General features: G+C 34.6%; 2 protein-coding genes, 2 long non-coding RNA genes and 2 other non-coding genes across 10 annotated transcripts; 4 read left to right on the forward strand and 2 right to left on the reverse strand.

The window, feature by feature from the left end:
- Positions 1 to 14,299: 14,299 nt before the first annotated feature.
- Positions 14,300 to 39,796, reverse strand: LOC109446301 (uncharacterized). Of its 5 annotated transcripts, none has more exons than XR_002137192.2 (6): positions 39,654 to 39,796; positions 39,240 to 39,399; positions 36,731 to 36,880; positions 34,187 to 34,301; positions 16,645 to 16,735; positions 14,300 to 15,167 (listed from the first exon to the last, which is right to left on the reverse strand). It is a non-coding gene; the product is annotated as an uncharacterized LOC109446301 (long non-coding RNA). The 5 variants fall into 5 exon arrangements; XR_002137193.2 differs by adding an exon at positions 18,494 to 18,608 and having other exon boundaries at positions 39,240 to 39,796; XR_012496648.1 differs by adding an exon at positions 35,396 to 35,480 and having other exon boundaries at positions 39,240 to 39,796.
- IRAK1BP1 (interleukin 1 receptor associated kinase 1 binding protein 1) lies at positions 18,741 to 31,743 on the forward strand. The gene is made up of 4 exons (XM_019729583.2): positions 18,741 to 19,352; positions 25,114 to 25,179; positions 30,805 to 30,935; positions 31,042 to 31,743. Exons 1-4 carry the CDS (start codon positions 19,038 to 19,040, stop codon positions 31,310 to 31,312), a joined length of 783 nt encoding a protein of 260 aa, XP_019585142.1. The 5' UTR covers positions 18,741 to 19,037; the 3' UTR covers positions 31,313 to 31,743.
- Positions 39,797 to 39,920: 124 nt separating the features above from the next.
- LOC109446300 (uncharacterized) lies at positions 39,921 to 55,926 on the forward strand. The gene is made up of 4 exons (XR_012496651.1): positions 39,921 to 40,060; positions 41,006 to 41,120; positions 41,864 to 41,958; positions 55,798 to 55,926. It is a non-coding gene; the product is annotated as an uncharacterized LOC109446300 (transcript).
- Positions 42,944 to 161,900, reverse strand: PHIP (PHIP subunit of CUL4-Ring ligase complex). The gene is made up of 40 exons (XM_074333220.1): positions 161,481 to 161,900; positions 161,307 to 161,365; positions 161,152 to 161,181; positions 160,900 to 160,959; positions 146,147 to 146,297; positions 145,952 to 146,050; positions 134,479 to 134,639; positions 119,818 to 120,039; positions 119,430 to 119,530; positions 118,097 to 118,167; positions 116,398 to 116,498; positions 116,260 to 116,300; positions 115,408 to 115,506; positions 114,017 to 114,170; positions 113,452 to 113,586; positions 102,252 to 102,380; positions 100,804 to 101,029; positions 97,043 to 97,180; positions 96,168 to 96,351; positions 92,006 to 92,123; positions 86,578 to 86,718; positions 83,997 to 84,073; positions 81,648 to 81,876; positions 76,947 to 77,066; positions 75,148 to 75,255; positions 74,453 to 74,577; positions 74,238 to 74,320; positions 71,591 to 71,702; positions 71,340 to 71,401; positions 68,997 to 69,152; positions 67,455 to 67,575; positions 64,690 to 64,815; positions 61,850 to 61,919; positions 61,170 to 61,220; positions 60,758 to 60,907; positions 53,202 to 53,354; positions 52,280 to 52,443; positions 51,563 to 51,822; positions 50,865 to 51,056; positions 42,944 to 48,404 (listed from the first exon to the last, which is right to left on the reverse strand). The coding sequence occupies exons 1-40, from the start codon at positions 161,518 to 161,520 to the stop codon at positions 47,770 to 47,772; spliced, it is 5,454 nt and encodes a 1,817-aa protein (XP_074189321.1). The 5' UTR covers positions 161,521 to 161,900; the 3' UTR covers positions 42,944 to 47,769.
- LOC141571992 (small nucleolar RNA U13) lies at positions 68,650 to 68,753 on the forward strand. Its single transcript, XR_012497025.1, has one exon. It is a non-coding gene; the product is annotated as a small nucleolar RNA U13 (small nucleolar RNA).
- A 12-nt stretch (positions 161,901 to 161,912) lies between the features above and the next one.
- LOC141571675 (uncharacterized) lies at positions 161,913 to 164,356 on the forward strand. Its single transcript, XR_012496650.1, has 2 exons — positions 161,913 to 162,327; positions 163,333 to 164,356. It is a non-coding gene; the product is annotated as an uncharacterized LOC141571675 (long non-coding RNA).
- The last annotated feature ends 92,197 nt before the right edge of the window (positions 164,357 to 256,553 follow it).

The following is a 256,553-nucleotide window of genomic DNA, read 5'->3' on the forward strand; positions in this document are numbered from 1 at the left end:
TAGGGAGGGTGGTCCAATACAGTTATTTGTTTACTGGCTAAAAACTCCCTCATAGACAGTGCCATGTGAGCTGGTGCATTGTTGTGACGCAAGAGCATTGAATTGTTGGTGAAAAGTTCAGGTCGTTTTCATCTAATTTTTTCATGCAGTCTTTTCAGCACTTCCAAATAGTAAATTTGGTTTTAACTGTTTGTAGAGTTGGTACAAATTCATAATGAATAATACCTCTGATATCAAAAACAGTTAGCAACACTGTTTTGACTCTTGATTTGGACTAACGGATTTTTTTTGGTCATGGAGAATTGGGTAACTTCCATTGTGCACTTTGATGCTTTGTTTCAGGGTCATACTGGTACATCCATGTTTCATCAGCAGTAATAATATGGTCCAAAACACAGTCTTGCCTCTCCAAAAGGTCTTGGCAAACGTCAACTCTTCATTGCTTTTGTTCATTGGTGAGTTCCTTTGGAACCATTTTTGCACACACCTTTCTCTTGTCAAGATTTTCAGTTAAAATTTTCCTCACTGTTTCTCTATCGATGTTTACTTGGTCTGCTATGCTTCTCACAGGCAGGTGACAATTTTGACGCACAATTCGATGAATTTTTGGAATGTTTTCATCAGTTCTGCTTGATATTGGCTGCCCTGACCTCTCTTCATCAGTGACGCGTTCTCTCCCCTCAGAAAAACGTTTAATCCATTTGTACACTGCCATTTTCTTCATGGCATTATCCCCATAAACTTGGACTAATATGTCACTGATTTCACTTCCACTCTTGCCAAGTATAACAATGTAATGTTTGTTTGTTTCTCTAATTCAAGCTCAGACATTCTTGCAATGGCACACAAAAACATGCAACAACGATTGCCACTCAGCAAGACACCACTGCACATCGACACGAACACAGCTGTGAGACACTGACATACAAAGGTTATGAAACACACACACACACACACACACACAGTGCCAAAAAAATGTATAAACATTTTAAGAAAGGAAAAAACTATTAAAATTGCAATACTCAATACATACCGATAATGAAAGATGAATACAAGTCACGTTTGACTTCTGCAATTACAAGAAGTGCTCAAGGTGGTTACCATCAGTGTAATTTTAATACAGTTTTTTCCTTTCTTAAAATGTGTACACATTTTTTTGGCATGCTCTGTATGTGTGTGTGTATACACACACACACACACATACCCTGTTTCCCCAAAAATAAGACCTAGCTGGAGCATAGCTCTAATGCATCTTTTGGAGCAAAAATTAATATAAGACCTGGTATTATATTATATTATACCCAGTCTTATATTAAAATAAGACTGGGTCTTATTTTAATATAATAAAGATGCATTAGAGTTGATGGTCCGGCTAGGTCTTATTTTCAGGGAAACATGATATATATGTATATAGATAGATAGATAGATAGATAGATAGATAGATAGATAGATAGATAGATAGATATAGATATATATAAATATAAAATCATCACATTGTATACTTGTAAACAACTCATATTGTTCAACTTAAATAATTTTTGTCAATCAATAAAGTTAGAAAATATATTGAAAAAAATTTCAATCACTAAAACAGAAAATCTCTTTCATATTGTTAAATCTAATTTTTCCTATCTTTGTACTTCACCCAAATACACTTCTACTTAACCTTAACAAAACAAAAAGCAGTCAGTGTATAAATGAATGCCATGCTATTAATACATACTCTGGTTTGAGAGCAAATTCCATATAAGTTCTTATCAATATCTTTTATACAGTTGTGTTTTCCAGTCAAATATATCCATGCATTATATGATATTGACTTATGCAAAGATTCTTCAGTGGCAAATTACCTATAAAGAGAGGACACAATTTAAAATACTTTTTAGCAAGGCAATTACAGGAATATTTTTAGGTATCTGGACCAGCAACATGTCCTGGGAACTTGTTGGAAATGCACATTTCCAGACCCCAGCCAGAGTCAATAAATCAGAAATTAAGGGGACAAGGACCAATGATTATGTTTTAACAAGTCCTCCAAGTGATCTGATGCACTCTGAAGTTTTGAAAATCAGAGGTCTAAATCCTAGTCAATATGGTTGCATGCTATAGATACTCCTAGCTGAAGCTTCATAATAGCTGAGTATTTGCACCAGCAGATAATAGAGAACCCAAAAATCTTGATCCCTGCCATGTGATTACAGGGGGAAGTTCCCCACTACACCACCAATTACCAAAGGCCCATAAAGTTTAGAGGGGAAGGAGTCTTAGCGCCTCAAGTTACAGTCAGACAGCTAGCTGAAGGCCCTAGATTTTACTCCCTATGAGGAATCCCTAACCAGGACGAATAAGGGGCTATCCGAGTAAGGAACTGCTTTGCCCCATGCCTCCACCATGAAACCGAACAATGTTCACCAGTGTGAGTGGTAGCCAGGGGCTTTCAGGAGAGGCTTGACTTAAAGGATCCTTCTGATATTTCAACTCCCTTTTAAGAGAAAAATCAAAATTACTTAGGGAAGTACTGCTTTAAAATGTTACTTTAGTGCTCGCTTAATATATATACTTGGGAAAAAAAAAAGGTCACTTTAAGGTCTCTCAAGTCCCTAAATGATCTGAAGTTTCTAGTCAGCATAATGGAGTAGAAACTACCATGTTTTCCATACACGAACCAGTTAATACCAATGTTTGAGGACAACAAAATTATAAAAATATGCATTATCCTAAATTTTAATACAGTATATATGCACTTCCATACTCAGTGCAAAACTTATGAACCTTTTAAATAAAGGAGGAATTTAGAAAACAATTGATTCCAGCAGCACAAGCTTTATGCACTTAAACCTAATCAGTATTTTCTGCTTCATTAAAATGTGAATTTAGGGGGTTGTGATTAAATTAGTTTTAAATGCCATGGAGAGAATTAATATTTAGGTGCCATAAAAATTTAGTAATGATAATATGTCATATGATTCTAGAACAGTCAAGAGTCTGTAGAAACACTATGTAATGAAACCATTCTTTTTCAAATTGACCATAACACAACAGGCCAAAAATGTACAATTTAGGTATCTGCAAAAGGCATGAGTGCATATTTCATATTCTGTGAATAAATGTACTGACTCTAAATTTAAACTGTGAAGAGTTGTGGCAAACAACGATGAAAGTTAAAGAACGATTCCATTGCTATGCCTTCTCTCTAGAAATCAAAGTTTCTCATTTCTCTTCCTACTGTCAGGAGACTTTTTAGTCTGTTAGTTCCTGGTGTCAAGGGGTCATTAATAACTCTAGCTTCTAAGAGACCCACAGCAAATGCAGGGGAGGAGTAACCCAAACCAGTGATTGAAGTTTTACAAAGATGAATCAGTATTTTCATTCTACTTAAGAAAATATTTATTTTGATAAGGAAAATGAAAACAAACTATCTTTCTGTGCAACTATATTACTTTATTTTCTACATATCTATTCTTCTTAAGTTAAAGCCAATGAAGTGAGATATAAAAAGATGAATTAGGGCCGGCCAGGTGGCTCAAGCGGTTGGAGCCCCATGCTCCTAACTCCGAAGGCTGCGGGTTCGATTCCCACATGGGCCAGTGGGCTCTCAACCACAAGGTTGCTGGTTCAATTCCTCAAGTCCCACAGGGATAGTGGGCTGCGCCCCCTGCAACTAGCAACGGCAACTGGACCTGGAGCTGAGCTGCGCCCTCCACAACTAACACAACTAAGACTGAAAGGACAACAACTTGACTTGGAAAAAAATCCTGGAAATACACACTGTTCCCCAATAAAGTCCTGTTCCCCTTCCCCAATAAAATCTTAAAAAAAAAAAAAAAAAAAAAAAAAAAAGACAGCTTTGATTTTTTTAAAAAAAAGGATGAATTAAAGAACTGACTTTTTCATTGGTTATAACAATTTATGTGAAATTTTCTTGTAAGGGTTAAAATTTTTTTTTAAGTATTATGACACAGACTAAAAGGCAAAGCAATTTTATCCAACAGACAAAATAGTTATAATGCTGAAGACATAAGTTTGCTTTAAAAAAAAAACTTTTTTTTTAACTTTCTAACCTAAAACTTTATTTTCCTAGCCCTTTCAGAGAGAGAGAGAGAGAGAGAGAGAGAGAGAGAGACCTAACTAATTTTTAAAGCAGACAATTCTATGATATAAAGCAAGGCTGTAGTAACTATATTCAAGCAATCTTTTTTTAAAGGTCAGAATCACCTAATATCACCTTGGCCTTAAAAATATCATTACTATAACAACCATAGAATGTTTGTTTTCAATAAATGTAATTTTTTTGGTAAATCTTCGAAGGATAAAACATTGCAAAATGTATTCTAAGTCACCTAATGAGTCAACTACTAAATAGGTTGACAGCTACAAGCAAGTGAAAAGCCAGGTAACATCCCTCCAAAATGATGGCTTCGCTTGCGAATAGTTAATCTAAAACCCACCTCTCTTCTACCAGAAATAAAATAGTTTAACCAGTCCTTTATTCCTAGTTTTTGACTGTAAAGCCATACATACCAGTTGCATTAACTGCAGGCTTAGTCTTCAGTCCTCTGTAGTGTGGTGTGTAAGGGGTAGAGTGGAGAAATGAAGTGGAGAAATGGGATTGCTGGATTAAGTAGTTCCATTTTTAATTTTTTGAGGAACTTTAGTAATGGCTGTACCAATGTACATTTTCACCAGTGGTGCACTCTAATTTTCATATGTAGTTATATTTATAAGAGAAATAAGTACTGGGGATGTAATATACAATATGATGACTATAGTTGTTTTTTTTTTAAATGCATTATTTTAAACATGACCTCTCTCTTTCCTTTATCATTTAACAATCAGTGTGTATTTTGCTTTATTAAATTTTCCTTATGTCATCTCATTCATATATGCTACTTTCCTCCTGAATTCCCCCAACTTGCCTCATATATCTAATCTCCTTTTTATGATGGAAAACAAGGTAATTTACTTTTTTCTTAAAACCCTATCTTTTCTAACCATCAAGATATCTCTGGTTTCTCTAGCACATGTATTAAATTCTCTTTTGGTGCTTTTAATATCAAAGACATATTTTCTTTTTCATGAAATGACATCTTGAATAATCCATTTTCTTTCAACCTTGCAACATATTTCCCTCTTGGGAGTGACTGCCTGTCATCTTTAAAGCAACCATACTATTCAAACGTTGTTTACTATGGTATATCCAAGTCTTTGAACTAAACTTTGTTTTTCAGTAAAAGGCAAAAGATTTATGTGATCTGAAGAAAAAACAGAGTATTGAAATATTGAAAAACTATTTTAAAAAATAAAATGAATCCTGTTTTTCATTTTACATACTGGAAAGTGACTGATTTCTATGCTTTCACTGAAACAAGGATAGGTGTGCATTTCAATATGCATTATTGGATTTCTAAAGTCTATGTTTTATACAAAACAATTAAATTTCTTTTGAACACTGAAACCACTAGTGATCAGGTTTTTTTGAAGAAAAATAAACTTCTGATTGCTATCTTAGATTTGGGGGGTCATTGTATTTTAGGCTCTTAAAAGGCTTCCCTTAGCATATGGACTCAAAATATTAGTTTTCCTATGAGTTACAAATATTTTATTATAAATTTATAAATGTTGAATACATAATTATATTAGTCATGCCCATTAAATGACTCTCAGTAAGAACTTTCTATATACAAAGTACCAATGAAGGTTCCAGAATTGTATTTCCAGATAAGTGACACTTCATTTGTAAAATGTTCATCTTCTGAACCTGATGATGTGAATATTTGCCCTCCCATGTCCCTGAACAAGAAGAGTAATGCTATCCGCCATCTACAAAGAAAATGTAGCAAACAACTTTGAAGATTTTTTTTTTCAGAAGTGGTGGTCTTTTTTGATTTGTATATTCCTGAGTTGTTCAGCATGGTAGCCATTATAAAAATGTGGCTATTGAGCACTTACAATTAGTCTACTCTAAATAAAAATGTGCTGTTAATGTAAAATACACATTGAGTTCAAAGAAACAGCATATAAAAAGTAAATAATACTGAATATATGTTGAAATTATAATATTTTGGATATACTAGCTTAAATCATAAATTAGTTTTATTATTTTTTCAAGTACAGTTGACATTCAATGTTATATTAGTTTCAGGTGTACAATATAGTGATTAGACATTTATATAACTTATGAGGTGATCACCCTGATAAATCGAGTACCCATCTGACACAATGCAGTTATTACAATATTATTGACTATATTCCTTATGTTATACTTTATATCCCCATGACTATTTTGTAACTACCAATTTAGACTTCTTAATCCCTTCCCCTTTTTCACCCATCCCCCAATCTCATCCCATCTGGCAACTCTCAAAATGTTCTCTGTATCTACAAGTATGAGTTTGTTTCTATTTTGTTAGTTTATTTTGTTCTTTAGATTCCACATATAAGTGAAATCATAGGGAATTTGTCTTTCTCTGTTTGATTTACTCCACTTAGCATAATACCCTCTTAGGTTTATCCATGTTGTTGCAGATGGCAAGATTTCATTCTTTTTTTATGGCTGAGTATTGTTCCATTGTATATATGCACCACCTCTTCTTTATCCATTCATCCATTGATGCACACCCAGGTTGCCTCCACATCTTGGCTATTGTAAATAATGCTACACTAAACATATGGACGCACACAGCCCCTAGAAGTAGCATTTTGTGTTTCCTCAGATAAATACCCAGAAGTAGGGTTACTGGGTCTTTCTTTGTCTTGTTATTGGGGAACGGTGTGTACTTCCAGGACTTTTTTTTTTCCAAGTCAAGTTGTGTCCTTTCAATCTTAGTTGTGGACGGTTCCATTCAGCTTCAAGTTGTTGTCCTTTCAGTCTTAGTTGTGGAGTGCACAGCTCAGCTCCAAGTCCAGTTGCCGTTGCTAGTTGCAGGGGGCGCAGCCCACCATCCCTTGCGGGAGTCGAACCGGCAACCTTGTGGTTGAGAGCCCGTGCTCCAACCGAGCCATCCGGGAGGCAGCTCAACTCCAGGTGCCGTATTCAATCTTAGTTGCAGGGGCAGAGCCCACCATCCCTTGTGGGACTCGAGGAATTGAACTGGCAGTCTTGTGGTTGAGAGCCCACTGGCCCATGTGGGAATCTAACCAGCAGCCTCCGGAGTTAGGAGCATGGAGCTCTAACCGCCTGAACCACTGGGCTGGCCCCTATAGCCTTTGTTTTAAAGCCTATTTTGTCTGGTATACGTATTGCTACCCCAGTTTTTTTTTTTTTTTTAAGTGTCCATGTTCATGAAATAACTTTTTCCATCCCTTTCATTTCAGTCTGTGTGTGTCTTGATTTGAAGTGAGTCTCTTGTAGGTAGCATATGTAAGGGTCTTGTTTTCTTACCCATTCAGCAATCCTATCTTTTGATAGCAGCATTTAATCCATTTACATTTAAAGTAATTGTTAATAGGTATGTAGGTATTGCCATTTTATTATTTATATTTTTTATCTTTTTCTTTCTTCTTCTTAAAGAAGTCCCTTTAACATTTATTGTAATGGTTTGGTGTTGATGAACTCCTTTAGCTTTTTCTTGTCTGAGAAGCTCTTTATCTGTCCTTTGATTCTAATTTTAGTATATGTGCTGCAGAGGTGAGCACTGTCCTTTGATTCTAAATGATAGTGTTGCTGGGCAGAGTTATTTTGGTTGCAGGTCTTTGCTTTTCATCACTTTGAATATTTTGTGCCAATCCCTCTGGCCTGCAAAAGTTTCTGTTGAGAAATCATATGACAGTCTTATGGGGGCTCCCTTGCTGCTTTTCTCTTGCTGCTGTTAAGATTCTTTCTTTGTCTTTAACTTTTGGCGATTTAATTATGATGTTTCTTGGTGTGGGCCTCTTTGGGTTCATCTAGTTTGGGATTCTCTGTGCTTCCTGGGCTTGTATGTCTATTTCCTTCACTAAGTTAGGGAGGTTTTCATCATTATTTCTTCAAATAGGTTTTCAATTCCTTGCTGTCTTTCTTCTCCTTCTGGTACCGTTATGATACAAATTTTGGTACACTTGATGTTGCCCAGAAGCTTTTTAAACTATCTTTTTTTTTTTTTCTGTTCTGATTGGGTCTATTCTGCTACCCTATCTTCTAAAGCTCCAATTTGATCCTGTTTCATCTAATCTACTATTCATTCCCTCTAATGTATTCTTCATTTCAGTTATTGTAGTCTTTATTTCTGACTGATTCTTTTTTATGTTTCCTATCCCTTTGTTGAAGTTCTCCCTGAGATCACTGAGGATCCTTACAACCAGTGTTTTGAATTCTGCATCTGATAGATTGGTTGTCTCCATTTTGATTAGTTCTTTTTCTGGATCATTGTTCTGTTCTTTCATGTGGAACATATTTCTAGGTCTCCCAATTTTGGCTGCCTCCCTGTGTTTGTTTCTATGTATTAAGTGGAGCTGCTATGCCTCATGGTCTTATTAGAGTAGCCTCATGTATTAGGTGTCCTGTGGAGCCCAGTGGTATAGGCTCCCTGGTCACCTAAGGTGGGTGCTGCAGGTGTGTCCTTTGTGTGGGTTGTGTGACTTCCTGTTGTAGTTAAGTCTTGGCTGCTGTTTGCACATCAATAGGAGGGATTGGTGGAGGAGCTGTTGTGCAGGGGCTGACTCTATAGAGTGGGATTTGCTTTAGCAGGACTCTGGTGCTTGCCCAGTCCGCCTTTTAGGTGTGCCACCCATGGAAGCAGGCTTAAATAATAAATTATTAAAATCAGTATCACCTGGGGGGTTTTAAACCTTTTTTAATGTGACTACTAGAAAATTTTAAATTATGTACGTGTCTCCCATCATATTTCTATTGAACAGCACTGGTCTAGCCTCTCTTCTGGATCCTAAATGTAAACAATTGTATGTATAAAACATATGACTTAAGTTTGGAGTATCACATGTTACCATGATGCAGGACAAAATTAATAGGCCAACAAAAGGACTAAATATGTGATGTCAAAATCTGTAACTGTATAGTAACTACACATATTGTAGTAATCGCTTTGCAATAGTCATACCATATTTTATTGTACTTTGCTTTATTGTGCTTCACAGGTGTTGCATTTCTTACAAATTAAAGGCAAGACGCTCCACCAGCAAAAAGATTATTGACTCTCTTTATTGTGATACTTGATTTACTGTGATGGTCTGGAACAGAATCCACATACATTTCAGGTATGTCTGTATATAAAAATATCAAACTGTTATGTTGTACACCTGAAATTAATATAATGTTATATGTCAATTATTCCTCAATAAAAAATCTATAACTAAATGAATTAACTACCCAAACCTCCAAGAATCTGAGAGGTAACAATGGGTCTAACTATAAGAGCAAGAACTCAGTCCTGCCAACTCAGATCCTGTTGGTCTGGTCACCTTGAGGGAATCCCTGGTGACTGACAATGGCTGAATGCTTAGATACTTATACATGTACAGGATGATGGTGATGGTAACTGTCATTTACTGAACACTTAATTTATGTCAGACACTTTACAAAGATTCCTCATGTAATCTTTATAATAATCCTAGAGGTGTATTATTCAGGGTAAGATAACTGCTGAAAGAAATACCTGCCAAGTTTCAGCGGCTTACCAAAATAAATATTACTTCTTGCTTACATCTGATGGAGGTGTGTCCCCTGTCAGAGGAGTGGCAGCAGCTCTGCTCCAAGCTTCTTTTATCTTACAGCTCTTATGTCTCACAGAAGTCCTCTCCAGTCAACCAGAAAATGGAGAAAATGAGAGATGAGTATACATGGGAGATTTTTATGGGCTAAGCCCAGAGGTGGTGCATTTTATTTCCACTAACATTCTATTGCCAGAACTCAGCCATGGACACACCGATCTATGAGGGAGGCTGAAAATATTTAACTTTTAGCCCCAAAGTAAATGAAGAACATACACATTGTAAGCATTAGCAGTCTCTGCAACAGGTAACGCATTATCTCTATTTTACAGATGAGAAAACTGAGTCTCAGAAATATTAAAATTAATTCCCCAAAGTCAAATCTAGAAAAAGACATTCAACCACAGGTCTGTGGATCCCCAAAGCCCATACTCTTTCTAGGTAACAACGCATAACTGACAGGAGTTGTCACCATCTTAGTATGTTTACCTCAATGGGAGGTTAAAGCAAATGGTCAGAAGATGTCAGGGGAATTAATTATTTATCCTCCTCTGCCGCTGGAAAAGGGAAAGGTTGGAAAAATCAGTTTAGACAATCAAAATTTCATTTTGCATCATTAAAGAATATGTCTCTATGACTTGAGATAAATCAACAAACAAAAAACATAGAACCAATGACATGGATTATTTCATTGCCAAAATGCCATAGTCAAATACATAAATCTCCAGGATATTCCATAAATTATTATAGTTTGACAGGATTCATATGAGAAGACCAAAGAATATTTGTGTTTTGAAGGCTAGAATAATCTATTTATTGAGAATCCAAAAACCCCTAGAACACCTTAATAATATGTATTTTGCAGTGCTATTGAATAACAAGTCTTGCTTGTATTGATGAACCTAAGCCACTCTAGATTCTGAAGTTCCTTCTGAATTATCCAAGAGAGGTTTTATTATATTTAGTTTAATTTTATCATTAAGAATTATAAAATAACTCATTTAAGGTTTATAATTCATGTAGGCTACTTATGTTAAATCAGTCACATTGTTCAAATATTCAGAATCATTTCATTCCCTGATATTTCTGAACAGAAACTGATTGCATTAAGAGGAAAGACAGCACATGAAATGATTAAGATGAAAGTGGAGCATTTTCTTCAAGTGTAAATAAAATTGTTAGGTGTATGTGGGAATCATTAAGCTAAGTTGGCTATAAATTAGAAATCAAGGCACATCAAAAGATTAGTTAGGGGGAAATGCTGGAACATCTCATAAGAAACTTTGAAATTCATGGACTCAAAACTTGAATTTGATATGAAAGACTACCTTAGGCTTTAAAATTGCTGAGACAAAGGATCACATTTCTTTAGGTGGCCACTGAATTATGCAATTGATTCGGGTGGGAAAGAAGCAAACAGACAGAAAAGCTGTCTAGAAGGACAATAACTATGGTAGTGAAAAAAGGGCAGACCCAATGATGCTAGTCATTTGCTGTGTTTTTTTTTCCCCATTTTTGTATCCACTGAATCTCAGGAATACTTGCATAGCTTGGTAGTCAGTATTTTTGACTCTACTGAACTTTATGAACACATTTCTGAGACAATACAGTTTGTTTTGTTTTGCTTTGGTTTTAGTTCTATTACCATTCTCAGAATGTTATTTATCTAACCTTAAGCCTCCTTTGGTTAATATTTCACTCTTCTCATAATATATGATATTTTCTAAGCTTAATGAGACTTAAGCATGTTTCTACAAGTCTGTGAGGGAAAAAAAATACACATCTTAACTCCATCATTATGGGGAAGTGATTTGAGTTATATTTTTTCTTCTAATAGGTACTGTACTTAACTGAATAAGGGGCATTTTCAGATAAACAGTTTTTCTCCATGCTCTGTTAGGTACCATGTAAGAATTTTGATCCATCAGAGTTGCACTACTACCTTACTCAGAGAAAATCCTCAAAGCCAAGGCTCTCTCAGCTCCAAAAGTGAGGCAAGACTGTACAAGACCATTGCGAGTCAAGTGTTTACTTGTTTCTACTACCAAGTGTCAAGCACTGTGCCGCACACCTTCAAATATCCCCATAACCATCCTGTGAATCTAGTCATCTGATTTGTCAACCGGAACTTCACCCTCTCTTTGAGAAAGGCTCCTGTGAGAAATTTCATTGCCCTTAATCCTGTGCACTTGCATTCTCGTGGTCAACTGTTGCTTCTACTTCTGCTGAACTCTCGAACAAATCTCACCTTTTGCAGATGTTTGCTTCTCTGCCTTGATTTTCACCAAACCACACAGACAATACAATGCTGGGAACTGTTCTGTTGCCAAAAGGCCAACAATTAAATATTGTAAATCAGGTATTTGTGGTCTTTAAAGTTCTTGGCTACTATACCACCAGGGAATTTTTCTATCTTTCTCCATAGTATCCAGCCTCTTATCTATGTTGTATGGCCTTTTCGCTAATTCCATCCTCCCTCATCTTTCCTCCTGACATTCCTCCTCCCATAACTATGTTCGCTTCTTTCTGCATAACTGTTTAGTTCTCTCTTTGTACTGCAGTCTCCTCTAGACGTCACTCTCAAGGTCTTACTGTCAAGATTCACTGAAGTTTATCAAGGCATTTTTCAAAATGAAGACAGCTCTATAAGTGTGGCTAATAACAATTTTTAAAATAAGGCAACTAAGCCTCAAAGGAGATAATTTTCACAGCTCACATATCTTGACAATGTCATTTTACTCTAATTGCCTCTGTCTTTTTAAAACACAATGCTGTTTTTTTATTAATTTTAACAAATCATATTTTTAGAGAAGTTTTAGGCAAACAGCAAAATTGAACAGAAAAGTACAGAGTTCCCATGTACCACTTTATCCCTCCCAAACAAAACCTCTCCCATTATTGAAACCAAGCACCACAGTAGTACATTTATTACAATTGATGAACAAACCTACACTGACACACCATAAGCACTCAAAGTCCATAGTTTACATTAGGATTCACTCTTGGTTTTGTATATTCTATGGGTTTTGACAAGTATATAATGACATGCACCCATCATTGTAGTATCATAGAGAATAGTTCAACTGACTTAAAATTCCTCTGTGCTCTGCCTATTAATCCCCCCAACCCCGAGCAACCACTGATTTCTTTACGGTCTCCATAGCTTTGCCTTTCCCAAAGTGTCATATAGTTGGAATCAGACAGTATATAACCCTTTCAGACTGGCTTCTTTCACTTAATAATATGCATGTCTTTTCATGGCTTAATATCTCATTTCTTTTTAGTGCTAAATAGTCCTTTTTTCTGGATATACCACAGCTTATTTATTCACTCACCTACTGAAGGACAACTTGATTGCTTCTAAGTTTTGGCAATTATGGATAAAGCTGGTATAAACATCCATGTGCAGGTTTTTGTGTAGACATACATTTTCAGCTCCTTTGGGCAAATACAAGGAGTGTAATTGCTGGATCATATGGTAAGAGTATGTTTAGTTTTGGAAGAAACTGTCAAACTGTCTTCCAAAGTGGCTGTACTGTTTTGCATGCTATCAGCAATGTATAAGAGTTCCTTTTGCTCCATATTCTCATCAGCATTTGGTGTTGTCAGAGTTTTGGATTTGGGCCATTGTAATAGGTGTATAGTGGTCTCTCATAGTTTAATTTGCAATTCCCTCAGGACCTATGATGTTGAACGTGTTTTCATACGATTACTTGCTATTTGTATAGCTTCTTTGGTGAAGTGTTTGTTCAGACAATGCTGTTTTTTTAAATAAGACATTTATAGCATCCATCCTTTTGTACTGTCATTGACACTGCTTTTAAAATTAAAAAGAAGCTACTCCAGTTCTCTCATTTTACAAATAAAATTGACTCAGTTGAGGTAAAAACTGAATCCATGAAAGTAGTAGCTACAAATTCAGAAAAGAAGAAGCAGGCCGAGGACTGAGTCAGTGAGAGGAAAGGGGAAGTCAGTGAAACATGCAGTAAAGAAGTGACCAGAGAGAAGGTGTGACCAGAGAGAATCGAGTGTTATAAGAGTCAAGAAAGGCAAGAGGTAATCAGATGTTTTGTTTGTTCATTTGCTTTGAGAAAGAGGTTTGCCAACAGCAATAGGCCTGTATATAGTACAAATAATCATTAATCACTGGGAGGCAGCATGGTACAGTGAAAGAGCATTAGACTGACTGCCCAGTGACCTGGGGCACATAACTTTAAAAACATTCTGGTTTGTTTTAATTTATTCATCTGTAAAATGAGACTGTCTCTTCTAGCTTCCAAATTCTGTGTTTTCTTTCCCATAATATTTCTCTTTTACTTCATCAAACTTTCAGATATCATCTTTTTTCTCTGATAATTTTAATAATTTATTTAGCATCTACCTCACTGTGCCCTGTTAGACCTCTAATGAGTGGTCATTTAACCAAGATGTTACAATAATTCTTTTAAAATAGTGAATAAAGTATTTGTGAGAAGAGAAACAAATTATGTAAGTAGCCCTCTCTTATTTGTGAGAATTTCACCAACATGTCACGGTATGAATTTGACCATTTCTTCTGCATAAACTCAATAAATTGAATAAGATTGCCTTCCTAAGTCATGTATGTATTTGCAATGTCCTACTAACTAGGTTAGTACTTGAATTTGAAATTAAATAATTTTTTAAATTTAATTTTATTACTTTATTAGTTTCAGGTATACAGAGCAATGTAATAGTTAGACATTAAAATCCCTCATAAAGTGATAACCCACTCCCCCTATCTACTACCCCTCTGACATCTTATATAGCTGTTACAATATCATTGACTATCTTCACTATGTTGTACTCCACATCCCGTGACTATATGTATTAGGTTGCTGCAAAACTAATTGTAATTTTTGCAATTATTTTGAATTGCAAAAATTGCAATTACTTTTGCACCAACCCGATACATATATATTTAGTTATAGTTGACATTCAGTATTATTCTCCTTCAGCTTCAGGTATATAGCACATTGGTCAGGCATCTACACAGTCTATGACGTGATCCCCCTGATAAGTCCAGTGCCCATCTGGCACCTTACATGATTTTTACAACATTGTTGATTATATTCCCCATACTGTATTAACCACCAATTTGTATTTAATACCTTAACCTTTTTCACCCTGCCCCCAGCTTCATTCCCATCTATCACCCTGATACATTTGGCACCATACCTAGTTATTACATATCATTGACTATATTCTTTATGCTATACCCTACATCCCCATGACTACTATCTAAAAACCAATTTGCATTTCTTTATCCCTTCCCCTTTCACCCATCCTTAATCCCCTCCCATCTTAAAGAAGTCCTTCTAAGATTCCTTCTAATACTGGGTTAGTGGTGATGAACTCCTTCAGCTTTTTCTTGTCTGGGAAGCTCCTTATCCGTCCTTCAATTCTAAATGGTAGCTTTCCTGGGTAGAGTAATCTTGGTTGTAGGTCGTTGCTTTTCATCACTTGGAATATTTCCTGCCAATCCCTTCTGGCCTGCAAAGTTTCTGTTGAGAAATCAGATGACAGTCTTATGGGGGCTCCCTTGTAGGTAACTAACTACTTTTCTCTTGCTGCTTTTAAGATTCTCTCTTTGTCTTTAACCTTTGGCATTTTAATTATGATGTGTCTTAGTGTGAGCCTCTTTGGGTTCATCTTGTTTGGGACTCTGTGCTTCCTGAGTTTGTATGTCTACTTCCTTCACCAAGTTCGGAAGTTTTCTGTCATTATTTCTTCAAATATATTTTCAGTTCCTTGCTGTGTCTCTTCTCCTTCTGGTAACCCTACAATGTAAATGTTGCTACATTTGATATTGTCCCAGAGGTCCCTTGAACTCTCCTCAATTTTTTTGGATTCTTTTTTCTTTTTGCTATTCTGGTTGGGTGTTTTCTGGTACCTCATCTTCTACATTGCTGGTTGGATCCTCTGCTTCATCTAATCTACTGTTAATTCCTTGTAATATATTCTTCATTTTCATTATTGTATCCTTTATTTCTAACTGGTTCTTTTTCATGTTTTCCATCTACATTTTTATGCTTCCTATCTTCCTGCTGAAGCTCTCCCTGAGATCATTGAGCGTCCTTAAAACCAGTGTTTGGAACTCTGTGTCTGGTAGATTGCTTATCTCCATTTCATTTAGTTCTTTTTCTGGAACTTTGTTCTATTCTTTTATTTGGGACATGTTCTTTGTCTACCCATTTTGGCTGCCTCCTTGTGTTTGTTTCTATGTATTAGGTAGGGCTACTATGTCTTCTGGTCTTAGTTGTGTGGCCTTATGTAGTAGGTGTGCTGTGGGGTTCAGTGGGACAGTCTTTCTGGTCACCTGAGCCACGCACTCCAGGTGTGTCCCTTGTGTGGGTTGTGTGTGCCCTCCTCTTACAGTCAAGCCTTGATTAATAATTGCACATCAATGGGAGGGACTGACCCTTGGGCTCACTGGTTGTGAGGACTGGCTTTGACTACAGTGGAAGAGTTGTGCAGAGGCTGATCCTACAGAGCAGAATCTGCCTCAGCTGGATTCTGGTGTCTGCCTAATCCATCATTTGGGTGTGTGAAATTAAATAATTTTTGAAGGTTAAAAAAGCTATTGTCAAAGCTATCTCTACTCCACTGTTTTCAAAGGGAATTAATATCAAGAAGCAGCAGTCTTTGTGGACATGAGAGTTTAACAGCCTAAATTTATAAACAAGCTGTCAAAAATTTTTACTCTCATGGATACAAATTGTGTAAATCAGTTAAGATATAATTACAACGAATAATTATGACTATTACTATAGTAGTTTCATTTACAAAATATTACTTCTACCCTAATTAACAGAGACATCCAGTGTTTTGCCTAATTAAAATGTAAGTCATTACATTATGCTTCCAAAACATGTGAAAACCAATAATAATAAACCAGATAATGTCAAAGAAAACCAGTGATGTGAAATGGATTAGGGAGAAAATGAGTAAAGTGAAAAAAGATTTAAACCTAAAGCTTACCTGGAAAATCGAAGTGTCCAAGAGGTCAGTAAAGTATGTACTCAGAATCAGGTGGTTTCCAATCCAGCAGCAAAATACAGGACAGCCCTGCCTAATACAAAGATGATACAGTGAGGAGGCAGTCTCACATTTATTTTCCCTCTGAGAGTAGAGATGGACTGGAGAATACTTTCTGGACTAGTTTATAAGTTTCAAGGTGAAGACATAATCATTGGACTCCAGAATTCTGTGTAAGGTGGCCAGGGGAAACAAGTAAATACACTTGACTGGAAGAAGTCACCATGGACACAACACGCCTTATGCCCACTATCCTGTTCTACCTGTACCATTTAAGGTACCAGAAGATAAACATCTGCAACCTGTAACAAAGCAAAAAACAAACCTGGAAATACAAGAAGGAGAGCTATTTCAAGTGTTTGGGGTATTTGTGAGATAAGGCAGTTTCTTATCTCCATTTCTGGAAAGCCTGAATCCAATTACTTTTTCAAACAACAACAACAACCTGACTTCAAACAATATTAACAACTACCTCTTTCTTTTTTCTAGTCACACACTCATTTCTTAACTCTCTGTCATCCAGTTTCCAGTGAAACAATACTTTGAGTCACTAATAATCTTCTAAATATTTTATGGTTCCACAACATTGTGTTATCTTAATCTCCCCCCAACCTCCTTGAGCCTTCTTTTCTACCACTGATTTCTTCATTTACTAATATATTTTCCATAGGTAAATCACTACAAAGTGTTACAACAAAGTTTAATGCAATTCAGTATTTCTAGCTTCTTTTTTAACACGTCCAGGACCTTAAGATTCTTTAGCCAACTGTAATGAATGTCTTTCCTCCTCCTTTGTTAAAATTGTTGAGAGCTCTTTTAGTTTCAGTTTTTGTTTAACCATTCCCACAGAAATACGAAATCATTTCAAATTAATTAAGTTAAATTTCTAGACATATGTTATCAACTTCTGCAATTACTGTTGTTTCTTCTATACCATGTCTTCCTATTGGACTTACTAATATTACAGAGGCATATTCTATAATATTTCAGTGAGAGTCTATAGGTAGCAAACGCCCTTAAGTCTTTGTATGTCTGAAAATATCTCCATTTTCCTCTCATTCTTAAGAGACAGTTTAATACCTCCTTCCAGGTTAATTCATTTTTCTCCCTCAGCATTCAGAATGTATTGTTCCATTCTCTCTCTCTCTCTCTCTCTCTCTCTCTCTCTCGTTCAAAATTGTCTAGTATAAGCTGGGTCCTATTATAGAACAGCAGCCCAAAAGAAATCCATATCAAAACATGAAAATAGTACATCTGGGACACCTAGCAAGATTAGAGGGCATAAGCAAACTGCATGAGCAGGTAATCCAGACTTCCATGCCACCCACCAGGATTGCATCAGAACACCATTCTCAGCTCACACCAATGGTTATACAGGGGTCTTGTATGAACAGCTAAAGGACAAGGAAAAAGCCTGAGCTTTTATGGATAGATTCATGGGTGGGTTGGCTCGATAAGCAGGTACCAGTCGGAAATGGAAAGCAGCCGCATGACAGCATCACTCAAGGTACCCTTCAATGACCATGAAGAGCAGAATTTTTTCAAAGGTGAAGCTTTGAGCTATGCACCTAATGATCCACTTTGTGTGAGGCTCTATAAATTCCTTAAGGCTGAAAGCTATGCAAGACAGCTTTGAATTCTCCTTCTATTTTCCACTATTTTCAGTCAATATTCTTAATTTTAAGATAACATAAAATTCAGTCAAGCTACTAATGCAAAAAAGGGGGAGAAGCTTTTATGATAAGCATATAGAAATATTTTACAGAATTCCAGGGCAGGAATGGAAACACACCAAAGAAAATTCCAGAAACAGAGGTTGGAATTGCATCTGGACTCTTCCTCTAGCTCATCTTTTTTCCTCTGAATGTATGATTTCCTCTCTTCTCTCTCCTTTTCCCTCCTCCTCGCTAAAGCCAGAGAAAACAATGCTGAAGAAAATCAGACTATCTTTGGAAAAATTTAAAAGCAATCCCACTCTGCCCCACCTGGCCTCAGGAAACTCTTCTTAGGAGGACTCCAGGCGCCGGAGCAACGAGGAGGGTGGACATGGAAAGGCGGAGCTCACTGTACGGGATGCCGCAGAGAAAGCTTACTAAGATTTTTTAAGGCTGTGAGGTAAAGCCGTTAACAACTATAACGACCCTCTCACCCAGCACCTTGCAAAGTTGCTGTGGCAAAACTCCCCTCAAAGTGCAGACTGTTCTCCTCCACAAGCTCCGGGACTTCCAAACCCTTCCCGGCATCCTTTGCGCCGGGCACAAAAAAGCCCTGGGGCGCGCGGGCCCCTTCAGCCACCGTGGGCTCCGAGTTGCTGTGGAAACCCAACTGCCATCACCATGTCGTTGCAACAGGCCCCTCAGTCTCGCGTGTTCGTGGAACTGGTTCCATGGGCTGGCCGGGGCCAGGAGAACAGTCTCGTCTCGGGCGGCGATACGCTGCCCGGCTTCCGCCGTCCCCTCCCCGCAGCACAGGCCCAAAATGCAACCCGGGAGGTGCACGTAAGTGGCACCGCGGAGGTGTCTGTGAGCCCCGACAGGGCGCAGGTAACGGTGCGCATCAACAGCACCAAGGAGGCGGCGGCCGAGGTCAAGAAGAGCGTTTGCCGCCGCCTGGACTACATCACGCAGAGCCTTCAGCTGCAGGGTCTGCAGGTGAGAGCCCTGCCGGGGAGGAGCCTCCAGCCGCACCGCCGAGGTTCCGTGCCGACGGCCCCTGGCGCAGGGTGGAGGCGTGGGACACCTTTGTCTCATCGGTATTCCCGGCACCATTACCTGCCAGAGTTAATCTTTACGATGAAAGTAATTAATTGGTCGCAGTGACTTGTAAAATAAGAAAATACAAATTGAGTTGGGTTTTATAGGGTAATATTTGCTGCAATAATTTTATTTTTAACCTTGAAATGATAAACTTAAATTTTAAACATTACATGTAAATGCTTCTCTAAGAAGTGTGCTAGACACTAATCGTGTTGTTTTTCTGCACCATGGAATTGGCGAGTGAAAAGCATGGCCTGCTTCCTCTCAACCATGTAAAGCTTTGCATGGAGTGGTTCCTCAGTATTTTTTGCAGAGTTATGGTGGGTGGGGTGGAGGGGGGAATCATATCCATTTTCTTTTTATAAAGACTCTTAAATTTTTTCTCTATTTTTTAAATTAAAAAGAAATTAAGCCAGTATATTGTAGATGCCACATATATTAAATACCGCTACTTACCAGAAATGTACGTGAAACAAATCACTAAATAAATCTTACCTTAAGTCTACTTCTAAGGAAAGAAGAAAAAAATGAACAAGCCTTATTTAATCTGTACAACATCCCTATCAGGCAGATTTTAATATCCCCATTTTCCAAATTTAAAGACGTTAATAATGATCTGAACTTCAGCCAGGGTGGTATTTGAACTCCTGCATTCCTGTAACCAAAATCTAGGTTGCTGCCAATTATGCCAGGCTTCAGATAATTAGAGTGAAATAAAATTAGAAACCACAGAATGGGTCATCTATCTCAATTCCTTCATTTTACAGAGTAGGACTCTAAAGGTCAGAGTTGTGATTTATCCAGGATAACACTGAGTTTTAAAAATGCTTCCAGTTTGTTAGAAATGACACAGCCCCAAAAGCAAGTCTTTATTATTTTAAGAAAATATATTTGTACTGCATTTACAAATAGAGTCATTTAAAAAGGCATTTAGAAAAGATGTCTCTAAATGATTTTACTGTTTAGAAGAATTCAAATGATAATTAGAATAATATTAATAAAGTGAGTTTACTATGTTTAATTTGCAGAAAAATATTTCCTCAAAAAAAAAATACTACTAGTCTTGTTTGAATATTAACAGTTCTTAAGTTATTTACATAAAATGTATTCTACGTTCACATGGCTGTAATGTCTGATATGTAAAACAAAATAAATTACTATGTCCAGGTTACAGTTAAGATTACATTAAAATTCAGTGTTCCAGGCAATACATACAGAGGTCAGTGATCTCCCAGTTATCGCTGCTAATGCAGGAAAGCAATCGTGTAGATAATCTGTTCAGCAGATAATGCCAAAATATCATTTATATTACTTTGCAGGAAGAATTATAATGGGTCTTCACAAAATATTCATTTTAAACTTTGGAATCTTGATTTATAAACATCACTCTCCTGCTTAATAGGCTCATGTTCCAAACTCTTTTGCTTTAAAGATGGAACCAAACACTATTCATTTCGTCTTTCTCACCTGACTTACTCCCATTTTTTCCCTTTAAAAACCAGCCCAAGTTCACCTCCGTGGCATTCCTTTCCTAATCTAACACTAGTCCCTGTCATGCCACACGCCACTCCCCACTTGTAATAAAACTTATCACTCTGTATTATAGTTGTTGCTTTACTTGTCTCTCTTCCATATCCTAAACCTCTCCAGAGCAGAGACCTTTTTATCTCATTTGCCTTGCATTCATGGCTTATGCTTCATACATGTCACATAGTATATACTCAGAAAATGGTTTGTGAATTAAAAGAAAAATAATAAATGAAGCACTAAATGAATAAACTGTTAGTTCAACTATATTATAGGTCAGATATAGTTTTATAATCATATAGTTTCACATGTGAAGGCATAACTGTCATTTTCAGTGTTGCTTTCATGGAAAAGGTTTTAAAGTTCTAAGCAGCATTTACTCATCCAACCATCAAACATTTGTTAAGCATTCCCTATCACTGTTCATTTTTAAATTGCACTTAACATGATATGTAATTATTCTGTTTTCTGGTTTGTATGTTCCTCCCATAGGCTCTAAGCTCCAATATTTGCTTACTCATAATTGTATTTTTTTTGATAAATGTGTAATGGATGCCTCAAGCATGTTGCTAGGCACCAGAAATAGAGAATGAGTAAAATTTAGGCACTGTACTGAAGGAGTCTTATGTTAGGAATAGACTAATATATAGTAAGTGTTGGATGAAAGTATGTACATGATACAATATAGTAGGGTAAGAAAAAAAGTAATGTTCATTTTACTTGAGGAATTCCAGAAAGAGTTCATAATGGAAGTGACACTTGTGTCAAATCTTAAACAGGGGCTGAAGGGAAAGCATTCCAGTTTGACACTAGAATGCAGCAACTATGTATTCAGAGCACTATACGCAGTTCACTATGGCTAGGACACAGGAGGACTTGCAAAAAAATGGAGGGGAATCAGAGAGATACGCCTGAAGAAGAAAGCTGTAGGCAGAACATGGAGGAAGCCTTGTGTGCCATACTGAGGAGTTTGGGTATGATTGAAAATAACTGCTTACTATTGCTTGACCTTTTATAAATGATACTCACTTCTACCACAAGAGACTGGTAGTTTGGTTGCTGTTTTGCAGATAAGAATGCTCAGGACCGGAGTGATTATTGGCAGGTAGCTTGCCCATGGTCACACAGCTAGGAAGTAGTATAGTCTCCAGTCAAGAAATTTGACTTCGGGGTGGCCGGTTAGCTCATTTGTTTGGAGTGTGGTGTTGATAACACCAAGGATGCCGGTTCAATCCCTGCATGGGCCACTGTGAGCTGCACCCTCCTTAAAATAATAATAATAAAATACAACACCTTAAAAAAAAATTGACCTCAAAGTCCATATTCTTAACCATGATAGTATGTTGCTGCTTTATTTTCTTGGCAGCGATTGAGTTTTTAGGTAGAGGATATAGAAAGTGCTATTGATAGCCCACACTTGTATCCCTTTCCACTTCACATTTGTGTGCATGCAGTTCCCTCTGCCAACACTTGTGAACTTTCTGCCAGCTTTCCCTGGCTGCAAGAATTCACACTGCTTACAATTGGGCCAGTCAGTAGTGCCAGAGAATTACTAGGTTGGTGCAAAAGTAATTGCCGTTTAAAAGGTTAAAAATAATTGCAAAAACCGCAATTACTTTTGCACCAACCTAATAATGGTCCCTTCCCCAGTTCTGGCAGCTTTCAACTAACAGCTGAGGGCAGTAATGGAAAGAGGCCCCAGATTCCTCAGGCTGGGATAACCTTGAGGCATGTGTTCTACCCCGGTTCCCAGAGCCTATCTTCAAGAGTAAGTTCCTGTTGCCCACAGTGGTGACTACTTGACAATACACCCTTTACTGCCTTGCTTTCCTTCTCTGTTTCATTTCTCACTCCTCTATGGAGGTTCTTGGGATTGTCTTAAAAAGTAACTGCTTATACTCAAATCCTTGTCACAAGAGTCTGTTTCTGGGTGCACCCAAATTAAGATAGGGAGGAGCAGGAGCAGTCTGAACATATATATGAGTTGACTTTAGTTTTTCATTGCTAATAGTGGTGATAAAATGAATATCCTTGTTGCTAGGTATTTATACATGTTCTTAATAATGTTCTTTGGGCATTGATTTCTGGCTTATTCATATTTTAAGGCTTATGAAAAATCATACTCTAGGAAGATAAGTTTATGTCTTCACTAGAAATATATTCTTGACACAATGCACATTTTCTTCTTTAACTTTGCAAATTCAGTAGTCAAAAAACTGTTACTGTTTTTTCTTTGTACCTTTTTTTTTTTAACATTTGAGGTTAAACATTTTTCATGTAAACTGCCAGTTCATAATACTTTCCCTTTTTTCTACTCTATTAATTTATGGGAACTATAAAAATTAAGATTATCAACGCCATTTCTCTCATAAATTGCAAATTTTTCCCAATATCATATTTGCCATATAACTTTGTTTACAGTATTGAACATTCAAAATATTAAAGATTTACTTAGTCAAGTTCATTAATCTCTTCTATATGTTTTTTGCCTTTGTTGTAATTCTTATTGGGTCCTTCCCAATCCTAAAGCTATATAACCATTCTCCTGGAATCTTTAGGGACTCTTTATAATACATTATATCTTTGCAGTGATTGGAATTTATTTTGATATAAGGAAAAAGGTTTTGTTATCTCCTAAATGGGTAAGTCGCTGTACTGAAATAATTTCCTGAAGTCTGTCTTTCCCTTACTGTGTGTGCAAAAACCTAACTCAAACTGCCTTTAAAAATAAAAATGAAAAAAGGCACATCTGAAAGAACAGAAGATATATTTACATATCATAAAAGAATATTAAATGACAGAAAAGTTTCATATTAATCAAGCAAATAAAGCTGATTACAAGCAATATATACAGTACTGTTTTATATTTATCTGTGTTCTGAATTTTCTGCAATGAGCAGTTATTACCTTTATCATAAAAATGCATTCATATTTTCATGGGGGTGACAAACATCAGAGCTATAAACTTCAGTTAAAATTTTCACGTTATAGCTTTTTAGAATTTTTCTGGATAATATAAACTGCTTGAAATTACTTTATATGTTAAAATTCATATGCAGCTAAATCCCCTACAAAATAAATTATAATCAAATCATTACTGGGCATAATAATCTTTATATTTATTTGCATATATTTTGAAGGATGCAAAACTTTTGTAAAATAGAAGTTCTGCCTGTCCCCATGAGAGTGGGTGAAGAATTCATTTCACTAAATTTTAAAACCCTTTTGAAAAATGAATAAGGTAGTTAACATTTTTATCAGACTTGTGTACCCTATATTTACCCAGAAATTCAGAAAGTACTCATATTTTCTAAAAACGAACTGGTCTGGGTCTAGTTTTAAGGAAACTTTTATATCATAATAGCATAGCATCTGTATTTGCTGAGTGCCTTCTCTGTGTCAAGCACCTTATATAAAACTTGTTATTAAATCCTCAAAACAATTCTATGCAGTGTACATGCATAGAATTTTATAAATGCAAAAACTAAGGCTCAAAAAAGCAAGAATAACTTGCCTAACATTGCATACTATATTAGTATTCAGTAAATTTGTATTATTTATAAATTAAACATTTTAAAAACTCCAACACTCCTGTAACATTCAGAATGTTTTATGTACAAACAATTGCACACACAATTCTATGCAGTGTACATGCATAGAATTTTATAAATGCAAAAACTAAGGCTCAAAAAAGCAAGAATAACTTGCCTAACATTGCATACTATATTAGTATTCAGTAAATTTGTATTATTTATAAATTAAACATTTTAAAAACTCCAACACTCCTATAACATTCAGAATGTTTTATGTACAAACAATTGCACACACATATATATATGTATATATATATACATATCTATCACGCTAAGTTCATACTTTTTGTACAAACTAATGTAAAAATTACTACAAATGGAGTGACATTTATGTTGAAATTTTGAGCAACTATTTGTAGGCTTCTGAATTTATTTCATATTACTTTTAGGAAACTTCTAAAACATCAGGCAAACCAGTTCTTTCTGCATATTTTGTCATTCTGCTTTTAATAAGTTCAGATTTCTACTTTATGTTTTAGAGTAAAATCCATTTAGTAGCCAAACATTAGTAATTATACCCCTGTACTTTGTTTCAGGCAGAAAATGTAACTGTGACAAAGGATTTTAGAAGAGTGGAAAATGCTTATCACATGGAAGCAGAGGTATGTACTTATCTTAACAAATAATTGGAAACAGCATGACTTTGTGGGGACAATTTGCATTTACTTTTATTCTTGAACTGAAATGTACAAGAAAAATGCTTCTCATGGTATTGATAAAATACATTTTTCTCAAAATCATTTTTGGTGTTACATATCTGTGTGAGCTTTAAAATAAAGTTAATGAGATTTATTTAAGAGAAATTGATTTGAAATGGAATAAAAATAGCAAAGGGGAAATAGCAGTTAATTGCCACCTGAATAAATTTTTAATTGTTATCATTACATAGTGAGCAGGAAACACTACAGGAGAGAAATTTCTTCTTAGATATAAAAGCAAATTGAAAAAGTCATAACATAAAGGATTGAAACATTGTTCATTCTTTTGTTTCACAATGCAATGTTATAGTAAATTCAGATTTATTTAGAAATAAAAACTACTCAACTTTTGCACAAATTAAAAACAAAATAGTTTTTGTACAATTAATGATAACATTTAGTTCCTACAATTGCCTATACTTTTCACTTATCTTTAAAGATGTTATAATCAGGATTTTATGAAATCAGTGTTTTGGTTATGGTTGGGTTACAGGACTGCTATCTGTTTCTGATTCTGAACATCTTGGGGTATGTGCTTGGTTCATGCTGCCACCTTGCCACAGGAAACAAACAAAAATGGAGTTAGAGTAGAATCTTTATCTAGTCAGAGAATCTTTGTCTTTATAGGTAGAAAATACCTCAAGAAATCACCTAGTCATATCTTAAAGCAGATACCATTATTTCTCTAATTTTAAGGGTGTAACCTTCGGCTCAGATCGCTTACTTTCAGACCCTCAAAGATCATATTACAAAGAATTAGAATGGGTATTAGAATCCATAATCCACTGTTGCCCCAATAATTACGCTAGCAGTTTATTAATTTCTCCACTTAAAATTTAACTACCTCAAGGAATTTAAAAATTACTCATGATAATTTTAGGGATTCATTTGGCAAAAGTTATTTTGTACTTGTGGGAACCAAAAACTACCTTTCAAAACAGGGTGAAGAGCAGTTTGGTAAAACTGCATATTTAGGTCAAAAGCTGGGAGTTGTTCTAGCACTGCTCCAGTAGTTACTGCCTGTTAGGACTTCCGGTTGTAGTGAACATAGATAGGCTCATGTTAACCTAGCTAATGGGGTTTACTGTGAGGGTACACCAGGAGATAAGAAGGAAAAGGAACAGTCCCAGCAGACACACAGCCTGGCTTCATAGAAAACTGGAATGTTTTTCAGACTGCGTTGTCGGGACTGAGCCTCCAGGTACAGAAAGTGACTTAGAGCTGCTTGTTTTGTTTTAAGACACGACTAAATGAGGACTTGGCTAAATTCTGCTCCTCTTCCTTCTGCTGTACTTACCTTTTTAATGTCTTGTATTCAAATTTCTTAAGAGAGAATCTGGTTATATTTTGTATAGGGCTCCCTGGTAATCAGAAGTCTTATGTCACGCAGTCCAATACATGATTATCCTTGGTCAGCATCAGTAGTCAGCAGAGACCAGGATGGTGGGGTCACGAGGTACAAAGTATGCTAACCTGTGTAAGAAGGTACAAAGTACACTAACCTGTGTAAGAAGAAGTATGCTAACCTGTGTAAACCTGGCTTTATTATGGCTGTGGATGTAGTGAACACAGAAACCTAATGTCTTACATATACCAATATTCTCAATGAGAGTTAAATATAGAGAATAAGATTACATGGTACACCATTACTTTTCATTTAATATCTGAAATTTTCATCCTGAAAGGCACTTTAGAAATTTTTTCTTTAACCTTCCACCTACCATGCTGCCTCTCCCTATTTTAAAGATTAGAATACTGAAAGTTAGAAATTATTTCAGCAACTTCTTTAAGGGTAGGTGAGTGGTGGTATGCTTGGGGACAATGTCAAGAGATGATAAGACAAACCGCAGACTTGGAGAAAATATTTGCAAAACACATTTATTTTAAAAAACTGTTATCCAAAATATATAAAGAACTCTTAAAACTCAACAATAAGAAAATAACCCAATATATTCGTAAAAATGAGCCAAAGACCTGAACACACATCTCACTAAAGAAGATATATAGATGACAAGTAAACGTATAAAAAGATGTTCCACATCATATCTTATTAGGCAACTACAATTTAAAACAATGAAATGCCACTACACATTAGAATGACCAAAATCTGGAACAATGACGTCATCAAATGTTGCAAGGATATGTAACATCAGGAACTCTCATTCATTCCTAGTAGGAATGCAAAATGGTACAACCACTTTGGAAGACAAAGGTTCTGATATAAAACTAAACTTACTCCCACCATATAATACAGCAGTTGTGCTCACTGGTACTTACCCAAAGGAGGTGAAAGTTTATGTTCACACAGAAACCTGCACATGGACATTTATAGCAGCTGTATTCATAACTACCAAATTTTGTGAGCAACCAAGATGTCCTTTAGTAGGTGAATGAATAAATAAACTGGTAAATCCAGAAAATGGAGTATTATTCAGCACTAAATAGAAATGAGCAATGAAGTCATGAAAACAGGGAAGAACCTAAAATGCCTTTTAGTAAGTTAAAGACATAATCTGAAAAGGCTACATACTGCATGATTCTAACTACATGACATTCTGGGAAAGGCAAAACTAGAGACAGTAAAAGAATCAGTGGTTACCAGGGGTTAGGGATATGACTAGAGGGAGCACAAGGAATTTAATATAAAACACCAAGAGTGAACCCTAATTTAAACTAAGGACTTTGAGTCATTAAGATGTGTCATTGTAGGTTCATATATTGTAACAAATGTACCACTCTGGTGGGGAATAGCGATTATGGTAAGAGGGCGGCTATGCGTGTGTGGAAGCAGGGGCTGCATGGAACATCTGTACCTTCCTCTCCATTTTGCTGTGTGCCTAACACTGCTCTAAAAGAATTAAGTTAAATAAACAGAAAAACAGATCTGTGGCTTCCAGGGACTGGGATCAGGGGAGCACAAGGGAATTGGGGGAGATTGATGGGACTCATAATGGCTGCTACATAACTTCATGCATCTGTCAGAATTCATAGGACATATACTAAAAATGGTATATTTTACTGTAAGTTATACTTTAATAAACCTAACTTTAAAAATAAATGGGATGGATAGGCATACCACGCTAACATGAATCAAAAGAAAGCTGGGGTGGCTATGATAGTATCAAAGTAGATTTCAAAGTAAAGAAGATTACCACAGATAAACAAGTTGATTTTATAATGTTAAAGGGGCCAATCAAGAGAATATAACAATCCTAAACACATATATACCGTCTAATATCAAAGCTTCAAAATACTTAAGGCAAAAATGATAGAACTGAAAAGAAATAAGTCTACCATTTTAGTTGGAGCTTTCAATACTTTCTCCATAATTATGAAATCAGACAGCAAATCAATACAAATATAAAAGATTTGAATAACACTATCAACCAATTTGATCTGCTCATTCCAACTACAGCAATCTACACATTCCTTTCAAGCACACATGGGACATTTGCCAAGATAGACTATATTCTGGGTCATAAAACAAGTCTTGATAAATTTAAAAGTATCTGAACCATATAAAGTTAAGATTTTTGACCACAGTATAAATAAATTAGAAACCAACAGAAACATCCCAGAAAAATCGCCCAAATATTTGTAATTTAAATAACATCCCTCTCACTAACCCATGGGTCAAAGAAGAAATTAAAAGATAAATTAGAAAGTGCATAAATGCAAGGGAGATATAATGCCAATTCTGTACAAACTTTTCCAGAAAATAAAAAGGAGGGAATACTCCCCAACTCATTACCTGGGGGCAGGAAAAAAAAAATTACAAGCAAAGAGAACTATAGACCAATATCTATTGTAAATATGTGCAAAAATTATATACAAAATTTTAGCAAATGAAATCCAGTGATATAGTATAAAAAAAGTAATACATAATGACCAATTATGGTTCATTCCAGGAATTAAATATTGGTGTAACATCAAAAATTGGATTATCTGATTTACCATATTAGTAAAGTAAAAAAGAAATACCATGTGATCATCTCAATAGATGCAGAAAAAACATTTACTAAAAATCCAACATCCATTCCTAATAAAAATTCTTGGCAAACTAGGAATAGTAGGGAACTTCCTCAAACTTATAAAGGGAACCTATGAAAATTCTACAGCTAACATCATATTTAATGGTAAACACTGATGGTTAGGCTTTGTGGCTAAAATCAGGAACAAAATAAATGTATCTATTCTCATGACTTCTATTGAACATTGTACTTGAAGTTTTCTAGCTAGTGGAGTCAGGCACGATAGTGAAATAAAAGGCATCCAGCCTGGGAAGTAAGATGTAAAATTGTCTTTATTCATGCACAACATGACCACCTATGTAGAAAATCTTATGGAACCTACAAAAAAAAGCTGTAAGAACTAATAAGCAGCAAAAATATAAAATACCTAGGGATAAATCTGATTTTTAAAATGTGAATGACCTGTACACTGGAAACTATAAATCATTGCTAAGAAAAATTAAACAAGACCTAAATAAACGGAGAAACATGTTTGTTATTTGGAAGACTCAATTATCATTAAGATATCAGTTCTTCCTTAATCTATATATAGATCCACTGCAATCCCAATCAAAATCCCAGTGAGCTTTTTTTAAAAACAGAAATTGACAAACTGATTATAAAATACATTACTTACTTAGTATTCAAACCAGATAGAACATTAGTCTTCACTGGGTAACATTTACGATTTAAGGCAACTGCTCTGCATTGTACAAGATGACTTGTGAGGTTACCTCACCCCTCTCTTTCTCTTTGCTACTCCAGTCTACTCTCTAGTACCTTTACTTTTTTATTTTACACATTGAGCTTGTGTAGTTTCCTTAGAAGAAAGGTTTAGTCTTCTCCCATAAAAAGTTTTAAGATTACAATTTTAAAGTATTGCTGAATATAAGGACTGCTCCAAATATTTAAAGACAGAGGACATAATGAAATAGATGAAGTTCCACATATACAGAGGTGCCAAAAAAATATATGCACATTTTAAGAAAGAAAAAATTGTATTAAAATTGTAATACACAATATATACTGATAACAAAAGATGAATACAAGTCATGTGTATACATTTTTTTGGCACCCCCGGTATATCTGAAAATAACTACTGGAAGAAGAAACATATGTCACTGACAGCACTGAAGTATGATGTAATTACTGCTAATAAGAAAGCTAATGGATAGGTTTGACTAAGGAGTCATGAAAAATTTATCAGGGTTAGAATTTAGCCACATAATAAAGTTGAAGGGGAAACCCTCCAATTCTCTTTCATAAAATACCTGACTGGTTTAAAATGTATTTTAAAATATTCAAGTTAATATCAAATAAATTATAAAATTCATAAGCAAAAGTAAATTTAATAACAAAACAATTTAGCTTTAAGTATCAAGTAGGCATTTCATATCTGTTACATACTATAAAATGAACTCACTGTAATAAGGCTTTACTTTTTTTACTCGCATTTAGGGAAAATTTTGAAATAATTCATCAGGCATGAAAACAATTTCAAGTGTCATTTCATTTACAGGTCTGCATTACATTTACTGAATTTGGAAAAATGCAAAATATTTGTAACTTTCTTGTTGAAAAGCTAGATAGCTCTGTTATCATCAGCCAACCCCAATTCTATCATACTCCAGGTTCTATTGAGAATCTTCGGTAAGTTAAGCACATCTTTAACTAAATATCAATTAATTAAACAAAACTACGTAGTGCTACAGTTCATTGAATGTCATATTAATAATCTCTGCATTTAATTTCTAAGACGTCAAGCCTGTCTTGTTGCTGTTGAGAATGCACGGCGCAAAGCTCAAGAAGTCTGTAACCTTGTTGGCCAAACTCTAGGAAAACCGTTATTAATCAAAGAAGAAGAAACGAAAGAATGGGAAGGCCAAACAGATGATCACCAGGCATCCAGACTCTTAAGTTCATTAACTGTACAACAAAAAATAAAAAGTGCAACAATACATGCTTCTTCAAAAGTATTTGTAAATTTTGAAGTAAAGGGGAAAGAGAAAAAAAAGAAACATCTCTGAAATCCCAACCAAAATATACTGTGTTTGTATCTTTTTGTCATTTTTATATTTTTATAATGTTTGCTTTTGTCCTGAATATATATATATATATTGTATCGTGTATAAAGTGTTTCTCCCAAAAATCTGTCAATCCTTGAATATAGTCCCACGGAAAACTTCTCTTTACTTTCTATTTTTTAAAACTTACTATAGGAAATACTCTTTGGAAATAAATATGATATGTGCACACTTGTATAATGAATTCATATAGATGCATGTATAAGTAATTTTTACATTTCTGCTATAGGAAGAAATAATGACACAGTTATTAGCATGATTGTTAACAGTAATACAAAGAATGAAAAGCGATACATAACTTTTAATTAAAGGGTAATGAGATATACTAGGGCAATATTTTGATGCCAAAAATAAAAGACAATATATGGACCAGACCCTCTTCATCAGAGCTTCTCTGATTATACCAGCACACTCCAACACAAATATAATGGAAGCCACATAGGAAATTTAAAATTTCCTACTAGACATATTTTAGAAAAGTAAAAGGAAAAAAAAGAAACAGTTGAAACTATTTAATATTTAACCTAGTGTATCCAAAATATCATTTCAGCATGTAATCAATATTTTAAAAATTAATGAATACTTTACATTCTTTTTTATACTAAGTCTTCAAAATCCAGTGTATATGTTATATTACAGCACATCTCAATTCAGATGCTAGATTTTCATTAGAAATACTTTATATTTAAGTGTCCTAAAATTTAGTTGAAAAAAATAGATTTACACACCCAGGTTGCAAACATGCTTAAAAGATCTAGTAACTGTATCAAGTATGTTTTTAAATTAAAATTTAAATAAAAATTAATGTTCAGTTCCTTGGTTGCATTAGCCACATTTCAAGTACTAGAAAGCCATAAGTAGCTAATGGCTACCATGTTGGACAGTGCGGGGTAATACACTGAGATAATACTTATCCTTAAGGCTATTTTAGATGTAACAGTAAGTACATGTCATTGCCATTGCATTACACATTATCTACAGGTGATCATAAGCCAAGTCTCTTAAGCAGCATAGGCCTTCCATTCTCCACCAAATAACCGTGTTTCCCCGAAAATAAGACCTAGCTGGACAATCAGCTCCAATGCGTCTTTTGGAGCAAAAATTAATATAAGACCGACCCGGTATTATATTAGACCCAGTACTATATTATACTATACTTATAGTAATATTACATATATTATATATAATTTATTATATTGCATTATATTACATTATATTAAAGACCCAGTCTTATAGTAAAATAAGACCGGGTCTTATATTAATTTTTGCTTCAAAAGTTGCATTAGAGCTGATTATCCGGCTCGGTCTTATTTTTGGGGAAACGGTAGGTCCTAGGATTTTTCCTTTGATATATCTTGATACTCATATACCAATATTTCTTTCCTATAACATACTCCAGTATTGTAGTTTCCATCCCCACCTACTTTCTTAAGTTGGCAATGGAACAATTTTATCCATCTTTTCTGAGGTGTCCTTGGCGGGAGGGAGTGTGGAAGCCAAGAACAGTTTTAGAATCTGACACCACTATGTTTAAACCCAGACCTGACGACTGGAATGTAAGCTTCTTTAGGGAGATGTGTCCTTCATGTTCACAGCTTCATTCTCAGACCCAGCATAGTACCAGAGCCAACACAGAGCAGGCTCTCAGACATCTGCTGAGTAAATTTACCGGTGTATAAACTTGGCAAGGCGCTTTAATCTCTTTAAGTTTCTCTTTGCTCACCAATGAAATGAAGCTAATAATACTTACTTTGCAATGCTACTAAAAGATTAAAGTTGATAAATACTAAGACCATGAAAATAATGCCTAGCACATAGCGCTCAGTAAATGGCAGCCATTATATGAACTGCATTCTTTGATTATTGTCAACCGAATTAAAAGTTGGCTTTTCCAAATCCAACATAATATGAATTTTTAGTAATATTAAAAATAATTTACAGAAAACTAGCTTAAGATATGTTGAATATTTTGAAAAAAAGTTAAATTATATCTTAGCTTTTATTTATCCATTTGGGTAGAAAAGTGTTACTGGGGCCGTACATCAAGAAAAAAAATTTTCATAATCAATAAAAATGTATTCAGGTGGGTAGATTTTTCTTAGCCTTGGCTTCATTACATTTTTGGTTCCATCATATTTGGTAAAGAAGGTTTTCAAGTTAGCATGAAATACCTAAAATTTTACTTTGTTAGCAAACACTTCTTAAAATTTACAGGAACTTTTAAAGATGTTGCATAAAAAAAAAATCCTCTAAAATAGACAGTCCTACAATTCTATAAAACAGCTAAAAAAAGAAATTATTTAAAGATTAGACTGATTTATGTATGATATCCTGTGTACTTAAGAGTAGGGGTGTATCAAATTTCGTTGATAGTTGATGGCAATTTAATTTCTGTCACATGGCATACACTGGAGTCTCACAATACATTACTTAGGGGACCTGTGCCACAAAGCATGCTAGATGAAACCTATCCTGAACTTAATCCTGACAAAATTCCTTTCTTCTGAACCTCCTTTTAAAAAACCTTTCCAGACAGCAGCAAGTTATAATTGCTGTTTTCTAAAAGAAAGAAATTTCTAATTAGGATATTTGAAACAGACCCACTACATTCTAAGCTCCTTTTTAGAAGCAAATACTGTTAAAATAAGGCTTCTGGATATTGATAAAATTTAGGATTCTGTTCAGTTAGATGCAAAATTATATTTTTTTGTAGTAGTAATTTACCTTTTTTATCAGTATTCTGATTTGACAGATAATTTGAGTTCATTGTAAATAAATACGACCTGGAAAAATAATTTGTAACTTAAGATGCTATACCTCATATCCCATAATTATTATGTCCTCCTCAGGAACATATGGGTAGGTTGAAGATATCCCAATTCTGTCAGACTTGGTGATGAGAATATGATAGTGAGGAATTCTTTTCACTGGCCTAAAAAAATAAAAACGTGAATTATGAGATCAAAAGTGGGAGTTAATATATCCTATCTATATTATAAAATTATATGGGAGACAAATGTTTTATCATTCATCCCAGAAAAAAAAAAAACAACACTATATATTACAGTTGACCTTTGAACAACATGGGTCTGAATCTGATGGGTCCACTTAAACACAAATTTTGTTTCAGTAAATACCTATACTGTTTTCAGTCAGTGGTTGGGAGTCTGCAGATGCGGAGAGCCAACTGTATGCATTCATTTATGCCATTTTTATATAGGGGACTTGAGCATCCTCAGGGGTCCTGAAACTAATCCCAAGCAGATACTGAGAGACAACTAGGTTTGGCAGGTGTCTAAAGCTATATGCATATTTTCACTGTGTGGTGGTGGCAGTCAGCACCCCTAGCCCCCACACAGTTCAAGGGTCAACTGCAGTATAATTAAAATAACATGAACATTTACTGTTTTTAATGCATATTGTATTTGCAGCCAAATAGCTTCTACTCATAAATCTAATGTGGCCTAAATTACTTGAACAAGTTCAGTTATGTTAAAAGACTAGAATTCACAGTGGCTAATCCAAGTCAAATGCTGCTCTCAGGATGAGGTAGTCATTTTCAAGAGGGATCATTTATACTATTGTATTAAAAGAATAATACTCTTCTATAGCTTGTTTATCAGGAGGATATTTCTGTTCCAGCCACTCTGCAGGAGTGTGGCTTCGACATCCCAACTAACAGTTACTCCCTGATAGCCATGGGGGGTGTGATGATCACCAATCCTACCTCAAAATGAACAAATGCAGGCTTTGGACTTCAAATGTAAGTTGGTTCTATTGTAACAGTGAAAAAACCAAAAAGACTAAGCAAAAAACATTATTTGCTACACAGGGCTTAAGATTTATCAGGGTTTCATATGCTCAGTACAATTAGTAAGAGATAGTGAATCAGAAACTAAAATTAGTTTCCACACTAAAAGATGAAAAGCCCAGGTGTCAGGAAAGAGTGCTAATCTAAATGATCATGAAAAAAGTTAGTGATCCCTGAATTTAAAAAACAAATCCTCTAAGTACTATGTTACTTACCATCTATTGGCAGTGGGGTTTGTGTGTGTCTTTTTTTTTTTTTTTAATATAGTGATTCTATCACTTATCCTCTGTTTCTTCCTGTCTACAAAGTTTTGGGTCAAGAGTCAAAAACAGGTAAATAGTGCCAACATTTCATACATACATCAGTTTTACACTGATCACATTACACCTCCTAATTATTTTCTGTCTCTCCCAACAAGTCTATGAACTCCTCAAATGTCTTAAACATTTCTTTTCTCAGTACCTGGCTCATAAAAAGCTAAGAAAGAGAAAAATCTAACTGTCAGATGCTTAAATTGAATTTGTTTCTATTAGCATTAATTTTACTTTCAAATCTATTTTAGAAAATCAAATTTGTATTTGATAGCAATAATGAATTTGTAGCTCATACAAAAACTTTATTGAATCAGGCATATTTATTGTAATTCCATTTAAAAAGAATTAGTATAATTATTCAAATAAGTCAACTCTAGCCCAAGTAAGTAAATAGAATCAAAAGAAACTTATTCTTAGTTTATGCTAATTCAATCGTGAAAAGTCTAAGATTATTACATTCATTGTTGGAGTAGGGGTGAAGTGTAATTAACTCAGATCAATGTCAACCAAATAAAATACAAAATTATTTTTAATACAGCAAATGTTTTACTAACTCAATATCTGCAAAGTAAGCAAAGATTTCTTCTTCATCTTCATTGTACCTATTCCTAAAATGATAAAGCTAAAAAGTAAATATAGTTCAGAAATTACACTTTGTCATCTAAAGTTACTAAGTGACTTTATTTCCACAATTGTTTTGAGCCCCAATTTGCCCATCATTGCTAAAGCCTAGTTTTTAAAGAGATTTTAAGAAGAGTTCCTGTTTGTTATTAAAGCTAATGGCATTTTTAAGTATTCTTATCACTTAAATATTGTTGAAAAGTACTATACTAATTTCAATAAGTAGATGTAGAGTTACACTTTATGGAGCCACTCTCCCCTGCCCCCCAAGAAAAAGACAAGGAGGGAAGATAAGTATAGAGCTTCCACTACAAAAGGAGAATGCATACTGATCGAGGATTAGTTTTTTGTTATTGGATTTTTTTTTTGTGGATGATTATATCATTGTGTTAGGGGATTCCTATTCCTGGACTTAACTTTTCAACATAAATAGTAAAATTTGTACATGTTATTTTATACCTTTTGCCAAAAGCCACTAAGTTAATTAATCATTATTTTCTGCCCCCACAATCCCAAAATATAATCTTAAATGATGTAAAGATCTCCTCTGAAGGATAGTAGCTAATTTTTTAATATCGAAAGAAAACAAAAAATAGAGTTACAATACAATACAACCTTTTTCTCCTTGAAGATTCTGAGCAGAATCATTGCGGTGCCTGAGATGAAACACTGTGCTGGTAGAGCTGCTGGTAAAATACAGAGCTGCAAAACCATCAGTACACTATTTCAAGGAATCTCCAGAGTGACATTTTCCAAGATGCTTTTCTATGTAGTATATCAGGCAAAAAGAAGAAAAATATGTTTTTTTACCATTAATGTATAAATTCCTTTAGCAACATTCACATATGAAACAAAAGATGTTTTTTTCCCAATGCTACTGCCGAATTTAGTAAAATACTCATTTTTATTTTTTGGTATTGGATTGAAAACTTATTAGAAGCATTACCAGGTAATTAGGTTTCTTCCTATCTACAACTACTCTTCTTAAAATAAATGATAGCATAACTTATTTCCCCTGATTCAAGCACCAGTTCTTCCACAAAACTTGGGTTGATTTAAAAAGTGTCTTACATTTGTGAGTCCAGATAAAAGCTCACTTGAAATATGTAGTTAAAAAATACCTTAGTTAAAGAGAAATCTTAGACTTCAAGAAAAGCTTCACTAGGAATAGAGGATCCTTTCTTAAGGGGGATTGAAACCCCTGAGACCCATTTAATCCATAGTTTCTGTGTTAAAACAATAAAAGGTTAGAAGTTGGCACTGAGATTGTTTGTGTGTTATGTGTTGAACACACACAGGGGGAATAAAAAATTGAAATAGCCTAATTACATTAAATAGACTTTTTTTGCTGAGTTGGGCTATTCTCAGTCTGGTAACTGAGATAGCACTTGTTGGTCAGTATAATGTAGGTGTTTATATTATTGCTGCAGTGTGTACATCCATCAAAAGAACTTGTGGTTTTAGACAGGTAGTGGAAAATCAATGTGCAATAATTTCTTAAGCCACCATCAACTGACTCTTCACCAACAGTAGTCTGACTGGTTTCTTTTCTGCCTTTCAACTTCTTTCTCAGCATCAAGATTGTTTCTTAATTTACATGCAGTCCTAGAGCTGAAGGACCACAGAGGTCAACTCTGGGCCCACCTTCTACCTAATCCCAAACCTCTTCGACAGTATCTTTGATGAGTGGTCAGCCAGCTTTCAGCATTAGAGCACTGATAGAAAACTATAAAGAGTAACAGCATGAAAGGCCAGTGTTGGGACTAAAGAGAGAATATAAAATGAGAAGAGGGAAAAGTGTATATTGAGGAAGAGGAAAACTGATTAATACGAAAGGAAAGCAGGCACATAACAGAATGGCCTGGCGCTTAGCCCATCCTTCTCTTTCCCTGAAATGTAAAGATTTTAACCTAGCTTCTCTCAGCAAATCCACTGCATATACAAGTGTAAGAGTGCATTTATGTTTTATAAAGTACATCAAGGATCCCCCTGAATGAAAGTATAACTTAAGAGACCTGTATTTATATGCTCTTTTTTACTTTCTGATTCCAACCCAAAACGCTGGACTTTAAAGTCATGAAAAATACAGAAGAATTCCACAACCTTAAATCTGAACATCACGGGTGGACAGTCCATCATTTCACTGTCTAGAAGAAAGGCCCTAAAAAAACAGTAATTTACTCCAGTAACAATAAAAAGTGGTACAAAGGCTGAGATGATGTCCAGGTGGGATCTGTATGGCTTACTTAAGATATGTTAATCAATTACAGTGTGTGGAGCTTACTTGGATCATGATTCAAACAAACTAAAGAAAAATATTCAGAGCAGAAGATATTTGGACATTTAGATACTGACTAGATGTTTGATGCTATTTCTGTTTGCTATTTTTCATAATATGGTTGTTAAAAATGGCATCTTTGCATTACAACATGCTGTTTCTGAAAGGAACACAGGAAAGAATGAAAAGACTTGGATGAGTCACAAAAAATGGACATGCAGAGTCTGAAAGACAGGCTGCAGATGCCCAAGCCTTGATATTTATGACTGATACTAAGGATGAGCTGTAGGAGTGTCAGAAGAGAGGGCGTTTGCTAGACTATAATGGAGAGAAACTGGAGTTGCTACTTAGGATGACAGTGCAAGGTCCATGAGAGGGGATGAGGGCATGCTTGGGTGGGTGGGGGCGGGGTGGGGGTTGATCAGGTCACAAGAAGAATGAGAAGAGGATACCGGTTTCTCCCTGCATAAAAAAGAGATTGTCGAGAAATATTGAAAGTCTACCATGTGCGTACCCCAGTCCTGGGAATTACGGGAAATTCAAGAGAAATACAAATCCCAGAACTTAGTTCAGGAATCAGCATCAGAACAACATCTCCTGAGTAAATTAGTCATGGAAAGCAGTTAGCTTAGCGATAACACTTTTCAGAAAAATCCATTTCTGGTACAGTCAACAGCTACTGTTTCAAGAATTATAAATACACAGATGTAAACCTAGGTTGTGTAATAGCTATGAAATAACCTGAAGAAGCTGAAGAATGGGTTGAATCAAGGAGAGGAAACATGACATCAACCAAAAAGAGAGTTAAGGTGTAGATGACAAAACGCAAACCGAATCAAAACTCACCTTGAGGGAGCAAGATAAATAAACACTTGTCCTCTCCACAGCCCCCAAAGGAGCAATACATTATACACGTCTCCTCCTTCCTCGCACCAAAATGCCTAAAATGACGCAAGGCGAGGGAGAAGGCGCCGCGCTCGCCCTGGCTCCAGCTCAGTCCTGCTACCTGTCAAGAGGTGCGGGTGCTGAGGGCGCTCGCCAGGCCTGCGCTCCGTCCCGGGGTCGCCTGTCCCCTGCTGAAGCGGGGTCCGGGCCGACGCGCCGGGACAGAGCGCCAGGACACAGCAAACCGTGCGCGGCGGGCAGAGCCTCGACAGGTGGAGGGTGGGAGACCCCGGATGGGCCCGACCGCAGCGCAGGCCGCCACCGCGCGCCCCCTCCCTCCGCCCGTGCAGGCCAGTCCCCGCGCCCGCTCCTCACCGCGGGGAGGGGCGCAGGCGGCGGCGGCCGGGACAGCAACGGCGAGAACCACGCTCCGTCGGGGAGAGCGGGCCCGTCGCCCCCACTTCCGCCGCGTCGCCGTCCCCCGGCGTTCAGCGCAGGCGTCTCCGCCGGGCGCGCTGCGTACAGGAGCCGCCGCGCACGCTCTGCCGGGGCGTTTGCACCGCGAGGCGCCTCCGAAGCGGGTCCAACGGCACCTTCTCCGCCTGGCAGCCCTCACTCGGCCCTAGACGGAACCTACCGTAGTCCACCCCGAGCTTCGTTTCGGGCGGTTACCCCATCCCTAGGCCTTGGCACGTCCCTCCTTTGCCCGCTGTTAGTGCCAAGGGTCAGGGATGGCCTTCGTGTCCTCCGCCGTCACTTACCTCCTTATGCCGTCAAGGGCTGTAAGTTTTACTGTTTTCCCCTTTCCTCTCAGGCCCCTACTCTTCCCAATTCAACTGTCTAAGACCAGCCCCCGCCCCCCCCCCGCCCCCCGGGCCAATCACCCTACTCCAATCTCAAAATCTAATCACCACAAATCCACAGCAGGACGCAATGACCTAACTTACACTCAACTCGGATCGAATTCTTCCCAACTTAAAACCTTTTGGTGGCCCCTGATAATAGCCAGCATCTCGGAGGCAAACCCCCTCCGCGAGGTTTCAAGCCCCCCCGCCTCTTCACCCCCCGCGAAGATCTGGCCCACATGCTCGCCTCAGTTTCAATCCCTCCTTGCGTGCTCAGGAGAATGGAAGATTCCCTTCTCTGGAAAGTTCCTCACTGCCATTGCCTCCCTGGCTTGTCTCACTCATTTATTCACCTCTGAGTTAAAAACTCGGTTCGGACCTCATATCCCTCAGGATGGCCATCCCAACAGAATTAGATGACCCTCTTGGGGTCTTCAGAGCACCTGCATGTTTCCGTTGTAGCTAGCAAAAATCTACTGCAGCTATATGGTGACCTATTTTTCCTATACTCCACTCCCATCAATTTACCACTTGCGTACTCTGTACCAGCTACACGGTTAAGCAGGTGTTATGAATTATTTAATACTTATAAATTAGCCTGTGAAATAGCTTCTACAATCCCCAATCATAAATATGCGGTACAGGCTAAGAGAGCTTAAGAAATTTGTCTAATCTCTCATGGCCAGGATGCAGGGAACTCAGGCATTCATGTGCACTGCTCCAGTCTCTGAACTCTTCGGACAAAGGGTCACGTGTTTCATCTCTGGACCTAGCCCAGTGACTGGGACATAGTATATGTGGAATAAATGAGGTTTTATTTGATCCTCTACACCACTCAAGAAGGCAAGCCATTCAGGAATCATAACTTATTTTATTTTAAAGATGTGCAGAGATCCAGTGAATTAAGCTACTTGATAGTTCAATTTGGCAAAATTTCCATAGCTTTGATGCACTTATTCACAAGAGGTGAAGGGAAGAACTTGTGAAACCTTTACTGGTAAGTACCGTCAATACCAAACTAGACTTTGGTTTTCTGTTACAATAATAAATTGTTCTTAAAGAGCTTGAAAGAAGACTGAATTGCTCTTACTTCTTTATAATCTGCTCAGATTTTCTGTACCTTATCAGAGTAATTGGTTTCTCTTTATAATGTCCCTGATTATTAAAACAAAGACCAAAGGTTCCCACTTGTGAAAGTTCTAAATTTTCTTAAAATTGATCTGCCTTCTGTTTAAATATTTTATTTCATTTTTATTAAATGGAAACCAACTATTATTCTCAGGCACCCATGATTCTATCTTAATCAAATGATTAAATCTCCTCTGAAAACTCTTGATTTTGCTTTCCCAAGATTGAATCCTAAAATAAAAATTTCAGGATGTGTTTTACATTGAAACTATCTTTGACATTTCCCAGAGGGCCCCTGTAAAATCACAAACTTTAGTACTCTTTATTTGTAGTAAACAAATATTTCAACTCGTCACAATTGATAGTGTTGCAACAGCAGTCAAAACTCCTTTTTCTAACTGTTCAGAAAATCTCCCACTTATTACAGTCAGGTCATGGCCAGAAGACACAGCTTGCCTGGAGGCTATACATTAATGCATATTTTCTTTAGGTACTAAATAGGAAAGCCAAGACTGAGCCATGAGTACACAGTACAGTAAGAAACAACCACAGGCTATTTGAATTGAATTGGACCCTGCAGTTTATCTAATCAATTTTTTTTTTATTTTACAGATGAGAAAAGTGAAACTCAGAGATGACTCAATTCCAAGCCCAGTTCATTCCATTGCACTGTGCTGCCAACATGTCTTAGCTAATTAGGCAGAAAGGTACTTCACTTAATCCTTTCCACTGTTCTTTTCCTAACAAAACTAAAAAGAGTAATCAACATACATTAAATGTAGTGAGTGCAAAAAGATTACAAATGGAAAGTATTATATTGCAAGGAACAGAAGTTTTGTTTTGGTTTTTAATGCCCTTAAATAATGGGGCAACTTAGGCTACAAAATGAAAGTTGATAACTATTACAAAAGAGAAACCAGTAAAAAGTGGCTGCTGAAAATGAATTTTTCTTGGCTGGTTCTTCTAAGTATGTAACTACGAATTAGTGTCAGCATACTTTAGAAAGAAAAGGTACCTAAGAATATTTATCTGCGTTTCTCAACTTAGAAATTTATTTTATAGCCATGTAAACAAAATTCTTTAGAAATTATCATTAATAGCACAAAATCACAAATCACCCCTCACATGCTTAATCTGGTTGTCATCTATTGTAATAGCCTATGTATTCTTTATACTAAAATTGGGATTCTCAGAAAGTCAATAAAAATGTATGCCAACCTGACAAAGTCCTAGTAAAACAGCAATAGCTTTATAATTCTCATTTTGAATAACTGCTTAACAAGTAAAACTTTTTAATCATTCCTCCATTTTTTCCCTAAATTTCATTTCACTTTTGAGAAAATACACCAATTGTTCCTTGTAAATGCATCTTAACAGAAATATCTGAATACTGAAGTATTTATCACCCAGTAATTTACACATAGTAACAAGTCAATAATTGTTTTGTGTACACATTAAAAGGCAAATGATTACTTTTAACCTTTAGTTATTTTGGAATTAAATTACATTAGGGTACCCACAATCCTTTGATTGGCTAGTAATCTTAACATTTTGCTAAATAGAGCACTGGAAACTCCAATGTACCAGCATTTACATAATGGCTTCTTTGGTATAGTGTTTGTTGAATTTATGTCATGTGTTGACCAAACCAACACAAAAAAGCAAGTAATAAAGAAATGAGGCTCTACTAAATAGCTTAGAAAAACAAGTTTTCTATTTATTTAAAAATAAGTTTGTAGTTACTACATTGCAGGGACAGGAATTCTTACACATACATTCTAGTTTGTATAAAAGGATTCAAAGAATTATGCATCAAAACTAACATAGAAAGTGTCACATAACAGTAAAGAAAGGTCCAATCAATATGTACAAAAAGAAAGGGCACTGCTATTCTGATGTAAGACTGCCATTTATAACATGATATTCCAGGTTTCTGGAAGGAAAAAAACAAAAACCTCAATAAAGCTAAATAATTAATTTGTCTTTAAACTCTGTTACTTATTACATACAACAGATTTGCTTGTGTTTAACATTGTTTTCTGTACAAAATAAGCATAGTTTTAATTTGAAAATGTGTCAGTTTCAACGTTAACCCTCTAGGTCAGTTACTTTTTAAAAATTGAACTACATTCTACATGTCTAAATGTCGTGTGACAGGATTTAACAGTTTTCTAAAAAATCTTTAATAAGACCCCATCTTGCAGTTTTAATATGGTCCAAAAATGTAACTTTGTATTTTATCTCAATTTATAGTTTATCATTGTGATTAATCAACACGCACAAAAGTAATGAGCGTATGTGTGCATCTGCATCATACGTGTACTATGTATCATCTCAAACCTAGTCTTTTAGCTCCTTAAATGAAGAAAACTCACAGCCACCCACTATATGTATTTGGTTTCTGCCGTATAAGATTAATTTCCTGATGATTTTATCTGCATTAAAAAAGTATTTCAACACAGAGCTATCAAAACTAAAAATATACATTTATAGGCCATGTTTTCTAATTGTTTTACCGTAGTGTGTACAAGGTTTATCTCTGGAGCGTCAAAAGTGGTAATTACAGGCTTCTGACTCAATCAGACCTCTCCTTGGGTGCTTCGTACAAAATGACTTTTCATTTGGAGTGAAAACAGTTTCTTAGTAAATGTAATAAATCACTTGGAAATTTGGAGAACTAAGGGGGAAGTGCAAGGAGGGAAGAGAGGAAAAGGTGTATTTTTCCAATTTTAATAGAAAAAAAAATCTTGCCTAAATATAATTGTACCACTTCTCAACCTATTAGGTCAAGACTACTTTCTAAGCATGGAGTAATTCAGAGAATATAAAAGTACTTCCGCTGTTATGACTTTTAAAATCATGTATTTCTGCATATAAGGAGAACACTTATAGCCTTTAAATACTCAAGTATCTTGGTCCTTCCAGCCTATTCAAAAATAAATTTCAGGTGAACAAAAACATTCAGAATAACAATGTTTTCATTAGATAGAAAACTGGAAATCAAAACTTCTGCTTCCAGTTGACATTTGGGAGAAATATATAGGTATGTCGATATGCATAAAATGGAATGCTAGAATTAAAGTAAACACTATTAACTGGAGGAACTAATTACAAACCATATTTTAAAACATGTAAATGTTGCTAATATCATATAAGCAAAAGATGTTACTTATTTGTTTAAATGTTTGATTAGTCTACCGCACTACAGATAAGGGGCAATTCTAGATGTTAACACACATGCTACATAAGGACTGTTTTGCTCATCAGTGTATCTTATGTAATTAATTTCCAAGTGATACCAAATTTAACCAAATTCATGTCTTGGAATGTGATGAATGTGACTCGATCAAGCTCACAAATATTTTATAGTCCTTCTAATTAAATTTAAGGAGGATGATAGTTTTTTATAATAAGTTTTCAAAATGGTTTTTAATAAAAAAATAAGTCTTCAAATTGGAAACAAGACCAACAAATCTTTAGTACATAAATATATGCAAACTAGTCCAACGCCCTAACAGCAGAATGCAAAAGATAAAATTTTAAGAAAGTATGTACCTATTGCCCAGAGCTGTGAGACTGTAATTAGACTGAATGTTTAAACTGCTCATTTGCAACATTCTATAATTTTTAGATTTGACTGGGATTTGAGAATGTGGGGGTGAAGGGAGAGACTATTAGGGTTAGATACTTAAAAATAAATTGATTTACAATTTCCATGCATATAACAGGTTATATTTCTGAAATTTTCAGTAAACTTGAGATTTTTTTTTTTTTATTGCTCACCTAAGACAACTGCCAATATTTCCTTTTGGCCTATAAACAATACATACATAGTGTCACTGTCTCAAAGAAGGTATTTTTCCAAGTGGTCCAACAGAACAAAAATGATGGTGATGACTTAAATTTTTCAATTCAACTTCTGCAATGCAAAGAAGCTAAATTATAAAAATATAAAATCTAAATATATCTGGTATTACTAATACATTTAAGTGTTTCAATTACAAATAATCTGATCCAAGTCATTTTTGCTTTACTAAGAAACCAGTGTCTAATAATGTCCAAATAAGGTCATACATATACAATGTCTTTATAACAGGAGTAATACATTTACTTGTTGCAGGTAAAATGGTAAATACTCATTTCTTTGCTCACGAGTTAGAACTAATCCATACACTGTACTAGAGGTATATTCCACTCTAAGACTGTGTACGCTTTCTTTTTCTGTACACACTTTAAAATTATACACATTTTTTTTTTACAAAACTGGATTTATAGACTATTATTTGTTTCTAACACAATGCAGATTAACATCAGGAAATTACATGTTTCAAATAGATTGCCTTCAAAAGCAACAAATTACTTTAATGACAAATTTAAACATATACACTATTTTCAATAATGGTGTAACTGACTCATTTTACTATACAACCAAGCCGTCCATTTCTGCATTATGAAGACTTTAACTACTGAATTTTAATTATATAGTTAAATATATTTGTTAGAAAAAAATAAATATACAAAAAACCTGAAAATTTTGAAATTATTTTTCAACTGCAAAATCACAGCAATCCAGTTAAGATCTGGAAAATGGTTTACTTAATTTCACAGAAGGATTTCTGTACAAATTTAGTTACAAACGGTCTAAAAAGCCCAAATGTATCACTTTCCATTCTTCTTCAAGACAATTAAATGACAGCTAATATTTATCCCTATCAGAAATAAGAAATAATTATGTAAGGTATTTTGCCAAGGTTCAATTAAAGACTTTATATTTCTATATCAGGGTCATGCTGATACATATTTTCCCATCCTCACTTTTTAAAAATGTAGTATCTGAAAATTTTGGTTACCTTTTTGTACCATACCAGTCCTCAGAAAATACTCCATTCTTTCAACTTTTAAAAAAATGGACAATAATTTTTAAACAATAGAAATGGTATTTATGTTGGTTTTTAAAGTATAAAATAACTGTACCATAAACAAATAAATAACTGCTTTCCTTTTCCATAGCAGTACATATAGCAATACATTCTCCTAAGTCATATAATTATCATTTACAATAGACAACTTAATTTTACTAATGATGCAAAAAATAATAGAATACAAGGCACAATCATTAAATGGAAGTTTTCTTTAGGGTGTATATTGACATACCAGCGTGATAAGGATACCGTAAAAAGTGCAGAAAAAACACAATGTGCAATGAGACCACTGTATAAAACATGATTGCATAAAAAGTGATTTGGCCTATTTTAACCTTTAATAATTGAAAATAACCAATCTTCCCCTTAAAATTAAACTATAAAGTATGACATTTTAAAATTATTTTTATTCTATCACTATCTAAAAAATCCTGAAAAAAGAATTTATACCTGGGTAATAGTATATAAGTATGTGTTTGTATATATATTTAATTATACCCATTTATCAATATATACATACACACACAGACACATTTCTTTGTAAGTCATTTAGCCTATTAGATATGTCTAAAGTTTAGAAACAACATTAATCCAGATCAAGTAAACATCAAATCCCTTACCTTTTTCCTGTATTTTCCTTGAATCCTTTAACCACTTAAACACTTTCTCCAAAACATCTCTGTCAAAGGACCCACCAGTGCATTACTTTCTACTATTAGTACCAAAAAAAGATACATCTCAGCATAACTCTTTACTAACTTGCTCTTTAGAATAATATATAGCCTTTCCAATATTGAAAAGTGTATGCTGTCCTGACAGTCAAAAACAGGCTTTCCACTGCACTGATTCTCAGTCTTTGGCACAATAAACAGAGATTGAGTGATTGATATAAGAATCAAGGTCTGAAAAATTAGACAGTCAAATGTTTTCCAATGTGGATATGTTTCCTTTTCATCAGTACATTTTCTCTTACGTTTGGCAGAAATGGAATACAGCAAAAGCCTTCTCTAGATTCTTTGTAGATGAACATTGTACAAGTAAAATTAAACTCTTTAGGGTATCAAATTGTGGGAATTTTATATTTATCTTAAGAGGAAACACATTTCTTAATTTACTGCTACTCTGGTAACATCTCTCCTCCTAGGGGCACGACTTCTGTATCAATAGAAATGTACCTGGCTTGGTCAAAAATAATTCATTTTAACATGAAACGCTCTATCACTAGGAATACTATGCTCGTTAAAAATGTAGCAGAACTGTCTTTTCCAGAAATAGACTGGGAATTCATTATAGATCCTCAATTTCTTTCTTTCTTTTTTTTTTTTTTTGCGACCAGTGAATGAAATGAATGTTGAAATGTATAACCTATCTAAGGGAATAAATAGCAAACATTTAAAATATATATGTATATATTTATATATATATTCATTTAAAGAAGTGAAGTGTCTTGTAAGTTTGTGGTTGTTTTTTTTTTTTGCAAATCAAATTGTAACATTCTCTAATCCACCACAGCAGCAAGGAAGCAGAAACCTTAGTTCTACTTATTCCTTAACTGTACCTGCTTTATGATTTTGAAGTAAAATATTTTGGTACAAGTTACCAACCAATTAAATTAGCTTTTGCTTTTTCAGTCAACTTTCGGACTCGTCCTCTGCTAGAAGTTCCAAAAGTCAAAGAGGTGTCTTCAAACAGCAGCTGCCTTTGCTCCTCTTCGGAGTCATCCTCATTATAGAAAGCTGTCCTTCGACCTTGGTTTCTAGTTCTCATGTGGGGTTCAGAGCCTTTCAGTTCCTCAAACTCTTCTTCCTCATCCATAGGATCATCTGTCTTTTTTCGGTTACTTCTCCTTAGCATTTTAACACTAGTAGGAACTATGAGATCTGAGTCTAGTTTTTGTGTCTTCATCTTCCTTTTGGGTTTTCTGCCTCCACGACTCTTTTTCTGTAACAAATCCTCCTTTACAGTATTAGTTTCAGAAAGAAAATTGCATGTTGAAGAAGGAACTACTTCATCTCTGATAGGATGTACATTATTTTGCTCTGAATTTTCTAGCTTTGCATACTGTAGCTTTTTGGGCTTTCTACCCCTCTTCTTGTGTATAACTTCACCACTACTGGTAGTAACTTCTACCTTAGGTTTCCTTCCAGGTCCCCTCTTCACAAGTTTAGATGGCTGCCCTCCATGGCCATTTACTTGAATGCTTCCTGGTACAAGAGCATTGTTCTTACAATCTGTTAAAAGCGAACAATGGCACACTTAATATATGGAATGCCTTTTTATTTGACTTTCTAACTAACCAATAAGACCAATGCTATACTTACATGAAATGGAATAATTCTAATTATTTTTTTACTAAAATAAGAAAAAGAACCAACAAAATGCTAATAGTTTAATGATATTGTTTACAGACACACCTCATTTTATTGCATTTTGCTTTATTGCACTTCCCAAGATTTTTTCTTTTTTAAACAAATTGAAAGTTTTTGGCAACCCTGTATCATGCAAGTCTATTGGTGCCATTTCCCCAACAGACTTGGATAGATGGTTAGAATTTTTTAGCAATAAAGTATCTTTAAATTAAGGTATATACATTATTTTTTAAAGAGACAATGCTACTGCACACTTTAATAGACTACAGTATAGTGTAAACATAACTTTTATATGTACCGGGAAACCAAAAAATTCATGTGACTTGCTTTATTGCCATATTTGCTTTATTGTGGTAGATGGGACCTAACCTGGAATAGTTCCAAGTTATGCCTATACATGTGCCACCGTTATCATGATTAAAATCCCACTGTAACAAACTCCATGATAAAGGCCACTATGCTTTATTGAAAAATAAAACAATATTGGGAGATAAAATTCTAAATATGTACAATCTGGAGATCATGATGAACTGCCTTTCTGTGATTTAAAAAAAAATATATATATATATATATATTACTCTTTCAAATGAAAACAAAAAATAACACACATGCATTCCCACTAACATTTTTCTTCCAAAATTTCTAAAGTTTTTTGTTTGGTTATGGTGCATGTGATCTGCAATGTAATTATCTTAAAGGAAATTCATAAAGAGATGAAAACTGATTTTAAAGAGAATGCTTCTTCATAATGATTATTTTTTGTCATGGGTTGGAATTGTACTGCATAAATATCAAGAAAAAAACCATCAAGAGACTCACAAAAGGCCAGAACCAGTAACAGAGGGAGAAGGCAAAGTCCTCACTTTCCTGACCCCCATAGTACGAATGACTCACTTTAGATTGGTGGTCTTCCATAATGATGAAGGGAGTGGTGACAGGGGAGAAATGTGTAAGTGCACGTGTGCAATAGAGAGAAATGATCAGAAAGATCACTTTGGCTGCAATGTGGAAGATGGATTGGGTAAGGAACAGTTAAGGACTAAGGCAGAGAGACCAGTTAGGAAATTAGGACAACAGTCCTGATGAGAAATTACGTTGGCCTAAATTAAGGACATGGAAGCGAGAACGGAGGAGGGAATGGATTAATGGATTTTAGAGATGTTAAGGAGGCAGGAACAACAGAAGCTAATAATTATCAAGTAGATTTGGATGCTGAAGAGAAGGCTAGGATGACTCCCTGATTTTAAGCTTATGTCAGTGGATGGATCCCAATTTCACTAATCAAAATGAAGACGTTTAAATAAACAATTAAATTCTGAGCGGTTTCTGGGGAGAATATTGAAGAGGAAATGGCTTAAAAACACTTTGGAAATCATTATACAAAATGCTTATTCTTGAGGTGTCTGTTGCCAAAAAAGCCACAATTATTTTAACATGTCATACATAGGATGTGTTTATATTATTTATCTTCATCTTTCAAACATAAAGCTTTAACAAAGAAAATCTGCAGATGAAAAGAACTTATAAGAATAACTGTAAAAAAGTTGTGTATTATAATAGAGAGTCTGGCTATAGACAACCCTGATGAATTAATAAAGGTTGCTGTGTTGAATTTTGTAATGTAATAACTTAATTTTCCCAAAAAAAGTGAAGACTGGTACCTGGGTTAACTAAATCCAATTTAATTTAAACTTCTTGGATATACTTTTTTAGGTTTTGTAATAATGAAGTTAAAAACTAATTTACATCCTAAAAGCCTTTGATTCCGTAATTTGTTTTCATTTTCATATAGCAAGTTTTTCTTGGCTTTTAAAATTAATGATAATATAGTTTAAGTTTGGCACAAAACTGCAAATCAAAGATGTCTCACTAAATTTATCAACTAATATTAGAAGGTGACTTTTAAATGAGCAACCTAAAAAAGTTGATTTACGTACTAACTCCAACAAAATCATCATTTTTAACACGTTGCGTATGGCAGGGTTTAAATCCCTCATACCCCTCTGTTCCGGCAGGTTTTTAAAAGAAACTACTTTAAAATGCACTCTTCTCTTTAAAGCGTAAATGCTTCTATGTCATTTATTATTTTTCTATAAATAATAGATTCTACAAATAAATTATTCTATAAATTATTCTATAAATAATTATTCTACAAATAATTCAATAAAATATACAAAGTAAAAAGAGTCAACAGTAAAAACGAGAATTCTCGTTATCCGTCCTTAACGCATGGCTCAGAAAAAAACGAAGATTCTCGTGATCTATACGCAACGTGTTAAGAAAAGATCTAGTCTATCTTGGAAGATACAAATCACACCTTACCTTGCTCAATGACAGCTGATGACTTTGAAAGATTCTTTGAGAGGACAGATGATTTCATTTTACGTTTGAATGGCTTTTCCTTTTCCAAGTTTTCTTTTGCAGAATTATTCCTAGTGCCATGACTGTAATTTGATTGACCAGGACTTGAAAGAGTATTCAAGGTTTTCGAATGTTTCACAGAATTCTCTAGAACTAAAACACACATATAAAACATTACAAACTAAGCGTTATTTAACCTGAAAACAAGTAAGAAGGTTGGGACTACCTGTAACTTGAATTGCTTGAATTAGCTGAGAGAACAAAACCTGGGGGATACTTAAAGCTTTCTAATAGGAAAAAGGCATAAACAACTAAACTCTTAATAATTTCAGACCTTTTAGAAGTTGTCCAGTCACTTCAAGATTATGAAGGCAAGTCCTGGCAAATTGCTAGCAACTCTGGATACTTGAATTTAAATTCAGGCAGTTTGGGTCAGAGTTGCCATTTTTAAGCATTATTCTACACTGACACTCCTTAACCTCAACTTTGTTTTCTTATTAAAAACAATTAAAAGGGGGGGGGGGGCAGAAAAACAAAGAAAAAATCAACAGTGTCTGCTGGAATTTACTAAAATCCAGTATATGTCATTTGGCAATGTAAAAGCTTAAATTAAAAGTCATTATATATATACTTCAATTTAGAAACTAACTGATTCTTACTTGTTTTCCCTGGCATCGCAGATGTATTAGCTTTCAAAATAAAAGTCTTTGCTGCTGAAGAAGTAGATGGTTGCTCAGTGGTAACTGGATCTACAACCACTCGGTTGCTTCTGGTTCGAACTACAGAACTAGATTCTGTTTTACCATTTATCTGAGCAGCATTGTGCCTCGGTGGTATTGATCTTGTGGGTGTAGAGAATGGAGAGGTAGAAACATCTGACTTTAGCTGGGGTTTTACCATCCTTTTTTTCCTTTCAGGGCTGTAAATAAAATAATATCATTAGTCATTCTTATAGTTCTATGTGGATGAATAAAACACAGTTTTATAAATACTACTGGATTCAATATTTGTACTATATGAAATATGTTAAAATATGAGATTTGTAGTGGATTTCATATGGTTGTGAGCCTTTGAAAAGTGAATATTTAGTGAAGGATCGCCGTAAATGCTAGTTATATATGACAGAAAGCATGATGCCATCACTATCCTAAAAATGCTGTTTTACTGTATAGATTTAGCAGTTTGAATTTAAGCACTTACACTAGTATAGCTTTAGTTAAAAGATTAAAAATCCTCCACATCATAGGAACTTGCATGTCAAATATATCATTCTGCAATATAGGGAATAGTAAAGGAAGTATTAAAAAACACCAAGTTCTGTCACTTAGATGACAAAGTTATAGATCAGTTGATGCCATTTAAAATAAATCAAATACCTTGATGCAGCACTACTGGAAACAGAGCTGCTTCTGTTTCTTTTCTTCCTCCTTTTGGTTATTGTATTTCTTTTATGAAAACGAAGAGCAGATTTATAATCTGATAAAACTGAACTGATGTGTTCTTCGAAGAAAGCAGACAGGCGCAAACTCATGCTGTAAATCTATGGTAAGAATCAAAAAAGAACTGTTCAAACATTCCTCAAAGGAAAATGCCTGTTCAGCAAATATTGACACATAATTTAAATATTTTTCTAGCAAAAAGTTTTCAGAATTTAAACATTGCTTTTTCCAATCTCTTTTGATGAAAAGTAAAACTGAAGCATTTTTACAATTATTTTTGTATCTAGATTAGGAATCTTCCAAGCTTTGAGAAAAGCCCTACTATGAATTCAGATGGCTCATATAGACAAAATTCCTGTGCACTCTTGTCATATTAAAAGTATTCCTGAGGGTTTGAACCTGCTTTCCATTGCTACCTAGAACTAGCTAGTTATTCTTTCTCATTTCATTTGCATATATCACCCCTTTGTGTTGTACTGTTTGGCCAAAGACAGGTAAATTAAAGTTTACTCATTTTTTATAAATCATTCACAAAGATGCTCCTTTTCATTAATGTAGAAAATAGCCTGAAAAGTAAGCCCACATAGCCCTAATACATACGAAGGTGATACATATGTGGTGTATCTGTTCAACCATACTACTTCAAGAAAAGTAACCATCCCTAAACATTAGTGACATCAGTGTTATTTCATAGAATTAAAAAGCAGAAAGAAGTCAATTCTTTTTTTCTACTAGGATACCATTAAGAACAGAAGGTCAGCTTTGCTCTAAATTTTAAATAAAAGCAACATAGTTACTTAACATAATTTTTCTACAAACTTCGTTTAATTTAAACATAAAAGAAAATTTAATTATATACCCTTGATCTTTTGCTTGGTGTATACGCTTTAGAATTACTAAAAATAAGTCTGACATCTTTACATAACTCCATTGGTGACTCATAATTCCCAGCCTCTAAAGTTTCTCTAACGGTAGCAAAATCCATTGGAGTGTCAATGATGTCTCTGTAATCCTAAGAGAGGAAAAACAGGTGGTATTAATTATTATCATTACTACCACAAAGCATTACTTCTCAGCACAAGGATTCACATACAATTTCTGTGATGAGTTTAAGTCCTAGAACTATTAATAATCATTCCTTGTTTCCCTCATCAAGGCTTCCTTTTTTCTATATATATATATTTTTTGCATGCCCCCTCCCTTTTATTGCACTCAACACAGGATTTTTCTCATTCAACAATCTATTAAGTTGCACTTTTTTTCCTTGGGAAAGAGGTAAATGGTGGTGTTAGAAAAGGGAGATTTAAAAAGTATTAAAAAAACTCAGCTCTACAATTACACATGTAAATTTGATGTAAAATACCCAAAACTTTATGCTACCTACCGTGTTTCCCCCAAAATAAGACCCAGCAGGACCATCAGCTCTAATGCATCTTTTGGAACAAAAATTAATATAAGAAGACCCAGTATTATATTACATTATATTATAGCCGGTTTCATATTATATAAGACCCGGTCTTATATTAATTATATTAATTAAAAGACTCATTAGAGCTGATGATCTGGCCAGGTCTTATTTTCAGGGAGATATGGTATAAACTCTAAAGGCTGCTGACTCCCTGAAACATAACCATAATATTAACTAGCTGTCACACAAAGTCTATGCACTTCATTCCTCACAGAGGTGGAATTACCCAGAATTGCCACCTAGGCAACTGTATAAAATAAGGCAATAGATTATAAGCAATAAGACAACTGAAAGAAAAAAGCAACAGAATAGTATAAATTATGTGAATATAGAATCTCTAAATAAGAATAGAGTACTACATCTTTTCCATGGCCTTGGAGTATGTAACTATATTTTTTGAAATATAACTTGACTTTGCACCAAGTTTAAATTATGATCAAATATGTTTGACCATAAAGCAAACAGGATTATTACCCTTTATAAACAGTTTTATTTCTTCCTTAATCTGTATGCCTTTTATTTTCTTTCTTGCCTTGCTGCACTGGTTAGAATTTGCAGTGCTATACTGGATAGCAGTGCCTCATTCCCAATCTTAGGGGGACAGCATTCAGTTTGTCATAATAAATCACGATGTTAGCTGTAGGTTAATAAATTTTTTCTTTATCAAGTTAATGGAACTTCCCGTCTATTCCTACTTTTCTTGTGTTTTTTTATTTTAATCATTAATGATGGTCTGTTTTCTTAGATTATTTGTCTACCTGGCATCCATTCATCACAGAGCCAATTATATTAACTGTATTTTCTTATTTTCTATATTCTTGATGCTCTGGCATTTGGGGGCTTTACAGATCTGAGGAGATACTGCCCCTCCCAGGGCTAGCCAATTTTTAGACATAGCAAAAGGCTGCACTGGGAACACCTTTTTCTTATGCAAACCAACCACCTCCTTATCTAACTCTCACACCAAGCCAGTATTTCTTTTGCCCTGAACTATCCCAGGGCCAGGTACCAGACAACTAGAGACCACCCCTCTGCCCAAAGCCCATTGGAATTATTTCAAGTAGCCAATTGTGAACTGTTTACGCTGCCCTGCCTTGCCTCTCTCATGGAAACCCCAATAAATCATCTGGCCTAAATTTTTCCCTTGCTGTCTTCTGCCACGTGATCAAAACTTGGTGTATGTTCTTAGAACAAAATGGGCAATTATGCATTTCGTCAAATGCTTTTTCTGCATTGATATGACCATATGATTTTTTTCCTTTAATATGATGAATAACATTGACTGAATTTTGAATACTGAACCAGCTTTACACCCCTGGAGAAAAAAACCCACTTGGACATTGTATAAAATCATTATTATATATTTCTGAATTCTATTTGCTGAATTAAGAATTTTTACATTTTCTTTTTTTGTACTGTTTTGTCTGGTCTTGGTATCAGGAGCAAACTGCCTTCATAGATTGAGGGGAGGAAGTGTTCTCTACTTTAGGGAAGAGATTATGTAGAATCTGTTAAATCTTTAAACATTCGGTAGAATTCTCCAATGAAGTTATCTGGACCTAAGAGATCTCTTTTTTGAAAGCTTTAAAATGCAAACCAAATATCCTTACTAGTTATAGGGCTATTCAAATAATCTACTTCATATTGGGTAACCTGTGGTAGTTTGTACTTTGACAACTGGTCCATTTCATCTAGGATGTCCAATATATATGTGTACAGCTGTGTGTAGTATTCCTTTAATATACTTTTGTTATCTGCAGGGTCTGTAGTAATATCCCCCCCATTGCATTCCTGATATTGGCAATTTGTATCTTTTCTCTTTTTAGTTTTGTAAGTCTTAATAAAGGTTTGTCAATTTTAGTGATCTTTTCAAAGAATCAGCTTTTGGTTTTATGGATTGTCTCTACTGTTTTTGTTTTCAGTTTCATTGATTTTTGCTCTTTATTATTTCTTCTCACTTTTGGTTAATTTTATTTTATTTTTCTAGGTTTTTGAAAGAGCCTGGGTTACAGACTTGAGACCTTGCCTCTTCTGATAGACTACTTATTGCTAAAAAATTTCCCTGCACTGCTTTAGCTGCATCCCACAAATTTTAATATGTTGTATTCATTTTCATTAAGTTTCATGTATTTTTTATGTCCGGTAAATCTTCTTTGAATCATGGATTATTTAGAAGTGTATTGTTTAGTTACCAAGTGTTTGGATATTTTTCTGTTATTTTTGTTATTGATTTCTAGTTTGATTGCACTGTGGTTGGAAAACACACTGTATGGTTTCAATTATGTCTGTCATTTTATTGTTTTCTGTTCTGTTGCTTTTTCCTGTTTTCCAATCTCCTTGTGGGTCACTTGAACAGATTTTAAAATTTCATTTGGTTTATCTATGTTTATGGCTGTAAACATTAACTCTGCATAGTTGTTTAAGTGGCCATTGAGGTATTTTATAATATATACATAATTATCAAAATATAACGGTGTCAACATTTTACCGGTTCAAGTTAAGTACAGAAACCTCCCCTGCCTTTATCATCATGTTCACTGATTATTTCCTCTGCTATCTTTAGTGAATTTTGTTTGTTATTATATTTTGGTTCTATTTCCATTTGGTTCTTCTAATTCTTCTTGCGATTTTCTTGGTATGACAAGTGATTTTTGATTGAAACCTGGAAATTGTGGGTCTAAGAATGGATCTCTTTTAAATCTTATGTTTTAGTAGACCTACTCCAACCCCACTCTTTGAGCTAAGAGGGGGCACTGCTTTATTACTGCCAGGTAGGAGTAGAGTCTAGGTTTTACCTGGCCTCCACTGACACCCAAGGATAGAGGAGTACCTCCTTAAACTGCTGGGAAGGTATAGGAGTTCTAGCTCCTTACTAGGCTTCTACTGATGCCAGCTAGGGTGGGACGGGGTAGTGCCTCTGTTCTGCATGGCCTTCACTGACACTATTGGCGGTGGCCTTGTTATCACTGACCAATGGTGAAAAGTCCTGACTACCCACTAGGCCTCTGCTAATACCACCCAGTGAGGTAGGGTAGGGGTACCTCATCACTGCCCGATGTGGGTAGACAATCTAGGCTGGTATTTGGGAAGTGTGGAGGTGGCTCTCACTGGCCTTTCCTGATAGGGAAGGGGTAAGGCCACAATTTTTACTATGTTATTTAGCTGGAGTAGAGCAGTTACTGTCTCATGTTTGTTGTGTTGCTACGCTGCACCTTTCCTGGTCTGTTGGCTGGAGAGAGTGGGCTTTTCTGGTCAGTGCACATTGGCATTTCTAGGTTGTTAAGTTTCTTCAGTATCCAGAGTTGGAATATATAAGGCAAAAACGTATGCAGGAAATTCACTACTGTTATTCCTCAGTTCCTGAGGACCTACCCCGTCTGTCTTCTTTCTACATTCCAGAATCATCTTGACTTTTTTACACATAACATCCACAGTTTTTCAGTTCTACTTAGTGGGAAGAACAGGGGAAAGCATATCTTCTCCTTCTTCTCAGAAGTCCAATTAAACTGCCTTTGACCAAAATATTTAAAAATGTCTCACCTATAAGTGACTTTAGAACCACTTTATAAAGTCACACAATAAAATTTAGTAATTTTAATTTCGGTAAAAACAGTGTACAACAGTCTACCTTATGCACCAAACCTGGTCTAAATAACTTAGCCATTTACAGAAATTAAATTCATCATTAGTGGAAGATTGTGATTCCAAAAGAGATATTCCGAAAACAGAACCTCTCTGCTTCTTAAGACAACTGGAGAGAGGGTGGGAGAGTAGTTACAAAACTCCTTTATGCAATGGTAACAGCATCTGAACAGTGTCAAAACTCTCTATCCTCTTAAGGGTATCAAACTACTTTGACAAAATCTATAATTACTTGGCTATTAAATATTATGACATATTAGATTTACAAACTATAAATTTTGAGAAAGTGATATAAAAATGTTTCAATGTGGGCCAGCCCGGTAGCTCAGGGGGTTGGAGCTCCGTGCTCCTAACTCCAAAGGCTGCCAGTTCGATTCCCACATGGGCCAGTGGGCTCTCAACCACAAGATTGCCAGTTTGATTCTTCGAGTCCTGCAAGGGATGGTGGGCTGCGCCCCCTTCAACTAAGATTGAACATGGCACCTTGAGCTGAGCAGCTCAGCTCCCGGATGGCTCAGTTGGTTGGAGCGCGTCCTCTCAACCACAAGGTTGCCGGTTTGACTCCTGCAAGGGATGGTGGGCTGCGTCCCCCGCAACTAGCAATGGCAACTGGACCTGGAGCTGAGCTGCGCCCTCCTAAGGGCTGCGCCACAACTAAGACTGAAAGGACAACAACTTGAAGTTGAACGGCACCCTCCACAACTAAGATTGAAAGGCCAACAACTTGACTTGGAAAAAAAAGTCCTGGAAGTACACACTGTTCCCCAATAAAGTCCTGGTCCCCTTCCCCAATAAAATCTTTAAAAATAAATAAATAAATAAACCACTGTCTTGACCCCTGCTATATTAAAAAAATAAAAATTTTTTTTAAATGTGCAAAACTTTGGATAAATGTCAAATTTATGTAGAACACTTCATTTTTCTTGGTTCATATCTTGGGATTCTATCACTCAGTAGAGTATATGGTAGCCACTCAATACACCTCTGTAGAATAAATAAGTGGAGAATATTTAGCATATTAATTTCCATCAAAAAGTTTAATTTTTAAAATCTTGCTTTGAATATTTGATTAAACTCAAAATGTAAACTAATGTTTTCATACAAAAGCTGAAGTATGAAGAGCATGATCTGTCTTAAATATTCTAGTAGGAAGGCTGATAGTTAATTCTGAAGTATAAAAAGCAAATTATCCATTTTCCTCTTCTGCTCTGTGACAGTAATAAAAAACAGTAAGTAGCCATAAGTCTTCACACCTCCATCAATGAGTACCACAACAGAGTAGGTATTAAATTAAAATATTTTCTTGCTTCTGGTATCTTCTGTTTGCTAAAACCTTTAGCTGGAAGGAGAGGTTCTAAATAATGTTCTCATTATTTCCAATACTTAAGACAGACTGCATTCTTACATATTACCTATTCTCTAAGAATATTACATATAGCTCTAGTGCACTAGATACAGAAGATACGGGCTCTTGTTCTCATTTTGTCAATAAATAGTTACATATTTTGGAGAGCTGCTTAATCTAAGCATCAGTATGAGTAGGTTGGATCACAGTTTCGAGTCTCTTCCATATTTCCTGTATGGTCGCTTTAACATTTTTCTTTTGTCTTTAGGTCTTTTTTCCTATGCTTCTTATCCCTTCATTTATCTCTTAAACCAAAATGACAAATCAAAGTTTAATTGGCAGCATTTTTTCTTTGTTTGGTGGTACATAAAATAAGTTACCTTACAATGAGTAGTGTTTTAGATTCGATTGGAAGTATAGTATTTCAGAATAATCTATCATCTCAAGTTTTGGGGGAGAGGGTACTAATATTTCCATTTGCTGTTTCTGTTGTATAATATATATAGTTTACAACTTCTTTTTATCATTAGTTTTCATCTTTAGTAGAGATTGGGTCTCCCCCTCCCCCGATGAATGTCTATACCACAAGGGAATGTAAATTTGGACTCTTAAGTCTATGCACATTGCAAGCTTAGGGAGATTTATCTCTGACACTGAACACCAGAGAGAGAGACATTCTTCCTTGTGGAAGGAGTGATTCGATTCTTTTCACTGAGGGCAGTCTTTCAACAACAGTCCCAGTGGAGTCTCGGTTCCAATTTCCTTCCTCACCATGGCTCATATGGCTTCACCTGTCTCTGCACAGTGTTAATAACTTGTGCATCTAGAATCTAGACATTGAAGCTTATTTGTACCTCTTCTTTTCTGGGGAAAAGTCCAGAATACAAACACCTGCAAGTGCTTGGTAAATTATAACTTATTTTCTAAAATACAAAGTTGGGCTGGCAAGAAACAAAGGGAAATCCACAGTTTCCAGAAACAAAGAGAACTGAAAACCAGAGCACTGAAGCATTAGTTCTTCTAAAGATTTTGGAGCATAGGTTTATCATATTGCTGGAATTAAAGATTTATCTTCTACATTTAAGATTCCATGTTTCTTGATTTTAAATGACAAGAAAAGGTATGTATGATATTTATCTATTAATGAAATTTCTCTAGTCTCATCATCTCAAGTTATATATAACACATACATAAACAGATAATGAAGTCAAGTGATAGCACATCAAGTCATGATCTCTTGTAAAATATTTCCTTTTTATTTTAATTTGAAACCATGAATGTTATCTGAACTGTGTAACCTTTAATAACTGAATAAAGAAATCAAAAACTCAATTTAAATTGCTAAGACTACATGCAAAAGTAAATACTTGGATCATGTTTACTCAACCTTTTTACCATGAAATCCATAAAGATCATAAATTGACCATATATATATATATATATATATATATATATATATATATATATATATTACACACACACATATATAATGCCACCTTACATTTGTATATAGTGCTTCAGTTTAAAACTGTTTTAATGTATGCTCATTCCATCTCGATAACCCTATAAGGAAGGTTAAGGAGGTATTATTGAGGTATTATTATTATTGTTTCCTAAACAACTGCCATAATAAATTGACAGAATTCGTGTGGGGAAAAAAATAGTAAAAAAGAAATTTTCAGATGAGAAAGCTAAATGACTTGCTCAAAACTGCATAACTGCTAAAAGGCATAGCTGGGATCATAACTCAATTCTTTGGAGTCTTACTTCAGGGTTATTTCTGTTTTACTACACTATTTAACTTAGATGCTCTATATAACCAAATGGATAATGAGAACATATATGCAATAATGGAAAAACATACTGTAACCATAAAAAATAACAATTTAAGTAGCAAACTGTCATGAACAAGATATATAGCAAACTGACAGGTAAAGAAAATATTTTCAAAAATATTTACTGGATATTCAAGGAGATCTACCGGCTGGCGGAAAGGCTCAGAATCTTCGCATTGAAATATGAGATTTAACAATTCTTGACATTGTTTCTTCCATGCCTGAATATCATAAGACTGAGCTCTGTTACGTAATCTTCTTCTAGGCTGATGGTCCTAAAATAAAAATGTTCAAATGTATTAATAAAAATAACACTTTATACAAATAAATTTTAATGCATGCTTAATTAAGTAATATATAATAATGCAAATAATAGAAAGTATCATTCACCTAGTTCTGAAAAACATGTATTTTGTGATGGAAATCGATTTGGAAATAATATTTAATAGGTCTTTAAAAATACTAATAGTGAAAAAACACTCGCAATACATTTTAACTCATATAAAGTACTTCTGCTAAAACAAAAAACTATATTACCTTCCTTTTTCGAGTAGAAGTTCCTGGTACATCGGCATCTTTCTCTTCTTCCTTTGAAGCAAGAATTTATCAGATTCATTAAACATTCTAGATTTCATTATTACAGTTGATCTTTGAAAAATACAGTTTTAAACTACACAGGTCCACGTATACATGGATTTTTTTCAGTAAATTCATATAGAACTGTACATGTATTTTCTCTTATGATCTTCGTAACATTTTCTTTTCTCTCTTATAAGAAAATATATAACACATACAACATACAAAATATCTGTTAATAAACTTTATATTATTGGCAAAGCTTCTGGTGATCAGTAGGCTGTTAGTAGTTAAGTTTTCAGGGAGTCAAGTTATACAGAGATTTCGATTGCTCGGGGAGTCAGCTCCCCTAACCCCCATGCTGTTTAAAGGTCAACCATACTCTTTAGCACTTTATATCCTTTACACTTTAGAAAACCTAGAATGTACTTGCTGGAACACTATAATGAATCATTAAAAAATCTCCCCCCCCACCATTTAAAAAAATTTCTTTTTAAAAACAAGAAAATCAGGAACCATTTTTATGTTAACTGTAGCATTTAGACAAAATTGTCATAACATTTATCTGAAAACTACTATAGATGTTTCTTTTTATATACAGAACAAGACCAATGTAATAATCATGATGAAATATTAAATACCTCGGAATCAGACAAAACTTTCTTCTTCATTGAATTGTAGAGTGGAATTATGTTATAGCAAGTCTGATCCCTAAATAACAAGGAAATGTTAGTATACAAGATTAGAGTCAAGGTTTTTTTTTCCCTTTAAACCTGTTACTAAAATAAGATTTTCAGAAAGAACTTAAACCCAATTCTCACCTCTAAGTTTTGCTCAGGTCACTGCTGTGCCTGGGATGCCTTCTTTCATTCCTCAGTTTACAAGGGAAAGCTAATGTACCTCCTGTCTTCTAATTCCTTCTTCCTTTCATTCTTAAAAGTAGTCATTCCCTAAAGTTTAGTCTTTAGTCATCTTCTCTTGACACTACTCCTTTTTCCCTAATAACCATATACTATATTTGCAGTTTATCTGTGTAAATGAATTCTAAATTCCTATAATTTGGTGTCTTTTGAGATTCCTACCATTTAAAATTCCCCCATGTCTAAACCTAATTGTCACTCCCCAGACACTCTTCCTCCTTTTTCTATTTTTTTTTAACAGCATTACCATTTTCACAGTAACACATGGTTTTTCATTATTCCTTCCCTTGTCTCCTTAATAAACCCAATCATCGACCAAGTTCTATGAGTATACCCTCAAAATCTCTTGACATTTGCCTTTTTTACTTCCATAAATTAATCCCTCATCACCTCTACTTGGTCAGCTGTAGCAGTCAGCCTGCTATATATTCGTTATGTCTCTTCCCTATCAATCATTATTAGATACTTCAGTCAAATTAGTATTTTAAGGCAGATTATACATCACATTATTTTCATGTTAAAATATTTTCAATAGCCCCATTGCTTCCAGTACTCATATTTTAAGTCTAGTTTGTCAGATTGGTATTCAAGGCCCTCCATGATCTGGACCAAACTTGAGTTTACAGCACTGTATCCCCATTATTGCTGCTAATGGACTCTCTACTTCACCCAATTTAAATTACTAAATTTCCTTAACAACTCTTTAATTTCTGATCTCATGCCACTCTTATCCGCAGAATGGCTTTCCTTTCATCTAACTTCTCCTGGATCTATCAATATCTACCTTGACCATAACATCCTAACATACTTTCCCCCTGTATCTAAAACCCCACCTTCATAGCTAGAAGTGATTCTGTCTCTCATCTAAACTTTCATACAGTCTCCTGTTACTTTTTCCTTACAGTTATTTACAGATTTATCTATCTATGAAATTTTATTAAGAGGACAAGTAAAGATTTCTATCTCCAAATATCTATTACTTCACTTTGTATGTATCTATTGCTTGAAATTTAGCCAAATAATTCAATTAAAAAGTACGATAATCAAAATTTCAAGACATAACCAACATTTTGAAAATTACTTTCAGCTAAAAATGGTTTTAACAAATTACATACATATAAAAAATGCCAGGGATTTATTTTTAGATATATGCAATACAAATGCTTTAAATATTGTATTAATATTTTTTATATAAGGCATTTCACAGTAACTATTTGAAAGAAATACAATTTCATAGACTATTCCAAATATAAAAATTATTTTATCTAAATTAATGGTATCATTTGAGTCTATTGATTCATATCTCTTTGGAAAAATAAATGTACATACATATATAACACTTATGAAACTACAGATTAAAAACTTGATAGTTAAAATATTATATGCTATTGTAACCAAGTTATATAGTCCTCCAAGGATAGCTAATTCTTGATTCTCAATTTTACTGAAAAGAAGCAAGAACGCTGCAATAGCAGCCCCTAAACGACTTGGAAGGTAATAGATTTCTTTAGAGAATAAGATAGAGGAAGGGCATAAAGTTTATTTTATTAATTTTCTTTAGTGTTGTCTTATATTGAAATTACCTACATTCCTTAGCAAAAAACAAACAAACAAAAAACACCCAACAACAAATACCAGGAATAGGGAACCTATCATAATGCTGAATAAAGAGAACAAAGCTGGAGATTTTTTTTTAAAACCTCAGTAATCCCTTCATTTAAACATAAAAGCAGGTAACAGCTGAATATTTAAGTTATAAAATACACTGTCTCCTCCTAACCAGAAATAATTATCCAATATAAATAATGTTACTATAAACTCACAGCATCATCTTATACAAAACCTATGATTCATTTCTTTGGCTTCAATTTCAAAGGCTCAGTTCATTCTATGGTTACATAAAATCTGTGAGACAAAATAAAAGTGTGGTTGCCTTAAAAAAACTGTAGTTACCACTCTTGGTAGGGGATCAATGAATGAGGACGTAAACTTGACTTTAAAGAAGAATCATCTTGAAAGTTAAATTTAGTTTTCTGCTGGATTACTTAAATACTGTTCATAAACCTGACAGGGGTAATATAATGTTAAGATGAAAGGTTCTCAAACCAGATGGCAGAAACTCATTTAGTGTGAAAATTAAACAAGTTATCCTTGAAAAGACTCAGTTTCCTTAACTGTAAACTCCAGGTAATTATCTCTTCCACATGTAAGATTATTATTTGGCTTGGAAGAACTATTTTAGGTAAAACATTACATGTTCAATAAATGTTTAATAATAACTATTATTATTACTATATTATCCAACAGTTGGATTTAGAGAAGGACCCACGTTTTTTATGCTAACTGCAGCACACAACTTTTATGATTTCATAATTAATATTAGCCAATAAACTAAATATTACTTCTTTAGATACAGACATTACATGCTTCCTATTTTAAGTGGAGCTATGTATATGGGCACAGTATGTGATATTATGTATATAAAAATATTTTACATTTTGACACTTTACAATACTGCCATTATTACAATAATTATAATTAAGTGTGGAAAAATAACTCACTTTATAAAATGTAGAAGAAGATCAGTCACAAATTTAGCAGATTTCACAATAGGGCTTCCAGGCTCATTAAATGTTCGTGTGTTGTGCTCTATATACCGAACTTCCCACATTAGGGAAGAAACCCGCCTTTAAACAAAACACAGAAGTCTTAACCTCATTATATTTCGAAACAAATGTATGCAATTTAAAACCAAGAAATTGTGACTTTTCAAATTGCACTCTTAAATCAAATACAAAACTCACACCTTAAAAAATTATTTTCAAAAAATTATAATTTCGTTAGGGGAAAAAAGAGTAGCAACATTCACTATGTAGTTGCATAGAAAACGTCTGGCTTAGACACACTAAACCATTAACATTCCTTCTTTTAGGGAGAGAGACTGCAACAGTAGCAGAAGAGAAATGGAGGAGTTTTCAGTTTTTGCTTTACATGTTCCTGTCATGTATGGTATCATTTTTTTTAAGTATATCTGACTTTTATATAAAAAAGGAAATAATTTTCACCTAATCACATTACTGGTAAACAAATGACATGTAAAAATGAAAAGCTAACTGATAGCCTGCTTATGAGATCCAAAAATATGAAAACACAGTAACCACATTAGTTTAACAGGAAACCTAAGTAAATGAAAGTTATATTTTAAAACACTGAATTGACAATACTAAAATAAATGTTGGTGTTTTATTACTTTATTTCTGAAAATAAAGAAAAATCCAAAGACAATTTCTAGAATATCATTCAATAACATGCGGCCCTACTTAAAATAAAGAAGAAAACACTCAGAAAAATCTTACTGATGTGTGAACAAAAATACAATTATATGGAATTTTAAAAATATATAATTGTGGATACAGAAACGCTTCAGCGCATTCTAAATAACTTTCACAAGGCTCATTCTAATAATAAAACCACAGGCATCTTCAGGATACCCTATAGAAAACTCTAAAATAAAGCATTAGATCGATACCAGCAGAGCAAACTGATAGTAGTAGGTAGTTTAATAACTGAATTAGAAGTATTGAAGAGGAAAACCACAGACTGCAGTAAGTCTGAAGCCAATGAGTAAAGGAGAAGCAAAAAGCTTGAAACAGTAAAATCGCACCTGAAGGCATCATTGTATTAAATAAGAAAACTCAGGTCTGTAACTATATTATCAGGTTGAAAAACAGACAGTTTCTAATTTATGTAAGGATTGTGTCCCAAAATATTTTTTTCCTAAATTGGTTACTAAACTAGGCTAATGCCAAAAATCCTATTTAAGCTATAATGTACTTGAAATGTAAACCTTAGCAATGATCACATCGAGGAGTATTTCTATGAAAAAGTAATTTACAATACTGGGAGATGCCGTAAGTTTATCTTTCTAGCTGAAATCCAAAATCCAGTGCATAAAAACAATTCTTTCTCTCCCTGTTATCCTCCTACGTCTTGTTCCATCGCTGAAGCACTAGGTGTAACTCCTAAGGTTTACCAATTTAGGGGCCTAGGGGAAAAGAAGGGTAAGAATTTCTACTCCATTTTCTCTTTTCTGACATGTAGAGTTGAAACAGATTTGAAGAAGTGTGCTTCAAGTAAGATGGCTGGGAGGCACATTATCATAGGGGATTTCCTCCTCTATGCTTTTGACAAATATCAATGATGCAAAAGCAAAAACACCTAACAAGATCAGAAAATTCTTCAGATCCTTCAGGCTAGCATCTTAGTTTTCTTTATTCCAGGGTTTCTCAATCAGGGGTCATTCTGCTCCACAGGAGACATTTGGTCCAGGGGCTGCTATTGGCACCAAAAGGATAGAGGACAGCCCCAAATGTCAGTAATACTTTTTTTGAGAAACCCTGCTTTGATCAGTAAGGAATAACAAATGGTGTTTTCAGTGTCAGGTACATGAAGTACCAAATTAGAATTATATTTTAAGTAATAAAAGGAACCGAAAGCACTGATTTTAAGCAGAAAAACACGAATACAAAATAGGAATAAAAACTTTGCTAAGTTAAATAAATAAAAATGTAAAGAACTGGTAATATAAAGCTAGTCACAAAGTTTTAATGCAGTATTATTTGAATTAAAATTTTGTTGGCCTGTTAAGAAAAAATGAAAACTGCAAGTATGATTAATTATGTGAAAACTAGAGATTTAAACTCACTTTTTGACAAGATATTTTAGGTAATAAACCTACAAAGCCTGTCCGAGATTAGAACTCAATATTTATTGAAAATTGTTAACTAGAAGAAGATGCAAATTAATTGAAATTATGTCTTAAAAAAAAAAAGCTCTAGTTGTATTTCAAGTTAACCTATACCTATGAAAAATACCTTGAATTTTCTTAATTTCATGTTTTGTATTTATAAGCGGAACAGAAGCAAAATAAGAAAAAACATTTTTTATATTGTTCTATGAAAAATCCATTAACAAACAAATATTTCAATGTGACATCTAGGAGAAAATGAAATACTGTGGCTTGCTTTATAAAATACAGTATAAACACTACGAGCATCAACTCATATTAGCAGTTAGGAAAAACTGTATCTAGGAATCATATTCCAAATGTGGTCTATAGACTAGCAGCATCCCTGGGAACTTGTTAAAAATGCTGAATCTCAGGTCCTACCCTAAACCTATGGAATCAAATTCTGCATTTTAACAAAATTCCTAGGTAATTTTTATGCACATTAAAGTCTGAGAAACACTGCTATCGAAAAACAATAAACGAGCAAAAGGATCATTTAGATTTCATTTCGTAGTAGGTATAGCAAATGGTTCTAACCTGTAAAACCTGTTTTCCAGTCTTTGTTTAATTGTACTTAAATCTGTTGGATATGCCACTACAGTGCAATACATGGGATAGGCTTGCAGATCCACGGGGGCTACAAATGCTGAAGCGATATCTAAAATAAAAAAAAACAAATAAGGTTACAAATTTAGTTCTGTATTGCTTAAAATAGTTAATAGACAATTCTGCTTGAATTAAGACTTAAGTTCTGATGCACATAACCATTAATCTGCCACTGTCTTTTTATGGAAAATACAGTTTAGCTAACCTAGTAAGAGTCTCATTTTTTATTATGTCTACATTTACACTGAAAATTTCTAGGGTTATTTGTTATTCCTTAGAAGAGATGACAAATAATATATAAATGTGACCTATTAAGAGCTTCTATACACTTCTGTAATACATACACTTCTATACTCAAAACCTGGCCATTTCTGAATCTATGTTTTTGATATTAATCCTATAGTAACACTATAATACATTGCATTCAAATGTTGTAATCTTTGACTTTCTCAAAACTTATCACCTTATCTCATCTATACAATATAATTCTGTGAAATATCAGGCAAGCAGAAGTAGGAAACAGATCCAGAGTCTCTGATTCAATGTCACTAACACAATGGCACACAGAAAACTGGTAAAAATGTAGAACCTAGTTAAGATCACTCCCCATTTTTTTACTCATTCACATACAGTATGACTTTATATCCTAAAATATTACTAAAATCATTTAAGATAGTATTTATGAGACAATTTTTATGAAGTGCTGCCATTTTATAAGACTTCAGATGAAAATATCACCAGTGTGTCTCCAGTGTCCTTTGCTCTTCTTCATGTTAACTTCTTGCTGATTCATTATTGACAGAGTAGGTTGCTACAGAGCACCATACTAGTTTAGAGTTACTTCGGATAATTTGTGATCATTCTTTTTCTTTCAATGAAGCAAAGAAATTCATAGACCCGTCTCCCCTCCCCTTACAAATATTCTCTTGTGTATATGTACATTTTAAGGGGAAAACTGGTACAGGCATCCATATGATCATAATTCAGCTTTCAGCTCCTCTCTCCCAAGTCACATGTCAACTTGATTAGGTCAAGGTTTTCAAATTGGGTTTTGGAGGATCCAGATTGTTTCAGAAGTACCCCTGGCATTTCTGGGGCCCTTACTCTAAAATTCAGCTAGACAGTGATCCTTTTGTAGTTCATAAGTGTGATGACTGGGTGTTCACGCTCTTGTGTGAGATGTGCCTCCCTCAAACCTTGTTATGACTTCGGCACATTACCCGTCTGACATACATACATGCATACATACATACATAATAAAAATAAAATTCAGCTAGAGTAATTCCATTTGTAACTGTTTTAGATATCTGAGTCCCATATAAGATCTCATTGAAAAAATTTCATTTAAAACTGTTTGAAAACCACTAACTTAACGATATTATGAAAAAATATTTTGTTTGAATTATAGTATTTTTCCTTTCCTTTGCTTTCTGCCAACTTTTTCTATATTGATGTGTTACTATTATTATTTACCTAGTGTCATCAACTGGTTTATTCCAGCAACAATTCTTTCACATTCTTCATCCCTGGGATTGGAACCCCATTCTCCATCAAGAGGTTTATAGATCAATGATCTGCATTCAACATCAGTTAAAGGAACACTGGTACCTAATTCTTCAGGAAATACAGCTGAAAGAAAAAAGAAATGCAGATTTATTGAAAATATGTGGTAATTTCCTAATAAATAGGTTATCTTTAGAAAGTAGAGTTGATACTGTCATAAAACAGGTATAATTTTGTAAAGATTTGCTAAGTATATTCTTTATTTTCATTAAAGAAAAGTATGCTTCAAGGGTCAATAAAACTTAAATTATTTTTTAAAACATTTATAATTCTCTAGATGAGCACATAATTACATCTCCAAATTCATACCTCACAACTTGTTTTATTATCATTTACAGGTGAAAAAGAAAATATTTCCATAAAATGATGCAAATTTAAAAGTTTTTCTGAATCATTTCACAGTATAATCTCTATATTTACCCTGATAAAACATATACAAGATAAAACTAAACTAAAGTGGTATTTTTCAAGAATACTTCAATCAAAGCCTTAATTTTTTTTTAATGTAGGAACAAAGAGAATTACGAATACTGACAGATAATTTTTATGCTTGCTGCTCTTAAATGAAGGTATATTTTCTGTATGCTTGAATCTTTAACAGACTCTAACTGAATCTTTAAGAGAATCATTAGGGAGTGGTGATGACATAAAATCTACAAATCTGCCAAGTAATTTTTTCTTTGAACTAGACTTCATAAGAGAAACATGCTATTATCCATGTACAAAAATTCTACCTACTCACAAAATGTTATTAAATTCTATAGAGATATAGACATAGATAGATATAGATATACACAGAGATCAAAAACAACAAAAATCACCCCCTCCACACAGATATATTTAAGTAGGAAACAAATAGCATATAAATGCCACCAATTCATTTCAAGAAATACCCCAGGCATTACAACACCAATTAGCTTCATTTCTCTCTTATCCACAATAGTGCAATGTGACTTCTAACTCAAACTTTCACAAAGGAAAAGAAATAACACCAGAATATAAGCCATATAACACGGCTACAATTTGGTTAAGACATTTCAAAGTTTCAAATGGCTCTAAAATTCAGCAGTGAGATGAAAATACATTTCTGATAGTAAATTTTTTAAGTGGCCAATTTCTAGTAATAACTAGTTTTGGACAATATCAGCATATCCATTTCCTCACCACTAAGGTTTACCATACTGCGTTTACTTTTTCCAAATTAATTTTTCTCTGACTTTTTAGAATACAATAATTAGTGAACAACTCCATTTATAAATGATTTTTTCTACTATATTACTATATTACAAGTCAGATTTTTAAAAAAGTATTTACTGTTATCTGAGAGCAAAATATATTATTTTTTAAAAAACACTGAACCATACAGAATAATGTAAAAGAAAATTTGTAAAGTCCTCACATTCCCACCCTTTATAAATAATACTTATTAATAATCTAGTATATCCTTTCAAACCTATTCATGCATATATAATGATGTGCATTTATATGTGTTTTTAAACTGAAACAAAGATAGGCAGTGAGTTACAAAAAAAATACAATCTCTAGGATTTACCCATACTGTCCTTTTCTCAGTCCCAGGAAGATGTCATCACTGCCTAAGGCTAACTCCCAAATCCTAAGGCAATGTGTCAGGCGACACGCAAGATGACAGTTATTACATTATTATTAATTATAATGGCCTACTCATGGCGCCCTTACATGCATCGGGCTCTATAATAAATACTTTGCACATGTGCTGTCATTTAATCCTCCCATAAACCCTGTAAGTTATTAGTTTACAAAAATTCAAAGCTGAATCCTAACAACCTCGTTTTGAGACTTTAAGGAACTAGCAAAGATTACATAAATAGAAGATGGCAGAGCTAGGATATGAATCTATGTCTCAATCAAAAGCCTAAACTCTCAATATTATGTCGTACACTAAGTATTCTGCTGGAGTTACAAAAATATCTTTGTTCTCAAGTGCTTACCTTCTAGGAGTGAATAATAATTAACAAAACATTTTCATATTTTGCTGTAATTAATTTGAATCTTCCCTGTTAAACTGTAAATTCCACTGCACAAGGATTATGTCTATCTTGTTCACTGCTATGCCTCTATATCCAGATCAATAGATGTGCAATCAATATTTGATAAATGAATATTTTCTATTTGATCTTCATAACAACCCTATGCAATAGCAAGTTATCAAACCAGATTTCTTTGTGAAATTAATTCCATAATACAGACATCAAAAGCCTAACATACACTTACCATTATTAGGTATAAGCTCCATATCCCAAGGACTCATCTTTTCTGTATCACCATTGTCCCAGCTAAAAGGAAGAAAGATTATTATATTAAAAAAATCTAAATATATTATATTGCAATTTTTATAAAATCACATTATAAAAATAATTGCTTCAGTTGTTTAAAAGAAGTATCTTTATCATTTTATTGATCTAGATGGGGAAAACATTCAAAGCAAGTCAGGCTGAGCTAAAATACAACAAATACTTCCTTACCAAACATTATAGCACTGAAACAAACTATCAGGGTACTCAGGTTGAAGAGGTTCCTGGCTTTCAATTGTTCCAAACCACCAGGCATCATCTATGACTGATCTGAAACGGTCACCTGGACAAGAATAAAAGCCATCTCATTACTCTGAAATGTACTGCTGCTGCTGTTGCTCCCTTTTCTCCAAGCATACCTTTAAGCTTAAACTGTCTCTATGTTTTCAGAAGTGACATACATAAAACATGGCCTACATACTTCAAAATAAGTAAATAAACCAACAATACTGAGAAAAAAGTTATTTAATAAGCACACCTAAAGTGTGCCTTACCAGTTTCCAGTACCATTTCTTACATTTTATTAGGGTAAGGAGAAATTCACTCTTACCTTAACATTTTTACCAATCTAGCATTCTAAATTCATCAGTAGGACTATTCCCAAACTTTCATTCAAATAAATGTATGGTTTAATTTCTGCTCAACAAATATTTATACTCTATCATTAATTGCTTACTTTCTGTAGGCAAATTCCTCTAACCAACAATCAAGACTCTACCCTAAAATCAACAAAAATCGAACAAAAAGCCAAACTGTCTTCCTTTATCTCAATCATCCTTAAGTTATAACTCATATATATATATTATAACTTATAAATATATTCACTTTTCCTTTTCTATAAAAACAAAAAAGACACAAAAACAACTAATCCTCACGTCCCTTTCCTTCCTTACCCAACTGCATTTAGCTATTGTCATATCACTGAAAGTGCTTTCCCCAAAGACCCTAATAAGTTATCTTCTCAGCTTCCCTCTGTGTCATATGAAAACCGTAAACCACTCTTCGTTTTTCCCTTTCCTTGGCTTTCGTAGTACTTAGTGACTTTTCTCCTGGTGAGTGCAGATTAGGGTCTGAAAGACTTGAGTGCAAATAACTTATCCATGTGGTTTCATTTTCAAACCCATAAAGAGAAAAGTATTTGTTTATGTTCTCATTTTTTAGCAGAAAGTATTTAAAAGTTTATGAAGATGTATGAAATAAAGTGGATTTTAAAATTTTAAAATATGATAGAAATTTCATAATAAAATGAATGCTGGAGCCAGGAATAAGTTAACAGAACACAAGTGCATGTTGTTGAGGATGACTTTGAGTGGGTATGCATTGGGGCCCACGTTTATATTCAAGCATCCTAACAGCCAATGTTAAGAGAGAAATATGATTTATTACTAGGTTTAAGAGTCCTTAATTGCTCCTCAGATGCACATTAGTGACACTGAGCTTACTGAGAAGCTACTATATGATTTAATAAATAGCATTCCTGACAGCACCACCTTACAGTAAACATAATGAGTTTCATAGAGCTATTAATTATCCTACATAGACTGATATTATGCTAAAGAGAAAAAAGTGAATAATGTATGCCTAATCAAAATGAATGATACAGCAGAATAACAATGAAGCAAGGAATAGAGCCCATTATTCAGAGTAAGCCTTAAACATTTCAGAGGACAGGCTAAAGTAATTACTATTAATGTAATTTTAAATGATTATGTAGATGTATATACAGTATAGTCCCGTCCCCATCATCTGAGGTTTCGTTTTCCATGGTTTCAACTACCACAGTCAACAGCATTCTGAAAATATTAAATGGAAAATCCCAGAAATAAACAATTCTTAAGATTTAAACTGCACACCAAGCTTGTTAGATGCAATACTGAGACGTCTGTTGACTGACATTTTGGAATTTTTCTGCTCTTTCCTGTTCTGAAAAAACTTCCTGTCTTCTGGGGCAGTGGGGGCATTCACGTTTTTGTCTTTCTTGGTTTACTCCTTTATTTGATGGAACACGTCTTTCAAAGCTTCCAGAGAAATGATACAAAAGTTTTTTCTGATAACTCCCATGACCCAATTTTGGTAACTTGCTTTTTCCTAATTTTTCTTTTTAGAGAACACATGTAAATTTCTAAGTTTACTGAGACCAAACAAGAAAAGACAAATCATCGTACAAATGCATTCCAATGGCACTGGAGGAGGGATGGACTAACGTATCAATGAATGTACTTTTAAAACCAAATATGCTATATATGTACCGCACCTCACTCTAAGATGACAAGGAGTAGCCCTATTTGAAAATTTTAGAATACAACATATCTACCTATACATAAATTAGTGCATCTTAAATGCCTGAAAACATTTAAAGATTTTAAAATTTCTTCGAGTCCTGATCATAATATTAATTTTTAAGGTTTATAATAGAGTTAAATAATAAAAGAAAAAGTCAGTTTAGCTTTAGTCCCAGTCCAAATTACTAAATATTTTGAACTGGAAGATTTCTGTTGCTTCAATTTTGAATCATTAATGTTTTTGGATAAAAATTTAAGTCAACACATAGAATAGCTAAAGAAGTAGCTAGCTATAACCAATCTTAGGCAGTTAACAAACATAAGAGTAAAATGTTTAGAATTTCAGAATTGACTAGATTAAGACTATTTTCATTCTTAAAGAAAGAAAAATTCAAAAATACCTGACATAATGTTGTGCTTTGCTATTAATATTCCCACAAATGGCAAGAGAATTTGATTATCTTTTCTAAATTATGAAAAACAGAAAATCACTTATTAGATTAAAAACAAACACTATGACTTCTAAAATTACCCACCTATATTCCACCGCCTGTATTTTGCGTCGTCAAATTGTTGTCTCAAGACTAGGAAATCTATAACATCAGGCATATCATGGTATCTAATTACAAACAGAAACAAACAGATTAGGTCTCATACCTAAAAACATCTCTAAGAGACGTGCAAACTTATTTGAATCCTGAAAAACAATCTACAATACTAAAGAACCACTGCCTCTTTCAATAGTCCTTACTTCATGGTAAATGATCCGCCAGTCAGTTTACCAGTATCAGGATCTAGAAAAGCAAGTTTAAGGCAGCAAAGGGTAGGCAATCCCACTTCATACTTTATGCCAACTATTTTCATCAGTTCTTGTTCCTGAGGAAGATAAAGAAAATAAGACACCATCTTCACAAAATAAATAAAATAAAGTGCTAAACATAATCAAGAACGCATTTTTTTCATTTCAATCTTGATCTACGTGATTATTGTGTGCATATGTAAAAATTCACTGAGGTATATATATATATATTATTAAGATCATTAAGATCTGTGCAAGTTGTATTTCAATTTTAGTAAAGAAAACGCTATTGGAATAAGAGTTTTCCAACACTTAGAGGTCTATCTCTAAGTAATTTTGAACTATTGCTGATATATCTAGAAATACTTATCAAATTTACAAATACAAAATTTACCTTAGATGTCAGTATTGTCTAATTTTCCCTATAATTATATTTTGTATCCAATTTATAAACTATCAGAGTATATAAATTCAGTCAATCTTGTGTTTCTTTGAATGTTAAAACACCCTACTCCACAGGTTTGCTTCAATTAAGAAAGGCATCTTCATGATACAATTAGCTATAGTGAAAATACTAACACTCAATACAATTTTCTCCATAATCTATAATTACAACTTTTTGGGCTATTAAATAATAAACACCATACCCGTAGTTCCATTTTATGCCATGGCTGTTTTTTGGGATTGATACTATAAATTTTATTTTTCCGGGCCATTTCAACATATGCTTCGTGTCCTTGTCGGAAATAATAAACCTAAAAAGTAAGTAAAGTCACAATTTTCAAACCCAAATGTGTTTCCTTTAACCCAATATGCAAGGTATTAGCTAAAACTGCAGAGATAATTTTATGTCCTATGAACTAAAAGAAATTCTAGTACTTTGGGGTTTCCCCCCCCCCTTTTCCTCAAGTTTTTCTAATGTCAGTTAATCAAAACCAAAGTGTTCTAAATAACATTACTTTGATAATATACTAAGAGGTTAAGATGACCATTAAAATTACATTAAAATGTACATTAAAATTACATTTTTTTGGTTTTTTGGTTTCATTTTTTTATTTTTGGTTTCAAAGTTAATCTATATTGCATAATAAAGTTGTAACTAGGTGTGTCACGATTAGTTTATTGTTCACTTGCATAGCAAGTGGTTTGTAAATAAGCAGAAAACTTTAAAATGAAATGTATTCTCACATATATTTTATCTTTATAAAAACAGCAAGGAATCTATTCATTTTCCTTTTACGAATGTCAAATTTAAATGATTCCTGACTACCATCCTGTAGAACTGGTACTTGGACACAGTTTGACACTACATATTCTTTCTACTACTAACAAATAGTAGAGCTTGTTAAAAAATGCCATTAAATTTTTTTAAAATGTTAAGTTCTTAGCAGTATTTTGAGACATCCATTTATTTTACAAACTTTCATCTATTCATTAATATCATTATAGCTTCAGTTGTCTGACACTTCATATGAAGGATGGTGCTGAATAATGAGGACTTACTTGCCTGTTTAAGCATCAACAATTAAAAGGACAACTTAAATATTTTGAAAGAAAATTAATTACACACTTTGACCATCTTGAAATAATACATTAAATAAAATATAATCAAGCATCCTGACGCTGTAGGACTGTTAGCATCTATCACCGTACTAAGTTACAACAATGTGGTAATGTTCCGTGTTCTTCAAGACTTCTCAGGCAAGTATGGTATCTACAGGAATTATTCCAGACTGTTCTTTAGAGTTACTCTTGCATTATAAAGTTTGTTTTCCATTTTTACTGTCAACTGCCACCTACCACTTTCTACACCTAATTAGTGTGCTTTGCTAAAGAAGCCTGTTTTAATTCCTAATTTGTTATTGTTCATCTACTGGACACCAGATAACCCTGCCTCTTAACATAAAATAAGAAGACATGAGCCTCTGACGGGGAAATTTTGATCTAAGATCTTACATTTTCATTTTATAGTCCAAAGTACATAGTCCAAACAACGGCCAATCACATTTTCATAAACATGAAATAATATTTCTTATTCTAAGATAATAGATTTTTTTTAAATCTAAGAAATAAATTATGAACATTTTAAGTATTTAAATGAAACACTTATAAAATAAAAACAAAATGTTGAATTTCATTTTTCTTTAACATACTGTATAAGTCTTAAGCTAAGAAAAATTAATATCTTTTAATTTAAAAAGGAAAACTGGCAATAAAACCCTCTTATAAAAAATACTAGTTTTTAAAATACCAATGAAATATCCATTATTTTACAACATTTAGATTTGCAATATTTATAGCAGCCTCAAAAAAGATGATCATTAGCGTTTCTTCCTAATTACACTTTTCCCATACATAGCTACAAATATTTAGAATGAGACTCTTTACGAAACTTTTGTAATCTACAGTTCTGTTTCAAGGGATGTATTAAAAAGTTTAAATGTACCTCATCTCCCATCTGTGGTACAAAGGGACATCTTCGGGGAAGAGTATCTGTAATCCATGTTGAAGGTAACCATTCTTCTAATGTCAATCCATTTTCTGTTAGTTCTCCTACAGCCAATCTCTAAGAGTTTAGAACATTTAAAGTAACATTATCATAAAAGCATTCATCTATCAACATGCCCATAAAATAAAATATAAAATAAAAGTAGTTAAATAAACATAGTTAAAAGGGGAAGGAGATCATTGTAAAAAACGTGTATTCTTTAAGTATCAAAAACCTATTATGCAAAAAGGGAAGCAGTGGCAATACAGTTATTTAATCTCTCCAAATTACTGTATAAAAAAAGAACTAGATAAACCAAAACCCTACGACAGCATTCACAATAAAACTAAGTGACAAGATATTCCCATACCTAACAAAGCATAAGCTCTGTGTAGCCTGTAGCTTCTCTTTCTGTCAAAATTCTATCAGTTTTATAAACATTCCACATAACAAACCAAGATATAGTTCAGTGGGTTTTGTTTCATTTGTTTTTTAAATCCTAGACATAATGTGTTAGTAAGGAATATATAAGATTCTTATATGGGCTGAGTAGTGCAAGATACAGAAGGCTGTTTCCATAGCTGGGCATTATACTTCTACATAGCCCAAGAACGTTCCTTTTCCCTTTTCAAAGTAGCCATTTCACACTCTTGACTCAGTTAGCTTCTAATAAATTTTTTTTCTCCAGATTTTTTGCAAACAAAATGTTCTCAAGCCAGGTCACTTACTTTTTAATTTTCATGGATAACTATAAAACTAGGCCTCTAAGAAAAAGTTTTTTCACGTTGCTGGTCACCCACAAGTAGCCATGATGGTCTGGATGTTGGTTTACCTCAGACTTAGGAAAAATGGACTTTCTAAGAGCCTTTGAAACCTAATATTATTTATTAGGTTGGTGCAAAAGTAATTGCAATTTATACAGTTAAAAACAATTGCAAAAACCGCAATTACTTTTGTACCAACCTAATATAAGCAGAGAAACTTCACCCAAATGATTAAAAATGTTTTGGTTTAGTATTTACACATGAGACTTCAAAATTTTATTCTCCTGTGTTTAAAAAAAAAAAAAGGCAGTTATGGTTGAGTTAATGCCAGTTCCTTAAAAGAAGCAATGTCATAATAGAATATCACAGAACACTACTTTCAGCAGGTACTGCTGTAGTTGCTACTCAATATTAATTTTGCTCTTCATTAACCACACCTTGCTGTTTCGCAAACACATCAGAAGCACTCTCTTTTTGGAGAGTAAGGGAGGGGAAAAGGACTTTGGCATTTACTATATGTGACACGGATCTACAGGAGAATTTTAGTCAGAGGAGTGAAAGGCTCTGACTTACATTTTAAAAGGACCACTCTGGATTCATGACAGCAGGGATTTGCGAATTATGGCCCAAAGTCCAAGCCTAGCCTGCCATCTGATTTTATAAATCAAATTTTATTGGAATACAGCCATACCCATTAATTTATTTTGTCTATGGCTGCTTTCGGGCTACGATGGCAGAGTAGCTGGTCTACAGAGAAAGACTGTCAACCCCTGCTTTAGAGAATAGACACTGGGGGAAAAGGGGAAGAAGCAGGAAGATAGATGGAAGACTACTGCAGTAATACAAGTGCGAGTTCATGGTGGCTCACACTAGTGTGAAAGAAAAAGTGGTGAAAACAATCAAGACATTTAGGAGAGCTAGGTTAATTCCCTGATAGGTGGATGTATAATAAGAGAAAAAGAGGAATTAAGGGTAATACCAGGGTTTTGGTGTAAATAACTAAAAGAGTTGTTATTGCTGAGATGAGAAAGACAAGAGTGGAGCAGATTAGAGAATAAAGCTTAGAAAATAAGTTTTATATGTGTAAGATCTGAGATGTTAAGTCAAATGATATCTGAACAGTTACTGAGTAGCCACTGTTGTTATGTACTGAGTACCTCACAGAGTTAGATGCACAGATTTTTATCAGTTTTACATATTGAGGTTTTAAGTTACAATGTATTTTGAAAAAGGTGTCCTTTAACAAAAACTAAGTAGGAAAAGTCTAAAAGTTAATTCCAGGCTCAAATGGACTATTAACTGTACTAGGCAAGTATTTCTCCCCATAAGAAAAATTCTATGTTGATTGGGATAGCTAACAATTCTTACATGAAGCAGGTAAGTTGGATATTAAATAGGAAGAACCATCTTTGTAATTGTAAGACTATGGCACAGCCAAGAATCATTATAACGATCAATCATATTTCCCAATAATTCTTCGGGAACCTAGAATTTTTGGTTAAAGTAGATTTCTGTCACTTAGTACTTAAAACCACTTAGGGGATAAAATGCATTGAATATTCCTCAAAATTTCTAGCCCCATGATTTGAGATTTTTTTTTTTGAGATACAGGTAATTAGTTTCTATCCAGAGAAGTTTTTCTAGACCTTAAATCTTATTTCTTCTGGAAGCCTTATCTGGAATTCTAAGGTAAGCAGTCCCCATTTAATTTCTGGTTTATATTATCTTTAAAATTAATCTGGCAACTAAACATATTAGATCATGTGATATTTCTTCTATTTTTATCTTGGGGGATTCAAACAATTTAGACACACATTGTTTATAGAATAAGCAGTATGTCTTACACTTCTTTTTACCCACTGTATTGCTTTATAAGCAGTAAGCACTCAATAAAATTTATTGACCTGGTTTCCAGAGCTCTTAATAGCATAAGGGATATATGTGAGATACCATCTGAGATGTCTTACTGTACCTTTGAGAATTCTATTTTCTAATAACCATTTTCTATACCTGCCTTACTGTGTTTTGCTTAATTAATTCAAACCCAATTAGTCATATGGAAAATATTTTCATCTTTTCATACATGCAATAAGTATTAATTACTTAACAATCTCTCCATTACTTTCCAGGTCCACAACTCTATGCCTAAGAAGGGAAATATTAATGTGTTTATTTGAGATAGGAAGACTAAGGAATAAGAACAATTTTATCCATCATTGGATCCACTGGTAGGCTAACACCAAACCATGTGAACAAAATCTAAATTAAAGGGAATAGTCTATAATATCCTAACTTATGATATTTAAAATTTGTCCCACATACATTTAGTGGCAGATATTATCACAATACTACAAGTAAAACAGTGAAATTGAAACTACCAAACAGTAGCAGTGGATCCAAACGTGGTATTGAATAAAGCCCAAGATATTAAGTTTATGAATGATTAGCAAATCAAGGGGGACGACATGAAGTAAACTTCACTTTTTGGACAAAAGAATTATGTTCTCATAGTGATATAACACTGCAAACCTCAAAAGCTCATCATAATTGTCTGGTGATGAAAAAGAAGTGTTTACCTTAAGTCAGGTACATGACTAAATCAGTTTTCTTTAACCAATCTACCACAGAAAACAATGGGTCCGCCTACACTTATCATCACTGACAAGGCAGAAGAGAAAAACTGTGGGCAAATGTGTGGTATTCTCTTGGTAAATCTTCCCCAGACAAAAGCAAAGAAGTTGACAAGAACAGTGTGCTGCAGAATCCAAATTAAAGTAATTCATAATTATAAAGCTGAAACTAACAAAAGCTCAACTAATTTAAATAAAATAAACACAATGACAAATGTATTCGTAAAATTTAAAAAGCTCTCTGGGGATAAAGACCCTGTAAGACTCCCTAGTATTTACATTTAGTTCCACAAATGACAACTTACATTTAATTCTAAAACTGCCAGAGGTTTTAAAATAAAAATCTTTCTTTTTGTTTAACCAAATATGCTTCTCATTTATCATTTTCTGAGGAATAGAAAACATGTCCCTTTTCATTTACTTTACAGCAAAAATTAAACAGCTCTTATTTCTAAAGAGTTCCAACTCCCTAAGATCTGATAGATCTTATTTTCATGACATTTATCTTTTACTTTCTCTGATCTGTCTCAAATTATCCAGACTAAAGATATAATAATCAAACCAACACTACTACTGACCTAAGGACCGTCTAATTATGGCTCACATGCTGTGTAATATTAATAAAGGCTTATTACAAGAGTAGTATACTACTTTAGATTCTTATTTGTCTTGTGGTCAACTATGACAACTTAGGCCTTTCTTATTCCAGCTGATGTTCCTGGATGTTTTCCATTTATTTTCAGGAATCACAATGAGAATGGTTAAAAGGCAAAGGCAATTAAAACTAATAAACAATACGTTTTGTAGCATTATTTTTTGACATACATAAATGAATAAATCCCATCAGACTGTCAAGAAAAATCTGCTCATAAGACTGAATGCTCAATATTCAGAACAAAATTCTACTAGTAAATACTTTCACATGTTAAACAAATAAATTATGTTTTGGTATACAATAAGTCCTCACTCAATAAGCTCTTCAACTGTATAACAAAGTTGAAACGACATATCACAAAACTAACTTACCATAGGCTAATAAATACAAACAAGAGTTAAATTCCTACAGCATCTCACCAATGTTACATCAAGAGGATGTTGAATGAAACATTCGAGGACCTGCACTATTCTATTTCACTACTGTGTACTTCTGAGTTTTTCCTACTACTATTTGCTGGTACTCCTCAACAATATATATGTTCATCAACTGAACTTTTAATGTGTGCTTTATTTTCATAGAAAACAGCTTATATTGTAAAGAAATCAACCTTTTGTTTTCTTTCTTTGGGCTTCTTTTTCTTTGGTGAGATTGGTCCATCTTTTTCTTCATTTACTTTTTTCCTTTCCTTTTTAATCTGTTTTTGCTTCTGTTTTTCAGATTCTTCTTCATCTGAACTGCTTTCTGCTTTCTTGGTTTTATGCTTAGGAATCTTCTTTGGTGGCTGCAGATTAATTCCTGCATCTGCTGTCCAGTCAGAATAATCACTAGAGTAGTCACTAGAAGGGAAGAAGGGATTTAAAAATATATATATACACAAGATATACTTTAAGATTTTGTGATAAAGAGGAATGACGGAATAGTACATACTAACTGCACTAAAAATATTTCCCTAACTTTCGACTCAATCATCTTTCAAACAGTTTCTTAAAATTCTGTAGGTTTAACCTACTTACCTCAAAAAAAAAAAATAAGATAAATAAGGTCATAACTTTAATTGAAATAATGAATGTAACTGCCTTCTATGAGTTTAACAAAAAATTGACTTCTGAATGTTGCATATGTTCAAAATATTGTGGGGCATACAAAAATAAGGAGCAGTCACCTTCCTCGGTTCTAGCAACAGTAGAAAGATAGACCTGGACAGCACAGGAGGTATCAACATAAAAAAGGAGGCATAAGGATTCTGTTTTTGAAGAGAGGTGAGAGCTCCTGACGGGTTAACTCCCATGGTAGAGCACCGGTGCCCTCATTGTAGCTGGATGTTGAATTAGCAGGGTTAGAAGTATTCCTGCTTAGTGGAGAGGCTGTGATTGTAAACTTCATTTAGCATCTACATACACTTTAGGTATATCTAATGCTTCAAAGCATGCCAGGATTCGGAAAAATACAGTCCTTATTACTTTATGTATCACTGCCAATCCTGTTTGCCATTTTTTCAGTTACCTTCAACAGACCTACGTCTTACTTAACTGATGTTGGAAAATAAAAAATCCAGTTATCTTTTGTTTTAATTTTAGTACATAAGAATATTACTTGATTTTATACAGTTTTACAAATATAAATGCTTTAAATCTAAAATATACTGTATTAAAATCAATAATCACTTTGCCTAGATTTAGTGACATATGACCTCACTCCCCTCCAAACATTCCTGATAAGTCCTAAAAGGAAAGATTTTACTGGAGTTTTATTCCACTCCTACCACCTCTTCCCCTGGCCTAAATGTCCTTTATAGGCATTAACCTACGTCTCCCCACAAGAATAACAATCACAGATAAGAACCAAATAATTAAGGGTTTTTCTAGTATGATTTCATGACTTCATTTTTAAAATTTAAAATGATTTTAAAGAATTTAAATAAAAAATTTTTTCAGACACTATTCTAGATACATGAAAATGTATCTGCACAGCAAACATCTATCCAAGAATAGGTGGTCCTCAATAAGAGCATTTATTTACACTTACTTCAGCCATGGTCACTGTAAATGGCACGTGCCAAATACAGTTGCTACTCTCTGGAGCACTCAGCTCTTACAGAAAATCTGCTGCCAGCATAGATCTAACTACCAACCCAAGAGCCCATGTTCTTTACAACAACTGCCTCCAACTGCTGAAACCACAAGAAAGTTATTTCTTTTGCTGCCCTGTTTCAAATGCAGAACACTACCAGACAAAACCATGGGCATTTTTATATCATTACTAGGAACAACTGTTGTGGAAATAGGAAAGCCCTTCATTCTAACACTTATATATAAGGAATTCTTACAGCCTCCACCTCTTGGTTTCTCTGACAATTTTGAGAGCTACTGCTGCCAGGGAATTAAGTATAAGGGGCTAAACATAATTACCATTTCCAAAGGCTGCACACCTTGCTACTAAGACCTTACAAGGTCAGCCAAGAATATCAGCCCTGTTAAATGAATTGCCAGTATAAGGAGTTGAGGGACTCCACTTACATGATCAGATGGGGTGAGGATAACAGGAAAAAGAAAAGATTATTCTCATTGTTGAAAAAAAATTATTATTAGCATTCAACAAATTCCACTGTACAAGACAGTTAATTCTACAAGATTTCATTACATAATTTAATGCTCAAATATTTCTCAGAAACAGTAATGAAACTAACTTGTGGTTCAGCATTCAAAAGATAAAATATCAACTAGGAAAATAAAGTTAAAAGCATCATTTTTGCAGATGTAGTTGCAATAACCAAATTTTTTTTCTACTAGAGAAAACATGTCAGAAAGACAATCTCCTAAGTTTGAGACAACTACAAAAAAAATACTCTGAAGGAGCAAATTTAAACTCAACGAGACTGAAGTATATTACTGGTAAAAATGAATTTTCAGCTTTCTAGACAGTTTACATTTGGAGATACACAAATTCACTAAATTACCTAGAACTGCCATCACTGTGCCATGCTCTCTCTTCTTCTTCAGAGGTGCCACCACTGACAGCAACAACTTCACCTTCCTAAGAGATATTGATATTTTATTGTGCTATTTTACAAAATAACATTCCATGACTATAGAAAATATCAGTAGTATCTAATAGTACCCATCATATTACTATAATATAAATTAAAATCTGAGTTAAATGACTTACAAAACATAGTTTTATACAAAAAATTGTTAAATACATTTATAATTATTAAATACATCCAAATTACTAAATTTATCTAAAGGTATAATACTTATAAATATTGGATTTAATGCAATTTCTTGGATGAATAATATATTTTGTTTGTTTTTTTAAAAGCCTCATAACTTCTAGATTGGATGATATCAAATTCCATAGTTAACAACGCAAATCAATTTTTACTTCTTAGGCCTTTTCAAAAATGTAAGCTTTCTCTTTCTACAGATGCTTCAAAAAGCTTAAAATTGGAACACTATGTTTTATTATTATTAAAACAAACTTTATCACACCAAAAAAGGATATTTCAACTTTAGTATTATTTTACCTAAATGATAGAGGATTAAAAACTACCCAAACACTCTATTTCTCTTTAGTAAATATCCACTGGTCAATGTAGGATATTCCTGTGAAACCATTTTCTTTATAAAAGTTGGGTTTTTTGGTCACAAAATCTTACAGAACTTTTCCCTTTCTCAAATAAACTTTATGCTCCAATAAAAATAGCAGCTCCTATTAAATAAGCTTTACTAAATGTCAGAAACTACTCTAAGCACTTTGTGTGTATCATCGTATTTGATCTGTACAAAACACTGCTAGTGATAGGAAGTAGTTATTTAAATAAAAGAAACTAAAGCTCGAAAAGGTTATGAAATGTACCCAAGGCAGCAAAATTAATAAACAACTAAGCCTAATTTGAACTCAAGTCATTTTACTCCAATGCTTAGACCACTCTCCACAAGAATGGTTCAGTGTTATTATTATACTCGCTGGGCACATTCAGATCATTTTTGAAAAAATAGCATATTTGGGAAAAACCATTTTTTTCTTTTTGATGTCTTAATAATGAAAAATATTTATTACTTAATTATTCCATAGTTTTTAAAACTTAGCAAATATGAAAAGATCATAATCCAACAGTAAATTTTATTTAGCAAATTTTATCTCTATTTAATGTAACTGAAAAAAGTCTAAACAAATGATCTGATTACTCCTACCTTTAGTGTATTACTTTTGAAAGAGGGAGGAAAAAAAACATACTTCTACATTCTAAATACAAAATAGTCATAATGTCGAAGTACACAATATTTAAACAAACAAACAAACAAACAAAAACCCCACTAGGATTTTTTCCATTAATCAATATATTGTGCCCAAGGTCCCATTCTGGTCTCAATGTACTCTAGAAATTTATTCAGTGCTCTAAAAGGATGTGAAAGCACAAACTAATCAGTTTGAAGACAAATGAAGGATTTAGTACATTTTTCTTATGTAACAGATGTACTTGGAAATACATTAAGTTTCTAATAAGCTGAATATTTAATTTAATACTTTATAGAAACTTATTAAAATACTATAAATCTTTCAAAAATAAAGAAACAGTTTATAAGGCAAATAATTAGCCCACATATATTTTGCTTTATATGTATATCTAAATTGTCATGTGTCAAGTTTATGTAATTAGTATATTTGTTTACCAGGTTCAACATATCATTTTGATCTGGCCATACTTGGAGCTAAAGTCACTGGAGGCTAACTTTTAAAGTATAGTTAGAATACTCTTGGTTTGAGTTAATACTGCCCTGTCCATAGAGAATATACTCAGAGAATTCCCATGTATGTCTAACATTGTAAAATACAGTATGGTTCAAAAGTGTGTAGTTAGTATCTAAGACCAAAGAGTCTTTAATCTGACTGTGGGAGAGGAGGGTGAAATAAAGTGGGGGAAGGGAAGGGATATGGTTTTAAGTATTGAATAATATTTGTGATTCGAATTGAATGCCTTAGCTGAAAAAATATTTAACGAAGTAGAACAATGGTATTTATGAAAATAACTGTATAGAAGGAATATTTTTTAAATTACATTGAGAAAGCTAGCTAAAGTGGTACAGAGATTAAAAACTACCCAAACATGCTAAATGCCTATTGATTAGTTATTGTAGCTACAGACTAGCGTTTCACATGGTACCAATTAAAAGCTTGGCTTTAGAGTAAAAGGAACCTAGGTTTAATCCCTGGTCTACCATTTAATAGTTAGGTAAATGTGTAATCTAAACATCTTAGAACCTCAGATCCCTCATATGTATAAAATGGGAATAATTCATACGCATTTGTCTTGTGCATTTGAGATTATGAATATTTCAGTGTGCCATGCCTAGAACATACATAGTAGGTCTTCAGCAAATGGAAGCTATTTATCACTAACATCATAAGAACCTCGAAATACCAGTCTGAGCTATATCTATAAATTTATCAATAAATGTGATGAATGAAAGTCAAATAAAAAAAAAAAACAAGTAAAAAAATGGAAACAGAAATTTATACATAGGCTGCGATCTTACATCTGAAGAGCTACTGCCATTTTCTATCTCTTCCAAAGGTCTAGGAGTCTCTTCCAATGCAGATCTCGTACGATAACTATGTTGATTTGCCTGCTGCTTTTTGGATTCTCCAAGATCCAGGAAATGCTCATGAGTATGATTCTGAAAAACAGTAAATTAAATTCATTTTCAGTATGCTTAAAGAGCATATTTTTTACTTTAAAATTTACGTATTTATAAATTATAAAAAAATCAATTTATATTTTAACATATAAGTGAACTAGATTTATAGTACCAGCGCAAATATTTTAACATTATATCAAGTTAAATCACAGGTTTGCGACATGCTGAAATTCACTTGCTGAATGATAAATTATAAAAACTTCTTCTGATTAAGTGATACAGATTTCAGGATTCATAATAATACACTAAGCCTAACATTGAACTCTCTATACCCACACCAAACCTACATAACAGATGTAAGTAAAAAGACCACAGGCTGTGAGGCATATTAAAAGACAGAGGCAAACTGGAAGCCAAAATGGTGATCACAAAACTACCCTGCCACTATGAGACTAGGATATCAGATAGCTGGTTATCTCTCTTCTACTGCAGATGAAAGTAGGAAAAGTCTTCTGCAGATGAGAACACAAAAATCATCAAAAAAACTGATAAAGTCCAACATGGTGACAGAGATGAACAAACTCAGCAAACATAATTTACAACTAATAAAAAACTTAAGAATATAAAAAATAAAGAAAAAAATAAAGATTACTTTCAAAAAAAAGAATGAAACTGACATCAGACTTTACATGTCACACAATAAATCATACAATAAGTAAATATACAATTAAAAAAGCAGTATCTTTAAAGTGTTGATGGAAAATAACTGAACCTATAATTATATCCTCACTATTTTTTCTCTTCTCATTAAACTTTGCTTTTATGGACCTTAAAATACTGTGACAGATTTTTAGTCAAGTTGTTTCCATTAAAAAGTACTGATTTAAAAACTAATTAACTTAAAACAGCCACACACACAAAAACAAATGGTCCACAAAACATTCTCCTTCCCTTCAAGGTTTCATGATGCATTATCATTAACCAGTCTTTTTTACTATTAAACTCAAATGGCCAATTGAGCCAAACAGTTCTAAGATCACTCTTCCAACTGTTTAAGACAGACTGACAGGTATTGGGGATAATATTCATTTAGTTTTCTGAGCTTTCTGGGCAGACTCAGTGACCTTGCCAGCTCCAGCTGCCTTCTTGTCCGCTGCTTTGATTACACTCACACCAACTCCCCATCTCATGTCAGGAACAGCAAAACCACCCAGAGAAGGATAGTCAGAGAAGTTCTCAACACACATGGGCTCTCCAAGAACCATATCAACAATGGCAGCATGACCAGATTTTAAGAATTTGGGGCCATCTTCTACCTTTATCCCAGAATGACAACCTATCTTCTTCAGCTCAGGAAACTTGCAAGCACCATCACCTGTACAGTGATGGCAGTTCAGTACAGCTGCATAGCCAGCACTGATTCTGCCTGGATGGCCTCAGGATAATCATTTGAGCCATTAGCTACCTGCTTCCACTGGTGGGTTACTTTTTTGCTGTCACCAGTCACGTTACCACCACAAGCACTTTGACAGACACATTCTTGACACTAAAACCCACAATGTCCCCAGGAACAGCTTCACTCAAAGCTTCATGGTGCATTTCAACACTTTATTTCCGTTGTAAAAGTGACTGATGCCAGGTCTGAGAACACCAGTTCTTGGCCCACATGGGGCAGTACCAATACCACCAGTTCTGTAGACATCCTGGAGAAGCAAGCACAAGGGCTTACCAGTTGGACGAGTTGGTGGCAGGAGGCAATCCAGAGCTTCAACCACTACCATGACTTTCCATCCCTTAAACCAACCACGTTAGTATTAGCCTTTGGCTCCAGTATATTGTCACCATTCCAACCAGAAATTGGCATAAATGCTACTGTGTCAGGGTTGTAGCCAATTTTCTTAAGGTAGGTGATTCCTTAACAATTTTCTCGTATCTCTTCTGGCTGTACAATGGCTCAGTGGAATCCATTTTAACACTTCAGTCGAGTTCATGTTCACTATAAGGGGATTCTCTTTATCTCTCCAGAAACTTTCAAAATGTTCTTTGTTTTAGATGTTTTCAAATATTACAATAATGTGCATAGTTGAGGTTTTAAACTTTTTTAGTTTATATATTTTCCTTATTTATCCTGCTTGACACACTAGCCAGAGGGTTAACGCTAAGAAATTCTGGATCATTAATTTTTTAAAATTCTTTCCTCCCTCTGTATATTTTCTCTTCTTTGAAGACTCTTATTAAATGCTTATGCTACTACTTCTAATCTCATGTATATTCTCTCTATATACATATTATGTAAATATATATAAATGTATATGTATATTTTTTTACATTTCCCTCATTCTCTCCATCATTTTATCCCCCACTGATGAATTCTGGGAGAGTTCGTCAACTTGATTTTCCAGTTTACTAGATCATTTTCTGTGTTTCATATTCTTTTATTCAACCCATCCATTGAATTCTCAATTTCAGTAACAATGATTCATCCAAATATCTCTAATAGAATCCTCTCCAAAATTGCTTGTTTTATCAAGTTTCCAATATCCCCTTCTATCCCTCTGAGAATAACATGCTATTCTGAACATCTATTTCATGCATTCCGTTAGTTAGTTTCCCTATGTAAGTCATATACGTCTGTTTGTATTGCGGCTTTCTCTCCCCTCATCATGCTCTGGTTTTATAAGTTTGTTGGATTGTAATAGTGCACTAGGGAAGGAGAGGAAAAAAACCAAAACCGTAAGTCTTACTTTGTACTCCTAAAAAAGGTTCTGTATGTCTGTGACGAGGTATGCATCCCAAGACCTACAAAATCTCAATTCAATCGTTCCATATTTCTCCATCCACCTACACTCTTCAGTTCCTTCCCCACAACCAGCCTTGTCACTAAATCTCTTCCCTGCACTTCAAGCCCTACTCTTGGCTACAGCCAAGTGAATTGAAAGACATTTTCACATGCTACAAGGACACAAGATTTACTCCACACAGATTCTCTCTAAAAGGAATACTGAAGGGTTGAGTAATTTTATAAAAATTACTCAAACATGTAAAAGTATAAAAAAGGAAATTGTTTAACTATAATCTCATAAATTTTGAGTAATACATTGTTAAGAATATAATGTACCCTGCTTCTTTCATTTAACATAAATATATTTATCTACTCAAATCCATTTCATTAAAAATTGCTATTTGTTCCATTTTGTAAACCTTTATCCACAATTTTTTAAGGAAAAACTTCAAGTCAAGGAACACAAACATTTTAAATGTCTTAATAAATAATGTAGTGCAAGGAAAAACTGTCAACCAATATCTGTTCTCCCTTTTTGCAGAAAAAAAATTTTTTCTGTCAAAATTTCATGTGACTGAATTCTGGCCAATAAGGTCTCTGACAAAATGCTGCAGAGCAACTTCAAAGAACCTTCCTCAGGAGAGCATGTGTGCCCTCTGCATGTGTGCCCTCTGCAGGGCCTTCCTCCATTCGGTAGCCTTAAATGAGGATGCTGATATAGTAAGGCCGGAGGTCAAATTCACACACAAAACAATCATAAAAATTAAACAACTTCAGTTCTCAACACTGAGGACATTGTATCAGGCCTGGACCACCTACTGAGGCTTTTATATCAGAAAGAAACATATTTCCACCTTGTTTAAGCCACTGTAATTTTGGGGACCAAATCTATTGCCAAAAATCAATTTTATAACTACTTTCTGAACAGTTTTTTGTATTAATTTATACTTCCCACCTGCACAGCAAGTACTCCTATTAGAAAAAAAAATTGCAACTCTAAAAGACGACATCTCATAATTCATACATTTCTAATTATCAATTTTAGTAGCCTAGTAGCTGTGATTTCAAACCTCCATTCTCATAACATTTGAAAACAAAAACAAGGTCATATTATAAACATCACTGTTTTACTTGCTTTTATTCACTTAACAACATATCATGAATATTTCTCCAAGGTAATGGATTGAGCCCTAACTCACTTCTTTAAAAATGTTGGGGACAGACTACCTTCCTTTTCACTAATAGACACTAAAATTATTCCAGTTGTTGCCACCAGACATTATAAATATCTGTGTGTGCACATGGATACACACGTTCACATTAGTATTTTTTTAAAAAAGTCTCTGAAATACCACTATTCGATTAAAAGATAAGCACATCCTTTTAATTTTAATAGACAATACCATATTCCATCCATAAAAGTGGTAGCAATACAACTCACAATCATTACATGAATTTATGTCCCCATATCCTTGAATTCTCAGCAAAGGATACAAAAAAAGGGTATGCTTTTCAGCCACCGTGAAAAACAAAACAAAAAAACCCCCAAAAAACCAAATAATTATTTCAGATTATACTAACAGGAATTCTGTGTGGGGTCTTACTGATCCCAGGGTATTACATCCTTAGTAAAGAGTATAAAACAGCAATGGGCTACTTGAGTCCTTTAAAGGGAAGAGTCACAAAACACAAAAGAGAATTCTAGAAAAGTAGACTAATTTAGAAGAAACGCAAATAAAAAGAGGAAGGAGAATAGAGCACAAAGCTGGATCAAGAAACCAGCTTTGTTCCATAGTTCTCCTCAATTTCAGATTCTAAGACTCTGAAGCTTTCAAACTAATATATTAGGTTGGTGCAAAAGTAACTGCGGTTTTTGCAATTATTTTTAACCTGTTAAACCACAATTACTTTTGCACCAACCTTACAGTTAAAAAAAAAAAGTAAGAACAGATAACTGTGACTCCTTGACACTCAAGGAGGTAAATATGTATCTCTCCCAGATTATGGCATGATCAATTGAAAACCACCAGATCCAAAAGTTCTTCCAGAGTAGGATGGATGACAGAGAAACCAACAGAGCAAACTAGTAGAGACATTTCACCTTTTAATGTAGAAAATTAGGCCTATTACTTATAGCAGCATAGCTGACTTGATAATCTATAATAACAAATAGGTGCAAAACAGCAAAAAAAAAAAAAAATACACACACACACACACACACAACAAAAAAACAAAACAAAAAAACTGTTTCAGAGTATGCAACCAATGGCGGAACTAAAAAAAATCTTGCTTAGGCTTGTGATGTAGTTTATTAGATTTAATGAGCATATGAAAATTGGCATTTGGAGAAAAGGTATGCTGGAAGGCAGGAAATGTAAAATTTTAAATGGTAAACAGAATAGATAATACAAAGATAATCAAGAATTAATAATTTTACTTCAGTAATTAAATATCCTATTTACAATATTAACATTTTTAATTACAAAATGGTCTGCAAATGGGCACTATACTTAAGAAGCAAATATGAAAGTAATTACTACTTACCTTTGAGACAGGGGGTATTTTATTCTCTTTTGGAGCAGTGAAGTGTTTTCTTTTCTCTTCTGACCTGTAAGTCTTTATTTCTTCTTCTCCTTTTGCAGTTCTCCACTCTTCTTGCCTACTGAAAAAGAATTAAAAGCCACATGTGCTAATCTAGAATTTTTACAACTGATTTCTAACCCACAGGGATGTTTGGTGTCAAGAGAGGGAATGCCACCCCTGATGTTTTCTTTTCAGATGGAGGCATATGATAAAGAGCTTAAATTCTGAGCTTAAATTCATAAATTATGCACTCTGGATATTTGGCGTTAAATGTCTGGACCACTAGAAAGACGACTTTAACTAGTTGAACTCATGCTAACGTTTCTTGCTATGGTCTTTGGCAAATCAAGTATTAGGTTCTGGGAACATGGTTATTCCTGATGTAACTGCTCCAAGGGTTAGAAATCAATTTATTTTTGAAAAATTATGTCAGTGTAGGGCGTATGCTGTAATCATCTCATGTGCCATGTAAAATAGCTTGAATCTTTAACAAAAAAAAAAAAATGAGGCAAAACAGAACATTCAGGTTAAACTAATATAACTCCTAAAGCCCTGAGATAACTACATTCTCTCCAATGAAAGGCACGTCAGGCTTCAGCTACCCTGTTTCCCCGCAAATAAGACCTAGCCAGATTATCAGCTCTAATGTGTCTTTTGGAGCAAAAATTAATATAAGACCCGATCTTATATTGTATTATATTACATTAATTGTATTATATTTATATTAATTCTATTCTATTCTATTCTATTCTATTCTATAAGACTCGGTCTTATTTTACTATGTAGTAAAATATATATTTTTATATTAATTTTTGCTCCAAAAGACGTATTAGAACTGATGATCCGGCTAGGTCTTAGTTTGGGGGGAACACGGCACTAAAAAACCTTCAACTCTATCCAGAAATCTCATGCTGAAACTGAGCAACAGACAAAGTTAAGGAAAATTAGTTGTGAATTGCAATTTCATGAAACCTGAAATGACAAGGACAAGAGAATTTTATTTTTTACTTTAATTCCTTACAATTTTCAAATTTTTGAATTTGAAACTATACTTTCATCTTTGAACTATACTTTTTCCCTTAAGTTTTCACAGTTGAGAGTTAATATTCAAATGTGGGATAGATCTAAGGTTATTTCATTACTACAGTATATGATGTTATTTTATTTAATTGCAAAATCTCTGTTTGCTGGTCATAATTCTGAATGAAAAGTGAATTTAACTCTTATGAAAAGAATGGCCTTGATTTAATTTTTGTTTGTTCTTATCAATTAGGTTCAGAATTCAGAATTCCCCAGATTTACTTCTACTCGTGTGTGTGTGTGTGTGTGTGTAGTTAGTCTAATCCAAGTTTATCACATATGTAGGTTTAGGCATCTACCACCCCAGTCAAGATACAGGACATTTCCATCACCACAAAAATCCCTTGTGGTGCCCTTTTAATTATCATACCCATCTTTCTCTCCTCCTCCTCAGCTTTTCCTCCCCTCAACGTCTAGCTATCATTAATATATTCTCCATCTATACTTTTTTAATTTCAAGAATAGTCTGTTAAGTGGAATAATACAGTATGTAACCTCTAATAATTGATTTCTCACTCAGCATAATTCCCTCAAGATTGCTCAAATGGCTGTATCAACAGGTTGTTCCTTTTTATTATAGCAGAGTAGTATTCCATGGTGTGGATATACCAGTTTATGCACCCACTGAAGAACATCTGGCTTGTTCCTAGGTTTTGGCTATTACAAATAAAGCTGCTATACATTATTAGTATACATGTTTTTGTGTGAACGTAAGTTTTCATTCCTTTGGAACAAATCCCCAAGAGTGCAATCACTTGTAATAGCATGTTTATGTTTATAAGGAAGTACAAAACTATTTTCCAAAGTGGCTGAGCCATTTTTATACTCCCACCAACAACACGAGTTTCTCCACACTCTCCCCAGAATTTTGTGCTGTCACTATATTTTAACTGTTCTCATAGGTATACAGAGATTATTTCATTGGGGTTTTTGCAGTTCCCTAATAGCTAATGATGTTGAGTATCTTTTCATGTGCTTATTTGCCACCTGTATATCCTCTTTGATGAAATGTCTGTTTGTGTCTTTTGTCCATTTTCTGAGTGGATTGTTTTGTTTACTGCTGAGTTACAAAGTTCTCGCTATGTATTATAGATATTAGTCCTTTGTTGGCTATGTGACTGGATTTAATCTTAATTAGCATACTAGTCTGACCCATTTAAGAGGCTTCTCTTAAGGGGCAAATTTTAAGCTACCTACAACAAGGGGCATAACCCTGGAAAATTCTCCAAAAAAAAAAAAGAGTACTGAGTGTTTGGAGCAAAGCTCCAGGAAGGTCAAATACCCTTTGAAATAATGGCCATTAGCCTTGCTTGACCATAAGCTCAATGATTAAGCCCAATAACAAAAAAGATTAAAAGATAAAGGATATTTGGAGAGAAACAAATATTGCCCATTCCTCACGTTTCCTTCCATGTGCAAGGGACCTCCACCACCAATTAGCAATCCACTCCTAGCCTCTTTTCACCTCCTACTCATTTTCTCCAGGGGAGGAAAAGTGAACTAATTCTAGAAGGAAAATCCAGCTTAACAATGTATATATTCTGCTCTGCATTTTAAATATGTAAACCAGTTGCTTCTCCATAGGGAGAAACGTCGTAACCCAGCATTACCTGTGTTTGGGGTTCAGTATTAGGAAGCACTTTCATGCAGGTAAAAGCCACATTCATCATAGCTCTATCAATAATAAAAATATTCTGATTTCCTGTCTTATTCTTTTGTGTTTTCAACTACTTCAGAACTACTGTTAAAAAGATGGATATTGTTTATTGTACTCCCTTCAAACCTTAACATTAGAATTAAAAAGTGGACAGGAATTCAACTAAAAACATACTGTGAGTTAATTTTTATTAAGGAAATCTGGCTATAACTGTCATCAGGTCAAGTCATTGTTCAAATTTATACTGTAGGTTTATATTTAATCCTACATCCTAACACAAATCTGAAGTACTGTCCAAGCAAAAGCATAATCAATATAAACATTCAGATTAAAAAATATTTGTTTTAATTATAGATGCTCCTCAATCTTGATAAACCCATTGGAAGATAAAAGAGCATTTAACATATCTAACCTACCAAACATCATAGCTTAACTTAGCCTACATTACACTTGTTCTGAACACAATATCCAAAAAAATGCTCGCAACACAGTACCCTGTAGATTACTGGTTTTTCACCCTGTGATTGCATACCTGATGTCTGTGGCTTGCTGCTGCTGCATAGCCAGTATTATGGACAAGTATCGTACCACCTATCGCTAGCCCAAGATCAAAATTCAAAATTTGAAGTATGGTTCTACTGAATGCAAATCACTTTCACACCATTGTAAAGTCAAAAAATCGTAAGTCAGGGACTGTCTGTATATGACTACTATTATCTTTGGAGTTTAAAAACTAGAAAATCCTAAAATCAAATTCACATTTTGATCTTCGTTTTTTTTTTTATTATAGTATGGTATTATAGTATGCAGTATTAGTTGGGTTCATATCAACCACATTCATAAATATTCATTACTAAAGAATCAAAAGGAACTGGATATAGAGTTCCCTCGTAGCATGAACCTCGAGAATAAGATATCAATACTTTTTAACTTATACATGTATACTTTTAAATATAAAAGGGAATCATTTTAATATGTAAAATATTAATATAATGTATCACCAATAAGTTTCACTATGCCTCTGAATGATATGGTGCGAAATATGAGTAAAATCCATAAAAACTTATAATAAGCTTATGGAATGTGTTAAGCTACAGTTAAATAAGAAATTAAGTATGCTACTCAATAAATCTCTTATTTGATCAATCCAAATTCATGATTTTCCCCCCTTCACCTAACACATCCCCCCCATATTGTTTACATGAATCATTCTAGAAAAGAATATATACTGAAATTTAATTTTTCTCCAGAGTCATCAATAGTTTAAAATACTAGCTCTTCAGGCAAATTTAAAATAAATTACAGAGCTGAAAAAGTACTTTGAAGACTATAATTAAAAATGAACACAAACAACTGTGGCACATAAAAATTCACAACTCCCTTTACCTGGCTACACCGGCTGAAAGCTCAGGCACTACCACCCTTCGACTCCAAGCTACAAGATCCCGCTCTGTGGCTATTTCACTTCTTGGTGCGTTGCTGTGCATTTGCCGTACTCCTTCAATTTGTCCACTACGCCTTAGTCCTACATTTGGTGGTGAATGAACCTCTGAGGTAGAGCTTACCGAACCTAAGTGAAAAATTAATATAGTAAGTTCTATTTAGAGACACTTCTCCATTATCTTATAACAGAAAAAAAAATCTATACTATTTTCCACATGAAACTTTATATTGTGGCAAATAATGAATTACCAAATCTGGAACTAAACAACAGGCAAAAGTTTAATGAAAACAAAATATGGTTATTATTCAGTTGACTGGACATGTTAATGAATCATAACTATTGACTGTTAAGCCACAAAGATGTAAAATAATTACTTTAAAAAAATACCATGTAATTTGGGGAAACTATGTCAGAAGCAAAAACAAACAAACCCAAGGACATTTATCATTCATAAATGTGTTTTTTCTCTTAAAGTTTAATGATATACAATAAGGGTGATGAGATGTTAAAGAATGTAGCTTAGACTATATTTCTTAAATTACTGTATAATTTTATTTTTAAACTTTTTCTAAATTTTACATTTACTATAGGAAATTTGGGAAAATATACATGTTAAAAACTCATTATCTGCAGTATGAAACCTCATATTATGAACATTTTCTTAGCTCATTAAATATTCTTCAAAAACACGATCATTTCGGCAGCCTAATATTTAATTTTACGGATGTACCATAATTTGTTTAATATCTTCTCTACTGTTGGATGTTTAAAATGTTTCAATTTTTTTAATGTTTCACTTAGAAGAATTACATCTTACCTCTACTTAAACGGCTGGTATTACTGATACCTGCTTCACCAGAACGTCTCAGGTCTTGTTCCTGTTGCAGTCTTTGAATCATGCTGTCCAGTGGGCTGATCTCCTGATTTGCTTGCTGACTTAAAACTTGGTTCAGTCCTATGTAATACCACACAAAATGCTAAGGATACTTTAGTCAACTATTCAAACCATTTTACTCATTAACCTCATTTTGAATCCAGAATTAAACATAAATTTTGCTTGAGTAAAAGACCTAAAATGATCAACTGTGAAATGATAGAAGTAAACAGAAACATGCCCTCAATCTTAATTTATTAAAAATAACAATGATATGACACCTAACTTTGACTAAGTGTTTGTCATGATTCAGGCACTCATATAATCCTTACAATAACTCGGGTATGTATTATTAATTTCAATTTACAGATGAGAAAACCAAAATAACTACTTAAAAGTCATATATCTAATAGGTTATAAAGTAGTATTCATCTTAGATCAGTTTCTTTTAAAAAGGCAAATCTGATTACCTGTTCTTTCTCAAAAAATGTTTAGTGCTTCATTTATTCAATAAATTCTTGAATGTCTACTATGTGTTAGGAACTATGCTAAGGAACTCAGGATCTCGTGGTGAATAAGAGACATCCAGGTGCCTGAACAACCTAACAATCTAATTGAGAAACTGAATAATAAATCTATACGTAAAAGCAGATTGTGAAAAATGTTCAAATAAAGATGATGGTGAGAAAGAGAAAATAGGGAAGGGAGATAGGAACTAGCTACACTATAGTGAGTCAGAAAAGTCTAAGAAGCCCTCTTTGAGAAGGCAGCATTTGAGCTAAATGCTTGAAGAAAATGAAGAATTTGCAATCCATCTGAAGAGCTAGAATAAGGACACTCCAAATAGAAGGCTAAGAGTCAGTACAAAGACTGAGGTAGGGAGGAACTTGGTGTCTTTTAACCCACCCTCCTTTTCCAGCATCAGCTCTCACCTGTACCAGTCATATGGGACTGCTTGACTCTTTTACTCTCCTAATAGGATAAACACCTTTATGCTTTGGAGCTTTTTACCACAATACTTCAAGTATACACGTGATAAACACTAACTTATCCTTCAAGAATCAACTAAAATAGCATCTCCGCAATATTTCCTCTGTGAAATCTTCTCAATGTCTGAAAAAATTAACTGTTATCCTCTTTCATTTCCTCAAACAATACGTACACGTCTTAGCATTCAGCCTAATATAGAAAGGAAGCCCACTAGTTAGTTCCTCAAAAGCAAGATTATCTTATTTATCTTAATATTCTATTTCTAAATCTAGCATAGCGTGAGGCATATAAATATGTTCAATCCTACTGAATGAATAAAAAAATGTTTAAGCATTATAAGATATATGAAAGCATTGCCATGAGTAGAAAAGGGAGCAATTATATGAGGTGTGGAAGGTACATAAGAGAAGATTTGATGAGATCATACTTTCAGTGTGGGCTAGAAAGAGAAGATAATCTGCAATGAAGTAGTAGTAAGGAAGGTATAAGGAAAGGGGAAATTACATGTATTAAGCACATAATGTTATTTCATTTTGCAAGAGAAAACTAAAATTCAATGGGATAAAATAACATCCAAAATAACAAAGCTAGAATGTCGTAAAAGTAGACAGAGGTAAAAGTTAAAATTCCTATGAATGCTTCTTTCCTGGTATGCTGCTAGCAAAATATCTCATGTTTGAAGATTGATGAATACTTTGATAGAGCTCAGATTTACAACTGAGGAAACACTTTTCAAGTGTATTGTTCAGTATAAATATAACAAAACTGCATTCAAATAAATTTATTGTAATAGCCATCATCTATTTTAACCTAACTCTAAGGGATTTCCCAAAATAAATTTTATTATAGATCTAGGTTTGCAAATAGAAATATAGTTAGAAACGAAGTTTTTCAAAAAGTATTTCTTTTGTTCTATTTTTGTACTAGGTAAGTCTAAATGAGAGAAATGATGTTTACCCTGAATTCTGTGACCTAGTACACTTAAAAATTCTGTGACTCACTTTGAAGCCATAATTATTGCTATGGGTACTCTTATGGTCCTGTATTAATAACCAGTGTCTATTTCATTTTCAAGATTAAGTCCACTTTTTACTCTAAGGACAGCTTAGTATGGAAGGAGAAACAATGGACTGCGAGTCAGCTGGGTTTGAGTCCCTGTGATTCCATATACTTTAACTTGAAGACATATTGTTGCTAAATTTTCATTTTCTAAACTTTTAGGATTGGGATATCATAGATACAGAACTACATGAGATATTACTTATGAAAGCCCTTTATAAACCGTTAAATGGAGGAAAAAAGTGATAATCACAATAATTAAGTACCACTAATATTTTAATAAATGAGTCCTTTCCTTATTTCCCTTGTCTAAAATCCCAGCCTAGCTATCTAATTTTGAGACCTGGGCAAAACCTGATTCGTGCCCCACCAAGAGGCTGAAGACATTCATCCTAATTTCAGTCCTATGACCAAGACTTCTTTAATAATTGAGACTTCTCTAATCTGAATTCCTGCCTAGACTTCTTGAATACTACCTGTTCTTAGATTCTTTGAGTTCATGCTGTGTCCATGTATTGAGACATTTTAGTTTCACATACTCCAGATATTCAGGTCTGCTGGACTGTACTACTCTCTACAAGTAGCAGCAGGGACTATTCCTTTAATGCTTCTCCTCACTCTGCATCCTGAGTGGGCATGTCTAGTTCCAAGAGCAGCCCTTCCTAGCCAATATGTCCATCTTCATGGCAATTTCGTGCCCAATCCTTTAAGAAAAATAAGAAGTGGGTTCTCTGTAATGCAATGAAATTGGTTTTTCTGTACTGCTTACAGAATCTAAATTCATTATTTAAAAGTTACTCATTATATATTATATCCCATATATGTTCTTTAAATCTACTTGTCCATTATGCTAGAGTCCAGAACTTAAACTATTTTCATAAACATTCTTCTAGTCTAAAATATAACAGAAAGATTAATAATTGCAAAACTAGTTTAACCTACTTTTTATAGTGCATTATTTTCACTTAATAAATTAGTGCCACATTTCTTGTCAAAAGTGGGGAAGAAGGAATCTGTAGACCTTGTCTCCATTTCCACTCCCATTCAATTCCATAACTAATTTGACAGTCACCCTTAATTACCTCACTAAAATAGCTCAACACTTTTCATCCCTATCTTACTTATAAACGTTTAAAAGGTGATCACTTCTTAAAACAAACTTCAGTGTGAATGGGTTATCTAGTCTTAGTCTCTCTCACATAACACTATTATTCCCCTTAACATTTATCACAGTTTTTAAACATTTATCTGTTTATAACTATTTTTATTAATCTATGCTATGAGAGCAAAGATCATCGCTGTTTAATTCATTACTGAATACCACAGCTTAGCAGGCGTCAGGGATGGAGGATATTTCTCAATATATGTTGCTGAATGAATAAATAAATAGACTTATCTCATAACAAATACAGGGACTTATCTAATTAGTCCCCAGAGGTTATAAATGGATATAGACCAAATTATTGCTTTAAATTTTCAATGTTCCTTAAACATCTTACAATACGTAAGCATTAAAGAAATTTAGAGATTTAAAATAATCATTTTACTTCTAATTTGTTCAAAACAATTAAAAACAAAGTGTTACCCAATTAGCAATTTTATAAGACTTCAGTAAGAAAAGAATAATTTGGCTGTCTATGAAAATGAGCATTTACCTGAGGAAGTTACTCCCATTTGAGGGATGAGTTGCTCTTCCCTGCAGTTTTCACGTCCAGGAACTAATCTCTGATATCTTGATGGATGAGGGTTACCATCAACATCAACCAAAAAAGGGGGAGGCATGAGATGAGGTGCTTGCTGAGTCTGTTCATCTAATACAAAATTGTTGGCATCACGAATAAGGGGTCGATAATCACTATGAAAGAACATCTGATCTGCTATCTGTAAACAGAAAGGCCATAAAAGATTGGAAAAATAAAAATTTATCATTATAAATTTCTAATGGAAGGCAAATATTTTAACATAAGTCATGCTATTAAGCAACAATATAAAAGAATATTCTTCTCTTGAATTAATTGTAAATAAATCTTTATATTTTCCACACTAAATTTTATGATCAGAAAAGTAGCTGCTTTTTCTCTGGAACAAGAAAGAAATGGTATACATAAAAACTAACATTAAAAATAAGTTATATAATTTCAAATTACATGGTAAAATCAAATGTAGGCATAAATCATTCAGCAGTACTATTACTTTCACAGAGCTAACATGTTTTATCTTACTTTTTAAATTATTAAATATGGTATTATTTGTTTTAGAATTTTGCAAAGGAAACTCATTCAATGAATTTATTCTTTAGAATTCTATTTATTCTAAAGAGCTTTGAATTAAGCTCTTTAATGAAATCATTTATACAATTTAAGAAAATCCTTAAGCCTACAGTGTGGTTTACACATTAATATAAAAAATTGACATGATTTTCCAAGAGTTAATAAGCATTTTCTAAATTTTTGAAATATAACAATATGAACTCATGCCTGACACATCTGTAACTTCAAAATTTTATTGATTAATTTGGAATTCCTTAAACTAAACTATGAACTATTCAATTTTTATAACCTTTTATACCACTCTACTGCAAATAAGCAATTTAAGTCTTTCAGTCACTATTCTTAGGGTCTTTAACATATAAAACATTAGCTATCATCAATACGCTATACATTTTTGAGAACCACATGAAAGCCATAGATATGTACCCCAGATAAATGCATATTATCCATATAAATAAAATATTTTACATAATTTTAGAGTCCCTTTATGGATAACATCCCCACAGCTTATACACGCTCCAACCTAAGAACTGCAATTTAGATCACTCTAGCAGGTTAATTAAGTAAAAAGTTCCTTATTCCTTCTGAAATATAAAGATTATATTTATTTATTATTATCTAATGTCTATTTCAGAAAAAAGATTTAACAACTGTCTTCACCCTCCTCTCTAAAACATAAGTCTCCAGACTATTTAAAATATGATTCTTCTATATACTGGAATATTCTTCAAATATGCTGAAAGCGTAAATGATTTTCACCCATCTCCCCTCAAATACAACCCTCTAAACATCCATGAATTAAAACGTAAGAAGATATAGTCATCATACTCTACCTTGTCATATTTGCTACTGGAACCAAAGCCAAAAATTAAAAGATGTCCATGAGAGTCTGTGCATGCAAAATGCTGACCATCAGGAGAGCATTTGCAGTCAAATACTGCACCGTGCCCTTGGCCTTCAATCTGAAATGTATTTAACCAGTAATCAGAAAATTGGCATTAAAATATAAATAACTGGTCACTATTGTTACTAGAATTTTATGATGATATATAAGTATACATCCTAACGAGGTGAAGTATAACAAACACATATAGTAACAAAATCTGTGAATATTCATGAAAAGTGCCAGATTAATAGCCCTGAAAAACAAATTTCTCTATTTATCCACAGACAACACACAATTCAGGAAATAAAACAACACCAATATCCCCCACCCATAGAATTCTGCTTCATGTCTTCAACCCAGACTTAAAATGCAATTGCACCTTACATTCCATCTTATCTACATTTAATCAAGCCCTTTCAGCAAAGGCTGACAATGTGCAGTAACTGTAGCATTTTTTCTTTTGTTACTCTTAGAAGTGGTAGCCAGAGATCACACTGCTCACAAGACACTAAGTTTTTCCTTTTGGTAGTAGGTTCCCTTGATGGTCTGACTCATCTTTTAAATGGTGAATTTCAAAGGTTAAAGAAAAGGTTTTTTTTACCTGATAATTGTTTTCTGTTTTCCAGTTCCATTAATCCAGAACGAATGGGTTTCTCCCTGCAACCTGTCAATCAAACAGAGGTGGCCAATCACCACTCTGAATTTTTTTGCTCTCAGTGCTTCTTCAGACTATGTTCCAGTTGAAAACTTCTTTAGCAGTATTCTGAAAAAGGTAAAAATTCTACCCTATCTAAAGCACATCTAGGGACTGAATTTCAGAAAAAAATTAAAATAGGGAGTTGACTCCCTAACAAATAACAACTAAGGATGATTTTCAACAAATGTGATTGGATTTCTGGATTAGCAGAATCGGAACACACACATTATCAGGTAAGAAATACCTCCTCTCTGTTCCGGTATCCACTGATCTAGAACAAACTGAATTTTATTAGTATCCCTATATCCTGAAATGCTTGAAAAAGAGAAAAGTAGTAATTTTCTTTCTTTAGTGTTAAAAATACGGCATAGGGATAAATGTACAATTCACCAAATACAGACATGAAATTAAAATTTAGAATAGTTTATTTCTCAAGGTAAGTTTTGGTCAAAAGAGAAAACATCACTCTAAAAAGAAAGGCTCTCCCTAATAAGTTTACATACCACAAATGGGATTGCCTCAAAAAGAAAACTATTTTTTCCTGTAGCTTGTTGAAATGAAGGAAGGAGTCTACTGGTGTTTAATAATGCTGTTTTGGATAGTGATAATACTGGAAAAGAATAACTTTCCTTAAAATTTCATCATATGAAAGAAAACTCGTGTACTTATCTAATGTCTAATACACTTAAAGATTTATCATAAAAAAACAGAAAATGAATCCTAAGTGAAACAGGATCATTTCTTGGTTGTGAAGAAAGTTGGAGGATAAGACAGTGGAGGAAAGGGAACTGATTCCAAGTCTACATTAAAACTATTCAAAAACGAGAAAGAGAACTATTTCTCCAGATTAACATAAGGGCATTGATTGGTAGCTGTACAGTTTTAGTACTTGCCAAAAATGAAAGACAACAAGTAGAAATGTCAGATTTCAGGTCTGGATTTTTCTGTTTTCTAGGCAAATAAAAATTAACATGAACTGTTACAAATAAGTAACCACGTCAAAGTTTACCTCTAAATAAAATTTTGCATCAAAAATTCAATATAAAGAATTGAAATTGTCTTGGCCCTGTGTTGTTAATGTCTTAATTATCTCAACTCAGTAACTCTCACAAAAGACAAAACAAAAAAGATATCTTATAAATATACTCGAACACAATAAGTGCTTCCAGAACTATAATATTGTAAGTCTAAGTTTATAATTCTAAGGATACAGTAGAACTGAGGAAGAGATTGGAAAGAAGTCTGACTCAGCAATGCCAAAGGATGTTCATAAGCATGGTATCCTTCATGTGATGTTTAGGCAATCTTGCTGTACATTTTTTTCTTTTTTTTTTAGGGGGGTGGAGTGTGAGGATTAATCAACCCCTATACCCATGCTCTCTACCAATGTTGCCACATTTACAGTTAGTAGATCTCTAAAAGAATACTTGGGAGACATGGAACTTATAAAGCTCTAAAAAAAGCAAAGAAAAAATAATAATCCTATAGAAGATCACTATGTTTCCTATATAACACAGCCATTGTGAATATAGCAGGATAGTACCAATTTTCTTGGTGTAAGGCATCTGCATTAACTCCAAAGTGACTTTTAGATGGAGAAAATGAAAGTGTTTTTCAGTAACATCAGAAAATAGGAAAAATACATTAAAATGTATTTGGATTAACCTTATTCATTTAAGAAAGCATTAAAAGAATCTGCTTTACTCATGAACCAATTACAAAAGGTGCCTATAACCTTATTAATTAAAATGCCAAATTCATCTTTAATAATGGCTCCTCAGATAACCAACAACCATAACTACAAAATGCACACAAGACATTTTTTTTGATACAAAGTAGGAAAATATTTTACTTTCCCTATATAACTGAGTATACCCTAGCTGTTTTTATGACTTATGCTGTTATCTAAGCCAACCAAAAAAAGTTAAATATTTCTCTCTGAAAAGAATTTCATTTTCTTAAACCACAAAGTATTTATAAGAATTCTCAAAGAAAAAATTTAAAAATGAAGGCACTCTTTGAATATGCATGTGTAACTACAAAGCAATGAGGCTTATGTTCAAAAACCAAAAGAAAAAAATCCTATCTATCCATATTAAAGTCATATGCGCCTATCATAAAATTAAATGTACTGCTTAATAAGAAAATAAGTCAACATAAAATTTAATATTATACAGAACTTATGCTAGTAGTAAATTGCAGCTGTAGTAAAATTGCAGCTGTAGTAAATTTAAAAAAATTAATGAGAAATTTTCAAAATAAGAGAATTTTAGATGAACTATTTCGCTAATAAAATCCAGTATGCTTGCTAAACATTATTTGAGACATATGTTAAACCCCACATAATAAAACTCATGTACATTAAATCACAAGAAGGAAGGCTGATAAAATCCAGGAGATAGTACTTGCTAATTAGTCCAAAAATTTCAAGAACACAAGTTAAAAGAAAATAGAAAAATACTTTTAGTGATTATAATAAAGGAGTTATTTTGGTTTTTTTTAAGCAAAAAATGAAAGGACCAGACAAGTTAAAATCATGACTCCTTTGTAGGAAAATTCTCATACTGACTAAAGAATTCTGGAAATATTTCCAAGAAATGAGTAGTACAATCTTTTTAGTTTAGATGTTATACTGAATTTGAAAATAACAGAATCAATACAGAAACATGTGAGTTAAGACCTGATGATAGAATTGTCATATTTAATGAAAAATATCAGTACCTTTTTCAAGGCAGAATACTATCCACAACTTTTTAATATAGTATTTGTGAAGTAGAAAGATGGATAATTAACGGAGACACAGAAATGAGGCCTAAGGCCCTAAAGATCTCTCCTCTAATAATGGATAAATCACCTAATCTCTCTGTGAAATGACAGAGATAATCTACATGATGACTGGAGTCCTAAAATCCTGCCTTCTGATATTCAGGAAGGCTTTTTAGAAATGGACAAATCTGGAAATGAAGTACACTAAAAGTACTAAAATGCAGACTAAAATTATAAGATCTAAATTATATCAATCATGAGAAACATACGTACAGCTGTATATGACAAATATGTAGGAAGTATCTAGGAAGAGGAACGCAACACAAAACAGGAAGGTTAAAAATAAGGGTCATCTCAAGCAGAATCATCCTCTTATGGAATCATTATAATACAAATCTATGACCAGCGCCAATTTTTTTATCTCGTTCCTTTTTTCAAAATATACCATTAATTAGAAGGGAGCATATTACCTAGAAAATCCTCCACAATTTAAAATTATGAATCATCTTAAATATCCTACTAATTTTATGTGATAGACTCAGAAAGTTCTTCCTTATATATGAAGAACCTTTAAAGTTTATCAACCTGGGGAAAAATAAACTTAATTAAGAATGTACACTACATACTAAGGACAGAAACTGTCAAATGTATGATTAAAACATACTTTGGCTACCTTCTAACCATTACAATAGTTATAGTGCAAACAAAGAATAGGAATGGAAGCTATCTACACTCCAATAGTCCAGGCGCCATGAAATTACTTTAAAAGATCATTACTGAATGAATGTTTAATATTGAAAATTCTTTATGGTAACATTACATATAAATTCAAGACAGCTATTTAAAATAAGTGGTGCCAAGATAAATTTATATAAAAAGGAAACTGCTGTAACTGGCTTAATAAAACCAATAGATACATAAAAGTCATTTTGAAGAATCAGCTCTAATTTTCATCAAAAGAAAAATACACTACCAAAATAAGTAATTCATCTTCAAATTTAACAGCATTTTGTTTACCATATTCTGATTTCTCTGAGGGCAGCAACACTACTAACCAAATCCATCTTGAAATCTATTCTCCTTCTTTGACCTCCCTGACATAGTATCTTACACTCTCTCCAGAGACTGATTTCTTCTCCATCTTGCTAAATAGAACTACTGCTAAGTTGTTTCAAGCCCTCTCCACTGCCTTCTCTATCTCCATCAGGAAGTAAACACCATTCTACATTCAACATTTCTTTCTCTTTACTCCTAGACCCTCTAAGTATTCTATCTCCAAGTGCTGACTGGCTATTTCTAACAAGATAGTTCAACACTATGTCACAATAAACATATAAAAATGAACTAAAAAAATCAGTTTTCCTTCACCTTTCATATTTCCATTAATATCACTGTTATCAAAATCACCAAGACTCAATACTCTCAACACATTTATTAAATCTCTGTCATTCTCCAGCCCTAATCCTATCAATTACAAAACCAAGTCCTACAAACATTTTTTTTTCCTTATACAAATTTCCTACTACTTAACCTCTGTAATTTTTCATCAAGGATTCACTAATGAAAATAGTTCTCCCCCCCACCTATCCAATTTCATACCTGAAATACTACTACTGGCATTCAAACTATTTTTCTCTTTAAGTTTTGGAAATATACAGTAATTTATCAAAATCCCTAAACTGTTACTATTCTTTATGTTCATAAGATATTTTGAGGCCATCAGCAATCCACCTCAACTTGACGCTTTTCATTTTACCATCCATTTTTCAAAATCTATTCCCAATTTTATAAAAATTGTTCTATGAACATGTCTTAACATTTCTTGCTTGGTTATTTATAATACTCTTCTTACTTATAAAATTAATTCTTTCTTACTGATTCAATTCTTATTTATCCTTTCGATGCATAGTTTCAATTCTTCCACAATAAAACCTTTGACCAATCACCTGAAATGATCCCTACGTCTTTAGATACAGCAATTACTTCTTCTCATATTCATGCTACCATTTGAAACTACTTATCATTACTTCTTTTTTTCATTTTTTTCAGGTATTTCCCCCTAATTTAACTGCAAGCTGGCTGAAAACAAGTGCTGTGACTTTCTCTTCCTTGTGGTCTCCATATTTTGTGCTCATGAACAAAATAAACACTCAACTATTTGCTAATCAAAATGTCTTCACCTGTGTGTTTACATTATGCATTTTACATACTTTCCCTTGTAACTATCAAATCTCAAATACCTTTATGATAGCGACTCATAGAGCATGTCAAAGAATTACTACATAAAAGTAAATACACTGTGATAAGCTAGAGAGACAAACTCACATTCATGGCAACAAATTTTAAGGTATGTCTTTGATACCAAGATATAGATGAGAAAGAGACAGAATCTAAAAGAACCCCAGAAACCTGAAAGAAATTAGTGATAACTTAAGTTTATAATCAGAAGATTGAAGGTAATTCCTTACCCAGAGAGGCTGAAACAAAGACTGGAAGCATCAAAGAATCCTTTAACATACAGAGTGCTGATATGACATCTTGTTAGATGATGACAGGTAATGAGATAGAAGGAAGGAAGGAAGAAAGGAAGAAGGAAGGAAGGAAAGAAAGGAGAGGAAGGAAGAGAGGGAGGGAGGGAAGGAGGAAGGAAAAAAAAGAGAGAGAGAATGAGAGAGACAGAGATACGATATCCCGAAATCTTGATTCACAAGAGAACATGATATGAAATATACCTATTTTGAGCTTTTCTTTCTCCCTTTCCTAGATACATGCAGTTATAATAATTGCCAAAAACTGAAATAGCAGTAACACTGAGAACATGTTAATGTCAGAAGTATACGTGTGCAAAAATTCTGAGTGGTGGATTGGCAGCCTCTGCTCATTTGGAACGTTGCAAGGAGAAATTTATTGTTCTGGATTAGTGGACACTGGAACATTTTTTTAAAATCTCAAGTAAAAGAAAGGTTAACAATTATAAAAATAAGAAAAAATTGAATTAAATAAATAAAATTGTTATTTGGAATTTACCCATGAAACAACAAAAAAATAAAGCAAAAATCAAATTCAGTAAAATTGTTTTCTAGCAAGAGACATATTATAGTCTTCAGTTAAAATCAGAACCAGACAAGAGGCAACCAGAAGAGAGCTTTGAATAACATAATAGAAATATAAAGACATGGAGAGATTCATAGACACAGCTAGAACACTAGGTATAGAAAGAGAGCAGTAAAGATAAAGCAAAAGCGCCAGACACATGAGGAAAGCTACTAATGTGGAATCTACAAATACCATTCCAAACACTTTATCTACTATCTGATAATCAAATGGCCTAGTACTAAGAATTTGAAAGTCTCTCTTCATCTTTTCAATTAAATTTAATATTCACTTAGCTAGCCTTTAGTTGAAACTTGGCTATACTGTGATAATTTAAGAGAAAAAAACGTTAAAAAATAACTGTGAATTTAGGAACATCTATACTTTATATAAACTCCTAAAGTTGCCCACCTCTTTCAGGTAACGGAACTATTACAAAAGCCCTCAACTTCAGAGAGTTTATACACATTTTCAAGTTATTTCTGGGAACAATTTATCTGCCTCTCAGCATTTAAGTTAGAATTTAGAGCATTTAAACTAGAGTTTAGAACTTCTGTCAAAACAAAGCAATACTGATATTTACCTTTTGCCACTACCCAAAACAAAAATGTAGGCTTGCTAAACTATACCCGAATAGTTTGGAATATTCTTAACACACACTGTCTGCCATCAATATAATATCCAAATATACTCTACTTTTTCCCCAAAACACAAGTTATATAAGGACTGGTCAGCTGAAACATGAATAAGTTACATAGTTTTTTGAAGAATGTAGATAAACAAAATGTAAGGCCTAGAATTTACTTTTTTGTAAAAAAGAATAAAGTTGCCTTATGTTCATAACCTCTTGACAATATTCTCTCGTTTTTTCTGCGGCTCATTTAAAAAAAAAAAAAGAAACATTCAAAGTTTCTACATTATATATTATGCTTTTCCAACAAATACTTTTAAAAGTTTATTTTAAGATTATTTTTAGTTAAAGATGAAACAACAAAGGGGATAGGGAATGCAAGGAATACGTAGTCTATTCCATTTCATACCCTATGTTACATCATCTCACCTGTCATATACTTCTTATAAGTAGCAAAAACAAACCCAAAATCCACTCCCCAACTGCTTTTATCATCCCAACTGCTAAACAGATCCTCTATTAAGATGAAAGTTAGCAGTAGAAGTAATGAAAATGACTCCATCACTTTCTAGACAAAACGACTAGCAACTTGAGAATCCATTGATGATTTGGAAATGAAATAAATTAGGAAATCATGTAAGCATACAAGGAATTAAATATCTTTATCTCAATTATCAATCGCAAACCTTTTATTTTATTTATAAATTAAAGTGATCCTAAAATAAAGGATAAGATTTTGAAAAGTGTTGTTAAGACTTGACACAGGAAAAAAAAAAATTAGGATATTTATCTGAATGATGAATACCAGTAAAATATTAATGGCTCAATATTTAAAATGTATTAAATGTATTAATAAATTTATGTATTAAAATTTAATTACTATATATCAAACATAGAAATTTAAAAATTCAATCTTTCATCTCTGAAAAGGTTTTTGATGACATAAGATTTTTTACTCTATAAAATTTTAAAAAAGAATTTTAACTTCTGTAATAGGTAAGAAAAGTGCAAAAAAATGCTGATTAATACAAACCAATCATTTATTATTACATGATTTCATTACCTTTTGCAAAGACACTATAAATTTCAAATGGAAAATGCAATTATAAAAAAAGGGACTAATATTAAAGCAGTAGTCTCAAAATATACTTGATAAAACCTGTATGTTTAAGAATTTGTATGTAAAACTTTTGTTCTTTTAAAAGTGCAATTTACATTCCTTATTTGCTGGTCATAGGTTTAATGGTTAATTTACTTATTCATGCTATAAGCTTTGATTTTAAAACTCACACAAAACGTTAATCTTAATAATACTTCACCTAACCTTTCACCATTTCTAGTCTAAAAATGGAATATTCCAGTATAACTAGTCCCTCCACATAGCGCACAAAAAAATATTTACTAAACTGAATTTGTGATTACTAATACAATTTAATGTCAGGGATTGAATTTGTACTCAATCAACTTTCATGGTATTTTAGTAACTCAAAAGCTTACTTATTAGCTAGAGAGTACAACAGTTACAACTACAGCCAAAATTCATCATGATAGTGGATAGTGAACACAAGCTTCTACTCTGCCTCAAATTGTTTTAATCTTAATAGCAATGCTGGATGCTTTATCTTCCATCTGCCCATAGATAAAACAAACAATGAAAAGAACAAAAGAGTGAAGAGCAAAAACTAGGGCATTTAGATAACTTACAAATTAAGAGACAGATAGAAAAAAAATTGTCAAGCTAAATTATAAGATCTCAATAGATGTACTCAGAGTTAATAGCATTATGGAAACATTTCCCCCCACACATACACACGAATCATTAACTGGATATAGTTGAATGTTAGCTGTGCAATGACCAACCATAACTACAGTTAGCACTTAAGAACACATTAGCAACGAACAAAAAAAACATGGGTTTAAATCCCAAGTGACCTTAAAACAGCCGTGTAACCTAGATAAACCTGGGCAAAGCACTTCATCTCTGTTTCTCCATTCATAAAACCAGTAATAATAAAATCTACCCTGATTATATTACAAGGTTTTTATGAGACCCAAATGAGGTAATATGTAGGAGTATTTTGGAAGCCATTAAAAATCGAGAAAAATTTAAAGAGTAGCTTTATTCTAATGAGATGGAACAGTAGCTCACCTCATTTTTTAAAATGCAGGATATATTTTTAATCCTTTTTGTTTTATTTTTCTCAAAGAGTCTGAAGATTCTATGGATACTATCCAATTCTACTTATTATATAAATTTGTTTCTTCTGCCGTTTAGAGGCTTTTCTCTCTCTTATTCAAAAAGAGCAGGAAAAATATCCTTATCTAAAACTCTTATTAAACAATAATATATAAAGCAATAATATAACCCCTTAGCTAGTTTCAAAGAATATACAATATAATATGAGTGACTTCTACTCCTTGTTGTATCACTAATTTGTAAGGATCTAAGAGTAAATCACTTCAATCTCAAGGCGCTGCAATTTTCGTATATACTGATACGGTAGAGTATTAGTGTGATCGACTTACCTGAAGAGAAAAAATTCACCTTTATAACTTAAAGGTAAAAGTAATATTCAAGTATGAGAGAACATTTTCCCTATAAACACTCAGTAATACACCAATGCCCTTTGAAAATACAAAATTACTAGTCACTCATATGTATATAGGCCGCAAACTGTTTTCTTTTGAAACTATAAAGACAAATTGAAAAACGACTAATTTCCTTTTCCAACAGAGATGTCCCAAGAAGAAGCAAACCAGACACACAAGGATACAAAAAGGTGAAAAAAAAATTTTACCAGCATATTTAAAGATTTGCTTTTTTAAAAAAACTCCTCTATACATATAATCACTAAGGAAATCCATCCATCACTAACAGCTGTACCTCAAACAATTACCATGGTCTTTTTAGGAAAATAACAATTGATAAATCTTATTTCTTACCTTATTGTACACTAAGACATAATGACAAAACAGCTCAAGTTAATTTCTTCACTAACAAAAATTCCTTTTATTATCTTCTGCATACTCTTCCCTCAAATTGTTTTTATTACTTCTTATCATGTAGAAGTTAACTTTACTATGATTATCAATCAAGTATTGAATCACTTTCATGAATTTTTTTCACAAACCATTATATTTCACAAGACTGTTTAGTGAAATAATTTCTTTTGCAAAATAATTCTGACCACATATATACTACTGCTATGATTTATTACCAGAGATCCCTATCATTGATTTTTAAGTAAAATGTAAACGTGTCAAAATAGTAGAAACACATTTTTCTTTCTGTTCTCTTTGTTGAAAGGTACCACTGATATATAGGAAGTAGATTTAAAAAATATGTAAACAGTAGCATTTGAGGAGCACTTTATACTTCATATAGTGGTTAGAGAGGAGTGGAACACTGCAGAATAAAGTATATGTGATATTAAACCACTGCAATTCAATACTTAGGAAAATACACTAAAATTCTATGTAAGAAGCAAAATATGGAAGGAAAAGGGTTTAATCCCATATAAGTATCTAACATACTATAACTTGAAAAAACGGCAAGAATGACTGATTCTTTGGCTTTAAATTTAGAATGGGTGTTATTTTAATAAATTGTTATACTACAAGACTACTAATAAAATACAGTAACATAATATTCACTATAATTTCTTCACAGTTTTCAAACTTTTGTTTTACCTATATTTCTTCAGATTTGTGAGTTTCTCATCAGTTTCACTGTTAAAACTATTTTAAAAACTAGCTTAGTTATCACAATATTCATGTATTGTAATATGTACAATTTTCTTTCAAATTGAGCATCTGAAGTGAGGAATAAGCAACCTTTTGAAACTTACAGTCAAAATAATGTCTGAACCAATTCTTAAATGGATTTCCTTTGTGATATGCAGAGTACCTGAGTCAAGAAGTCCCCAATTCTTTAAAAGCTATGAAGAGACTGATAATTACCATATTGAAGTAAGATCGAATTTTGACTCCTCTTGCCAGATCCCATACTATCACATTTCCATCATGACCAGCAGAAAAGAGAACTCTTGGATCAAATGGGTGTGGCTCAAGAACAAACACCTCATCTTCATGACCCTGAAATATTTTTGAAGTAGCAAAGAATTATAAACATTAAAAAAGAAAATTCAAACACCAATACGGAAACATTTCTAGAATTTTAAGTTTTAAGAATTATTAAAGTGGCAAAAATCTTCATATTTATCACTGTGTAATAATGAAGCTGAGCTACTACACTATCACTGTCCAGGCCTTTGCAATCATTTGGTGAAACCTGAGAATATTACTGATGCAGCCCCACATACTGAAAAACAGCAAGGATCTGGTATTTTCAAGCCAAACCTATTTAACTGCATTTTAAATTTATTTCCAATAGCTTGCAAAGACCTATTATCCATCTAGCAAGTTAGTCTTTTAGTTAACATAAAATACTTCATTCTTCAATGAAAATATTCCATTCTACAATCAGTTTCAAATATGCCAAATAAAAATTAATCTTTTTTCTCACCATCAGAACGTGAATTAGTTGACCAGTGTAAGAATTCCAAACTTTCAAAGTCATGTTATTAACTGCAGTTATAACTGTATTGTCATGTCGATCCCATGCTACCATAGTTACTTTCATTTTTGTGATTTTATCTTCTACTCCTTGAAGGTTTTGGCTGAAAGTGATGGAGGCAGTATTTGTTTACGCAGACATCATTTATAAATATCATCAGTATGACAAAAACCTAAATATATTATCTCTTAATTTATATTCATTAACATTAACTATCACTTAACTGTAATTAAGAATAGTTTGGGGCTGGCCTGGTGGCTCAGGAGGTTGGAGCTCCGTGCTCCTAGCTCCAAAGGCTGCCAGTTCGATTCCCACATGGGCCAGTGGGCTCTCAACCACAAGGTTGCCAGTTCAATTCCTCGAGTCCCATAAGGGATGGTGGGTTGCGCCCCCTGCAACTAAGATTGAACATGGCACCTTGAGCTGAGCTGCCGCTGAGCTCTCAGATGGCTCAGTTGGTTGGAGTGCGGGCTCTCAACCACAAGGTTGCCAGTTCGATTCCTCAAGTCCCATAAGGGATGGTGGGCTGTGCCCCCTGCAACTAGCAATGAATGGTAACTGGACCAGAAGCTGAGCTGCGCACAACTAAGACTGAAAGGACAACAACTTGACTTGGAAAAAAAAGTCCTGGAAGTACACACTGTTCCCCAATAAAGTCCTGTTCCCCTTCCCCAATAAAATCTTTAAAAAAAAAAAAAAATAGCTTCAATAAACATAGAATGATGGCAAAAATTACTGCACTGACTCAGCAAGCCCAGGATTCCAGCCCTCCTAAGCCCCTAGTTATAGATGAGCCCCTAGTTATAGATGACGTGGAGTAAAAATATCACTGCTTTAACTCTATCTGGACCCAGGAACTCTGTATGTCATGCTGCTCACGCTCCATCTTTTACTGTTGCTGTCATGCCCTGCTAACTGCTTTGTTTTTCCATCCATCAGAGACTACTACACACAAATACAAATAGAAAAAAATGCTAAAATATTAAGACCAAAATAACAATTACAAGGTGTAATATAATTTCTCTTGGCTGGAGAAAACCATTGGATATACCACATCATCCCTCTGTGACACATAGAACATTATAATATGTTTTGCTTTTAAAAAACTAGTGAAACTTAAACTACTCTTACAGTATTATCATCCCCTTAACAAAACTAAACTGAAAAAAATCATTAATGCAGGTCTTCTCAGATACTGCAAAAAAATCATTTAATAAAAATTAAAGCCTTTCATCTCTAATAGTACCTATATTTATTATAATCATTTTAACAGGAATTAATATAACATACTCTAAATGATCTACCTACATTTATGTATTATTTAAAATTTGACCGCTTACCCTGCTGGACGAGTAGCCATATCCAACAAAATGCTCTTCCATTCTCTTCGTTTAAATTGCCAAATACGCGCTGTCCCATCACGACTCCCACTTACAAACCTGTATTAAAAGGAGCCCATCCCCCAAAGAAATGTACTTTCCCAGAATTACGTATTTAAAAACACTAAGAAAGACAGCACTCATCTTTACTTCCACAATATTCTAATACAATAAAGATTACTCTATCAGGTATTCCCTGCAAATCTAAGAACTTCTGAAACTTTATAGGTTCTTACAATTTTATACAAACATATTCCAATGTTTATGGCTAGGTCTCAAAAAAACATTCAATAAGGCTGAGATTCAAGGCCATTATTTACTACCTCAGAAATAAAACTTATATTTTCCAACAGAAAAATACTGATTTTCCTCCCAGCATTAATGAACTTGACTTGTTTTTACTCAAGGTACTTAGAAATTCCTTTTTTTTTTCATTTTGAAACAAGAACATGGAAAAATTTAAACAATGTCATCTAAGTTTATCAATTGACAGTTCTGCTTCAAATATTACATTGTGATACGTTTCCAATCTCTATTTAAAAATTTCCCTATACTTTGATAAGTACAGGAAATAAATAATGTGGCTAAAAGTCCCTGTTATTAAAAGTAGCCAAATAAACATTATTACAAATAAAACAAAGACGTGTTTACATGCATGTGAAGGCTATATTCACTTTTTAGCATAACTGGTCAAGATTTTTATTTTAGATGGTTAATTCATATACAAATCTAATTAAAATCTTGAGTATAAAAATAGTCTTTATTGCATAACTTTTAAATTGGAATTAAATTTAACAAAAATAATTATTTTACCTGTTACTAGTGTTGGAAAACTGGATACTGTCAACTTTGTCCTATATATAAACAGATAAACAAAAAGAGGATCAGTATATAATAAACTGGTATAGTCATTTAAATTGTGCTCATCTAATCCTTTTTACTAATACTTACAGTATGAAACTCCAATTCTGATATTTTTTCTGGCTGACCTGATCCAAAAAAATAAACCCTAATAATATGATCTGTGCTTCCTGTGGCCAGAAACATTCCACCTGAAGAATAACAGCAAACATTTATGAGTAAAACACAATTTCAAAATCTCTGAAAATGAGAAAATGCAATGCAAGCAACATCACTATATATACTGAATGATTAATACTTTACTGTAAAACTATTCCTATTTATCCTAAGTATATAAGACATCTAATCTGAATTTAGTAAAGTTTGTTAACATAGCTTTGACTAGGATGAGTTTTTCAATATTTACAAAAGTAAAGCATTCCACTACAAATGATTTCACTAAGTAATTACAAATAATTGCTGAAGTCCCTCTTTTGCCCCGTCTGTCATCTGTTAAAATTCTTTCAAACTTTTAGGGTCCAACTCCTTCAGTAAGTTGTCTTTATAAAGCTTTGCAATCAAATAACCCTGTTTTCTTCTGAACTCTCGTTAAGACTTTGTCTTATAGCACATACATCCTACCTTCCATTATAGTTATTTGTATATTCAAACTACTCTCTCTTTGGAATCAATATTCTCCCACAGTGTTGAAAACAGTGCTATATATAATTGTATTAAAGTACTCTGAATGCATGTATAGAGCCTACATTTGTGTTATTACTACTGTGTTTCCCCGAAAATAAGACCTAGCCGGACCATCAGCTCTAATGCGTCTTTTGGAGCAAAAATTAATATAAGACCCGGTATTATATTATATTATACCAGGTATTTTATTATATTATATTAGACAGGGTATTATATTATAATATATTAATTATATAAGACTGGGTATTATATATTATACCGGGTCTTATATTAATTTTTGCTCCAAAAGACGCATTAGAGCTGATGGTCTGGCTAGATCTTATTTTCGGGGAAACACGGTGGAAGGAAAACTGTTCATGGAAGCAACAGTGGAAATCTGGAAGTTAAAAATTAAAGATGTTTAGATATTAACATGGCAAAAACAGATGCATGTCATCAGTTTGCACACTCTCTCAAGCACTACTGCTATCCAACTTATGAAATGAAAAGACTAAGTAAAACTGGAAATAACTGGTATTAGGAACATTAAGTATTAAATCTATTCATGTTTCATTTTATTTTCTTATTAATTCAAATCTCCAGATCATAATTTGCTTAAAAAGACTGATATTCATTCAAAACGCTGTTGCATAAACTCAAAATTTAATTGGAATATCAGCATTGTTATACAGCTACCTTTTAAAGAGCAAATAAGAACAGTTTTGGAGCAAAGTAGTTAATAAAGTTGTACAAATATCAAATTTATTTTACTTAGCAATATGTGATACCTCCAAAAATCCATGAAAATATAAAGCCAATTTAAAATACATTTCTTCCAGCAAGATAACTACTCAAAGATTTATTCTTTAACAGAGTAAAATTTGAAACTATTTATTCTTTCCTAAGATAGCATTATGGTCTTCTTCAAAAAAAATAATAGTCATGTGAGTATACATAGTAAACTCTAGCAAAGTTCAAATATTTCTAAATATTTCCATCCCCTGCCATGTACATGAGAATATGATTTATATTACAACAGTAAATATTTTCCAAAATTTTATGTGTTCCACTAGAAACTTTCTAATGTCCAATTTTAAGCGGAAAATTAGGGAGAACAAAATCTTACCAGCACTAAAAGAAGAACAGATCATTTGAACTCCAGGCCTAGGACGCTCTGTAAATTTTGCAGGTCTTGGACTATAATACAAAAAATAAACAATTAAAAATATCCCAAAGGGAGTAGCAACACCAGAAATCAGCTGTTTCAAAAAACAATCACAGAAGGACAGAATTAAATAAGTAGCAACAGATGGCTCTCTTTCTAAAAACAAGTTCAAAATCATTATGTGTCATGATCAGCAGATCTCGTAGAAACTCTAGATACAGATTTTGTAGGAGCTCCTGATTACACAACAATCCACACATAAAACAATCCCAAAGCCACTGTCACACCAGACATGTAGTAATTAGTTATATTTACTCCTAATCAAATTTAATAGGTTCTTAGTTTTTTATAGAGTAGAATAGCAATGCACAAATACATTAGGAAATAAGTCATTTGTAAACATGAACACACTAGCAAAGTGGGTGCTGCCTCTGTGGCATATGCATACTATGAATAACTAAACTTTTTCATATCAGACATTATTAATTAAATATCTCCCTTTGTTTATCTTCTAATGTGACAAAATATGTCTTATAAGATGCCAAAAAAGAAGAATCTGACATTTATTCTAGTGAAAATCTTGACGATTTGATTCTTAGGTCAACTATAATAATATAGCTCATTCAAAACAGTGATCTTTAGAAAATAGGTCACATTCAACTATCTTTTCATTAATTGTACAATTATATTAGATTATGTCTTACATTACTACTGACAAAAAATGTTATAATCAACCATATTAAAGAAAATAATTATAGATTTTACATGATATCAACTCCAATACATATACAATGTATTTGTAATGTTCCAATACAGTGATCATATTTAAAGCCCTACTTAATATACATGTTGACCTAGTTTTTCTCAGATTAGGGAAACATTTCAAAAATAATTAGAACCTTCAATCTCAACCAGAGTGTACTGCAGAACTTTTACAATCCTTAGCAAACAAACACAGTGGTTTCAGTTTTGTGTTCCCGTAAGGAAAAAAAAAGAAAACGAGTGGTAATAAGACAGGAGTATTTTGAAGGAAAGAGCTAAGGCTATGACAAAGATAAGTGAAAAAAGAAACAAACATGTTAACATAAGAAAACATTCTTTGAAGCATAAAAGGAAAAAGGGAAACATAAAAATGAAAGAGGTCAATATCAATGAAAAGCCAAAATGAATTTGTTATTTATTCAAGGGAAAAAAGTAAATTCATTCCTATTTTTGACTTTGTAACTTTTGCAATTGCAACCATTAAACATATTTGTTTTTAATGTCACATCTATGAATTAAAAAAGCAACTGACTTTATTTTAAGGGTTCCAGCATCCCACAACCAAAAACAAATAGTGCCATCTGCCCCCGTAGAAGATAGGTATCTCTTTGAGCCACTGCACAACGGTGAGAACTGAAAAATAATCAAAGAAAAAAAATGCCTTTACAAGAGTGATACAGTCCAAACAATAAACCCATTTTTTACCACACAAATAGTAACAATAATAGAATTGGAAAACTCCCAGAATTGACAATCATGACTGACTACCAGGTTATTTAAAGTCTACACATTTATAAAGAAAGCAGAAATATTCATTTCTTTGTTTTAGCTGGCTTTATACATTGGATTATAAAAGTAACTTCTTAAATTTTACTTTAAATTATAATCAAAAAGGATTTTCCAGGGATTAAAACAACTACCTGTAGTGATGTTATAGATGCACTGTGGCCCTGAAGAACAGCCAAAGGTGCACATGTTCGAAGACACCAGACTCGGATCATTTTATCACAACTTCCAGCCGCTATCATGGTATTCTCAAAGTTTACAGCCATGTCTGATATCTCAGCAGCATGTCCTCTTAAAGTAGCTAATAATCTCCCATCATCTGTTGCCCAGATTTTCACAAGACAGTCATCAGAACCCTTCAAATAAGAATGAATAATAGAAATAACTATAATTTTTAATTCAAAATATTAACACATACAAAGATACCATATTTGTTACTTCCCAACAATTGTCCACTTCCCAACAATTATATTAAGTATTGAAAAGTGTTAAATACTTGCGTTAGGAATTTTCCTCTACATAAGCCTCCTTATTTTATTAAATAACCCACTTACAAATAACACCCATGTGCCTACATCTAACAAAAGTAAGATGTTAGCAATAACTAACATTTACCTACTATCCCCTCCCCACCATCCATAGAAACCTCTATCTGGAATCCTATGAAAGAATCCGAACTTCGGAAGTAGCCAAACAAAATTGTAATTGCAAAACAAAGGTAATATACAATACTGAAAATAAAAGTAAGCTCACTTGGGGCTTTTTCTCCTACGAAGCTAAAAACTTAATATGCATTTTTCCATCTTTGATCTTCAGGTAAATATACATATAAATCACCCAAAGCCAGTTATCAGAAAAAATTTTATCTGATGAAGTCAATAAAAATACATAAATTACTTGTTTTCACTGCAACAGCAGTGTAAGCTCATCAAGAAACTATAAAAGATACACAGTAAGTATAGATACTTACAAATAAACATTTCAATTTCATATAGCCAAAGTAGAGACTAAGACTTTTAGCCTGTTTTTTTTAAATTCTCTAATTTTCCTTCTTCATCTTATAGCTTTAAGTTTATACGGTTTTCCCGATCTCTCCCTATATCCCCCTATTTTTCATCATTAAAAAGTTTTAAATATACAAAGAGTAAAGAATACTATCATTAACCCCATATATACATTCCCCAGATTCAAAACTCATCAACAGGTTTCAAAGGTTGCATTTGTTAAAATTCCTTACAATGTCCAATCTAATACTTTAAAAAAAAAAAAAAAAATTAGGGGCCAGCCCGGTGGCTCAGGCGGTTAGAGCTCCGTGCTCCTAACTCCGAAGGCTGCCGGTGCGATTCCCACATGGGCCAGTGGGCTCCCAACCACAAGGTTGCCAGTTCAATTCCTCGAGTCCCACAAGGGATGGTGGGCTCAGCCCCCTGCAACTAAGATTGAACACGGCACCTTGAGCTGAGCTGCCACTGAGCTCCCTGATGGCTCAGTTGGTTGTAACGCATCCTTCTCAACAATAAGGTTGCCGGTTCGACTCCCGCAAGGGATGGTGGGCTGTGCCCCCTGCAACTAGCAACGGCAACTGGACCTGGAGCTGAGCTGCGCCCTCCACAACTAAGACTGAAAGGACAACTTGAAGCTGAACGGCACCCTCCACAACTAAGACTGAAAGGACAACAACTTGACTTGGAAAAAAGGCCTGGAAGTACACACTGTTCCCCAATAAAGTCCTGTTGATTAAAAAAAAAAAAAAAAAAATCAACCTGACATTAGAAAATACTTAAAGGATGTACAAAAGGAAATGACACAGACCAAGTTGTCTATTTCATACTGACAACAGATATGACACACAATTGATCACACAATATTAACAGAACATGTTAAATGCTGTACCTATAACGAGACTCTGCCAACACTACCTACAACATTCTCAATTAACTATAAAACCAGTTCTTCTGACTGAGCTTTGAAGTAAATTAAATGGGTTACCAACCACTTAAAGACAAGTAAAACTTAACTTTGGTAAATTATCCATATTATATTACCATCATACTCAATCTCAAGCACTTCATCGATAAAATGAGGTTAAATTGGATGACCTCTAAGGTTCCCTCCATACCTTTAAAATTTGGTGTTTCATGCCTTTACTTATCCATTTGCCTTGTAATTAAAATATGTGCCAAACACTGGAAATACAAGGATGAGATATAAAGACACAATATTCCCGTTCTCGTGAAGCAAAGCAAAAGAGTGTAAATGCCATAACAAGTCCTAAGTGCTAGCACACAGATGAGCTCCAAGCCAAGGAGCAGCTTGTTTTTCCTGAGAGCTGGAGAAGTAAGATCTGGAAAGGAATCCAGAAGCAGTGATACTTACAGTGTTACGCATGAAGAGGCAATGTAGTGCAGTAGCTTAAGAGCATAGACTCTAGGGTGAAATGTCTGGTTCATGACCTGGCATGACTACTTTATAGATGCTTGACCTTCGGCAAATAACTTATGCTTCCTGTGCCTCAGTTTTCTTATTTGTACCTACCTCATAGGGTTATTGCAAAAACTAAATTGAGTAAATGAAAGTAGAGTGCCTGTCACCTGGTAAAAGCTATATATGGAGTACCACACTGCTTTTGTTGGTGATATTCTTATTTTTTCAATAATAATATTACTATTAAAGAGAATGAACATTCCATATGGTGACTAGAGACAGAAGTATGATCAAAGTCATGAAAATGTAAATGTGGAGTACTTCCGGAAACTACAAGTAGTCAGTAAGCTAACTTAAGAGTGTGAAGTGCAGGCATGAGAATGAAGTCAGGGAAAAAGGACTTCATTCATAATGAGTGATAAAATTAAGATTATTACAGAAGAGATAGATATAATAACTATTTAGGAAATTAAAGGGATGACAATTATATCAAGGCTATCTGTGGGAACTGAAGAAGGAGCTGTACACTATGACTTCCAGAAAACTCGTCTACCTGGCACATGTGGGAAATATACGGGGTATTAGCTGAATTTAAAAAATGGCTTTAAAGCATTCGTTCAACTCTCAATTTCTCTAAATTCCACAAATTAAGTCAATTTATTCACTTCATTTGTTTATCTTCTAAAAATTAAGGCAATATTTGGCTCTGACCTACATTCACAACAAAAAATAAATGAAATACATGAAAAAAAAAATCGTAACATCTCATTATGCTTCACAGTACTGATATAATTCATTTTGTTCTTACGAGTATATATCTGCATAAGACTTTGCTTTACATTCTACCATAAAAGGTGTTTCACGTATTTTTCACGTTAAAAAACAGGAAAAAACAAACCCCGTTTTTTGACCAAAATGCCAGCTTCACTGAAAGAAACAGTGGCAACCTGTGATCTAAAAATCAGCCTCCAAACTTTTCACAAATTAAAATCTAACAAAAAGTCCCACTACATTCTTATTGAATTTATTATTTAGTAATCTCATCAATTTAGTATTAATAATTTTGCTCTATTTAGACAAGCAATTAATAAAACCAAAATAAACCAAAAAACACCATGGACATGTTCCCCAAGTGTGCATTATCCCAATTAACCTTTTTTCCTTCCATAAATTGAAGGAGAGAAATCTTTGCCCTTTCAGGGAAATCTCTCTTTACTACTGTCTCCCATGACCAATAGTGTGCTGTCTCCACCCTTACCCCTGCTCCCCAGAACCGGCAGAATTTCAAACAGAACTCTAAAGCATCCTTAAGCAATTTCTATTTCATGCAACATTAATTATGATCATTAATTTATTTTTATGGGAATGTGAAACTAAAGATGATCTGACAATTCAACTAAGTTATTTCAAAATGACTATCAGAAATATACATAAATAACCGAAAAGGAATGCAGAAGAAAAATTAAATTTACTGGGAAAACATTTTTAAAAGCACTATAAACGTGTTTAAATTGAATGTGAAAAGATGAATTAAAAATTGATAAAATTCTTTCAAAAAAGACCAAACTGTAGAGCAGAATTTAACAGACAAACTTTCTTCCAACAAGCCCACTTCAAATGTTAGTAAGGTCAATAATAAACCAAAGAGTAGGACATTATAGTCTTTCAAACAAAATGTTAAAAAGAGTTGTGAACATTAAAATAAAAACAATGCTATGTTAATGGTGAAAGGAATGAGATCAAACACAAAGGCACAGGGGTTGGCCTTGGACAGGAGATACATAGGCTTCTAAGATGTATGAAGGCAAGAGAGGAATGGTAGACATAGCAATTTTAAAGTAAACAGTTAAGAAATTAGATGATTCTAACCTTAGTATGTAAAACAAATATCTGAGGATTATTTCCTAAAAAGGGGGAAGCGGAAAACAAAAGGAACCAAAACAAGAAAGTTTAGAAATACAGTGAAGAGCAGTAAGAAAAAAGGGGGAAATGTCTGTGAGCAACAGTGGAAGTCCTGCTAAAATAGGATAACATGGTTTTAGAAAACCTCAGCTGTCAAATTTTTTCAGCAAAGTTCCAATGCTTAGGGGAAAACAAGAGTCATTTTTTTTACTTAAATTTATTGGGGTGACATTGGTTAGTAAAATTATACAGGTTTCAAGTGTACAATTCTATAATACATCACCTATACATTGCATTGTATGTTCACCACCTAGAGTCAGTTCTCCTTCCATTACCATATATGTGACCTCCTTTACCCTCTTGTACCTCTCCCCTCCCCCACTTGCCCTTTGGTAAACACTATTGTCTGTGTCTATGAGTTTTTGTTTGTCTTGTTCATTTGTTGCTTCAGTTTTATATCCCACATGAGTGAAACCATATGGTTCTCGACTTTCTCTGACTTATTTTGCTAAGCATGATAATCTCAGGATCCATCCATGTTGTCGCAAATGGCAGTATTGCATATTTTCTTATAGCTGGGTAATATTCCATTGTACATATGTACCACATCTTTATCCAATCATCTATCGAAAAAAACTTTGGCAGTTTTTATGTTTTGGGCACCGTGAGTAATGCTGCAATGAACACAGGAATATATGTATCTTTATGGATATTTTCAAATTTTTTGGATACCCAGAGGAGGGACTGCTATCATATGGTAATTCTAGTCTTAATTTTTTGAGGAACTTCCATACTGTTTTCCGTAAGTGGCTAGACCAATTACATTCCCACCAGCAGTGTACGAGGGCTCCTTTTTCTCCACAGCTTCTCCCAATACTATTACTTGTCTTCTTGATAAAAGCCATTCTAACCAGTGTGCAGTGGTATCTCACTGTGTTTTTGATTTGCATTTCCTTTATACTAGTGAAGTTGAACATCCTTTCATGTATTTGTTGGCCATTTGTATGTCTTCTTGGGAGAAGTGTCTGTTGTGGGGACAGAGCCCCAGAAAGTAGTTTACAGGCTCTTGGCCTCACGTGGAAAGGTGCTGGCTCGGGTAGTGGATGGCTGTCGGCTGTGGCTGATTGGCCGTTGGCTGTGGCCGGTTAGCCCATTGGCCGCTGGTATAACTGCTGCGGCTACGGAGGAGAGCCGAGGACTGCCGAGGATTGCCGAGGAGAGCCGAGGATTGCCGAGAAGAGCCAAGGATTGCCGAGGAGCCGAGGAGAGTGGAGGAGAGTAGAGGAGAGCAGAAGAGAGTAGAGGAACAGAGCCGAGGAGAGTGGAGGAGAGTCGTCGGTCGGTTGGCGGAAAGGCGGACAGCAGGTCGTGCGTCCGGTGGGCCCAGCCTCCAGTGAGACTATAGTGGTATGACTCCCCTACCTATGGCTCCATGGGTGTTCCTTTTTGGCCTCACCATATTCTGCGTTCTTGTGTGGGGAGCGGGAGCAGAGACCCCGCAGGCCGCCCCGCCTGAAAAATGGCGCAGTGAGCAGGGTCCCCCGCACGACACTGTTCAGGTCCTCTGCCCATTTTTAACTGGATTGTTTGGTTTTTTGTTGTTGTTGAGTTGTCTGGGTTCTTTATATATTTTAGAAATTAGCTCCCTATCAGAGGTATTGTTTGCAAATATCTTCACCCATTCAGCTGGTTGCCACTGTTTTATTGATGGTTTCTTTTGCTGTGCAGAAGCTTTTTAGTTTGATATAGTCCCATTTATTTATTTTTGCTTTCACTCCCTTTGCCTTTGATGTCAAATTCATAAAATCCTTCTAAACCCAAGGTCTTGAAGTTTAGTACCTATGCTTTTTTCTATGCAATTTATTACTTCAAGTTTTATATTTATGTCTTTGATCCATTTTGAGTTAATTTTGGTGTATGGTGACAGACAGCAGTCTAGTTTCATTCTTTTGCATGTGACTTTCCAATTTTCCCAGTACCATTTATTGAAGAGACTTTCTTTTCTCCATTGTATGTTCTTGGGTCTATTGCTCAAAATTATTTGCCCGTGTATATGTGGGTTTAATTTCTGTGTTGTCAATTCTGTTTCGAGTAATATCTACATGTTGCTGCTAGGACTGAGGATTGGCATGGTGAGAAAAGTTGGGAGTAGAAAATCTAAGTGGAAATAACAAGAAATTAGCAGAAGAGGTTTCATCTGAGGAAGATAACAGTTGTAAATGTCTGTTAAGGAGTCTGAATGACCTGGTGAGGTAGCTACTAAAGAATTTTAAGTAGACAAGACATGGTCACCATACTATTTTAGCCACGATAACTTTTAAGAAAACCATGAGCTAGCTAGGTGCAAAGTTGAAAATACTTTTTTTGGAATTTACTTTTAAATTAAATTAAAATATTAAGCCAGTGTTTAATGCCAAGGAAAACATAAGACAGCTGTGGATCACTAGTTTCATTTTTCAGAAATGTAAAACTATCATAATTATTGTGAAAGAGTGCTCATTAGTATGTTATTAAAACTAGCATAAACTGAAAAAAAATTACAACAAAAAGAATGTGTAGCTTTAGTTTACTTAAATCCCCAAACAAAATGTGACACCAAATTAACAGTGCCTTTTTTTCTAAAACATCAAGACATCTTGTCAATGTAACAACAAAGTCAAGGAAGCTGAAAAAAGTACCTTATCTGTATCCTGAAAAAACAATGTAGATATTGTGAAAAGGCCTGGGGGTGGGACTTAAACAAACATTAGATTTGCCTAAGCAGAAGAATTTAGTTTGAAGTACCTATAAATTTGCTTAGTCCACCACCACACCTAAAGAAGCCATGCATACAATGATAAAACCCTGTGCCTTTAAGACAATCAATACTCCTTAGCCTGGGATAAAGAAAGCAACTTGAATCAGATACTTCGGAATCACTGTTATTTCTTTTAATACTTTTAAGTAGACTATGGAGATAGTGACACCAATGACCTTTCCTTCCAGCATACAACAGGATGTAACATTGTGGGCAGTTCCTTTCTTTTTGTCTATCCAAAAAAAGTTGCTATTTTGTGAATCCCTTTCGGAAATTGCAAAGTTTACTTTCAAAATAAAGTTTGAGGTAAAAATCAGATAAATAAAAACAAATATTGACATTCTCCATAGAAAATGCTTAGGCAACATCTGGTACGCATCTGGCTTTGGTATTCCGGTAAAGAAAAGCTCCACAAGTTTCTGTGACATTTTCTACTTTATCATGTACTTGGGTATCAAAATTCTCTATCTCTAAAAAAAATGTCCTACCTACTTATTTGAAAACATTATGAAACAACTTCAGACACAGGGCTTTGAGTCACTTAAATTCTATGTGAAAACTAAAGCAGAACCTAAAGTCTATCTATACCCCCCAAATTTAATAGTTTCTGAAAGTCGAGTTTTAAAGGGTTTAACTGAACTATTTACTTGTGGATTTATTTAAACTAAAAGCTAGAGAAAGTACTTTACAGGATGGAACAGTAAATGACAAAGAATGGTTGACTTCTGCAAGTAGAAAACTACACAAATTTGGAAACATTACAGCAGGTTACTTCTGCTCAGATTACCTTAAAATTATAAAGCTCTCTCTCACCCTCTCACCCGCGCTCTCTCTCTGTCTTGCTCTCTCTGTCTCACTCCCTGTCTCTGTCTCGTTCTCTCTCTGTCTCTCTCACTAATACCGGGAGCCTATGCTGCTCTCTCCCACCTCGGCTAAGCCCGTTGTCTTTACCAAGAACGTTATCACTAATACCAGAGGCCTAGGCTTCTCTCTCTCTCCCCGCTCCTCACCTAGGCCTGTTCTGTTCCCTGAGAACGTATCACTAATAAACCCTGCTTACACATTAAAAAAAAAAAAAAAAAATTACAAAGATCTGTAAACCTTTCCCTACTAAGAGAAGCATCAATTGTGAAGACCAACCAAAGATTATTACCTTGACATGAAAATAAAGAAATTATTTAATTTTTTAACTTGTATCTTGGAGAATTTGATGTTCCTTGGCAGAAGCAACAAAGCAAACTCTAATTTTTCTTGGTATTACCACATAGCTTTATATGTCACATTTCATCTCTTGATGTCATTAGAACAAACAGAATTAAATGCCAAAAATGTCACGTATACTATTATGTATGCTACAAGGTCATTTTCTTATTCAAGCTAAAAAGTACCCTGCCCTTCAGGCAGATAAAAATTGCTTACAATCTAAATTTACTTCAATGCTTTTTTCAAGAAAAGATTGATTTTTCTTTCTTACCAATCTATCAGATCTGTTTCATTTCCCTTACAAATTATCCTAAACTTCACTGTCAAACATTTCAACACATGCCCAATTTTCTCACTCCCGGTCCACTTACACCACCAATGACTAACCTTGTATGAGTCTAATCATCAGTTGATCCAATTCTGCTCCCAGGATGCCAAGGACCGTTACAGAAAAGATAAGCATACTAAATCCGCAACATTGCAAATTCATGAATCCACTATTTATTGGGGGGGGGGGGGGTAAGGCTAATTAGCAATCATTTTTATCCCTAACTGGTCTCTCTTCGTCACTCTTTTCCTGTTACCAGGCTTTATCACTCACTTCTAAAACCTAATCTCATTTCCTAACCAAGACTCTTAGCAGATAAAATATTTCATATGGACAAGTAGGATCTGTTCATTGTGAATCCAATTAACTAAATATAGTCAAAATAAATTGCTCTTTATACATCCCATGTTCACCTTTCTATTGATCTATCTATCCTCCTTAAAGACCAGTGCATATGAATTATCTCCTCATATCTTTAAAGTCAGGTTCTCCTAGTTCCTGCCCCTTCACTCACACCATTTTTCACAAATTTATCTTATGAATTACCATACTCTAGCTCTCCTTTCCATTACTAACAAACCTACTGAATATTCACCATCATTCCTACACTACCTCTCATGCACTTTAAAAAACTAATTTTAAATTTCAAACTTAGAGTTTTCAAGAATAGCACCAATGTCTTCCAAATCTCCATCACCCAGATTCATCAACTGTTAACAATTCACTACATTTGCTCCATCACCACCTTTCTTCCCTTCCTATCTTTCTAGCTCTCTCTCTCTCTCTCTCTCTCTCTCTCTCTCACACACACACACTCTACCACTACTGTTTTGCTGTACCATTTAACAGCAGTCCGCAGACTTGATGCCTCATCACTTCTAAATATTGCAGGGTGTATTTCTCTAAAATGAGGACACACACCTAGGTAGGTTGGGAAATCAGTATTTATAAAACTGCCATTCAATCCTCAGGATCCATTCAAATTGTCAAGGTCTCTGTCTTCACGGAGCTTAGTAAAAGATACAATAAAAAACAAATTTTAAAAATAAGAACTCCAGAGAGTGAAACATATTGTAAGAAAAATTCAATAATGAGACAGACAACGGTGGAGCATGGGGAGGGAAGGTAGTCAGGGAAGAGACTCTAAGAAAGTGGTATTTGAACAGAGAACTGCTAGTAATCAGCCACAGGAATATTTTGGGAAAAGATAATTCCAGGCAAAAGGAATAGCTAGTACAAAGTCTCTAAGTCATAAATGGGCTTTGCAAGTTTGGAGTACAGAAAATAACCACTGTAAATGAAGCAAAGAAGGGATTTTGTCCTACAGACATTTATATGTATTTCCCCAATAGAGTAAGTTTCTTGCAAAAAGGACATTTTTTTTCCCTCTGACTAGTTGATTCATTCATCATTTGCTGTACGTATGCCTACGGTATGCACCAGATACTCTGTAAGGCAATACAGTCCCAAAAAGGTTTAAGAAAAAATCTTTACTATTAAGAAGCTCACAACTTAATAGAGACAGACATCTAAACAATTTTTTTGCAACATAGTAGGAAAATATAATGGAAATATGAAGTTCAACGGTAGTGCTCCATATTCAGAAAACAGACTATCTTTTTTTTTAACTGTCAAGCTTTTGGAAGATAAGTATAGATTAAGTCTCTTCCGTTTTTCAATTCCTAGTCCCTCCTGAGTCTTGAGCATTGTAATCTCACTCCTATCCCTAATTTTTTTTTTTTTTGTCAAGGTCATTAATAGTCTTGCCAAATTCAAAAGATGTCTTTCAGTTGTAATTTTACTTTAGGCTTCCATCTTTCATGAAATACTAACCATTTGGATTGTAAGACACTACTTTTTAAAAAATTTTTCTCTGGCCTCTTAGGCAGCTATCCTTGTCTTTGGCCTGCTTTTAAAGCTGAATTTTCAGGCTTCCTTCATTACATACATAGTTAATTTTCATATTCACTGATTCCCAAGCTGAATCTTCTAGCCTATATCTCACTGCTGAACTCCCACTGCCTGTTGAACATTTCTATTTAGCTATCCTCATGAGTATCTCAAATTCAACATGTCCTACCCTCACAAACTTCTTCACTTAAATCCCTACCCATAGTAAGTGACAGAACTTTCTAACCAGTCACACAAGTTAAAAACATGTCATCCGATACTGTTCACTCTTAATTCCTCCCTATATTCAAATGAATTTCTTATATCCTAGAGATTCTACTTTTAATCTGTTATTTCCATCCCTACTTCCACTGTCGCTCTGTTCAAGCCCTGATGATTTCTTTCATGGATCACTGCCAGGAACGAATTCCTCCGTATATGGACTTAGTTTCAATCCATCCTATTTAATAATGCCAAAGGGATCATTAAAAAGAGAAATTCTACTCTCTCTTCTGTCTAAATTTGTCATTTTCTCTCCATTGCCTTCAGGGGAAAGAAACTCTCCTTAATATGTCAAAAAAAAACCTTGATGATTTTGTCCCCCACCATTTCTAGCTCATGCTTAATGATAAATCCATATTTATTCTTTGTCATATCAATAATACAAAATTGCATATTACATTCTCTCACAGTTTATAAATGTCTTTCCCTGAGTCTGCAATATCTAGCTCAATTCAGCTGCCACTTCTCTAGAAAGTTTCTCTTACCATTACCTACTACACACTGGATTAGGTCCCTCTCTCCTACATCTGTTTCTTATGCAAACTCTATCTTATGGCATTGTATCAATATTATTTTTTGACCATCTATGAACTTTCCTGGGTCAGATACTATGTCTTTCATTTCTATATCCTAAGTGTTTAGAACGGTGGCTCCTAAAAGACTGATGTTTGTTAAAGGAATGCACATAACCTCATAGTCTTTACTATAGCATACGACATCTAGGAAAATATTTTATGTTCCTTTGCCTTAATTTGAAAAGAGAGATACATTTTGTTTCTGAAATGGGGGGAAATATCTTTTTATATGGTCCTCAACATACTTTGGTATTTTGAGCAAATGGCTTCTTCCTGAGAGATAACTAACTTTGCTTTTCTTTGGTAAATATTATTTGAGGCAATGATTCTGAAATCACGCACAAAAGTTTAAAACCTAAGAGAGAAGAGCAAGTCTGATTTGGTAATTATGCTTTCTTCCTCCCTAGATTCTTCTCACTATTCTACTAGGAAACATCTATTATTAAAATATTTCTAGTACAAAATACTGGCAAATTATCCTAATATAGAATTTATCAATTATAATGATTTCAGTTTAAATCTTGTATACCATTTATAAATAAGATCTTAGTTGGATAAGAAAATAAAATGGGTAAGATTTATTTAAAACTATAAAATTAATAGCAGCAGGTAAAACTTAATGACTGCTTACTATATATATATCTTGTTCTATACTAATTTTATGCATTATTTCATGTAATTCCACAAAACTCCCATGGAGTTGGTACTTTTGTCTATTCCCCTCCCTCTTTTTTTAAGAGATGAGAAACTGAAGATTAAAGGGGTGAGGTCAGCTGTCCAAACTGCACTACAAGGAAGTGTGAGTTGAACTAAGAGCCCCTAATGCCAAGCTGATGCTCTTAACCCGTGCTATCTATACTGCCTCTGGCTGTTCCTATTCAGAAAGGACTCAAGAGAATTAGTCCCTTGGAAAAAGTTTTCAAACATATCTACATAAGAACCTTAGTAATAAACATGCAAGATCTTAAGATACCAGATACATAAATAGGAAATACCAGTTGATCTATTACTGAATTGTTATTCCAATAAATACTAAGTGTGCTCTCTCACAAGAATCTTTTATTGATCATTCATGATCTACTATCCTAAAGCCTTAACTTTATCAGTTTTCAAGGCTGATTTTTCAAATCATTAGTCAGTGGCTAGTGTGTTCCCAATGGAACAAGGGAAAACCCAACAGCCATCCCACTTTATATGGTATAAACAGTGAACACATGTGTACCCTACCAGCCACTTGAGATGATAATCATAAAAATAAAAGAAAATTTGAAATAACAGTGCTCTCATATCTTTGCCATTTTTATCACAAGTTGGAATCTAACTGCAAATTACCAGTAAAAAAGTACGTATGAGAGTGACTTTGGCATAATTAATACTATCACCTATGTAAAAACATCAAAATTTTCAGATTCTTGGTGAGACCATATAAAATAATACAGTGATCATTTTTTCTCTTTATGCATCTTCAACTAAAGGAAAATAATCTGAAAACAGCTTCTTCTTCACGTATCATTTCTGTTCCCGAAATCATATGTTCTTAAAAGTAGGAATAGCAACAGGGGCTGCAAATTTTTTCTCTATAGGGCCAAATAATTATTTTAGGCTTTGCACTCATAACTACTCAACTCTGTTGTTGCAGAATAAAAGTAACCATAAACAATACATGAACAACTGAGCATGGCTGTGTTTGAATAAAATTTTATTTACTAAAACAGGTGGCAAGCTAGATTTGACCCAGGGTAGTAGTTTGCTAACAACTGCTAGTTTAGAGTGGGGCTCTTTCCATCTTTCAATTCTGTACCTACCACGCTAACAAAATTTACGAGATAGCAAAAGCATACTATTTCACTGCATTTCCCCTCAGAAAACTCTAGATTACATACCTAATTCAAATCAAAACACACGCAATGCTTCATAAAGCACAACAACCAAATGCTTACCATCCTCATTATTTTTAAAGAAAGAATTCCCACAAGGTACTTCACAAACAAAAAAAAATTAAGTAAAAAGTTGAAACATTTTTTATAATCTCAATGCAATGGCATACTTTACACTCACCAAAATGAAGTACAAACACAATGTAATGCCTCTTTCTCATTACTTCAGTTTATTACTATTTTTGAAAATTCTTTTAAACATTAAAAATGCCTAAGTAACTTTGTATTGAGAGTTGAATTTAGGTATTAGTATATTGAACCTGAAAAGGCTCAATGTAATTTTCCATTATTGAGAGCAAATTACTTTTACAGGTATATTAAACACTTTAGCAAATATACAGATTCCTATTCTCCACTGTCAGAAATGTAAAATATTTCACTTTTATCTTGCTTCATGAAGAACAATGGAGATAAAAGAGAAGGTGAAAGGGGAGAGAATATAAGGTAGGAAATGATCTGCAAATGCCTTAAGTGGGTTAGAGCCAGGGAAAAGATATGTATAAAAATCTTTTCCTACATCCTGCTGTTTAACTGTTTTACAGATGACTGGGTGTGTAAGTAGAGAAAAAGTAGACATAAATAAATCTCAGTTTACAAGCATGTTTACTTAAAAGAGAAATCTATAATTATCTAAATTGTGTAAAATTTGCAACTGCTCTCTTCAAAGACAGAGATAAGAATTTCCATTTTAACTTCCATTTCCCATTTTCTTATTTCAAAGGAAAGTAAGGGCTATGTGAATGAGTGCACTACCTTTAGCCCACAGGGTGGTATTTAATTTTAAGTACAATCATATTAGTGTATAAGTATTACCCTTAGTGGATACAATAGTTAAGGCACCTAAAAATAAACTAATATATTTCCAACAGTAATTTTCTTACTTGAAGCTGAAAATCTGTGCTTTTCTCCATTCAACAAGGTAAAAGAAGCAATGACAAATAATCTCCAAGAGCCTCTTTGAATACATCAGATAAAGAATGAGGTGTTAAGGAAAAAAGTTAATAAGCAAAGCATATTAGATATGCTCAGAATTTTTTCTATCACTATTTTAAGGAAATTTTCCCATAGACTAGCAAGTGGTTGTCTACAGATAATATAATAAGGTACATTTAATAATCTGTTCTAATTTGCTTATTAATACACTTTGGAAATGTCCTTGGTTTAAAATTAAAATTATGGTTTGACATTTTACAAAATGTCAAACTATATATTTGATATAAGGCTGAATTCTCCATGATGCAGGACTATAATATAGCTGTGACTGTGCTATAATATGTCTTTCAGGAATTTTCCAAATTTGGATAAAGTGAAGCCTTAAGTAAAAGCTTCTGTTAATAAGCTAAATTACCTAAATTTCCAGTTTTTCACTAAAGGAAAACGGTTTTATCTGAAGTTCAACTATAAGCAATGTTTCTTCAATTCCTCACATGAATTAAGACATTTTAAAAATTACTTACAGTAAATATCCGTCTGCCAGTTCGATCAAAAGTTACACAGTACACAGACGACAAGTGTCCAAGAATTCGTTTATGCATTTTCATGTGCTGATATACTGCAGTTGGAACAAGTCGCTCAAGCCTGTATTTCCCATTCAGCCTCCTTGAAAACAAAGTATCCGCTACCAAAGAGAAAAGGGGAAAAATGAATATAATTCAGATTAATTTTCTTAATTATCATCTCTTAAGAATTCACATATTCTAATTTCTCACGTGTTGGTAAAAATAAAGGTGCTTTCTAATGTATATGGTTGCCAGTTAAATGTCTCCAAAACAACCAATAAAACCACGTTATTTCACCTGAAAAAAGTTAAGTTAGGTACTTTTATCCTCATTTTACAAATTCAATTAAATGACCTGTCTAAAGTCACAAAGTAAATAAAGCACGAAGCTAGGATTAAAATTCAGACTTCTGTATTTTCTGGCCAGGGCTCTTTGAAACCAAAATCATTTTATGAGATATTACTTCTTTAAAATGAGATAGGCTTTCTTACAAAAGCAGTTAAAACTGGATCCAGTGATTTTTACTTTTCATCAACCAACAACTCCTGAACACTCCAAATTTGACATGCTAAATGATGTTTTAAAACACTTTACAAAAAAATGAGACAAATAACTCATTGCATTATTTTGAAAAATAATTAAACTGGGGATCTTGCAAAACAACTGTATAATGATACCTTCTCTAGAACCTATTTGCTCTTTTTTCAACTCACCCCTTTTAACGATTTTTCAAGATATGACTGAAATTTATCTTCTACTCCAAAGCCTGATATGCTGACTCCAGCCCAAAATATTCTCTTCCATCTAAATTATGATTGTACTTATTTTCTATACTGTTAATGATGGACAAAGTAGGTGCTCAATAAATATATGCCGGCTGATCTACAGGTACATTATTCACCAATAGATTATTTTTTAATGTAAGGATTTTTTTCTGCGTGACTGCCATCTAGTACTAGATGGACAGCAAGCACTAGTTTCTCACTTGAATTTAGTCCCAAAGAAAATTAAAAATATATACAAAAACACCATTCAACCTAGATTTAGAGCCTAGCAATTAAAGTTGATAAAATACAAATATTTCAGCTGTATCATAAAGAATATCAGTATTTTTTAAATCTATATACAATAAATGTTTGCATATTTTTAAAAAATTTGAGTACTGGTGAGGTGATATATTGAAAAATGTTTTGCAGATTCTAAAGCAATATTTCAAGGAATAATTACATTATGCTTATCTGTTCTTTTACTACATCAATCATTTTATAGTCTAATAGAGTATCTCTCTTGTTGTTAGTTTTATGCAACAATATTTCAACATCTAAGAATATCTAAGATAAGCTGTAACAACTGTGAATCAACATATTTAGGCTTAAGCTGGTTATATTAGTACTATAACCTAACAGTGATTCAATAAGTTTCTAATCAGCCCTGATACATTTTTCTTTATGCACAGAAATGGCCTGGTAAAAGACATACTCCTCTAGTGTTTTGGCTCCAAACTGATTTAGAGCAAGAGTCACACAAAACCACAGACATCAATTGTCCTGATACAAATGATCTTAAACACTAAGGATCAATGATGTCTCAGGCTTACTTTACCTGTCAGTTCTGCAGGAAAGTGATGACATATAACACAAACACTGACAGTGTTGCCAAGATGTAGTTTAATTCCCACCATAGAAAATTTACAAAATTCTCAAAATGTCAAGTTTTCTTAAAATATTTAACATTGTTCAGGTATAAAAAATGATTGTTAGAGATAATTACAATATCAAAACTACTATTTTAATGATGATCAAGAACTTGAATATGTCAGAATTTTTAAACATGAATTTGTTATGAAGACCATTTGAAAATCAGAATACATGAAGAATTTTCTAAGCAAAAAATACTTCCCTTAAGTAAAGAGAGAAAATGCTACTACTCTCTTAAACAGTTTTCACCGAATCTTTACCTAAACTGGAATTATACATTTTGGGAGTCAACTGAAAAAGAGACTAGCCTTTTCGAAAAGTTACTTTACAGTCAACTTTTCAAGTAAAACTTTCCAGAAACATTACAGTAAGTGAAAAATACTTATAGTTCAAACTATTTTCCACACTATCTTTTGTTACGCTTCATTACCAATTAACTACTGAATATCTACACTCTGACTGTTTCCTAAGGGGAGAAGGTACCCAGCAGAGACCTTCTCAATCAAATTACAAACCTGTGCAACATTCCTATAATACACGACCTACAGAGAGCAGTATGCAGTTTCCAGGTTATGAGTTGGTAATTCATACTGGATACAGGGAGTTAGAAAAGAAAATGTAAGTATGGTTCAACAGTGCAAGTTCAACTGAGGAGGCTGAATTTGAAGAAGGTCTGACGAGATCGAAAAGGTAGAGAATTTTTACAAAGGTTGAGAAGAGGATGGTCTAGGACTCCCATTTAGTGAACTCACATTTTCTTTTACTACACCGTTTGCATAATGTCTATCTTCCTTATCAGATCTTAAGTAGTTTAAGGATAGAAAATCTATCTTATTCATATTTCCTACAACTGAGTGTAGAACCTTTTAAATTAAAAAGTATATAAATGAATCATAGTTAATAATAAGATACAAAGATGATTCAATTTAATTTATAGTTTTATGGCAGAAAGGCAAATGGCAATTATTCACTTTCTAAAGAAATTGTTAATAGACTAATTGGATTTTTGAGTAAAAGGGAAATGTCTCTTGGACTATAGGAACTCCTTAAATTTTATTAAACTAGAACATCAATTTTCTAAACGAGCATGGTGAAACAGATATAAGAGGTCACAAAGGAATAAGGTCTTTATATGATATTATAATAGTTTAACCTTAAATCAAGTAGCATATATGGCTTTGGTTTAAAAGTACATTTATTTTCATAAGTATGGTGATGGGAAATATTCTTAAATTAAGCCTGACAAAGCAAATGTCTATTTTCTTCACTTGGCAAATTCTTACCCTCCAGTACCAGTTAAAATGTCACCTCTTCTCGTAAGACTGTAGTGAATTTCAAAAGCAACCTAATTGGTCGCCCAGCAACATGACTCTTCTGCTCAAAACTGCAATATTCTTCATTTCATTCAGAATAACAAATTCATTACACATCAGTCTACCAACGCCCTGCATAATCTGGTCTCCCATTACCTCTCTGACCTCACCTGCTACTTCTTACCCCTTACCTGGTCTGCTCCAGCCACTCTAATCTTGCACATTCTTCCAACACATCAGGTATGCTCCTAATTTAGGGTTTTTGCATTGGCTGTTATCTCTGGTTTGAATATCACTCCCACATGGCTGGCTAACTCCCTTTGACCTTCTTTTCTCAGATGTCTTAGCACATCAGGTTAGATGCCTAACGTGATCAGTCAATTGAAAATTGCAACCCGTTGCTTACCACCACTCATAACTCCTAATCCACCTTTATGCAGCTCTTTGTTCTTTTTCCATCACTTATCACCTGATGTTATACATTTATTTGTTTATTATGTTCACTATTTCCTGCTTTCCCCCACTATAGCATAATAAGCTCCATACTGGCAAAATTTTGTCTGTTTTGTTCTTTGATTAATCTAAGAGCTGACAATGGTATCTGGCACTTAGAAGATCAATATATATTTGGTGAATTTAATGAATAAATTACATGTGAATAAAACAACTAGGTTTAGGAATAAAACAAAAATGAAGGATTTCTTTACCATACAGATTATAGATGCAAAATATGTATCTCTAAATAGTTCTTCATTTCAACTGTCATGCTAAATGGATTTAATTTGGAAGGAAAGGGAGAAGTAAACATATTTACTCAATTTTCCTAGTAAATAGACCAGTAAATGAAATAAACATTCCAGAAATCACTGTTATCCATCTCAAATACCAGTCTCTTCAAGTGTCATTCGTAGCAAATCATTCAGAACAGTCTCTGAAACAAAATCTATGTACACAAGTCTACAGAACTAATTATTGAGATAAACAAAAGGCCACAATTTCTTAAAGACAGAGGTAACTGTGTACGTATCTAGCCAGTAGTAGGTTCTTATCTTTTACTTCTCAAGGCAATAGGATGATTAAGTCAAATTCTCCCACAAATCACTTTCCTAGTTCACACCTATTTTTCAAGGATTTCTCTAATCATAATACTAATGCATATTCAATGTTGAAAATTAACACACAGAAGAAAAACCCATAATTCTAGCACCTAAAGAATCATTTTTAAAATTTTGCAAAGATTTCCCGCATAATCACCATGTTAACAGTTCCACTCTATTCCCTAGTAAGAGCTAGGCTTTAAGTTCAACATCCTTGTGTTCAAATTTGACACTGTGGCTGACTGCAAGGAAGTTAACCTCTCTCTCAACTTCAATTTCTCCAATCCTATTTCTAGAAGCATTTTCCACAATATACTTTGCTTTCATATTATGCTGGTTTTTTCGACATCTCAAGATTTCACAAATTTTACATAGCCAATTCTATCCCTTTCTTTTTTTTTACATAGCCAATATTTTCCCTTTCTTTTATAATTTCTTTACTTCTTTAACATAAAAAGTCCTCCTACCAGCCAACAGTATAAATATCCACTTATATTTTCTTTTACATTTTGTGGCTTCAATTTTTCACTTAATTCCTTAGTATATCTGGAGTTTTAGTATACAATATGAAGTGAGTCTCTAAAGATATTTTTCTTCTCCCAAATAATCAACCATTTGTCCCAGACTTTTCATTTACTTCTCTATTTTATTACATTTGTGAGTAAATTATTTTACATATATTTCTGTGCCAAGTCACTGACAGCATGTCTATTTACATGCCAGTTTTAAAACTTTAATTTTGTAATTAATGATGTAGTATTTATCTGGCTATTAGTCTTCATTATGTATCCATTTTAAGATGTCTTTGTCTTGATAATTCATTATCTAACTTGATGATCACTGAAAGTTTTTTTTAAAATAAATTTGTTGGAAATATAACTTCAATTTCATTCACTTATAAACAACTGACATCTTTCTATCCAGGAATAGGATGCTTTCTTCCTATTTCTGGGACCAAGTTTTCAATGAAGATGACTTTAAAAAAAGATTAACATAATTACCTTAGTTTTCCTCACTATACAAACCTGTACCATTTGAATCAAGTTTCATGGAGGAAAAATAAGCAGCTGCCAGAAAAGAGCATCTGCAAAAACCACGTAACTACTTTTTTAAGACAGCAGAAAAACACATAATAAAATCTCTGCAAATAAAAAAGAACTGAAACAGAAATACCATTATCTCCCTCAAAAATTTTTAGAATTTTTTCTCCTTCTGCTAACTACTTTGTAAAATGGACAAGGACACATGGTACAACTGCAGTCAATTATCCAAGACCAAAATTAACCATCGTTAAAAAAAGACGAATTGGGAAAAATTTAAATTACTATGAATTAACAAAAATGTAGAGGTTTTTTTGTTGTTGTTGTTAATGTTTTTAACTGTTAAGAACAATATAATAGTCTATACAATGTCTACTACAGTGTAAGAAAGCTGTTCCCCCTTAACAATCAGAAATGAAGGATCCCAGAACTACCCTGTTTCCCCGAAAATAAGAGCTTGCCGGACAATCAGCTCTAATTCGTATTTTGGAGCAAAAAATTAATATAAGACCCGGTATCATATCATATCCTATCATATCCTATCATATCATACCCAGTCGTATATTACAGTAAAAGAAGACTGGGTTTTATATTAACTTTTGCCCCAAAAGATGCATTAGAGCTGATTGTCCGGCTAGGTCTTATTTTTGGGGAAACACAGTAGTTATAATTTATCAATAACTACATAAACAGTTCCTAAATTAAAGTACAAGAGAGTAAATTCTGGATAATCAGTACCTAGGTTTCATTTTAATCTCCATGATCTGTGTTAATAAAGGCATTCTAAATGTAAGATTAATAACTCGTAACTATAAAACAAGAATTTGGAAGCCTATAAACTAAACCCAAGTAAACTACAAAAATATAACAATAAACATATCAGCAAGACCGTATGAAAACAAATTCCAAACTGATTTACCTCTTTAGACAAGGGTATTGGTTCCAGAACCCCCACGGATACTCAAGTCCCTAATATAAAATGGCATAGTACTTGCATATAACCTATACATACCCTCCCATATACTTTAAATCATCTCTAGATTACTTGTATTACCTAATACGATGTAAATGCTATGTAAATAGTTGTTACACTGTATTGTTCAGTAAATAATAACAAAAAGTCTATACATGTTCAGTACAGTACTGAATCCATGGATACAGAACCCTTGGAAATAGAGGGCAACTGTAATTTTCCAAACAAAATAATACTATGTCCATGATCAGGCACTCAGAGGGCAATTTCTAAATAGAAATGACCTTCCAAGTTCATTCCAAGTCCAAAAAAGTTGTCTATATATGGTGTTGGTAATTTCAGAATTTCTATCAGACAGATATATTGTGTGATAATTAAGGTATTTGATAAGGTGTAAAATTACATAAAATTGTATTCATTTTGAAGAACCATAAAAATGTTCTAATGAAAAGGAGACTGTGGAGGTCACAAAAAAATAGCTATATAATTCACTAAAAGAGAAAATATAGCATTCCAAGAGCCAAATACCTTGAGAAAATGGCTAAAGAAAAGTCACCAAGGCTTGGAGCTAGAAAGAGGTTCTTACTAGAAGGACTTCAAGAATCTAAAAATAGAAAAAGGCTTATCGCTGCAATTAATGTATGTAAACATAAAAATACAATACTGTACAGAATGGGGGGAGAAAAAAGGCTATAGAAACTATTATGATGTGTAGCAGGTTTGGAAAATAAATGGCTAATATGTACTGAGTGCTTTACTACATGCTAGGCACTGTTCAAGGCACTTTACATATATTCTCATTTAACCCTCATCCATATTTTAAGGTACTCCCAATAAGGGAATACTCCTTACCAATAAGAAAACTGAAGGACAAAATGTAACTTTCCCAGAGGTAAAGCCCAGGACTGAATTCAGATAGTCTGATTCTAAAGAGTGCACTCTTACCATGCAGGCTATGTAGACAAAATATTAGAAAAAAAGATTGAAAAGAAACATGCCAAAGTATTAATAGCAGATAACCAGTGAGATGGACTGATTTTTGAGCCGTTCTGTTTTCCAAGTTTCCACATTGAGTATATATTCATTCTGATTAATTTTTAATTAAATAAAGTATAGCTCAATTTACCAAAAGGAACTCAAAAGAGCAATATGGAAAATCTGAATTGTCTAAAGAGATTAACTTAAAATCAAAGGCTGAGAAAAACAGGACCAGCGATAAAAATACAAGGAATTTAAGTATATTTAACCATAATAAAGGAAACCCTAAAGACTAAGTATATTAAAGTATTTGAATGTATACTATACTACATACAGAGAATAACTATTGCCTATTTGACAATAGATTGAATGATATGATACAAAGAATTCACATCTGGTTTGATTCTAAAGCCATAAAATAATACAAAGGGCCATCAATTTTATTTAAGCTTTATTTCTAATGTATCAAAGAGTTCAGGTTCAATTTTATTTGAGAAGGAATCATATAAACAGGAACTTTTAACATTTAATTCACTATAGAGCCACAATTGTAAGGCTTGCCACAATAATCCTTCTGAAATTACTAATATAGATATTAGTAGGAAATAATAACCAAGTATTCATAATTTGAGAACTGGAGATAATCTGGGAAATAACTCAATACAGGTTGGTTTATTTCTACAGCACCATCTGGTCTCTGTACCATCCTGCACCAATAACTAACAACTGACCAAAATAGAAACAAGACAAATAAACTTCCATAACAGTAACTATAATGAACAAAAGCCCCAAATTTAGTTAAAAATAGGAGGAGGCTGCAACGTTAATCAATCCTGTAATCAGCTTTTTGTCCACAAAAAAAGGGGGAAGGCAAGAGAGAATAGAAGACTAAAGGGAAATTATCAATTACAGAGTAAGTCAAATACAGCATTGTAAATATGGCAAAATATGACAGTGAAAATTAGAAGGGAAAAGAAACTTCTCTTCAAAAAAGAACTCAAGATTTATTAGCAAAATAACTCATTAAATGATAACTGTAGGAAGAAAGGGCACAAAGTAACATTTATTGTCCTCTATTTTGTGCCTCACTTTGCTAGCTCATTTAAGCCTTCAAATAACCAGATTTGGTAGGTTTTATCCCATTTTATAGATTAAGTAATGAAAAAAATAATTGCCTAAGGCCACACATCTACACTAAGATGGCGTCAAGATTTGATCTAATTTTAAGTGAATCCTTGTTGCCTTTGTTCAAACTATTTTTCTCAGAGAAAACTATAAAGGTAGACGAGATCTAAGACTTCTTTTAATGCACAGGCTTCTTAGCATTAACGGGATGTTTGTGAGGTAAACTTTTTGTCAAGGCAAAATAGTTTCCTTAGACTCACACCTTCTAAGAATCAGGTTCCCCAATACTCCTTTATCGCTCCTCACCAAGACTAAAACAAATAAAACAACAAAGATATGGAAGTACCTAGGCAAAATAACAAAAAAAATGAGTATGGAAAACCTAGAGATAATAGTTCACTTCACTAATATGGTAAATGTAAAAAAATAAATAAATACAAACAAGAAAATTAGCAAAAGATTGCTTTACTATATTACAATCTTTTTCACAAGATAAACATGCATTAAATCATTAAATGAATCTCCAAATTTAACTTTAAAAAAAGCTTTAATGTATCTAAGTATATACTTTCCTGATCTCAGCCAACCTATGTCATTTATTATTGAAGTAGAGTTTATTATCGTAGGCAAATGCAGAGTAAATTATATCTGAAAACAGGCATAGTGTGGTAAAGGAGATTAGAAAAAGGACAATACCAGAAATTCTTTAATACCTTTGAAAGTAAGTGCTGCTATGCCAAGTACACATTCACACATGTCTTCCAAAAGAAATTAGTTAGAAGCTGGTGATAACAGATTGGTGGGATCTCTGGGGGGTTGTTTGTTTGGTTTTGCTTTTGAAAACATTTATTAAAGGGGATTCTATAGTGCTGGAAAGGAGATGACCGCTTTGGTTCTCCTGTCCCGAGAATGAATGCCACTTCAATTTTCACAATTTGTATCATGGAGTAGGAGGTACAAAGTAGTCAGGATTTACAAGCAGACAATAAAATAAAATAGGATAAGAAAACACTGAGATAAGCTCAAGAGTCGCTTTTTAAATTGTATAGTTATGGGTTTTAATGTTCCAAGTTTAATGAATTGATAACCTAGTTCACTGATATACCTTAAGTTTCTAAAAATCAGCTCCAGTTTTCTTCCTTACCTCAAAGCTATCATTGGACCAAATCTCCCTTCTTCCAACTATCTATTTTCACTCCTTCCCACTTCTGAACTTTTCTTGTCCTACCCCAGTTCCTCAATTACATCAATTACCTACTGCCTCTTCATTTAATATTTACTAATGCTGAGGAGTTGGGTCTGTAAAGAGCAATAAAACACAATCTATCCTACGGGTGGTCAATTAACTCCGTTGGTTAGAGCGTGGTGCTGGTAGCACCAAGGTTGCCGGTTCGATCCCCACATGGGCCACTGTGAGCTGCGCCCAAAAACAAAAAAAAACAAAAAACACAATCTATCCTTGCGAACCTAACAATGTAGTAGGAAAAAACAAAGGTAAATAAATAGCTACAACTGTGTGACAAAAGCTCCTATAATATTTTATCTCATCCTTCTTTCAAGAAAACTATTCTACCCACTCGTATAATTTTCTAAGTATAAATGTGCTCTAATGCCTCCAATCCTTTGTTTTTTTAAGAGTTGTTCATTGTAGTAAGATTATACTCAGAAATCATTACTTAACCAGGGCAATCATATGCTTAAAAAAGAAATATACTCATGATTACCCACCATACAAATATCATATAGGATGCCTTTGGAAAATAGGTCAGAGAAAACAATCCAGAATGCATCACAGAGACAAAAAGATGTAAATCATAAAAGAGAGATTAACAGAAGATAAAATGAAAAAGTCTAGCATCTGTTTAACTGGAGTCCCAGAGGAGAGGACAGAGAATGGAGTAAAGAGGATATATTAAAAGATAATGGCTGAGAAATTTCTGATGCCAATAAAAGACATTATAAACAAGCCTAATAAATCTCAAACAAGATAAATTTTAAAAAATTGACACCAACATATATCACAAACTGCAGAAAACCAACAAGAAAATCTTAAAAGCAACCAGAGAAAAAGAGATCATTTTCCCAGTTGTGCTAGATAGTAAATTTAAACCCAAATATATCAATAATTACACGTAAAGGACAAAATATGCCAGATAAAACACAAACATCGTCATACTGTATTTTTAAAAAGTCACTTCTGTGCTATTTTTAAGATATGGAAAATAAACGGATACAAAAAGGTTGAAAGTAAAACAATGGAAAAAGATATATAAACATAAACCAAAAGTTATGCAAAACTGTAATATTGATGATTATTAGGTTGGTGCAAAAGTAATTGCGTTTTTTGTAATTATTAACCTTTTAAACCGCACTTACTTTTGCACCAACATAATAGCATAATAAGTATCCAAAAAAGGAAGAAATAAGGATTTGGAAAGATGGAAGAAAGAGGGGGAATAACATTCCTGACTAGGCAAGAGGGTGGGGTTGGGACAAGAGGCTATGATTAAAACACGAAGGTCCTGAAATTCAGAAGTTTAGACTTGGTGATAGAAGAAGTATGACACCATTAGACTATCTTAACCTCTTTATACTACCTTGATCATAAGAGTGACATAGCAAAGGTAGAATTAAATAAGATTAATATTACAGTGTTATTTGGAAGGAAGAAAGGGAGAAGATATCAGACGCAAGAGACTAGTTGGAGGATGTGTAGTAATCCAGGTAAGACAAGGGCCTGGTAAGGGAAAAGGGATGAATCTAGTAGGCATTTCAAGAAAAAGCCCTATCTGCGTCAGTTTTCCTTCTTTGAAATTTTAAAGGCAAAAAAAATGCACTATGCTTTATAAAAAAATAACCAAACTATTTTTGTTTTCCATCATTATACCTAATGTGTATTATGATACAGTTGCCCATTAATCAACCTATAATACACATAATAAACAATTTTTGTAAAAATAAAATTCCAATGAACTAATGAACTAACTAGCCAGCATCAGGTATAATATATACAATCCATAATTACATATTGTAACTTCTTCACTGTTAAGATCACTGATGTAAGAAAAAAATCTGATAGCTTTTTCCTCTTTGAATGCTAATAATGTACATAATATGAAATTCTCTGATTTCACAGTAATTAAAAACATTTTTATTTTCAAAAGCTCTTTACCAAGAGGATATCAACTTGGTAATGAACTTAACTCACCAATGCTCGGTGGGCTACCATAGTTAATTGGCGACTCAGGTGGTCTTCCACAATGCAATGCAGCCAGAGCAGAGCCTTTCCACACAACATGCTTGCAACCTATGAAACACACAGTTTTATGGATAAAAAGATAGGAAGGACAAAAGAAAAAAATGAGAAAAACAATGTCTAAATCCTATTAGAAATTTTTCATACTTTTATTTGTGCGTAGCAAGGACTGTCTTCCAGCTCCTAATAAAGTTTGTACTCCAGGAACACTTTGCGGAATTTCTTGTTCAAGAAGAGGTCCTAGTCGATGACATATTTGCAGCAAATGATCAGGTGCTAAATGTCTGTAATACTTCACCTATTGTATGAAAGACATATAAAATATTTGCTAAAGTGATGTAATTCTTTATAGCAAATAAAATATACTTTTAAAAATACAGTAATTGGTTCTGGCTAGTCAACATTTTATTTTACCTAGGAGAAAACTTCACATTTACTATGTAAAACCACCCGAATCACAGAATAGAATAGCTACCCCAACCATCGTTTAATCCAAAGAAGGAAAAATACTAAAGAATTAATGTAATCTAAATATAGCAAGCTATACATTAACAGACGTTAGTCAATGCAAATATTGAATGAAAAAAATATTCAGCATTATAACCTAAAATGGTATTTTTCAGTTTAACATTTTGATTTTCAAAAACTTCCAACAAAAAAAATCATCCAACTATATAATAAATGTTTTGTATCCTTGATATTAGAAAGAATATCTCCAGAATGAAGTGTTAAACAAATTGATAGTTCATGTTCTCATTACAAAATTTAAAAACACATAACATCTAGTGCTGAATTTTAGAATTTATTTACCAAAAACCTTAGAGAGAGAAAGGCCAAATTCCAACTATTAATTTAGACATGTTTTGACTATAAAATAAATCTACCTACTACAAAAAGTTTGACCACTTTTGGAACAACTTCAAAATACTGCTTAATTTAAGCTAGAATTTGAAAACCAAGATATGAAATGCTAGTCTTTTTACTATGTACCCCGAGTAAAGACCCCGAAAGTCTTTTTAATAAATAGACATTATTTGCATAGTAATCTAAAAAGAATTAAATGAGAAAATAAGGCATATAATTTTATCACTTTATATTTAGGTTATCAAGTTACTAAAAATTTCTCACTGTAGTGCTCTAGTACAGCTGTTCTCAAAGTGTACTTGTTCTGGGAACCCCTAGGGGTTCCTTAGGCAAAAACTACAAATACTAAGTCATTATTATTTGCTTTTTCACTCTCATTTTCTCAGGAGTATAGGGTAGTTTTCCAGAGGCCACATGACATGTGATGTTACAACAGAATGAATGCAGAAGCAGATTTAAGAATGTGTCTCTTAAACCAGACATTAAATGATCCTCAAAATGTAAAACAATGCCACTCTTCTTACAACTTTGTTTTGGAAAATTGTTATTAAAAAATTACTTATATTAGTAATGAATTATATTAATAATGAATTATATTAATAATGAATTCACTATATTTAAATGAATACAATTTTAAAATTTGTTTTACTATTTAAATAATAAATCTGAGGTTATGATCCACATAAACAAAAGAACTTCAATAATTTTTATTAATATAACAGGGTTCTAAGGCCAAGAAGGTTAAGAACAGCCACTCAAGTTCATTTAGTAACGGCAATTTTAGTATGAATTCTTTATGAATAGTTGATTTGGGGGGAGTGGGGGAAGTGAGGGTTTAAATTACTTCACTCCATCTTGTATATCTGTTATACTCTAACTGCAGAAAGACCATGAATGTTATTTCTAAAAAGTTAGCTAATATTCATCCTTCTAAACTGAAGCCAATTAAGAGGAACTTACTTTACTTTTTATCATAATACACTCCTGTCATGGAGACAACATGGAGCCATATTGTCAACTTTGTAAGATAATTAAAAAACAGTACAGAGTCTGGCAGACAGTAGATGGTCAATAAGTATTGACAGAATGAATACTTCTGAAAAAAGGTTCTAATACAAATTATACATACTCCATCTCCACTTTGGAGCTTCACAAAGCACAACGACATTAAAGCCTCTGAAAAATCCTGAGATAAAACTAATTTTGTTTAATGTATAATTTTGTTTAATGTATAATGTATAACTGAGTTAGCTATAGATTCCTTTTTTCCCCTAATATCATCTTGAATCAAACCATACTTTTTCAAACACTATGATTAGCTAAACAGAAAAAGTACTCAGAAGAAAATATATCAAAGTATGAATTTTTGCAATTGTACTTATACTTTAATCTTCCCTAATTTGTTTAAAAATAAAATTTAAAAGAAAAAATCTCGAATATTTATAGCATCCCTTCCAGTTCTAAATTTGAATATGATAATTATTCTAATGTTCTTTAAATTGATCAAAATTCCTGTTAAAAGTTTTATTTTAACAAGAAATTTCATTACTTATTAACGTTAGTTTTGTGATGATCCTATTTTAGAGTGTTCTGGTAAAATACATTTCAGGTAATGAACCTGAAAATCCTCATTGCAGAATCGCATATTTTAATAAAATATTACGATACATTTCCCCCCCTAGATGTTTCCTTAATGGTTTAGTATATTTCAATTTTTCAAAAATCAACTTTCATTTTAAAGTTAGAAGAGATCCTTTCATTTCTTAAACTCCTCATGCTTTCTGGTTTTTGAGACTTTACACAAGCTGATCCCTCTGCTGGAAATCTTCTTTACCCACCCACCTCCACATTACATTCTTTTTCATGGCTCGGTCTAGGCCTCGCTGCCTTATGTGACCTGTTACACCACTGACCCTCTTTTTGGACATTCTATCTTTGTGTTTCCATAACACATTATACTCCTTCCCAAATATTTCTTTACCTCTCTCCCCAGCACTTTCTAGTACTTATACCATATTAATTGTTCTTAATACACATATATTTTGATACCTGGACCTCAGTGGGAATCTAACGACAGTTATAATCCTCTTCTCCAACTCCCCCTCCAAAAAACACACATATAAGGCCTTACCATAATCTTGCCCTGTTTGGGTGGGGGGCAGTTATAAAACCCCTGCACTATACTAAAATTGCCAATTTACCGGTCCATGTTTTGCATAGACATGATTTAGATTTTTTTTACCTTTCTACTCGTACCTAAATGTAGTACTTATAGTTAAGTGCTTAATAAATTGTAGGATAAATGAACACATAAAAATATACAAAAACCACTGACATCTATCTAGCCATTAAATGGTGAAGTTCTTTAAGTTCTGAGATCCCAGAGTCCAGTTCCAGATTCTTTTCTTCTCACTCTATACTCTCTCCTTGGACAATCCTTATGTCAATGATTCCCAAATTTACATCTATAGCCTACGCTTTGCCTATCAAACTTTCTTAAAAGATCTCTCTCTTTGGAGTTTCCAAGCCTCAATTCAATAATATAAAAATAAAACCATAATCTTTTGGGGGGGATGCCAACACCCCCAAAAAAATGTCCCCTACTTTGGTGAATGGCAACACCATCTATCCAGTCTCAAAACAAGAAGTCAAATTTTTCACACTGCCCATTCCTCCCTCCCACCTCATTCCCAATATCCAAGCAGTTTTACCAAGTCCAACTGACTTTTCCTTCCTATCCTTAAATCTATCTATCTCCCCCCATCTCCACAACAGCCCAATTTCAAATCACCTTTACAATAAAGTCCCATTTTTTCCACATCCACTCATGCCTTCTACCTCATTCAAACCTATTCTCTATTTGCATTAGAATGCTCTTTCCAAAACATATATCTAGTCAAGTCACTTCTGTTTAAAACACCAGAGGCTTTCCTTGCTCTTTGGAGATCCAAATCCTTAACATGGTCTACAAGGCCTGAAATGCATTTCTGGTCCATTCCTATTTCTCTGCTTCATCAGGCACATTCTCAGCCCTACACCCTCCAGCCCACTTTTTCCATATTAAACACACTTGCCTTTTTTTTTTTTAATTTTTAAATAAACTTTTAATTTTAGAATAGTTTTAGATTCACAGAAAACTTTCAAATAAATCAGGTTCCCAGAATACCTCACAGCCAGTTTCCCCTGTTGTTAGCATCTTACATTACCAGAATACATTTGTCACATCTGAGACACCATCATTGGTATGATATGATTAATTAAATTCCAGACTTTATTAAGACTTAACTGATTTTTCCACTCAGACTGGTCTTTTTTGTTTCAGGATCTCATCCAGAAAACATTATGTTTAGTCATCATATCTCCATAGTCTTCTCTGAGCTGTGAAATTTTCTTAGTTTTCACACTTGCCTTCTTTCAGGTTCTTTACCTGCACTTTCTTCTGTCAGGCTTTTCCCATGTGGTGTACTTTTCTGCATTCCCTCACATCCCCTTGTACAGACATCTCTTCTATGTGCTTCATATCTTCCCTCCACTGTAACTTCCTTTGTTTTTCTTTACTCTATTCAGTCTAAGTGTGTTATCTTGGTTGCACACACTTGGTGACTTTTTCTTAACTTATGTATCAGTTTATGATTATACAATTAAAAGTACAATGATCTATTGCTTTTCTTCTCAATTTCATGAGACTAGAAGAGAACTGGGACCACATCTCCTTTTGGTCCCACACATCACACAACAATACTTACTTTGAAAAGTAAAAATTATCTTTTGTGACTGTCTTTTTCTGAATACTATTCTTCATGAATGTTAATCCATGTCACTATGGCCAATATTTAAAATGCAAAAACAAATTTTAAAAAATTAAAATAACTCATTTATGGCTATACATACATAATTTTTAATTTTCCAAGTAGTAAGAACCCCTATCTTTAATACTAAGCTTTTCAGTTTGAATGAACATTTATACTAATAAATAATTAAAATGAAATTAAAACTAAAAGGAAAACTTAACATGATATTGTAATGAAATTCCTTATCCAAAATGTCTACATTTGGATTTTCAGTAATTGTTTATACACTATTATTTGGGAACAACAAAACTTGACATCCTCAATTCTAATATACCCATTACTTTCCATGACCAGAGCTTCTTTCAAGCTCTTTAGATATTCAACACACAAAAATTATAAAGTTATGTGTGATAAATATTAATAACACTAATATAGCTAACACAGTGGCTACGTAATAAGTGCGCCCCTGTGGTAAGTGTGGTAAGTTTTACATGTAAGAGCTCAGTTAATTATTTTAACAATCTTAATAGGTATGTACTATTGTTTATCCTTCTGTACCATAATTTATTATTAGGAATAATAATAGTACATACCACTTAGGGTTGTTAAAATAATTAACAACCTTGTCAAGGTCACACACATTTAGTGGATGGAACAGATGAGCCAAACCAAGGAAGTCTAACTCCGGAGCCCATATTCATAATGCCCCCCAAGTACTCACTGCCTCAATTATACGCGTATGTATATATCAATATGCAAGTAAGCTATAAAATAGGCATTTTGAATCATTTTCAACAGACATTAAACTGAGCCAGAAAAAGAAACGTTTTAAAGTTCAGTCTCACAACTAAGCAAACTAGTACAAAAGCATAAATTACTATAGATAAAAGGGAACATTTAAAAATCTAAGGATAGAAGTAGAAGATAAAACTACACTAATATATTGACAACATTAAATACTCTCTCCCACAATGGCTAAATGAAATCAATGTGATCAATCCAATTTTCCTCAATATTTCTAAGACAAAAATTCCAAACTCTTAAAGTGAGACGCAAGGTACACTAAAGGGTTAATACCATAAAATTTATGATTACAATTGTAAAATAAAAATTTTTTAAAACACACATTTATCAGTAGGGCTCCACTTTTAAATCCACACCCCTTTTGATAAACATTCCATCTCCTCTCCCACTAAAATGCAAGAGCCTGCTTTATGGATGCAAATCCCTCATACCACCCCACTGAGATTCACTCTTAGACCAGTGCGCTAGTCAGAGCTTTTCCTACCTTCTCATAGCCCCACCCCACCCCCAATCCCAGTTGAGAATCACTTGATAGGGTAGTGATCTTTGGTTAGTCCATAACTAATAGTTAAAACTTAAATTAAACAAAGGTATCCTTTTTTATAAATATGTTATGTTACCTAGAGCAGAAGTCAGCAAACCTCTGTAAAGGGTCAGATGGTAAAGGGTCAGATGGCAAATATTTTAGGCTTTGGGAGCTACTATCTCTGCTACATATGTATTTTTTTAGAAAATTCTTTTAAGAACTGTTAACTTGAGCTCAGAAGCCTTGTACAAACTGGTATCCTGCACCATTTACCCACAGCAGCCATAGTTTGCCTACTCAGATCTAAGAAAGATCCTTGGTTCTAGCAACTTTTCCAGCAGCAGGGGTAATACAATTTTGTTAAACAGGCAACTCTGCTCATGCCTTGTCTATCTTGGCTTAAATCATAAATCTATATCACTCCTTTCTCAGATTATATAGATAAAACATTTCTAGAATTGTGAATTACAATTGAATATTATCTTCTGAAAAAGTGAACTGTAGCAAGGAAGGACAAGAAAAGAAACTGAGCTCTTTGAGTGGTTTATTGTCCTGCATCTTTGGCTAAATCAACCTGCTTCTACTTAGTATGCTATTTCATATAAACAGCCATCCTTTCCAGCCAAGAAAATTTTGTTATTATCAGTGGAAGGTACTGTTAAAAGGTAAGTGTTATTAGTGGAAACAGAATATCAAGAAACTGGTAGCCACTGCATTCCACCAGATATACTGCCATTAAGACTTCTCTAACCAATTCTTAAAGAAAAAGTCAGTAGTTTGATTAAGGGCTCTAAAGTCAAGCCTGGGTTTAAACTGCCTAACTGAGCCTGGGGAAAATATTTACTCAAAGTCGCAATGTCTTCATCTGTAAGACTGGGACAGCAAAAGTCACCACCTTGGGACGTAGTCATAGTACCTGACATAAAAGTTGCCTGTTGCTTTTAATCACACTCCACATTATATACTACATGTTGACCTTTATGTTGAAAAAAAAAAAAAAAATCTCTCTAGACCAAAACAGGGGGAAAAAATTGGATACCTTTTTAAGGACCTTTTCCAACTGAGGTTAGATCAATATATTAATTCCAACTATTTGATTTACCTACAAGACCTAACCACCAGTCCTTCCTCTAACATATAAATAAGAAGTCCCTATGAAAATAAAGTAAGACCAAACTAATGATTAGCACTAGTATGATCTGAGTTGACTAGGCTCTTCCTTTTATCCCTGTCTTGAAAACCGGATTGGTTCTAAAAAAGTCAGTTTTTCAGATTGTCTCACATCTGTTTCTCTCACAATTTTTTCAGATCTGAAAGGCTAGTTGCTTCTGCTCTCTACTAGTTCTGAGTTCTAAAAGGTCTGCTGAATGGAATATGGTTAATTTTTATGACTATTCTAGCATATAAACAAAAATCATGAATTTAAAGAATACCTATTTGCTATTTAATCACTCTACAGATCTATTAAAATCGAGCCCCTAAGGTTCTCAAAACTTCTAAAGTTATAATTATAAATCTCTTACTATTATTACAAAGGATAGGTTAAATTATATCTATAATCTTCAGAGCAAGTTTACATTTTCTCTGAGTACTTTTACTGTAACAGTTTCCCCACATAAATAAATATATGGAATACTTTGTGCTAAATATTCCCAAAATTTATCTTTACAAGCAAATGAGGTTAAGTATCTCCCCATTTCACAGGTAAAGAAAACTGAAGTCCAAAGGTTATACAGTTTGTCCAAGGACATACATTTAGAAAGTAGGAGAAACAGTAATCAAATCCAGATGTCCTGATTCCAAGTCTACTATTACTTTTAATACATTAGTTTCCTTCTCAAAACTTTAGTTTTCCCCCACCCCGCACTGTCATACAGGTTTTACGATTATAAACATACTAAAACCCAAATAACCATTTTTCAAGTCAAATCCTCTAAGCTGGGTAACTACTCTCAGAAGGGCTCTAACATGTATATGATTTATTTGTAATTAGAGATATAAGAAAATTTACAAAATCTTATTGTGTCAAAATTAATCTTGGTAGCCTATTTACTCTTAATTAGCTGTGAATAAACATACTTGAAAGGCTCTTTACAATTTAGTCAACCACCTACAAATTCCTTTTAGATAACTCAGTATTGTCAATACAATCATCAATACAAATTTTACATTTACAGAAAACACAATACTGCTCTTCCAAATTTTATGCTCTATCATCACAATGCGACTATACTCTGCTAAAAATAAATAAAAACTATCCAGAATTAAGGTTTTTCAAACCACAAAAGATGCTCTATAAAAATTAAGATAAAATTTAACTTTTTAAAATACATTTTGAAGTTGTTTTTAAATCAAGTCATGTTTGCTAAGTAAAATTTATGCAATAAGAAATGTTCTTTAAAGCATTATTTACTTACAAAGTATAATTTAAAATTCAAATCTATAATTCTGCTTAAAAAGTTACTATTAATTTAAAGATGGAAAATTCTTTAACTGTTTATGCTTCAGATGCCAACGTAAACAATCTTAAGAGAACGACCAGTTTCATTTTTAGAAATGTTTCAGTTTCAAACACTGTACTCAAAATAACTAAAACTACATATACAATGGCAGTGAAATTGTTTCAGAAGATGCGTTATTTCTCCAAGTTTCCTAGAATTTAGTATTTTCACACTCCAAAACTAAACCAGATCCAAATGACAAAAGTAAAGGTAAATATTTCTTGCAGTTATACTATAACATTTGTGAAGACAGGCTATGTGACTGTTACATATCCGTGAAGAGACCAAATGCGTCATGCCACAATGACCACAGCCATCTGGAGTCCAGAATATATAGATTCTTTATGTGCTTCCTTTGCAGCAGGCTGCCATCATTCATGCTACCATGAATACCACAAATCTCATTCCTCTAACAATTTAAATTAGTTTTAACTTAAGTGGAAGCTGCATCGACCACGTTGCTACCTAATTTGTCTTAGTATCAAAACTTCTCATCCAACCATCCTTTCCTTTGATTCCTCAAATAAGGCTGTTTGTGTGTGTGTAAGGCAAGTAACTATAAAGGTGAACCTGCTTTAAACCTGATGGCTGCCTTCTCTGTAGTGACCAAAGGTTCTCAAACTTAATTTTACTGTTCAATATCATAATTTTTAATTTTTCAAATTCCACAAAGAAAAAAAATACTATCATGTCCCTAAATCTGTTATAAAATACTTACAATCCTCTATATTCCATTTGTTCAGTGACATATTTAATAATTACAAAATAATTTATTTTCACAAATTACTCATTTCACCAACACAGCATCTCACAAACAAAAAAAATTTATAATCTGTACACATTTTCAATTTATTTCTAAAATTGTAATTTGGTTACCATTATGTAAAAGCAGCAATCACTTTTAGATGTAATTACAAAAGCAACTTAAATATCCTAAAAAATTTGCTCTTAATTTTTTTCTAATACATTTATTTTAATCACAGTTTCTTAAAATTAATTAAAAGTATATCAAAATAGGAAGTTATTCTAAATGGGTGTGCTTAGTATAATTGCCACTTTGCTTAGTATTACAGATATACTTCTATGAATTTTAAAAATCATAAAAAGAAACAACTATTAAGAATAAAATTAACCTGTTTGGTATTACTTGTCCAGAATAAATTGTGCAGGACATAATTTTATTTGCTACAATTCTGTAGTGACATGGTAGATAACCACAACATTTGGGAAAAAGAATGCCTGCAGTGAGAGGAGTTTCTAGATAAAAGAAACAAATTTTGTGGTTATCTGATAAATTCTGAGTGGATTAAAAAATTGACATTCATAGGGTTTATTTAACCTAATGCTCACTTAAGGGCTAATTCAAAAGTCTTTATTAAACTGTTTAAAACATATATGTTTTTAAGCCAGATTGACAGAAACATCTAACAATTTCTGAAAAGAATACAAACTATTTGGATGGCTTTAAATTACACAAATCTCTGCAGAGGAGGAGCCAGATACAACAGCCAAGCTCCCTTCACATGTTCCTAAACGTCATCTGATCATTACCAAAAGAAGAAAAGTTTCATATATCCTCTAATCAATTCTGAATATTTCAAGCACCCCAATACTTCTTAATGTTAATTGTTCCACAAAAATAATCATAGTTAGAATCACCATACAAACCATCAAAAGTTTTCCAGACATCAACCCACACTGCCTTAAAAATTACTTATTTTTGGTATTTACTATACTTTTTTCTTTATATCTTAGGCTAATCATTTTATCCTTCAATCTACAAAGTAATTATACCAACAGTATTTTCTAAAGTTTTAAAGCAGCCTTTTTTATAGTGTAGCTGTTATGTTCAGATACTTGCTTCTGAAATAAAAATGTTTTTCTTACACTAAACTTTAATATGACATTATAAAGCTATAATTGCAACAATCTTTAACTATGTCTACTAAAATTCAAGGAACAGCAAACAAAAAACTTAGTACTTGATGTGCCAGTCCCTTATCACTCACAGCATCTTACAAAATAGGAGCTATTTATTATTAGCCCATTTCACAGATTGGGAAACAGACTCTTGCAGTACTACTCTGCCTCATAACAATCATATAAAACACCACTCAGTGTGGGGAGTTGATAATACAATTCCCTCTACAAAATGCCACTTTACAATTATTTAAGGGTATTAAGAATTTAACAGGTACTTATTTAAAAATGTTTATAAATGTCTCACTTTTTAAAACAATAAGTACCAATAATTGCATGTGTAAGAAAGGATGAAAGTTTGCCCACTTCAGTCCTTCACCACGTATTCTCTTCACACTTAACATTTTATTTTATTATGCTTATGAGATAGTAAAGCCTTGTTTTAAAGGCTATCAAGCAAAGCTTACTATTTCATTGATATGCTATTTAAAAAAGGAAATGGCAACTCTACAACACACATTTACTTCATTACATCCACAACCACCCCCCAAATTATACTGGTTATATTTTAAAAAGTACTATATTATCTTTAACATAGAAGGGAAACCCCTGATTCAAAAATATTTAATGCGTTATATATTTTTCCCTAAAACTTATCTCCAAGTTTTGTAACGCAACATTCACATTAATCAGCATAATCTAAATAAATGCATACTTAAGATATACACTTAAGTAACTTCTATTTATGGTCCTATTCATCTGTGAATTTAAGACCACCAATAATTTATAGAACCTATTACTTAAACCGTGGTGAAAAACACACTAATTACAGAGTAAAGAGGTAGCCTACAATGTGATTACTGTCCCAAAAATCTTTATCTTTGCAAGGAGAAACCATACTACAACCTAAGAATGGCACACTCAAAACCATTTATACCATTTTCTAATCTGCATGATTTCTCTGTATCTACTTTTCTGTTTTGGATAATCAAACTCCAAAATGAAAGAGCTGAGCTATTAGAGACAATGTATTGCTATTTCGAGTTTAAAATTAGATTTTCAGATTAGAAAAATTTTAATTCCATTATTTCACAAACGAGGTAACTGGGGTTCGCATAAATTCCATGACTTGCCCGAGGTAACCTGCAGGTTAACTTGTCAGGGCTAAGATCACAACCCACGTGTCCTGGCTCCCAATCCTTTCAACTGAATAAAGATTTCTAATAAAGTGGAATCATTTTAAGAAAAGCAAATACCACTACAAAAAAAATAAAAGAATTACATCATTTTAACAGATTAGTAAAACATGAACCGGTTTTGAAAAAATAAATGCCTTGTAAGCAAGAAATGTAATAGGAATCCCGAATCTGGTAAAATGCTTAAAAATTCTGCCTGGAGATCTCATAAATATGCAATCACCACTAATGAAGGTGACAACTGGAAAGCGAAAGTTAACAAACCAACTAATCTCACTATGCAAACTAATAAACAAATAATTGTGCAAAAATTAGCTGAAATTTTTTATCCTATAAAAACTTTGCTTCCTATGCCTGGCTCCGTTTAAAAAATAAGAATTTTGATAAAAGTTTTAAAAATGCCCTTTTGCTTTAAAATCAACCTCATATTTTAAAAAATATGAAATCTGATTAAGCATATATCATAGAGAAAAAAACACCCTTTAACTTACTATTAAATTCCATTCACTGTTAAAAATGTTTTAAATCTTAAGGTAGATGGTAATAATCACAATATCTTACAATACCTTAATCAATCACACTTGAAATAAATGCACCAATTTTTTTAAACCTATAAACTTTTAAAATTGCTCGTAAAACTCCCCTTTTCTCTTGGTCAAAACTCAGTCACAGTGATTTTATCTGTAGGCTGACTGCAGATGCTAAACTATACCTATTTTTAAGCTCATAAATGCAAATATTACATCCCATCCCAAATAGCCATAATTTGAGGTTTTCCAGGAATTTCAATCCGACATATGAATTCTTACATTTTAAATATTACTCAATTTATCAGAAACATAGCAACAAATTTCCAGGTAGAGATAGACACTACTAAAGCAAACAGTTATTATTTTGGTTTCATTCACCAAAATAATCTTCAAACTAATGTTAAATAAGAGCAACAAAGTGAAACGTTTAAGTCATAATAAACTAAGACAATAGATAATACAGTAGGAGAGGTTTTGCATGTGCTCACCTACACCTAGACATAAAACTTCAAGATCCAACTATTAAACAAAAGTGTACTCAGATACCTGGTGTTCCAAATATTTTTAAAGCTAATTAAATCTTAATTAAAAAGTAAAATAAAGTTAAACCAACACACTTAAGATATATACAGTTTAATATGAAAACACCTTGAATGACTTGTATCCAGCAGATATAGTGAGCAATATGCTGAATAAAAAAAGAAAACATGAGGCACAGAACTCTGAATTCCAACAAAAATTCTTAATTATCTCATGAGCATGCCAATATGACTGTTCTGGCAAATAGATGAAAACACTCAGAGTAAGAACCACTTCCATGCACACTAGGTGGATTTTGATAAATAACACACTGATGAAGACACTGCATATTGTGTCCCAAGTCTGATAAAAAGACTAAAAATATAAATTCATTTTATTACTACTTGAGAGATGAGAAACCCCCTCAAAAAATGAAATAAAAATCAACACTGATACCCCTGTTGTTACTGGAGAAAACAAAATGATATTCCTACAAGGATCAGACAGTCCCATAATTTAGCCAGATACCATTAGCTACTTTATTTTAAAAGTATAACATTACCCAGTGTCTCCAAGTTAAAAAAAACAACAACACAGCAATCTTGTGATTTGGGGTTTGTGAGTTTTTGCAAGATGCAAAGATGAGTTTTATAAAATCTGCCCAATTCTTAAAAATGGAAAATTATGATCTTTATATTTTTCCAAATAACAAGGAAAACATGGAAATCCACTTAAAATTTTGTCAAATATTTACAACTTCAAATTTAAATATTGCAATCACGCAATTTTGGAGTTGGCTTCAAACTCTTTATTTTAGCCAAATACTAAATGAAACTGGCCTAAATCACTACTTGAAAACTAACTGTGAAAATGAATACAACTGTTAAGTTTCCGTTAAATTTATAAAGCTAGGTACCCTTGCTTATTTCAACAATTGTGAGCACTTGTCAACAACCTAATATTAAATAACAATATTTAGATGCGAAAGTTAGATGTTCTGCATCCTAAAGAAACGAAAGCCATCAAAATCATCTCATGCCTTCCCTCACCTCACACAAGATCTTCAATTCTAAGCCCTCATGAAATAACATTAGTCATTATTAACTATGTCACATCAGTTACAAATACGTCTCAGAAAAATCAATGCACCGCATAGATTTCAAATGCTTGATTTGCCCTGGTGTGACTACTTTAATTGTCCAACACACACACACACAAATGCACATTCATACAAACAACCTAAATTTAGGAGAAAAGAACATGGGAAACATAACTCCAGAATACAAATACCTTACTTTTCCATTCACAATACTCAATTGATAGGTCCACTTTCAAAAGTCAATTTCTACAAATTACTGAATTATTCACCTTGAAAACTCAAAAAATTAAATAATAGGTATTTTTCAAGCTATTTAACAAAACATATATTCCAAGATAACAGAAAAACTTTTAACTTGCCAAGTTCCATCCCAGGTAAATACATGGATAAAAATCAAAACTCTTCAGTGGCCTCCAACGATTGCTTTTAATCGAGCAAGGGGCATAGAATCAGCAAAATCAGAAAAAGCCTGTTAAACTTCTGGCTTTAGGAATATACCAGGTTTTACACTTCAGCGAATGTGTTTTTGGTAAATGCAAGATATGCTGCTGGCCAACTATCATCACACTTTTGAACCCCTCCAACAAAAAACCTAGTTCTGAGTTTAAGGAAAGCAAAAGAATCAGGAGGACAAAATATATAACGCCTTGCCACGGTTCCGCTGCGGCTGAATTGCCTGCTTGTGAAATGCTAATGCCACTTCGGAGCAGTTAGTCACCAGCTATTGTGTGGGGCAGGAGAAAGCCGAGCCGACCGCGCGCGTAGAGCAAGAAAGCGCGCTCTCTTTCCTCGCGCCGCTCCCGCCGCCGCCGCTGCTGCCGCCTCGCGCGCGCCCCCGCGCCCACACGGACGCGCGCGCCGGCCCCTCCTCCTCCGGCCTTGCACTGCACAACACTCATGACGTATCTTTATTTCTAGCACATTAACAAAATATCACAAATAAATTGTCCGCAGCCCCTTCGGCCCCGGGGTGCGGGTCCCCCCGGCCACTGTCCCCGCAGCCCCTGAACTAGCCTCCCAACCCTCCCCGTGGCCTTTGGAGCTTTCACGTTCTGGGGCCAAGTTTTTGTCTCTGTAAAAAATTGCGGGAAATTCAATTTTTATTCGACTCGGGGAAAAGTTTCTTTGCTCCGCGACGTGAATGTCTCACCAGATTCTGGTAGGTCCTGGGGTGCTCCTTCCCGGTCCAGTCGGTGCGCCGGGGCAGCAGCTGCGGGGAGAGGACGCCCCGTGAGCCCGGCCCCCGGCCCCAGTCCGCCCGCTCCGTTCCCCCGCCCTCCCCGCGCCCCGGCGGGGACCCCGAGCCCCGCGCCCCACGCCCCGGCGGCGGCGGCAGCGGCGGCGCCGCGGCCCAGGGGCGGACGCGCGGCGGCAGGACGCGGCGGGCCGCCGCCGCCCTTACCTCCTTCTCGGCCACCTCGCGGATCAGCACCTGCAACAACAAAGCGGGGAGAGCTGAGCCCCGCGCCCCGGGCCGCGGCCCCGCCGCCGCCGCCGCCCTCCCCCACGCCCGCGAGAGGCGAGCGCCGGCCCGGCCCGCGCCGCGCGCCGCCGTACCTGAGCCGCCTGCTGACAGGGTCCATCTTCCAGGAACCGGGCTATGAGGAAGTAGAGCTCTGCGCGGGAGAAAAGGAAGGGGAGACACAGAGGCTGAGCGGCCGGGCGGCGGGGGGCGGGGGACCGCGGGCGTAATCGCCCGGTGCCAGCGGCCCCGGCAGCCCCCCGACTTACCCGATCGTAGCTCCGAGAGGCCTTTCCTCTCACAAGACATGTTTATGGGTCACTTCAGGGCCGCCGGCGGGACACCCCGCCGCCGAGGGGAAGCGGGGATGGTGCCGCCGCCTGCCCTATAGCTGTCACTGTGTGTTCACGAGCCGAGCCTCGGCTCCACCATTCAAGCAACGGCGGCGGAGGCGGAGGAGGAGGAGGAGGAAACAACAACTCTCAGGCAGCGGCTACGGCCGCCGCCGCCTCCGCCGCGGATCCCTCCGCCGCAGAAAGGAGTCCGCCGCCTTCGCGGCCCGGGGCTCGGCCCCGTCCTCAGCCCGCGCCCCCGCCCCTCGGCGCAAAAAAAGGAGTGCCTCCGACCCTGCGCCCCTAGCGCCCCAGCACTCGGCGCGGTGAGACCCCCCACGGTGCCCCCTCCCCGGCCAAAGGTGCGATTTATTTATTTATTTCTAGTCGGAGAAGATGTCGGAGCCGGAGCCGCGGGTTGGCTGGAAGGCGCTTTCTCTGTGGAGGCCGATCGCGGGAGGGAGGGGGCCGGGGACTGCTCCGCGGAGGGATCTGACGCACACGGAGCCGCAGCACAGGCTCTATTCAGTGGCGCTGGCTGGGGCTGAGATGGAAGTTAGTTTCTATGTAGCAGAAATAGGAAACAAATGGAGCAAAACTGCCCAAAGAGGGGAAATGCCCCGAGGATGGGTCTTACTCTCACGCGCGCACACAGACACACACGCAAAGAGCACTCTCACGCTGGGCAAACGGGATCGCGCTACCCTGCCCGAGTTGAATGATAGTGTTTGGTTTCTGTCTCTTGCCATGTGCATGTGTATAAATGCTGCGGATTGGCATCTGTGTAAGTCTTGTCCTGCGTTATTTCTGCAGCCTATGCAAAGTGTTGTGTAATTTATTGGAGTGCTGTATATTGCAATAGAGGTTCGGGCGCTTTTTGTTAAGCACTTGCGTTTGCAAGCCCGTTATTTGCTAAAGCCACCTCTGCATATATCTTTTTTTACTGCCATTGCCTCAGCCGTACATTTTAAAAATGTTTTTCATTGTTATATGGGTAAAGAGAACTCCTGATCTGTATATACTTCAGATACTCTTTTTCCTGATTGCAAAGAGGCCAGTGACGGCTAATTAGGGATTTGGGATTAAAGAACCTTAAAGCTTTTTTTTAAGTGTTTACAGGAAGGAATAATGTAAACATGAAAGAAAGGAAAGAACGCTAATATTTGTCTCTAACTAATCTGGATGTAATTTAGTGACAGATCAATAACCTACCGAAGGATATTGAAACATTATACTACACTTTAGCCAAGGTGATTAGTGATTAAATAATTTAAATTATCTGTGTATCTTGCAGTTGACTTCGGCTTGCTAATTAATGGCTTCTAATTTGAGCTGTAAACCATTCCTGTTTACAGTTAATCACGGGAAGACTTCTTGAAAACTGACGAAAAGAGAAAAAATTAATCTTTCGTAAATTAGTATGTAATTACTGGTTTTATATGCTAAACCATGCATCTGCGTTTTGTGATGAGGAGAAGGGCCTTGTTTTTTTAAAAAACGAATGTGGGTGAAATTAATGGAAACAATGGAAAAAGCCATTTGTTAGAAAACAAGGACACCAAGTGATATTTATCTCTAGATGATTTAAGCACTTTTCAAAAAGACTTTAGAGTTGATTTTTTTTTTAAGGGTTGCATTTTAAAGGGAATTAAGATAGTCGTTCTTTTGTTAACATTTAACAAAAGATTCTCCTTAAAATTTTTTAGATAATAAACAGTATTTTATGGATCTTGTCTAAAAAGGTTAATTGTGTGGAAAGGACCAACAAGCTGTATTTGTGGTTTTCTAGATTGTTTCCTGAAGCCTTGTACCCGCCTTGCTCCTTAACATTCCTAGTGGGAAATACTTGCTGCAACTGCCTTGGGCTGCACTGCAAGACTGCATCGGTGTGATGCCCTATACTAAAACATCCAGAAATCATCATACATAGGATGAAGGACAAAAAAAAGCCTAAACCTTCTTGAAATAATAGGATGTAAAAACTGTAGTTTATAACAATGCAAATCAAATTAAAAAAGAGAGAAGTTACCATAACTTGTCCCATTGCAGCTTAGTTATCAGAGTAACTTATTTATTGAAATGGCTATCTTTCAAATATTGAAAATATTTATAGTTTTAAAGACTAACTCCATTCTAACTATTATAAGTAGAATAGTTTGCTTTTAGATGATTTGGTTTGAAAAGACAGACATTTAATACGCCTTTCTGCAATTCTATTTATTTCTATGACTAATGCTTTCTATTTTATCTTTTTTAAAAAGTATTGTATTCTTCAAATAATTGTAATATTTTATATAATGATGTTCTTCAAATAAACAGACTTTAGGAACTAAAAAGTATAGTTAGAATCATGTGGTTTTGAAATGTTCATATTAGTCTGATTTTTACTAATAGATGTTTTATCCTTGCAAAGGAAAATAAACCAAATTATGACATGGAATATAAAATTACTCTGGGTAAAGTTTTCCATATATATCTTGTGAGTGTTATGTAAACACAAAAAGTTTGTATGATTATCTCATGTATGTTTTTCATTTGGAAGTTACGAAAGCTTTTCTACGTATGCTACTATACTTAGATCCTAAATTTTTTTAAGGAAAATTTCCCTTCTCAGTTTTCCAAATATGATGTTCCTGTCATTTTGTCTAACCTTTGACAATGTTTGTAGTTTCTTTTTCAGACCTAATTTGAAGATGGTTGTCACCCTGCCTTTGAACTAATTTGTAACTATCAGTCTGATTTAAGAAAATAGATATATTAACTTCTAAACATTAAAACTTCTCTTTAGCCAAATAAACTTTTTTTTTTAACAATGGATGTCAATTTGAATTTTACTAAGTCCTTTAAATGTAACAAATACGCCTTATAACATTTTAGTTTCTTTAAACATAAAACAAATTTCTGGATTCTAGCATCATCAGTTAACTATAGGGTTTATTAAGTCATTTATTGTGCATATGTACACAAAAGTGGATACATATCAGAAAATCTTACCTTGAAGTCCTATATTTAGTTCCCAAGACAATGGAACTTCTTTTCTCAGTTAACTCTTTTGCATATAAGGATAGTTCCGATTCCATCTATATACTTTTCTACTTGTTTATTTTAACTTGAAAAAGTTAAGTAACTTTTTCAAGTAAAAATAAAATGGAATTCAAAAATAAAATCTCAATTTAAGATTTTTATGCCTTTTATATAAGAAGGCTAACAAAACTAATGGAAATTTGGAACGTCAACAACTAATATTTTTAATATAGTTTCTTTAGGAGAACTACAAACCTTTCTTGAAATGTGAAAGTTTCTGTGAAATTAACTTCTTTTCACTTGGCATCACATGAAACAAGATAAACATTTAACAAAAAGTTTGTCTTGATTGTGATAAGCTGTTATTCTAATGAAATAATCAAATGCTGCCATTCAGGTTCTTTCTGGAACAAGATGGATAGCATCTATAAATAGAAAGATTCCACCACATTTATGAAATTTGGTTTGTCTCTACTAGTATGAAATAATACATAGCTCAAAAAAGTCTCTACAAAAGCTTTTAAAATTATATATTAAATCTTGTTTTTATTTTGATATGCTTTTTTATAGCTTTAAAGTATAGAAATGGAAAAATAGAAAACACTATTTTTCAAAAAATGCCTTCTTTTTTAATACTCATCTATCCTGACAACAAAATACAACTGTCAAAAGAATCTTGTTTAACACACCAATCTTGTTTAACTCCCCCTTCTGGATTACTCCCCTGTATTGTGTTTCTGTCTATATCTCTCTGACTTCGTCTCTCTCAACACACGCATTCTTCTCCCTTCACAAAACTTAAATATATATCAAATTTGAAGCACATGAGCAGATATATACTATTTGGCTGATACAGTACGAATAGAGAAAACCAACCTCAGTAAGCCAAGTCATTATTTAATAATTTGTATTTTCTCCCTTATATCTCACTTAGAAAACATTTCACTTAACTTAGAGCACAGTACCTTTTAATCTGTAACAAAAATTAGCTGGTTACCAACAATCAAATATCTCTTACTTATTTCAATGTTATTAGTAATATACCACTCAACTTTTTTTCCACCAAATTAAATCTTAGTTGCTTAGAATTTTTTTTTTTTTATGTAAGTCTTAGTTTGCACAAGAAAGACATATCTTCATGGGCTTATTTATGTTTTATTTTTAATATCACTTCATGAGTTAACATTGCAATTACAAAGATTAAAAGAGAAAAACAATTTTTGAATATATTCTCCCCCAAGATTTGGAATAACACAGTGGATGCAGTAGAAAAAGCTGTTCCAGATGGCAGGAAACAAAGAAATCTGTAGGCATGTTCTATCAGATGAAGATGTCTGATGGATGGAGAGTGGGCTAGACTGAACAGAGAACAGTGGAAGATGAGACGGGAGACTTGGGGGATGGGATGCAGACGCTTTGAAAGTTGCTACTAGTAGTGGTATGTTAACTAAAGCATGCTTTTATCAATGTGATTTTAAGATGGAATTTGACAACAGGAGTTATGTAGTCACTTGCCTTTACATGTACCTGAATTCATAAACTTGAAGAACCCCAGAGAAGAAAAATTATTTTATTCATGGAAAGGAAAGGGGAAGTGCATCTGAAAAGTTAGTGAAAAATCTCTACATAATAAAAATACTCAGGATCAAGGACACCAAAGTAGACACTGTTGGTGTGGAAGGAGAATGGTTATTTAAAAGAATAAGGTCTGACCACCAGAGTGTCCACAAGTCTGACTTGAGACTCAAATATGAGAGTAAGGCATATATGAAAGTAAGATCCAACTCAAAATTGAGAAGGAAGCCAATTTAGATTTAAGCTGACTTTGTAACTGAAAATGGTGTTTCCATTTTCTGAATTTCTATAGGAAGGCCTCCTTTTGTAAATTGTCTTTATTTTTCTTCTCTTATTTATATACTTGGCAAAAATCTTCTTGACTTTCGCCTCTGTTACTTTATTCCCTTTGATGGGTATACTCCTACATATTTGTTGAAATAGTGATTAGCTAACTACCCCAACCAAAGAATGAGTTCCATTATACAGTTACAAAATGAAAAAATAATGTTGATAACAAGTAAATCTTTCAACTGAGATGTGTGTATTCAAAATTTAAGAAAAGCTTATATTTTGATTTTGAGATTACACCTACACATCCATTGCATTCATAATTTTCATGCTTATATTTAAGTGCATGAAAATATAGGTATGGATGAAATAGTTAAAGTGGATTTTTTAATGCTCATCAAAACTTACCAACTGACAATGATTTATAGAAAAACTGATATAGCCTTTAAATGGGATCTGCTAGTAAGAACATATGTGTTACTTCCTCTCAACAGTTATCAGAAGTAATGTCACTAAACATATTAGAGAACATCTTTCTTAAGAATATTGAGTAAGTTGTGTCACATGAGAAGGAAGAAATATATTGCCTTTTTGTCTCACCGTCCTCACCTCTGCCTTGTGCATGTTACACTTTATACTTGTTTTTGCCTTTCAATGTTTTGGGTTTTTTATTAAGTGTATGTATAAGATCTCCATCTTCCCATGATATTCCCAAATTTTCAGTTTTCTTCAGTGTCTATAAAACTTTCCTTTCCATCACTGAAACTTTAGTTTCAAATGGTAAACCAAATACAAGAATTAAAATGTTAATTTGGATAGAACCTAAGAGTCCTAAAAATATAAAGATGAATCTATTCTTTGCTTCTTATAGTTGAGGCTATCACACAGTAAAAATCTTCAACATCTCTTATTTTCAGCTCTCCTGGTTATTAGACAAAAGACTAGAGAAACGATTTATACAACTGGTGGGAAAATGAGGAAAAAACAGCCTTCCTTCCTCTACTTTCCCAAAAGGAAAGAAATGAAGTGCCAAGCAGCAGGCATTCTCTGTGAAGAATTTATATGCATTTTTGTGTTAATCAATTTTTCTTATTTCACCATTTTTGCCAAAGTCATGGTAAATGTGGCCCTCTAGATGTTAGACTTTTCTGAGTTAGAGGAATTACTGATTTTTTAAAAATTACTTTGGGAGTAATTAATTCATCTTTCAGGATTTAGTTTTATAAAGTTTCCAGTGTAATAGTGGCTAAAGAGGGCTTACACTGACTCAAACCATTCTATGGCCCATAGTTTTGCTTAACTACTTTGAGATATTTAGGATGGGAAACTCCATTTTCAGAGCCAGGAGAAAAAAATTTTTAAATGAATCCTTGATGTACACACAATCCAATTACACAATAGTAAAATAGTTTTTTTCCTAATATTCCTAATACCTATTAATATAGCATTCTTCTATTGGGATAATAATTACAAAGTCATTTCTGCTTTCAATCAGCCAGTTTCTTTATGTGGTCTGTTCTTTTTCCTTTTTATGATTAAGATTATTTTAATATAAATTTTTTTTTTTAATTTTAAAAAGAAGAATAAATAAGAACTTTTGTCACAAGTTCTGGTGACCTGTACTACTTCCGTGAAGCTGTGTTTCTTTCACCTGGACAAAATTGTTTGTTAACATAAGGACCCAAAGTCAACCTTTAATATCTGTCCCTTGTCTCCATATGCCATTCCTACGTCTGTGGTATCCTCATTGCAGCAGTCCTACTTTTTCTCTGTGCATCAGCTAAAGAACTATCATTTAAACACTGGCTTGCAGTTTGACACTCATTACCTACAACACTGTATCCAACGCATGGAGATGCCCAGCTCCCCCTCACTGAGAGTAGGTATGGAAACTAGTCTGAAGCAGCTGAGACCCCCTCTAACAGCTACACCTTGAAAACAAAGGTTTCAGTGATAGTCTGGCCAGTCTCCAGAAATGATCAATTATTAAAACCTAACTTTATTTAAGAGCAATAACTCAATTTATTGAACGGGCTGCAAGAGATATGAATCAATGGCTATCCATACCTTTCAAATTTAACTGGGAAGAATTCACATTCCTAAAGTAGAAACAATGATGCACTTGTATATGAAGATTATTTTTGTGTCTTAACCTAATTGCTGTTAGCACAAAACCTGTATATTTTAAGTGTACAAGCAGGGATAAATTCTACCAAGTTATTTTTAGTAACTACAAAGTAACAAAATTTTGTGAAATAAATTGAGTATGATATAGATTAATGTGAAAGCATTTTTCAAAGCACTTTTTGGAATGAGTATGATTCCATATTTTCAAAAAATTTCACAACTAATTTCTAACAAATTATTTTCGCTTCTATACTATACGCTATGAAGCTGAAGCGGTTTGGGTCAAGAAGTTCTCTAGCCAAAATTAGATCGAAAAGTTACAAACCTAGAATCAACTGTTGCGTTGACTCCCCAAATTTTTTATAGTGTCCAAGGTTTTTCTTTTACTGTGAGATTTTTAAGTTACAAATATCATTCTTTAAAAGCTTAGCTCTTTTTAACTAATATATTTATGCTTCATCAACATATTAATATGTGGAATCTAGAAATCAAGTTGCCTTAACTCAGGAGGAATTTTTAGATCCTCTTTATTATGGAAAAATATCAGACATTCAAAAAAAAAAGTAAAGAAAATAAAAGTATGATCCCGTAGTTACCAGATTCCCAGCATTCACAATTATCCACATTTGGACAATCATATTTTATCCTCCCAACCACTTCCTTTCTTGCTTATTAAATATTTCAAAATAAATTTCATCATTATCCCTGTAAATAATTTGGTTATGTAGTCCAGAACCAAATTCTAACTAGGTTCGTTCTTTTATTGGTTTATTGATTCATCTATTTACTACCTTATATTAAACATTTGTAGATTATCTACCATATTCTAGACACTATGAAACCCTGGAAATTGATTGGCTGGACATAGTCATTGGGACCCTTTCTAAGAAGTTCTCTTATAGTTGGAAATGTAAACTGCTAACAAATCAGATCATATTAGTCAACTGCTTACACTCCATACATGATGCTTCATGAACTACTAGACAATCCTTAGTATGATATGTGAGATCCCTTTATACTCGGCCCTCATCAACCTCTCCACACTCAACTCTGGACCAAAAGCATTCTAAACTCTTCCTACATGGAAACAGTATTCCAAATATGCTTTTCTTTCTTTTTTTTTTGTACCTCCTGGTTCCTCTTTCCGGAATCTTCATCTCAAAATCAGACCAATTCATATGCAGTTTTCAAGACACCACCTAATCATCACTTCTTTGAGAAGCCCCGTATGCCTCTCCTCCCAGCAAACAAACAGCGAGGTGTTGTTCATCTTCTGTGCTTCCAGAATACCTTCTGTATGTCTCAACTGTAGCACAGCTTTCAAGTATGTCATAGTTTTATATTGTTCTGATTCACTAACTTTTTTTTTAGGATGGTCTCTGCATTTTAGATTTCTGTATCTCCAGTATATGCAACAATTCTGAATTTACAACTGACACTTAATAAATTCAATGTTTTGTTTCTCTTGGAATATGTTTATAGATAAAGAAACTATGGTCATTTTTGGAGATATATTAAGGTGGTTCCTAAAAGGACCCCAGTTTGCCATAATTTCACAGGACTCATTGAGGCTCATGGAACCATTGATAGTTTTCCCATTGAAAGGAAGGTAACAAACTATGTATTGTATTTAAAGAAACACCAGAGTATCACGTGCTATTTGGATGTCAGCTCTGCCCTGTCAGAGCCTTCAGAACAGTTTTATTTGAATATAAAATGAAAGAATGACATGGTCACTAAAAGAAGGTCGCAGAATATCAAAGTAACGACAGAAAAGGAAGCCTAACCTAAAGTGAATAATGTTGAATTCACTCCCCCACCAAAATTCCCTTTGCCATTTAACTTTAACATGTCTTTTTTAGTACATTTTTCTTAATGTGTCTTTTATCTCTGTCTTTTGTGTCCTAAAGAATCAGAAGGAAAACAAACATACATGTAAATAGGAGATCAAACAGTGGAATGGTACATCAGCAGAACCACTATAGCAAATGGAAAAGAGCTTCTGGGTTATTACATCACAATTATGAAGATTCCACACATAGGATCACAGAATTTTAGAGACACGAAGGACCCTAGGGATTATCTAGTCCAATCCCCTTTCAAAGAGGTTAAATTATTTGTCCAAATTCACACCCACCTTTTAAAATTTAAATCAGCCTTGTAATCTTTCTGAGGTTATTGGTGAAAGGGTAGGATAGCTGAATAGCCAAAAGAATAATTTAGCATGAAGGAGTCAACATGATTTCTGCATGAAAAATGATGTTTGTTGGTTATACTAGAGTTGTTTGAGGGGATAAATAAGCATGACTAAGGAGATTTGGAGAGAAAATTTATATTTAAAGTTTCAAAAGCTTTTTGACAAGTTCTTACATCAGACTATTCAGACAATCCTCATAAGAAATTGGCTTGGAAAGAAACAAGGAAAAATTTTAGTAGTTAATAGCATGGGTAAACAAGAATCAAGTTCTAATTCTGTTTTTTTTACTCAGTGTCCTTGGGCAAATTATTTCACCTCGCTTATCATTTTCCCACAAATAATACATGAATAGTGATTTTACCTAATTCACTGAGCTAGTGCAAGGAGTGAATGAGATAATACTGCTTATAATAAAAACTGACATATACTAAATACTTTGTCAGACACTGTCTAAGTGTGTAACAAATATTATCTCACTTAACCCTCACAAGTCCCCCATAAGGAAAATACTGTTCTTACTTCTCCACTTTTAAGATGAGAGAAGTGAGGCATAGAGGAGTGAAGTAACTTGTCCGGAGCTAGTTATTGGTAAGGTCAGGAATTGAACCCAGGAAGACTGGTTCTAGAGCGCTTACTCTTAGCTAGTCTCATGATTCTTGTGCTATTAATATGCACAAACCCCTTTTCATGCACAGGATAGGTATATAATAAGGGCTTTAAAACATTAGTTATCATTATTTTTATATTTTCCCAGATGGAAGAAGAAAGGGAGACCTAATATTGACTGAAGACCTACTATAAGCATAAGGCATTCTCTTTACAACCAGCCTGGAAGGCCCTAGAGGCCCAAAGAGTTTCCATGGTTCAGCCATGGTCGGTAGCCAGTATAGGTCAGAAATGGGATTCAGGCAACATTGGTCTTGTTTCAAAGTCCATATTCTTTTTACTAAATTCCAGCCTGCACTTCTTTCATGTTATTCCTCTTCTACCAAAAACACACTTAGATGTATGATTAGGTATGTACCTAAGACATAAGGCACATATACATGTACTATCAATGTTTTATTTGACCTATAGGTGAGCAAATTTCTGTTAAGAGGAAATGAAGGATGGCAAGGGAAGTATTTAGTAAGTTTCTGAAGAACAGAAGCTGATGGCTGATGTCCCCAGAGTCAACACTGGAGCCAAGTTTCGTATTTTAGAAAGTGATGGGGCATACAAAGGCACCTTAAATCTTACTAACATTCAGTTGACAGTAAGTTTTTATGGGGCAAAAGGGCCAAACTAATGATATCAAGTGGCAGGATCCTAAAATTAACTGCTAAACAAGTGATCTGTGTCATTTTATTTTATTCCCTATAAAACATTGTCCTAAAAAGCTTTTTTTTTTCCAAGAACTAATACAAAGTTCCACAAGGAAGAATACTGGAAATATAAAGCATTATCCCATGGTACTCTACATTAGCATCAGAAATATTTATCTGGTAATTTATAATGTTCAGCATCTTTTCATATGCTTACTTGCCGTCTATATATATTCTTTGATGAGGTGTCTATTAAGGTCTTTGGCCCATTTTTAAAATTAGATTGTTTTCTTGTTGCATTTTAAGAGTTATTTGTATATTTTGGGTAAAAATCCTTTATCACATGTGTGTTTTTCAAATATTTTCTCCTAGTCCCTGGCATGTCTTATAATTCTCTTGGCATTGTCTTTCACAGAGCAGAATTTTTCAATTGTGATGAAGTCCAGCTTACCAATTATTGCATGGATCATGGCTTTGGTGTTATATTTAAAAAGTCATCACCATACCCAAGCTCATCTAGATTGTCTCCTGTTATCTTCTAGGAGTATTTACAGTTTTGCACTTCCCATTTAGATCTATGAGCCAATTTGAGATAATTTTTGTGAAGGGTATAAAATCTGTGTCTAGATTTATTTTTTTGCATGTGCATGTCCAGTTGTTCTAGCAACATTTGTTTAAAAGACTGTCTTTGCCCCATTGTATTGCTTTTGCTCCTTTGTCAAAGATCAGTTGATTATATTTATGGGGGTCTGTTTCTGGGCTCTCTGTTCTGTTCTGTTGATCTATTTGTCTATTCTTTCACCAATACCACATTGTCTTGATTACTGTAGCTTTATATTAAGTATTGAAGGTGAGTAATGTCAGTCCTTCAACTTTGTTCTTGTCAATATTGTGTTGGCTAGTCTTGAACTTTTGCCTCTCCATATAAACTTTAGAATCAGTTTGTCAATATTCACAAAACAACTGCTGGGATTTCAATTGGGATTGTATTGAATCTACAGATCAAGATGGGAAGAACTGACATCTTAACAATATTGAATTTCCTATCCATGAACATGAACTATCTCTCCATTTCTTTAGTTCTTCTTTGATTTAGTTCATTAGAGTTTTGTAATTTTCCTCATAAAGATCATGTGTATAATTTTGTTACTTTCTACCTATGTATTTCATGTTTTGGGGTGTAATAGAAATGGTATTGTGTTTTTAATCTCAAATTCCACTTGTCCATTGCTAGGATATAAGAAATAATATTTTGTTGAATATATTTGCATCTATGTTCATGAGAAATATTAGTCTATAGTTTTCTTTTCTTGTAATGTCTTTGTCTGGTTTTGATATTAAGGTAATGCTGGCATCATAGAATGAGTTAGGAAGTTTTCTCTCTGCTTCTATTCTCTGAGAGAGATTTTAGAGCATTGGCATAATTTCTTCCCTATATGTTTGGTAGAGTTCACCAGTAAACCCATCTGGGCCTGGTGTTTTCTGCTTTGAAAGGTGGTTAATTATTGATTCAATTTCTTTACTAGCTACAGGCCTATTCACATTGTCTGTTTCTTCTTATGTGCAGTTAGGCAAATTGTGTCTTCCAGGGAATTGGTCCATTTTATGTAGTTTGTCAATTTTGTGGGCATAGAGTTATTCATAGTATTCTACTAGTCTTTTAATGTCCACAGGCTCTGTAGTGATGTCCCCTCTTTTGTTTCTTATATTAGTATTTGTGTTCTATCTCTATTTTTCTTAGTTGTCTGGCTAGAATTTCATCAATTTCATCGATCTTTTCAGAGAAACAGCTTTGGTTTTGGTGACTTTCTCTATTGAGCTCATTTTTGGTTTCTTTTAATTCTACCCTAATTCTTATTATTTCTTTTCTTCTGCTTAATTTGGATTTAATTTGCTCTTCTTTTTCTAGTTTCCTAAGATGCAAATTTAGATGATTGACTTTAGCTCATTTTTCTTTTCTAATATATGTATTTAATGCTATAAATTTCCCTCTAAACACTGCTTACATTGCATCTCACAAGTTTTTATAAGTTGTGTTTTCATTTTTATTTAGTGCAAGATATTTAAATTTCTCTTGACATTTCTTCTTTGACCATTTATTATATAGAAGTGTGTTATTTAATCTCCACTTATTTTGGGACTTTTTCGTTATCTTTCTGTTATTGATTACTAGTTTACTTCCATTGAGGTCTGAAAGCAGACATTGTTTCATTTCTTTTTTTTTTTTTCCAAGGAGGGCGCAGCTCATAGTGGCCCATGCAGGGATCAAACTGTCAACTTTGGTGTTACTAGCACCATGCTCCAACCAACTGAACTAACTGGCCACCCCCAAATTTATATTGTTTTAAAGAGTTAAGGTCTGTTTTATGGCTCAGAATGTGCTTTGTCTTGGTAAATATTCAATGTGACCTTGAGGAGAAGTAGTCTATAGATGTCAGTTATATCCAATTGATTGTTGGTATTGTTGATTCACCTATGTCCTTCTGATTTTCTGCCTGATGGATATGTACATTTCTGATAGAGGGGTGTTGAAGTCTCCAACTATGATAGTGGATTTATTTATTTATTTTTGCAGCTCTATCAATTTTTTGCTTCATATAGTTTGACACTATGTTGTTAGGTGAATAGACATTAAGGATTTTTATGTCTTGGAGAATTGACTGCTATATCGTTATGTAAGGCCCATCTTTATCTCTGATAACTCTTCTTGCTTTGATGTCTGCTTTGTCTGAAATTAATATAGCTGCTCCTATTTTATTTTACTTAGTGTTACTATGGTATGTTTTTCTCCATCCATTTACTTTTAATCTAATATGTCTATATTATATTGTGGACAACATATAGTTGGGTCTTATTTCTTGATCCACTCTGACAATTTCTGTCTTTTAATTGATGCATTTAGGCCATTGACATTTAAAGTGATTATTGACATATTTGGATTAATATCTACCATATTTGCTCTTATCTTCGATTTGTTGCCCTTGTTCTTTGTTCCTATTTTTGTCTTTCACTCTTTTTTTGCCTTTTGTGATGTTAATTGAGCATTCTATATGATTTTACATGATTTCATTTTCTCTCCTCTCTTAGCATATCAATTTTATATCTTTTCAAACTTTTCTTAGTAGTTATCCTAGAGTTTTCAATGTATATTTACAACTAATCCAAATCCATTTAAAAATAACATTATACTACTTCATGGGTAATATGAATACCTTATAATAACAAAATAATCTTAATTCTTCCTTCTTGTCCCTTGTATCATTATTGTCATTTATTTCACATATATAAGCATACATAATCATATATATGCATAAGATATATACATAAGCATATATAATCAAATACATTATTGTTATTATTATTTTGAACAAACTGTTATCAGTTATATCAATTAAGGATAAGAAAAATAAGTCTTTTATTTTAACTTCACTTATACCTTCTTGGTGCTCTTCTTTATATAGACCTAAGTTTCTAACCTATATTATTTTCTTTCTCTCTAAATAATTTTTTTAAATATTTATTCAATTATCCTCAATATAAGTTTGAGAAAGTTTTTATTTCTCTTTCACTTTTGAAGGATAATTTCATGCTGTACAGAATTCCAGGTTGATGTTTTTGAGTCTTTTTTCCTTTTAATACTTTAAGTATTTCACTCTCCTCTCTCCTCATTTGCTTTGTTTCTGAGGAGGTCAAATGTAATTCTTATCTTTCTTCCTCTAGAGGTAAGTTGTTTTTTTCACTCTGGCTTCTTACAGGATTTTTTCTTTATTTTTGATTTTCTATAGTTTGAAACTGATATGTCTAGGTATAGGTTTTTGTCTGGTATTTATCTTGCTTGGTATTCTCTGAGATTCCTAGATCCGTGGATTGTTGTTTGCCATTAACTTGGGAGAAATTCTCAGTCATTATTGTTTCAAATATTTTTTTCTGTTTCTTTCTCTCTTTCTTTTCCTTCTGGAATTCCCATTATACACATGTTACACCTTTTGTAGTTGTCCCATAGCCCTTGGATATTCTGTTAAAATTTTCTCAGTCTTTATTTTCTTTGCTTTTCAGTTTTTGAGATTTCTATGGATATATCTTCAAGCTCAGAGATTCTTTCTTCATCCATATCCAGTCTATATTATAAGCCCATCAAAGACATATTTATTTCTGTTATAGTAGTTTTTTTTAATCTCTAACATTTCTTTTTGGATCTTTCTTAGAACCAAATTTCTATCTCTGCTCACATGCCCATCTATTCTTGCATTCTTTTTATTTTGTCCATTATAGCCCTTCATGTATTAATCATAGTGGTTTAAAATTCCTGCTCTGATAATTCCAACATCCCTGATATATCTGGTCCTCATGCTGGCTCTGTCGCTTGAATTTTTTTTCTCCTATAAGTATGCTGTGTAACTTTTTCTTGATAGTCAGACTTGATGTACTGAATAAAAGGAACTGCTGTATTAGGCCTTTAGTAATGTGATAAGATGTAGAGAATGATTCCCCATTTCTTACCACTCCAATGGTGATGAGCAGTCTCTAGACATAGAGTCTTGTGCTGTCCTAGCATATAAAATGAAGCAATACATCAACAATGACTAAAACTAAAATGTTTCATAAGCATGAGCTATAATAGATTGAATTCCGATAAATAATATATTTCTCAAGTTACTGATGTTCTCAAAACTTAGACATAGCAGAGGAAAGTGAAGCTATAAATGGAATATAAAAACCCAACATTAGCTATAAAAATAATGTATGTATAGTATCCATATACACACACACGTATATATTACATATACATATGTATATATGTGTGATGGGTGTGTATATATGTGTGTATATATTTTTATATCAATAAATATATAAAATACATAATAGTCCAATTGGTATGCTGTCAACTTGAAAGGTTTCTCATTTTCACTCCAAATATTTCTGATAACTGTTGAATATACTTCATATATTCAAAATCAAAATTCTTCTTCTAATAGATTTTAATATAATTTGATAGGTAGTCTTACATACTTTCATAAATTGACCTGTTCTCTAGTCTTCAATGAATTAACAATGAACCTGAGTTCAATTGTGAGTCTTCAAGTTTATTTCAACATTTTATTGAGGTATAATTTAAAACAAATTGCACATATTTGAAGTGTAATTTGATGTTTTGACATACATACTCAAAAACAATTTAGTTCCCTTTGTTGTCCTCCTCTCTTGCTGCTCTATCCTACTGTAAGCATGATATTCACTGGCAGGCAAGAATATCATATTATGGAAGTTGTATTGACTTCAGTGGCAGGGTAAAGGCTGTGCTCACGGCAAGTTCATAGCATATGTGTCATTGCAAAGTAGTTTCCTAACCTGGAACCAGATAAGCAGGAGCTTTGGAATCTGTAAACATCTGGAAATTGTATGCAGATGTGTGTGTAAGTGTTCATATTTTCTGTACATGGAATCCATAACTTCTATTTGATATTCAAAGAGAGTTTTTAAATGATAAGACTCCTCCATCTAGTCCAAATACAGAGAAGAGCAACAGACAAACCAGATCCATTGTCAAAGACAATAGAATGACATCCCCGTAAAATTATCCTCCGAGGATAAATTAGAAATCTAGATCACTCAGTATTCAGAGTGGACATGTTTGGCCCAAGATCTCCTGTTATATCCCAAATTACAGCTGATGGTTTAGCATCAGCATAATCAACTCTTTTTGGTGCCTTAAAAATATAGCTGTCTTATATTTGCTTTCTATTTTTCTCTCATGATAAAAAATATAAATACATATATATTTAGGTGAAGCTTTTGTTTAAGGCTGTAAAATACTTCTAGGAGACTGACATTAAAAAAAAGAAAGAGTTGTCCATCCACATGGTCAACTTTTCACGTGAAAGCAATGAGGTGTTAGTTTACCAATGTCTGTGAAGCCAGTTTGATAAAATTAATTGCATTATATATTAAGAATTGAGTGATTTTTATTTTTTGACATTCAATATTATTTAATATTAATTTCAGGTATACAGCATAATGGTTAGACATTTATATAATTTAAGAAGTGAGTCCCCCTGACTAGTACCCATCTGACACCATACATAGTTATTACAATAGTATTGACTATATTCCTTACTTTACCTTACACCCCCATGACTACTTTGTAACAACCAACTTCTACTTCTTAATCACTTCCCTCTTTTTACCCCCCAACACTCTTCCCATCTGGCAACCATCAAAATGTTCTCTGTATCTGTGAGTTTGTTTCTGTTTTGTTTGTTTGTTCATTTTATTCTTCAGATTCCACATATAAGTGAAATTACATCGCATCTGTCTTTTTCTATCTGACATACTCCACGCAGCACAATTCTCTCCAGGTCCATCCATGCTGCTGTAGATGGCAACAACTCATTCCTTTCCATGGCCGATCATTATTCCATTGTATATATGTACTACCTCTCTTTATCCATTCTTCTATCAACGGACACCCAGGCTGCCGCCACATCTTGGCCATTGTAGACAATGTCTGTGCCCCTTACCAGTCTCAAGGTGGCTTCTTCCGTATGTCATTAATTGTAGAGCTTCAGTTCAGCTAGAGTTCAGGCAATTCTCAATGATGGCTGTCCTGTAGTTTAGTGGTAATTTTGATGTGGTTGTGAGAGGAGGTAAGCACAGTATTTCCCTACTCCACCATCTTAAACAGAAATCCCCAAGGCTTGAATGATTTTTAAAAATCACACTATTCTCTCTTACAGTAAATCTTTTCTTTGCTACTTTCCTCTTTCCCATCCAGCAACACTAGATCTCAAAATGTAGATTAGTCATTTTAAGCATTCTATAATAATTCACTGTATCATGACTTATATATGGGAAGTGTTGTTATTTCTATGTCATTTCTAACAAACCAGAACCTCCCAAACAGCTTATGTTCATGAGAAGAAATTCCACCACCTTATTTTTGAATAGTGCTGATTAAAAGCCATCTTTTGTTTTGATGTTCCTTTTAATTTCATTTTTGATACCTAGGAATGTTTCTTGGTGAAAAGAGTGGTAACAATGAAGTCATCCTTTAAAAAATATTCCATCATTCATTTGTAGTCTTTGTTTTTCATGCCATGTCTCAGACTCAACTTATATTCAGTTCTCCCTTTGGCAGTTTCCCATTTTAATTTCTTCAATTTGAAAATTAAGATATATATATATATATATATATATATATATATATATATTTTATTTTGGTGTATTACTGACTGTTATTATGGGTGAACTATATATATATATATATATATACACACATATATACGTATATCTATCTATCTATATATGTATATGCATATATATATATGCATATATATATATGCATATACATATATAGATAGATAGATATACAGTTCATATATAGATAGATAGATAGATATACAGATATATATATATACAGTTCACCCATAATAAGAGTCAATAATACATCAAAATAAAATATATTTCAAAAGGGAGGCACTTTCTTTTATCACTAAAGCATTTTACTACATTATTATTTGAGGATATATCTTACTTGCCAATTATCCAGTACAATAAATAGAACTAGAGATTCTAAGTTTTTCTACAAAGTCTGGTTATCTTTTGTTTGTTTATTTTTTTGTTTTGGTAACAACTACTTTTTTTGTTGTTTTGTACCTATAATGAGTGAATGTTAAGTTTTAAAAACACTATCTTTTTAAAAATGAAAACCCATCCTTTTATGTGTTTTTTTCTAAAGTTATTAATTTAAATAATTATTTAAGTTTGTTCATTGTACCCATTGTGTTGGTGAAATATTTTTCTCTCTGAAAGGAAATTATTATTCATCTATGCAATATTGATATAAAATGTCAGAGTTCAAAAAAATGGCTAAATTTAATAGCAACAGTTGTAATCCTAAGAGTAGTATATGATTATAGGGAATGCTTTTAATGTGTTCTCTTAATGTATAGATCATAATAACAATGATAAAGATGATAAAGTCTAGTCATGATTGCATGCGGCTTCCCTTGAACAATGGTAGGCAGTTGGTGGCACAGATAACAAAAGTGACAAGTTGCAATATCTTAGCATGATATGAGGACTATTTTAAGATCCATCTCTGTGGAAACTTAAACAGATCAAAGGACCTGAATCTGATCTCTTAGTATCGAGCTACAATACTCCATACTGCTTTTTTACTAGAGTCCTGATAAACAAAGGTATTCAGTTACTTTTAAAAAATTAAACATCTTTACATAAGAAAATTTTGCTTTACCAAAGGTAATACTGACATTAAAATAAGGTGACACAATTGTTTCTAAAACAAGAATATCAAATATCCAAGAAAGCTAGGTATTCTTGACATAGAACACAAATTCTAGATAGGGTATGGAATTCAACTGAATGAGTCATTCTAAAATAAAAAGTCCCAATACTGTTGCAACTCTGAACTAAAGTTCACCTAAGTATTCTTAGTCAGGTCAATTGATATTGGAAGAAAAGCAAGGGTGAAAGGACCTGTACACGGCTGGCTATTTTTACTATTTGCCTTACTAATGATCCTGCCATCTCAGTTATCACTAACCTCAAACCATACAGTTTTCCATTTTTTTCAGAGCTGGGTTATTAAATGTTTTAAAGTTGGAGATTTCTTTTTGTTTCAATTCCAATTAATTGCCAATCTCTATGAGAGTTTTGAAAAGAATTCCTAAAGTGGCAATGAAACTCATTTAATCAACACCAATTATTTTGAATAGACTTCCTGGTGGAAACCTGCCATAAAAACTTTTACAACTTTTTCTAAAAAATACAGTTTTAAAAAATATGGTAGATGAAACTTACAGAACTATCAATCTACAATATATAATCATATTCTGGAAGTGTAAGAGGATGAAAAGATAAAACTATTTGTTAAGCAATTTAATTGGACCTGAGTATATTTAATCCAAACACAGTTTTTTGCACCCAGGTATATGAAAAACAGATACTCAAGTCACAACTACCAGTCTCTTGTCAGTACAGAAAAAAATAATGAATATCTCAATTATAAGTTGCCTGCAATATTAAGATACCTCATTCATCTTGCAGTAGCTTTCAAGGGAATAAAAATGATATTAATTAAAGACCATTTATTTTAATTTGTTAATAATATAATTCTTTTATCCATATAATTATATATATTTTTTTCTTTTAGTAGTAAATCGGAATTTGAGAGTAAATCTACATGTCTAATGTCTAAGAAGTCTGCATTATATTAGGCCATTTTTAATTATAGATAATACCATGGTGACCCACTGCATTTCATAGTTTTGCTCAAACCTTGACCTGTCAGCATCTTAAGGCTCGAGAGGAGAATTTCTAAGCATATTAAAGAATACCAGTGTTTTTGCTGCACTTTCTATTTGGGTAAAATCACAGGGGTTTTTTTGTAAATTAAAAATTACTTTTCTTAAAAGCCAGCTGGGAGCTTTTGACAGATAGATGTTTAATGCTTTAGTGAAAGGCTTTCACTTCATATAAATGAGATCCTCCTTTAATTGAAAATTCAACAGCAAAGAACAGAGTTAAACAGATTCCTTCTAAATACAGGTTTGCACATGCGCAGACCATAACAATGTACTCTTTATATCACTGTAAAATGTATTCCAACTCAGAGAGAAGTCTAGAGCTTAAGAAAATATGATATGTTTCAAATTATTTCTTTTCTATTTTGTATATCAGTCTGATATGTTCCTGTAACACTTTTGGATATTACAGCTATGATAGAACATTGAAAGGGTTCTAGACTAGAAGCAAAGCTAAAGTGAGCAATAATTACAACCAAATCATTGGCAACTGTATAATATACTATCTCACAGTATCTATTAAAAGCAGAGACAGTTATCAGACAGTTCATTTGGTTGTTCTTTCAATACTGTGTTGCTGATGCCTTGACTGCGTACCCTTTAATATTCACTAGGGAAAGTTCTTGCATCTTCCCATGCTACCTGATTTTTTCCTTTGTTGCCAGGTTAATGTTACTTTCATGAGGATTTACTTTCATGAGGCTGCTTTCTCCTACTCTACACTTTTCCATTTGACCTACTCAGCTCAGCATCCCATCTGACAGACATTACCTTAACTACGTAAATCTTAGTTGTGGCAAGTATTAGTTGGATAGTGTGTGTGTGTGTGTGTGTGTGTGTGTGTGTGTGTGTGTGTATGTGTGTGTATGAAAGAGAAAGAGAGAACCAGAGAGAGAGAGAGCTATTGGAAAAGAGATATTAATTTTACCACATTAAGGCAAAAGAAGAATTAAATTGGTTCCTATAATCCAAGGAAGTATAGAACAACCAAACTATAAGTAAGTCAGGAATTACTGAGTCTCAGGAAACTCTGGACAGAGGCCCTGGACCAAAATTAATTAGGATAAAAAGAGGGCATTTTCTAGAAGAGGAGGAATGTAAATCAAACACTTTTAGATGTCTCCCATGTAGCAAAAAAATAAAGTTTACACATTGCTTGTAATTTGTGAAAACTTTGTGACATTGCAGGTGGGAAAATCTAGTGTACAATAAGTACTGGGATTGTGTTCAATAAAATAAAGTATTGCAATAGTGAATCATTGACACATTCTGAAATTTTGTTCTCCAATACTAACTTTTAAAGGTTTAAAAAGTCACTAGACTTGCAAAAGTTACATTGATAGTAAAATATTTCTTCCTCGATTCCTGTGGTCATTTGCTCTACCTTCTAGTGCTTCAAAAACTACAAATATAAGGGACCACAAATATCTAATGCTTTTCATTCTTTTGTCCATAATCTATTAAAATTTTGAGACTGATTATATAATCAAAGGAAGGACAAAAGTGTCAGAGCAAATGTGTTTCCTAATTTCTAATTTTGTTAATGAATATCTAAAAAACAAGAGCAAGATAATGGAACAGAAAGAAAAATGAAACAATATTGCGTTTCCCAAAACATAAGACCGGGTCTTATATTAATTTTTGCTCCAAAAGACGCATTAGGGCTTATGTTCAGGGGGTGTCATCCTGAAAAATCATGCTAGGGCTTATTTTCCGGTTAGGTCTAATTTCCTGGGAAACACAGTAACAACAAAAATAAACATTTTCAAGTAGAATAAACTGGTGATGTGGGAGCAGAGAAACAACGGAAAATTATTTTGGAATAACTTTTTAAAGTCAGATGTATTCAAATAATCAGAACAAAGAAACACAAAAATCAAAATTTATAGAGTTCATTACACCTTAACCATAATGTTCACATCAACCCTATTATTATCTCTGTTTGGTCACACAGCTGCCAGTGGCAGAGCTGGAGTCTGAATCCAAGTCCTCTGGCAACAAATTATTATTCTTTCCTCACTCTACACTGCCTCCCATTCAAGATCTTTACATGGTTGAAATCAAGCATGCTTCCTGCATGTTTAGAATCAGAAGTCCTACCTGCAGTACCGATTAGCTCAGTTACCTCATGAAAGTTATTTTAATACCTTTGCACTTTACGTTACCCATGCATTAAGAATTATGACATCTTTCCTGTCATTATTGAGTTGTTGGAGAGCAAATAAGACAGTGTTTTGTAACATTATTTATACATATATAAGGGATTGTTACAACTAAAACGCATGAAGAAAATGATGAGATTTTCCAGCCACTAGTTATTATCTTTAAGGACTCATGATAGCAATGAAATAATTTCTCTCTCAATGGGCACACACTGGGCCATTGTGGAATTAGTATTGCATCCAGTTTATGTCAGTTCACCTCGAGGATGCCATGAAGTGAAGAAGTTCAGAGCAGTTTAATAATATGATTAAAGTAGTGAATAAATAAGACCCATGAGGACAGGTAGAAGGAGTTGGGAATTAATTAGTCTGAAGACAATAATTGCCTCCTAATACATGAGGTATTATCATTACAAAGACATAGACCAACTTTCATCCATCTTCTCTGAGAAATGACTTGAAAGTAACTATGAAAATACAGTACAGACATAAGAAAGAAAGGTTGTTTGTTAAATGTTAAAACAGGCTATTAAAACAAGATGTGCAGTCTCCTTTGTTGATGACTTTTCCAAAGTAAAATAGACACAAATCAATTTGCTATGGTCAGGGAAAAGATATACTTGCAATCAGGGAATTATAAAAGCTAAATTATTGAGATCTTTCAGCTCTCAAGAATTCTGCAGCTTTCTGGCTATTCCCCTGATTAATCATAAAATAGGTAGGTAGCAAATTTTTCTAATTATCCTTGTCCAAATATGCAGACTATGTAAATTTGTTACCATCCTACATTGTGTGTGTGTATTGTTATTTACTTTTTTTTTTTTTGTAGAGGAGGGTGGGATAAATGCAGAAATTGAGTTAATCTAAGTCTTTGGTTTATAATCCAGTATAATCATTGATCTGAACAAGGCCAAAAAGCAACATTAAATGGATTTCCTCCCGTTGTCACATTCCTCACTCCCATCCTCCCCTTCCCAACAGGTAACTACTCTAATGTGTTTGATGTATATTCTTAAATTTAAATATACCTTTGGGAATATGTAGTACCATTTTGCATGTGTATATTTTTAAATTTATATAAGTAGATCTCATTCTTTATTCTCCGTTTTCACGTAGCATTATGTCTTTAAGCTCTATGCTGTTTCTAACTGCTGTGTCCTAGTCAGTACTGCACTTCCACATTTTCCTTCTTCCTCTAGTGGTGGACAATGCTGTGAAAAACATATTCTCTTATATGCTTTGTTTTGTTAAGTTTCTCACTCTCCCTTTTTCTTTAGGAGTGTGATTGGATAATCATACATAATTGCTACAATTACTTTGCCAGATTGTTCTCCAAAACGGCAACATCCACGTATAAAGGAATTCTTGTTTCCCCATCAACATTTAGCATTATTGAACTGGGTGATTTTTTTCCCTATCTGATGGGTGTAAAGTAATATCTCATTGTTGAATTTTCTTATTCATTCACATATATTTTCATCTTTCTGGGGTTTTCAATCTTGTTGATTCCAGGAGTTCCCTCTATAGTATAGCTATTATTCTGATTCCTATCTCTGTTCTATTTCTCTATCTAATACAACTAACATTTGGATTGGAATTTCAGTGAATTTACAGAGTAATTCAGGGATAATTGACATCTTTACATTAAGTCGCTCTGTTTATATGCATGGGCTAGATCTCCATTTATTCAGATCTTCTTTAATGTTATTTAGTAGAGTTTTAAATTTTCTCCCTAGAGGACTAAAGCATTAATGATATCTCATCTAATATGCACTTATCCCTCTACAGGTTGGCATTAACTAATTAAATGTACAATATTAGCCCTGTTTATGCCCTTTATGTCAGTAGTTTTTATAAACTCCTCAAAACAAGGCCTGTTTGACTAGATCTGTGCAGTGTCTACATAACTCCATGTAAAGAAGATATTGATATGTACTTTGGATTAAATGATTCCTTATTTTTTCTCTTATAAAATGCCTCAAACAAAATGAAAAATTCTAAGACAATTATTTTTAGAGTAAGGAGTTGCTGAATCAATAATAATAGACCACTGTAGCAGGATAATCCAGTACCTCATTTATATTACAAAAATTTTATTGACTTCCTACCATATGGCAAGCGATCATGTGCTTGCATATGATCTGTGGATCCCTGTGATCCCAAGACCTTTTCAGGTCTGTGAGATGAAAATTATATTCACAAATTTCCTATGACTGTTATTTGCTTTTTCCACTCTGTTGACATTTGCACTGATGGCATTGATGGTACAAAAGCAATAGTGGGTAAAACTGCTGGTGTCTTAGCCTGAGTCAAGGCAGTTAGCACCAAACTGTGCCAACAGTCATTATGTTCCTCACTGACAGACACTTGTAGTAAAAAAGCAATAACACCAGTTAGACAGCCAAGAGACTGCCACCAAGAGGCGAGTGACTAGGCCAAAGTGGTGGCCATGGAGATTGAGAAAAGGTGATAGGTTCCAGATATATGTTGGAGGTAACAATAGGATCTGTTGATGGAGTGGTGTGGGGAATGAAGAAAGGGAGGAATCAAAGATGATTCCTAGGTTTGGGGGGGTAGAGCAAACAAGTGATTGAGAATTCATTGGCTGAGATGGCCCATCACTATATAATCACCACATCACCACACCTTCAGCTCCCGTGAGCCTCTTCATTAAACTTGCTTGGCAATACCCCAAACCTGCTCAAATCTAAATCTCTATGGGCTCCTCATTTTCACTTGAGCAATGAAACATGGATGGAGAAAAATCACATGCCCCAGCTAACTGATCTTTCTTCCTGACTTCAAACAAAATGGGCCTTTACCCCGCCATGCAATCCTACTATAATTTCCTAGTTAATTTGCCTTCCTACTCTCCTAGATAACTATTTTACATGTTCTCTCTCTTTTAACCTCCAATACCTCTCCATTCTCCATTTTCTCAGCTGATAATGATTTTGATTCCTATTTCAATCAAAAATAAACTTCCACATTTCTGGATACATCTGTCAACCTACTGCACACTGAGCCTCCTGGCTCCCCTCCCATTGCAGTGGAAGAATTGTCTGGTCTCCTACCTAAGATCACCATCTCCATCTGAACTCTGAATTCTGTCTTTCTTGCCTACTGTGAGCATTGCTCCAACAGATAACTCCTATCTTTCCTGAGTCATCAGTCAGCATTTGCAGCACTGTAGTTAAGCTTTCATTCCCTTCATTCCACTAAAATTACCCTTGTCAAGGTCATCAGTGATCCCCACATTGTTAACATAATTATCATTGCTCAGACTTCATCTTAACTCACTGTCTTAGTAGCATTTGACAAAGTCAGTCACTCTCTTCACCTTGAAACATTTCCTTCAATTTTCCTCCAGGTGCCATCCTTTCTTTGTTCTCCTATCTCACTTGCAACTCTTTCCTCAGTCTCCTCAGTGGGTTCTTTTTCATTTTCCCAATCAGTACATGTTGGAATCTCCCAGATCTCAGTCATTGGACCTATTTACCTTGTCTATCGACACTCACTTCCTTGTTGATCTAATTAAGCATTGTGGCTTTAAATACTATTCACACACTGATGAGCTCCTATTAATGTCTTCTACCTAACTGCTCCCACAACCCCCAGACTCATATCCAGCAACCAGTTGACATCACCATTTGGTTGTTTAACAATTATCTCAAATTTAACATGTCCAACTGAGCTTCTGTCTCCCTGCCTCTTCCCCAAATATCTGTTGCACCTACAGCCTTCATCATTTCGGTAACACCATAATTCCATTTATTTAAGTCAAAACCTTGGACTCTACTTGACTCTTCTGTTTCCTAATCCATCATTAAAATTCTGTTAGTTGTGACTTCAAGGCTTATCCAGAAACTTACCACTTCTCACCACAACTATCGCCACCAGTCGAGGTCAGGTCATCACCATCTCTTGCCTGTACACTCCTAATTAGTGTCTCTGCTTTTGCTTTTGTCTCCCTACAGGATGTTATACAGCAGCCAAAGTAATTATTTAAAACATAATTTTAATAACGTCTGCTTAAAATCTTCCATGGCCTTCCCATTTCATTCTGAATAAAAATCAAAATCCTTACAATCTCCTCCAATAAAGGATCAGGCCCCTTACCACCTCTCTAACTTCCTTTCCTAACATTCTTCCTTTTCCATCCCACCTCTCAACTCCACGTCAGCAACACTAGACTCTTTGCTGTTAGTTGAACACATTAAGCACACTCCTAGTTTAGGAACTTTCTCACTTGCAGCTCCCTCCATCTGGAATGCTCTTCTTTTAGATATCTACATGGCTTACTTCCTCACTTCCTTCAGGTTTCTGCTTGAATATCATTTTCTCATAAAGATTCTCTTTGTTTAACACTTTTCAACTTCTAGGTGAAAATGGGAGATTGAACACCTATATTTTCCTCGGCACTCTCCTCAAACTCCACTAAATGGAAATTAATAACTGTATTTTAGGGCCATGTATTCACAAAGAAAATGGGCAAAATAGGAGACACTAATGACAAAATCTGGAAGTTGGAAAGAAGAAATAACAGAAACACACACACACACACACACACACACACACACATCTATCCATTTTCTTAGCTAGTATTATCTGTAGTACTTAACCTAGATAAATGTAAAAAACTATAAACACAAGATATATATTTATTTTATATATTTTTGTTGTTTCACACACACACACACACACACACACACACACACACACACACACACCTGCCCCTCTTGAAATGTAAGCTGCATGGCAGCGGTCTTTTCAGTTTGGTTTAGTGTTGTATTCTCTGGCTTTGGAATCATATAAATAGTGAACTTAAATTTTTGATTGTATACCTGGGGTGGCCTGGGCAAGGTACAGTTTGTGGAGAATATGGGGTTGTGGTAATTAAGAGTTCTGATTTGGAGCCTAAATTTGAGCTATCTATTAGACACCCAGGTGAAGATACCAAGTGAATATTTGGATATGTCAAGTTGAAAACCAAGGTCAGGGCTAAATGTATACAGTTTGGTGTCATCATCAACACTGGGCTAAGTGAGATCCCCTGGGGGAGTACGAACGTAAGAGAAAAATGCCCAGCTCTAAGACCTGGGGGACACCATGATTTAGAGGCCAGGCAAAGCAGATGTCTTCAAATCTTTATAATCACATACCATTATTTGAAAGAAGAAGAAAAAATAATTTAAATTCAGCAATACGATAGTAGGTATTTATTTATAAATTATATATATGTATTATTGTACAAATATATCATGTACATTATAAAAGACACAGACATAGATACTAAAAAAAGAATGAGCTGAAGGACTTCCAGTTAAAGAGGGCGTATTGAACACATGCATTTTTTTCAGCTCCCTCCTGAGGGCCACTACCGTAATAGTAAATGGATTTTTAAACATTGGTGTAAACCCACAAGGACAAAGAGATCAAGAGTAAAACAATATCACTAGTATATAGGAAGCTGCAAAGAGGAAATATAAATGGCAACTAGCTTAGCAGACCCAGGAGAGCTGAGGCTGCAGTGGGGAGAAGCCAAGAAGCAGCCTGATTTACAATGCAGAATCCCATCCCCACACCCACTACAAAGGCTCAGGAACTGGTGTCTGGCACCTCTGATAGAAGGGGTAAATGCTGGGCAATAATAGACTTGGCTGAAAAGTCTGAGAAGCAGTTACACCCACAGACACCTTCACTACTCCACTCTGCAGCTGATTAACCCTCTAACACACAGCAACAGATTGGAGGTTATTTTCTGGAAAGAATTAAAGAGAAGGTCTTGAATGGAGAACAACAGGCACACTTGAAGATGGGAATTCAAAATGGAAAACAGGTAGATTAAGACAAAATTAACAGAATGCTTAAAACTGAAATATCAAGAAGGAGCTCTCCATGTTTCTTAGGGATAGAGGCTCAAATAACAAAAGAAAATTATCTCGATGTGTAGTAATGATTGCCAATGCAATTCACCTACATAAAGAGATCTTTAAAAAATGAATTCTGTATGAAATTTTCTTTATTTCTTAGAGCCATTTCAAATATTTATTTCTATTTCTTTTAAAGTGCACGGATTGCTTGAACATTATCTTGGTACATGAATGCAGACATTTTAAGTAATTGCATTTGTTGTATCCTGGATTGGAAATAGGCATAAATATTGATTTCTTCTGTTCTATGTAATTGATAACACAGAATCTACTTTGAGTACCATGGCATCAACAAAACTTATTTACACATTTCACATGATATATGTATATATCTAGAGAGACAATCCTTGGAAATGCAACAATAATAGCTTGCTTTTATAATATTACATTTTGATATTTATATACCTTGATTATCCAACATATTCTATACTTCATTCACAGTGAAACTGTCTTTGTTCTTGGAAATAACTATGCTTTTACTATTCTTTGCCTACAATGTCCTTTCCCTCTCTATCTGCCTGAAAAGCTTTCACCTACCTTTCAAGAATTATCTCAAATATGACTTCCTTTAAAGGGCTTCCTTGACTCCCCTCAGATGTAATTGCTCCATTATTTATGTAATACAGCACCTTGTTTGTACTTTCATTATGGCAGTTCCTGTATTGTTTTATAATTATATTCATAAGACTGTTAACTCTCTTAACCCAAATATTATCTCTTATTTATATTTTTAGTCTGTTAACCCACCACAGTGCTGGGCATAAGTAGTTATTCAATAAATGTTTAAATGGATGTTTGAAAGTGATTTTGTGTTCATTATTTCATTTGATTTTCCCAGATTCAATCAGTCACTAGATCTCATTGCTCTAAATATTTATTATATTCATCACTTCTTATCCTTGCCAATGTCTACTGCCAAGAATTTCTGAGTCTGCTGTCTGTTGTTTCAACTATTAACACGTAACCTGATTTTGATCTCTAGTCTCACATTCCCCCAATTAATATTTTATTTGCCCATTGTAGTGACTTAACCACAAATTTCACCATGTTCTCTGTACCTTAAAACCTTTAAGTTGGCTACATTCACTTCTGGACATGATAGAATAAATGAGAGGATATTTATTCTCCTCCTTTAAACAATTAGGAGCCAAGAAAAAAATTTAGACATTTAGACAACAGGGGGTGCAGGATTTTTGATCCAAAAAAAGGGAGGAGACTAATAAAGTGAACCCTTTGATTGCCCCGGATTACTGCCTGGACAGAATTTTCAGGCCATAGCAAAGTGAAAACGAACAAAAACAAAGCCTGTCAGTCTTGCTCAGCTGAAGAGATAGAGTTTGGAATTCAAAGAGATAAAGGTAGCTAGAATTTGTGAAGTAAAATAATGAAGAGATAAATGCTTTGGGGAGAGGGTAGCTCCGAGATCATCCAAGGGTTCCTCAGAAGTCTTGAGGCTGAGTACTGATCTGTGACTGTATGGGAGAAAAACTGCCTAAGGCTGAAGAGAAATGACTCTCAAGGAGTAGGCTAAACCATCCTTAAGCTCACATAGGCAAGCGATAGTTTGTCTTCCAGCTAGCTAGAATGAAACAATCTCCTACTACATGGGCATTAAGTAGAGTCCTCAGAAGACTAGTGTCTCTAATGAGGATACATTAGCCTAGACTAAAGGTTATTCTCAATCTGTTTCACAAAATTTAAAAGCCAGTCTCAAAACGGTCAAGATGATTCCATGCAACAAAGCCCAACAATATTTAAGTGAGTACTACAAAATCCAGCATCTAACAATGTAACAATAAGTACTTTCAGTATCAAATCTAACATTTCCAAGCACACAAAGAAGCAAGAAAATACAATCCATAACCAGGAGAAAAATCAATCAATAGATACAGACCCAGAGATGAGAGAGATAGTAGAATTAGCTTATGTTAAAATAGCTTTTATAAATATATTTCATGTGTTCAAGAAGGTAGAGGAAAACATGAACATGAAAGAAATAGAAGGTATTAAAGCAAGTTGGACGTCTAGGTATAAAATACATGATCTGACAAAAAGTAACTAAATGAGATTACTATTATAGTATATTACACACTGCAGAAGAAAAGATTCATGAACTTGATGACATAGCAATAGAAACTATCCAAAATGAAATAAACGGAGAGAAAACGTTTTAAAAAATAAATATAAGACTAATGAGCTATAGGTTAATATCAAATAGTCTAATAATATACGTGTAATTGATAAACCAGGAAGGGAGGGAAAACAGAAAATACATTTTAGAAAACGATGTCTATAATTTCTCCAAATCTTACAAAAATGTTATTTCCATAGATCCAAGAACCTTAATGAGCCTCAATCAGTATAAATATGAAGAAAAGCACATCAAGACTCATCATAATAAAATTACTAAAAGTCAGTGATAAAATAAATACCTTAAAAGCATCCAGAGATGAAGAATAAAGACAAAAATTATAGCAGACTTCTCATCAGAAATCATGAAGTCTAGAATATAATGGAGGAACTTCATTAAAGAAATAGAACCAAAGAAAAAATAATTTAAACTGTATTTTTATATCCAGAAGAAAATATCTTTTTATAATGAAGAAAACTTCAGCATTCTCTTAGAATGTAGAAACCTAACAGAAACAACAGAGTGACATCGTTAAAATATTGAGGGGAAAAATTGTCAACCCAGAATAATTTACCCAGAAAAAATAACTTTTAAAAATAAAAACAAAATAAATATTTTTTTCATAAAAGTGAAAAGTGAATGAAATTATTACTAACAAATGTTCACTATAAGAATTGTTATATGAAATTATTTATGCAGAAGGAAAATGATTCCATGCAGAAACCAAGATCTATGCAAAGAAATAACGAGCTCCAGAATTATTTAAAATGAAGGTAAATATAAAAGGTATTTCACCATTTTAAATTGCTTTAACAAATAATTGACTGTTTATAGTAAAAATAGAAGCAATATATTGTGAATTTATAGCACATGTAATTCTCAAAGACCTGGAACTTACACAACACACTTATAAATATCAAAGAGGAAGTCACAAGGGAATGAGTATATATTTTGTACTGAATGAAAGTGAACACAAAACACCACGATTAGTGAGGCACAGTGACAGAGTCGTATTTAGAAGGAAATTTATAGCATTAAATGTTCATCTTAGAAATGGGGAAAGATCTTAATGATCTAAGCTTTCACCTTAAGAAACTAACAAGAGAAGAGAAAATTTAACCCAAAGCAAATCAAAGAAAAGAAATAATAAAGTGAATAATAGAAATTAACGAAATGGAAAACAGAGAACAATTTAAAAGTCAATGAAACAAAAAACTGATTCTTTGAAAAAATGAAAACTATTGACTAACCTTTATCCCAGCTGATCGAGAAGAAGAGAGAAAGCACAAACTAACAATATCAGGAATATGAAAATGAGTATCACTACAGATCCTACCTATATTAAAAGTATAATAAATACTTATGAACAACTTCTTGCCTACCAATTAGGGAACTTAGAGGAAATGGACAAATTCCTTGAAAGACACAAAATATCAAAACTTACTCAAGAAGAAATGACTAACTGGAACAGTTAGGGTTTATTAAAGAAAATGAATTTATAATTAAAAATCTGCACATGAAGAAAACTTCAGGCCCTGGTGACTTCACTGGCAAAGTATATCAAGTATTTAAAGATAAAATAATACAAACTATACAAAACCTTCCAAATAATAGAAGAGGGAACACTCCCCAACTCATTTTGTAAGGCTAGCATTACTCTGATAACAAAATGTGACAAAGACATAACTAGGGGGAAAAATACAAACCAATAGTTCTCAAGAACATAGGTGGAAAAAAAAGAACAATGCAATGCATCAGGACCAAGTATAGTTTTTCTTGGGAATACAAGCAATGTGAGTCACCATATTAAGAAACAAAAAAGAAAAATGATATGACTTCCTCAATAGATGAAGACAAAACCATTTGGCAAATTAAACACCCAGTGATCATAAAAATTCCCAGAAAAGTAGGAATTAAAGGAAATTTCCTCAATTTGATAAAGGGCAACTACAGAAAACCTATAGCTAACATAGTACTTCAAGGTGGGAGACTATACATGCTTTTCCCCTAGGTTTTTTAGGCAAGGATATCCACAGCTACTACTCTTTTTAAATGTCCATATGACTCAGCAGTTTCACTCTTAGATTTAACCAAGAGAAATAAACACATATCTTTATAAAAACTCACATAACAATGTTTACAGAAGCTTTATTCATAATAGCCTCAGACTGGAAGTAATCAATACCATCAACTTGTGAATGAATAAACAAATTGTGGTATATCTATATGATGGACTATTACTTAACAATAAAGAGTAACAAAGTAACGATACATGCAACATCAGTGATTCTATAAAGCATTACTGTTAGTGAAAGAAGTCACACACAAAAGACTACAAACTATATTATTTCATTACATGAAATTCTATAAAAGGCAAGACTGTAGTGCCAGGAAAGTATTCAACATTTTCCGGGTGGGGAAGAGAAGGGAAGGAATTAACCGCAAAGGGAGCATGCAGTAACTTTTCATGGTGATGAAAAGTTTTATATCATGATTGTTCTGGTGATTACACTACCAATTATCCAAACTCATTGAAGAATACACTTAAACTTGGTGAATTTTGTTTATGTAAAATTGTACTTCAATAAAACTAACAAAAAATGTTTAATAGGAAAATGAAGGAGTGGGGGAAAATAGACATTTTAGTGACCACATTGTTCATAATAATGTTCGCTGAATCAGTCACAGTAGCCACCTTACTGGGGGTAAAAGAAGGGCTACCCCAAGACGGTGAGTGTAGACCAAAGAAGAAATAAGGGGTGTTTCTGAAATGTACATAGAGGAGGGGCAAAAGGAATAAATTAGTTTTGGCAATAGAGAAGAGCTGATTAAGGAACTGTTAGGGAGAGCCATTTTGAACAAAACTCATGTTATTCACCTGGTCCTTCTTGAGCTAACCTTTGCTTACCTCTCCACCTAACTTTCTCTCTCTCTTTTTCACTCTGTCTTTACTCTTACGTGTCTGTCAGCTCTTTTGCAAATTCCTCTGTGCACTTCTCATAGCCCTAAACTAGACACTGCCCTTTATTCACTCCATACCTTTTGCCTAGATCAATCATCCACTTCCATGCTTTCAATTATTATACCAATGATGGTGAAGATAATAAACGCAGAATTTACTTCTTTCCTGCATACTGTCAAAGAATTCTTCTTAGGCCATAAGACTAGCTATCTGAGTTGGGAATGGAGAAAGGAAAAGGAGGCTTTTACAGAAGAAGGCAAGATGGGAAAAAAAAAATGAGAACAAAAAACAATGTTTGTTGGTATTTCAAAATTATTCTTCTTCCAGACTTAGTTGTATTCTCTCTTAGCACCATATATTTCTTCTCTGAAGTATATAACACACTTGAAAACATTTGTTTAATATCTGTCTTCTGGACTAACCTGTAATCTTTTTGAAGTTCCGTCTCGTTTACTTCTGGAATCCCCCAAACCAAGCAGGATGCTTGGCACTTAGTAATCACCCAATAAATAATCGTTGCCTAACTAACTACTCTAGCTCTCAAACTTGTTGCCTCATCCAAGCTGAGCTTATACACTATATTGTTCCATGCCCCAGTACATTTATTTTAATGTTTCCTCTCCCTGGATTGCCCAATCCTCCCACTTTCTTCCTGCCCACCTTCTAACCCTCATCCACCAGGCAAATTCTTACTTTTATTTTCAACCCGAGCTTACATGTCTTCTCTAGAAATCTTTCCTGACTTCCCCTGTACAGAGCTTTGTGCCACCCCCTAGGCTGTGCATCTTTCCCTTGCAGCTAGCTCTGCATTGAAATGGTATCTCCATGTCTGTTTTCCCTTCTTATTTGATTCTGATTCTTCCACACCTGCCATAGTAATTGGTACAGAGTAGGCTCCTAATACATATTTGTTAAATGAATGAAGTCATGTGATATACACAGAGAAGCATTATGCCTAGATAATTATTAAGTTTATGAAGATAATGAGCCCCAAATTCTTTACAAGGCAATTAGTTAAAAAAGAGTGAATCAGCTTCTACAAAGGTAGACGCCAAACCTCAAATTCTTGGAGAGAGCTGTTATTGGAACTTTTAACCACTGCCGTAATGAGATTTAAATACATAGTAAAGCAACCCGATTTTTATCAAGAAGTTCTCCAAAGGGAAAATAATAAATTCATGTTTACAATTCATTTAAAATTAGAGGTTAGCTGCATTAGCTTGGAAATAACTAAATGCAAAGTCATGAGGAGCTTATGCAAAGGAACTTTTCATGTGGCCTAACCTTGTGTGAGGCAAGTGCCTTAGTTAACCCAACTGATTTTTTTTCTAAGTGTTATAATTGTGTTATTTACTTACTTCCAGGAATTAGAACTAAAATGTGATTACCAGGAAGTTTCTAACCATACCAAAACTAACTAAATAAATAATAATAATAATAATAATAATAATAATAATTTTGTTAGCTAACCATGTAGGACAAATTATTTGTGACTGTACAGTGTGTAAGTGTGTTAGATCTGCACAATAATGGTTCAATTGAAATGTAAGAACTTTAAGATAAGTACACAGATGCTTCCACTTTTACAGTATTTACCAACTTGCTACAGAGAGGGATGTGGGTTCTGAAGTCAACATATTCAATTCTCCCAATGACACCGAGATTTAAAAGCAAGTAATTTCAGTGATGGAAATGAATACAGTTCCAGCTGTTTAAAAAATACATGAGGTGTATAAAATAAAAAACCTCAGCTCCTCCTTCCTGCTTATATATGAGACATCCTTTTACAAATACCTAAAAATCATTTTTAGTTTAAAAGAAGAAAAAATAATAAGTATGAGAAAGTCCACAGATAAATGCCTGTTAATTCTCTATGATTTGCTAGTCTCAGGGTTTGTGGTGGGAGTGGAGCAGGAAGGAATCGGAAGGAGACCTGCATTCTGGGTTCTAGTCAATTATACTACTTGAGTCACTTAAGGAAAATTTCAATCTCTTCCTTATGTAATATAAGCCCTACTTACCTGAAGCTTCTTGCACAGAACCAAGGCCACATTCACACCCTGTATATTCAGAGGGAGCAAGATGTCATGTGATCACAAAGGATCTTTCTTTTTACTTTCATTTCATTAAACTCAGTGAAAAATATTCTCCTGGAAACATATGAACTACCAAGCTAGATGATTTCATTTCTACTGAAAGATCTTACTGCAAATTCCATTCCATTTTGATCAAGCCTTTCCTAGAATATACATCTAGAATTACCACTAAATTGTCATGTGCTTGTGTAAATACTACCCTGAAATTGTTTCCTAATTGTCTTATTCATTCAATAGTCATCCATTCAACAAAATTTACTGAACACTTACTATGATCGAGGTATTTCACTGCTTATTGTCACTGCCCTCAATGAACGTATAGTCTAGTGGGATAAACATACCACGATAAAAGAACAAATACGTACAACACCAAGAGTGAACCCTAACGTAAACTATCACCTGCGTGATTATGTGTCAATGTAGGTTCATCAATTATAACAAAGGTACTTTTGTGGTGAAAGATACTGATAATGGAGGAAGCTATGCTTGAGTGGGGGCGGGGACATTGGGACATCTCTGTACCTTCTTCCTAATTTTGCCATGAACTTAAAACTGCATTAAAAAATAAAGTTTTAAATAATATATCTAAAGTAACACACATAAAAAAAGAATGAGTAAATGAAATGACTACTAATTGCAGTAATTGCAGTGAAAAATAATAAAGAATAAGAGAAAGCATGTGAAGTGACTTATTTTACATGTGGATTTCAGGGAAAGTCCCTCGAGGAGGTGATATTTAAGTTGAAATCTGAATGAAAAGGAACTACCTATAGTGTGTGTGTGTGTGTGTGTGTGTGTGTGTGTGTGTGTTCCAGACAGAGGTGAGACATAAGTAAAGCCCTAAGATGGGAAAAAGAAAGACAAATAAGAGAGACTGAAGAAGGCCAATGGATGATACTGGCATGAGCTGAAATTTGAGAGGTAGAGGCATGATCACGCAGGACTGTAGAAGATGAAGTCATTAGTCTGGATTCTATTCCACTGACACGGGAAACTATTGAAGGATTTTCAGGAAACTATTAAAAGATTTTCAGCAGGTGAGTAACATGACCCTCCTTGTATATCGAAAGGATTGGAGAATGCAGGAGAGAAAGGAGCCAGGTTAGGTCTGTCTTCTCCCCTGCAACTCGACTGCAATCGTGAACAGAAAACAAGTGCTGCCCTGCAGGGCCCTGCGCTTAGCACAGAGAAGGCATCCAATGTACGCTTATGGAATGAATGAAAGTAGTAGTTACATTTTATGATATGATGTACTCTTCTGTTTTAAGAACATTTAAAATAGTAACCAAACACAATATCAGTGCATTAAAAGACCTTGTCTTATGAAACCAACAGCACCTGTGTTATTTTTACATCTAGAATTGAGTATGGAATGAAAGCTACATTCAGCCAGGCAAAGAAGATGAAGAGAGGAGGGAAGAGAGATGACAACTTTTTTTCTCTTGCCCATGATCCTATTTCCTCCAACTCATTTCTCTGTGAATGTCTTTGACTAATTTAAGGAACCTATTCTTGACTATAGGAACCATATGTTGTTTCTAAATGTTATGCCCTTAGAAAGTGCTTAACTTTTTTTTTTTTGGGGGGGGTGTTCCTCATACTTGATCTTTATAAAGAGCATCATTAAAATTTTAAGTAATTTGAGTAAGGAGTATGATGTTTTGAATGTCTGATGGAGATAGTAAAATATTTCACTTTTGCTTTATTCAGTAAAGCCATGAAATTCCACTATTAACTGTGCATGTACGATATAACCTGGACTTTCACTCCACAATCACACAATTCTGAATAATAGCTCATTTGATTCAGTCATGATTTCATTTACATATGGAGGTTTACAACACTGGAAAGATCAGAAATATATTTCACGCTGTATTTTACATTTCTACTTTGTTTACCTAGTCTAAAATCCTAACTTGGTTCTTAGTACATTACAACCAAATCATTTGCCTATTATTTCTATTTAACTTGCTTGCAATAATAATAATTATTATAAAGTCTTCAATAGATGAAATAGCTCTATGGCCCAAATTATGCACAGATGAAAGATAGGGGCTCTTGCGCTCTCTGTGAATATGTCCATTTTGATAATGCTGATCACGGGAGTAGGAGCCAACTATGGCATCCTTGGGTGCCAGGCTCGGGCTCCAGAGATCCCCACTCCTTCAAACAAACATGTGCTGATGCTCAAAAAACTGGCCAATCCTGTTTTCAGAATGAAGCATTTTGGGCACAAGTCTGTGTGAATCATCATCCATCTGGCGTGAACTCTACTTAGAAAGGTGGATCCCACAAAGCAAAATTCTCCAAGAAATTAAGGATATGAAAACTGTTGTTTTTAAGAGCCACTTAGAATTACTTAGGAATTTTATATTCTTTAAGCTCTTAACAGCATTATTGCCTCTGGTTATTGTAACCCAAGATTGATGTACAGCTTTTTTCATAATGCTAATAATAATATTAATAATGTATGACATGTTTTGAATGATTACTATGTGCAAGCTCTGAGCTGAACACTTCTTTTTTTATCATCTCGTTTACTCTTCACAACAATCCTCTGAGCCAGATATTACCATCTCCACTTTACTGATGAGGAAATGGAGGCTTTGTGCTCTTCACCACTACCTCATAACATCTCTTACAAAGGTACTGCTTCTTTAGAGAGGAAATTGGTTGGAATATACCCCTTTCCCTTCTCCTGGAAGAGGCAGTCCAGTTTTTTTGTCATGTCCATAGTCACTTCAATGATTTTATCTCTGGAGAAACCTGAGATTGTGTGCCAGGACTTTTGTTAGATTAGTAACAAGGTATTTTTATTTTTCTTGACCGTTGAAGAAATTGAAGCTCAAAGTAAAGGTATAACTTGTCTAAGGTGAGAATCATAGTTTCGAGCCAGAGTAGGTTTAACTTATCATTCCACCATTCATTAGTATTGCCACCTTTGCTAAACTTTTAAACCTGTCTGAGCCTCTGTTTGCATTTTAATCATGCTCACAGTAATGACCATATAATAGAATCCTAACTGTCAGGATCCTATTGTGAAGATCAAAACAAGAGCCAGGGTCAGTGCCTGCCACAGAGTAGCTGCTCTGTGAAGGTAGCTACCATCGTGAATTTGATTTACCACCTCACACAAGAAAACAGCTGATGCCCGCTTCTCTCCAGGCACCATCTGGGATGTGCTTTTGGAGTTAGTGAAAGAGGGAATGTCCATGAAGCCTATCTCTACCAAGGAAAAATTCTTGGCCCATTTCCTCCTAAAAACAAATCTGAAATTTAATTTTGCCAAGGTGACAGTAACTGCAAGATATGACCATTAGTTGTGTAAATCTGTATTCTTTGCTTAATGCACCATAATCTTTCATAAGATAAACAAAATAGGAAAAAGTTGACTTGAATACTTTTCACTTGTTCCTACTTTGTAGGAGATGAATAAATCAGTGAGGTGGAATAAAGCATACAGAATGATTGACAAGTAAGTGGTTATTGTCTTCTGGGGGAGAGGGAGATATATATATATATATATATGCATACACACACACACACACACATATTCCTCTTGTAAAATGAAATTTGAAACAACATACAGGGGGAAAAAGGATTCTATGAATTTTAAAGAATTCCTAGTGTTAAAAAATATTCTCAGTTGCATGTTTTTACCTTTGGATTTTGAAATGTTAAGACCTTTGCCCTTTTTTTTTAGAGAGAAAGAAAATGTTTGTGTGTTGAAATGTCAGAAGCCATTCTTCGTATCTTCAAGGCCTGAGATCAAAACCCCCAGGATGGGGAGATTAAGAATAAACAAAAGTAGACACAGACGAGACATCCAGCAGAATTCTGAACAGGCATTCTTGTTCTTTGAACAATTCTTCTATCACAAATTCATTCCCAGCTAACTACTCTGCCTCCTTCTTGATTCTCTCTTTTACTATGTTTTTTGCTCACCACCTTGGTTACCTATACTCCTCTTGCTTGCTTTTTTTTTTTTTTCTCTCTCTCTTTTCAATAACTCTGTCTATTAGGACCCAACTTGACTTTGATCCTTGGCTCCAGCTTCTGGATTTGCTCTGCATGCATGTTCATCTAGGCTCACCTTGACTCCTTCTGGTCTCTGACTCCCATTTCAGGGCAAACCCTTGCTGAATATTTGCGTTGTTAGCTATGCCTTCTGACTTGTTCTTGGCTCTTCCCCAACTACCCTTCACCAGTCCTATAGTATGGACCAGGATATCTATATCTATAGCTATAGCTATAGCATCTGTCTTAATAATCAACAGTGTTCATTTTGGGGACTGGTGATGAGCTTAACATATGGAAGAATCGTAGTGTTTATAAAGCATTTTTTAACAAAAGAAAGGTCCATGCTGGCTAAATTCTATATGGTACGAGTTATGATGAGTGAATGAATAAAACACTGTTTGACTTGGCCAGGATCCCCTTGTCTATTTATTTATATTTTAGAACAAAAGAAAGATTCAGAAGATAATAATTTTTGTCCTACAATTAAAGCCAAATGGTAGATTGTGATAATCAAGTCAATAAGAATGATAGAAATATTCAAAATTAATAGTTGAAATTATATCCTAATATTTCAGCTTTATTTGCAGCACAAGCCTTATCATCTATTCTAAATTTAAATTTAAAGAATTCTGACTAATAATTATAAACTTCCTCAGAATATTTAAAAACACATTTCCTTAAACATTTGGTTAGCTTTATTGCTATTATTATTTATTAATTAGTCAACTCTTTCCAGCGTCCATATTATATATTGGAGAGACATGTTCAATTATAACATCTATACTTCATAAGAGGTAAAATTCTCTTCTATATTACTGACATTATAAACATTATCACCAATCATGGGAGACAAGCCAGAGCACCCCAGCCTTTATTGCAAGACATTGTATCATAAATATTGAGACATACTTTAACTTTTTTAAATGGATTGTTTGTTTAGTATGTATTTTGTGTCCTGCTGTGTTTATTTAATGTTTCATAAATAATACATTATAATACTATTATTAACAATAATTCTTTACTTCATGCTATTTCTGCTACCAACTAATTTTTAAAAATAATTATTTATTGTGTTCTCTTTTTTAAAAGAAAAAGCAGAACCTTACCATAAATAATACCTCAAAAGTCACAGCATACACCCTCCACTATCAGTTTTCAGAAATTTTACTATTCACTGATTTCTTCAGCCATTTATTCACTAAACATTTACTGAAAGCCTTCTGTGTACCAGGTATTACTATGCAAGCTGCTGAGTATATGAATAAATAAAATTTGATTATTCTCTCAATGATCTCATAGTTAAATGGAAGGCCAAGAAATCATGCAAATAATTGTAATACAATATAAGACAGGTTAAAATGGAGTTATTCATAAACTGCATATATGAGAGCCTTATTTCTATCTATAGGACTCATGGAAAGCTACAGAAAGAAGATAAAATTTGGGTTGGCTTTGAAGAATGAGCAGGGATGCTGCAGAGGCAAGGGATATAGAAAGCACATTCCAGGAAGGAACATCTATATGGAATGAAGCTGGAATTATATAAGGAAAGACAAAGAGGCAGGTGAATGTATGAGGCATGTGGGTAACATCAAGCAATGCAGTGTGGCTAGAATGTGAAGAATACATCAGAGAAGTCTGTAGATGAAATGATGGGTGAGCACTTTTCAAGACGGTTTAGACTTGACACTATTTGTGATAGAGGCAAAAAATTTATCAAAATGAAAAAGATGGATGATATTAAGATCAAAGAACAAGAATTCCATATGACCCAGCAATCCCTCTCCTGGGTATCTACCCAAAAAGTCTGAAAACATTTACCCATAAAGACATTTGTGCTACAATGTTCATTGCATCTTTATTTACGGTGACCAAGACATGGAAACAACCAAAGTGTCCTTCGATAGACAAATGGATAAAAAAGTTGTGGTATATATACACAATGGAATATTATTCTGCCATAAGAAAAGATGAAACAGTACCATTTGTAACAACATGGATGGATCTTGAGATTATAATGCTAAGTGAAATAAGTCAGACAGAAAAAGTACAGAACCATATGATTTCACTGATATGTGGTATATAAAACTGAAAACAATGAAAGAACAAGACAAACAAATGAAGAAACAAAAACCCATAGACACAGAAAATGGTTTAGTGGTTACCAGAGGGTAAGGGAGGAGAGGGGTGGTAGATGAAGGTAAAGGGGGTCAAATATATGGTAATGGAAAGAGAACTGACTCTGGGTAGTGAACACACAATGTGATATATAGATGATGTGTTACAGAATTGTACACCTGAAATCTATGTAACTTTACTAACAATTGCCACTCCAATAAACTTTAATTGTTTTAAAGAAAGGTCAAAGAAACAATTCTATATGGCCCTCAAATTTATTTCATATTTTTCCTACCCATGCACAAAGACAACTCCATTTCTAGCTCCTTTGCTGCTGGACAAGGTTATATGAATAGCTCAGGCCAATAAATTGTGAGCAAAACTGTAGTGTGCTACTTCTGGGCTGAGGCAGTGCAAAGCCCTTGTGTTATTTTCTAGTGTTTCTCTTCCCCTAGCATGGGAACCAAGGGGGCCTCATGTTGATGTGGGGAAGAACCACAAGCTCACAGCTGCCTGAATTCATGAGTCACCACATTAAAGACAACTGTCCAGGAGAGTTGCCCAGATCCACAATGGATTTGGAGGAAGAAATAAATTGAAAAAAAGTGTTTTATTAAGCCATTTGATTCTGGGGTTTTTGTTACTGTTCCATAGCATAGCTGATTCTGACCAAAACCCAAATTTGAAAGTCCATTCTTAATGGTCATACAATTCAAAGGAGACAGAAGAAGATAGATTCAAAGTCATAAGTTAACAGGTCTGGAGAGAAACAGGGCCACTTCTTCCTGTGAAACATGTAGGAAAGTTTAAGGAGGAACAAAAACATAGGAAAATTTGGAGGAAGAAAAGGGGAAGTTGAAGGAATTTACTCACGATAGATGTTACATTACTGTGATATCAGAAACACAGTTTTCTGTGAGAAGATGAGTAGCAAGACTGAGGGAAGTAAAATTATCAAGCAGTTGCTGAGGGGACAGTTATACAGAAAAGGGAAGAAAGCAGGGCAGATAGAAGGGAGAGAACCACAGGGCAGCGGAAGGTGCTCTGTACCTCAAGCATTTATAGTGGAGTCAGTCCACATGCGTTATTAATTAAAAAATTAGCAAATGAAGTCCAGCAGTGTATCAGTGTATTAGTAGTTACCTGACCTAATATTCATTTATAATAAATGCTGAAAAAGCATTTGGTTTAATTCAGCAATCATTTCTACTAAACTCCATTCAACATAGGAATAAAAGGGAACTACCTAAATATGATCATTACTACTTATGCACAATCAAGAGCAAACATTCTAGACGTTAATCCAAGAAACTCTATTTTAAAAGTGTTATAAGGGAATTTGGCAACATAACTGTATATACAACACCTATTTTGAAAGCAATAGTGTGGCTCTATCCTGGATATAATCGGATAGTATTAGAAATGGAAAAAATAATCCACATACAATAATATAAAATCTTTAAAATGTTTAAAAATAAATTTAATAAGAAAGATACAGAGCCTTATCTTATTGAAAGATAAGGAAGATAAAATCTTATTGAAGGGCTACATCAAGAGCTGAACAATGGAAAAACATACCTTGTTCTTGAAAAGGAAGACTTAATTTTACAGATATGTCAATTCTGCCCATTTTGTTATATGAGTATTGAATTATCTTATTTTTTATACGGAAGAATAAATGTCCAAGAGAAACTAAGAAATGTATAAACAGTACAGATAATGATGAGATTCCTTGCTAGATATTAAATGGTATCAAGTCAGCATGATCAAAATGGTTGAGTATTAGCATGGGGATAGACTAATCAATTAGTAGACAAAAAACAAACAAACAATATTGTGGATTACATGAGAACTCATCATATAATAGGATAAGGGTGACTTTTCATTACAAAGTAAAGAGAATGGTTTAGCAAATAAGCACATTTTATTTTCATATTAGTAAATTGCATAATTAGTTACCCATTTGAAAAATATATATAGTTGGACCGCTACCTCAAATAAAAGTCAGAAAATAATACAATTTTAAAAAGATAAAATTTAGGAGACCATATGTAAAATCTATAAGTTGGGATACCTTTTAAAGTAAATTAATAACCTAGAAATTATTAAGAAAACACATGATTGACCCTATATACATATATTGAACTTTTTCTTAGGGCTTGTGTTAGCTAGGATGCATTCAGCTTCAAGTACCAAGAAATCCACCTCACACAGGCATTTTATGGACTCACATTCCTGGAAGTCCAGAGGCAAGGCAGACTTTAAGGGTGGCTTAACCCAGTGTCTTTATCCAAATAATTTCTCTGTGATTCTCTCATCTTTGCCCACTTTTTTGAATTGGCTTCCTCCTGAGGCTGGTATCAACATGATGCAGTACTTTTTCTGGATGTGGCATCTATACTTGACAATGGCCAGGAGAAAAGAGTCATTTTCTTCCAATGACCCATTTTAAGAGTGAGAAAAAGAAGCTTTAGCAAGTTTCTTCTCACATCTTATTGGTCCCACTGGCTGCATTTCTGAATCCCCATGACAAGAGAAATGAATCGATGGGGGTAGGCCTACTAGGTACATATGCACAAAAGGATTGTCATAAAATTTGGCTTCCTCATTTTGGGGGATTTTATGTGATTTTTACTTTCTTCTTTAATATCAGATTGAATTTTAGAAGTAAACATATTATTACTATATTCATAAAAAAATGATGAAGCTAGCTTTTGTGTGTGGAAAATGTTATTTCATAATAACAGATTGCTTGGGGACAGTATGAATTTATAAGTAGTTTCTCTTTATTATTTCTTTTTCATCTTTGTCCTGGCAGAAAGTCTTTTTTTTTTTTTTTTTAACATAATCTTCCTTTAAAAAATGCCCCCCTCAAATATTACGTATGTATGAGAAAAAATTTTCCTCCAACAATTTGCAATGAATTTAATTATGTTTGTTAAACATTAGCAGTTCAATTAAAATTTACTTCTCATCAAGCTTCTCTGCTTAGTTAGAACAATGGTATGGTTGAAAGACAGCACTGAATTATACTTCTACCTCAACGATTACACTTGTTTTATGCCCTTGAAACAATGATAAGGTATGCCACTCTCATCTGAGAAGAGGAAACACACTGGTTCCTTTTGATCTAAGAGTGACTATGAACAAATTCTTGTGGAAGTCTGAGCATCTTAGCAGTGGGTGCAGGGGAGAGGTACGGGGTGTTACCCACGTTCGCTTGCAGAATTTGGTCATGTCATCTCACCAGTTGTTCTTACTGGGACTCTCGTATCCCAGGAAATGCCACTGGTGCTACCACTCATACTGGGCTATTTTTAGCACTGGGCCTGCCTGGGGAAACTGGAGAACTTAAACACTCGCTGACAAGGAAGTTGAAGAGAGCAAAGGCTTAAGAGAGAAAGATGAGATGCTTTATCTTTTCCTCCTGTGATTTTATTTGGCAGCTAGTCATCCAGTTAGCAAGGTCTAGAAGATAACAAAGAGATAAAGTGTTGAGTAGTGAGAGATGGCTGCTAGAAGGGAAGATAGCTGGCAGTGGGAAGGAGTGTGGAGAATTTTTATAAGGAGAGGAGGAAAAGCAATGGAATGGAGTTACTTAAACAGTTAAGGGCAGAGAGGCTGATTCTGGAGAAGTCAGTCAAGACCTGAAGTTAAAATTTCTCAAAGTTTTGGAAGCATGACTAAAAAAAAATTCAGATATGACTTATGATAACTTTTCAGCCATGCGAATTTAGGCAAATTACTTAAAGTTCTCTGAGTCTCAGGCTTTTTTATTTATCAATTGTGGGTATTAAATACCTACCTCACAGGATTATGAGGCTTACATGGGCCGAATGCATGTAAACCGCTCAGCATGGTGCCTAGAACATAGGAAGCATTTATAAAGAGTGGCTATTATTATTACTTTGTTTTAATTTTCATGTTCTGAATAAAATTGCTCTGATGTTCATAAAGAGGCAAAAAAGTAATAAACTATATAGCAAGGGGGACATTCCAGTTCTGGTTCTTCATACACATATATTCACACACAGGGAGACAAATTACAGATGCATTCTGGGTAGCATAATCCATCCATAACGAGGCAATGCTCAAGAGAGTTATTATACTGCATTACTTGGACACTGTTCACCTCTATTTTGTAGTTGTTCAGCAAAGAGAAAAGAATCTTCTGAACTCTCATGGACATGGGTTAAGTGTACTATGAGTTTGTGGGCAAATCAACGTAAATTAATGTATTTCCTTTAGATGCTCCGGGCTAACTAAATGTAATAGATCCCAGAGGCAAAATTAAACAAAAGATAGGTAAATCTATCAATATTAACACAATCAAAGAACAAGAAAAAGCAATGTGGTGTATAAGGCCTCAAGTTGATATTCAGCAAAGATAATTAAACTTCAAAACAAGAAAATATAAAATTAATATTAGAAATATATTTGTATGTTCTAAACAAAAGTAAAATAACTCACAGAAGATATTCCTATGCCGGTCACGACTTCAAACTATATGACTTCTAAGAGCCTTCCAACTCCCAGGAAAAATAATATTATCATACCTTTGCACTAAAAAAACACAACGAATGTTGTCTCTTTTAATTTTATGTTTTCTACAACTTGATTTTCTTCAGGGTTTTATTTTTTTGTGAAAAGCAATTGACACTAAAAAAGTCTTGGTATAGGGTATTTCATAACCTGCATGACAAATACCAGCACTACTCTTTAAGATGACTTAAGTTATTTTGGGTTTTGAAGAATTTTATAAAGTTTTATAATTGGTACTTGAAAAATTGTCAGCAACTTTCATTTACACTGCTTTCTTACTTTTAATTCTACAATTCTCCCAATATATGTATACATAAAATCTTCCCCAATGCAATCTAGAAAGAAAAGTGCAAAAATTTTTGTCTCCCCTCTTCCCTCTCCTTGCAACAATATCCCCATTGACTGTATCCAAAATCTAAAATTAACAAAAATAAGCCATAATTCTTTCCCCATGTCACTTGTTTAAGGGAAGAATCTAAGCAACCTTAAATTTCCCCATTATTTTTAGTTTTCTAGAACTGGGAGATAGACAGATGAAAAAACAAACACAATAAAACAAAAACAACCCACAGACAAGTCTAAAGGACAAGTGCCCCAGGAAGGAGACTCTGAAATAGAGATTTGTGTGCAGAAAATGTATTGGGGACTGCTCTTGGGATCAACATGTAGAGAGAAGAGAAGTAAGCAGGATGGGACCAAGAAGGGGCTGTAATGTAGTCACAACAAGACTTCAGCCAACTCCTGGGATTAGGTTAGGGGACTGGACTGGCCTTGATACTGGATATGAGATGCCTAATGGAAGGGGTTTGAACCTGGGCAACAAGACTCTCTATAGCTGAGGGCAATTCCCAGAGAAAGCTGAAAACTGATAGCAGTCAGCAGGCAAAACTCTTCGTTCCCGGAAGAATAAGATCTTTAGTCACAGTAGGAGAACCCAGTGCAGCTCAGGATCCAGACGTCATGAAGAACAGATGTCATTTTGGGGTCAGGTGCTGGCTATGAATGTGAGATGGAATGACAGTTGAGACATTTGATTGGCCCCCTCCCCCACATACACATTCCTATACCCCAGACTTTTCTGTCATCCAATCTACCATTGTCTTGGCAGAGGGATGAAACAGAAGAAGAGAGAGAACAAAAGGATCAATTCTTTGTTTTTAATTTCAAAAACTTTGGCGTTGGCAAAGGCAAAATATTTGGAAGAAAGCAGGAAGTGTAATAAGAGAAGTTTTCTCAACCTCTGCAAGACTACATAAAGATTCCCTGGGTTTTGGTGAGAAGAAAAGCAAGAGGAAAATTGGAGACCATGGAGGACTGTGGCTTCCTGAGTTAGAACCTGAGCAGCTGAGAGCCCAGGAGTGAAGAAGACATGACACTTTCTCTGCCCTCAAGGAATTGGCATACTAGCAGGGAAGATACAATCAACAAATAAATGCAGTAAAGTGAACTGACTGTTATGATAGAACATGCAGGAAAGGGACCCAACCTGGCTTAAAAATCTGGGAATGACTTCCTGAAAAAGAGATATTTAATTGGGAAGCTGTAGTAGTAATAGATATTGTCTAAATGGAAAATAGTGAGAAAGAGTGTTTCAGGGAACAGGAAGACAGGTAGAAAAGCATGGAGGAAGAAGATGTGGCATGTTTTAGAAGTCAAGAGAAGTCTAAGATGATTATTGGAATGTAGAAAGAAGAGGAATGGTAGGAAAGGTAGGCAAAGCCATTAGGAGTTTGGTGCTATAATCAAGAAGGAAAGGGATGGTGGGGAACTACAGAGGAGCCCTGGGAATGTGTAAAATCAAGTGGATTGGACATACACTTAGGAGGTAGCATTGATGAGACTTGGTGATTGACTGCTATGGCAAATGTGAAAGATCTAGTAGGATTTCCAGGAAATATCAAGGACCCAGTTTAGGATGATGGCCAAAAACTTTATAGTAGCACAAATTATCTGGGAATGTAATGTATGCAATATCTCCGTATTCATACATACCTATAAAGTAGGTTATTTCAGAAGACCTCTCTGCCTTTGGTCTTTTTATTCCTATGGAGTTATTTTATGCATCTTTACAGACCTGGGCAGAAAAAACTACCTCTGTGCATTTACTTTGGGACTCTAGCCATGTGCATCGACTTCCTAGAGAGAAGGGATTTGCTAGAGGGAGGTGGATATAAGAGAGCAGAGGGAAGGAAAAGTTTTGGGTCCTAAGAAATTTTACTTTTCTGTCTGCTCAGGGTTATATTCTCTGGTGACTTCCACTTATTGATCATTCACACTCTTTCATTGAGTACGGATTCTTTTAAAGGCATCATGCCAGGCCTGTGAAGGCTGTAAGGATGAATAGCATTTAGAGGGTACTGACTTCCCTGGCAGCTCCTTTAAAGCTGCTTCAGGATCTCTAGCCCTAAAAGATCACCCCCAAAACCTTACTACTTTTATCAGCACTGTAGGATTGAAAATATACAACTCCTCATATTATATTAGAACCTGTTCAATATACCTTCCTTCTATCTTTTGGGAGATCTCTTGATCTTCAAGTGCAAATCTTCCGGTCTCTCGTGGAGGCAAGCACTGCATCAGCATTTCAACTCCCTTCTACTCAAAGTCCTCCAAAAACACTATTTTGGGGCTCCTTTATACTTTTCTGTCTCTTAGACTAATAACGATAATGCCATTAGCTAACACAGCCATCTCTCATTCTGTCCTACCCATGTAAGTCATCATGAGCGTATCTGAAGCAAGAACATCCTTGTTGCTTCAGACCCTTTGACTCATGTCTCTTCCTGCCCTTTTCAGCAAGCCCACGATAGCCTATAGGCAGCCTTTGAAGCATGTGCTCATGCGTTTGGACTGTCCTTGCTCTTCTCTAACCTTTTCCTCCACCAATGACACAACCTCTGGTCACTCCTGTTCCTTTCCCTACTCTTCTTTCCTTTCCTCCAGTTTCCCCCTCTTTCTCCTCTGTTCCTCTGACTGAGTAATTAAGGAAAGCAGAAATCTGTAGCAATCAGAACTAGGCCAAATTTGAGTTCTGTATCTAACTCTCCACTGGAAATTCTTTAGGTCATAGATCACCGAGATATGGAGAATTCCATTAGAATAATAAAATATTGCAATTAGCTTGCTCAGCCATTTGCTAGGTGTATGGCATTAGATAACTTATCTCTCTGGGCCTCAGTTTCTTGTATGTATAATGAAATTAATATGTGATTCATGAGTACAGATGGATTTATTAGGAAGTCTGTGAAGCTTAGCGTCAAGGCCCCTCAGTTACCCCAGATCACTTTCCAAGGCCCTGTGAAAGGCCATGATAATTTTGTATTATTTTCTTAAAGATCCATCCTCCCCTAAATCATATAAACTTCAAGCCCCATCAAATCTAGCTCTGCCTCTACAATGGAGTTTTGTGAGAATGCAATAAACAACGTATGTACAGCACTTAGCACAAGCCCTGGCAGCTATCACTATCACCATTATTGTTATTAATACCGCTAAATTATTTATCTATAGAAAGGGTTGTAAAGAGCTTAATCAAAATTTAAAAACCAAACTTCAAAAGCTATAAGAATGAATGAAAAATACACATTTTCTTGGTTTTAATAGGGTTTTGTTTTGCAATAGTAACAATATTTTTCAAAAATGTTCAAATTTATTTGTTAATTAGAAAGCTAGTGTGTATTTGTTATAAAATTCCAAACAATAATAATCTTGAATTAAAAATTAAAATCTCCTTTCTTTTTCTCCCCTCCTGACCATTGACCTTCCTCTTCCACAATACTCTCCTCCCATGGTAAGCATGAATTAATAGTTTGGTGTGTATTTTCCCCAATTTTAAAATGTACTTTACATTTAAAAGTAAAGATTTCTATTTCCCACACAATAGAAAAGTATTTTTTTGTTTTTTTAACGCCCCCCCCCATCAGTTGAAAACTGCAACAGAAGAGCAATACCAAACAGGTAACTACATGGATAACACACACACACACACACACACACACACACACACACACACACACACTTCTAGTAGCTTTCACAAATCAAAAAGCCCAGAATTTGAGGAACCCAGGACTGTCTTCTCAAAGATTTGCCAACTCATGAAAGATCATTTTACTAAGTGCTATCAGACAATGTTTGCTATGTAACAATGTACACATAACCTCAATGTCAACCCCTGCTGAAGACCAGTTATTCAGCCTCATCTACACAGGTCATGGTGTGAAAGGCAAGGGAAATCAACCTCAAATACAGGAAAGGGACAAGACCAGACTGGTGTCTCTTTTATCTTTCTGCTTAGTTGTAAATATTACGTACGTAGCTCCTGTACTGAGAAAGCAATAAAAATTAGTGTTGCCTCTGTATGTATTTTTTAAATTAAGAAGTATGCCAAGCACAGAGAGAGGCTGATATTAACTATTAGGAAATTCCTTAGAATATATGTACATGTGTTATATAAAATGTATATTATAGGCATTGTGAGGACTTGGCAAATTTTTAGGTAATTTTTTGCTACTGCCTTATAATTATTTCCAGTGCTCAGTGTATCATTCTGCCTACAAAATATACATTCACCTGAGAAAGAGTTAAATAGATTTCACCTTTTAAAACTTCACAATCAAAAAGAGAGTTGGGGAAAACTCCCCTAAATTATTTATTGAAGACCTTTGTGTCATACTCTCCCCAAAAATATTTATAATATTTTTCAGAGAGAACATAGATGATTGTCCTTATAGGCTAATTATTAAAGACTTTACATAAATACTTTTTAAAATGAACACCTTTCATAAACTTGCTAGTTTAATTTATTAAGTATATTTTAAAATTAAATTACAGCTGAAGTTCACTGCGAAATTATTAATGTAGCATTTACACAGAATTTTGCATAATTGTATGTATTCATAAAATGTAATGTATTTGTAGTTAATGTAACAAATTAAGCTACAATTACATATTATTTTCTCTAATTTGTGAATATGATTTGTTTTATTGTTTTACTATTACCTACATAAATAAACCAGTTTAACTAAAACATTAAATTTAAGGGACATATACATCAAGTTAGTTAAGAAAGAACCTAAATTTTAAAATGTGTACCATAGAGAGAGAAACCTGTAATACTGCATAATATGTTTTTATAAAAGAGTTTATGACAACTTTAAATATGTAAAGAAAGCTCTCATTTGAGTAATTACAATTTCAGGCCACTTAAGACACACATAGATTTCCATAGTAAAATCATGATTGGTTTGTTTTCCTTTTGTAATTATTGTAGCACAAAGTCTATTTTCTCTTGTGGATTTATATATATTTAGTAGAACACACACACACACACACACACACACACTTTCCCACAGTTAGTTCTTCTGCTAGTTTGGATGATACCCGTAAACCATAACTAAAGTGGAACTTGCAAGTCCAACTACTACCAGAGCTTGATTGCAAGCAATGAGAACAAACTCTGCCTAATTAAACAGCAAATAATTGCAAGGATACAGGTTAGTTCACAGACTCAAACGGAAAGCTGATGAGCATCTCTGGTAAGGGCAGATTCTAGTAGTTCCAGGGATCTAGGTAGGAGGAATCAGTGGACAGCACACTCAGAAAGCTCATTAGCATGAGTCTGCACCTGCCATTTTCTGTTTCTACATCACTCTGCTCAGCATTCACATTCTTGGGAGAGAGATCTGTCTAACCTATAGTGCTAATTGTATGACTGGGTAAATATATATATATATATATATATATATATATATATATATATATATATGGTTTATGAAAGCAATGAAGAAGGCACCCTCTCCACTACAGGAGAGGGTCAGAGGGCCAGGAATGATTCTGAGGGGACTTAAAGGAGTTTGATTCATTCATTCAACAGTTATTGAGCACCTTTCTGAAAACACTGTGTTAGGCAATGGAAAATGGCCATGGATATGCAAGATAGACAGTTTAGGAGATGGGAGTAAGAGAGGAGGGAGGAGAGGAAAGAAAAGATGTTTTAGACAAAAAAAAAAGTCAAGAAACAGTACATCTGCAGTTATCACTACATAAAAGCAGAATAATACTAACAGCTAACATTTAGTGCTTTTGCTCTTTGCTAGGCACAATTGTAACTGCTTTCCATGCAGCAATTCATGTTTGAAATAGCAACTGTCATTATTCCTGTTTAACATTGAGAAAACAATAGAGTGTTTAAGCAATCCATCCAGGGTAATGCAGCAAGAATGCAGCAGGTTTGGGATTTGAACCCAGACAAGTCAGTCTCTAGGGTCTGGGCATTTAACCATCATGTGACACCACATTTCTGCACACATGTAATAGCTGAATAATCATCCACTATAAATTTAGTAGGGTTGGTATATTTTAGACCAATTCAAGCTACAGAGTCGGTTTAAAAGAATAAATTAGTACCCACAGCTGTAAATATTCTTCTTAAAATTACATTATCATTTCCTTTACATAGACTTCCCCACCCCCCCAGGACTAAATCTCCCCCAAATTCAGCCTTGATGACAGAATCTTTGGCCAGAAATTCACACTTGGATAGAACCAGGGAAAATATGATCTATTTGGGTCTTTTGGGTTAGAAAAAGAAAATTTCTTTTGAAAACTGAAGACTGTGGTTATTTTGTTTACATGAAGAATAGTAATTCTGGTTCATAATAATTCCTAAGTGAGATACAAGATCTTTCGAATTTGAAGAAAACCTGAAGGACAATAAATGAATGTCCTATTGTAAAACAATCATCACATTTTTTTCTTCTCAGATGTAATATTATCATTAAGAGTTATAAAATTTCTTGTTCAATTACATAGCTTTTTGTTTTCTTAGTCCCACTCATATATAACTGCATTTATACCAATACATTATCTGAGGATACATAATCATGCAACTAATTTTGGTTTTTGTTGTTTTTAATTGGTAACTGAAAGAATTTAGGGACTAAAATAATTAAAAATTAAACAGCAGGACATACCTAAGTCTCATAATAGAGCTACACAACATAAACAAGTTTGAAGGTTCATGTAAGAGATAACTTTTTGATCAATACAGAATTATTTTCCATTAAATAACAAGAATCTTAAATATAAAGTTTGAACTTTTTCTCTCAGAATTCTTTCCAGATCCTTAAACACATAAACATCTATTCTTCCTCTGAACTTCCATGACATTTACTCTCTCTTCAATGTATCATTGGTCCTTGTCGTACCCTGCCTGACGGTAAATGACTGTTGTTTGTGTATATATTGTTATTACCTTGTTGGAGTATAAGGTCTTCCAAAATGTGGATGGAGAGTCACATTTTTCTGTATCCTCTAGTATAACCTACCACCTGTTAGGCCTTTAGTAAATATGTATTAATGAGATATTTGATCAAATACCGTGTTTCCCTGAAAGTAAGACCTAGCCAGACAATCAGTTCTAGTGAGTCTTTTGCAGCAAAAATTAATATAAGACCCGGTATTGTATTGTATTGTATTGTATTGTATTGCATTGCATTATATTATATTATATTATATTATATTATATTATATTATATTATATTATATTATAGCCCCAGTCTTATAGTAAAATGAGACCGGGTCTTATATTAATTTTTGCTCCAAAAGACACATTAGAGCTGGTTGTCCAGCTAGGTCTTATTTTTGGGGAAACATGGTAGTTACTACACTGGGTAATTCAGGATGAAAAATTTCATTGGAGGAAATGAAGCAGTTTGACATTGAATCAAATGGGTGATTTCAAAGTTTCATTTGACATTAACTGCCTACTCTGCACACAGATATATCTGACTAAATGTATCAGGGAAGTTAGATTTAAATCAAGCAACTGTAAAAACAATGTTGACATACATGGGACATATCGTCGAAAAATATATATATTTTCCCAGCATCCAGTATACTCTCAGGAAAAGCTCAATAACTGCTGTGTGATTTTGAATGTATGTCTACATGACTACAGCTTTGCAAATGTTGTTTTATCATTGTTCCACAAATGTATTCTGATAGATTTCTGCATCTCTTTTGCTAGTCTATTTTTATTAAATAATTTAGGGTCAGAAAAAGAAAAATCAATTGTCCCCAGCTCATGTAAGAAAGCAAAAACAAAATCTCTCTTTTCTGTTAAGTAAGCCACATTTTCAATGTCACTAAGCTCTACTTCTCTTTCTTTGGGGACTTTCTCTGGGTTTTTAGAGAGTTGTATGAATATGGTTTGTGTATCAGAAGCTAAGTCTTGCCAATTATATGTTGTCTGACAAACTCAAAGTTTCTCTGGCATCTGGAATTAAAATTGAAAGTCCAAATAGTATTTTCATATCCATTTCATACCATCATACTAATATTTTCCCAAACTCACCTTTCACAAGTGACAAACACAATGGTCTGGATGTAGAGTTTTTACCCACTGGGATGTTGCCAAGCCTTGAATATATAGTTGGCAGACAAGAACTTTGGATGCTTTATATCTGGTAAACAGATTTCAAATACTTAGTTTATGTCACCATTCCCTTGGAAGTTTTGTAACATTATGATAAAACAGAAACTCGTACATAGCAAGACGATTGTCTTTTTACATAAGGGAGCTCTCTGTCTAGCTCTGCCTATTCCATTTGCATCCCATAAAAAATCCACAGTGAACACAGAGCATGTTGTGCAGTGTTTTAGTAAGAGCCTGACCTTGCAGATACTGGGCTCACAGTTAAGCAGCACCAGCCTTGGGCAAAGGCAGTGATTGCCCCAGGCCTCGTGGTCAGTCAGGGCTCAAGGCTTGGAGTTCACTCTTCAACCCACTTGGTTCTGTTGAGAAAAGGACAATGATTAACATTTCAAAATCAAAGACTTTCCAGTGTATGGCAGTTTGCGAGCGTAAGTCACAAGTTACTACACAGCTGTAAGTTAGGCTCCAGCCACACCAATCAAGGTTGTTCTGTGCTAGTATTTATCATATTTATTGACAATGAAAGATTGCCAAAATTTTAGTGCTCATGTATGCTTGGATGTAGGTACATAGTAAAGAAATTACCTCACATACATCTTAAACTTACACAATGTTTTATATGTTAATTATATCTCAGTACAATAAATAACAAATTTAAAAAAGAAATGACCTCACAAATGATTTGAATTCTGCAAGAGATGATTAAAATTTGATGTGTGGCTTTAAAAACACAATACCCAGGCTCTAAGAACAATAATAAGAGATTAGAGACATTAAAGCATTTTAACCCTAAGAGTAAAAAGAACAATATATAAAGTTAAAAACATGTGTTTTATAATTTTGTCAGAAAACACATCTAAAACTCCAACATTTTAAATCAGTAAACTGAATTCTCTTTTAATTACCGAGTGCTTATGAGAAGTGATATTCTTGATTCATACTTCAAATGCATTTCAAATGCATTTCAAAATTCTGTTTTTACGGCATTAAATTTGCAATACAAATACTATTTTCACCACTCTATTGAAGAAAAGAGAAGGATATGAACCTTATTTTTCAATAGTCAGGCATCTTGAATTTTGCTAATTTATATCTCCAGCCAAGATATCATTTTAGAACACCAAACCCAAACAGCCAACTGCTTCTCTGGGGCTCCATTTGGATTTCTGATGGGAATTTCAAATTCAGCACGTCCTAGCTGAACTCCCTGGGCCTTCCCCCTCACACCTGCTCACTGTGTCTCTGGGGTAGTTTCTCCAGGTAAACAGCACCACCAACTGCCCAAGCCAGAAACCTGGGCTGGTTCTGAACGCTTCATCTGCCCTGAAGTCCACTCAGTCCCCAAGCCCTGTTACTGGTACTTGTCCAGTACCTCTTGCATCCATCCTCCTCCCCCTGCTCCCTTGGTCTGCTTCACCGTCTGGCCTCTGCTCACTTCTCCTGCCATATCTCCGACCGCTCCTCCCACCTGTCCTCAGGTCATATTGAACCACGCTCAGTTCCCCTAATGTGCAATTCTCTTCTTTTTCAGGACTTTGCCGATGCTGTTCCCTTCACCCACTCGTTCACCCAGCTACTGCCCACTCCTTTAGGTCTCAACTTAGACATTACCGTTTTCAGGAAGCCTCTTTGGCACCCCACATTCACTGCTAAATCCTCTAGTACAGCCTAGCACATGGCAGGCCCCCAGTGAATATGCTCTGAGATACTTGACTAGCTAGATGCCACACTGGCTAGTCCAGGCTAAAAAATGTCATTCTCCCTCTGTTCTTCCTCTATGCTCCTATTGTCCCCCAGTATTGCGTGTTTGTTTTAAAGGTCTATTGACTTCTTTGGGTTCCTGACAGATCATTAGCAAGGACCTCTGAATCTATTTCTTTCCCCCTATTCTTGCAAATACTTTCTTTCCTCAACATGAATCTTTGAGGAAAATTTCCCATTAATTACTTATCCTGATTTTACTTCTTTTTATGATTTAACCCTCTCATATTTCTCTACCCTGACAAGATGATTCTCAATTTTAATTCAAGGCTCCCTTCGTGGGACTAAGAGCCACACTCTATTGCACACCTTCAGGGAAGCTGCTTTTAGATATCCGGTCTTTTGTATAATACATTTGATTAAGGAAAGCATCAGATAGTCCTAGGCCCTGTGCCATTCTTGGGGAGCGCACCTCCATGTTGCCTTCCCACATTGGAGCTTGTGCTCAGACCCGGTCCTCTGCTGCCACTTGGATCCCCTTCTGCAACTTCTCAGCTGAATCTGTAGCTCTTGACTCACTTCCAGTTTCTTCTACCTGACACCATGTAATAGGCTTGAACTTGGCTTCTTCACTGTGCTAGGAGGCTGGAGTTGAGGCGTACCTGCTGCTTGTGTGGTCCTGATTCCAGCACACTCAGGTCAGAGCATGCAGCTGCCAAGGTCATTACCTGTACTGAGTGCTCTCACTTTCCCAAGTTGCTTCCCATAAACTGTCCCATCTGATTCTCAGCGCAACCAGATAAGGGAAGGCATTCATCATTTTCAAATCCTCTTCTATTTGTAGTGGGGTGGCAAATTTAATAACTTTTTTTCCTCGTAATTGATTTACTCTTTCTCAACCACTGGATAGTGAGTGCTAAATTTACAGATTCACTATAACTGAGTTTTTGGTAGTTTAATCAGTCTCTTTGGGGCATGTCAATCTCTTTTGAGAAAATGCTAATTATATAATATCTCTTCTTCCACTTACTCAAATCCAGGACACTGTCATGACATCATATGAGGGGAGTGGGAGTGGATAGTGGAGAGAGTGGTGGTGAGAAGGGGTTTTGGGTTCAGATAATGCCTTCAATGGACCCTCACTGGTCTTTGCAATTGAGTGCCTTGTCTGGAATTGTGACTGCAGGTTGCTCATGGTCCCATTTGCAATGTGTAGGCTCCCACCGCTGGACCATTTGCCTCTGCCTCACCCCTAGATCTTGTCAATCCACTGGGCCTTCCTGGATCTTTGCTTTCCCCACAAAACACACAGGCACTTCTAGATCCCTGGCTTACTACACAAAGGCCAAGAGAGCCAGAAGACCAGGCTCTTTGGTCTGGACAATTTCTCTCCTAAGTGCCATTGCTGGCCACTCACCCACATCTCCTCCTAGGGTTCCACAGAAGGAGAAAAGCAAAAGCCCTTCGATTTCAGTGTTCTCTAACATATTGAAGGAACCACTCCTTCTGTCAGTGCTTCTGCCTGCAAAGGGATGGTACAGACAGGGTCCCACTTCCTACCTCTGTCTCTCTTTTCTTTGCTGCAAATCTCCCCTAGGCCAAAAGAGATAGCCTGACCTCTCCTTCTCCATGATCTTCCCAAGTTACCAAGTATTCTCTCAGATCTTATCCTGAATTCTGTCTATCCCTGGCATTTGATAACTTACACAGACAAAGTCAACATGGAGCTAAAAGTATTTAGAAAATTGCAGATTTGACAAAGGCTATATTTCAAAAGTGTTTTCTTGTTGCAAACTCAAAATCTCTGTTTTGAATATTAAAAGCTGAATATTGAAACCCTTTTTATTTTTGCATTCTAGCTATAATATAATCCTAATGCTTTGGGCAGAATGAGGAAAGGTCACAAACTAAGAAATGCAAAAGAGAAACACTCATTAACATTTTTTTAAAAAATTCCTATACAGTATCGATATGGAGAAACAATATTAACTATAGCAAAATTCCACTAACTTGTAATGAATGGTGAAGCCAGTATGAATTAGCAAAATGTTTGAGTTTTGACTATTACTAAAGAAATGTAATATTAAAGTGTGTAGAAAAAAATAAAATACTAAAGATAAGAAAGCGACAACTTGTTGAACAATTGGATGGACTGGGCTCTAGATATTTTGTGTGTGTGTGCGTGTGTGTACATACACATATATATAAGTATATGTTGATATATGTAAATATATATGTTAAATACTTTACACACATGAACCAATTTTTCTTAAAAACAATTTTGCAGAGGAGGAAACAACACAGAAAATTTGACTTGCCGGATATCAAATAGTTGGTAAGTTGTTTTGCTAGGTTTGCCTGGCTTTGAAATAACTTTCATAAATCTATCTTTAAAAAATAAATTCTATGAAAATACCTTTAAAAAATAGATGAAAAAAATGTAATTAGTGTATTTTGTATAGAAATAGCAATCCTTGAAAATGTTTAATGCTTCTAGTATTAGATTTTAATACTCTATTATTTATTTTCATAATAAGTACTTCATAAATTTTACAATGAAAAAATTACCTACTGGTTTATCTAGCTATTCAGAAAGTCCACCTCAGAAGGATTCGCCTCAATGAATTTTTATTGTATGATTTCCACAGAACTAAACATAATCTTTTCTTATGATATTTGCCATTTTATCCATTTTCTCTAGGTACTTTGTGATTACAAGATGTCAAAATATTTACTTAATTCACTAAAAATTTGAAAAAATAGTCAAAGGTCACAGACACTTAGCATAACTTAATGAAATAGCCACTTGAACTGATTGAACTGGCACAATGTAGAAAAATTCAAATTTTTAGATTCTCGATTTAATAGTAAGATATATAGAAATAAAATATGTACGTAAATTATTTGCTTGAAATAAAAGGTTTAATATTCAAAATAGGCCAATGTCTTAGACTAAAAGGACTTTTGAAAATTAGAAGTATAAAAAATCAAAATCTTATAGTAACATGGGTGGCCGGTTAGCCCAGTTGGTTAGAGCACGATGCTCGTAACACCATACCGGTTCAATCCCCGCATGGGGTAGTGTGAGCTGTGCCGTCCACAACTAAATTGAAACTACTTGACTTGGAGCTGATGGTCCTGGAAAAACACACTTAAAATAAATAAACGTTAAAAAAAATCTTATAATAACAAACTATAACAAAAATAATTTAAAATTTCTGAAATAGACAAAATGGTAGTAAAAGAAAGATTTAAAAATATTTTATTAAACTTGGTGCCCAAATCTTAGTTTCTAACACCATTCTCCAATAAAAGAAACTAGGGCTCCTTGGAGAAATGGTTGATTCCAGGATTTGGGCAGGGCATATACATGATGAGCCTGGAGTGTCCTGTATGCTGAAAAGTTAGGAAGTGCTTAAACACCACACACACCCCACCCCACCCCACCCCTACACACACACTCACAAAGATAGGGTTATGACAAAGGGACACAGGAGCCAACTAAAGAGCTCCTAATGGCCGAAGCTGGAACAATTTGAACAACAAAGTATAAAATGAAGGTAGATAATGAACATCCATGAATCATACTGATATAAATCAATGATTAAATACATAAATAAAGGAGGGAGAAGAAACAAATCTCCCATGGAGAAGAATTCAAAATAATTTATGTAAATATTCCACCTAAAGGAGATGGAGCATAATTCTCCACTCCATAAATAGGAGCTTCAAATAGAGCTTTCCTTCCAAAGAGGACTATATAGAAAAAGGGAAAAGAGAATAGGTTTCAGCCAGGTGATAAAGGTTAACCTCAACAGTGATAAATCATGTATATGGTATGGACTTTTGATGTGATAGGATGAAAATGTCACTTTAGTTCTGCTTTCCTGCCCAAAACCCTTAACACCAGTTTAATCATGATGAAGACATCAGACAAATCCAAATTGGGGGATATACTACAAAATACTTCACCAGTACTCCTCAAAACTGTCAAGCTCATTAAAAAAAAAAAAAAAAAAGGAAAGTCTGAGAAACCCTCACAGCTAAGAGGAGCCTAAGGAGATATGACAACTGAATGCAATAGAGTATCCTGGATGGGTTCCTGGAACCGAAAAAGAACATCAGGTAAGAACTAGGGACATTTAAATAAAGCATGGATAGTAGTTAATAATAGTGTATCCATATTTGTTTATTGATTGTAACAAATGTACCATACTAATTGAAGTTATTAAAATAATAGGGAAAATTTGGTGTAAACTCTTTTTACTGTCTTCACATTTTTCTGTAAATCAAGTTATTCTAAAATAAAAGCTTTATTTTTTTTTTTAAAAGCTACATGTGGATATTATATTGAACAGCATAATGCTATATCCAACTACTAATATTCAGGAAACACATAAGACTGAAACGCATATTATACTATATCATTGGATACACTCAGTAAAATCTAGGCTGTAGAAAAGACGACAGGACAAATGACCCAGTTTCTTTAACAAATAAATTGCAAGAGGGAAAAGAAGAGAGAGTTGAAGATTAAAATAGAATTGAGACATATCAACCGATCCCAATTGTGGACCTTATTTGAATGCTGATTGGAAAAAACTGCAAAAAGTTCTAATATTATAAAACAGTTGGCAATTTGAACACATATTTATTGCTATTAAGGAATTACTGTTAATTTTATTTTGAGTGTGATAATGCTATTGTGGTTACTTTTTAAAACTATCCTATGTTTTAGAGATACATATTGAAGTATTTAGGGGTATAGATGAAGCAAGACTGACCACGAGTTGTTAATTGTTGAAGTCGGGTTAGGTGTAAGAGGGCATTCCTCATACTATCCCATATGCTTATGCACATGTTTAAAATTTTTCTATAACAAAAAGTTAAATGAAATAGAAACTACAAAGTGAAAATAACTTTCTAATGAGCCTTACTGTATAGTACTCTATTTCTAAGTAGTAAAGTGTTTTCCACCTACATATCACCAATTCTCAAAATAGCAGTTTGTAGATAGAGAGTGACATTTAAGCTGTGTCTACAGAAAGCCAAAAACCTACTGGTTGATTTGATTAATTCAGACAAAGAGCTAGTCAGTTTAGAAGAGGAAAAAAAAAAACTGCTCATTTTGCTGAGTTTACGGAATGGTACCTTGTATAGTGCTTTGCACATAACTAATTAATACTTTCTGGTCAGTAAATCAATCAGTGAATTTAACATTTGTTCTGGTACCTTAATGAAGACACAATTTGGCTGTCAAGACCAAATATAAGAAAACTCAGAAACAAAGGTAAAAAGCTAGCTCTAAGCAACACTTTGCAAATGGCAACATTTATTTTCCAAATATTCATGTGCAATAGACATCATTATAAACACACACACAGCCTAAGTTGATGACAAGAACCACATCATAAAACTATTATTAGTTTAAAATGTGATAAAATTCCACCAAAAGTTATAAAAATGTATATTTATGCTGAATTGGTATGCCCATGACTTACATACTATATGCATTTTTAAGCCTAATATAAGGACCCGAATGTATAGAACTCTTTAAAATTTACAAAGCACTTTCATATTGCGGTATATCATATTACCTTATTTTGTGAATCAGACAAAAATAGGTAACATTATCTCCGTTTTTCAGATAGAGAATAGGCTCTTGGAGGCCTCCTAGTATTGTCAGTGCCAGAAGCAGAGGCATGGGGACTGGAACCCAGGTGTCCTGGCACCAAGTCCAGCGCTCTTTGTTAACACTTAGCTGTCTCTCAAGGGGAAATACATAATATATTCTTGTGGCTTCTACTTGGATTATAACGGAAAGTTGACATGAATAAATCTCTCCAGTTTAGGAATACAACCTTCTCTTCTGCCAATCTCTAGTTTAAATCATGACAGTAAACTGGTGCTTCTTTTTAATGACTATTATAAATAGTCAATATTCTGGGCAAAGTAATGCTCCATTAATATTGCATTCTGCTTTTCCGGTGATGTACACCTGAGATGCAGAAATTAAACTATGTGAGCATGCTAAACACTCTTCTCAACATTATTAAATCATTTTATGTTGAAAAAGAATAAATAATAAAGTATATTATAATATTTCGTAATAACTTTATAATGTAATTTAATACAAAGCTCATCATTTCAGTCCATTATTTGACAAATGGCTTTGTTCTTTCACAGTGTCTTCCTCCACGAGGACTTCTGTTCCTCTTCAGTAGATTTAGTCTTTATTTATCATGCCTTCACTGCTGCTTGAATCCATTTTCCAGCGTATTTTATGTGCAAAGAAAACCATTCATAATAGCATATGTGAGACTGTTTCTCACCTCCAGTCAATGGCCATTTCCATTCAAACTGTTTTAAGCAATGTTTTGGAATCAGTCCATCTTTTGCCTTCACATAGATTCTCTATATTTTTCTAACTTTCCTCAGTGACTCACTTTTGCCTTTGTTTTTAATTAAAGCTTCCTCTTATGATTTCTTCCTGAGTATCCCCTTTGGAGCTAAACAGATACTTGTTTTGCACAGCAGTATGTTCAGCCAAGAACAAAAATACAGACATGAGTTCACTGCAGTAAGGTTTAAGAGGATTTAATCAGAATGCAGTTTAACAGTTCAAATATGTCCATATTTAAAAGACCACAGGAGAACTTAACATGATAGGCTCTCAGTTTCAGCAATATGAACAAGCCACATTGTCAAACACTGTACCAGTAGAAAACAAATGTACTTCCAAAATCATTTCCCTGATCCACTGCAAACTGCTTGATCATACTGGAAAATGTGACCCACAAGGTTGCCAAAGTGCGTTTTCCCACTTTACCTCACACAGAATAATTACACTAAGAGGATCTGAAATGTCACTTCACCAACACAGACTGAGGAAACTGGAAAAGAGAAACTAGAAGAGATTTCTGGGTTGGAAATAACGCCTGGTGTGCTGTGGAAGAGTGGCAGTGCACGTACCTGGGAAAGCCTCAGAAACTTGGGTGAGGATCTAAGATGAGAACTTGGTGCTGAGGTTCAGGGAATTTGATCTTCTTGGAGCATTCACACCAGGGAATTAAGGACACCATCTGCATTTGTCATCAGGTGACTCACTTCCCTGCTTCAGAGAGTGTATTAGTTTTTTTTTTTCTTTTTTTATTGCTACAGTTACAAATTGCCACAAATTTAGTGGCTTAAAGGTACAAAAATTTATCTTGCAGATCTGTAGGTCAAAAGTCCAGTAAGGATCTCATTATATTAAAATCAATGTGTCAGCAGGGCTATGGTCTCTTTTGGAGGCCAGTATAACAGGTCGAGTCTCTTTCACAAATCTCACTGACCCTTTTGTCATCATATCTCTTTCTCTGACCACAGCTGGAAAAGGGGCTCTGCTTTTAAGGATTCATGTGATTAGATGGGGTCTATCTGTATATTTCAGGGTAATTTCCTCATCCCAAGGTCTATAACCTTAATCATATCTGCAAGGTAAGTTTTGCTATGTAACATAACATATTCACAGGTTTTTGGGGGTTAGAAAGTGGATTTCTTTGTGGGGCCATTATCCTGCCTCTCATACCATGTGAAGAGTAGAATGATAAAGACTCTCTGGCCTCCACCTTTCTACTTATCTTTATATCTTAACCTGCTGACTGGATCTAGGTTTATCACCAAACACTCTAATATAACCCTACACTCTTCTTATTGTTTAGTTTTAGCTCACCTGGCTTGAAAACCATACCATCCATAATTTTTCCCATTATTCTCAACAATAGAAAATAGTAGTATAGAACATTTATAAGAAATAAATTACTTTTTTGTTAACTGCAAATATATATTAATATTTTTGTAGCAAACATCTTGCATCTACAAATCAGCTATCTTCCGAGGTGGGGGGGAGGTCAAATACTTTTTCCAAAATGAGCATATTTATTAAAATAGCACCACAAGGAGATCATAATACATTAAACAATGGCAGCCAATTTGGATTCTTTGAATAAATGAAAATGTGAATTGATGGGTTTCTTCAGATGAGTATCTCCAGGGAATTCCCACCTCGCTTTCAGTCTCTGACCTAGATGACCTCAGGAGGACAGAAGATTATCTTATTGTATTCTTAGGTTCAAATGAATAAATAATCATTTGCTTATTAAAAATCATAGTATTTTATTTTTAAAGAATGATGCTAATATATGTTTTGAAGTGGAGGATATATGTTTTTGCTACAATTTTATTGATGAGTAGAATTAGATTTTTTACATTGTATAAACTGAAGACAAAATTGAATTTACCTTGAAGATAGTTAAGCTTAAGCTCAAGGTCCCTAATTGTAATAGTATTTCATCATATTTTCCTAAAGAAGATCACAAAAATTTCCATATATTTAAGATCCCATAAAATCTGGGTCCACCACTGACTGGAGGAGTTTACTGTTTGAATTGCGTTCAGTGTTTAATAATCATAACATTTTCTTTAAAATACATGTATTTGTTTTCTGTATCTTAGGTGTGATAGACTATTTTATTTGTTCACAATTTTTTTCATTCCTCTCCACCTTTGCCATATTCCCTTGTAATGAAATATATTTCCTCGCCCTACTGAATCTGGACTTGCTTTAGCCAATGGAATGTGAGTAGATGAGAAGTATGCTATGTCCCAGCAGAAAATTACAATGACCTTATCAGCTTGGCTCTGTCCCTCAATTTCTGCTTTCTACTATAAGTATCATGTTACATGCCATTGAGTCAGCTCCAACTCCTGGCAACCCTATGAATGAAGACAGTGTCCTGTCCTCAACAGACCTTTCAGCTCCTGTAGACTCATGCCTATGGCTTCTTTTATGGAGTCAATCCATTTTATATTTGGTCTTCCTCTTTTCCTGCTGCCTTCTATTATTCTTGACATTATTGTCTTTTCCAAAGAACCCCTGCCTTCTCATGATGTACCTGAAGTAGGAAAGTTTCACTTTTGTCATTTTTATTGTGAGCATTCACTGGATACTGGAGTGCTCCAAAGAATTTCAGAAGAAGGTGAGTTTAGGTTTTATAGATGACAGTAAACCCTTTGACCGAAACGATTATGAAAAGCTATGGGTTGTTCTGAGAGCAATGGGTGTGCCTTGGCACATGGTTATCCTGACGCATACCCTGCATTGAACACGGAGCCACTGTCAGGACATCATATGGAGAGATAGAATGGTTTCTTATACGCAAAGGTGTTAGACAAGTGTACTTTTTATCCGCCTATTTGTTTAATCTGTATGTAGAATATACCATACAAAAAAACTGGGCTAAATTCAGAGGAAGATGGAGTGAAAATTGGTGGAAGAAATATCTAGCAGAAAATAGCAATAATTTGAAGTGACTTCTGATGAAAGTAAAAGAAGAGAGTGCCAAAGTTGGACTACATTTGAATGTTAAGTCAAAAATCATGAATACAGGAGAAATACAGAACTTTAGCATAGACAATGAACACACAAATTGTTAAAGATGAGTATTGCATGCCCCAAGTAGTGGCTGCTGCTCCAACCTGGGTCCCAGAAGGAGAAGGCTCATAAAGCCCAGCCAAGCTCAGTACATGCCTAGTCAACTGTTAGCCTTCATGTAATGGGAGCAAGAAATAAATGTTTGTAGATGCACTGAGATTTGGCCATTATTTGTTATTGTAGGAAAAGACAGTGAGTGTCATCCTGCCTACTTTTTCATTTCACACAAGGTCTATCTATCTATCTATCTATCTATCTATCTATCTATCTATCTATCTATCTACCTACCTACCTACCTACCTATCATCAACTATCTACTCTGGTATTTTCCTGGATTTGCATTATGCAGGTTACACTCTTTGGTTGTCTTTAACTAGCATAATTATTGACGGTTGCCAAGGACTGAGTCATTAAGCACATAACTTCTCTTCCCTGGAGACAGTCTTTTTTTTTTCCAATAAATTGGCAGGTATACATACACAAGGAAGGAAGCTTGCATCATTGAATGCATTCACAAAACGGTGAATGTGTAGCAGAGGATTCAGATCCCAAGCCTCTGCTACACATTCACCATTTTCTGAAAATACAAAATCCTTCGCTGTCTGTTTTCTTGAAGTTATTTTCTAAAATATGTGGGATTTTTTTCTAATTATTTTTAATTATGCCCCCATAGAATTAGTGCAAATTTCCTCTCCTTGTTTATCTGAAAACCATTATGTGAAGTGAGTCTATGTCCCCTGATGGGCACTATTTACATTTTAAAGCATCTAAACAAGAGTCTCTTCTGCAGATCCTCTCCAATGTGGGCATATTAATGTCATTTCAATTTTTGTATTTTCACTAAATTTCCCCAATCAGTGATAACAGATGTTATTTGTGTGTGTTCATTAAATATATTATTTCCTTAAACGTACAAGATTACCAATAAATCTATCCCTTCCCTAAAAGGTGTGACTCTAAGTTATCAACTTTCTTTTAACTATGTAAGATGTATCACTCTTGAGCCATAGTAATATATATCTGTTGAAAATTCATCCTTGGCAGAAGATGAACTATCTTTGAAAAGCAGCATGATATTCTTTATTTTACAATTGCTTTGATGGGCCTGACTGAAAGTGCACCCCTGGATCTGTTTCAAACCACTTCTAAATCTGAATTGTAAAAAAAGCTTTATTAAAAAAAATTAGAAGTAACCATTTGCAGTTATGTAAAATCTTAATGCTATTTAAAACATCTGAAATTTAAGCAAAGGAAAAGAGTAAAACTGAAAGTTAATATTCAATAAATTAGGTTAAAAAATAACCCAGGATGTAGAGAATGCCAGAATATCTTCATGCCACTTTATTTTCTGCAAGTTCAGATGTATCCTTACTCAAAAATAAAAACGTCCAAAATAGGAGAAGGATTTCAAAGGAGGTTCATACCACAAATTGTAGTAGATACTCAACAAATGTTGAGAGAATAAATTGGACTGAGCTAAAGAAATGTGCCTTTTTTTCAGAGGGTAAGAAAATGGAAAAAGACACTTTTGGAACATTGCACGATTATATAAATTTAGGTTAGGTTGATATCTATTTAGAATTGATTGTGAAAACATGTTTAGCTGTTTGACTATAATTTTTCTTATATTAGACTGAATGCTCCTTTAGCAAAGAGAACTTTTACTTTTTTAGGGTTGCAGAGTCTACAAGGTCACCTATAAATACTGTTTTCTGAGGCTGACTTTTGTATTAGTGAGGACAGTGGCATGTACCTGACCAGGCATAGAGCAGATCTTATGAATACTGGATCCAGGTGTTGGAGAGCCTAGGGGTGAATCTTAGCTCTGGAATGTGCCGGGATGCTTTTGCAAAATACTTATTCTTTCTAAATTCCAAAGACTTCACTTGTAAACAAAGGATAATGATGCCTATGTCACAAGATTGCTGGAAACTTTGACAAGATTCTGGAAATAAAGTATAGTGGGCTGAATGGTGACCCCTCCAAAATATACCCATATCCTAATCCCCAGAATCTGTGAATGTTGCCTGATTTGGCAAAAGAGTCTTTGGCTACATGATTAAGTTAAAGGATCTTGAGATGAGGAGATCATCAACTTAGTTTGGCCAACTGGGCCCTAAATCCAATGACAAGTATCCCTACAAGAGTGAGGCAGAAGGACATTAGACCAAAAAAAAAAAAAAAAGAGGAGGCCATTGGAGACAGAGATAGGAGGGAAGTAGCCACAAGTTAAGAAGTGCTGAGAAGTGCCTGCAAACTAGCAGAAGCTGGAAAAGGCAGGGAATGGATTCTCCCCTTGAGCCTTTGGAGGGAATGCAGCCCCTCCAAATGCTGACACCTTGATTTCAGATATCTGGCCTCTAGAACTGTGGGAGAATGAATTTCTATTTTAAGTCACCCAGTTTGCAATAATTTGTTACAGCAGCCATAGAAAGCTAATACATAAAGTTTGTGATACATGACATGTTTTTATAAATATAAATTTTCTCTTTTTATTCTTGACCCTTCAGCATTGGAGTATGCATTTTTAAAAGGTATCCAGCATTCAGTGGTCCTCATTTAGGGATGTTCAAATTATTCACTCTGAATGTCTACATTTCTGTGGTCCTTAATGGTTAAAGAAACAGAATACAGGGAAGCCCTTGGAGTGTAAATGCATCAACACAAAACTAGCCCAGTCTGTGTCAGTGGGAAATATATTGACATTAAGGGCTGGAAAATTATTTTAGGGAATAGTCTCAAGTCATGCAATGTCTCTAGAATTTCTCACCCCTGCTCACTAAATGCCAGTAGTACCCTTCCAATCATTGTGACAACCCCAAATCTCCTGCCTTGCCAATTGTTCCCCAGCTGTGATACTAGCCTCATTTAAACCACAGGTCTGTACTTTAAGTGTAATCAGCCTCAGGCTCTTCAGGTTTGTCCTATATCTCCTCAGAAAATGACTCTCTGCCTTGCCCTCTGTCCTTAAAAACTGTTTAAAACTGGCCCCATTGTTGCTTCTTACTTAGTATCTTCTAGAGTAACCTCCCCACACCATCCTAGCCCCAATCCCTTTAGTAGTGGTCGTCAAGCACCCCCTGAAAATAAATTTAAAAGTTAACAAAAGAGCTCAATTTTATCTAAAATAAAATTCATTTATTTTGTATTTAAAGCCACATATAAGGTGTATTTCATGCCTTCTAAAAGTTTAAAATGTAATATAAATTCTGAAAAGGTAGATATAATGTATCCCAAATGTTGTATTTCAATTTATATAGTTCAGTTATGCTTTTCTAAGTTAGAAAAAGGTGTCAAAGCCTTAATTTTCATAATCTTTAACTCAGTGGAACCACTTCTAGAAATCTATCATAAGGAAAAAAAGTCTTAAATGTGACAAGAAAATACACAATGATATGCTATGGCATATTGTTCATCATAATACAAATTTAAAACAACCTAAATGTCCAACAAGAGAAGAATGAGGAATGATCTTGTAAACTATGGCACATCTAGATGATGGACTCATATGCAACAACTGAAAATCATATTTTCAAATATTTTAATGATGTAGGATATACTTTTGAGAGTAAAAAGTGGCATACAAAATTTATTCTGGGCAGAAAAGGTGAATAGATATTTTTCTAAAGAAAGCATACAACTAGCCAACAGGTACGTGGAAAGTTGCTCAACAATAGTCATCAGGGAAATGCAAATCAAAAGCACAAGGTGATAGTACATCACACCAATATGGCTAATATTAAACAGAATAAGTGTTGGTGAGAATGTAGAAAAAAGGGAACCCTTCTCGACTGTAGGGTATGTAAATTGGTGTAGCTACTATGGAAAACGTTATGAAAGTTCCTCAAAAAATTAAAAACAGAGCTAACATATTATCTAACAATTCCACTTCTAGGTATCTTTCTGAAGGAAATGAAATCATTATCTTGAAAAAATATCTGCAGGCACATGTTCCTTACAGCATTATTTACAATAATCAAGACATAGAAACTATCTAAGTACCCATTCATGGGTGGTAGGATAAAGGAAATGTGGTGTATATACGATGAAATTATATATTCAGCCATAAAAAAGAAGAAATCCTGCCATTTGTGACAAAATGGATGGAACTTTAAAAGTTATTATGCTAAGTGAAATAAGTCAGACAAAGATAAATACTGTATGATCTTACTTATATGTAGAATCTCAAAACAAAACAAAACGAAAAACAAAATAGAAAACCTTATAGAGAAAGAGAACAGATTGGCAATTGCCAGAGGTGAATGGAGACAATGGATGACAGTGGTCAAAAGTTACAAACTTCCAATTATAAGATAAGTTCTGAGATGTAATGTACAGCATGATGACTACAGTGAACAATACAAGTTGCCAAGAGAGTAAATCTTAAAAGTTCTCATCTCAAGAAAAAAAATTGGTAAGTATATGAGGTGATGGATGTTAACTAAACTTACTGTGGTAATCATTTCAGAATATATACACACATATATGAAATCATTATGTTATACATCTAAAATAAGTACAGTGTTATATTTCAATTATATCTCAATAAAACAGGAAAAATTGCTCTATTTAAAAATTGTTCATTGCACTCAAATCAGAAAAGAAGAAATAAAATTATCTGTTTGCATATGAAATTATGTTATATGCAGAAAACCCTAAAGTTTACACCAAAGAAAATTGTTAGAACTAATGAACAAATTCAGGAAAGTTTCAGGACACAAAATCAACACACAAAAGCCAGTTGTGTTTCTGTACACTAACAATGAACAATCTGAAAAGAAATTAAGAAAATAATTCCATTTACAATAGCATCAAAAAGAATAAAATACTTAGGAATAGACCAAACCAAGGTGAATGACTTATGCACTGAAAACCACAAAACACAGCTGAAAGAAATTAGAGAGGATGCAAACAAACCGAAAGACAGCTTATGTTCATGAATTGGAAGACAATATTATCAAGATGTCAATACTACCCAAAGTGATCTACAGATTCAATGCAACCTCTATTGAAATCTCAGTGGCATTATTTGCAGAAATAGAAAAAATTTATTCTAAAATTTATGTGGAACCTCAAGGGACTCCAAATAGTCACACTTCCTGGTTTCAATACATTTTACAAAGCTACAGTTATCAAAACAGTATAATTCTTGCATAAGGATAGACATATAGACCAGTGGAATAGAATAGAGTGTCCAGAAGTAAAGCCTTGTGTATAAATGATCTTTGATAAGGATGCCAAGACCATTCAATGGGAAAAGGACAGTCTCTTCAACAAATAGTCCTGGGAAAACTGGATATCCACACGCAAAAGCATGAAGTTAAACCCTTATACCTTACACCATATATAAAAATTAACTCAAAATGGATGAAAGATCTAAATATAATATCCCAAACTATAAAACTCCTTGCAGAAAATATCGGGTAAAGGCTTCACAACATTGGATTTGGCAGTGATTTATTGGTCATGACACCAAAAGCACAGATAACAAAAGAAAAAAAATAGACAAATGGGACAACATCAAACTTAAAAAAACTTCTTTGCATTAAAGGACACATGACCAGAGAGAAAAAGAACACATGACCAGAGAGAAAAAAGACACATGACCAGAGAGAAAAGAAACTTTAGTGGGAGAAATTATTTACTCATCAGATATCTGATAAGGGATTAACATCCAGACTATATTAAAAAAAACTCCTACACCTCAACAACAACAACAAAAAAAATAGGCAAAGGACTTGAATAGTCATTTCTCTAAACAATTATTTACAAATTCCCAACAAGTATATGAAAAGCTGCTCAATATCACTAATTGTTAGAGAAATGCGAATCAAAACCACAACAAGATATCACTTCATACCCATTAGGATGTCTACACCAAAAAAAACAGAAAATAACAAGTGCTGGTGAGGAGGTGGGGAAATTAGAACCCTGTGCACTGCTGGTGGAATTGCATAATGGTGCAACCATGATGGAAAACAGTATGGTGGTTCCTTAAAAATTAAAAATAGAACTACCATATGATCCAGCAATCCCACTTCTGGCTATATATCCAAAAGAATTGAAAGCATTCTCAAAGAGATATTTGCACATCATGTTCATAGCAGCTTCATTCACAAGAGTAAAATATCCACCAATGGATGAATGGACAAACAAAATGTGATATACGCACACAAGGGAAATTATTCAGCATTAAAAAGGAAGTAAATTTTGCAATATGCTACAACATGGATGAAATTTGAGAACATTAAGTGAAATAAGCCAGTCACAAAAAGCCAGATACTGTTTGATACCATTGTATGAGGCATCTAAAGTAGTCAGATTCATAGAAACAGTAAGTAGAATGGTGATTACCAGAAGTAGAGGAAGGGGGAAATGGCAGTTGTTATTCACTGAGTATAGCGTTTGTTTTTGCAAGATTACAATGTGAATATACTTAACACTACTGAACTACTGAACTACTGAACATTAGTGAACAGCTGTACACTTAAAAAATGATTATGATGGGGGTGGACGGTTAGCTCAGTTGGTTTAAGCGTGGTGCTAATAACACCAAGGTTGCCAATTCAATCCTCGTATTGGCCACTGTGAGCTGTGCCCTCCTTAAAAAAAAAAAAAAAAAAGAAAGGTCGTTTTAAAAAAAAAATGGTTATGATGGGAAAATTATTTATTTTGGAAAGCCTTTAAAGTGGTTTATAGAAATACATATGATAAAATTAGTTTAAACATAGAAATAAGAGAATATGAAAAGTAGGATAGAAGCAATCTAAATAGAAAAATATAAAATTAAGATAGGAATGAGCTTTCTCCAGAACATGAATGTTGTAAGGCTTTGTGCTTTTGACTCTAGGCCTTTTAGCAGCTACTGCCAATGAGGAGACTAGTTACATGATTCCTACAGTCTACCAAAATGAATTTACAGTATGATATCAACTGGGTAAAAAAATATATATTATATATATTATATAATACATATTATATTATATATATTATATATATATATTATATAATATATATTATAACTTAGAAAGAAATATGCCAAAATGTTAACAAAGGTTATTACTACATAGTGGTTTTATTTTCTTTTTACTTTCATATATTTTTCTGAAATTTTCACAATTGTCTTATAACTTATAACTAGAAGAATGCTGTTGTGCCTTTTGATGACTTTGGTAGATATTTGTTAAATGCCTCAAAGTGGGGAAAAGAAAACGTGTCATGTGTGTAGATCTAGTGCCATGTAAAATTGGCTGCAAAGGGAAAAGAGAAAACTGCCGAGGAGTATTGGCCTTGGTGTGGTTGAAGGGCCACAGGCCTAATTCTCTGCATGGAAATGAAAATGTGTGAAGCCCTGGATCCTTTATGGGGACAGAGCACTAGAGAAACAGCTTCTCCTAGGCCACAGTCTTATCTCATGGCTTTTTGCCATGAGTAAGGAACAGGGTGCAGGAGAAGACCTAATGCAAGTGAGGAGAGAGGGCTGAGGTTCTAGCATTTTGTCCCGAGGGAAATCATAGTTATTGTTTGTTTTTGTTGTTGTTTGTCCCAAACTCAATTTTACTCCCAAGCTATAAGATTCCATTAATTAAAGCAAATTTTGGGTAAAGTCAAATGGAAAATTCTGGAGTCGAACTCATGATTTTGAAAAATTTTAACAGCTTTATTGAGACACAATTTATATACCATAAAATTTATCTGTTTAAGTGTACAACAACTCAGTGATTTTCAGTATATTTCAGTGGTTTTCAGAGTTGTGCAATAATCACCATCATCTAATTTTCATCACTCCAAAAAGAGATCTCATATCTATGAGTATTAATAGTCACTCTCCATTCTCCATCCCAGTCCTAGGTATCCACTAATCAATGTCTGCTGGACATTTCATGTAAATGAAATCATATAATATATGGTCCTTTGTGACTGGCTTCTTTCACTAAGCATAATGGTGTTTGAGGTTCATCCATATTGTTCTATGTATCAGTATTTCATTCTTTTTAAATAGCTGAATAATATGCATTTATGGCTATACTGTATTTTATTTATCCATTCATTAGTTGATGGACATTTGGGTTGCTTCCATTTTTTGGCTAGATTCATAAACTGCTAAGAATAGGCACCTATTTCTTTTAAATTGTTCTTTATGAAAGTCTTATTGGGTGATTAACCTATTTGTATTAATCAAAGACATTAAATAACTGTTATTCAGAGTGCTCAAATAACATGAGATAATCAATTATCAATCATTTATTCTCTAAGATAATTATTGTACTAAGCTGATGTAATCTCAGCCAGAAAACAGAAATTTGACATTTAGTTCATACAGCTTCAAGTTAAATGTCCCGTTTCTGTAAGGTTTTTTGATATAGGGAAAATAATACACAGATTCCCATCATTACCTCTGAGGCCATCGGGGGGCGTGGAGATAGGACCTGAGGTTGGGAGTCCCTGTTTCAAATTACGGAAGAACATAACAGGCACTTAGCTTTATTGTTTTCAATTACATAAAGTAACAAGGACTAATTTCCAAACATTGACATAAAATGTCCCCAGGGGATTTGGTTTAATGAACAGCTAAAAGTAATCTACAATGAACATATTTGCTACTGTCTATAAATGGTACTCTTGAAAAGCTTTAGAGTTTTCTTCTTAGGGAGGTGAAATCTGGTTTAGCCTATTCATACATTTTTGGTGCACAGAACAGAACCCTCACCAATGCAGTCTGTTCCAGAAGACTGAGCACAAGTCCTCTCTCTCCCTGCCATCCTCCCATGCTGCTTGCTCCCACTCCAGGCGGAGGAGGGCTGATCCTAGAGATCTGATTTCAGCACATGGAAGGGGCTACTTTCTCTGGGGATGGAACTATCAAAGGAGTTTAAAGGTCTAGCAGTTTCAGGTAGAATCCCTTTTCTCTGGTTCCATTGTAACTCTTTTTTTTCTCTTCTCCAACACTGTGTCCAGCTTTGCCGCCCTAGTCTATGAAACAGAAGCAAAGCAATGGGAATGGCAACTCTTGAGTGCATTTTTGGAAAAAAAAAAAAAAAAGTCTAATGTTGATAAGAAGAAGGTAGGTAAAATGTCATAAAATTGAGGCTATCCAGAGAATAACACCCTTTTTCATACTGCCCTACCAATCTAACTTGGCCTGCTTTTGCCCGCAGGCTAGGTATCTTTGACCTCACTTTGCCTTTGTTTAGATGACCTTTGTTTAGAAGGTCCAGGTCAACTGTATTAGGCAGTCTCGCTGCTGTAACACACACACCCAGACCTCAGTGGCTTAATTCGATAAAAATGTATTGCTTGCTCACATCACAATCCGATGTGGTTGGCAACCATTGAGGAGAAGCTTAGACTCCTGTTTTGTGACACCACCATTGTCAACATATAGCCTGATCATCAAGAAGAGGTGGCCAGGCCGGCAAGTAATATACATCACTACTTCCCAACTTCCATTGGCCAGAACGCACAGGGCCACAACCTCACGCAAAGGGGCCCAATAGGAAAGTAAAATGGGCTTGGGGAACATTTGGCAATGTGTCTGCCACACCAGCTCTGGACTAGGGGATGAAAGATATTTTCTATTCTTCTCTGGAGATCTGATTCCATTCTCTCTCGAAGAGGCTCCTCATCACATATTAGTAGTAAATTCTGAGACAGGACTTAATTGAGTGATTAATGGGGATTTACCTGGGGTTGGATTCCTGGATATTCCTGGCTCTGCATGCTAAAACACCATTTCAATAACATCTAATAGTACCCGAATCAATAGTCAGAGATTCTGAAAAAGTAAAATTCAAGAGCTTTCCTGGGTTTCTCTGATTAAGTGGATTTTGTTTAGTGTTATAAAGGTAAGAAGTATTTAATAGTGTACTATGGCTTTGGTTCTTCCTGATTTACCTTGTTGGAATGTTGTTATCGTTGAAAACATTTCACCTTTGGCGAACAATGCAGCTGGGATTTTCATTTAGGCTACATATATAAAGGAACATAACCTGACTATAGAGAGGCAGTAAACACCAATGGTTAGGAGCACGGGTTCTAGACCAGACTGCCTTGGGCCATTTATTTAATTCCCTGTTTCTCACGTTCTTTGTCTATCTAATGGGGACATGAGAATGGTAATATAGTACCCACCTGAAATAATAATGTGGATTGCCTTGCCCGTCTTACATTCTACCTCCCTCCTCCGGTCCTTCGTCTCCTGTAAAAGGAGAAAAACAGCTAAAATTCTGTGTTTCTCAAACTCCTTTGCTGCTAAGGGTTTGGATGTGATTTTGGTTCTGTCATTTAGATGGATTTGTTTGACATTTGGAAGGCAACATGAGGAGGCCATTTTCTAATCTCAGTTGGCTGGTTCTCTGCTGGCATGCAAAAACCTAGAGACCTGAGGTTTCATCTGGAGCAGGATTCCGCTATTCTTTTTCCAGCTTCCTGGGTGTCAAAGGCTGTGGCAGTGGAAGGAGCTTCTTGAATCTGGTTTCCTGTTCTGGGACATGTTCATGAATTTCCTAGCGTCAGTGACCTTGAAAGTAGTAGCTGTCCTCATGGACCAGTTCTATATCTCTCTGGGAATTACTTCTAGAGGCCCAGCCTAGAACCTAGCTACTACTCCAGCCCATCTAACAAGTTTGTAAACACCCAATTCCCTGTATTAAATTCCACATCGTTTAAAATGCTTAGGATGATTGGTACAGTAGGTAAACACTGTGTTTATCTTCTCTCACAACCACATCAAAATTACAACTGATCTACAAAACAACCATTATTGAGAATCGCCTAAAATCAGCTGAACTAAAGCCTTTCAACTAAAGATGCGCAGAAGAAGCCACCTCCAGACAGGTAGAAAAGTCAGAGACACGGAACGAGCTGGTCCCACACCTGCGTATAACCATTAAAAATTGGGAGGGCTATTTTGGCTTTGGGGATCCCCCCATCCCCTAAAGGAGTGAAAGATAACAGCCCCACCACAGCCCAGGGTTCCAACGCCTGGAAGAGAACTCGCCATAATTTCTGGCTGTGAAAAACAGCAGAGATTGTGACTGAGTGAGACTGACTGAGGCTGCAATCACAGGTGCTCCTCTTAAAGAGACTGTGTGTGGACTTACCCACCAACGGAATCACTTGCTCTGAGCTCCAGCACTGGGACAGCAGCTGGAAAGGAGGCAGGGACAAATGGTGGGGAATTGAGTTGTCTGGCTTGGGACAGGGCTGGAGCGGCGGCTTTCTCCTGGATGGAGGAGCTGGCAGTGGCTATTGATTCGTTGCTGAGCCCTCCCCCTTCCCGGCATGCGAACACACGTGGCCACTATTTCTGAGTCTCCGCTGTTTGTTCATTCGCCCTGGCAATTGGAGATCCCGCCCCACCCAACTTTTGGGCACACCCAGGCTGCTTCCAGTGGTTTCTTCATGCAGACCGCTTATCTTGCCTCAAGCTGCACTTTCCTAGGGTCTCTAAAGGTTCACGGAACTCAGACAAGAAGCATCTGGCTTGAGCATGTCCTGTACCTCAGGCTGAGCAGCTCTAAGCCGGCACCAGTGGCAGCTGGCCTTGATTCGTGGCTTTGCCTCTCAACGGCGCTTCCAAGCACAGAACGGGCAGCAGATATCTGCAGATTTCTTTCTGGCTCCCATTGGGTGGGCCCAGGTAGGGCACAGGCTGTGGCTGAAGTAGACCTACAGCAGATCCTCTCCAAGGTGATCCTGGAGCTGGCGCCCCCAGTGGCCAGCTTCAAAACGAGCTGGTGCATCACCCAGCCACGTGCAAGTACGACACACCCAAGGGGCAGATTGGGCAGGCACCAGAGTCCTGCTGAGGCAGATCCTGCTCTGTAGGATCAGCCCTAGCACAACAACCCTTCCACTGTAGTCAAATCCAGTTCTCACAACCAGTGAGCCCAAGGGTAAGTCCCTCACATTGATGTGCAATTATCAACCAAGGCTCAACTACAAGAGGAGGGTACACACAACCCACACAAAGGACACACCTGGAGCATGTGGCTCAGGTGACCAGAAAGACTGCGCCACTGAACCCCACAGCACACCTACTACCTAAGGCCACTAAAGCCTGGTATGTAATAAGTACTAAAGACTAAGACTGGGAGACATAGCAGCCCTACCTAATACATAGAAACAAATCAAGGGAGGCAGCCAAAATGGGGAGACAAAGAAATATATCCCAAATGAAAGAATAGAACAAAGCTCCAGAAAAAGAAATAAGTGAAACAGAGATAGGCAATCTATTAGACACAGAGTTCCAAACACTGGTTATAAGAATGCTCAATGATCTCATAAAAATGTAGATGAAAACCATGAAAAAGAACCAGTCAGAAATAAAGGAAACAATAATGGAAATATAGACTGTATTACAGGGAATCAACAGTAGATTAGATGAAACAGAGGCTCCAATGAGCGATGTAGAAGATAAGGTAGCAGAAAACACCCAACCAAACAGCAAAAGAAAAACGAATCCAAAAAATTGAGGAGAGTTTAAGGGGCTTCCGGGACAATATCAAGAGTACCAACATTCATATTATAGGGGTATGAGAAGGAGATGAGAGAGAGCAAGGAATTGAAAACCTATATGAAGAAATAATGACAGAAAACTTCCCTAACCTGGTGAAGGAAATGGACTTACAAGCCCAGGAAGCACCAAGAGTCCCAAACAAGATGAACCCAAAGAGGCCCACACCAAGACACATCACAATTAAAATGCCAAAGGTTAAATACAAAGAGAGAATCTTAAAAGCAGCAAAACAAAAGCAGTTAGTTACCTACAAGGGAGCCCCCATAAGACTGACATCTGATTTCTCAATAGAAACTTTGCAGGCAAGAAGGGATTGGCAGGAAATATTTCAAGTGATGAAAAGCAACAACATACAACCAAGATTGCTCTACCCAGCAAGGCTGTCATTTAGAATTGAAGGACAGATAAGGAGCTTCTCAGACAAAAAAGCTGAAGGAGTTCATCGCCACCAAACCAGTTCTACAAGGACTCTTAGAGGGACTTCTTTAAGATGGGAGGGGGATTAAGGATGGGTGAAGGGGAAGGGATTAAGAATAACAAATTGGGTGTTGTACAGTGGTCATGGGGATGTAGGGTATAGCATAAGGAATATAGTCAACAATATTGTAATAACTAGGTGTGGTTCCAGATAGGTACTAGATCTATCAGGGTGATAGATGGGAATGGGGTAGAGGTCAGGGTGAAAAAAGAGAAGGCATTAAGAAATATAAATTGATTGTTGATACAGTATGGGGAATATAGTCAACAATGTTGTAAAGATCATGTAAGGTGCCAGATGGGCACTGGACTTATCAAGGGGATCACTTCATAGACTGTGTAGATGCCTGACCACTGTGCTATACACCTGAAGAGCTGAAGTAGAATAATACTGAATGTCAACTATAACTAAATATATAGGTATATATAGTCACGGGATGTGGAGCACAACATAGGGAAGAGAGTCGATGGTATTGTAACCGCTAGGTAAGATGTCAGAGGGGTAGTAGCTTGGGGTGGGTTATCACTTTATGAGGGGTTTAAATGTCTAACTATTACGTTGCTTTGTACACCTGAAACTAAAAAAAAATTCATTAAAAAATAAAATAAAATAAAAAATAAAATACTTAGCATGGTTCCTTTATTTCTGTAATAAATCCTGATGAGATCAATATCTCATAGGGTTATTTTGAGAATAAAATAATAGCTGTAAAGCACTAAAGCCTGGTATGTAATAAGTACTAAACACCTGTGAGTTTTATTATTATGCAGAATAATGACCAAGCGAGTGAAATGAATTTGTACAGGATCCCTGAAGAGTTCCATTTTTGGATATGAATCTGGTACTAGCAATATGTCACCCAGTAGCAAATAAAGTGGAGTTTAGTCATACACAGTTAATTTGTTCACATTCCTTTCATATGCTACTATAATTTGGGGAAAGCTATTTGGCACTCTGCTGACCCCATTATAGTGATAATTCACCTGGTCCTGAAAGGGCACAACCCCAAATTACTCTTTAACTCTTGGACTCTGTGAAGACATTGTGAATGGAGACACAAATTCACCAGGCACAGAAGTATTTTAATAAAACTATCTCTCTTTAAATCAATTTATTTAATGTCAGAAGCCAGCTAAAGATGAACTGGCTGTTCTAAAACAAATGCTAATATAAAAGAAAAAAATGATACAAAACAAAATTATATTTGGTCAGTCTAAAATTTCTTTTATTTAAGATTTAAAAAGCCTAATTTCACATGCATTATTTCACCCTGAAATTCATTCAGTCTGCCTTTCTTATGAATTACCTTTTTAATACATGCTTTGCATTAAAGCCACAAGAATTGTCTCCTTTCGCTGTTCCTCACATTGAGCCCATATTTTGAATCCAAAGTGGCCACTAACTTGCCATGTATGAGGAATTTTCACAGCTCAGTGTCATTAATAAAAATTGTGTGGCTTTTTTTTGGGAAATTATAATTCATTTGCACACTGAAACTCTTGCAGAATTTGATTCACATCCTTTATCTTCAAAGAAGACTTACTGAATGCCACATAAAAGAGATAAACCAGGTAAAGTCTGGTAAAGTCTGGTAAGATTCTTGCCACAACTTTCAACTTGTAGCAAGAATTATTCCGAAATCCCTGTTTCTTCATTCAGGAAATAAGAATAATAGTTTCTCCTTAGATTTATTATGAAGATTAAAGATTATGATGTATATAAAAAGCTTAGCACAGTGCCTGGCACTACAAATCACATGAGCTGCTTCATGTGACCACAGGCAAGTTGCTTTAGTTTCCTCACTAAAACTGCAGAATATTAGAACAAGTTTGTGTCAAAGCCTAGTATGTGTTTGTAGCTATTATTTTGCCTATTATTAATATTCTTTACAAATAGTCAACTCTCTTTGAACCAGAGTTGGCAGTATTCCCAAAATATGACAGATAACAAAGGAGTGCTGTATTTTTCATATCTCTCAGTATTGCTAAAAAATCATAGATTAAAAAATAACAAACTGAAACTTAAAAATGGCTACAGGCAAAATGCCCCAGAATGAGTTTATGAGTTGCATGGTTGCATTACAAAAAAAAAAAAAAAAAAAAAAAAAAAAAAAAAAGAACATTTTCCCTTCCCTCAAACACCTGTTTATTTCAATTACCAAAGCATGGGAGATATTATCTGAAAACTTTGCTTGTGAGTCCAGAATCTAAATTTACTCCACTGATGGTTTGCATGGTATTTCTAGACAGGAAATACAAATTGTACATGAAAGTATTAAATATTCCTATAGTTGCTACTGGGAATGTTTTATGTTTACAAATGTGATTTGAATTATAATTGGGTAGGACTTGAAAAGCCAAAGGCAGAAGGCCATTGGTGGGAATCATGCCATTGAAATTTCTGCAATGCTCAGTTGTAGATCCTCAGGATTGTTGTTTCATCTTTGTCTGCAAAGACCCTGAGAGTTGCGGCGAGTTGAGTGTTGAGAGTTCTGAGTGTTCTATTTATTTGGGTTACGAAAGCCAGGACCTCGGTTCTGGTTCAAGGAATGACTGGCTCATGGATGTCAAGGAGGTGGTGTTTCCTCCGAAACAAACAACCAGTGCCTCTTGTCTCCTTAGGGTGTGACCTTCACAACTCCAGGGAATAAGGATCCTGCAACCCTCCCCTCACCCGCCCAGAACTGTCCTTGACTACCTGCCTTGACTTTTCACTTCACGTTAGTCTGGTTTTCTGTGACCAGGTTCATCAGTGCACTTGAGATAGACAGCAGTACAAGCGTGATTGTCAAAGTTCTGCCCTCTGGTGTCAGTGCTGATTTTATGACACTAATACTCATATATCTCTACTTCTGCTCAGGATATGGTCTAGAAACACCCCAACTGAGGCCTTACCCCTCAAGGTTAGAATATTTGACACTGGAGATTACAACATAGGAATTGGACATAAATAATGAATAAAATCCTCCTTTTGTGGGGAAAAAAAATGTCTTTTTCCCCTTTTTGACATCTCCCAATTAAAAAAAAAATTATTCTGGTGTAATTTACATACCACAAAATAGACTCATTTTAATCATACAATTCAATGATTTTTAAAATAAATTTACCAAATTTTGCAACCATCTAATTTTAGAACATTTCAGACTGTTCACTGCTAGTACATAGAAATATAATTGATTTTTATATATTGATCTTGTATCCTAAAATCTTGTTGAATTTTTTTATTAGTTATAATAGCTTTTTGCATGTGGGTCTTAGGATTTTCTACATACAGGATCTTGTTGTCTGTGAATGAAGACCATTTTATTTCTTCTGCAATTTTTAATCCAACAATAGATACCAAGTCTAGTCTCTTAATGGTAGACGGTACTGGTCTTGCTATATACAATCTTCAGAAGGTATCTGTGTGACAAGCAATAAAAACCAAGAACCTCTCCTTGATTTCCAGAATAGGATACCTCTTTCCAGTTATTTATTTATAACTGTAGTTAAAATTATATATTTATTTATAACTGTGGTTATTTACCAAAGTTAATCAGGGTATTTTCCTTCTTAGGTTGAAAAAGAAAAGAAATGTGAGACTGGCAATTCAAATATCTTTCAATGACAATTATGGATATAACCTGTATGCTATATACTGTAATTTCTACTAGGTTTTCATTGCAATTACTTTTTCTCAACTAGACAATGAAAAAAATTATTCACCCCTCCAACAAAAATGTCTCCTCTGTTTTCCTTCACAATTACCCAATGACACTTGATTTGATAACTTCTTAAACTCCCTTCAACTTCATATCCATTATAAATTATTGCTAAAACTTACTCCCTCTCTCTTACCATATTGCTGCTGAAGGCTTATCTCTTTAAATTGTTCCTCTCCCTCTTTCTCCTTGACCATATAGAAAGCCAAAGATATTTTCCCTATTTTTAAAGCTATTCAATATTTTTCTAGATAAAATATCAATCCACACATTTACTATTTCCCATCTCCATTAATGTAAACTTTTCCTATTGGCCTTACTTGTAAATCACTTCCATTCACCAAAAATAATTTTTCATCTTTGCTCTTGTAAGAACGTATCTTTACTGGCCTCATGTGTTTTTAATTCCCCTCTCAAGATCTTCATTACCTTATAAATCTAGTTTGTCTCCCATGTGTAACTCTTTCAGTCTGTTTTGGCCAATCCTTTAAGTTTTAAAGTGCAAAGCAAGCCAAATCTGAGAGGACTTTAGTCTCTGCATAGCTATCCTCCTGAATTCATTGCTCCTCTATCTTTCAGAGAGTGACACTCATGCAGTCACATATCTGCCAAACTGGAGGCTTGGATGCCAGGAAACATGTTCTGTCTAGTTGTCTACGTACCCCCAGTACTTAGCACAAGTCTCAGCACAAAGATGCTTTTTCACAGTCCTGGATGACTAGCACCTTCCATGTGCCTGATGAACTGCTGGGCTCTAGGGACAGAAAGAGAAAGTAGAAGCTGGCCAGGGCTTTGATGAGTTCACAGTACAACTTCAATAGCATGAAGAGAACAACTCATGATTTGTTGTGATGAGTGCTATGATGGAGTCGTGGACAAACTGCTGGGGACACAGAGAAAAGACCTGCCTGAGTCAGCAAACATTTCAGGAGGGAGGTGTCATTGGAACTGGGCCTCGAAGGAATTTTTGACAGAAGGGAATCTGAGCAGAACAGTCCCATACACACTTTAGCTATTGAAGCAAGGTGGAAAACAACAGTATATTAAGAGCAAACAATCTGGGCTCTAGTACTGTTTTTGCTATTTTGTAGTCATGTGATTTGGGGTATGTCACTTATCTGTGTTCCAATTTCCCATCTTTTAAATGAGAATGACACTAACAGCATCCCTCTCAAAACTTCTCAGAGGATCACATAAAATGATGCATGTGCAAACCACTTGTAAATTCGAAAACATTATATGAAAATAGCTTAATTTTAACATATGCTGGACATGTGCTGTGAAAGTTTATGCTCCCTATTTGAAACCCAAAAGATAATATTTATGATTATAATATATTTTATTAATATAATGTATACTATCATATCATTTAAAATTATTATTACGTTAAAAATTAAGCCTTAGAGGAGTAAAGCACATTATTTATAACTATGGATATAAAATACCAGAGGAAATACCTGAAAGTGTATGCCTTTGGGGAGAGGGCCTGATGGGAAGTGTGTAAGTGGGAACTGTTATGTGCTTCTTGATTTTTAAAATGTTTGATTAAAAAAATAAATTAAAATTTACATAGAGTAGAGAAACATAGAGAAGGAAGTTTATTTGTGACTTAGAACCATCTGTTCCATCATATTCTCAAAGAAGAGCACAGACACAGAATGCCTTGGAGCCTGACCTCATACTTAGACTCCCAGCCTGACATCACTGGAGAAATTACCAAGGTCCTAGAGTGGTATTTTTTAATGGAGGCTGCACTATGAGCTCAGAGGCTGCTCTGGTCTTCTGTGGAGTCATGATTAGTTGTCACAATGACCAGAAGTGGGGAAGTGGGTGAGTGAGGTCTGGAGGGGATTGCTGGTGTTTCCTGGGCAGGAAGCAGGGATGTTAGACATACTGTGCTATGTGAGCAGTCCCGCATAATGTAGCATTGGCCTGCATCTCTCACAATGTTCACATGTCCCACTGGACATAAAAAATCCCATTTCTAAATTTCTAAGCCTAGAACCTAACTCTGTTTTAACATACTCACACTAAATATTCTGAATACTTTTTGCATAGTTTTAAACATTGTGCTTAGTTTGGAACTTTAACAAGTGTTGCACTCTATTTCAGAAAATCACATCACCAACAGCAATGCCCTTTATAGTATTTGAGTCTCCACTACAACGACAGCTGTTGCATCACAATAATTCCACGCATACCTATAAAGATATTTATCCCCTATTTCAAAGTTTCAAGTATAAAGGAAGTATGTGGATAATTCACTGAATATGTCTTTTTTTTTTCCTTTTTTTTTTTTCTGTTCGGTTTGTTTATTTTGTTCTTTAGATTCCACATATAAGCGAAATCACATTGCATCTGTTTTTCTCTGTCTTACACTCCACTCAGCACAGTACCCTCCAGGTCCATCCATGCTGCTGCAAATGGTAAGAACCCATTCCCTTCCACGGCCAAGCAATATTCCATTGTATATATGTATCACCTACTTTTTATCCATTCATCCATTGACAGACACCAAGGCTGCCTCCACATTTTAGCCATTGTAAACAATGCTGCAATGAACATATGGATGCACATGTCCCCTAGAAGTAGCATTTGGGTTTCTGCAGATAAACACCCTGAAGTAGAATTAATGGGTCCTTCTTTGTCTCTTGTTATAGCCTTTGTTTTAAAGTCTATTTTGTCTGGCGTAAGTATTGCTACCGCCGCTTTTTGTTTGTTTGTTTCCATTTTCATGAAATATCTTTTCCCATCCCTTTGCTTTCTGACTGTCTGTGTCTTTCAATCTGAAGTGATTCTCTTGTAGGCAGAGTATGTAAGGGTCTTGTTTTCTTATCTGTTCAGTTCTCCTATGTCTTTTGAGTGGACTATTTAATCCATTGGCATTGAAAGTAATTGTTGATAGACATGTAGCTATTGCCATTTATTATTCATAATTTTGATTTTGGTTTATTTTGTTTTGTTTTTCCATCCCTTCTTAAAGGAATCCTCTAACCTTCCTTGTAATACTGGTTTGGTAGTGATGAATTCCTTTAGCTATTTCTTGTTTGGGAAGCTCTTTATCTGTCCTTCACGTCTAAATGATAGTTTGCTGGGTAGAGCAATTTTGATTGCAGGTCCTTGCTTTTCATTACATTGAATATTTTGTGCCAATCCCTCTGGGGCGGGGTCCCAGTGAGTCAGCAGGGTGGAGCAGTGGAGCTCACTAGGCCAATCAGATTTAGTTTCGGCCTGTGGGGGAGGGCTCAACACAGGAAAGATGGCACCCACCTGCCAGATGCATGGGAGACGGTCCCCTCACAGGGAAATTAGTGACTGTCTTCCAGATCTCTCTGAAGCCACACACCTCAGACTGTCCCTATATGCCTCCAATGCCCCCTGAGTTACTCTCCCTCCGCCAAAGCCCAAGGTGAGTGCCTGTGAGCAAGTGAATCCATGCATGGGCCGTTTAAGAGGATGTCTGGATTTTTTGCAGCCTTCCATCCCACCTAGATAGTCAGAACCCCCACTGTTTTTCACAACCAGATGTTGTGGGGGCTCTTCTTCCTGGCACCAGCACTCTGAGCTGGGGAGCCTGGTGTGGGGCTGGGGCCTCTTGCTCCTCCAGTGGGAACCTCCATGGCCGAGATATCCCTCCTGGTTTTCAACCGTGGCATGGAGGTTTGGGTCCAGCTCGTTTCGTGTCTCCACCCTTCCTACCAGTCTTGATGTGGTTTCTTATTTATATCCTTAGTTATAAAACTTCTGTTCAGCTGGACTTCAGATGGTTCTCCAGTTTGATTGTTCCATAATTTAGTTGTAATTTTAATGTGTTCAGAGAAGGAAGCAGGCACAGTGTTTACCTATTTCACCATCTTTGATCTCTCTTCTGTCTTATTTACTTAAGTGTAAAGTTATTTGTGCATCTATTCACTCTATTATATCTTGTGAAATCACACCCAAAGATTTGCATATCGAAATACACAGTTTGTTATAAATTATTTTTAAAAATAAACAGTTTCTTCATTTTGCAGTTAGAACTGAGTTTTTAAAATTATGCCTGTGGGTACATTATATTATCTGTGAGCTTTAGTTCAGGATAGTAAAAGGGATGTTAACAAATAATTGTTATATAAGGTGGGTGAGTCTGTTTGGGTCGAGTACAACTGTTTTAGGAAGGCCTGGAAGTTCTTCTTTGTAGTTGACCTGGATCCCTCCTGTTGCTGATTAATGATATTTTCCATTTTTAGTTATTTCCCCTTCCCTTTGGAGATGGAAAAGAGCTATTCAGAACCACCTTAGAATTTTCTTTCTCTTTTACAAGTCCAAAAGTGTGAACAATGTGATATCTTGTACTTACTAGGTTTAATATTAAATTAATATTAATAATTAATTGTATTTCTGGGTATAAATACAATTTTGCATGGCTCTAAGTTCAAAATCTATGTTCCTATGGAATCAGCCAAAAGATGGCAGTAGCTTTTCTGCCGTCTTTTCACTGCAGACTTTCTTGAGTGTCCCCACCAGCTTCATCGTCCTGCTTCATGATCTGTGGGGCCTCCTGTGTCTCCAGCCCCAGACCTGGGGCCCGCCACACTCTGCATTCCGGCCTTCGCACTGCTAATTCACCAAACTAATTAGTCTAGTTAAGGGTCCATAAAGGCAGAAATCTGTTGGAGTGTAGTCTCATTCATTTCTTTCAGAAAAACTTGCAAGGAAGCTCCTGTCTGCTTTTGGAACGGGAATCTCAAAGGCTTGGCATGAGAAACAGTTGAAGGCGCCAAACTTCCAGGCCAACGATTCTACTCACAAAGAGTCCCAATTCAACTTCTTCCCTTGAGGAAAACTTCAAAGTATGCAGGACCCAAAAAACTCATATAATAAAAATAAATCAAGGAATAACACACTTAGCTGAGACTTGATGGAAACACATTTGTCCTTCTATACCTCAGTTCTCTCTGCCTCCAGACCTGCCTCATGGTACTTACTTATAGCGAGGACAAAGGCAGGTTTTTCTGACGTTCACTCACGTGATTCCACTGTGCCTGCAAAGTTTTTCTTTTTTTAACTTGTGTTTTTAAAAAAATTGTTCAAGCTATATAGCTTACTACATGCCAGGCACCGTTCTAAGCACTTTAAAAACATTAATTCATTTAATCCTTACAACAACCCTGTGAGATATACTTTTGTTATTCTTATTTTTACAGACAAGGAACCGTGAAAACACTGTTTTCTATTTTCCTTCGATGGTGTTTTCTTTTTCTTTTTCCTTTGTTTCTTTTTTTCCTACATAAGGTTTTAGGACAGTGCATAGTTATGTTTGGGAACTTTTTTATTTTTAATGATTGAAGAAAATCACAAAATGACGAGTAGAGATAAGAGCAAAGCATAATCTCAAGACCCAATGTTTAGAGTTGTGGGGTATTTTGTTTTGTTTTGTTTTGTTTTAGGTGAAATATAAACCACTTAAGGAATTCATAGAAGGGCACAAACTAAAACCTCTTAGAGATTCGTTTGGCCATGAGACTCAATTTAGCAGAATAAAGCTGCTAAATAAACCAGAAGTTTAATCTCCTGGACTTCTCTTGTTTTTATATGCTTTTGGCATTGCCTGTTTCTGCCCCCACTAGTGAATGGCTTACCTCCAGGCTTTCGGGTGGTGGCAAGAGAAGAATACCATCCTCACAACCTGTGCAAGGGCATTGTTCACACATCAGTGCACATATTCAAAGCACAAATGCCCAACTCTGGCGACTACTGCAGAGAGTCATTCACATGTTTTTCTTGCACCTATATAGTACCATTTATCTGGAAGAGTTTGTGACAATTTGATGAAAAGTTAATGTATATTCAGCTAGTTGGTTTAGAAAATTATCAAAGTGCTTGCAAAGTCTTGAAATGCGTGGCCTGTTAAAATTAGAAATTTTCTATTGGAGCATTTTGAATTTTGCAAACAAAGAGTATATAGGAGCATCACTTGTCAGCTAGATCTTCTCTTAAATAATTACTTTAGGGTATTGAAGTTTTTACCACTCTTAGTTTTGAATTCTGAAGCACATGTCATTTAGACTTGGATTATTGTCAACTATCAATTAGTGGAGAGAGGTGTGGGACTGCTCTCTCTCTCTCTCTCTCTGAAAGCATTTTTTCCATGCCACTGAAATTTTACAGCAGGCTTCCTATTAACAGGAATTGTCAGAGAATGTGGCAGTCTTGTTACTTGGATAAGAAAAAGTTTATGAGAAAGACCATTCTGTTAAAACTCTTGGACTTCTTTATAAAATTAATTAGTCCAGTTAATGGCCTTAGAAAACAAAGTGTGTAGTATTAAACATCACTGAATCTTTCTTTCAGGGTACGGTGTCTTGCCATGCTTCAGGGTCTTCATTCTGAAGATCCATTATTGTTACGCAGAACTGCAATTAGAGGACAGACAGGACTCAACCTACATTGCCCCCTGGACCTACCTACTCCGGAATTCTTTTCACATATGTGCCTGATCTAAGCTTGTTTCCTTATCAGCAAGATGCACAAGCTCTGGAGCAGCCTGCCAACATTTAAATTCTAGTTCCACCATTTACTGACTGTATCACTTTGGGCATGTTAGTTAATCTGTTCCTAAGTTTCCATGTCTGTAAAACAGGCAAAATGGTAGTTTTTATTCAACTGATTAAAGTTCATGTTCTGAGTATTAAATATTCATATAAAAATACAAAGGATAAGACCACACCCGGTGTTAGCTAAACTGCAAAGTCTTAGGGCACAGTCCTCAAGATTGTCCTTACTTCTGACACCAACGGCCAAGTTCAGGGAGTTCTCAAAACCACCCCCAGGTTTGATAATACCATAAAACTGGAAGGATTCACAGACCTCACTGAAAGCTATTACACTCATGGCTTATGGTTATGGTTTATTACAAAGAAAGGATACAAAGTAGAACGTGCTCAAGAAAAAGACACCTAAGACAGAGTCTAAGAGGATTCCCAAGGCAAAAGCTGCCATTGTCCTCAAGATGTGCTACCCTTTGGAATCAATATGACATGGAATACAGCCTACCAGGATGTGCATCAGAGTTTCGGAGTTCAGAGTTTTTGCTGGGGCTTCATAATACGCCTATAGGCACAATTGATTGAATGCTTGCCCGTGTGTTTGAACAGTCTCCAGGCTGCCCCCTCACCTTCATCCCCCCACTTCTGTCCCAGTTGAATAACATGAGTGACAAAGACACTCTTATCACTTGGAAAATTCCAAGGGTTTGAAGATTGCTTTTCAGGAGCTAGGGACAAAGGCCAGACCTCTTTGGGTTAGGCCAAATTCTTTACTACATAGTCTAGCACTGAGTAAGTACTCTCCTAATGTGTATGATTATCACTATTAATTGTCCTCTTTCTCCTATAAAAGGATCAAAGAAAAACAATTCTTCCCATATTTTGTCCAACTTTTTATTATGAAAATATGCAAGCACACAAAAATGTGTAATAATATAAGGAACTTCTATATACCCACCACTAGATCCAAGTTAACATTTTGCCATATTTGTTGTATCTATGTAGATGGATATATGTATACGTACATATGTTGCATATATAGTATATATATATATATAATATATGCAACAAATATAATTATTTGAATAGAAGTTGCAGCTGCACAATCCTTTATCCCTAAAAAGCTTCAACACACATTTCCTAAGAATAATTACAATTTCATCTTAGAAAACTAACAGTAATTCTCTAGTATGCAATATCAAGATTATATTCTAATTAAAGGGAAAATATGAGTTAATTGAGTGATCCAGTTAGTTTCCAGACTCCCCTTACCTGGACACCATGCTCATCCTGTCTCTCCCTGTTAGAATCTGGGGTGGCTCCACGTTTCTTGCTGAATTAAGTCCAAACACTGGTGAACACGATTCAAGGCTTCTGTGACCATATGTATCTCACATTCCTAGCCTACAATATCACATTCCCATATACATTTGCATAACAGTTCCTGAGTGCTTACTGTGTGCCAGGCACGGTCCTGAGTGCTTTATGTTCAGTCTCAGTTCTCACTGCTTCCCACCATCAACCTTCTACTCCATTGGTGTCTCTGTCTTTCCACACAAACTGTGCACAGTGATTGTTGGGAGGATTCGTCCTGTCACCCAAACCTTTAGAAGCTCCCTGGTTCACTAGTCTTCAAACTGTGTTCCGTGGGATCAGGCAATGAGCCTTAGGAACTGCCTCAAAGGGTAAGCTTATGACCAATAAAGTGGATCATACACCCCCTCCTGGTCCCCACCACCATCCAGAAAGAATTATTGGTATCCTACTGCTTTAAAAGAAATGTGTTTATAAGCCATTAATGAAATCCAAACCAATCATTTTGCAAAAAATATGGAAGCAGGAAACAGTGCATCGATTTGCTCAGGTATCTATAGCATGGTTTTGTGAGATGAACCTACTCCAAGTATATTTGACTCCACATACTTCCTTCCAGAGTTTATGAAGGTTGTTACCTTGTCGGACAGGTAGATCCTCCAGCTCCTTCCTGACTCATTCATACCTCCTTGAAAAATGGGGAGCGTCTGTGCTTTCGCCACCATTAAATCTTTCCCCCGCTTCTCAAGATGGTTCTCTTCCTTTCCTCTGAACTGCACACACGTAACACTTAATTTTGTACCCTGGAGTCATTTCTCCTTTTTTGATGTGCTTTAGTTTTGCCTCCCTCCGAGGTAAGTGGTAATTTGAAAGTGAGGAGAACAACTTGGACTTTTAATTAGTTCACCTAAACATTTCAATAAACATTCATTGAGTAACTGCTAGGTATCAGGCACCAGGTAGGAGCTTTGAAGAATACAAGGATGAAAAACTCCCTGCCTCCCGATGCTCAAACTCTACTTGAAGAAATAGAAGAGGGAACATTGTTTTACAGTATGAGACAGAATGAAGTAAGTAGAAAATATAGGTCAAGAAAGGTGCTATGACAGTGCAAGAGAAAACGCAACTCATTGTGTCAGAAAAGATCAGTCAAGTTTCCATTTATTTCTACCCACCATGGGGTACATTGTAGACACTTGAGGACTTTATCTCAGTTTTAATGAATCAGTATTAAACTTTCTGTTAAAAAAAAAAAAAATCCAGACGTGCTTATGGCCAAAGGCCTGTCTTATCTCCTAAGAACAAAGCCCAAAATTATATCTCTTCTCAAGGTTACTATTACGTCTCCAGCAAAGTGCTCAGAACACAGCAGCTGCTTAACAGTCTCTAGTTAGATGAAGCTTGTGGGACTTGGTATATGCTGAGCAAACCAGTTTTTAAGAGTACTAGTCATTACCAATTTCTCAAATTGAATTCTATCAAAAAGAGTGAAGGCATATTTTTGAATTACCTTATCCTGATTTAGAGATTACTATTAGAAGACCTCAAACATTTCCCAGGGAAAAAAAGCAGTTCTTTTGGAATTTGAAGGAGACTTGACTCTAAGAACAAATCAACATCAGATACCCATAAAGGTCAATCCCAGTTCTGTGATTCTCAACTGAGGCCTCCTTCCTCCCATCTTCCACTTCCCCCAAATTCTGTTTTAGCTGTCAAGTCATTCAAATTGCACAGGTCATTTCTGTGACAGACTGGAGTCTTCTGGTCAAAAAGACATCAGTGGAAGAGTCACAAGAACTACTCAGCACCCATATTATTTCCTGTAAGTATAACTACACATTAATTACGCCAAGCCCAAATTGTCATGTTTTTACAGGCACTCTATAGCAACCAGGTGAATAATGCTTTAAAAAATGCTATTCAGTAAGTTAACTTATTTAGTTGCTTGTGGGTTTGTTTGTGGCTAACATCTTTCTCAAAATGGAATACAGTAGAGGAACTACACAAGGGTTTACGTGGAAGAGGCTAAGATTCAGTAATGGCTCTTGTAAATATACATTTACTTATGATACTAATTAATTAATGTTGGCTTCCCCACTAGAGTCTAAGCTCCATAAGAGCAGGGACACTGACCTTCTCGCCGCTGTGTCCCCAATGCCTTTCAAAATGCCCAGCATTTAGGTGATGTTCAATGTATTTTGGATGAATGGATGAACCTAGAAGAGACTTTGGTGCAAACCTGAAGTGCTCTTTGCCCTGGAAACATACTTATTAGAGATCAGGATGAACTCCCATCCTGATCTCTAATAAAATTAATAAAATTAACAAAACAGGGAAACCTGAGGAAAGCATAGGTTGAGCCATATGAAGTTGCTGTTTTTGAATGTCCGAAAGAGATGATAAACTAGGTGTTTCATTAGTAGTTTAACCCCGTGATTGCTTTGAAATTTTCTGCACCCATTTCTCAACCATCTGAATTTATGAGACTAATCGAAATGAACTGCATTTTTGAGACATCTATGTCTTATGACCATAAGCTATAAGGATGGGTGAGAGAAACCGAGGTGTTTCTGAGGGGATGTAACAGGTGTTTTTAGATGTTTGAAGTACTGCTGGGGGAAGAATCAATTAGTTCTGTATGTCCCTGATCCTAGTAAAACTGGGATCAGTAGTTGGAAGCTACAAGGAGACAGTTTTTGGCTCAATGATCAAGACTCTCAGAGAATTTGAGCAGTAACTTCTTCATAACTGGAGGCATTCAGTAAGTCTGAGAAACCTTTGCTGGTCCTGTTATAATGGGGAATCTAGATGACCTTAAGAGTCCTTCCCACCTTCAGAGTTCATGACTTGGCTTCAAGGAACTCAATGAGACCCATTGTCGTGCAGGAGACCCTGCTCACTGTGCCACTTGTTGTGCAGGGAGGCCTGCAGGGTCTCTGCTCCCGCTCCCCACATAAGAACACAGGATATGGTGAGGCCAAAAAGGAACACCCACGGAGCCGCAGATAGGGGAGTCATACCACTATATTCTCGCTGGCGGCTGGGTTGGAGAAACAGGAAACAGGATCCACACAATTCTCAACCCTCATTGCGCCACTTGCAGGCTCAGCCACCATCTTCTTGCTAGCCCCTATTTTTTCTGCTAGCGTAGCCACAGCAGTTATATTAGTGGCCAATGGCTCACTGGTTACAGCTGATGGCCATCCAATCACAGTTGATGGCCATTTACTACCTGAGCCAACACCTTTCTATGTGAGGCTAAGAGCCTGGAAACTGCTTTCTGGGGTTCTGTCCCCACACCCATTTACCTAGGTCCAGGTGTATTTATCTCTTAATGAATATTCCCTGTTCAATTGTTCATTATTTTGTGATATAGAAAGGTATTAAAGATCACAGTATAATTTTTCCAGGACAGCGAAGTTGGGTCTAAATTAAAAGTAAAAATTTGAGTACACAGGTTGAACAAGTATTGTCACAAGAATAGCACCTCAATACACTTTAAGATGTTCTTAAAAATTATGTTATCAGTGTTTTCAAAGGCTTTAGCTTAAGTACAAACTAAGTTAAATAATGATGGTTTAATTTTTGTATTAATTTGAAGGAATACTGGCCAGAATTATGGGTTATAGGTTAGGGTTACACCATCCAGTAGCTTACTGTGGAGATGGGTGTAGCCATGGTAACAACGCTGAGCTAGGTCCTTCCCTGTCCAAGACCACATTCAGTTCAACAAATATTTCCTTGGCCTCTACTGTGTGTCTGGTGTTAGAGGCACAAAGGAGAATGAGACAACGTTCCCTGTCCTCAAGGAGCTTACATCTCACCTATCCCATGTTTTGATTAATACTTCCTGAACCCTTACTTTGTGCCATTTAACACTTATAATACCCCAATAAAGTTAAGTACTATTTTATTCCCATTTACAGATGTGAACTCTAAGATATGGAGAGTATAAAGAGACTGAGTGACTTGTCCATGGTCATACAGCCAGTAAGTGACAAAGAAAGGATTTGAATCCAGGCAGTATGGTTGCAGAGTTCACAAGCTTAGCTGTTACACTATATTGCCATCTAAGCAAAGCACAATTCTTCCTTGTGCACTGTTCAAAGGAGACGCACTGACCCAAGGATGACTGCCTATGACAAACATACTCGTATGTGATATATACTCATTAGAGCATGCCCACAAGGCCTGTTTATATTCATCCAATTTTAATTCAATTGGTATGTATGGAAAACTACTGTATTTTAGGCACTGCACCAATTGATTTCACAATGACCATCTCATTCAATCTTAAGACCTTTGTCAAACAGGTATCTCCATTATAAGGATGAGAAAACGGAGAGGCAGAAGTTAAATGACTTGTGTGGGTTCACACAATTAGTGGGAAATAGTGCTGAGATTTAAACCCAAACCTCCTGATTCTGGTGTTTTCAGTAGCCTCATTAATGCTATTTTTCAAAACTGTACGTCAGTGGTTTTTAGTAGATCCACAAGTTTGTGCAATCATCACCACTAATTCCAGAACCCTTTCATCACCCTCCAAAAGAAACTCTGTACCCATTGTCAGTCATTCCCCACTCTCCCCTCCCCCCAGCCTCTGGCAACCATGAATCTATTTTCTACCATTATGAATTTGCCCATTTTGGACTTCTCATAGAAAATGAAATCATATAATAAGTAGTTTTTTGTGACTGCCTTCTTTTACTTAGCATGATGTTTTCAAGGTTCATCCATGCGGTAGTACGTATCAGTACATTCCTTTTTATGGCTGCATAATATCCCATTGTGTGGATATACTGTATTTTGTTTATCCACTCATCTGTTAATGGGCATCTGGATTGTTTCCACTTTTTGACTATGATAAAAATGCTTCTCTAAACATGCACGTAAACGTTTTTGTATGATTGTATGTTTTCAGCACTCCTGGGTATAGATCTAGGAGTGGGACACCTGGGTCATATGGCTAATTCTATGTTTTTGAGGAGCTTCCAAACTATTTTCCAAGTAGGTTGTACCATTTTACATTCCCACCAGCAATAAACAAAGGCTTCAATTTTTTTACGTCCTCTCCAAC

This window comes from Rhinolophus sinicus, linkage group LG05 (assembly GCF_036562045.2).
Source record: "Rhinolophus sinicus isolate RSC01 linkage group LG05, ASM3656204v1, whole genome shotgun sequence".
Classification (NCBI taxonomy): domain Eukaryota; kingdom Metazoa; phylum Chordata; class Mammalia; order Chiroptera; family Rhinolophidae; genus Rhinolophus; species Rhinolophus sinicus.

Excerpts from the sequence above, each read along its gene's own strand:
- PHIP (XM_074333220.1), bottom strand. The coding sequence starts at position 161,520 with ATGTCTTGTGAGAGGAAAGGCCTCTCGGAGCTACGATCGG. Across the intron at positions 161,366-161,480 it reads CCTCTCGGAGCTACGATCGG|AGCTCTACTTCCTCATAGCC; the intron begins GTAAGTCGGGGG and ends TCTCCCGCGCAG. Across the intron at positions 77,067-81,647 it reads CCAAAGAAAGAAAACAAAAG|AGATTGGCTGTAGGAGAACT; the intron begins GTTGATTTCTTT and ends CTAAACTCTTAG.
- IRAK1BP1 (XM_019729583.2), top strand. The coding sequence starts at position 19,038 with ATGTCGTTGCAACAGGCCCCTCAGTCTCGCGTGTTCGTGGAACTGGTT. Across the intron at positions 19,353-25,113 it reads TTCAGCTGCAGGGTCTGCAG|GCAGAAAATGTAACTGTGAC; the intron begins GTGAGAGCCCTG and ends ACTTTGTTTCAG. Across the intron at positions 30,936-31,041 it reads GGTTCTATTGAGAATCTTCG|ACGTCAAGCCTGTCTTGTTG; the intron begins GTAAGTTAAGCA and ends TTAATTTCTAAG.